Here is a 281,476-nt window from a genome sequence, read left to right as displayed (position 1 = left end):
TCACACCCCCAGTGTAGATGCAGCTATGGTGAAGGAAGAGGGCCCTCAGCAATGTAGCTAACTTCATATGGCGAGGTGATGTTCTCACACCAATGGGAAATACCATTCTGGCTGTGTCTGCACTACCACGCTCTGCCTCCACAGTCTCCGTAGGCCATGTCTACGCTATCACTTATGCTGGCAAAACATCTGTCACTCAGGGGTGTGAAACACACACACACACCAAGCAATATAAATTTTGCCAGCCTAAGCGCTCGTGTGCACAGTGCCATGCTGGCGGGAGAGCTTCGCCTGCCGATACTGCTACTGCTGCTCATGTAGGTAGATTTATGATGTCGATGGGAGAGTTCTCTCTCTCGCTGTCTCTCATCGGTATAGAGCAGCTACATGAGCGATCTTACAGCGGCACAGCTGTGCTGCTGTAAGTTTGCCAGTGCAGACATGGCCATTGTGTAGACATCCCCTAAATGTCAATAAGAATTAGCGCTGGAGCGTTTGCGGGCTCAGCCCTCACAGAGTTAGGGCTAGATTGCCATTCCCTTACTCTCACTACTCAGCAGCAAAATCCCTGGGACCACACATGCAAGTCATGGCTCCTGAATGGGCTTCACCATACGGCCTGTAGGGCTTGTCTACACATGAAAGTCCCTCTGGAATGAGGTGGGATGTGCATTTAGAGCAGATCAGCTATTCCCCAATAAGAACATCCACCATGGAGCTAATAAAGCAGGAATAATTCCCCCTTTAGACAAGCCCTTCCTTCAAGGGGAATCCTGTGTGTGCAGAGACTTCCAGGAAAGGATCTCCATGCAATGCTGAAAGGCCTAGCGGATTGTGAGCAGTGTAGAGATACCATGGCCAGACTGCAGTTTGTGAGCTGCATGCAGCTTTTTTACAGTTCAAGTATGTCTACACTACCCGCCGGATCAGTGGGTAGCGATCAATCTATCGGGGATCAATGTATCGCATCTCGTCTAGACCAATACATCGATCCCCGAACATGCTCCCCGTCAACTCCGGAACTCCACCAGGGCGAGAGGCAGAAGCGGAGTCGACAGGGGAGCGGCGGCCGTCGATCCCGCGCTGCGAGGTTGTGAAGTAAGTCAGTCTAAGTCGATCTAAGATACGCAACTTCAGCTACAAGAATAGCATAGCTGAAGTTGACGTATCTTAGATCGATTTCCCCCCCGCACCACCCAGTGTAGACCAGGCCTGTGTTCCAACCCAGGTTAACTTGCATACACAACTCTCTGGCTCCCCCAACCATAGATAAAAGGGAAAAACTAAGAGGCTTCCTACTTGCTCACAGCTGTACTTTGCATGTGTTCTAGGAAATGCCCAAAGCTTTACCAGTCGGAGTTTCCCCACGTTCCACACTCATTAACTGTGTTTTATGGACTATGGGCAAGACTTTCAAACACGTAGGCACCTAACACCCACTGGAAGCATAGGTGGTAGGCACTTAAACACCTTTGAAAATCCCATTAGGTACTTGGATGCCTTTAGAAATCTGGCCCTGCCACTGTGTGAAAGGGGGTGCAAGTGCGAGAATTCCTGGGGGTTACTTACTGGGGAAAATGGGTCACCCTGATCTGAAAGTCTAGATTGGTTAGTCAGGCCCAGACAGACAGGAAGGCAGGAGAGAACACAAGCCGGGATTCACATCTTACCTTAGGGGAGGGAGAAGCTAGTTAAGTGCCTTGGACTCAGTTGGGGAAGCAGATACAAGGTGGCCTGGTGGAGGGGTAGAAGCCAACCAAATGGGCATTAATAGCCCAGTATCCAGGCTGACTCGGTACAGTGATGGCAGTGAAGTGGATAGGAGCTAACAAGTGAAGATAAGAGACAACCACACTGGCTCCACCCACTCTACCCCTGCCCAGGGTCAGGAGGCTGGGGCAAATCCTATGCCCATGTGAGTGAGGAGGGGTTGGACTTTGGCTGGGAGCTAGGTATTCTGGTGTGTGTATGGGGAGGGGGGTTAATTAGTCTGTGTTCCCAAGGCTTCTGCCTGCACTCACAAGGGGGGGGGAAAAACAGTAACAGGGAGCAGTGTGTTTAGATTTTAGTTCCTAGAACTGAAAATATGAGTGGAGGGCAAGGCAACCATTGTGTTCCTTACAGAAAGAGACCTCTAGACCCGACAGAGAGCCTGGCCCTTGTTACTGCAATTGACACCTGGCAGAAGCACATAAATGTCTAACACTTTTTTGAACCCTACTAACTTTTATCCTCTTGTGGCAATGAGTTCCACAGATTAATTATGTGCTGCATTAAAAAGCATTTCCTTTGTATTAGTTGTAATGTTTTCTGCCAGTCAGTTTCATTGAACTGATGACCATGGAGATGGATCGGGATGGAAGGATGTCCAAGGACAGATTGGTGTTCTAGTTGTTGCCCATAGCAACCAAGCTGCAGACAGTCAGGTATTGTTTATGTTGGTCTTTTCTCTCTGTAATTCCCCACCATTGCCAGCACCAGCTCAGCTAGTCCCGTTGTGGCAGTGCTTTTGTGAACACAGCAGTGGCATATTCAGCATTGTGCCACAGGACCCTGCTTTGAGTGCAGTTCCCAGCAGGCCTTCCAGATTCTGTGATGGATCCTCTGAGCCTGGGACAGCAGCAATCTAGCTTCAAAACACTTTTGCTTCTTGATCACTCAGTGGGGCATGGACCAGATTTCACTCTCTCCCCCGCTCCTGGGAAATAAACCTTTTGAAGAGATTCTCCCAGCCTCGCTAAAAGGCAATAGCCACATGCAATTTTCATATTCCCAGCATGCTTGGGCTAGCCTCAGTGATTTAGGAAAAGCTGATTGCTTCTTCCATCAGCAAGTTTAGGGGCAGAGTCATTTGGAACATTCTCTACTGGAAATGCAGCAAACCCATCCCCACAGGGACTCTTCACTTGCCTCTTCAGAACCAGACACGCCATTGTTAGCCCTGTAACACTCTTGCTTACATGTGATCGGCAGGGATGCACTGCAATCCCGGATTCATCCATGTTTTACTCTATGCTAGCACAGACGGGCCCCAAGATAGATATTCCTATAGGGAGGAGATTACAGTGATGCAAAAGTGGCTTCACGCTCACCTGTGCAAGAGAAGCTGGGAAGGATGGACTAGGACAACTCCAGAGTGGGCGGGGCCAGCCAGACTGCAGGACAGTCAGGTGAGGCATTTTCAACACATCTCAGCCACCTCCTATGGAAACCCAGGCATAAACGAGAGCTGCCAGTCCCAGAGACTACAGAGGGATGGTGGCAGGCACCAGTACCTGCCAGCCCTCCTGGAGCATGGGGCAGTGTAATCCGTCTCACCCTCACAGACTTTGACCTTGCAACTCTAGTTAAAACAAGCTCAACTTGGGAGCTTCTGCCACTGAACGAGAAAGACCCCGGCTTGAACCTCGTCTGGGGTGACATGCAAGAACTGCACACTGTGAGTCCACGCTGGAGCCAGGGAACCCTGCTAGCTGGTTAAACCCCATGGAAACACAGTACCCCTTAGACCCAGCTTTAAATTAGGTACCAATTAAATGTAAGTCACAGGCCTCCGTGGACATGCCCCCCTCCTGCTCTCCACAAAGCATATGGATGCTGTTACATTACAGAAATAAACAGAGACTCGTAGCTCAACTCAAACGTCCTATTTAAACGGGCAGACAGGAACTCAGGCAGGCTCCCCATGGAATATGTGCTAATGAAACAACCCTTCCAGGAACACGAGCCAATCCATTGGCAACACTCTTTAGAGGCTGAGAACCAGGTGGGACCTGACGCCTTAGCAGTGCAGGGGCTGGGAAGGCTTTTCACTTGTTTTAAGCACTGAATGCCTCGCTTTCCTAACTCGGGTCAGCCTGCCGGCACCAGCGCCGAGTGAGGTGATCTCTGTGACGCTTCCCAGGGTGCCTCTCCACCACCTGCCCTTAGTACGAGGAAGTCTCGTCTGTACCTGCTGCAGATCAGCTCCCTGAAGCCACCAGCCTCTGGCACTGCCTTCCAGGACTCTCTGTAGGCCTTGCGCTCTCTCTACAGATTAGAGACAGGCGCATACCAACCCCCGAGTCCTCCAAGTGTTCTCTGTAGCATCCAGCCTTTTATCCACCGGACCATCACTGAATTACCAGGTCTGCCATTCCCAAAGGAACAGCACACGCCAGTTCAGCATTTATCCCTTAAAACATGGCTTTGCTAAACACACAGCACGGTGATATATTTATAGTGACACAAGAATAAGTTGATCATCAAAGAACAGAGATTCAAGTGACAGTGAATAAGGATATGGGAAACAAATGGTTACCAATAAAACAAAATCATAACATGCTTTCTGGAGACTAAGCTTAACTAACAAGGCATTCCCCTGCCCCTCAGTTCTTGCCCCAACATTTGGCTGAGACCCCTTCTCCTAAGATCAAGCCCACTGACAGCTTGTCCTCCCAGGCTGAAGGAATAACTCTGTGCTCGTCTGCATCTCCTGGAAATATTCCCCCCAAACCAGTTTTAGTTTGCAAACAGCACAAACCCCCTGTTGTCTTGTTTATTCCTGTGTGCTGCTTTCATATTGATTTCACATCCCTCCATTAGCATTTGACTTGGTATGGAAATGGGCCTGCGTTGGAAAGTGTACAATACTTCATTTGCATGTAGGCAGAGAGAAAAATATTTTGTACTTCCTGTCTGGTGGAACTCAAAGCATGTAAGGTGACATGCCTTAAAGAACATAGTTAAGGATTTATGCATCTGTGCAAAAATCACCACCCATACATACATCTTGCAATGATTCAGAGGACCAGCATGCAACAAGCTTTTATTAGAGACCTCACATGACCCCTTTTGATGAACCCCTGGGATCCCGGTATCCCTATGCTCTCTGCCAGTTAGCAATCCAGTAAAAGAGGCAAGAGTCCTGTGGCACCTTATAGGCTAACAGATGAATTGGAGCATGAGCTTTCGTGGGTGAATACCCACTTCGTCGGATGCATTGCTCCATGAAAGCTCATGCTCCAATTCATCTGTTAGCCTATAAGGTGCCACAGGACTCTTGCCTCTTGTACAGATCCAGACTAACACGGCTACCCCTCTGATACTTTTAATCTAGACACATCAAGCAAGATAAACCAGGAAGATAGTAAAGGTTCCAGCCAAATGATTTCCCATTCTCTCACCACTGGACTCACAGCCCACACTGGGACAAACCCAAGCCAAGAACGGTGTTTAGCGTGTCAATGCCTATTGAGTCGGGAATTAATGAGGTCTGTCTCTATGCATTGTCAAGGGAGCTAATGGGTCCATTAATTCTGGGACCACGCTTTAACAAGTTTCTCTCTCCAGAGGGAAAAGGTGGGGGGCTTGTCACAGCTTGGTATAATTTGGTAAGCAAAAAACCCCACACATGCAACAAATGGAGCTATAAATCTCAGAGCCAGAGCCACTGGCTCTGAAACAGAACAATATAGAGCAACTCTAGGCAGTGAGAATAAAAGCATTCAGTTCCCTTATGAAAATGCTTGAGCTAGAGAACAGCCTGAAGGTCAGCGTGTCCTGGAAAGCTCCCCTCCATGTTCCTGACCTGGACTTTGCCGTAACAGCTGCAGTAGAGACTTTGCTGGAGGGATCTATCCCAGTTCAATTCAAATTCCACCTGCAAAAGGACCATTGATCCATTGAAAGTGTAGTCGGGCAGATGCTCAGCTGACCTAGCCCCAAAAGTGCGACTGCACCTGATTGGTATGTGCAAAGCCAGTGCTTTGGGGTCCAATGACCAATTTTGCACATGCAAATGAGTTTGTCCACCCAATATGGGTGTGCACTGTACTCCACCCAGCCCACTGCTGTAGATGGAATCAGTACCACGTGCAAGAGTGAGAGAATCTCTAGCCCTAGGGGTGTGGTATAAAGGGGCTGTCCTGGGAAGGCCTGGAGGCTACGTTCAGCTCTGTAGATGTGGTTTTATTTTCCCCAAGTCAATTATGAAATTACCTGAGTCAACTGGCCTGAAATAAGCATCATCATTAGCCTGGTTGTGCAACTCGGAGTCATTGAGCCAAACTCATCCCTTCTGGACCTCCACTCAATTTCACAGTGTTACACTCCCCACCCCCCGCAAATTTCAGTCCATTGGGTTTTCAGAGAATCGTGTGAGGCCTGGTCTACACTAGGACTTTAATTCGAATTTATCAGCGTTAATTCGAACTAACCGCTCAACCGTCCACACCAGGAAGCCATTTAATTCGAACTAGAGGGCTCTTTAGTTCGAATTTGGTACTCCACCCCGGCAGGTGGAGTAACGCTAAATTCGACATGGCTAGCTTGAATTAGGCTAGGTGTGGATGCTAATCGAACTTAGCAGCTCCGGGAGCTATCCCACAGTGCACCACTCTGTTGACGCTCTGGACAGCAGTCCGAGCTTGGATTCTCTGGCCAGCCACACAGGAAATGACCCGCGAAAATTTGAATTCATTTTCCTGTCTGGGCGGTTTGAATCTGACGTTCTGGTTGCACATCGGGGCGAGCTCCGCAGCACCTGCAACGATGCAGAGCTCTCCAGCAGAGGAGTCCGGGCAATCCCAGAATAGAAAGAGGTCCCCAGCATGGAGTGACCGGGAAGTCCAGGATCTGATCGCTGTGTGGGGCGAGGAGTCTGTGCTCTCGGAGCTGCGCTCCAACAAGCGGAACGCGAAGACCTTCGAGAAGGTCTCTAAAGCCATGAAAGAGAAAGGATACAGCCGGGATGCGATGCAGTGCCGCGTGAAAGTGAAGGACCTAAGACAAGGGTATCAAAAAGTCAGAGCGGCAAACGGACGCTCCGGAGCCCAGCCCCAGACATGCCGCTTCTACGAGGCACTGCATGCCATTCTAGGTGGGTCTGCCACCAGTGCCCCACCAGTGACGGTGGACTCCGAGGACGGAATAGTGTACTGGGACAGTTCCTCCTGCCTGTTCGCTGATGGGGAAGATGAGGAAGGGTCTTTTGAGGACGGCGCAGGCGACATCGAACCCACTCCCGCTTTCCCTGACAGCCAGGATCTCTTCATCACCCTCACAGAGATCCCCTACCAACCGTCCCCGCCCGTTAACCCGGACTCGGAATCAGGGGAAGGATCAGGCGGTAAGTGCTACAAACAGGGAAACATTTATTTTTTTAAGAAACAGGGATATATATAAAAAATAGAAATACTATATAAAAAATAGAAAAAATAGAAATACTATACAAAAATTATACTATACTATACAAAAACTTTTAAATATGAAACTATACAAACAGCAGGTCTACACATATAGGAGCTATACAAACAGCAGGTCTACACATACAGGAATGGAGCAATAGTCCTCTGGGGACAGTTCAAAAAAGCTCTCAGAGAGCAGCTGGAAAAGCCTCAGCAGGAGGTTCCTTGGTAGAGGTGCCTTGTTGGGTGCTCCGTTGAAGCACACTCTTCCGCGCCAGGCCATCCTCAGGTAAAGGGGGACCATCGCCTCGACGAGCATGGCAGCGTATGGTCCTGGTCTGTGCAGGGCTTCTGTTAGCATCCGCTCTCTCTCAGTCCGCCTGACACGCCTCAGGGTGATGTCGTTGTGGAAGTGCTGCATCTAATTAGTGGAATTAGTGTACTGTTACTATTGTGAATGGTAGACTTTTACTTTGCATAAGAATGACCCTCGCTTAACAGCCACGTGTTGGAGGCCACAGAGGAAAAGCATACAGTGATCTTTCCCGTGCACTGGCGGGAGGGGCCGCAAAACGGTCATCTTTTCTGCTTTGCACATTGCCTCCAGCAGGAGAGCACAGCTAAGCACTAACTGATAAGCACTCTGTACTGTAAGGCTTACCAGGACTTTGTGCAAGAGGGATGCAGCTGTCTTTCCTCGCTTGTGCGCTATCCAGTGCAATGGCGCCGCCAATGAGAGCGTATTCCGAAATCTCGGACTAGTTCTGAGATCTCATGAGACTTGGTTCCCTCTTTGGTCTTCTTAACTGAAACTGACTAGACTGTGTTTACTGTTGGCAAACATGTATTTGTTCAAGGAAATCACCTACTTTTTCACATCACACAGCTTCGGCTCCTTCCCGGACTGCCCCGGCATCCCCCTCGCAGAGGCTGGCTCAGATTAGACGCCGAAAGAAAAAGACTAGGGACGACATGTTCCAGGAACTGATGGCCAGCTCCAGAGCGGAGGCGGCAGAGCAGAGACAGTGGAGGGAGAGCCTGTGTCAACGGGAGGATAGGTGGCGGCAGGAAGACCAGCAGGCGACTCAAACGCTGCTTGGTCTAATGAGGGAGCAAACGGACACGCTCCGGCGCCTTGTAGATGTTCTGCAAGACCGCAGGCAGGAGGAGAGAGCCCCCCTGCAGTGCATCTGTAACCGCCCTCCAACGCCAGGAAGTCCTGTCCCCCCCTCACCCAAAGTTACAAGAAGGAGGGGCGGTAGGGGCCGTGAGAACTGTCCCTGCACCGCAGCACACCGATAATGTTCGAGACAACTCTCGCGCTGTAAATTTGTACAAGCTCTTTCCTTACAGCATCAACCAGTCCCAACTCCAAGTTCAAACCCCCCACTGTGTACTACATTACTAAAAGCAGTTTGGTGTTACTGACTGTTTCCGTCACGTTTCTGGTGTCAGAAGACTTTCTGTTGTTGTGTGTGTGTGGGGGGGGGGGATTGTAATTTCAGTGCATAGCCCACAGTGCCATGCTACAGACTTGGGTGCAGGGTCAACTGCAGGGCACACACAGACTGCAGTCACTAGGCACCAGGGACAGTCTGTGTGGTGTATGCTGCCCCGGGTCTTTCCTTGATGTGTATGCTTGTGCAGGGTCCTGGTGCCTGCCGTCCCCGAATGTAAAGGCAGGCTTCCCTTCACATGCACTTGGACCGTAGTCACGATCCTCCCCGGTGCCCTGAGCCCCAAAAAGAGACCTCATCCAGGGGCAGATACTCACCCTTCCCCCACACCCCTCACCCCTTCCAACGCCCAAACCCACAGCCGTCATGTTAACCCCTATCCAAAGACGGCACCCCTTGCCCCTTCCTGCAAACCCACCCATCAGTGCACACCTTACCCAGCACAGAATGCTTCCATGTTTCAACCAGGAAACAGAAATGCAAAGTCAACGAAAGATTTATTATTAATTACTAAAACATGTCCTTAGTTTTAAAACGTCCTTCGGAAGTGGGGGAAACTTGGTTTATGATCAGGCTCTCTTAAAATCAAGTGGACAGTCACAGGTTACCCTGCTCTGCGAGGAAACTCGCTTTCAAAGCCTCCCTGATGCATATCGCTTCCCGCTGGGATATTCTCTCAGCACGGGTGTCTGGCTGATCGTAAACAGCAGCCAGGCGATTTGCCTCAACCTCCCAAGCGGCCAAAAAGGTCTCGCCCTTGCTCTCACAGAGATTGTGGAGCACACAGCAAGCAGCAATAACTACGGGGATATTCTTTTCGCTGATGTCCGAGCGAGTGAGTAAGCTCCGCCATCTCCCCTTGAGACGTCCGAAAGCACACTCCACCACCATTCTGCACTTGCTCAGCCGGTAGTTGAAGAGTTCCTTCTCTCTGTCCAGGGCGCCTGTATAGGGCTTCATGAGCCAGGGCATTAGCGGGTAGGCTGGGTCCCCGAGGATCACTGTAGGCATCTGCACATCCCCAACCGTTATTTTGTGGTCCGGGAAGAAAGTTCCTGCCTGGAGGCGTCTAAAGAGACCAGAGCTCCTGAACACACGCGCGTCATGAACCTTGCCCGCCCACCCGACGTTGATGTTGGTAAAACGTCCCCTATGGTCCACCAGTCCTTGCAGCACCATGGAAAAGTAGCCCTTTCGGTTAATGTACTCGCTGGCCTGGTGGGCTGGTGCCAGGATAGGGATGAGAGTCCCATCTATAGCCCCACCGCAGTTTGGGAATCCCATCGCGGCGAAGCCATCTATGATGACCTGAACGTTTCCCAGGTTCACTACCTTTGAGAGTAGTTGCTCAACGATTGCGTGGGCTACTTGAATCACAGCAACCCCCACGGTAGATTTGCCCACGCCAAACTGGTTCGCTACTGACCGGTAGCTGTCTGGCGTGGCAAGTTTCCAGAGGGCTATGGCCACTCGCTTCTGCACAGTCAGGGCTGCTCGCATCCGGGTGTCCTGGCGCTTCAGGGCAGGGGACAGCAAGTCACAGAGTTCAAGGAAAGTACGCTTACGCATCCTGAAGTTTCGCAGCCACTGTGATTCGTCCCAGACCTGCAGCACTATGCGGTCCCACCACTCCGTGCTTGTTTCCCGGGCCCAGAATCGCCGTTCCACACCATGAACTTGACCCATTGCCACCATGATCTCCACGGCGCGGCGTACCCTGCTTTGTGAGAGGCCTGCGCCACTCTCCTCACCGCGCTGCCGGAGCCTCCTCGCCCGATTTCTCATCAGCTGGCTGTGGAAGAGGTGGACGATAAGGTGCGAGGAGTTGACAACGGCCATAAGTGCAGCGATGATCGCAGCGGGCTCCATGCTCGCAGTGCTGTGGCGTCCGCGCTGTAACTGACCAGAGAAGGGCGCGATCAGATTTCCCGCCGGCGCTTTCAGTGAGGGAGGGCTGTTGTGAGTGACGGTTGAATGATGACAGTTACCCAAAACCACCCTCGACACATTTTTTCACCCAGCAGGCATTGCGAGCTCTACCCAGCATTCCAATGGGCAGCGGGTACTGCGGGAACTGTGGGATAGCTTCCCACAGTGCACCGCTTCCAAAGTCGATGCTGGCCCCGTGAATGTGGACTCAGAAGTTCGAATTTGTGTATTTAGTATGGATACACAAATTCGACTTCATAAGGTCGAATCCACAAATTCGACTTAAATAGATTCGAAATAGTCCTGTAGTGTAGACAAGGCCTGAGACTCATCAACTGCAGTGGATTAACAACCCCTTGGAGTAAGACTTCTGAGCATGAATATGAATCCTGCTGTTGTATTCTGGCACTTGAGCCCTTTGGGGGCTCTACATTCTCCCAGCCCTGCCTTTTAAGGCACCACCAGCTGCTGACTTACTGCAGTGGTCCGCTTTGCTAGTAGGCGATAGGAAGCCTGCTGTGAGTAGAAAGCATCAGTCAACAGCTGCTTTGATGAAAGTGCTGACAGCCTGACTAGTTACTTCCCTCCCTTGTTCTTTGGGTTGATCAGCTCTGTCTGCCTGCTGCAGTTCTTCAGCATTTCTCCACAAGCAGCACTTCTGCTGTGTTGTGCACAGAGCTGAGCAGCTTCTGAGGGTGATGTGGCACCACTCATCCCCCAGGTGTATCCGAGCACTTCAAAACAATGAATATTGGCAATGCAGCATGACTGTGTAAGCAAGAGGAACAGAGATTATGTGCCCACCAGCAGCTTGGACAGCCCTGGGCACCATTGAGAGACAGGCGAGGTTGGCCAGGATATAAAGGATTACCGTCTACCATTAACCAAAGGCACCTGGGGATCTTTAACATCCATCTGGAAAGCCATCAGGGTGGGCATAAAGGCCCTTCTCATCAAGATGGACTGTTGTCCCTCATCTCTCTCCTGTGTAAGGCTTTGCTTTAGACCCTGCATCCTCCTAGGATGACAATCCCATTTATATTCAATGCCTTTATTCTTTCAGGAGGAGGAGGACATTCAAACCTGGACTTCTCCCAAGGAAATTCATTTGCATGTTCCAGCCTGGCTCCGAGATGCTGGAGTGCTGACAAGTCACAGGACAAGGAAGGCTTTGAACATGCAAGGCAATATTTAATAGATCTGGAATGAGGGGGGAAGGTGTCAGAGGTGAGGCAAAGCACCCTCATGCCGGTTTGAGGCTGATGAGCCCTTAAAAAAATAGTTTCATCTGAACCAAATCTTCCCAGTGACAAGCCCGGCTGTAAAGCTCACAGTCTGCCGTTCATTACATTTCAGCAGCCATAAGCCAATGGCCATCTGCAAATGCCTGAGTGTTGATGTCAGAATGAACCAAATCGATATATGGAGCCTATTTCCCCACTGATGCAAGAAGAATCCAATTCCCACTCGCAGCATTGGGAGTCCCATGCAGTGGCACTGTGAGTGAGCAATGTCCAATTTCACTTTGGGCTTTCACCTGTGGAGACCCAAGTTCAAATCTTCTCCTAGACTCTGAGTGAAAATGGGTTTGATTATTGTAATGATGGGAAAATGGGGACTAGGACAAAACAGAGATATCACCCCAGTTTGGTACAATTCAGCAGGGCAATTCTTTTCCAGAGGCCCATAGGATAGAAGTGGGGGGAGGGAAACTGGGGGAAGGAGATGTCTGTGGTATGTAACCTATCATTTAAATCAGCTTCTCTACGATGACTGGTGGATAGCTAATGTGACGCCAATTTTTTAAAAAGGGTTCCAGAGGTGATCCCAGCAATTACAGGCGGATGAGCCTAACTTCAGTAGCAGGCAAATTGGTTGAAACTATAGAAAAGAACAGAATTGTTAGGAAAGGGATAGATAAGAAGACAGAAACTAGCATATTGCCTCTCTATAAATCCATGGTACGCCCACATCAAATACTGCCTGCAGATCTGGTCACCACACCTCAGAAAAGATATATTGGAATTGGAAAAGATACAGAGAAGGGCAACAAAAATGATGAGGGGTATGGAACAGCTTCTGTCTGAGGAGAGATTAAAAAGACTGGGGGTTTTCAGCTTGGAAAAGAGAAGACTAAGAGGGGATATGATTGAGGTCTATAAAATCATGACTGGTGTGGAGAAAGTAAATAAGGAAGTGTTATTTACTCCTTCGCATAACACAAGAACTAGCAATCACCTAATAAAATTAATAGGCAGCAGGTTTAAAACAAACAAAAGGAAATATTTCTTCACACAACGCACAGTTAACCTGTGGAACTCTTTGCCAGAGGATGTTGTGAAGGCCAAAACTATAATGGTTCAAAAAAGAACTAGATAAATTCATGGAGGACAGGTCCATCAATGCCTATTAGCCAAGATGGGCAGGGATGGTGTCCCTAGCCTGTTTGCCAGAAGCTGGGAATGGGCGACAGGGGATGGATCACTTGATGGAATGAACAGAACAGGTCATCCTCTGGGGCACCTGGCATTGGCTACTGTCAGAAGACAGGATACTGGGCTAGATGGACCTTTGGTAAGAACAGCCATACTGGTTCAGATGTTCTTAGGGTACAGTCCACATCAATGAGGAGCTGTGTCAATCCCTGTCCTCAGGGGCGGCTCTAGGTTTTTGGCCGCCCCAAGCAGTCATGCCCGGGAGGCGCCCCCGAGCCGCGGGAGCAGCGGACCTCCCGCGGGCATGACTGCAGAGGGTCCACTGGTCGCGCGGCTCGGCTGGACCTCCCGCAGCTGCGGGCGGTTCGCAGGTCTGGCGGCTCCGGTTGAGCTGCCGCAGTCATGGCTGCGGGAGGTCCACCGGAGCCCCGGGAGCAGCGGCTCTGCCGCAGGCATGCCTGCGGGAGGTCCAGCCGAGCCGCGGGACCAGCGAACTGTCCGCAGTCATGCCTGCGGGAGGTCCACTGGAGCCGCCGGCCGAGCGTCCCCTCCGCAGTCATGCCTGCGGCAGGTCCGCTGCTCCCGGGGCTCCGGTGGACCTCCCGCAGGCATGACTGCGGCAGGTCCGCCGGCCCAGCCTGCCGCCCCCCCGGGAAAGGGCCGCCCCAGGCGGGTGCTTGCCCCGCTGGGCTCTGGAGCCGGCCCTGCCTGTCCTTTCAGTTGGGAAGCCTTTTACAATGCCTTGCTGCTGTAGCCTCCAACCTGGACTGCTCACCAACAGCCTCCAGCACGTCAGTCACACTCAGCCATGCCAATGTGTACTGCACCCAGGCAACCAGCCACACCCTGGCTCCACCCCCACACACACCCCAGCCCCAGATTTTCCCTCAGACACATACATCCTGTGTTGCCCACCACTAGCCTGGACAGTACAAATATACAGAGTCTGTTATTCCATTAAGGGAATAACACGTGCACAACCCTTGTTACCCAAATGGAGTTATGCAGACACTCCAACTTGAACACACTGGATTAGATAAAACAGGTCTACTAACTACACACAGACAGAGTACAAGTCATGAGGCATAAAAAGTCAGAAATGGCTGCAAGAAAGATAAAACTATACCATATTCAAAGCCAAAGTTCTCTCACCACATGCTTTCAGCAGTCTGACCAACCTCTTTAGCTCAGGACCCCTCCTCTAGAGACCAACAGCTGCTTCCTTTGTCTCTTCAGGTTCAGTAAATGTGATGGGCGGGTGTGCGGGCGCCTCTTCTTTTTCATAGTCCTGTCCCCCTTTGAGAAGCATTTCCAGCTGGGAGCAAGGTGACAGGTAGTCGCCATGGAAGGAAACTTCATGCTGTTTCTTTACTAAAAAGGTAGATTTTTGCCCCTGCCCCCTTTCCTGCCAAAGAATGGCCACTTAGTAGGTCCATGAGTCTCCTTTACCCTTGACTGAGATATCAGCTTGCCCTTTGTCTCTGAGGAACTGGTTTAGCCACTCCCCGGACTGAACTGGAAAACATACTTTTGGTCAGGATTTCAGCATACGTTTATAATTTCACATATAACGCTGCTACCTGCATTTTGCCCTGATAGTACTGATCAGCAAATTAAAAAAAATCATAAGTGATACCTCACAAGCATATCATGTACAAACATCATTACACTCATGTGTAGGGTGTGAACACGGGTATATTGTGTCCCAATGCCATAGGATAGGCCAGTTATGCATTGGCAGAGCAGCATGTGAGGCCCAAGACTACACCAGCAGGGGGAACTGCAGTTGGGATTATTATTAGGTAACATTGGTATTACGGTAGGACCTAGATATCGCAACTGAGATAAGGGCCCTATTGTGTTAGGTGCTGTACACACACAATTGCTCCTGCCCTGAACAGCAAGAGGGGAAACAGGCACAGAAAGGTGAAGTGACCCACCCAGGGTGCTGCAGCAACTCAGTGGCAGAAGACCTGCCTCAGAGGCCCAGTGTGATGCTGCAACTGTGCTGCCTTGCTTTGGAAGTGTGGTAAATGGGCAGAGTTGTGGGGGGAAGGCTGATCAGTGCTGAAGGCACTGCCCCCTCTCCTTCCCTGGTACGACCAGCCCCACACACAGCACGCTCCCCGGGTCGCTATCTGCCCAGCAGGACAGGCCCCACGATGCCTGTATGAACGGCCTCTGGAAGGCCGTTATTATGCGCTGCGGCGCAGCCATGGTGCTGCAATTGCTTTGGAGAGAGAGAAATGTGACCTTGTCCTATATTTCAGAGGCTACTTTCATCTACAAGAGCATCCCAATGAGGGCGGCGGCAGGAGGGAGGAGGGGAAAGAAGTAGCTGAGTAAGGAACAACACTAACACTTGGCACGTAGGCTGCTGCACCTTTCGGCTCAGAACCAGCCGCCAGTGGGCCCCCACAGCTCTGGGTGTGCACAGCTGCACCCCCTGCTGGCTGGCACTGTGCACTGCCCTGCAAGGCAGTTCCTCCATCAGTTGGTGTCTGCCTCTGGTCAGGTCAAGGGGGCTCTGGACTCCTCTTCTATCTGTGGCTGCAGCTGCAGGAAGGGGGGAGAACAGAGGGGCTACCCTTCCCCTGTCTCATCTTCCCCCGTAGGAGGAGAGAAAGTGCCGGGCCAGAGCAATAGTGAAGAGGCAGTGCTGAAGAATGAGGAGAGAGAGTTGATGGAGAAGGAGTGATGGGGTAGAAGGGATGATCGAGAAATCAGGAAAAGCTACACTTCAGAGGGGTTACACTTGAACATGAGCAGTCATTTCTTCTCTCTTCATCCCCCTGAGAAGGAATGTAGCCCACTTCAAAGACTGTCTGAATGGGGAACAGAACCCAGGACATCTGGCTCCCCACTCCTGCTGTAGACACTAGACCCCACTTCCTTCCTTAAAGGAAGAGTCCCGGTATCTCAACTGGGGGACCCTCCCCAGCTAATTCAGAGCTCTGGACCAGTGGGAACACAAAACACATGATCTTCTTCCTGTCTTACCGTGGCTATTGTGTCCCAGGTTTTTGGGAATCTTACATGAATCAGCTGTGCACACTCATTGCAGGATATACAATGCTGCCAACTCCCACCAGATTTAGTGTGTTTCTGAAAGCCCCAGTTCCAGGAGTCATGTGATTCATAGACTCTAGGACTGGAAGGGACCTCGAGAGGTCATCGAGTCCAGTCCCCTGCCCTCATGGCAGGACCAAATACTGTCTAGACCATCCCTGATAGACATTTATCTAACCTACTCTTAAATATCTCCAGAGATGGAGATTCCACAACCTCCCTAGGCAATTTTTTCCAGTGTTTAACCACCCTGACAGTTAGGAAGTTTTTCCTAATGTCCAACCTAAACCTCCCTTGCTGCAGTTTAAGCCCATTGCTTCTTGTTCTATCCTTAGAGGCTAAGGTGAACAAGTTTTCTCCCACCTCCTGATGACACCCTTTTAGATACCTGGAAACTGCTATCAGGTCCCCTCTCAGTCTTCTCTTTTCCAAACTAAACAAACCCAATTCTTTCAGCCTTCCTTCGTAGGCCATGTTCTCAAGACCTTTAATCATTCTTGTTGCTCTTCTCTGGACCCTCTCCAATTTCTCCACATCTTTCTTGAAATGCGGTGCCCAGAGGTGGACACAATACTCCAGCTGAGGCCTGACCAGCGCAGAATAGAGCGGAAGAATGACTTCTTGGGTCTTGCTCACAACACACCTGTTAATGCATCCCAGAATCACGTTTGCTTTTTTTGCAACAGCATCACACTGTTGACTCATATTTAGCTTGTGGTCCACTATAACCCCTAGATCCCTTTCTGCCATACTCCTTCCTAGACAGTCTCTTCCCATTCTGTATGTGTGAAACTGATTGTTCCTTCCTAAGTGGAGCTCTTTGCATTTGTCTTTATTAAACTTCATCCGGTTTACCTCAGACCATTTCGAATTATGACCCTGTCCTCCAAAGCAGTTGCAATCCCTCCCAGTTTGGTATCATCTGCAAAATGATGACGTGATGAATATCTCATTTTTTGTTTGAATTAGAGCTAAGTTTCTAGCCCTCAGAATTACCAAGAAAAAGCCCGAAAAGGAAACCCAAGACCATCCTGAAGGCTCAAAAACCAGAATGCAAAGAAAAGAACCAAACATATGCAATTAAAAAAAAAATCTCAGGGTTGTTAAGCCAGTCTCAGGATTTTTTAAAACACCTGGCATTGTTATACCAAGAGCAAGCAAATTTACCAACTACATTGTTTTACCCAGACTATGCTCCCAGACTGTCCCTTCCCAGTGTGCACTTGTGTAAGTCCTGGGGTGGCTACTTTGGGACAGGACTTTATTGGGTTGCTCTAAAATGCTGGTCAGGAACTCCAAAACATCCACTTGCTCACCAGAACAGAGCCAGCAGGGAGAGTCCTCTAAGACATTTGTCAATGCTCCACATAGTACAGTTGGGGATTTAACTCCAGATTTAGGAAGGCACTTAAGCACGTGCTTAAACTTTAAATGCATATTAAAGTGCTTTCCTATACTGGGGGCTTAATGATGCTGCATCCCTTGTACAGTTGATCTGAGAGAATTTTTCTCTACCACTGTCAACTAAACATTTAAGAAGAAGAAAGAAAATTAAGTCCCTGGAGGAAGGCGGTGTTCTGGAGTGGATGTGTTTGATTGTTTCTGACTTTCTAGCAGGTCAGGTTGAAGAGCAGGTCATTTAAGGGCAGAAGGAAAAGTGTCTCTTCTCTTTTTCCCCTAGGGAAACAGAAAACTCAGCATCTCTGCAGATTTGCATAATTCAAAGTTTCTTGAGAACCAAGGACAAGCCGCACTCATCCCTCAGCTGCTTGCCAAGGAGAACAAAGATGGAAGACAAAGAGCAGAAGGGAATTAAAGGGAGCAGAAGCATCAAGCTCTTTGGAATGATTCTGAAAGACCTTTATAACTCACCCTGGAGATGAGGCAGCCTGTGGGGCAGATTGTCCCAACCACATTGTGGGTCAAGAAAACTACAGGCAGAGATAGTTCGGCAAACCCCCAGACTGGTTTTGGATTTATCAATGCAGAGCCAGGGCTGGATCAGATCTGGGTTCCCCTTCATTGGAACCATCCTAAGGTTACAGGTTTAACCCATCTCAAGTCTCAGTAGCCTAGATTCAGCCCTGCCAGAACGTCAGTGAAAACTGGAAAGACAGTTACACTGGAGACAGCAGGGAGATTACACCAAGGATGAGTTTAGCTCAACATGTGCAAACCTGCATGCTAGACCAAAGAGGCACAAAGCAGCTTTTCCAAGCAACTGCCACTGAGAAAGACGGTGTCAGCCCTGAAAGGGTTGTGGGATAGACGGGTCCGTGCAAAGATGAGTGAGGCACTGCTGGCCACGACAGAGAAGCACCACCACACATGGCGATGCAAGACACTGGGGAGCACATGTCACACAGTTGTTCCAGCCTCCAGAAAACAGACCCTTAGCTCAAGCTGTAGCAGCTCACACTTTTAGCGCTGGTCCCCCCAGTTCAATCCCCCATGTATCAAGATGGCAGCCACCACAGCAGCAGACAAATCTCCTCTCCCCATGGCCAAAACCAGTCTGCTTCTTCCCCAGGGGGCTCACGCACACCAGGGAGAGCCAGTGGGCAGGAAGATCACTGCCCCACCAACAGCGGGCAGGGGAGAGTCACGGCCAGAGAACTGGGACAGGCAGCGCAGAGGGAGCAGCTGCTTGCAGCACCAGCATCCTATGTCGGTGCAGCCTGTGGCTCGCTGCAACACAGCAGCAAAACAGTTGCCGTGCAGAACTCCATTGTAGCTAGTATCCACTGACCCAGCACCCCTGGCAAGAGCCAATGACACTCAGGTCCCCCAAAGCAATGCACACAGATACCCTAGGCCTGATTCCCCACTGCCCTGCACCTGGAGCTGCAAAGGGGGCGTACCAGGTGTCCCACTCAGTCCAAGAGTGCCTGGCACCCACTCTGCACAGGTGAGAGTGGCCACACTCGGGGCAAGGCAGGCCCCGTGGGTTTGGGGAACAGGGCCACAGACTCAGCAAGACACTGCCACAATAAGAGCCAGGCCCCTAGCAGCTTTCCCAAGGGTGTGTTCTGCTGCTCAGATCTCGAGGGAAATCCTTGCTCCTGCCCCAGCAGCCAGGGTGGGCAGGACTCAGTGAGATCATGCACCGGGGTCCCTAGCCATGCAGATTCTTGGCTTGGACAGGACTTGCTGGCCATGCTGTACATGGGCACAAACTATGTTTGGAGCCACGTGGGTCAAAATCAGGTGACAACTGCAGGTGAAGTGACACGGCCCAATTCTCCACTGCATCAAGGCCCCTGTAAACTGCCCAGGTGGCACAAACATCTTGAGAACACTCCCTGAGCTCCCAGCCCTGCTGTAAAAAATCTCTATCTCAGCACCACTGCCAGCCCCACAGCACAGGGCTATGTTGGAGCATGGCTGGTACAGGGTGTCCCAGCTGGACTCTGCTTCGCAGGGCCCACGGGAAACAAAGCACAAGCTAAAGCAGCCCTGAAAGTCCGTCTTCCCCAGCTCACTTTAATTCCCAAATCCCACTCCCTTCGCAGGGGCAGGAATAGAACCCAGGAGTCCTGATTTTCAGCCCTCTTGCTCTAGCCACTAGACCCATTCTCCCTCGCAGGGCTGGAAAGAGATGAGGAGTCCTGATTCCCAGGGGGCTGGACAGCCCCCTGCACAGCCCCGGTATACAGAGAGCAGAATGGGGTCTTACACAAGTACCTTCCCTTCCCCAGTCTATGCCCCAAACGTAGGACGAGAGGGACTGAAAATCCAGGCTATGGCACAGAGACAGGGAGCGGAGAGAGCGCCAATATTTCCCTGGGAACAAAGGGAGGCGTCTAAGTGGATCCAGAAGCAGTTTTGTTGCTAATTATTTTACAAGGGGTTAGGCTAGGTTCCTCATTAATATTGATGTTTTGTAAATTATGCATGTGGGTGTGTGAGCATCCCCCAGCGCTGCGCGTCTGAGGCCGCAGATCCCTGTATTGTTATCCTCGTTCCCTTCTTGTTGTTCTCTGTTCTCCTCAGCAGCCTCCTTCCTTTCTCACAAAATCAATGGCCATATGTCTAAACGCTCCATCCTGTTAAGAAAACAAACCCAAAGCAAAAATAAAACCATATTGCGGGCAGGGGAAGATCCTCTCCCGTTCGCGGAAAGTGGAGTGGAAAGAGTGGGGAGGAAATTAACGTTTCACCTCTCAACTCAGCCCCGGGATTTTGGGAGCTGGCCTCAGAAGCAGACTGCTGGGCAGATAGAGCCGCTGCACAAGATGAGGGGACGTGACATTACAGATCTGAGTGGGCTCCTGCATTAGGACACAGTGTTCTGTGAGCCCTGGGCCCTGCTGCCCCACACAGGGACGGGCTGTCTCTGCACCTCTCCCCTCCCCCGTGGGGGTCTACTTGTTAAGTAGAAGAATCCTGTTTAACCCTGGATTCTCTAGCCCTCGCCCCCGACCCGGGGGCCACATCTTCCCCCTTCTCTTTGGATTCTGCTCCCATCTCTCCTTACCAAAGCCATAACCTCCCATCACTATCAAGCCCTGCCCCTGACTGGCTGGTACAAGTGCTAGGAAGCAACTCCGAGCTCAGCACTTGATTGGTTACAACTTAAGACATCTTGTTGGGCCCTGTCTGTTGTCCAAGCGGTGCTTGCAGACATACTCCATATTGGTGCAATCACAGGTGCCAGAGCCCTGGGGTGGGGAAGGGGCAGAGTTGGGGCAGGGCTGGGGAAATTTTTTTTGCTTAGGGCGACAAAAAACTTGGAGCCGGCCCTGCTGTAACAGGCACCGTGAGCAACAGTCCCTGCTGTAGGGAGACCCCAGACTGCGAGAGCAGGGGGTACTGCAGGGCCATGCTGAGCTCCACTGACGCAGCCGTGCGAGGTGCCCAGCGCTGGAACAACAGGGGGCTCTGCAGCGAGGATGGAGGTGCACTGGCAAAGCTGTGTGGGTGAAGCCTCTTCCCATGTGATCCCTTGGCTCTGGGCAGCATGATCCCTCTCTCACATCCCTAAGCACCGAAGTCACTGGAAGGAAAATAAAACCCCAAAGAAAAGAAAAAAGAAAAAGCGCAGATACTGGAACAAGATGCATTCTCTGCCTGCCAGCTGCTGCTCCCAGACTTCAGTGGGGGGGTGCAACCGGGTAACACAGGGCACGGTTTGGCCCAATATAGAAAAAACAATTTTTGTCACAGCTATGGAGCAGATCCACCAGTGGCTGGATTATCCTGGCCAGGCACTAAGTGGGAATCAGGGAGGTACATGAAGTGGAGAGCTGGGCTGGGGAGGTCACAGGCACTGTGAAATGAAAGAGGCGAGGGAGATGGGAGACCGATGAGCAAGCCAATTGCAGTCACCCAGAAAGGTGCATGCCCTGCCCTAGGGCATTGCCGTGGGTGAAAGGCTGTCAGAGGGAAGCCATTGTTTGCTTCAGCTTATTCATCTGCTGAATCCCTCAGATCCACTTGTAGGGCTGCATGTCCATCCGTTTATACGGACGGTCCTTGCTGACGGCCAGTGGAAGGGAGGGGGATTAGTCAGCGCTCCGAGAAGGCTATTTCTGTGAGGCGTAGGTGGAACAGCGTAGCAATTTTTTCCCAGGAGATTGTGTTCTTTGCAGAAATATCTTTTTTTTTTTTAAAATAAAGAAATTAACAACCTAGCAATACCTCCACATCCGCTGTTTTGTGGAAGGGGTGGTCCCACTCATCTGAGCCCTCAGCATACTTATCCACCAGGTGAGCTGGGTGTGGCTGCTATCCCTGCGCCTCTGAACAACTTTGTCTGGCTAGGGCTACCGCACGCAGGCCCTGAGAGCTGCCACTCGCACCCCGATTTTGTCCCGGACAGATCCAGTGTTGACAGGGTCAACGACCTGACACATGCAAATATCTTGGCCAGATTCAGTGGTTATGCAAACAGTGGTGCAAGTGGCAAATCCAGATAACTGGCACTGAAGATGGTAAGAGGAGGGTATCAGAGAACCCAATGGGGAGGGAGCCTGCTCTGTCTCATACCCTTCTGGACAGTGCTGTCCCTTGTGCCGCCTCAGCATGGAAGTTACACTCATTTGCACGCTCCCCAGTGCCAAGTCATTGATGGTTACAGTTCTCCACCATTCATACCCACTTCCCGAGCCAAGTACGCCCACCGGGTGCACCACTACGCAGCTTAGCCCAGGGGTTTCCACAGGAGTTGCACCTATTTACACCAGGTCTGAATCTGGCCCAGCGTTATGCTGCATTACAGCTGGGAGAGAGCCTTGGGATCAGTCCTTGAAGGGAACACGTCACAGGAAGAGCTTTCTTCTAGCGCTGAACAAGGAACTTTGTTAGAATCAAGCCAAGTGGTAGGAGCCCTGCCGTTGCTCTGTCTCATCGTAAAGCTTCTGCCTAGACCCTTTCCCAGCCTCTGGATTTCCTGCTCTGGAGTTAAAGAATCAGTCCACACATCCTCACTGAGGACAATCCCTAAGCCAGGGATAGTCACTTTTAGTCAAAGTCCAGCCTCCAGAGAAAATAATAATTAAAAACCCCTCAAAGATAATGATGGTAAGTAAAAGAAGAGATTTTGGGGTCCATTCAAAAGTGGATTCTGGTGGTCCGGATTTGGCCCACAGTCCGGCTATTGACTACCCCTGCTTAAGCTCAGCACTAGAGGAGATGGACAAGGGCAGAACCAAGGGGCATGTCTCCCACTGCACCCTCTGGAACTAGACTGAGAAGCACATGAGGAAGCTGCTCCTTGCAGGCGCTGTACCTTAGCACTCTGTGTGGCTGCCTGATTCACCCACTGCATTTGCCTCTCAGCAGCATGAGCTCAGGACTTTCTGCTGAGCATCCCTCCTCCTGTACCATTAACCCCTTCTGTGCACATGTAGCCAATTCACAGCATGGGGCATTAGTGGGACTTGTCCAGAGGCCCTTCAGCACCAAAAGCACAGACTTCTCGAGCCCATGGAGTTACTCCCTGAGCCAGTAGCAGTAGTAGACTGTTCTCTGTTATATGGATTAGCCATTAGAGGGAGACAATACACACTGTGCAAATGTGTTACTGTGGCATATAGTGCCCACCCTGGAGCCACAATGGGGTCAGGCAGCCTAATAAATTTCAAACACACGGTGCTCAAGGACCTTGCAGGCAAGCCAGGGAATGGGAGTAGGCAAATGTATGCTGTGTATGGGGCTAAAATGGAAATGCACAGGGAGGGTCAGACCTTCAGCTGGTGGCAGTCTGATCTGGCCTCTGCTCAGGGTACTTTGTAGAGTTTGTGTGTTTTATTTTTCACCGGACTTATTAAAGATACTGCTCGAACTCTCTAGCCACATGCACCTGCTACAGCAGTACCCAGAGATATGAGGACACTTCTTCCTTGGGGGTCATGGACAACACAGGCAGAGCGAAGGCAATGGATTGTTCAGCACGTACTCCCCTTGCAAACCACAGTCCCGGGTCAGCGTGTACATCCATAGGACCAACCACACTCAGTACTGAAGGGGTGCGAGACAGAACTTCCTTCATGACGCACAGCTCAGATCTAGATTTTAATAGCTTGGAGCGGCAGCGGTGCCTGTGGGAGTAAAGTACAGGCTTCATGCTGCTTCAAGCCCCAGCAGACTGCTCCTCCCTTGCAGCGCTCCAGCACCAGACTGCCTTCCAGCAATGCAGGGAGGAGGGGATTCACATCCCATAACTCCACTGCATTGTAGCCCAAGAGCAAAAAGGCGGAAAGGGGCACACTCCACATTCAGAACTGAGCGAGATCAGGCCACCCCGAGCAGGCGCGGCTAGTGTGTGGTCCTGCTGTCATCAATGTAGACTTTGCTACTGACTTCAGTGGGAGCAGAGCAGCTCTGTCGTCCAGTCAGCCTGGACCTCACCCCAGAGCTACCTCCCCGCTAGCCAATCATTGGTTTGAGATCTCAGTTCCATGCCACTGAACATGCTAGTCCCTTGCCAGGCCCTTTTAGCCCAAAGGAAGGCTACTACTTCACAGAGAGAGCATGGAGGGGTAGGATGGACCAGATCAGAGAGTCACACCAGCTGAGGACCTGCCCCCCTCAGTGCATTTCCATTTTGCCTCCCACCGAAAGCCCCGAACTGATCCACGTGCTGTTTGTTGCTAATTCTGCCTGTAAATTGCAGGACAATAATATTAGCTGGTTTTGCACAGGCTCCCAGATCACTTCTGGGATGGAACATGCCATCTTTAAGTGCTGCTGCATTCCACCCCAGAGATGGCTGCATCTCAGTCCTGGGATGTCAATCAGTAATGAATGACATATCCATTCACTCGGCCATCATTTGTCAAGTCACAGCGAAAGGTAACAGAGAAGCTTGGAAGGGTCCCTATCATGATATTTCCTGTCCTAAAATAAACAGGGAAGAAAACAAGCCTCCTAGTTGCAGATAGATGCTGGGCAGATTTGTACCCCCACCGATACATCTTTTCCTCTTGCTGATAGAGCCCCCGGTCTAGACTTGTAAAAGTCAAACCAGCAGGAAAATGCCATGCATGTCTTTTTTGCAGAGAACCTTCTGAAATTAACTTGCAGAACACATTTTAAGTGCAAGGTGGGAGTGGGCGGCTCAGAAGCCTTTACCAGAGAAAAACAGGAGACTTACAGCGATGGAAGAAACTATTTTGGAAACTGAGACTCCCCCCATGCCCTCACACACACACTTCCCGCAGAACATGAATGGTGTCCCATACAGTTTGGAGTCGGAGTCCTTCAACAGCAAGCCAAACCAAGCTCCCAAATCATGCGCTATGCAAACACAGCAGGGCACACCCGCTACTTCTCCAGTTCTTTTACTCTTGATTTAACAGACAACAACAGCTAAGAGCAGCAGGAGAGCCACACGGACACTTCCCTTTCCTACCACAGGAATAGCCAATCTCCTTCAAAGAGAGGACCTGCTGGCAAGCAGCCCTGCTTAAGCTCCTATGGTAAGCAAGTAGCTAAATGGGCCTATTAGACGGTTTGGTGGCTAGGACTCCAGACTGGGACCCAGGAGAACTTGGGTCTGCTTTCAGCTGTTCCATTTACTCACAGCTCAGCTTTGTCCAGATTGTCATGCCTCAGTTTCCCAGTATGTACAATGCAGAGGGTGATGCTTAGCCCATCTTTGCATGGGGCTTTGCGATCCACAGGTGAAGAGCGTGACGCAAACATTGCTATTCACAGCAAACCCGTCTCCCCGGAAACCAGGCAGAATCCCAAGAACAAAACAGATCGAAGTTGACGATGCTGTTTGCTAAACTGCCAAGTACCACGCTCAGGATTCCCCTGTCAGAGCCGACAACGAAGCAGATGCAGCAAAACCAGAAGAAACAAAGTTCCTTCTTCTGCTTTAGGCTTTGGAGTTCTCATCAGTGACAGGGAGAGATCCGCAAGACATTAGCCCTAGCAAGTTCTCCTCTCTGGGAAGCTCTGACTAGGGTTAGAAATGACCATCACGGGTCATGGGTGCCCCAAGGGCAGGGCCGGCTCCAGGCACCAGCTAAGGAAGCAGGTACTTGGGGCGGCCAATATCAAGGGGCGGCACGTCCGGGTCTTCGGCGGCGGGTCCCTCAGTTCCTGTCGGAATGAAGGACCTGCCGCTGAATTGCCGCCAAAGAGTGGAGCGGTGCGATCGCGCTGCCGGGTTTGTTTGTTTTGTTTTTTTGTCGCTTGGGGTGGCAGAAAACCTGGAGCCGGCCCGGCCCGAGAGCAGCCAAACCTTCCATCTCTTCCCCTGGCAACAAAGCCTGTCGGCTCCCGGAGAGCCCACGTTAGACCTCACGTGCTCATGTGCTTGCACATCATGTTGCCAACTGAGTTTCCTCAACTGATCTCAGGGGGTTCTGAGCACCCACTCCCGCCTCCACCCTCCCCCAGCCAGCATGGACTCAATGCAAGCTGCAGGCACTCAGCAACAGCCGGACCAGGCCCCTAATCAGCCCATTACGCATGCAACGCACGTGCAGTGACGGTGCTTGGACACTAGCTGCCATGAAGGTAAAATGAAGATATTCACCTGGGCCCTGCAAAGCAATAAACCTCCCCCTCCCCCCCCCGGCACAAAGCGAACAGCAGAGCGATTGGCCCCGGGAGCATGCAGGCAGCACCATCCGCCGGCCCAGAACAGCCAGGTCACTACAGGGGTGCGATGAGACTGGTACAGGCTCACACATCCTGTCTTTTCACCGGTCCCTAGGTGGGCCTGAGGAAAGGCCCAGCCATGCTGTTCGAAGCAGGCACAGCTCCCGCTGAAGTCAGGGGGACGCTCGGCTGCGTGTAGAATGCATGGTAAGGGCCTAACATGGGTCTGTATGTAGCAATCTAGGAGGATCCTCAGGTTTACTCAGAGACTGTAAAACGAGCAGGGAGCATGAGGGCCATTTAGTCCGACCTCCTGTGTAACACAGGCCAGAGAACCCCCCTGTAGGGATTTGTGGCCTTCAGCTGGGAGCTCTTTGGGGCAGGGACCCTCTGTGTTTGTGCAGCACTTAGCACAGTGGGGCCCTGATCGATGACTGGGGCTCTTAGGCGCTAGGTAGTATTACTGCTACAAATCGGGATTGAACTGAAGGGTTGGGTGGGGCGGGGGAGATGACTCCATGTATGACTGTCATCGCCGCCCCCTACCAAGGCAATGCTGGACACAAGCAAAGGAAGGAACTGCCCTGAGCTGCAGCAGGGACTGGGTGGGTGACCTTTACGTGGTGGAGTTAAGCCCTCCCATCACTGCTAATGAGATGGATGCAATATCTCCTGGGCCTGACCTTGCCAGGAGCAGCCCATCACTTGCCCTCTGTTTGTCCAGTAAGGGGGGAAAAAAATATCTGCTGAAATAGAAACCGGAGGAGAGGAGGGAAGAGCTGGGATGTGAGGGGAGAGAGAGCAGCCTGGGATGCGTCAGCACCTGTTCCAGGTACTCGCCTGGTTCAGCTGCTGAGAAGGAAGGCAGGATTGGTCCATGCTACCAACTCAGTGGGATTTGAGAGCGAGATGGGGGAACGGGGTATGTGTGTGTGCGAGGGAAAGATCACAATAACTACAACAGGTTCAGTCTCATGCCGCTTTTTTCGTCCCTTCCTTCCTGCCATCCCTGCTAAATCACTGCACTCAGCATGCCATCTACGGCCTGCTGTGCCTTCCTCAGGAAACGGAGATCATTAAATTCCAATACTGGGAAAGCCGACACTCAGCAGACCTGACGAGCCACAGCCAAGCGAGCAGAGAGCATCTTCTGCAGAAGGAGTCATTCATCATTTGCAGAAGAGTGTGAATTTAACCCCCGCTCCGCTGTGGTCAGCAGGCTGCGAGGTGGTTATCCAGGCAGGTGCTTGCCCTGGCACGTCTCATGGGAGAGGCTGAATCTAACAACAGCGCTGTAAAAATGCCCGGCCATCTGTGAGCATCCCTATTCGCATGTGCAAAGCCCCCGTCTGAAAAGGGGAGTGATGCTTTGCTTTTATAGAGCACCTTCCATCCAAGGGTCCCACAGCACCGGGAGAGGTGGGGTCCTTGGAAGTGAACAGTGGGGCACGCAGGTGCAGAGAGCTTAGGAGGCTGCCCCAAGTGAGTCCCTGGCACAGAGCTGAGGTTTCGCAACCTGCAGTCCACAGCCCTTTCTACCAGCCCTCACCCAACTTTGCAAGAGGGCGTTAAGGTCTCCAGTGGTAAGTGCTACTGTCGATTACTCAGGCTGTTCCAAAGTGCTTTACAGACACAGATTTTGGTTGTGATCATGCTGTCAAACACAGCAGCTACAGGACCCACCCGGGATTCTATTTCTGGCCCTTAAGGGACACCAATCCATACTGAGCCTACTCCCCACTGCTAGGGGACCTTGGCTGTGCAGGTGAGAGCCTAAGGGTGCGTCTACACTGCAGTAAAAGCCCCATGGCTGGCCGACAGGGCTACAAAATTGCAGTGTAGACATTCCAGCTCGGGAGGAGGGGGAGGAGTTGTTTTCTTCCTTGCTCCACACAGGGCTGTGTGCACTCCCAGCTGATGATGTGCTGGGACTCTGCACTACAAGGTGCTTATTTATCCAGCGTTCAAACAGTTTAAAGATGGGACAAATTAACCCTTTGTGTTCTCCTGGCAAAGGCAGAAGGAAAAACAGCCAAGTATAGGAGAATATATCAGGCACAGTACCCAAGTTGGACATGGGCCCACAGGCTGCTCTAAAATTAGATCCAACTCTGATCTGCCCTAAAATACAGGGAAGTTTGGACCTTGTGTTCCAGTTTAGGTGCCTCCGCTAAGTCTCAGAGCGAAGAGAAGCAGCTATAGCAGGTCCTCAGACACTTGAGCCAAGTCTAATCAACATGAAAGCAGAACAGTTCTTGGGAAAGCCATCTCTCTCTCCCCTTTTCCTCTCTCTTTCAAGTGCGGATCCCATGCTTGCCTGGGCTGAGGCTCAGTACCTCACCACCGCTCAGTGACACACTAACCAGTTGTGGAACCAACAGTCCAGAGGCCAGTGAGAAAAAGCCGCCATAAGTTAGATTTGCGGAAGGAAAAGTTTTTGGAGCTTCTACAGAAGTTCCACTCACCACACTCTCACCCAGCAAAACACTGTGTTCGAGCATTGCCACCATCCGAACAAGCTGCCATGGACATTTCCAGTGCCTTTGGGAAGCTGCCCTGGATAGCTCTGGCATGGGCACTGCATGTTCCAGTCTGCAGGGAGGAGGCTATTTTGCTGCCCTGCCTATGGTGGTGATGCTATGAGACTTTACAAGTGCTGCCAGGCTTCCAGGAAGGCAGTTAGAGAGGTGGATTTCAGTCACCTGAACATGTACGAATGTACAAGTCCTTTTACAGGGACGGCTGCTCCTGGGCATAGTGGCTACATATTGGGCAGATACAGCTAGTGAAGCGGGTTAATGCACTGGCCTGTGTTTGCTGGGCTCTAGCGCTCAAATGAGCTCACAAGTGCAAGTGAGTAAATTGGGTTGCAGCCTATTTATCCCTGTAAAATGACTCTCTCCCGCAATTAGTCACCGTCCGCTCAGCGTGCGATTGCTGATCTTTGCCCAGTGCGGCAGCGTCACAGCACCACGGGGTCCCAGTAGACCACCATCCCCTTCCCATTCTCCTGTGTATTTATTACGAGAAGCTATTTCCCCTCCAGTGCGTTCACAGCCCATCCCAGCTGGGAAAGGCCGGAAGCTAGCTGGGACACGCAGCGTGAAAATGGAACCTGACAGAAGTCAAATCACTTCCAACAAGCTCTTGGATATTTATTTCTCACATCTGAATTTCAGACACACTGTTACCCTCCTCCTTATGACAAGGCCCCGTTGTTAGTTAGGGTAAATAACAAGGTGTTGTGTAGCTGGGATACAGGATGCAACAACTTTCTACCCCAGAGCCTTACAGAGCTGGAAGCGGGGTTTTCAAAAGCACGCTAAGGGGCGCCCAGGCCACAGGCTTCCAGGAACAGACGTAGTAGATCAAGTTCCACAATCCGAGGGATCTGCTGCCACCTGGCTGTCCTTCGTGGTCACTTCATGGGGCTGGGCATGCAGACAGAACTTTGCACTGTCCTCTGCTGCATGGGCAGCGCAGGGTTGGAAGGACTCAGCGGGCTGCGGGCGAAGAACCCAGACCCTGCTGCATGACCCACAAGAGTATGCAGGGAAAAGCTATTAGTATCTCAGGCTCTATTAACCCTGGGAAAGGCCAATACGGTGCCACGGAGAGACACAGGGACCCCGCCTTGCCCTCCCAGCGAAATAAAGACCGATGTGGAGGTGGACAGCACAGCTCTTAGCTGGACTGGCTGACGACATAGCTGCTGCATGCGCTGTTTGGGTCAGGCGCCCCCTCCTGCACCCCACATACTGGGGCAGTGGTTTGTTGGACAGGGGCTGCAGTTAGATAGAAGGAGACTTCAGCTTCAAACTCCCTTTCCACAACCATGGCACAGACCCGCTAGTGACACCCACCTTTACACCTCACTCATCTCACATGAACACGCCCACCTTCACGGGGAGGCACTGTGGCCTTCTGAATAGTGCTGGACTGGGACTCAGGAGACCGGGATTCTATTCCTGGCTCAGCCACTGACCTGCTAGTGTCCTTGGGCAAGTCCCTGCCCCTCTCAGTGCCTCAGTTTCCCTATCTGTAAAATGGAGATAATGCCACTCACCTCCTTTGTAGAGTGCTTTGCGATCTGCTGCAGAGTGCTAGATGAGCACTAGGTATGGTTATCCTGTGCAGCCTGTATGCGTGGGATGACCTTCCAACTTCTCCTCAGTGCTCCTCCACTCTCACCTCATTCCATTTACTTCTAAAACCACCATCCCGCAGCACCCCCCACCCAACAGCGCACTTTTGGCTGTACAGAAGCATCAGCCTACATAGACATCCCTTAACAGGACATACACACACACTCAGCTATTAGAAGAAAAGAGGCATTTTCAAAACTCTCTGCTGACCTAACATTGCTCCTTACAAAGGTCAATGGGAGTTTGGGAGCTATGCCGCTGCAGCAGCTTTCGAAAACCCCACCCTAGGTTTGTTTCAAACCATCAAGACTATCGCACAGCTCTGAGGAACCACACACTCCTGTAAATCAGTGTCCTTCCTCGTCCACCCTCCTTGTTGTAATGTACATCCTCCCCTACCACTCACCCCCGTTACTTCGCTTATCAGCTCGTCGTCTTATTTGTATTACTGTAGCAACGAGAGGTTCTGGCCATGGCCAGGACCCTGTTGTGTTCAGCGTGGGCAGACACCTAGTGAGAGAGCCCCTGCCCTGAAGAGCTTACCCTGCAGTTCTGCCAGATACACAAAGAGTAGCAAGGGGGGCACACAGTTGCGACGTAACTTGCTAGGGTCACCCAGCAGGTGACTGGCAGAGCCAGGAATAGAAACCAGATGTCCAGAGTCCCAGTCCACTGGACCATGCCACCTCTCGTATGCATTAGCCTGAAGCGCTTAGTATGCTTACGGGCATGATAAAATAATAAGAGTTTATCAGTTCCTCTGAGCTTGGAAGGGTACGTTGCTAAGCTGCAAGACAGCATCTAACCCAAGACAGTGTCCAAAAATCTGCCTTGATGTTCACTTAACAGAACGTGTATTGGCTGGTCAGAATGTAGCAGTCAAAGCAAGGTCCTTAAACGGAGGATGGGGAGGGACAGCTGCTCATGAAGAGCCTAACGCGTTGATAACTGAGCCACTGGCCGGGGAGGGGACTCCTGACTGCCTGGGAAAGCAGAGTGATAAATGGAAGGAGCCCCAGGCACTCATCCATCCATTCTCAGAGTCACTGATTAGGGGGACAGATTGGTGCAGGGGAAGGGGGAATAAACCCCAAAGACCCATCATTTCCTTGGGGCTGGAGAGTCGAGACCAGTCAATAGGAGTCAGACAGCTCCACACAAACAATGGAGGAGGAAAAACTCAACAGGCCAGGGCTTGCACACCCAGGGCTAGGGGTGGCCGAACGGTGTCTGTAGCATAATACTTGGATGCTAATATCTAATCTGTTTTCTTAAATGTATTCACCTAAATTTGGATTATTGCTGGTCTGTACTATATGTACCATAGGACTTTTAAAAACAAACTATGTATTTGTGGATAATCCAAGCACTATACCCAGACGTACAGACACTTTTCTCAACCTGTGTATTATATAAATGTTAACATTAGACTCCTGGGGTCTGTTCCCAGTTGGTCCATTAACTCACTGGGCGATCTACACATGCTGTGTTTTGCACCAGTGTAACTCAGCAGATTTAGTTTCACTGATGCAACCCCCTGACAGTTTAAAACCCCTCCCCCAGTATCTGGGCATGTAGGTGACTTCAGAGTATTACAGCTTCACTCTACACATAAAGGTGGCCAGTTACCACACGAGGAATTACAAGTGTCAGGACATGCTTCCTAAGTCACCATTAAAACCAGGTGAAAGGATGTTATTTACTGTGTGGCAACCAGAGCAGTGTATGAAAAGAAACTATTAAAAGTTTGCAAGGGAAAATATTGGTGTGAAAATACCACAATCAAATATTTGATGACTCATAAGAGGATAAACATTAGAGGACATTTGGAGGATGCCCAGCGTTTGACCTTTTGAGAATCATGTCACTTCGGTGGGGAAGATCCTCCAGATTTTAAAGTATTTTGAATTCCAGTCTAAGAACCCACAATACTATTTAAGGAGGACCTACAAGGCCCAGTACTTTGTTATTGTGCCAAGTCAGCTGAGGAGATGCAAGTTCCCTAAAAAACCTCGTTCCTCAACTTGTGTTGGCAGATAATACTGGTGCATATACAGGGCCAGATAGTCTGCTGGTGAAATGTCATGCCTATTTATCCCAGATAATCAATCATCTGGCCCATAATTTCTTACTTCTTGTAAGGATCTCTGGGTTATCAACTGCACAGAGAAAGTACAGGAATACTTCCACCATCACGGATGCGCATCAATTGTTAAACAGAGTGCTGCAACACGCCACAATAATTTAGAGTTAAAAGTGAAGAAGAATTCAATAGGCAAGGGAAATAGCAGCAGTAGGGAGACAGGATGTAACTAGCCACATTAAGATTTGGGTGTGGGATGGACACACAAAAAGCAGGTCAGTTTCATCTCTGTTGAAAGTCACACAGAAGAGGAAGCAATATTTTGCCAAATGAAAAGAACTGACAAAGATCAATAACGAAAGATTTTTTTTTTTTAATTTTAGAAGGATGTCTTGCAAAGAACAGTAGAGAATAAGGAAGGCAGAACATGCAAGACAGGAGCTATTGACCTGCCTACTTCTGTCAAGGAGTAAAGTGAATAAAACCCCCATAAGGAACATTACATCATAATGGTTATTAGCCTTAAGAGAATAAGCCTGTTAAATGAACACATCTAGTCAGCATGAATGTCTATCAGTGTGATGTATGCCGAGCGCCTCTCCCAAGAAGATGCCCACTAATGAAAGAAACCTATTAAAGGCCCCAAATGAGCCTGCACCACGGCTGGGTAATACGTTTAACAGATCTCTGCTGGATTGCCAAATTGAAAGTCTTTAAAATGTTTGTAAGGCTCACACTGAGGCTCCACAGTAGAGTTAAAAATTCATAACTTCAGATAGAAGGGCTGTTCAAAAAATACCACAGAAACAGATTTTGCTTAGTCCACAAGCAGGAGAAGTTGCACAGAGACACCTTTTCGTCCTGAAGCAGTCATCCTTGCTGGCTGGCAGCCCTGTCAAATCCTACCCAGAGACCAAAGCCACCAGAGAAGTCTCACCTTTGGGGATACGTACAGAACACTTGAATGCCCTGATCTTGCAAAGACTTATTATGTGTTAACTGAAACATGTGCCTGAGAAGTCCTTGGGCCACACACTCGATTGGTGAGAGTTGGTGCTGAAGTCATCACCAGGTAAGGATCTGGCCCATTGACTTAAAAGATACTACTCATAGGGCACAAAGTTAAGCACCTGATCACAATCTTTGAAGAATTAGGGCCTGAGGCTGCTTCTAATCTAGGCTAACCTACTAGAGAATGACTGGATGGCATGGTACACCCACACTGTCTCCCAGCTCCGCTCCCCTCTGGGATCTCACAGAACAGATCTTGGTCCAAAGCCGTGAGGAGTACTTTGCCAGTCATGGATGCACATCTCTCAGTGCAATCTCAGCTGTCCCTGCACCTTTAGGCATCAATCAGTTTAATAATAATAAAAAAGGATGTCTTACAATTCTGGCCTGTCCTTTCACTAAGGCCTGGTCTACACTGGGGGGTGGGGAGGGAAATCAATCTAAGTTACGCAACTTCAACTATGTGAATAACGTAGCTGAAGTCAACGTACTTAGATCGACTTACTGTGGTGTCTTCACCGTGGTGAGTGGATGGCTGCCGCTCCCCTGTTGATTCCGCCTGCGCCTCTCACAGTGGTGGAGTACAGGAGTCGACGGGAAAACACTTGGGAGTCGATTTATCGTGACTAGCTTAGACGCAATAAATCGACCCCCGTTGGATCAATTGCTGCCCGCCAGTCCAGCGGGTAGTGTAGACATACCCTAAGATAAAGCTTGCCACTAAACCCATAAATAAGCAGCTCACATTAAGTATGTTATTAATGGAATTAATGGCACACAATGCAAGGTTGCACATGCAAATTTAACTATTTGATTGCTTAACTGTGCAAACTGCTCTTGATGTTTTTAAATGGCATTTCCTAGGGTTAATAAAAGAATTCTGATCTGGACCTACAAGGCTAGACAAGAGCAATTATGTCTAAGGGCTCTGCCTCATTCATTGTGCACAGAAAAACTCCTATAAAGACAGGTTTATACTAGTATAAATGGTAGATTCTCTGTAATTTAAAGTGTTTAAATCATGATTTGAGGACTTCAGTAACTCAGCCAGAGGTTATGGCTCTATTACTGCAGTGGGTGGGTGAGGTTCTGTGGTCTGCAATGCACATAAGAACATAAGAAAGGCCGTACCGGGTCAGACCAAAGGTCCATCTAGCCCAGTATCTGTCTACCGACAGTGGCCAATGCCAGGTGCCCCAGAGGGAGTGAACCTAACAGGCAACGATCAAGTGATCTCTCTCCTGCCATCCATCTCCATCCTCTGACGAACAGAGGCTAGGGACACCATTCTTACCCATCCTGGCTAATAGCCATTTATGGACTTAGCCACCATGAATTTATCCAGTCCCCTTTTAAACATTGTTATAGTCCTAGCCTTCACAACCTTCTCAGGTAAGGAGTTCCACAAGTTGACTGTGCGGGAGGAGGCTAGACTAGAATAGATGATCATGATGGTCCCTTCTGGCTTTAAAGTCTAGGAGATTGAAAAGCATGGAATTGTTTCCCTTACAGGGCCATGATTCAAGTGTTCAAAATAACAAACAGTGCAGAGAAGACAGCTCAGGCTCTTCTATTGATCCTCTCCCATACTACCAGAGTAACAGCCAATGAAATAGAAAGAGAGCAAATTCCAAACTGATAAAAAATACATACAACACACTGTGGAACACGCTGCCACAAAACATCACTGAGGCCAAGAACCCAGCAGGATTCAAGCCTGTATTTATGTAGAACATGCACACAAATTGCAATATTCAAATCAAAGCCAGTTTTCACCAGAGCACTCAAAGGCATTTCTCCCTCAGTGAGAGCTACTTTCTAGCCCCAAACATTTTGGTGCAAGACTGATTATAATTAAATAAAATTTGATTAAACAGAAATTGGAAGTTTGTAAAGTTATGAGTGACTGAAAAAACCCAAGAGAGTTTTAATAGAAACACTCAGGCAACCCTTGCTGTTCCTAGCCCTCCAACTATAGTATTAGCTTTGTATACCCAGCAAATATTCCTACAAAATAATAAAGAGCAATACCTATCAGAGCCCCCATGAAGAATAACATGCGCTTTCAAGGATGAAAACCTATAACCACTCACTTACCGGTTCCCAGAGAAGCTCTGTGCTACTGGGAGATCAATTCCAACCCAGCCACAACTTCTTTCTTCTGCTCAGGAGCTTATCAAATCATTATTGAAGAACTCATCCCTCCTATTTCCAACCAGAAGAAATGACTGTTTTACAGGATTTCACATTGTAGCTGACACATGCATACAAGAGCCAGGATGGACACATGCATACAAGAGCCAGGATGGCTCTTTCCTTCTACCTGACATGGGATCTCTGTTCCAGATCAAGTTTTCCATTAATAATGTACTTATTTTCTTAGTAAGACCCACCTGCTCCCAATCAATACACACAGAACCCTCCCACCAACTGGGGCCATGTCTAATCAGTGAACTAAATATGCAAGGGTTTTCCCATACAACCTACTTACACTGCTAAGTAGGTCTAGCATGATTAAAACAGATTGTAAAAATAAATACATTGGTTTTCTTTAAATTTAAATCAGCTTTTTATTTAACTACATTTTATTTTTTTTAAATTTTAAACTAACAATTTACGTTAAGGCCTAAACCTCCTATACTCTATTTAAATAAAAAAATATGGTGCACCAACAAGCTCTCCTCAAATTTTAACTATATACAGTATCAGGGGAAAGCATTCAACTTCTGAGGTCAGCTCAAGATTTATAAATATGTTACAGCGTTACTGCATTAAGTATATTATTTTGGAGCAAATACTGGTATTTGCACTTTTCCAAATGGAAGTTATTTCAGTGTTTGCTGCTTCTGCAGAAAAGCTTTTGCCTTTAATTATTTGGGGTTTCAGTTTAGCTACTAGGTGCAAAAGTAGCATTTGCTTCATTTGGATTAGTTCATTCAAAGTTAAGAAACTGACTGGGAACTGAAAAAGCAGGAAAGCTCATTTTCCTCTCAGCTGGTTGCCATTCATAGATTGACAGAGAAGATCTGATCTACCAATTCTAAAAACAAAGGACACAAGGCCAGATTTGCAAAGGTATTTAGGCTCCTAAAGATGCTGATAGGTGCCTATTAGGGTTTTTAGAAGTGCCTAACTCCCATAGGTTTCAGTAGGAATGAGGCACCTAGCCTGCTCAAGCACTTTTGAAAATCCCACCAGGTGCCTATCTGCATCTAAATACCTTTGAAATTCTGGCCTAGGCGGACAAGAAACAATCAATTTACTAACTACAGTTAATACTTCCTTTGTTTAATACATCAGTTTTAAATGCAAAACATGTTTTTTAAACTTACTTTCTTTTGTGTCCAGCACATTTACTGTAGTTTTAGCTAATAAAATTAAAATGCTGGTTTTGCACATTGAGTTCTAATTTCCATCTAAATGCAGCTTGACATAAATCCCGAGTAAAAAAATCATCATCCAGTAAATGAAGATTGAGTTTTTCACCATTTTCTAACATAACAGAAAATGTCACCTTTAAGAATCTCAGTAAGGTATGTGAATCTATACAATTGGTTAAATAGACAGGGTATCCTCCTGGTTAGCAAAAAGAAGTACCAAATGTACCATAAAGGCTATATTTAGCTGCAAATCAAATGGTTATATCAACCACTGAGAATGAACCTTTCTTTAGGAAAACAACTCAAAAGTACAAATGCAAAACAAAAAATAAAATCAATTATTTAACTCAAAGTTTCCTACTTACTGATTTAAATCAAATCACCCTAACTCATTCCAATTCTAAACTGGCCCACCCATTCCCCTACTCAAGTAATGTCCCTTCACATCACACTGTTTTAGAGAAAGCTGGTGCTAGCTGGTCATCAAACTCCCTGTTTGGGAATTGGAAGCAGTTGTGGACAGTAATGTTCCCTAATTTCTTTCTTTAACCCCTACCTTTTCCTGTATGGGAATGAAAGGGGCATTTCCCAGAGGCAGCAAACTTCACAAGGTGCAGGGGGTGGGGTGGCAATATGAGTCCCTAATAGAACCTCCCCATTGCACCTATTAGCATATTGCATAGTTCTTAGACCAGCAAAGAGCCTTCACCTGGGTGAGGGGGAAGGAGGGGTTCAGGGAGACAGTGTTGTGGCAATAACTGCCACCCCCCCATTCTATACAGGACTGGGGAGATCCACACATGGAGCACCCTCTCCATACAAATATCCATGGGCCCAGGACTGATCGCCACCTCCTTGTTTTCAAATGCTTGAGTTTTATAGATGACTTCACCACTCTCAGTGACACACTTTAATCAAGCTGAAAGACTGTCTAGTGGTTAGGGCTCTGACCTTAGACATAGAAGACCCAGCCTCAATTCTTGGATCTGGTTTTTCTGACCTTGGGCAAGTCACTTAGCATCTAGTACTTTAGTTTCCTATCTGTACAACGGAGACAATAGCACTGCCCTGCTTCTGAGGATGTCTATTCAAGGTTGTGAAGTGCTTTGAGATCTACTGTTGAGAAGGGCTGTATAAGAAAGAAGCATTATTATTAACTGGTTTTAAATTACTCTTTTGTGGGCCAATTTATACAGGATGGGCACACCTTGGCTCAGAGGCCTAGCTCCTCAAAGATATTTAGGCACATAACTCCATTAAAATTAATGGGTGTTAGACACCTAAATTCCTTTAAAAACCTAGCCCACAGAGACTAAGTTACTATCCAAGTCAGAGGCAGATCTGCAAATGGAACTTAAAGAGTCCTGGCCTAACCCTATGCTCCTACCACAAGACCATCATTCCACGTCACCATTCAATGGAGCAAAGCCCTGACTCCCCAGCACTGGGTTGAAATACCAACCCCACAGCCATGCAAGCATGTGGGGTACAAAAACCCTCCAGCCGTTCCAGCTTTGGATTTGCAATCTTGGAAACTTTTTTAAGTATTTGAGAAAAACGTAACTCTGAACTCAGTTTGTGTGTGAGGGGTTGTTTATAGACCACGGCACAGGAATGACTATCTTTAAATAGGTCTATTGAAAAAGCTGCCAGGCTTGCAGAGAGAGGTTTTCCTTGGATGTCACCCCTCTGTCAGATTCGCCTTCCCCCCCAACCTGCTTCCTGGCGCCACAAATTTGAGAGCTGTCAGCAGGCAATTCAACTCACAAAGATGCTGTGACAAATGCGAGCCCAGCCTCTTTGTTTCAAATCCCTGGAGGATCACAAAGCCCTTCAAGCTGAAGTTGATGAACACCACTGCAAACCGGAGATAAGCTCCGCTGGGAAGCAAGCAATGCTCAGCCCTGGCACCTGATTGGCAAAGCTTCAGCAGCGTGACCTAGTTCTGCAACTGCAGAGCTTTGGTGGCAGCTTTTTTCCCCCTCACGTAAATTCAAAACCCTCCAAGCAAGTTACCACAGAGGTAGGTGATAGAGCAAGCTACACTGATGGATTCAAAACATCGGCTTGGGATTGAGATATATATATAGATTTGTCATATTGATTACGCGAACCCATTTGGATCGTTTGGTAAGGTTGCCTTGCGGCTTATTTAGTGTCTCTTAATGAGGCCCCTAAGGTGACAGGAGTCAATGTGACTCATACATTAATTACATGCTACAGAATGATCATGCTGTATTTCGCCTTCCCCCAAACATGCTCCAATTCCACTGTATAGTCTTTTACAATCCATGCCTCAGCGGGCCAGAGCAGTGACTGCTGGGCTACTGCACAGTCTCAAAGGCCAGTATTGTAATGCAGTGAGAGAGCCTCGTAGTGAGGGGATATGTATAAGGCACCAAGCATCGCTCAAGAGGGAGGAAAACTAGCTTTGAAATTCCGGCAGTTCACCTCACATTGGAACATCCCTCCACAGCACATATGCTTTAAAGCAAGTCAAGGGGGTGAGGTTCCACAGTGTAGGGGGTAGTTGAATAAGTTGGTCCATGACAACACTTGGAAAGTTTATTTTCTTTCCTCCTTTGGAGGAAAGGACAAGACACGAATCTCCACTTTCCTAAGACTCTATGCTAGCCATCCCTCAAAAGAATCAGAGGCGGGCTTTGTTCAGTGCTACTCCAAGTATTGGCCACAACAGGAGAAAATTTACTCCAGATAATGATATTTTTTCTTGCCCTCAGCTAAGCCATTGAGAATGACAATCCCCTCCTTAGTCTAAGGCACAAATGGCAGTCAGGTGCTTAACTGCCATGTGTGCTTCTGAAAACTTCTCCCTAAGATTAAATATTTTTTTAAAATTGGGTAAAAGAGACAAAGCTTAAAAATATTTAAGGAAATAGAAAAGACTAACTGAAAAACATGACAAAAAACTGCAGGACAGGCTAAGGTTAACTTTAATAAACAAAGAGAATATGGTTAAACTGTAAAGGCTAAAGTTAATAATTAAGAAAATAGAAAGAGGCTACCACTAAATACAAGCAGGATTAAACGATTTCTGGAGTTTAAAGAGAGAGGTTAAGTATTCATACAGAATTTAAAAAATATGGCTCTTCCCTCTGACTTCTTTGCTTGTGTTTTACAACTAGTCCCCCTCCTCTCATCCCACTGTTTAGATTACAAACTCTTTCAGACAGGAGCAGTCTCTTTTTGTGTGTTTGAACAGCATCCAGCCCAATGGGATCACAATGGTGTTCAAGCTCTTTGGGCACTACTGTAGTACAAATGCTAATGCTGCTCAGAAGGGAAGCTGCCTTATAAAACAGCTTGGACAGGCTGAATGGATGGATCACTGGCACAAATCCACCTGAAAACACAGAGACAAATGGACTTTGCTTTTCAGGCAGATGGAGAGGAGATGGAAATCACAAAGGAAGCCTCATGCATGCAGATAGGATGAGATGTGCAATTTTTGTCACTGTTCAATTACACCTGTCTAAGGAAACCAATTGACTTGAAGAGTGACAGGCAAAATGAAAATTAAGTGTTTTTCCCCTTTCTCCCATCGACAAGTTGCCACATCATCATGACAGAGCGGCTCTCACATTGTTTTTCCCAACCCAAATGAGTGATTTTTTCTTTAAATTTGCAGGGTCGGTGGGCAGAAAGATGCTTTTTATGATTTCAGATGCAGGAGTATGGATGGGCTTTTAGCACCAAGGGGGAAACACGGAGTAGAAACACTTCTGGTTCTGCAAACTGCAATAGAAACATAGTGAAATAGAAGATGGGGCAGCACCTGTCACCACTGGCAGTAGGCGTGCAAGGTTCTGCATAGGCACATCCTCAGGCTTGTGGAATCCTCAAGGATGCTGACAGGGCAGCAGGAGTCACTGCAGAGAACAAGGCGGTTCACCTCTCATTCAGGAATGAGTGCAACACACACTGCTCTGATTAGCAGCAGTGACAATACCACTCAAGGGACACGAGTGCCATCACCTCTTCTTACTCGAGCACCTTTGGCAGAACAGTGTTCCACGAAGTGGAAAGCCAGCACACCCGCTGCTGCACTGATAGTTCATGACACTTGAAAAGCTGCTGTCCAGATCCTAATTGCTTACTGTATCACTGTTGCAAACTCATCTACTATACTTCATTAGTTTCCCATAATGCACATACATAATGATGATCTAAGAGAGCAAGACTGCTACCAATCAAGTTTATCTGTAGCAGAAAAGACTACAAAAAAGTGGGTGGTAGTTACATTTTATTTTCTCAATTACTGGTAGAAAAATTGTTTATCTGATTTCTAAGATGTAAAAAAAAAAAAATTTTTAAAGTTATTACCAGCATGTAGAATAAAATCACATTAAAACTAACACATCAAGCATACAAAGTATACGTTTTGACAGGATCCACAGAAACAGAATATTGTGCAGCCTTAGGTTGTTCTGTATCCCTTGAGAACTCTCCTTCCCCACCCTGCAAACGGCATCATATTGAGCCTGCCTTCCAGATGAGAAGGAACTGGAGCTCAATGCTGCTCTGGATGAGGCATAGCAGTCACTGCAGAGCAATGGAAGACAGCTCTTTAGCACTGAGCCAAGCATGCTGTTTCTGCAGCACTCCCAGGTCAGCGTGGATGGAGAAATCACATATGGTTCTTTTGCTTGGTACTGCAGAGCGCTATCAGGTCAGTGAAAACAAAAATAAAGTTATCTATGATGAAAGCATTGAAACACCAATTATAGGTAATTTGATGGAACAACAGCTGCCGGGAGAGTATCCCTTGCAAATAGAAGTACCTGAAGGGTATAAATATGCAAAGGAGGCGGTGGGGAGGAGAGGGGGAGGGAGAAGCGCACTACTGTGTGGTATAAGAAATAGCACTTGCACTAACTAGATGAAATTGAGCAAAGGAAGATCTAGGCAGTAAAACTTTGCTAATGATGTTACCTGTTAGAGTGAAATGGTCTCCCGAGGACCCTCGTTACTCAACTCATTTAAACTAGACAGAACAAAAACACTAGCTAAACACACACTCGAGAACAATCCTACAATGGCTGAGCATAGTGGTTGAGATTGCTTGTAACCAGGGTGGATGGATTTAAATCACCCAGTGGAAAGCCTCGATTTAAATCATCCGTTTTAATCAACTTTTCCATTTGTACTTTGCACCTTTCTTTAGAAAATAGTGTTTCTCATTAGTGATATAACCTATAGTTATATAGGAGGGTACACTATTACTATATACATTTATTTAAGCAATTATATAGCTTAATATTTTCAGATTCTTAACTGTACATTTTTAGTATGTTAAATGCTTCTTTACTAGGTAATAACTTTTTTGCATGATTTGTGTCAAGCTGCATTAGGATAACTGGAATTTAATTAAACTCACAAAACAGCACAATTTTTTAAAAAAACAAAACAACCTGAAATGCTTTAGATGCATAAACTTCTCTTATCAAAACATGATTCACATTTATAACTAAATGATTTATTAAACAGAGGGATTAACTATAGTCAGTGAATTATACTAATTATTTCAGGTCAGTCTGGGAAAATTTTCAAATATGTCTAAGTGAAAGTAACTGCAGCTTAAGTTCCTACTCGCCTAAGTCTCTTGAAAATGACACAGTCTCCTAAGTTACTTAGGCTATTGTACCATATTTATAAAACTTGACTTCAAAAGTTAGAATCAGGGGGAAAACATCTTTCTTTATGCAGAAAAGCAGCCTTTAAATCAAAGTTTTTGATAGAGGCTCATGGATTCGGCATATTTATTTATTACTTAAATTATTTAAGAAATTATAATGTTTAGTTCTTAACATATTTTGCATTACATGGATTTCATTTTAAACAAGTTTATTTTTAAAAAAAGAAAAATTATAAACAAAAAAGCCATTGATTTTTATTCACCCTGCACTTAACAGATCTTTTCCTATCTTATTTGTGTGACTGGTACGTGGTTATTCAAAGGCAGGGTATCATGTGTCCTCTCACAGACAACGCACAGTATCTTGCATTATGCTATGCTAGTTTACCTCCTCGGTCTGAGCTGTCCTTGGATGAGAGAAAAATCATTGATACTCTACTTCAAGATGACGAGTACAATAACATTGACACTGCTATGATAAGGCCGGAAAAATAATAGACTAACATACAACTTGGCTAAAATAATTCACACACAAAAGACTGCAGGGATATTTTTCTAGGAAAGTAACATAGGAAGATTTATTTTGAACTACTATTGTGAAAGACTAATAAGTAGGTTATCGTGTTGGGCACATATACAATAAATTCCTTAAGGAGTCTAACTATCTAGAAAGAAACAAGCAAGTTGAACACAGCCTAATCCCTACAACAGTAGGGATTCTTGTTTAAAAATAAACACAAACAAAAAACCCCACTGTCTTACACAGAGTAAGAATTACAGGATAACAATGACAGGAATTCAGCTCTGAATGAACACCAGAGTCCTCACATGATTATTAATGAGATGATCAGTGAGAAGCAAAAAATAATTACAGGAACAGTTCCAGAGATCTCAAACAACAAGAACAGTCGGTGAAAAATCTGACCTTGTATCTGTGGCTGGCTTTTTGTTTCGAATACCAGGTGACTACTGCCCAAAAATTCAATTTCTGGTTACCAAACTCTCCAGATTCTCTTACACCAGGCTAAGTAGATTCAGTCTCTCTGCCACTGCAATTACAGTGTTGTCAGTGTTTATGTAAAGGTGTTACTCCTCTGATCTGGTTATTTTAGTGTCAGAGCTATGGAATAGGAGGATTTAGAAAAGGATATTTTTTTCCATCGCAGCATGCTATTGCAGAAGTACAGTCAACATGGGTTGGGGCTGGAGAAGGATGTAGTGATCACAGGTAGTTCAACCTACCTCCTAATTCTAAAGGCATGAAGCTAGAGTACAGGCTCCAGACTCTAGAAGGCAAATGGTTTCATGTAGGGCTTCTTCAATATAAGATGGCTACGGCCATCCAACAGGTGGTTATGTCCATGAACTAGCACTTGTAGAAGAGCTAAGGAAATACAGGTTCCCTGAGTACTCAAAGTGACCCTGGATGCATTGCATCATGTGGGTATACTCTGTCCCAGTGGCTTGTAGAACAATGCCCGAGCCCACAACAAAAGAGCTCTGGCCTGGAGACCCAATATGCAGCGTTTCTGGGCTTCCCAGATCTGATTCTATAGCAGGAGCAGGAATCGGCTCCGGATCACCAAGTTCATTTCACAGGATGAGATACAGAATTAAGAAAGCTGGCAAATTCGGGAAGAGGGGAAGAAAAATAAGCTAAACAAACAAACAAAAAAACCCCAGTGCTTGGTTCCACAACAGCATTTCATTCAGTCCAATAGCACTCCTTCTGGCAGCTCCACTACCACAGGGGCACAGTCATCTGGCTCAGCCTCAAAGTCCCATTTGAATTTCTTAGTTAGGTGGGCTTTAAATTTTTCTGCCTTTTTCCTCAGCGTCCTGTCAACGGTGGAGCTGCAGGTGTAGGAAAAAAACACCTAAAAGAATACATTAGAAGTCAGTAAGATAATCACAGAGGCGGCATGTGACGTTGCAGTCTATATGATTTTATAAAAATTTGATGAGTGAATAGAATGTAACTGGAATATGCGTCATGCAAAAGGTCTCTTGTAAAGTATCATTATAAAGCTTATTATCTACTGAGTGTGATCATCCTATTTGTATAAATGTATCACTCTTGTATCTGAAACTAGAAATATGAAATATAACTCTGAGGGCCTATAGTAATTATGCAAAGTGTGGGCCATTAATGGTGGTTTGGAATCTTGATGACTCCCATTAACCAGGACAATTGTCTGCAGATGGGTGTATTTTACCTGTAAGTCTTCCTGTATACCTGTGTGCTGGTAAGTGGGCAATGAAGTCTTGCAGTGACATGTGATCATGTCACCTGAACTGGAATCCATCTTTAACCTGGTGTCTTTCCATTGAGAAGGAGGGTTGGAAACCCAGAGAGGGACAAAGAATTCCTGCCTTATGCAAAAGATATATAAAGGGATGGAACAGAACAAAGGGGAGACAGGAACCATCATGAAGAATCCCCTAGCTACCACCTGAGCTGGAACAAGGGCTGTACCAGGGGAAAGAATTGTGCCCAGGCCTGGAAGGGGTCCAGTCTGAGGAAAAAACTTACTGAAGCATCTCTGAGGGTGAGATTATCTGTATTCAGTTTGATTAGACATAGATTTGCGCGTTTTATTTTATTTTGCTTGGTGACTTACTTTGTTCTGTCTGTTACTACTTGGAACCACTTAAATCCTACTTTCTGTATTTAATAAAATCACTTTTTACTTATTAATTAATTCAGCGTATGTATTAATACCTGGGGGTGCAATCAACTGTGCATGTCTCTCTATCAGTGTTATAGAGGGTGAACAATTTATGAGTAAACTTTATACAGGGTAAAACGGATTTTTTTGGGTTTAGATCCCATTAGGAGTTGGGCATCTGAGTGTTAAAGGCAGGAATATTTCTGCTACCTGCTTTCAGGTAAACCTGCAGCTTTGGGGCAAGTAATTCAGATCCTGGGTCTGTGTTGGAGCAGACGGGAAGTGCTGGAGTCCTGAGCTGGCAGGGAAAACAGGAGAGGAGGCAGTCTTGGCACATTGGTTGGCAGCTCCCAGGGGGGTTTCTGTGATCCAACCCGTCACAGTAATGCATGTTTTCCCTGCCTTGACTGGGGCCAAAGAGCCTTTCTATGGGATGGGCAGATTTCAGTTTCAGGTTAGTCTGGCTTGAGAGGAACTTTAGTTGCAGGGTTTCAGAAGTGGCCATGGGGCTACAGGCAGCTCCTTAACAAGGCACTGCAGTCTCCATCTTCACTCAATAGCCAAGATAAACACTGCCTTCGTTCCACAAACTCAGCGAGGGTCAGGACTATTTTAATCTTTGAAAACAGAGGAATGGAGGGGAGTCTTGTTTCAAATAGGGATATGCATGGAGTTAAACATGTATGGTGGGGCTTCAAAAGAGTGCAAGTGATGCCACTGAAAGTGAATTAAACCTTTACTCTTAAGTCACTTATTTAGGAGTTTCAGAATGTCCCATCCACAAAAGACAACAGCAGTGGAAGAAAAGGCCAGCTCAATGCAGGGCCGCCCAGAGGATTCCAAGGGCCCGGGGTCTTCGGCGGCGGGGGGCCCTTCCCTTCCGGGACCCGCCGCCAAAGTGCCCCGAAGACCCGCGGCGGGAGCCCCCCGCCGCCGTATTACCGCCGAAGCGGGACCCGCCGCCGAAGCGCAGCCCGGTCTTCAGCGGGGGTGGGGGTCCCCGCCACGGGCCTTCGGGGCACTTCGGCGGCGGGTCCCGGAACAGAAGGGGCCCCCCGCCGCCAAAGACCCCGGGCTGCGCTTTGGCAGCGGCGGGTCCCGCTCCCCCCCGCCCCGGCCTCAGCCTCAGCCTCTTACCCGAGCGCGTCTCCGGCGGGGCCTGAGCTCCGTCCCGCTCAGAGCCGTGTGGTGAGGGGGCGGGGCTGTGAGCTCCACGCCGAGCGGAGGGAGCTGAGCTCAGCCCGGAGCTCCCAGCCCCGCCCCCGACCACGCGGCTCTGAGCGGGGCGGGGCTCAGGGGCTCGGACGGAGACTCGGCGCTTGATGCGCTGAGGCTCCAGGAGAGGGGCAGAGGCGGGAGCCTCCGCTCTTCTCTTGGGGGCCCCTGTGGAGCCCGGGGCAAATTGCCCCCTTTGCCCCCCGCTCTGGGCGGCCCTGGCTCAATGACTAGAGGTTCAAACCCAGTCTCTGAAGCCAAAGGGCAGACACGAAACATTTTGTCTGAATGCACTTGGTGCAGCTTTAAATAGCGATGATACAGGCACTACTGCAGAGTTCTAGGCAGGCATTCGAAGTTGGGACTGTGAACCTTGGAGACTTGAGACTTTGTTTTGTTTTAATTTTAAGGGCAAAGTCAAAGACTTGGTCTTGTTTATTCTCGAGACCAAGTTTCCTGCAGGTAATGGTTTATAACTGCTAAACAGATGGAGGCGGACAGCAGAGAGGCTTAGAAGTACCAATCTCCTTCCCCCTAGGGAATGGGATTCCAATAAGATGGCCACCTATGAAAACAACATGCCCATCGCAGCAGTTGCCCATCCCATACAATCTCTGAGCAGCTGGCACTATCAGCTGAGGAGAGACCTAGGCCCAGACTGAGGTGCATTGATGAGGCTTTTTTTTGAGGGGAGGAGGGCGTGAGCAGTTTTAGTTTTTGACCGTAACAAATGCTTAAAAACAAACCCCAAATATTTTAGGCAGATTAAACCAAATCCAAATTAGAACTAACTATTGTGTGACTGAGAACTCATAGCACGAATCATAAGCATGCGTCCTGACCTGGGGGCAGAACCAGGGGGGTCTGACCACCCTCCCTTTCTTTATGGCTAGATACGGAGCAGATCCCCACAGTTTTGTCTGCTGTAACATGTGACCACAATATGGTTCTCCAGCATTTCCAATGTCTTAGAGAACAGGCAGGGATCTCCTGAAGAAACTGCCTTGGAGACTGGAGAAATGGAGGGCATCCCCTAGAACAGCTGTTTGAAAATTCAAATGTCTAATCATCATGCACATTACAGACATCCCTGAAGATCCTTGAACACAGGTAGCTACAACCTGGAAAGACCCTAAAGGAGGGATTTTTTAATGTCTCACTTACACATAAACCCATTAACTTTTCACACATTCACAGTTTTTCTGTGGCACTTCAGACAGTTATTGCAGATGTGTCTGACTAACCAGGATTTTCAGCCTCATAGCCCCATCTCTCCTCCTGCTTGAATTTGTGACACAGAACTCATTTCCACAGCAAACGGATGCTCTAAGCTAAAGAATTTCATTGCAGGATCCAGCTGAAGGTAAAGCCCCTTTGGGAAGAATGCTGTTATTCAAAAGAGCTCTATAGACAGCAGGAGAAAACACTGAAAATGAATGGCAAAGTTCATTGCTTTGTGTATAACTGTTTGGTTTTTCCTTGTTCATTCTATTGTGAAACTGCCTCTTCACAAAGAAACATTATCAAAACTCTCCTATAAAATGAGGCCAGTGTTAAAAATGGGACTAACAGTGAGATCGTGGGGTTCTACATTTATCCCGCTCAATAAGTTACTCATCAAATTTGTGCTTATAGAAGCCAAAAAAAATTTTTTTTTTAAACTTCAAGTGCTGCAAAAAACTCAGTCTAGGCCTAGGGTATGAAAATCAAGCGGTGTTCTTTCTGCCTCTTCAACTACCACCAGGAATAAGGATTCTGCAATTGAAGCTCAAGGAAGGTTCCATGCAAGAGGTGGAATAGAATCCAGCTCCCATTCCCATGGATTCAATGACTCTAAAGTGGTAGCAGGAATAAACTTGATCAGTGAAACGAGCAGACAGGTTCAATTTTACCATGTCACTTTTCTGATTACAATTACACTTTAAGATTGTTCTCTGCTGCCAACGGTGCTGTGTGTTTTACCCAGGCACGTGTGGTAAGAGGTGAGTTCACTGTATTATTTCCTTGTGTTCCCCAGTCTGTCTGCTGCATATCCGTCTTATTCTTAGAATGTAAGCTCTTTTTGTTCTGTCTTTGTACAGCACCTAGCACAATGGGGTCCTGATCCATGACTGGGGCACCTAGGCACTCCCAGAATACAAATAATTAATCACAGTACTCCCACCAGCACCGAGAGCAGTAATGTCAGTAGAGAACCTTTAGTGACAAAAAGCTGGCTTTCACCCAAAGCATTTTTCTTTTGTGCAGTTATGAGTGCAATGACCACCATCAGACATCAGTGAGCACTGAACCCACGACCTCTCACATAATAGTATCAGTTCTTTAGCTTCAGCAGTATAGGCTAAAGCTGGGCTTTCAAAAAGGCCTAAAAGAGGTAGATACCCAAATCTCATTGACAGTCAACAGGATTTGGCTTCAAGCCACTCCTCTGAAAATCCCACTCCAAGTCCACTAGCTGAAAGCAGTAGCAAGTTGATATTTTCTTACATGATCCACCACTAGCGGGGACAAAAACATACTTTGCCAATGGGTTACACGAAGAGCTGGGCAGGAAACGGTTTTCCTGTCACAAAAGAATGTGAGATTTAAGAAATTTTTCCGTCACAAATTGGAACAAAAAGCTGAAATCTAAAAATTTTTGTGAACTGAAAATCCAAAAAAAGTTTCAGATCAGATCAGCAGAAATGTTTTGTTTCAATAATTTCAGAATGTTTCATTTGTTTTGACCCTTTAAGATTTAAATTTTTTTCACATTTTTGCTGTATATTAACTTACATTTCTAAATGAAAATAGTTTTGAAATGGAAAAATTGAACTTTTCATTTAAAAAATGTCAAAACCAAATGTTTCAATTTCAAAACAAAATTTTTTTCTTCAAAAACCAAAACATTTATCAAAACTTTCCTACCAAAAGTTTCAGTTCTGATAAATCGGCATTTTCTGATAAACAATACTTCATAAAAAAATTCCCAGCCAGCTCTAGTTACATGAATATTTCCTACAACTGGCAAATGTTGAAGACTTTTATCCTTAACTCAAAGCTTTTGCTCATTAAAAGTACATCTACAATGCAAAGAACCCAGAGGCAGCGAGTCTCAAAGCCCAGATCAACAAAATAGGAGTGCAGATGTTCTGCCTGGGCTGGAGCCCAGGTTCTGAAACCCAGTGAAGGAACGTCTACACTGATATTTTTAGCCCCATAGCAAGAGCCTGAGTCAGCTGACCTCTGAGACTTGCTGCCACAGGGTTTTATTTTTAAAAGCAACGTAGACATGCCTTAACATTCTAAAACAGCTAAGCAATGCTCAGCCCATCAGACCACAGAGTTCATTCCATACGTCGAACCTGAGAAGCTGGCATGAAAGGACATGTTGCAGTTTGGCTAATTTTCAGTTTACAGTTTTATTGAGTGTAAAAATAATGTTCATTTTAATGAAACTGATTATATTAATTACCGGCTTCATGGTGTTTTTATAGCAGTGGAAGGAAGCTTTTAGGAAGTCTCACTTTCAGTTTGTGGGGAACAGGCCTATCCTGCATTGTGACACTGATCGAAACTGTTCACAAGTGGGAGTCATTAGGGGCCGATGGAGGAACTCTCTACACCGAAAACAGCACCTCTTAGTTTCTAGCCAATTAAGATATTGAAATATTCTATAGCAGCAGCAAATAGTCACAAATACAGAAATGTGACCGATCCATCTGACAAGGGAGGAGGTGGTACACAAGGCCTATAAATCATCTACAGCACATCTTGAACAATTACTGCCAAGAATAAAAATCTTCACTGCTAAATACGCACGTATGTGTCTTTGGGTTGTTGTTTTTTTAAAGAGGAAAACTTAAAGAGGCAGAAAATGGAATTTCGTTTAGCTATTAAATCTTTATGAATATTTACTAAGATGTTAGAGTGATTAAATAAAGGGGAGGTATTTTATAACCACATCCTTCAGATCTTGCTGTGCTGGATTATAAAGCTTTGCTGTGGCTGCCTCAGCATCAATGCAGACTTTTCTGCATTCTGGGCAATCGTCTCTAAATTCCCAGTGGGTAACAGCCTGATTCAAGGCAAACAAGTGAGCATGATACAAAGCCCAAGACAAGGGGGATGGGGAAGGGTCCTCTTTGATACTGCCAGTGCTCTAAGTTCATAACGAGCTTCACTCCAACTTCTTCATGAACAGAACCCTCTGACAATTTAAACTGATCTAAATCAGTATCAAAGGAAAGTTTCCATTATGATGTGTCAAATTCAGATCCCCTTGCACTCACTCAAATCCCCTTACTAATGTTTAGTGTAAGTGAGTCTAAGGCCTTGTCTACATTAAGAAAATATGTACTGCTGCAACTAAATTGATTTACTCACATAGGCAGATACCCCTAATATAGATATACTGCTATATTGGACTGGACTGGACTTTAACTCTCACTTAAGATACATGAGGCCAGTGTTAATTGCCTGGAAGGCACAAAAGATTTAGTCTCTCCCCCGCACCCTTACCTCCTCCTGTTAGCTGCTTTTCTTGTTACGCTGCTCTGCTGGCCCTGCTATATGTGGGTTAACTCCATTTACACTGCCTAAGACTCCCATCACAGTCTCAATGGGTCAAATTCAGAGGTGAGGTGTAAGTGGGTTGTGTGTAAGCAACGTATAACATACACATTGAGGGGGGAGGGGAGGAGGGGAGTGTATCTTACACAAGGTTTTGTTCCCCCAGACTCCCCTCTGAATTTGGCTGAGTCTGGCTTTGCATGCCCACTCATTTCTTGTGAGTTCAATCCTTGAGGAGGCCACTTAGGGATCTGGGGAAAAAATTGGTCCTGCTAGTGAAGGCAGGGGCTGGACTAGATGACCTTTCAAGGTCCCTTCCAGTTCTAGGAGATTGGTATATCTCCAATTATTACCTTTTATTACCTGCACAGCTGGTAACTTACCTGTAAGGTGCTGGTTAAAAAGTTGTCCTGAGAGACTATGTCCACAAAGAAGTCAGCTGGGATTTCACTGAGCTGGTGGTACAGGACAGAAATGAGGTTGGTGTAGAGGACCTGATGCTTCCCTATGGCATCCTCTGATCTGCACAAAACATTCAGAAGTTTTTTCCAGTGCTCAAATGCATCATAGACGTTCCCAATCAGGAAGCAGATGAAAGCAAACTGCAGTTCAGCTGGAAACACCCAGTCAGGGAGGGCATGGAAAAAAGAGACAGGGAAGAACTTTAGTCATTCAACCATAAGTGGAACCGAGGATTAAATTACTTTTGTGGACAATGTCGATTTTTGCACACTTTCGCTGAGTTTGTCTTGTTGACACACAAACAGCACTCTGTACTCCTGATGACTATATTAGCAGTCGTCAGTCCTCCAAGCACTGACCATTCTCCACCCCTTTGACTACATGACTGAGAAGCAAGCATAGCACAATCAAAGAGGACATGTTATAGCAATGACCGTTAACCTTCTCATCACGAAATATTCATAAGCATTCATAAACGGCGTCTGAGAACAATGTCACTACCAAGTGATTTCCAGAGATTGTGCTGTGGTGTTTGGGTTGTCACAAAACATTACTTCTCATAGACTCAGACTTTAAGGTCAGAAGGGACCAATATGATTGTTTAGTCTGACCTCCTGCACAACGCAGGCCACAGAAACTCACCCACCCACTCCCGCAACAAACCCCTAACCTTTGTCTGAGTCATTGAAGTCCTCTACCTATTACTGAAACACTACAACACAAAGCCAAGACATTACATCAAGATTTTGTGGTCTCCTGAGACCCCATTTAACACAATCTTGCCTCATAGCTGCTAGGAGGGAATAGTGATCTCTCTATGCCTCTCCTTGCCTTTCCTGAGCCCACGTGTCCAAAAAGGGGCAGCAGGGAAATTGCTGCTGCCACCATAACTAGACAGTGACATGGGTACCACAGTATGGACACATGCAGGCAGACAACAAGAGCAATCTATGTGCGCAGAAGACAATGTGTTATTGCTGTTACAGCAGCTTTGCTCTCCTAGGCCTGGTCCCTCCTTAAAAGTTAGGTTGACATAGCTATGGTGCTCGGGATATGAACAATCCACACCCCTGAGAGCTGTAAACATGCCGTCCTAACCCCAGATTAGGCTAAACTGATGGAAGAATTCCACTATTGATGCTCGACGAGGTGGATTACCAACAGCAATGAAAAAATCCCTTCCAACATTGTAGGTAGCATCTACACTACAGCACTACAGTCCTTAGTATAGATGTGGCCTTATTTTGCCACGCAGGGCTCAGAATTACCAAATGTTTAGACAGTCACTTTGCCAATAGTGTCCCCTCATGCTTCTCACAGAGCACTGGGAAATGGTAGCTAGCTGGGAAGGACATTAACTGTTTTTACCCCCTAGAACATTTCACAATACAGTTCTGCTTTTTTAGAAGATAGTTAACAGATAAAACGACGAGGATGTGAGAAGAATTTCTAGTAAATACATCCAGAGTTTATCTTGAGGGTAACAGTGTCATCTCAGCTTGGTTTCAGAGTCCTCAACAGAGCTGGCATTAACTTGTAGCAGACGTTGCCATTGTTTCCAGTGGAGTTAGCAGCTAATTACAGCAATTCTATTGAGGGCCACCAGCTGGTAATTTCTGATATGTCAGTAAATAATGCATGTCACATTCTTCTGTACAATGCGTACAGTCTTTGTTCAAAGCTTTTCCTCACAACAATCCCCGAATCCTACCAGAAGGCGTCACCAGTGGAGCACAAGAGAAGGTTTCAATTTCCTAAACTTGCTTCTTCCCTGTCTTTCAGCCATGGCTGCTCTAATATGGGAGCAGTGGGGGAGAGAAAGGCTTACCATGTTCAAGATTCCCTGCTGCTTAGTTATTTTAATGAAAACTGGAAGTTAACAATAAATGGCTACAGGTAAAGTGTTGCAGCAGTCAAAGCCAACTGACCAATTTCTGCATGTCACAATGATGTCCTATTTGTAGCACTTTCCTACTTCTAGGATAACCCATTCTCTCTATTCCCAAGTTGAAGAATTATGTTGACACCCATCACACTGCAATTAATGATTTCAATGCACTGAAAAAGACGGTTACTCACCGTTGTAACTGTTGTTCTTTGAGATGTGTTGCTCCTATCCATTCCAGTTAGGTGTGCGCGCCGCGCGTGCACGGCTCTTCGGAAGATTTTTACCCTAGCAACACTCGGTGGGTCGGCTGGGCGCCCCCTGGAGTGGCGCCGCTATGGCGCAGGATATATACCCCTGCCGACCCATCCGCCCCTCAGTTCCTTCTTGCCGGCTACTCCGACAGTGGGGAGTACACATCTCGAAGAACAACAGTTACAACGGTGAGTAACCGTCTTTTCTTCTTCGAGTGATTGCTCCTATGCATTCCAGTTAGGTGATTCCCAAGCCTTACGTAGGCGGTGGGGTCGGAGTTAGATGTTGCAGGATGCAAAACTGCTGAGCCAAAGGCTGCATCATCTGTGGACTCTTGGGCCAATGAGGCAAAAGGTGTGGACCGAGGGCCAGGTAGTTGCACTACACATTCCCTGAAAGAGTACGTGAGCCAGGAAGGCAGCAGAGAAGCCTGAGCCCTGGTGGAATGTGAAGTAAGGTGGCTCTATGGAACATGGGCCAAACCCCAGGAGGTGCGGATGCACGATGTCATTGAAGACGAAATCCTCTAGGAGGAGACAGGCATGCCCCTCGTCTGGCACGCCAGCACGACCAAGATTTGGGGGCGTTACGAAAGGGCTTTGCCCGCTCGATATAGATTGCGGATGCCCTATGGACGTCTAGGGAGGGCAATTGTTGCTCTCCTTGCTATAAGTGAGGCTTCAGAAAGAAGACCGGAAGGAAGATATCCTGGATGATATGAGAGGCTGACACCACCTTTAGGGAGGAAGGCCGGACGTGGTCACAACTGCCCTTGTCCTTGAGAGACACAGTATACCGTGGGTCCATCGTGAGCACCTCAAGCTCGGAGACTCGTCTGGCCTATGGAAAGGCCACAAGGAAAAACTGTCTTCCAGGACAGGTATGTCAGCAAGTATGTCGTCAGTGGCTCGAATGGGCAATCATAAAACTGGTTAGAACCAGGTCGAAGACCCAGGTTTTGGCGGGGGCCAACTGGGGGGGGGGTATAACGCTCCAAGCCCTTGAGGAACCTAGAAACCACAAGGTGTAAGAATACGGAGCGGCCACTCTCCGCTGGGTGGAAGGGAGAGATGGCTGCCAAGAGTGCCCTTAATGAGGACCGCGCCAGGTGCTGCTGTTTGAGAGACCAGAGGTAGTCCAAGACGGACTGGATCGGGACCTTGGCAGGAGAAACATTGTGCGTTTCGCAGCAGCAGGAGAAACGCTTCCACTCTGCCAGATACGTTAACCGAGTGGAAGATTTCCTACCACCCAGGAGAATCCTGTAGAACCGAGGCAGAACAATGCAACTGGGATCGGTTTAGCCACGCAGCAGCTATGCTGTGAGGTGCAGGGATTACAAGTCTGGGTGGTGAAGCTTGCCGTGATCCCGCGTTATGGGGTCTGGGCAAAGAGGCAGGGAAATAGGGTTGGCTACCGACAGGGGTAGCAACCTGGTGTACCAGTGCTGCCTGGGTTACGCTGGAGCGATCATGATCAGGTGCGCTCTGTCCCTGCGGAGTTTTGGCAGGACCTTGTGAACCAGCGGGAACGGTGGAAAGCGTACAGCCGATGGCTCATCCACGGCATCAGAAAAACACTTCCAAGATCGAGCCCGGGGAGAGGCCTTGGAATGAGGAAAACTTCTCTCTCTTTTCGTTCACGCGAGAGCGAAGAGGGCTATGCGGGGAAAGTCCCACTTCTGAAAAATGGAATGGAAATGTCCGGAGGAAACGACCACTTGTGAGACAGGAAGGATCTGCTGAGGCGATCCGCCAGCTGAAATGCATGGTATACAAGGCAGACTGCTCTCAGCTTTCGGACACTGATATGGAAGGCCAGCTCTTGAGCCGACCGAAGGCCGTGAGTGCGAAACTGACCCAGGTGAGCACCCAGCCGAGAGATGGGGTGTTTGTCATGAGGGACCCCGAGGAGTGAATGGAACAGCATCCCTGGATACACCAGGGAGGGCGCTGACTCCCGGTCAAGGGAGCCTAGGATGCTCAGGGGGAACGAGACGACCATGAGAATGCTATCTCTGCCCGGGTGGTACACCAAGGTGAGCCACGATTGAAGTGGACGGAAGCGAAGCCTGGCATGTTTGGAAACAAACGTGGAGACAGCCATGTGACTCAGGAACCTAGGCAAGTGCGAGCCAAAGTTGTCGGGAAGGTCTGTAGACCTTGTATAAATGTAACCATCGCCTGCAACCGAGGCGGAGGTAAGCAGGCTCTGGCGAGACTGGAGTCCAGGATGGCCCCAATGAATTCTATTCCCTGTGTGGGAATCAGAGTGGATTTTTCTATTGATCATCAGGCCTAGACACAGGAATAGGTCCGTGTCGATGCCCACATGACTGGTAACTTGGGCTCGGTGGTCCCTCTGGAAACGACGGTAAGCCCGAAACCGGGGGTACCTTCTCTGTGGAGGAGAAATGGCGACGTGAAAATACGCGCCCTTCATATCGAGGGCGGCATACCAGTCTCCGGGATCCAAGGATGGGATGACGGTCCCCATGGGTACCATGCGGAACTTATCTGCATCGTGAACTTGTTGAGTCCCGCAGATCTAGGATAGGTCTGAGACCTCCCTTCGCCTAGGGGATTAGGTTTCGTCCTTAGGTACCTCCTGTATAGCTCCGATGAAGAGGAGCGTCCGCACCTCTTACAAGAGGAATCGCTCATGAGAGGAGTCCCTAAGAGGGACGAGGATGGGTAGGCTTTTGCCCCATTGGCGGTTAGACGGACCCTAATTTTGGCTCCTTTGGGGTCCTGATTGACGCCTACGACCGCGTAAGCGACGCCTGCTGGCAAAGTCCTGGCTTTGTCTAGGCGCAGGGTAAGAGCGGTCAGGCTGGGGACGGAAGGGTCGGCGCTGAAGCACCGGCGTGTGCATGCCGAGAGAGAGCAGAAAGTGACGCTGTTGCCCTTTAGGCTTTGCAGCCTAGGGCCAGTTTTTTTTTTTTTTTTCCAGAGAACAGGCCTTTGCCATTGAAGGGCAAGTTCTGTATAGTGTGCAGCAGCTGCGAGGGAAGGCTTGAAAACTGGAGCCATGAAAAGCGCCTTGTGGCAACACCCGAGGCCAGAGTCGTGGCAGCGGAGTCAGCTGCATCCAACGAGGCCTGGAGGGAAGCTCTCGCTAGTGACTGCCTTTGTTCCAGGAGGGCATTGAACTCTTGACGGGAGTTCTGAAGAACCGACTCTGTAAATTTGCCCACCGCCACCCATAGTAGCGGCTAAGCAGGGCTTGCTAGTTTGCTACACAAAGTTGCAGGGCTCCTGCCGAGTACATCTTACGGCCCAGTAAGACCCTTCGGCTAGCCTCCTTGGCTTTAGGGGCTGGGGCCTGCTGGCCATGGCGTTCCATCCCCTTGCGGGACTGGATGACAAGGGAGCAGGGGGGGGTAGATGTACCTATAGGTACTCATACCCCCTGGATGATACCATGCACTTGCGCCCCGATCAGAGGAGGGCCCGAGCAGTATGTTTCTGCCCCCGCCTCATCTGGGGAGGAGGCAGAAGAAAGGCCAGGGACAAGCGGGTCCTGTGTGGGCTCGCGCTCCTGGACGACCTCCTGACCCGGTGGGATCTGGAAGCCCGGTGGCTGAACCGGGGCTTGCTCCGTACTGGTCGGAGGGGGACGGCTAATTGTCACCTCTGGCACCCAGAGCTCCGCCGGAACGGAGCGAGATGGGAGCACCGGTATGCCTCTGGCGTGGTAGTACGCCCAAGGTGACTAGAAGGACCACTGATAGGTCTCCTGGAAGACTGTGGAGGGCACATCAGAAAACAGTACTGCGCATATGAAGTGTCCGCACGTGGCAACACTGATGCGTGGCTGGATGGCCCTGAAGGAGCTGAAGAGCCTTTGGTAGAGTCTCCTTCTCTAACTGACATCGCTCGACGCGGCCCCGGGGATTGGTACCGGGAGACATACCGGTACCGAGAACGGGACCTGCCACCGGATCTGTGCCGGGCAGTCGACCGAGAGCACGAGGCTCAATGTTCAGGAATGGCTACGGGAGTCTCGGTGCCTGGGGCGGTGCCAGGAGCGGGATCGGTGCCGAGTGTACCGGGCCAGCGAACGGGACGCCGACCGGTGCTGCGAGTACCAAAGGCACCGAAATAGAGAATGGTGCCGAGACTGCGAGCGGTGTCGGGACCTCGATCGGTGACGGGACAGAGAATGTCTGCGGGACCGCGATCGGGAACGGTGCCGCTCTGCGGTACCGACGCAGGGTGGCGTGAGCAAGACAGGCTCGCCGATAGACAATATAACCCGCACCGGCGGTGTCGGGGGTTAAAGCAGCACAGGCTCTGCCCTTGCCATCAACTCCCTCGCTGTGGAAATGTTTCCAGCGTGGAGGGAATAGTGAGCTCGACCACAGCTCGCACCAGGGAGCGTTCAGGCGCTGGACTCGACGGCTCTTGCGTGTCCGGAGTCTACGGTGCTGATACTGTCGGTGCCGCAGCAGGTACCGGTGCCGGGCAGTACGACGTAGTAGAGCGCTCAGGCTGCGGAGCGGGCGACTCGGACGCAGCTTAAAAGCGAGCTCGACCACGGTTCGTACCGGGGAGCTTTCCAGCACCGGACTCGACGGCTCTTGCCTGGCCGGAGTTAACGGTGTGGATACTGTCGGTGCCGCGGCAGACATCGGTGCCGGGCGATCCGACTGAGCATAGCGCTCGGCTGCGGAGCAGGCGGCTCGGACGCAGCGTCATAGCGAGCTCGACCACGGTCCGTACCGGGGAGCTTTCCAGCACTGGACTCGATGGCTCTTGCCTGGCCGGAGTTAATGGTGCGGATATTGTCGGTGCCGCGGCAGACATCGGTGCCGGGCGAACCGACTGAGCGTAGCACTCGGCTGCGGAGCAGGCAGCTCGGACGCAGCGCCATAGCGAGCTCGACCACGGTTCGTACTGGGGAGCCTTCCAGCACCGGACTCGATGGCTCTTGCCTGGCCAGGGTTAATGGTGCGGATATTGTCGGTGCCGCGGCCGACATCGGTGCCAGGCGCTCCGACTGAGCATAGCGCTCGGCTGCGGAGCAGGCGGCTCAGACGCAGCAAGTATATCGTGCCTCTTCATCCTCCAGGAGAGGGAACCATGCCGAGTGGACGTCGGAGCCAGCGAGGGCCAGTGCCGGGAGGCCTTGGCGGTACCGGTGATCCGGTGCTGAGGGAGCGCTCCTTGAAGACTAACCAGCGCTCGGCACCGAGAGCGGAGGAGCAAGAGCTGCTTCCCTCAGGAGCTGCTTGAGACGAAAGTCCCGCTCCCCTTTGTTCTCGGATTAAAGGCCTCACAAATGCGGCACTTATATGCTAGTTGAGATTCCTCGAGGCACTTAGGAGAGGATCTCTTGTCGGCATCGGCTTGTGGCCGGCCGAGCAGTGTAGAACCCTGTGGACCGGGCATCGGACCCGGCACCGGGTGAGGGGAAGGGGATAAACCCCGAACCCCTGAAAATAAATACTATACTACAAACAAATAAAGTTAACTACAACTATAAACATCTGAACTATATACTAAACAAGAGAAACTACGAGTAGCTAGGGAAGTGGAGGTCAGCTAAGCCGCGCTCCACTGTTCCAACGGCCGTCACGGGCGGGAAGAAGGAACTGAGGGGCGGATGGGTCGGCAGGGGTATATATCCTGCGCCATAGCGGCGCCACTCCAGGGGGCGCCCAGCCGACCCACCGAGTGTTGCTAGGGTAAAAAACTTCCAAAGAGCCGTGCACGCACGGCGCGCACACCTAACTGGAATGCATAGGAGCAATCACTCGAAGAAGAACTGTACCATCCACAGCCTCTTCCCCGTGATCACCTTTTACAATGAAAATATGTATAGATAAACATAAGGGTGGTGGTTTAAAAAGCGTCATTTTGGGGTTTTTTAGTTAATTGACAGGCTGCCAGGAGAGGCAGAACCAAACAATGTACTATGGAGGAAAAGACCCCAGAGACCGATGTGAAAGGAACATTAGGGGAAAAGAGAGATGCCCATAGCAATATGGAGAGAGTTCCATAGCTAACATTTCACACACTGCTCTGAAAATTCATGCATAGTAAGTTGCACTGAAAAGCACTTTGCATTTAAGGATCTCAAAATGCTTTACAAACATTAAGCCCCCAAACACCCTGTGAGATAGGGAATGTATTATCCTTGTTAATTGGAGGCACAGAAAGGCTAAGAGACTTGCCAAAAATCCAAATGCTAATTTACTGGCAAGAGTGGAACTAGAACAGGAGTGAGCAAACTACGCTCAGGGGCTGGATCTGGCACCACATCTCTGTGCCCCCTGGGGGCTCCGTTCGCTGCCCTCGCCTCGAGGTACCGTGCCCCGCAGCTCCCATTGGCCGGGAACAGGGAACTGCAGCGAATGGGAGCTTTGGGGGACATACCCACAGGTGAGGGAAGTGCGCAATAGAGCCCTCTTCTCCCCCCACCCCCTAGGGGCCACAGGGACGTGGTCCCGGCCACTTCCGGGAGCGGCACGGGGCCAGGGCAGGCAGGGAGCCCACCTTAGCCCCGCTGACACCCTGGAGCTGCTCCAGGTAAGCGGCGCTGAGCCAGAGCCTGCACCCCAACCCCCTGCCACACCCTGTCTGCATGCATCCCAACCCCCTACTCTGAGCCCCCTTGTACACCCTGCACCCCAGCCCAGAGCCCCCTCATACTCCCCGCGCTGCTCCTGCGGCCCAACCCCCTACCCACCGCACCTCCTCCCACATCCCGCACCCCAACCCCCAGCCCTACATTCATGGCCCTGCATGCAATTTCTCCACCCAGATGCGGCCCTCGGGCCAAAAAGTTTGCCCACTCCTGAACTAGATTCCGATTCTCAGTTTCATACTATAGACTATAATGATTGCTGGACACCATTCTTGCTGTTAAGCATTCAAGGCTGTTTGCGATGACTCCGTTTCTGGGACAGCCTTTGTACTCACCGAGCACATCCTGGGGCTGGCTGGAGTACCGTTTGTTAATCACCGTTTCCAGAGCATAGCTAAGGTCCATACTGTGCCTGGTTATTTCCTCAGGAGTAGCACCATCAGGGTACATCTGCTTTGGCATCTCTGTGAACCGGATCTCAGTGCCAGCTTTCAGCTTCATTTTGGGCAGTCGGGCCAGGCCTTCTGCGTAGCTCTTACATTCTGTGTCATATGGGGGCAGGTTCTGTTCAGCTCTGTCTTTGGTGTGCTTCCCAGCTAGAACCGGCAGAACCTCTGAAAAGGCACAGATCTGTCCGCTCTCTGGCTGCAGCTTCTTCATCACTGATTCACTGATGAAGTTAGTGAGGGAGATCCATTTCTTGAGGGTCTCATATGGGTATGGCCCAAGAAACTTGTCCATCTCCTGGAGGTTTGACCTCATTATTTCAATCTCTTCTTCAGATGCTGGGGTGAGGTCCACTTCCTCATTTGATGAGTTCCAGTGCAGAATCTGCAAATCTCGCTGCTGCAGGCTTAAAAAGAAGCCAGTACGGGGACCTGTCTCTTTGGTGTTATACCTGTTGACAGAGCTATAGTGGAAGAAATGGATGCCTGGAGGGATCATCTTGACTCCCCGGAATCTGGGGCCCACATGCCAAGTGTTGTAATCAATGCCAAACTCTGTCCCCTCAGGCATGTTCAAAATGACAACTGTGGCACCCTCAAAAAAGAGTCTCTTGGCCAGGTCTGGATCTATCTGCATCTCTGCCATCTTGTCTGCTGGTCCTTTCGTTATGTCAGGCCTCTCCACCAGGAATCTAGGATAGGGCAAGCACATTGTACTTGTATTACATAAATACACAGATGCTTCCATCCAGCATATTTTATTAAAACCTTGGCAGGTTAATATAACGCAATGCTGTACTTCTGGACTGTACGCTCCCTGAGGCAGGGCTGTTTTGATATCTGTGCCTAACAGTTCTCTTTACTGTGTAAGTGCTTAATAAATAACAATACATAGGTGCCTAGGCACCCAGACATGCAGCCTTCTGACCCCAGCCCCTGAGCTCAGAGCAGCAATTCGCTGCACTAGCCAAGGCGAGAGGAGGGAAAGCTATAGCAATACAATGATATTTAGCAGCCAGCCAAAGTCAGTCCTAAAAACGTACCAAGGAAAGCACGATATCTACTCACAGCCCTTCCAGTGAGGATCACGAGAAACATCACAGATTATAGCCCCGCAATACACATCCCGCCGTAGCGTGTCAGTAAACGAGGTGTATTTATAAAAATACTCAGCAGATAACCCCCGCCCCCAGGCTTCCCCGTCCTGGCCTAATCTCCCAGACGCCGGTCTGCCCCCTTGGCCCCAGTGAACCTCCCCGTCCCGGGTACGACTCCCCTCACCCGGCACCCCTCCCGGGTACAACTCCCCCCACCCCAGCACCCCTCCCCCTCCTCCCGGGTACGACTCCCCCCCGCCGGCAGCCGTCCCCCTCCTCCCGGGTACGACTCCCCCCCGCCGGCAGCCGTCCCCCTCCTCCTGGGTACGACTCCCCTCACCCGGCACCCCTCCCGGGTACGACTCCCCCCACCCCAGCACCCCTCCCCCTCCTCCCGGGTACGACTCCCCTCACCCCCCGGCAGCCGTCCCCCTCCTCCCGGGTACGACTCCCCTCACCCCGGCACCAACCTCCGTTGCTCAGTCAGGGGGTTAAATCCCCCCGCCCCGCCCCGGGCGCTAGGGAGGTTTCAGCCCCGCTGCTCACCGGGCTCCCGCTCTGCGCCTCAGACAGTGCGCGAGCGCCGGACCCGGAAGCGCAGCTACTTCCGCCAGCCCAGCGGGTGCCACCGGGAAAGCGGCCCGGGCAGCCCCATTGCCCCCGCAGAAAGGGCCCTGCCCCCCTCCAGCCCGGGAGTCCCCGCCCATACGCAAGGGTGGCATTACCACGTGACAGCGTGTCAGAGATGCTGACGCCATCAGCCGCGTTCTTAGCTCAGGTGTAGGGGTCTAGCTAATGACCCCACAGCAATGAAATCCACATCTGGTCCAGGGCCACTGACTTGGGCTGGAGCTGGAGCCTGGGCCCCTCCCCGCTCACAGAGGCTCCTACCTGAAGGAGAGAATGAACGTCTGGCCGCCACGCTCCTTGTGAGAGTGGCCGCTGAGGAGGAACGGGGGAAATAAATGTCCACAGCGCTTAGTACCAGTGGTCTGAGGAGATCCGGGCCAAGCACTGAGGAAAAGAGAAGACTTAGATGGGACATGGTAGCAGTTTTCCAGTATCTAAAAGGGTGTCATCAGGAGGAGGAAGAAAACCTGTTCATCTTAGCCTCTAATGATAGAACAAGAAGCAATGGGCTTAAACTGCAGCAAGGGAGGTTTAGGTTGGACATTAGGAAAAAGTTCCTAACTGCCAAGGTGGTTAAACACTGGAATAAACTGCCTAGGGAGGTTGTGGACTCTCCGTCTCTGGAGATATTTAAGAGTAGGTTAGATAAATGTCTATCCGGGATGGTCTAGACAGTATTTGGTCCTGCCATGAGGGCAGGGAAGTGGACTTGATGACCTCTCGAGGTCCCTTCCAGTCCTAGAATCTATGAATCTATGAAGTGGGAAAGGTGGTTTGCAAATATGGGGAAAGTGGAACCTGGCATCCTGGGAACCCATCAAAAGGCCTGTTTAGCAGCCCTAGGTGTCTAGATGGAGCAGGCATTGATACAGAGGCAGAAAGAGGAGACTGCCTCTGTAATCCCTACTCTTCTTTCTCTGCAGGTTCTGCTAAGGAGCCAGGGCAGAGTAACAGTGGGTCTGCTGTGGGCCACAGAAGTGCTTTCTGGGTGGGGCTGGAGTGTACAACCCAGAGGACTTTAGAGTTGTCCTAGCGATCTTCAAGCAATGGAGCTTGGAGTCAATTTGCTCCAAAACCAGCAAAGACCCTTCAAAGAGCGGGTCCTGTAAAGTGTGTTGCAGCCACCCCAACAGGTATCACTGAGGGAAAAATTTCCAACAGCTGCATGGGACACATCTCGTGCACACCAAGGGTGGAATCAACATGTACACTCACTTGAACTACCTTGAACAAAGACTGTAGCTTGTAAAGTTAGATCTAAGCCATTAGAAAGAAAATTTTAACGTTTGTTTGCTTGTTAGCCTCGTACTGGTCTGGGCTGGACTCCAAAACCTCACATCCCCACAGCAGTAAAAATACAGCCCGACCATGGAACATCTCCAAAATAATGTTTCAACATAAATAGTGTTAATAATTGCATGTCATTGACTTGACTAGTAGAAATCCACTTGTGGCTTTCCGTCATGCCCTCCATCCTAGTCCAGGGAAGAAATGAAGACAAAACTTGCCCTTCTCTTACAAAGAAACCCTTCAGGGACAGGATTTGCCTACCAGCCCACTCCTAATTCCCAAATGGATGGCAATTTTACCCACCTTGCCCTAAGTTTCCATCTACCTACTACACCCATCCAACCTCTTGGTCCCAGCTTGTCCCCATTTCCAGGCTTGGATTCAGTTGGTTCGCAATGGTTCGGTGTATTGGCACCTCTCTCAAACTGCTACCTCATTCTCCAGAATCTCAGCTTTCAGAAAAATATTTTATTCCTCATGTAAGAAAGAAGGAGGTTCACAGATCTACACAATTTACTGCATTGTCTCATTTGGTGCCACAAATGGCTGGTATTTGTTATTATAACCCCCATAGGCCCCCCCTTCCAACCCAATCAAGTAGGAGCCTGACCCAAGGAGCCTAACAAAGCCCAGGGACATATTCAAGCCACACCAAAGGGGAACCACCAGCCCAATGGAGCTCAGAGAGCACGCACCTTCATATTTTGAACATTGTAGACTGTTCTGTGAGCAGCATCTCATTCTGGTGATTTGTGTGGATGGAGCTTATTTTGTGGGTGAAACTTGGAAGAAAATTAGGAACCTCTCCCATTTAACCTCTGCATTAAATAGACCCCTGAATTGTCCCCATTCTGCCCAGTCCTGTACCAAGGCTAACTAGGGAAGGTCCAATCTCTTTCCTGCTCTCACTCAATGCTGCCTCCAGGCATACTTTCAACCTGTAAAGCACCCGGGTCTAAAGCTCCTCCTCCAATTCTCCACTGTCCAGATCAGAGAAAAGTCAGTTTCAGGCCACAAGCTGGTTGAGCATCAATCACATTTATTTCACTTTTATTGAATACAAGAACAGTGAGCACACACGCATACACCACCAAGCACTGAAAAAGAATATGATTGAAAGGGGCGAGGGGGGGAAGAGGAACAGGGGAAGAGGGACGGGGAGTTAGTGAAGGACCGACAGAGCATTGCAGTTGGTTGGTAAGGTGCTTTTCAAATAAAAATCCTGTTTAGTATTATCATCACTCATGCAATTGCAGGCCAGTTTTTAAATGAACTTGCAGATTTAGAGACAAACAGCCACTCGTGTCTCCCACCCACTTCAACGGAAAGGTCCCAGAAAAAAAGAAAAATAGTGAAAAGAAAAACTCTGAAATGTCAGCGACAGTGATGAAGAAGGTGGGAGGAAGCCAAGGCCTTAGAGTGATGCATGGATTCAAACCATCACAAACAATATAGATATATTAAAATATATAAAGAAAAAGCTTGAGTCTATTGCTTACCTGGCAGGGTGTGGATTATATATATCTATAAAATCCACATCTTGCCAGGTGAGCAAAAGACTCATTCCCCGCCGCCCCAATTGTCACTCACTGTGAGGAATCCAGAGAAACAGGCCCACTGTTTTTTAGCTCTGAACATGCAAGCTCTGTTTCTAATCTCACTTCCACTAATTTTGCAGCAGTGCAACTCCACTGTTTTTAATGGAGTGACTCCAGATTTTACACTATCATGAGCGAGATAGGAATGAGGCTCCTGGAGTTTCAAAGTAGCCTCTAATTCAATTTCAATGGCATCAAGTTTCTACCAGCTTTTTTTTGTTTGAAATTCAAAATGTGTCACACAGCCAGTGTGATGCATGGGGGAATGTACCCCCTCTGATAGCAGAACAGACAGGCTTAATGCCTTGCACAGCTAGCTCTTGGGAACAGGTCCTCTGAGTTGGGCTTCTCTTCCTGAAAACACGAGTGCTTTTTACAGCTGACTTGGATGTGTTTTAAAAAAAAGTCTGTGTGTAATTGCTGTCACTCCTTTTGGTTTTGGTGGGTGTTGTCCCTAAAGCAGCAGCAGGTTATGAGTGGCTGTGAACTTTCAGGTAGAATCCAGGGAGAACACCACACATTTGGGTTCATCAGAAGCCTGAAATGACCCTCACTGGCACTAGCACGTGAATCAGTGCTATTGTCAGGGAGCCAGTGCTCATCCCTTTAATGCTTACAGGAGAAACCCATATGCCAAAAGGAGAACAGCCTTCATGGGGACACAGTAGAAGCCAACTGGAAAGACCAAGGCCCACCAGAGACTCAGGAGTCCCTGCTATGGTAGGAAATTGATCATATGGGGTATGCCCACCTGATTCTAAAGATTCAAGTTGTCCATTTTCAGTAGGATTCGCAGATCCCATCATGGGGGCTAGTTAGATGTGCTTCCTCTCCGGGCATTAAGTGGGGGGTGGGGGTGGGGAGGGGAAATAAAGACAAGGATAGTGCAATGTTTGTGGACCCTTTTGTAGCTTCAGGAGCTCGTGACAATTCCATTTGGAAATCAGTTCATTTCCTTTTCTTTTTTTGGTTCTAACTCTGCCCTAACTGCCTGTCTCACACAGTGCCTCAGGTCCTAGACTGGGCCCAAAATCTCCACTCCATAGGCAGCAGCAGAGGAAAACTTTATCTAAGTGCCAAGTTCTGACCAGCTGTGAGGAAAGCAGCCTCTCTGCCTCCTGCTGCCTCATCAGCATCTGCCCTCTAAGTTCTAGATGACTGGGCAATGCTATCCAGCCCTGTAAACCTGCTATTCCCTGCACATTTGTCACATGGTATCTTCCTCATCAACTGTTGATGGACAGGAGTCAACCCTAAGCCAGAGTAGCGGTAGACAGTACCATGGAGGAAAGGGATGAGGGAGCTGCCATTCGCCTGTTCCTGCCAGGGCAGCTGTTGCACAGCCTACAGCCACCCTGGCACAATGCAATCATACAGCTTGCTGTGGAGAGGTACTTGCTCTCAAATTGGGGCTGAGGTTCAGAAATGAAGCTAAAAACAAGTGTCTAGACCAGTGGGTTAGGGGTGATCGCTGTGTGGATCCCTAATTCAGCCCAGGTGCCTAGTTTTCAAGAACCTGCTGACAAGTGTGTTATGATACCTCTACTGCTGCTAGGGTTCCAGAGCTGAGGCGTCAAAGACGCCTGGACGCTGGAAGCATGGGAATCAAACAGTCTAACCTCGAGTCTCCAAACAACCTCAGCATCTTTGGATTGGGGGCACGGAGGGACATTTCTGTCTGGCACATTTTGGTAATGGTAAATGGATGCAGTCCATTCCTTCTTTCCCAGTCCCTCACCCCTCCATGTTGCTGAGCACTCCCTTATCACCAACCAACCAATTACAAACACCATACACTGTGTCACTACACCAACCCCTCCTGCCGCAGTGCATCAACTCAGTGGCAAACGTCCCATCCCACCCTCCCAAAGAGCAGCAGCTAATGAAATGTTCCCTGTTCTCTTCTTGTGGGATATCAGTGTGAGCTAAGATTCTCATAGTATATCAACCACAGTCAACCAAACAATTATAATTTAAAAATGTCATCAGCAAACTTACCAGCACTGTTTAATTATTTTAATATCGTTTCCCACCCCCCACTCCACACCCCAGTTATATATAATATACATAACTTAAAAGCACATTCATATGAAACCCCTACAGACTGCATTTTTATAAATGAGAAACCATATACATATAGTTTTTGTTTTGTTTTAAATGAGATCTGTTCTTATTACCTTCAGCAGAACAAGAGACCGGACAAGGGGACAGAGGAAAGAGAAGGAAGGACAAGTGGGGGGGTGTAAGAACAGAACCAAAAAATGATGTAACAGAACTAGCATGGAATGGGAAAGAGGGATGATCACCACACATCCTGAAGCAGAAAATAATTACAAAGTAATCAAACAAATTCAATGGTTCTCTCTCTTCTTTCCTTAGGTGCGGAATAGTTTTGCATCTGCTTGTGGGTTGTTGGAGTTTTTTTGTTTGCTGCTTTGTTGCAAAGCACGTTTCCTTTCCATTCAGTGTGCAACAAATGAACCCATGAGTTGTGTGTCCTTTAAATGTAACATGCAAAATGGCGGTTTATTGTATGTTAATAATATTATTGTTATTATCATGATTTTTTGTTTGTTTTTTTTTCAGATGAATCCAGTCAATTCTTCAATTTGTCTGCAAAGGCTAAAGTAGGCGGTTGGTTTTGTGTTATTGTTGATGTTGCTGTTTGCAATTCACCTCCAGCATATAGCAGCAGTGCAAGGATGCATTTTGTTTCCTGTGTGTATATATATATAATATATATATATATTATATTTGCTATTCCTTTTTTAAAAAATTTTGTCTCTCGCCATTAACGTTGCAGCCAGGACATCTAGGTCTCATTGAGGAATCCAGCAGGAAGGCCCCTTCTTCATTGTTCTCCAAGTTGGGTTTGAACAGAGATGCCAACTTCTGTGAACATGGCGGTCAAGATTCCTGCACAGGGCAGACGGAAATGATTGATCATGGAGCATTTCCTTTCTCATTTGGTTAATATTATTTATTCATTTATGAAGAGCTTTTTGCTTGTATTAAGACCCCAGACAATCAAGCTGCAAACACAAGGGAATATATTCTTCTCTCATGACGCTAGTGCAATGCAACTGATTTAAATGCGGTTGCACTGTTGTAAGGTCTCTCATGGAAGTCACTGGTAGAGTCCCCATTACTTGAAATCGTTACATAAAGACTGGATATCTTTCTAAAAGATTGTACAAATTACTGGGTGGTTCTCTGGTATTGTGTGTTAGGCAGGATCAAATAATCATAGTTTTGAGCCTTATAATCTATGAAAGTAATTGGAATTGATGGCAAACAGCACCTTGGAGGATTGGGCCATGACTAAGGCTATGTTTTAGTCATAGGTATTTTTGGTAAAAGTCATGGACAGGACAAGGGCAGTAAACAAAAATTCATGGCCCATGACCCGTCCATGAGTTGGAATCTGTGTCTTCCATGCCCTCCATGACAAACTTGTAGCCTTAGCCATGACTGAGGAGATTTTAGCCCCATATTTTACTGCAGTGACCAAGCTTTCACTCCCCTTTGCCTTTCTTTGTCGTCGATATAATGGTGATGCATCCCCTAGCTATTTTTTCCCCTTGTTTGAAGTCCCTATGCTGCCTTATTAGCTCATTGTTGCTTTTTCCTTACTATTTCTATTGTGATGAAAGCTTACGTGCTGCTTAGGTGCAAAAAACAAACAAAACCCAAACATTTTAAACTTGACAGATCTTGGTTCCAGCTATCTCTGGTATCTGTGCCACTGTCTCTGGACATCTGGCCAAATACATACATCTCAGATACATGTCCTCTGAAGCTGACAGAGTCCCATTTGGCCCATTGCGTCTATGTACAATAGAGTCTGTTTCATTCATGAGCTCAGGGTGCCCGTTTAGTGGATGACTAACCCATGAAATGGGATACTACTAACGTCCATTTTTCAAAATTCCAACCCCCAGCCCTGAAATTTAAAGCAAGATTATTTAGATCAATCAGAAATAGAATGAAAAACAAAAAGCAGAGCCATGTTTTCAAGAGGGCTCCAGAAACACCTGGAGTTTGTGAGAGTGCACCGGCCTATGCATGCAAAATACATGCTTTAGCACTGGCATACGGACATTTACAAGGAGGCAACTTGGGGAACTGGGCAGGTTTTTTAAAAAGCAATTAAAAAAAATATTCCTGATGAACGTAGTGCTGGTGAGTGGTAGCAGGCTGGCTACCTGCTAGTGCTGGTGAGTGGTAGCAGGCTGGCAGAACCTGAAGACTAAAGTCCTCACTTTACCCACAGAATGGGCAAATACAGCACTCAGTCAATCACTGCTGAGACAGATAACAAGGAGGACAATGGTAGTAGTGGGTTTTGTGGGAGGAGGGATAGCTCAGTGGTTTGAGCATTGGCCTGCTAAACCCAGGGTTGTGAGTTCAGTCCTTGAGGGGGCCACTTAGGGATCTGGAGCAAAAATCTGTCTGGGGATTGGTCCTGCTTTGAGCAGGGGGTTGGACTAGATGACCTCCTGAGGTCCCTTCCAACCCTGATATTCTATGATGTAGTCACAGGTCTTCTCACAGCAATCAGATGGTAAAAGCTCTCTGGGCCATTCCCAGGCCTCTGGACAGGATAGTCCAGTCTCCTGGAGCATACACAGATATCCCTCTCCAGTTGCAAATGTGGGTTCTTAGAATGTGCAAATGGGCTCGGTCACAAACATGGTTATTTTTGGAAGCCCTCTGCAAACCTGTCCCATAGTGTCTAAGAAGGAAGATGAGTGAAATACCACACACTGGGGAAACGATTAAGAGAACTGACAGGGTTTCTAGGAAGGAAATCTGAGGGTATTTGGAAGTAAGGAGGGGCTGTACAAGAAGAAATGGGATAAACACTGAGCCCTGAGATATGGCCTTTGGAACAGTCATTGTGACAACCCTAGATAAAGAATACTGAGCACATGGTGCTGCTCACAGAACTGCTTTGCAAGTAGCCAGGATAATTGGGCAGCAAAGCAGTCCCCATAGCCCGTCTCAGAGGCTGCTCTAGGAGCAGCCTTTTAAAAAGTTGTTCATGGTTCTGATCTATACTATTTCCTACTGTAACTACAATATGAGAGAGGCTCTGCCTGTGTCATCACTTACGCATCATAGCTGTGAGGAGTTCCCTGCCTGTATTGTTAATGAATTACATCTGTGAAGGACTTCCTGCTTGTACCATTTATCAATACTAGTATATTGCACCTATGGAGGATGCCCTGCCTGCTTTGTAACCTATATATATTGTACCACCCGTGAGAGAGGCTCTACCTTGTAACTTCTATACATACCTGAGGTTTCTTGTCCCTTTCCTCTGGAGATGGTTCTGTTTCTCTATATACCACAGCTTTGGTTACCAGCATGTCAGGGTGCTGTAGTTTTGCCTCTTTGATTGCCAAAGCTAATGCCTGTAAACCAGAACAATGTCAGAGTATTTACCACAATGTCAGTTACATCTTTTGTTAATAGCCAAGATTAGCATTACTTCTGGAGCAAGCCACAAGCATGTCAGAAAATGGGCCCAGGGCATGTGAAACTACTCATGGCTAAAGTTGGGCATGTAAGGAACTGGGTTTGGATTGAATTCTCAAGAAGCTTAACCATCCCCGCGAACCCAACTGAATCTGTGGGTAATGACTTGCCAGCACAACTTGCCTACTAGTTGAGCAAGGATTTGTAAAATCCTAGGATGTCCTAATTCATCATTCTTTGCTGGACTTATTTTCTGTAGAATCATAGTGATAGAAGGGACCAGGGGTCATCTAGTCTAACTCTCTGCCAAGATGCAGGATTTGTTGTGTCTAAATCATCCAAGACAGATGGTGATCTAGCCTTCTTTTGAAAACCTCCAGTGAAAGCATTTCCACAACCTTCCTAGACAGTCTGTTCCATTGTCCCACTGTTCTTACAGTTAGGAAGGTTTTCCTGAAATTTATTCTAAGTCTACTATGCTGTAGTTTGAACCCACTGCATCTTGTCCTGCTCTCTATGGTAAGAAAAAACAACTTTTCTCCATCTTTTTTATGGCAGCCTTTCAAGTATTTGAAGACCGATACCATGTCCCCCCTTAATCTCCTCTTTTCCAAACTAAACATACCCAGTTCCTTCAGCCTTTGCTCATATAGTAGGCATTCCATCCCTTTGATCCTCACCTCTGGATCCTTCCCAGTTTCTCTACATCCTTTTTATACATTGATGACCAAAACTGGACACAGTGCTCCAGCTGAGGCCTAATCAGCATTGAGCCAAGTGGTACCATCACCTCCCCTGACTTGCATGCTATGCCTCAGTTAATTCAACCTACAACAGCATCATATTGCTGACTCAGGTTGAGGTTGTGATCCACCACAACTCCCAGATCTTTCTCAGCAGTGCAGCTGCACAGCCAGTTATCCCCCATTCTGTATTAGGGAAGAAAAACCAAATGCACAAAGTGTAGCACCTTACATTTATCTTTATTGGATTCATTTTGTTGTCTATAACTCAGTTCTCCAATTTATCAAGATCACTCCAAATTTTAGCTCAATCCTCTAAAGTGTTGGCAATCCCTCTAGCTTTGTGTCATCTGCAAATTTGATCAGGATGTTCTCTATTCCTACATCCAGGTCATTAATAAAGATGTTAAACCAAACCAGATCCAGAACTGATCCCCGTGGAACCCCACTTGAGATTTCCCTCCAATGTGACATGTTTCCATTAATAGTTATTCTTTGTTTGCAGTTGTTTAACTAATTATGTATCCACTTAATGGTAGTTCTGCCAAGCCCGCATTTCTCCAGAATGTCATGTGGGACTATGTCAAAAGACTTGCTGAAGTCCAGGTATATTATGTCCACCGCATTCCCCCTATCCACCAAACCCTGTTAAAGGAGGAAATCAAACTGGTTTGGCACGATTTGTTCTTGGTAAATCCATGCTGGCTGCTAGTAATCACCACTTCATCCTCCAGGTATTCGCAAATTGAATGTTTTATCAATTACTCTAGTACAGGGGTTGGCAACCTTTCAGAAGTGCTGTGCCGAGTCTTCATTTATTCACTCTAATTTAAGGTTTCACGTGCCAGTAATATTCTAATGTTTTTAGAAGATCTCTTTCTATAAGTCTATGATAGATAACTAAATTATGGTTGTATATAAAGAAAATAAGGTTTTTAAAATGTTTAAGAAACTTCATTTAAAATTAAATTAAAATGCAGAGCCCCCTGGACCAGTGGCCAGGACCCGAGCAGTGTGAGTGCCGCTGAAAATCAGCTTGTGTGCCGCCTTCGGCACATGTGCCATGGGTTGCCTACTCCTGCTCTAGTAGCTTCCCAGGTACTGAGGTCAGGCCGACTGGTCTATAGTTTCCCAGCTCCTCCTTTCCCCGCTTTTTAAAGATGGGCACTATGTTAGCCGTTCTCCAGTCTTTCCTATCACCCATGAGTTTGCAAATATTATTGCCAGATTTCTTCAGCTAGAGATGCAGAACATCTGAGTCTTCATCACTGAACTCTTAGCAGAGGAACTTCAGCAATTCTTTGTGTTAAGCTAATATTTTAGATTCTGCTCCTTTTAAGAGAACTTTGTTTTTACGTTTAGTTTTTTGTGTACTTTGTATTGTTGATTTTCTTAATGGTATTATTAAAAAAAGTAAGGAAGCGCATCCTGGACCAGTGCCTGGAACCCGGCTCTTCTGTCCAAGAGACTTGTGTCACCCTCTGCTACTCATTCACAAAAAGGGAGTGCTTCAACACTACGAATGCATTCAATGGAAGCACTTGGAGTGTGATCGGCTACAGCAAAACTCCATAGAGAAGGAGATGGAAGGTCCAGGTTTGCTCTAGAGCATGTTGCAATACGCAAATGACAACTCCAGCTATAAGAACCCTCTGCTTGTAAAAAAGAAATCAAACCTATTTGATTCTAAGAGTGTCTACAGTGCCGCCGCAGGTATGCTTTATAGCTTGTGTAGACATACCCCCGCTAGCTGTACTCTAGCTAGCTTGCTAAACATAGCAGTGAGGATGCTGAGACGCAGGCTTCAGACTGGGCTGCACAAGCCCAACTGATCCCCCTGGATACGTACTTGCTTGTACAGCCAGCACTGAAGCCCATGCAGTCACATCCTCACTGCTATATTCAGTGAGCTAGCTAGAGTAGGGCAGGTACCATTCGCACCCGTGGCTGCAGTGTGGACGTACCCTTCGAGGATTCCACAGTCTGGCTTCTTGTTTGAATTTAATCCTTGTTTTGGATTTCTTTTTTATTGTGCTTGGCTTACACATTCAATCCACTCCCTCCTCTGGTGGTTAGAGTGTAATCTCAATTACAGCTATGCCACCCCAGCGGCCAGCCTGTGTTCACTGTCAAACAGCTAGCTACACCTGAGAAGAGCAAGCATGTCCTGTTTCCTCGTTACTTAAAGTGACACTGGTGGGAGACTCTAGACTGGATGATGCTACTGGCCAGCATAAATCAAACGACTATGTTGTTTTGATTGTAGGCCCAAATGGGGTAGCACCTTTCACGTCACTTGCTCAGGGCACAGATAGGCTTTGCTGTGAGTGCAGAGCCTGCTGTACCCATATAGCACCTCCACCCCAGCTGATCCCCTCTTCCACACCCTGGAGTGAATGATCCATTCAGGGAAGCAAGCACTTCCCAGTGACAGCTGGGCTGTGGGCGGACTTGCTTTCACAGCAGAGTAGGAAACGAGTGCAGGAAAGAGTCACCATTGAAGGTCCCCTAACAGTACTGAATGGCCTCTCACAGGTTTCCCTCCTACCTGGTCTTGATCCACATCTTCATCTCCCGTAATAATGATCCGCTTCTCTATTCTGGTCTCTGCAAACCCTCCTTTCACAGTCTGGAATGGAAAAGGGGGCAGGATGAGTCCACAGACTGGATGATTCTCACACACTAGACAGGTGGCTGCCTTGGAGGCTGCTCAAGCTTCAGCTAGTGGAGAACAGAGCAGTCTGATTGCTTTGTGGGGAGGGCCAAAGGGAACGTATTGCACCAGTGCTCCACAGACTGCACTGGCTTCCTGTTCACTTGGGGATGCAATTCGAGGCATTGAAGTTGATCCTTAAAGCCCTACATGGTTTGTGTCCTGCATTAGCTGCTGAATTTGAGATCCAACCTCTCCCTGCGTGTCACCCCAAGAGCTGAGATCAGCTGATGTGTTTTTGCCCCAGTACCGGGCACCTGTGTGGGTGGCTTTCCCTGGAGAGCTCTTGGGTTTGGAAATGGCTCTCTTCATTGGTTTGGCATTAGGTGGGATTTTCAAAAGTGCTACGCACCGACCTAACTCTGCTCCCAATTAAATCAGGGGGAGCTGGGGCAATGCCGAGCAATTCGGAAATCCAACCCAACTCAGAACATTTCTCTGCCTCGCTGGCAAAATCCCCCCTTCCTAGTAGATCGGTTTTGTCCCTGGTGTGTATAAATATATGACATGCATACTGCGAACTGCCTTCCTTCCTGAAATGTAGGACACAGCAACAAATGGCAGAAACACATTGGCCCAAATTCACCCCAATGCTACTGGCCCCAGTGAAGCGGAACCCACTTATACCAGTGCCCCATTTACTTTCAGTGGTAAAGGACTCTTTGCATGTTCAGTTGCTACGTAAATGGCATCAGTCATGGGCCACTAAGGGATGATGCATTTGCTGTTTCCAATTAGTGTACATTACAATCTGGTGTACAAGTCCTTCCTCTCCCAACATAAGCTGTTTTCTTTAGGAACCCACAGCCTGCCCACAAGGTATTATGTTTCGGCGATGTCCCACTCTTGACTTTGTGCCTTCGTCATTCTTACCTTGGTAACGTGGGTAGTCGTGGAGGTGGAGAGGGTTTCGGCAGTGGCACCAAATATGCTGGTGAGAACTTCCTTCCCAGCAGAGCTGCTGGTGATCTACAGAACATGCAAGGAACATCCGTCAACAAGACCAAGGGCAATGGAGCCCTTGTCAGTAATGCCACTTCCCCGATGCTATCAGTGTGGGGCCTGGTAGGATGCCAGAATGCTTACAACTTCACAGTCCTCAGGAGAGATCATTCAAACCTCCCTATTCTTTCTTCATTCCTTTTCTCTCTTGCACTGTCTTCTAGGCCTGCTCCTATGTTGGCTCTGTGCTGTGCTGTGGGGGTTGGGAGTTAGGGCTTGGATCACGCATCACCATGGCCTTTGTGCGTCTCATAGTCCTTCCACAAGGAGAGAGTGCAACCAGAGGGAAAGCTGTGCTAGCAAGGGCTGGCTGAGTCCAGCCCTGCCCTCCCTGTATGAGGCTGGGAGCCAGCCCATGATGGGAAAGGAAGATAAACAAAAAGGAGTGAAGAGAGAGAAGTGGAGCTCAGAGCACCAAGGCTATTACTCAGCCTGTCAGCCCATGAATTGCTGCTTGGCTGCCAGACTATCTGTCTGCCCTGCAGAGTGGTGAAGAGGTGGCAAGGCAAGAGAGGGGCTTACAACCGTTCTGAGTGTTTTTGTGGGGACAGGCTGTCATCTCTGGAGCAACCACAACAGCTGATGGAGCAGCAGAGGGCCCCTCCCAATGGGGAACACAATTCCATTCTATTGCATTTCTTTGGGGTCTTTGTTTTACATCCAACTCCAAACACAGAAGAGTTAAGGACAGATGCAATTTTCCTCTGAGTGTATGGGCTGGATGCGCGTACCCCCTTCTCTGCTACAGGCACCCCAAGTGTCTGTGCTTCTTTGGGACGTAGGCTCTGGTAAGTGACCGACCTAGAACGGGGCAGCATCGGGCCAGGCTTCACCCCACCTAGTAGTAATCAAAGGGGGAAAGCAGTAAAAAAGAATGTGCTGCTCTAAGGGCCTGATCCTGCAAGGAGCTGAGTGCGCCCCGCAAATTGCTGACCACAGACAGCGATGGAAGCCGAGCATCACCCCACAGGATTGAGCCCGAGAAGAGGGATCTGCAGCTGGTGCATGACATTGACCTCTTACGGCTCCAAATCCTTAGTGATATTGGACCAACCCTTGCATGCTACTGCTCAAGCAGAGCTCCCCTGGAGTCAATGAGACCTTTGCCTGAATGAGGAGTTAGCCTAGGGAGCTCTCTAGTCCCAATCGGTGTTCAGTGTTTGCTTGTTCTGGACAGTAGAGAGTCACCAGGCAGAAGATACCAGGCCCTGCCTTGCCCTGCGTTCCTTAGGCAAGTGGGATGGCCAGCCTGTCCTCCCCTCCTGCTCCATAGAAATCTCTCAGCCCAAGGAGCTGGTGCACTCCGTCCCCATGCTGGAGGAGGGTGTCTGCGGCCAGGAAAAGATAATGCAGCAGGTGCATGAGCTACCAACTGAAGACAGCCTAAACCCTGAACCAAGGGCCAGCTCCAAGGGGTGGCATTTCAGAGCCAGACAGCATTCCTGCAGCACCCCCAGGGCCTCTGTCCAGCACAGAAACCTGCGAAGTGGAAGCACCTTCTCAACTCACCGGAGACATGGAGCGAAGTTCGGTAGCGGGGCTCATTCCCTTCCCAGGCTTGGTACTGTGATCCTGGAGGAACAACATTACATTGGAGCATTGGCATGGACACAAGCAGGACGAACAGCTGGGAGGGGAGCATCAGAGACACGGCAGGTCTGTAGGCCTCTCCCTTCGTTTGCTGCCATCTTCAAATGGCCAGGAACAGAGCGCCCTTCCGTCCCTGTCCCCAATGGAACAGCACCCTCCACCCAGCTCAGGGCCACTCCCTCTCACCCAGCACCCAGGGATCAATCAACGAAGGAGGACACAATTAGACGCCGCCACCTGGGGACCTCAGGAGAAGATGGCCTGGCTCCACAGAGGCACATGCTTACTGAGGTCACTGATATGCTTTCTGTGGTGATGATGTGGGACATGGCTGTTGTCTCTTTTCCGCCCATGGTGCCTCTGTCGACCTGCCAAGGGAAGGGGAGACCTGGTGAGTCCGCGCGGATACAGCCGGGGAGTTAGCCAGCTGAAAAAGAGCGCTTGGTCTGCTTTGTCTCCACTTGCTGACAAAACATTAGTGCCCTGGAGCAGTGACACACTGGGGGTAGGGAAGCCGTAGACAGGTCTTGAAGCTGCAGATGGGCAGTAACTAGCCTGGTGCGATGTGTTTAATGAACAGGAATGCAAACCACAGGTCTCTGTTATATGCTCCCAACCAAGGCAGCCTCCTGTGGGAGGAGCACAGCAGCCAGAGAGCAATGCACAGCAATGCTGCACACCAATTTAAGAGAGGACATGAATCCCGTATTCAAGTGATGTGTGCGGAGCGGGGTGCGTGTGAGAGAGAAGTGCTGAGAGAAAAGTGTGAGAGAAAAGTTCTTTAAGAGCCAGGAGTGGGATGAGGCCTTGATTTTATGTCTCTAGATAAGAGGAGCTTTGTCAGAAGAAGAAGAGTCAGTCTTTGCTCCGTCTAGTCTGTGGTCTCTGCTGAGGAAGGCCTACCATTTTAAAGGATTAAAAAGAAACCCCACAAAACTGACCAGCACATTTTAAAAACCTCACCTGATCTAATCGTATGTCTACACTACCACAGCTAAACTATGGTGCTGTAGCTGAAGAGGTTTTTCCATTAATGTAGTGGATCCACCTCTCCGAAAGGTGGTAGCAAGGTCTAGCCATGTCTGTACCAGTGGTTAGGTTGACCTAACTACGTCCCACAGGGCATGACGTTTTTCACAGCTGTAGGCAATGCCGCTAGGGTTTTAGGTGTAGATCAGGCCCCAGAAATGAATCCTGTGTGTGTGGCCAGGGGTCTCCAACCCCCGATGGGTGAGAGGAAGAACCTGCTTGGTTTGCTTTTATTTCCCCTGCAGTTTGGGGATTTTGGAGGGGATTTTGTTAACTCCAGAATGAGGCTCCACAGAAAGCATGGTGGTGCAAAGCTGCTGGCTCTCGCACTTTTTGAATGGCAGTGCCGTGCTGCAGAGAAAAACTCAGCAAGTGCAAAGGAGCAAGTCACCTGTGTTTCCGCCGTGGTGACTCTGTGGTGCACGGAGACCTCTGGTTCTGCCTTCTTCGTGCCAGTCACCGAGCTGACAGTCACAGCCTCTGTTTTCAGAACGGATGACTGCAGGGGGAACACAGCAAGTCAGCAACAGACTGCGTGAAACTGCGTTGGTTCCTGGGGTTCAGTTAAAAATGCAACAGCATCTTAGTGTGTACTGAATTGCACCTCTTTCCCTAAGCTGCACGTTAGTACCCGCCTCCTGCAGTCCATGGACCAAGTAACACTTGCTGGGAAGAGCTGTGGGTGCTAGGAGGCCCAGGCTGCATTTGCAAGGTCACTGGCTTGGGTAACTGTAGGCCTCTTTACACTGAGAAAAAAAAACAGCACAGACCAGCGTCGCCCATAATGCACACAGGCACTGTGCAGGCTTCCCCATACAATTAGCCAGTGCACCCCAATCCCGAGCTGACGCTCCTTCAGCGGGCCTTCTCCTGAGCAGGCTGCAAAACGTCTCCTGGTTTGTGACAAACAGCCACTCGAGATTAGAATGAGACCCACCAGACTCATTGCACTGGTGGCCTAGGGAAGATTTGTAATGATGGATTAGGTTCACCCATGTGGGTGCGTGGAGCCAGCCTGACCCTCAGGGATGCAGGGCAGAGGAGGACTAACTCTGAGGGGCAGACACATGTGACCAGCACCTGCCTATCCAGCTGGAACCCTGCTGGTGAAGGTTGCTCAGGGGATGTGCTGATCCAGCACTCACCCAGTTGCCCTGGCCAGGCCCTTGCCTTTATTTTATGGGCTGTGCTGGTCTCTGCAGGCCATCCTGGCAGAGGGGAGGGTGCAGCCACTTCCCCACCTCTGCCAGGCTGTATCCCGGTGCAGTACTGGGGCGAATTCAAGCCCAGGTCTCCAGGATGTATTCGTCCCATGGCACCCGTGTTTAGAGGATACTCTCTGAGCACAGGCTTCAGCTCAAACATCCCGAGGATGCCTGTGGGGATGTTGGTTTAATTTCTTGGCCTTGACCCTGCTTGAATTTGGTCCTAACGTTTGGCTCTGCAGCGACCTGGGGTGAATTTCCTTGCGGGGAACGGCTTGTGGGGGGGCACCACATGTCAGTTACACACCAAATTGGAGCCTGGACCCAGGTGGTGAAAAACAGCGACTCTATCAGGGTGCTATTCTAGGGGGACAGGGGCACTGGCTGAGGGGGCAGACCTCCCCTGATTTGAAAGGCAGGGAGTTTGGTTCTCTGGATAGCAGTGCCAATCTGCACAGAGTAAAATGTCCAATCTGCAGAAGACAGGAGGGACTTGGGAACACTGAAGGCCGGAAGACACTGAGGGAAGGAACTGAGGACTTGGACCTAGTTTCAGAACTGCAGAGAGCACAGTGCTTCATTCACTGCGTTCCGGCTCTGCCCTGTTCTCTTTGGCATTTGGACACCTTTAGTTTCTGCAGCCACTCCATGTGCAGTTTGTTTAGCCTGATCATATTATAACTACTCCCCTCACAGGAATCATCACAGACCTTTTTGCCATGTCCCACCAGCCCTTATGTAAGGTGCTCATCTCCCTTTATGACCACAGTACACGTTACTTCAACACGCATGCTATTTGTTAAATTCATGCAACACACAGGAACAGAGATTTGGGTTAAGAGAAACACACCGCTCACCCATGCATGCTGCTACAGTACAGGCATGGGGTAGCCAGCCAAACACAGCGAGTTAAGGTGACGATGGCTTTTTCAGTTAGGAGATGCATGGACACACTTACACAATATAATCATGCACCTGGAGGAGTTGAAAACAGCCATGCAAAACAGAGACAACATTCATTTGGGGAAAACAAACTCTCCAGAGGATCTCTGGGTTGTCTGAAAGCTGGCATGCTCTTCCAAACAGATGCAAGGGGCATGCTGGTCAAGCAATGCCAGATGCCAAGACAGTATCTGTGAGATGACGACACTGAAACACAAGTCTTCCGGCATGGCTCCCCATAGTACCTCAAAGTGGGACACTTCTGGGATATGGTGGGAGCCCTGCTCCGCTTCCTTGGCATCTTCTTCTTGGCCAGGAGCTGCTTTGTCAGTATCCTGGGAGGAAATCGCACCTTCAGCTTCCCTCTCACTCATGTCTTTATCGAGCTCAGGCAGACTTCTGGAGAAGTCTTCAAAGGCTGTGCTGTGGAAGTCGCCGATCATAGTGAAGTCTACCTCGGCTTCCAGGCTGGAGGTTGAGCTGACCGTGATGCTCGAGCACTTTCGCTCGATGGCCAGATGGTTGTCCTTCAGAAAGACTGAATCCCTCTCCTGGTCTTGCTCCTCATCCCCAGTGTCGCTCTCAGGAGCCCTGTGCCGAGGTGGCTTCGCTTTCTCCTCTGCGCCCTCCCTCGCTCCCGCTCTCTGAATGAGACACAATGGCGAAGAGAGGCTAAGACTGTAAATACCAAAGGGCAGGCTAGGGCCAGCTAAGCCAACAGGAGAGAGGGAGGAAAATGTCACAGAGGGGGATTCAAACACAACTCAAGCATGAAAACTGAAACTTTTGAAGCAGCAACTTTGCAGGGGAAATTTATTTGGTCTGATTTGCAGAGAGGAGAATAATTAGAAAAGAAATAATAATAATAAACAAGAAAAACAGTCCCAAAGAAATTCTCAGGCATGTCGTTGAGCCTGATGGAAGCAAACGTGTGCAAAACAACAGGTATGTTAAGAGACATTTATAAACAGCTCAGACTGCAGTCGCATGTCAGTAAGTTTGGCACCAAAACAAACAAGGAAGGGAAAGGGGGAGAGGATAGGAGTTTGAATGAAAGAAAAGAAAAAAGCTCCATCAGCTGCATGTATTCAAGGAGAAGTGAAGGTGCTTGTCAATTTCACTGAGATCACCCCATAAGAGTTTTACACTCACTGTGTTGGGGCATCACTCTAGGTTTCTGTGTGCTCATTTTAAATCAGATGTATGGGAGGAAAGGTCAATGTTCATCCATGGAGGCCCTGTGAATGGGACAGGGCAGAGCATCACCCTGCAGGGGATCCTGCTGGAAGCTGAACAGAGCGCTTGTGTGAGAACGAGCCCGGACTCTGTAATGCTTCCCAAAAGCTTGCTGCACAACCGGAGCGGACCCATTCAAGTTTAATCAGCTGTGTTCTTAATCAGTGTAATTGACAACGGGATCAGAGCAAAGAGATAGCCTTCCTCTGCTGGCTCCTCTCGAACGACGTACATACCTCTCAACTATCCCAGCACAGGGTAAATTTCACCCCACCTTGCTTGCCACCTGGTTACTGTCAGAAATCGGGAATTATTCATTATTTTTGTTTTAAGATTTGCTTTTTGCTCAAGAAACGGTTTCACTCCTCTATAAAGGCTGAACCAAAGCCCACTGACAGCAATGGAAAGCCTTCCAGTGACCTCGACGCGCTCAGGATCAGGCCCTCACAAAGTCAGAGATATCCCCCGCTTTGGTCGGACCGTTCCAACTCAGCTGCCTTTCGTCCAGATGACTGGTGGGTTGAGAGGTATGAGACATGGGGATCTCCAACAAACTCGAGAGGAGCATATACATATACACACACACACATATATATATATATATATATATATAGCAGCTCTGCAATAGGGGAAGGAGTCAAAAGCATAAAGTCCTCAGCTGGTTAAGGTGAGCTTTCATACTACAGTAAAAAGCAGTTAGTAAAACAGCACTGAGACCTGGGAGACCACTGGAATAGCAGTCCTTAAACCCTCTTCTTTCAGGGCGGCATTTACTGATGGGTCAAATAAATCCTTTTCTTCCCAAATTGGTTCCTGAGATTTGCTCTGGATTAGAGAAACGGGTTAGTCTTTAGCAATGAACTCCAAAAGGAACTGAGCCAGTGCCTTACAAGAGCAGCAGAAAGCTATTTCACCCTCCAGGCACCAGCTTGCCAAAGGGGGACAGGGTGGGGGGAGGAGGTGAGAGGGACTCACAAGCCAAGCAAGAGGGGACAACAAATTAAGAAGTGCAAGGAACAAGCTGGAAGCGTGGAAATTTTGCTGCTAGGTGTGCATGTGTGTGGGAGGGTATAAAAGCTCTCTGATCCGCACCCCCACCCCCCCTTCTTGCTCCTGGGCATGAAGCTTGTGTGCCCAGTTTCACATTAGCAGTTGGCATTCTCCAGGTGGCCAAACCGTCAGGAGTTCACAAAACAAAAGCTGATGGACCGACTGGCCAGCGGGTCTGCATTCAGCTTAGGAGCCAGGCCACATACACATACATAAAGGACAGGGAATGCAAAGCAGCTGTTCTCAGTCAATGGATGTGTGAGGTGCCATTGAACATGATCATAAATAAAAGAGCCACGCAACATGCTTATGAACTTTCCATTGGGACAGTTCATGGGAGGAGTTACCACAGCTTCTGTCAGGGTGATTTCACAGCCGGAATCAGGGGAAGCAAGCCCGGTGCCTTCTCCTCTGTGCTCTGAATCGGTGGAAACACCTTCCTTCAAAGACGGAGGCTGGGAAGACTCTCTTGTGGCTGCCCGTTGCGCAGAGATTAGGCATCCCACACCAGACACTTCCCCAGCATGCCTGGCTCTGTCATCTGAAGCAACCGAGGGTGTGGGAGACGTGGCTAGGCCCATGGCCCGTGGTGGCTCTATCTGCACCTCTGTTGGTTTAGATGGTCTCTTGGTTTCACTCTCTCGGGGCTGCTCTTGGGCTGCTCTTTTTCGCTCATCAGAGACTGGGCCGCAAGTGCCACCTTGTTCAAACAGCTTGATTTTAGAAGCCACAGAGGTTTTTTCATACATCTCGCTGTCATGCCCCAGTGAGCCCTGCCAGCCAGTGGTGAGGGAGGGTGAAGCCAGCTCCACAGGTGCCTCCTCAGGCTCCTGAGATGTGACTTTCACCCCACCTGCAATTGACTTCAAAGGCCCAGACTCTGGCTTTTGTTTCCAGTTGGTAGGTTTCCCGCCTTCAGCTGTGGCAACAACAGGCCGTGACAACTCCTTGTCCCCATGAGGTGATCCTCTTACAGGAGAGCCTGTAGGGAAGGCTTCAGTTTCTTCTCCTGAAGGAGGTTTATCCTGCGGTTGCTTGCCCGTGGCAGGGCCTTTGTCCTGGGGTAGCTCATCTGCCTTGAAGCTTATGTCCTGGGGAGGCTCACCGACCTTGGAGCCTGTGTCCCTGAGTGGCTCTCCCACACTGGGGCTAGTGTCCTGGGGCAGCTCACTCATGGTGGGGCCTGTATCCTGGGGCTGCTCACCCACGGCGGGGCCGGTGTCCTGGGGCGGCTCGCCGGCCTTGGGGCCTGCGTCCCGGGGTGGTTCGCCCGCTTTGGGGCCGGTGTCCTGGGGCGGCTCGCCGGCCTTGGGGCCTGTGTCCTGGGGCGGCTCACCCTCAGCAGGGCCTGTGTCCAGGAGCGGCTTGCCTGCCTTGAGGCCTGTGTCCTGGGGTGGCTCGCCGGCCTTGGGGCCTGTGTCCTGGGGCGGCTCGCTGGCCTTGGGGCCCGTGCTCTGGGGCAGCTCACCCTCGGCAGGGCCTGTGTCCTGGGGTGGCTCGCCTGCCTTGAGGCCTGTGTCCCGGGGTGGCTCACCAGCCTTGGGGCCTGTGTCCTGGGGTGGCTCACCCTTGGCAGGGCCTATGTCCTGTGGCAGCTCACCAGCCTTGGGGCCTGTGTCCCGGGGCGGCTCGCTTGCCTTGGGGCCTGCGTCCCGGGGTGGTTCGCCCGCTTTGGGGCCTGTGTCCTGGGGCGGCTCACCAGCCTTGGGGCCTGTGTCCCGGGGCGGCTCACCCTTGGCAGGGCCTGTGTCCCGGGGCGGCTCACCCTTGGCAGGGCCTATGTCCTGTGGCAGCTCACCAGCCTTGGGGCCTGTGTCCCGGGGCGGCTCACCCTCAGCAGGGCCTGTGTCCCGGGGCGGCTCGCTTGCCTTGGGGCCTGCGTCCCGGGGTGGTTCGCCCGCTTTGGGGCCTGTGTCCTGGGGCGGCTCACCAGCCTTGGGGCCTGTGTCCCGGGGCGGCTCACCCTCAGCAGGGCCTGTGTCCCGGGGCGGCTCGCTCGCCTTGGGGCCTGCGTCCCGGGGTGGTTTGCCCGCTTTGGGGCCTGCGTCCCGGGGCAGCTTGATCTCAGCAGGGCCTGTGTCCTGGGGTGGCTCGCCCGCCTCGGGGCCTGTGTCCTGGGGCAGCTCGCCCACAGTGGGCTGGCTTAGTTTCTCTTCCTCTGGACTTTCTGTCGTGCTGGGAGGATGCTGCCATGGGGGGCTAATGGGGGTTGGTCTAATCTCTATGGCTTCCATCTGAAGAATCATTTTTGAGATTTCTCTTTCTCCCAGCTCAGTTGTTTCTCTTCCAGTTCCTGACACATTGGAAGTTGCTTCCCCTTTCCACATGTCCTGTTTTTCTGACCCTTTCAGGCCTTCTGCCAGGATGGAGCTTTGTGCTGCACTGTACCTCTTGCCCTGCTCTTGAGAGAGGTCAGTCTCTCCACCCTCCCTGGGGAGGGAACCAAGCTTTAATTCTGCCATCGGTTCTTGTGGGTCCTTGTCCCTCGATTCCTTTGCTGCAGAGCATGACTCAGATTCAGTTCCACCTTTCGATTCACTGCCTATTGACCCAGCAGACTCCTCTTCCTCTGGTGCATATGCCCCCTTCTCTGCAGTACAATGTCCTAGGGGGTGTGTCTTTTTGCTAAGCTCTAGAACCTTCTCAGCTTGGTCTGATTCTATAACTGATTCATCCAGCTCTGATTTTCCTTGACTACCTACTGAGGAAGTGGGTTGGAACTTGTCCTTTCCCCTTATAGCTGTTGGGTCAGATGCTGGTTCAAGCTCAGGGCTCTTCCCTTTTTCATCGGAAAGGTCTGTTTTGGGCTCCAGGCCCTCTTTTTCAGCAGAACAAGGCTTTTCTTCCTCTTCCAGTCTGAGATGGATTTTACTCTCCTTTTTCTCTCCTGTAGCTCCTAAGTAAAAGATGCTCTCTGCAGCAGAAGACATTGTCTCGTCATCACTAGACTCCACATTAGCTTTAACACCCTCAGAGGCTGGGCTAGGTATTATGGACTCTTCCTTATCTGAAGCTGGTGAGACAGACCCAGGCTCTTGCACAATAGCCTTCCTTTCTTTCTTTGGAGGTTCTGGCCCAGAAGGCTCAGACCTTGGTCTTTCATCTGCATGGGAATCTTCAGGTTGTTGATTTTGCTCAGCTTGGCCTTCCAAAGAGCCAGCTGGTTGCTCAAGTTCATTAGTTATCACCTCTTCTTTTCCCTCCTTGGGCTTCTGCTCTTTGCCATTCTCAGATGGCTGGCTTTCTGCCTCCAAAAGGGGGTCTTCTCTGATTTCGCTCTCAGACACTTCATCCTCCCACACAGACTCAAAATCCTCTGGACTAGCAATCATTTTGTCTCTTGCATGGGTATCCAGTGTCACACTTGCTGGTTCCTCTTGTGCTACTGCTTTTTTGGCTTTCCCTACTGCAATGTCCACTTTTGATAAGCTCACACTTATTTGCTCCTCTGAAGTACCTGTACGTACGTCTTCTTTCTTGGTTCCAATAGCTTTCTCTAGAGCAAGCTCTTCCAGCCTAGAAGTTTCTCTCTCTACAAATACCCAATGCTCTGAACCCTGTATTGCAATTTGAGCAAGAAGAGTTAGCATCAAACACACTTTACCTAAATAGCTGATCACTGTTTAGTTAAGTAACAGAAGGCTGTATTGACTAAACCATTATTACTCATGCAACAACTGATTCAGATGTGTGTATAAAGGAGCTGGCAAGTAACCAACTGATAGCAAGTATTGAAATCTAGGGGCCTGATCGTGTGTAATTGGTGATGAAGTCAATGGAAGAGAGGGTGCTTAGCTTTTCGAATGCTTGGGACCAAATTCTACTCTCAGCTACAGCTGATCAATTTTTTCCCCACAAAATTTGCAATTTCACTGGGGGGGCGGGGAAATGGGTCTAACTTATCCACTAATATATTAGTGAAACTATCACCATGTTTTTCGAACAGTTGTAGAACAGAACTGGTTGAAAGATGCTGAAATTCTAAATTTCAGCATTTTTTACTGATATTTTGAATGAAAAACAGGATGAAATTTTCTAGAAAATGTTCATGAAAATTTGGCCCCATTTTTCAAGCAGCTGACCTACACCCACACACTCTGACTGCAACGAAGCCATGTCATATTGACACGGGGGGTAAGCAAGGAGAGACTCTGACCTATACTCTATCAGCATTCTACAGCTCAGACTGGTTCCAAAGCCTATCAAAGCTTCGTAGAATCTCACAGGAGATTTTCAAAGAATTAGGTACAGTTCTTTATGTATAGAGAGAATGCTTTTAACAATCCTAGAAATCTCTGATTTTCCTCTCAACCCCTGACTTTTGCCACAGCTGTTTGCTAGAAAGCATCACATCTGTTCAAGAGTGTTTGTGTCTCTGCTAATTCATCTGTCTATAGGGCCCCTTCTCCTTTGAGATAGAGCCAACCACCCAGTTAGCACAGGTCTGCGACCCCGAGTCAGTTCCTAAATTGGTGGTCCCGTGATATCACTACTTCCTAGACATCCTTGACACCTGTGGAGAGTTTGGCATTGGCACACCAAGTCACATGGGCATGGACTGCAGTTAGATCTTCCCCCTAATTTCCCAGATCTCCAGACAAACCTGATCAGAGGCAACAATTTATCTGAGTTTCCAGCAATTCAGAATGGGGCCCAACACAAAATACAATCTAGAAAAACAAGGATTCAGGTCACAACAGCTGTTATAGCCACAAACACTGCAGTAAGGACTGAGAAAAGCAGTACAACAAGCTACAGTATACTGCAAAAAGGCAGCACCCTGCAGCAGGAACGTGGAAAGATATTTGCTATTCAACACCGTGCATCTAGGCTGCAGAGATCTGTTGCTACACAGTGGAGTGGGCTGCCAGATCATGATTCATTATTAATATCATTAGTATACAGGCACCACGTTTGACACTTTTCATGTCACAGGACAGCTAAAAACTTTACAAGCTGTATCGACACAGCATTGCTGGAGTTCAGCCATTGCTGGGGTGAAAGGTGGGAAATCATAGGATCATAGAATTATAGGACGGGAAGTAGGGTGACCAGATGTCCCAATTTTATAGGGACAGTCCTGATTTTTGGAGTGTTTCCTTACATAGGCACCTATTACCCCCTCACCCCCCGTCCCGATTTTTCACACTTGCTGTCTGGTCACCCTAACTGGAAGGGACCTTGAAAGGTCATCTAGTCCAGTGCCCTGCACTCATGGCAGGACTAAGTATTATCTAGACCATCCCTGACAGGTGTTTGTCTAACCTGCTCTTAAAAATAACCCACTGGAATGCAACAGCAAGAGGATGGGAATTTTCTTCAACAGGAAAGTCAAGCTAATTGTCTGCTCCAACGTCACAGGATTTGTACCATTCACACAGAGCAGCCAGGACTTCAGAGTGTGTTTATTTAAAGCTCTCACTTGGTATGTAGTCTCTAATGACACTAGAATGCTGCTTTGCTGGAGCACATCAGAACAGAGATTGGATTGAGTTGCAACTGAATCAAACTGCAGCATCTTCATGTAGCAACTGGTTTGCTATGGCTCAGTGTAGTATGCCGCAGGGAGCCCGTGCTGGGATATGGATAGCACTGCAGTATATTCCCAGCACAGTGTAGTTTGGGGCCAGGACGGCATACCCTAGTGTGGCCTGCTGTAGAAGATAGTGTCTCCTGAAGCTGACCATGCTGATTTTCTGCAGCGCAAAACAGGAAATTTCAGCATCAAAGGATTTGCAGTTGGCTGCACTGCTCCTCTTCCAATAGAGAAAAGAGTGAGTTGGAAAGAGACCTGAACTAAAATGAGCAGAAACTACTGTATCCACCAAGGGCTTGGGTACTGGTGGGCACTGATGGGGGTGGGGGAGTTAGCACTGTGTGTTCGTGTTGAACTGTGTACAACTTAGTCACGTTGTGTCATTCAGAGCAGAAGGTGGAAACTTAAGTCCCAAATACTAACTGCAGAGAGAGTGAAAGAGATAGAGTGGAAGAAAGAGAGAAGAAAACTGGCAAAGGGAAGAGAAAACAAAAAAGGGGAGAGAAAAAAAAAGGCAGGAGAAAGGAAGAAAATGCTATAGAATGAAAGCGCTGCCGGGGGAGCGGGGGAGAGAGGACTATTAAAATCAGGGATAATTGAAATGACCAGTGAAAACCCTCATCCAATGTCCCAACTCTCTCCCCGAACCTATAAATATAAATGGCAGGACCCCCCTCCCCCCAAAAAAGGCCATGGCGATTTGGGCATTACTCCCCCTTTATTTGCAACAATTGGGGCAGTTACACCCCTAGTGAGTTGCCCCCAGAAGTGGGGAATGGTTTGTGCACTAGCACTCTCCCTCGGGTGTTCTGTCAGAGGAGGCCAGCTTTAAACAGTGGCCGGCCCTCGCTGGGAGAACTGCCTACCTGGAGGATGCCCTGACTCAGCGAGTCTCCTGGGCACACCCTCCTCTGCCCTGGCTGGTGTTGGGACTTTCAGGAAGCAACTCCTGCAGGCAGTCCAAGGCAGAGAAGTCAGGCTCCATTGGACCACGTAGCAGGAGGCAGCTGGGGCCAGACATGGACTGGTCACTCAACTGGCTCATTATGAGAGAAGCGCATGATGTTAGAGGAGACACCAGCAGCCAGAGGAGAGAGAACTAGAGCTGGCAAGTACAAAGTGGCTTTAACAAGGGATCTTCTTTCACTGGCAGGTTCTGCCACTCTTGGCATGAGTGGCAGAAGGATTTTGAAGCTGTGCTTTGATCACCATGAATTCCTCAATGAAGACAGATCTGGCCAGAAAGGAGGTAAAACAACCACCCCAGGGGAGAGCCATGGGTCCCATGAGCCAACCTGTGTGAAGACAATCAATGTCTCCTCTCTGGCTACAGATAAGGTTGTCAGATACCTCTGTGGCCCCCTTGTGTGGTGACTGGGAGGGTGGCATGAGAAGTGGAGGGATCTGGTCAGACTAGGTTGCACGACCTCACCAACTCAGTGCACAAAAGTACCCGCTTGTTCTTTTCCCCTCAGTCCTCTCAAGCGGTCTGCCATCTGCCTAGGCCCAACTGGACTGAGAGGAAAAAAACTAGGTCGACGGAATCTCTAGAAAAGTGAGGGCAGAACAAGTGGCTCATTCTCATTCCTGAAACAACCTGCGGTGTTGCTCTTCTGACCCACTGGCATCCCCATTTAGCTGGAGATGGAGCCTTGCCAGTCAGACCATGTTTAGTTGCCTGGCTGTTGCCTCAGACCCCAGCACCACAGAGGAAGTGGCATCTGGGCCCTGAAGTGTTCCTTACAAACAGCATGAACCCCAAGAATCACATCCTGTAAAAGGGGACTGGGGGGGGGAATTGTGGGAGGAAGAGAATCTAGTTTCAACTGGCCTTAAAAATGAAGGCTCCAAATGATTTCCCTGCATACAAGGTGGACTTGGACATTTGACTCCATGGAGGGAAGGAGAGGGGGGCAGTATGCAGTGCCATGGGTGGGGGGGTAAGCAGGGGCCTCCATCCATTTCTTAAACACACTCCAAACTAAAGAACTCGGTGTTACCCATTAAGAGCCCAGGTTGCACAAGGACAAAGCTACAGCAGCCATACATCAAACCCTCAACTCACAGCCATAAACACTTGGAATTAAATAGAAAACAAAACCTGAAATCAATCCAGCTCTGCACTGGAGTGTTTCGAATCACCAAATGCCTCCAACCATCAGAGGGAAAGATGACAGTGCTAAATGCACTCTGTGCTTCTGTGCCGCCCCCCCCCCACTTGTGTTGGGTTTTTTATTTTTTTCAAAATAAACTCTATGACGAAGGTTTTTTGTCCAAGCTCCATTTCCATCCTAGGAGTGTACAGAGCTAGCAAGAGCAGACACATTTAATAAAAAATCCTCCTACAACATTGGGATGCAGAGGGACACACCACAGATGGGGGGAAGCTGCTGTGCAGCCTGTATCATACTGATCCTACCAGCCTCTTCTGGGGTGATCAGACCATTTCACTGCAAGCCCGCTTGAACGATAACGATTTGGGGCCTGATTCCCCATGGTGCGACTCCACTGTTATGCTGGTAATGCCGCTGAAATCAAAGGTGCCAAACTGGAGTAAGGCAGTGGCGGATCAGGTCCTTTTGCTAATAAAAGCCACTGGCCCACTGCGTTCCAATAGCTATCTATTAGCTAGCTATTGTTCGAACAGCCACCAAACCCAGACGTGAGGCCCATGTTTTCAAAGGACTGTGCTTGCCTCTCTGCCAGTGCATCCTTTTGGCAGATGCAAGCCCTTGCACTTGCATGGACTGAGCTACTTGCTTTGCACAAATTCAGCATGTACAGTTAGCAGCGTCTTTGGAAAGCATTGCCCCTGTCGTTTACTGGACAGCTATTGCCAGGATTTTAAGGAGCTGTTTCCAGTGGGCAGTTGTGATGAGTCCTATACACAGACCTCTGCCTTGGTGTGCTGTTCTGAGTGAGCAGGGGTGGGGGAAACTCTTGGCTTAAAGGCTCTTGCTGGATACAGACACAATTATGTACATGTTTGGGGAGCAGGGTGGGGGAAAATCCAGAGCATTGTTTGGATAATCAGATGCAGAACTACTGGAGTGAGGCATCTGACGGTCCAATCAAAGAGCCCCAGAAACTCAGCCCTTTTCCTCTCCAAAACAGGCCTGTTTAATTGCAGCATCTTCCATCCTGTCCTTCTGGGCACCTCTGCAACTGCACTTTGTTACATCAGACTGCTTTAGGCTCGGTCCTCACTATGGCTTGAACTGCGCTAGAAACAATCTGATTTAGAAAGAGCTGGCAAGCACTGGGCTCCTAACATATTCTTCCAACACAGTTGTCCACAGAGGATAGGACGTTTTACCAGCCATGCTGGCCCACGAGGGGGTTAACCTAGGTGCACTTTCTCAGCAGGGCGATTGGTAACCACGTTGTGGGTGGATGCAAAGAAGGCTGCAACTGTGTTAGGTTGAGGTAGGGTTTGGAAACAATCCCCAAAGCAGTTACAAGCTGCCAGGTCTGCCAGGAGATAACTGAGTTGAGGGATAGCGTCCCAAGGCTCACCATTGCACAACCATATCTTAACAGGGTGCAAAGACCCCATACGCCCCTCTCCTGGCTCCAAACTCTGACAGCCTCACAGCTTCCCCCCTCATCCAGGTAGGTTAATCAGAACATGTCTCTCAGCTCCCCTTGGGACCTGTCTAGGTGGCAGAAATCACCATGTTTAAGCATGGCTCTGCCCCAACCTAGAATCTGATTCACTCTCCCCTGTGTGGACAGAGCAAACATCACATTAGGGGAACCATGCTGTAGCCTAGTTTTCTTCCACCTAGTGGAAAGTTACACGGTAATATTCCCCTCACGCACTACCCCTCCTCACCATAGCTCTAGGTGGTATGATGGAAGAAGTGCTCAGTGTTTCTCTCACCAACACTGCAGCCAAGCAAGTATTCTCTAAGACAAGGTAAAGAGGCTGCCAGGTCGCTACTGATTACTAACCCTGCTCCAGAGATCAGTGCAGGACTTGTCTATACCTCCACACACACCCTTAGCACTGGGTTACGATGGGAAAACCAGCTCAGAATAGCAGCTCGTTAGCAGCTGACTGGCTGCCCATGCCTGGCTGGTGCATTGGCAGGAAATCTTCCCAGGGCCCCTCAGGTGGATTACACAAGGGGCTACAAACAGAGACAGCCTGGCAATGGCTGTCCAGTAAACAAACGGAGACAAAGAGGGGGTGGGGGAAAGAGAGAGAAATGGAAAGGCTGATGATAACCTCAGGAGAAGAGGCAAGGCTTTTCTGGGTGAAAGACTCCATGGATAAGGCAGCTCCGTGCTCGGCTGATAACTCCTCTAGGGAATCCTCTTCAATCCTCTGTTTCAGCAAGGGAAGCCCGAGCACCCACAGCCAGAGGAGTGGGGGGGGGGGGGAGGGGGAGAGAGAGAGAGAGAGAGAACGAGAACGAATGAATAAATGAACGAATGAATGAATGGATGAGGGTCATGAATTTTCCAGCTGGGGCTTCAGGCTTTATTCATTTGTTTAAAAAAAATCTCATCCCCGCCTACCGGCAGTGACTGCAGACCTGCTGAGCTGTGCACTCCTTCCTGCTGACCTCAGCTTCCCGTGGCCTGCCCACCAGCCTGAGCCCGACACAGAGCAATCTAGCCCAGCACCCACCGGGCAGTGTCAAGGCTAAGCACTAGAGGGGCTGATCTGCAGGTAGCTACTCTCCCACAAGTGACAAGCACCTTCACCCAGAACCCTCTCCCTGACAGGTACAATGGACCAGGGTGCCTGCCCCTCTGAGGGCCAGAAGCCTGAGGCTAGGCAGCACTCCTCCGATCCAGCTGAGAAGGGGATGGGGTTTCCCTTAAAGAGCTGCAGGAAGCTGCTGGGAGAGGGGGGCTGTAGGAGAAGCCAGGCTTCTGTGGTACCCCCCAAGGAATGGAGATATCAGATAGAAGCTGTGGGTAGAAGGCCCCACTTGGAAGTTTTGCTTTCTGTTAGTGGTGGTTTGGGGGCAAGGCCTAACGACTGGGTATGGCTGATAGTTCCCTAGGCTGGCAAGGTTGCCAGCTTATTGCCCCCTTCCTCTCAGCCACCCTCATTGCTGAGCCACCCCCACTAGGTGAAAAAACCTGCCCCCACACGCCCCAGTGACAGGATCAGCCAGAGATCAGCACTCGGTACAAGGAGCCCACGTCAGAGAGATCTCAGGCCATAAAACCTCCTTAGCCTGGGCAACTGCAGTATGAGGCTTGCCCAGGCTACTTGCTCAGAGAAAGCCTTCCTCGTCTCCAGGTCAAAGGGCTGGGGACCATTATGGCTATGAGCAGCACTGATACAGCTCCACAGGTGTGCATGGCCCTGTACAGACAAAGCACAAATCTGGCAGCCAATCCAAGATAAAGCTGGCCCTGCAGCTGGGGCAGGGATGGGGACAGAGAGAGGGCCTTGTCATTTAGATGCTGCTCAGGTCTTCTGTCCTCAGCCAGGAATTGAGGGAGTCAATGCTCGAAGCTAACAGCAGGTGGCGCCCTTTACCAGCAAAGCCCAGGCGCCTGCTGCGGCTTTTCACCCGTGTCTTAGTTGAAACCGTCAGTCTCCTGCTCCCAAACCACCTCAAGCTGCTTCTCCACAGGTGAATGTCCAAGCCATTGTCTAGCAGAGCACAGTGCTCACTGATTTCACCTGCCCTTCCTCATCTCTGGGTCACAGCCCCAGTGGGGGTTAGCTCAACATGCCGTGGTATCTGCTGCCCCGTTCCCCTAACGCCGCAAGGGGCTGTGTACAAGATCCCAGCACTGCCGAGCCATCTGCCAAGCTACCCTGCAGACAGAACGGAGCATCAACTGGCAAGCAGAGCGCCTGTGAGGCCTACCACACCCTACTCCCAGCACTTCTGGAGCAGTGAGGGCTGGGAACCCTCAACATCAGCCAGAAGCAGCCAGCCTCTCCCCTGCCTACCCCAGTGAGCCCAGAGGACCCGCTTCTCAGCTCCATGACACACATGGAGGACATATGCAGCATCTAGCACAGAGCTGCGTGCTGGCACCAGAGACAGCTCAGCCGGCATTATGGGCTCTCTTCCCTCCATACTGCATGCATGGGGAGATCGGCCATGGAGAGTCCTCAGGCCTGACTCCTCAGTAGGCAACCCCGAAGCAAGCAGAGTAGCCATCATGATAGGAAGGAAGAGGCAAGACACCCAATGGGGGTTCCAGATAGGAGCACTGGCTCCAGCCACGGGGTGGGCTACACAACCTGCTCCCCTGGCTGGAGCAATGGAGCCATGTTGGCCAATCCCTGCATGAGATGGAGGTTGGGCTTAGTCCTCACTCAGATGCCTGGGCATGGCACTTCCTGTGGTGCCTGGGGGTAAGCAGTGCCAAAGGCTAGGGAAGAGGTCCAATCCGGAGGCCAACCCCAGGCTGCTGCCATATGCACACCCTTTACTCAGATTCCACTCAACTCTTTCCTGGGTAGCACAGAGCACAGGAACCCCGGGGCACCTCCCACCAAACCACAGACACAAATCAACAGAAAACCCCCTTCACAAGACAGGACAGAACGAACCTCACTGGCCTTCTCCGGGGTCCCCTTTGGCGTCTCATCCTCATTCTTGGGTGAGGAAGAGGCTGGTGATGAAGGCAGCCTCCTGTCCCGGTCCCTGTGAACCAGCTTACTGTTGGGCTCCTTCAGCGTCCTCTTCAGCTCATTGATGCTGGCCTGGTGCTTGAGCAAAACGTCTTCTGGTTTGTCTAAAAACTTTGGGAGGGAGATAGGAGGGTAACTAGCGAGGCAGAGGTCGGATCGCTGCGGGGAAGGGAGGGCCTGCTTCATGCTGAGGCTGAATTTGGGATCTCAAGAACCAAATGTGCCAGGAATCACCCCGCAGACCAGGACAGCTCCAGGGAAGAGCTGAAAGTGACCAGCACAACTTACATGTACTTCCTGGTACTGATCAATGTGCCCCTTTCCCATCCTAAAGCCAAGCTCCCTGGGATCCAAATGTCAGGCCAGGGTGAGGCCGATCCTAGACGATTCTCAGTAATAGTAGAACAGTGGGACTCAAAGGGGAGTCACCTCCATTCCAGTCATATCTAGTCTCTACTAGGTTTCACTGGCCTCTGTGAATTTCTGCTGGAGGGTCATCATGCCCCAGCACCCCTGAAGCCAGTAGGCCAGATCTGTTCCAATCGATTGCACAGAGTTGCCAGCTGGAACCAGTTGAAAATGTTCTACTGGACTTTCCATAAGGCTTCCCTGGAACTGGATTCTGGTGATTGGTCCAGACCTGGATTTGGGCCTCCCCTGAGTGCTACGGCATCTAGAGGTTTGGGTTTGGCCCATTATAAAGATAACGATTCGGGGTGTTCAGGTCCACACACTGATTCAGGCCCTATCTCTACAGCAGACCCAATCCTTTCCATAACATTGTGAGGGTTGTGAGACCCCCTAGTTCTGCACTAGGGATGGGCGAACCCATTCAAAAAGAACCACCAACCCCAATTTTTGCCCCGAATCAAACCTGTTTGGAGGTTCAAAAAGGTTCAGATAAACTTCTTCCCTGCTTTTATTTTGAGTTCCTATAGCAGCCCGTCCATTTCTGGGTCCTGTGCAGGACTGCGGGAGCCAAGAGGCCTGAGAAAGGCCCTTCTCATGAGAAGTCCAGCCAACTTTGCAGACCCAAGGGGCTCAGAGAAGTTTAAGGTAAGAATCCAAAATGTTATCTGCATCCTAGAACCGGCCGTTCTGAGGTTCGCCGATCACTAGCACAAGGTGTTACTGGAGTGCACATGACAGCGATGGAGAATGGCACATGCAGAAAGGAATGAGGGATGAGACACACTATGGAGGGAACAGGACTGGGCACCCACAGGAGCGGGGCTGACCAGCGGATTGCTCACCAAAGGGGCTTGGCCTTGTGCTGGATGCAACAGCAGGGATTTTAGCTAGAGCATCTCTTTGGGAAAACCCCCCAAATCCCGATGTAAATTGTTCCAAGGGTTAATTACCCTCACAGACCTCTAGTGAAGACTAGGCAATAGCAGCCTGGTTCTGAACTGACACTGAACCATGCAATAACCCTCCCTAGCAAGGCCCATCTTCCAAGAGCATTATGCACTAGCCCTCATGCTCCCTATTAACCGACTGGTGAAACAGACACAGAAAGATCTTAAGTGACTTCCCCAAGGCCAGTGCTGGAGCTGGTCCTGGAACTCAGCAGGCCAAAGCTCTCGCTAGGAGAGGAACCCTAGGAACGGCTCAGTTGGCACCAGGGTTTGTATCTGAAATAACACCTAACCGTGGGACAGCATCTCTCCACGCCACCCCACGCCTCACCAATGGAATTACCGAGCCTAGGTAGGAGCCGTCACATGGAGTTCTGAGCCGGGCTGGCATGAAGATAACGCTGTGAACTGGAAGTCATGGGGCTGGGGCATGTGAGTCTTGTTCTGCTCCGTTAGAGGGAGCCGGAGCCCGCAGGAGAGGGTTGGACACAGAAGAGACACGAGGACAAGACGTAGAGGAGTCAGTGAAGAGCGCAGTAGCCAGGACATCCCAATGGCACGGTGACTTGGTTGTAGCGCCATGGGAGGGCTCTTGCTCACACACACGAGGCGAGGAGAGCTGTCTTACTTAGTGGGATAGAAGATGCTGCTTGTGCTTTGGGGGAAAGCGGCCATATGCTTGGCTACTAGGTTTATCTGACAGTTCTCCGGAGCAGGAGGCTCCCCAGAGACGCTTGGGTGCATCTTGTATTCCAGTAAATAGAGTGACACACAGTATGGGGGGGAAGGGATGGGGTGCTTGTTGTTTTAAAGGAGATGGACAATACAATGGGCAGTAAGATGCTCCAGAGAGAGAATACCTCCTGCTTGTGCCTGGGGGTGGTTTCCTGCTCCGGCTGGCAGCAAAGAGAGGGTGAAAGGAACCGGCACAGTCAGACAAGGGAAGTTGTCACATACATCACAGTTCAGTTTAACACAGGACCCTGGGCAATGCCGGGGCAAAAATCAGCAACATGAGCTTCCCCACAGCGGTGCCCTAGCAGTGCCAGCAGGACTCCTGCAGTGCGAGCTTCCCCACAGCGCTGCCCTAGCAGTGCCAGCCGGGACTTCTCCAGTGTGAGCTTCCCCACAGCGCTGCCCTAGCAGTGCCAGCTGGGACTTCTGCAGTGTGAGCTTCCCCACAGCGCTGCCCTAGCAGTGCCAGCAGGACTCCTGCAGTGTGAGCTTCCCCACAGCGGTGCCCTAGCAGTGCCAGCAGGACTCCTGCAGTGTGAGCTTCCCCACAGCGCTGCCCTAGCAGTGCCAGCCGGGACTCCTGCAGTGTGAGCTTCCCCACAGCAGTGCCCTAGCAGTGCCAGCCGGGACTCCTACAGCGTGAACTTCCCCACAGCGGTGCCCTAGCAGTGCCAGCAGGACTCCTGCAGTGTGAGCTTCCCCACAGCGGTGCCCTAGCAGTGCCAGCAGGACTCCTGCAGTGTGAGCTTCCCCACAGCGGTGCCCTAGCAGTGCCAGCAGGACTTCTGCAGTGGGAGCTTCCCCACAGCGCTGCCCTAGCAGTGCCAGCAGGACTCCTGCAGTGTGAGCTTCCCCACAGCGGTGCCCTAGCAGTGCCAGCAGGACTTCTGCAGTGGGAGCTTCCCCACAGCGCTGCCCTAGCAGTGCCAGCAGGACTCCTGCAGCGTGAGTTTCCCCACAGCGGTGCCCCGCTGATGCCACTAGATTTCTAGTCACAAACTGATGTGGAACTTCAGAAAACCCATCTCCCTGTTCGGGGTGCTGAGGGCCTGGCCCCTAATAAGTAGAGATAGAGAGGAGAGGCCACAGGCCTGGATGCCTCTCCTAAGACCCAACTGGTATCACTAGGATAGCATACTCCAGTGTGTGTGTGTGTCTGTGACAGCAGGTATATTTGTAGGTGAGTATCTGGTGTCAACGGCCGTTTGTGGGGATGTCTGTGTGTGCAGTGCAAGTGTCTGCGTGTGCGGTAAGCATGCCTGCATATGCAGTGTGAGTGCCTGCGTGTGTGATGAGCGTGCCTGCTTATGCAATGTGAGTGTCTGCGTGTGTAGTGCATGTGCCCGTGTGTGCAGTAGCGTGCCTGCGTGTGCCTGCATATGCAGTGTGTGTGTCTGTGCGTGTGGTGAGCATGCCTGCGTGTGCAGTGAGAGTGCCTGCGTGTTCCTGCGTATGCAGTATGTCTGCGTATGTAGTGCATGTGCTCACATCCGTGTATGCAGCGTGAGTGCCTGCGTGTGCAGTGCGAGTGTCTGTGTGGGGAGCGGAGGAGGATTGGGAGAGCAGACAGTGCTCCATTCCTTGGTCAGGGCTACCGTTCCTGCGTGGGCCAGGCGGGGAGCTCAGAGTGTAGCTGCCGTTCCCTGACCTAGACAGTTCTCTGCTCAGACAGTGGCCAACTCCAAAATGCTCTGCCTCTCCCCAAAGGCAGCTGAAAGGTGTGCCATGCTCTCCAGGTACATCAGAATAGGAGCTGTTCCCTGGCCCAGCTTGAGCAGTGCAGCCATGAGGCCAGCAGAACTGCTGTGGACATACCTAGAGATGGGTGTCCTTCCCTGCTGCCACCAAGGAGTCAAGCAGTGCCAGCCCTGGCAGATTCCCTGCGAGACCCCCAGGGAATCCCGTTGGGAAAGCCCTCCCTGGCCAGCTGTATGGCAGACATCTCATGGGTGAGCTCAAGGTGGATTAACAAAGGCATGAGGCTCCCCGTGCCGCTGGGCAAGGAAAGGAGGAGAGTCCTCCTCTCTGACAAAGACGGGCAAGCCCATACCTTGGAGTGCAGAGGATCAGGAGCAGGTATCTCAGGCCAGTGTCAGCACCAGAGCCTTGCAGGGAGGTGTTGGCATCTCCCAGCAAGGAAGGGCACCGCTGTGTGGCAGACACAGATTGTGGGAGACAGCCCCTCCTCTCTAGCATCCTGGGCTCCTTCTCTCTCCAGGTGCAGGCTGTGGGTTGCCCTGGCCAATCCATATAGAGGGCACTCCTCCAAACCAGCTCCCGACACCCTCATGGTCTTCACCCAGCGGGTCCTGTACCTTCAGCTCCTTGATTTTCGTTGGGGTCGTCACTTCCTCAACCTCATCCTCCGCCTCGGAGCGTCGCCACCCGCCGTACTCGCTGTCCTCGTCCCGCCTCTCGGGCTCCGCCCCTCCATCGTGGTTCTCGCTGACGGAGGCCGGGCGCGAGAACTCTACAGGGTGCAGAGGGGAATACACCGATCACAGGGGTCAGAGACGGAAGAGGACGAGACGGGCCCAGCTAGACCCACCCCTCCCCCAGTCACAGCCAGCGCAGGCCTAGTCCTTACAGATATTCTCCTAGGGTTATGACCAACCTCGCCTTAAACGTCCCAGGCAAGGCTTCCACCCTTCCCTTGGGAGACAATTCCACAGCCCCCCATGGCAGGGATACTGCCCTGATGTCCAGCCTACATTTCCCCTCCCATTCCTCTCCCTCCTTGAGATATACTCTTCTCTGGTGCCCATTCTCACACCTCTCCGCAGGCCTTGCCTAGACCCTAATGGGGCTAGCTTAACTCACCAAGTGAGGTCTGCAAGCGAGCTGAGCGCACTCAGCTGAAAAAAACCACCTTTCCCCCTAGTCGAGGCAAGGCTGCAGGGCCCACTTTTGAAAGCTATTTTGGCACTGCTCCGCTTGCGGCTGCCACACCTAGCTGACTTCGGCTAGGTCTTGCTGAAAGTCAGCAGAACTGAGGCACCTGAATGAGTTACGTGTAGCAACACTGAGCAGAGCAATGCCTAAATACTATTAAAAATCTAAGCCCGAGCAGAGTCAGGCAAATTGGACGCGAGTCTGCTACACTTGCACCTCGTGTCGTCACTTACACCCCTGTGAAATGAGTACAAAGTGGGTGCTCCCAAATCAGAGCAGGAGGGTTTTACATCCAGTCTGCACTGGAGTAACTGACCAAGGGGCAGGGCAGAGGTGAATCCGGCCCATTTATCTTATTTATTCTTCCCCTTGAGTCCAGTCCCTCCAGCTCCCCGATCATCCTGCTTTTTCTTCCCTGATCTCTTTCCAGTGTGTCAGTATCTCGCCGGTAGCAGCGTGCCCGGCCTGGATGCAATCACTCAGGTGTGGTCAACCCAGAGCCTGCTCCATGTTGCGATGCCTCTCCACACGCTGCCTAAAAGCGCATCAGCTTTTGCAAGCTCAGGTCTGTGCTTATCATCCCTGGAAGAAGCGATGTCCGCTGGAAACAGCTCCCTGGATAAATCCCTGGTCAGCAGGTTCCCCTGCAAAGATGGCTTTCCCCACTGCTTGTTGGCAGGCTGGGAGGGGAACCTTTCCAAGACCCACAGGGGCCATTCCCCAAGCATGCAATACCCCAAGCCAGCTGAACACTGGGAGGGGTGCTCAGGAATCGGACTAGTCTGAGGAGGAAAAGGCCTTTTTCAGACCTTGAGTCCATTCTCCAGCCATGAGCTTTAGCTAAGGAATTCCTGGTGCCCTCTGTTGAACAGGCACTAAACAGCCTCTGGGACTTGCTGGCTGGGGACGTGGGCTGGAATAATAAGGGGGAGGGAGTTGGCGTGCTCAGGCAGAGCTGGGGGAGGGGCTGCGGCTCAGAATTGGGGAGAACTGGCAGATCGGTGGGAGGGGCCGCGGGTCAGGACTGGGAGAACTGGCAGATCGGTGGGGGTTACGTTTGCATGCTGTGCCTGGCCAGTACCAATCTCCCAGCTTCCTGAGAGTTAACCCCCTGATGCCCAAGAGTCGACGACAGCAGCAGCAGCAGGAAGCTGTGAGCTTGCAGTGCCAGAGCCCAGCCGCCCCTTGCCCACACGGCCCCTTAGTGTCTAGGCCTGTCCTCCCGGCTCCCACCAGTGAACCAATCTCCCTCCCCCTCCCCAATTTGGGGCGTACCTCCATCGAGGCTGCGAGACATGGTGTACCGTTTGCTGGAGGAGCGCTCGAAGAAGGGCGCGGGCCGGTCGATCAGGGCACTGGCCTGGCGGGTCTGGGCCTGCGTCCGCCCGCTGTAGCGGAACTTAGAGCCCATCACCAGGAAGCCCTTTGGGGGTGGCTCTGGGGACACCAGCCTGCAGGTGGAGTGGGGAGGAAAGCAGAGTGTCACTGGCAGGCCAGCTCCATTCACACATGGGGCAGGAACCGATCAACATAGAGACTGGCAGTCAGTGGGGGGCACAAACAGGAAAAGGCCAAGAGGCATCGCCAAACATTGTCAATGCAAGGGCGGGGGGGGGGGCTGTTCACTCTGAATACTAATACTAATACTTCATTGTTCCACTGCAGATCATTTCAGCAGAAACATCCAGCTACCCTGGAGGCATGGATGGAAACTATGGTTGTGGGTGGAGCTCAAATAAAGAGCCACTCTTCCCCCAACACCTGGGCTCTTAACCCTGCTTCCAGGAACAGCGCTGTCCTGTTAGCAGAACTCTCCAGCCCTCTCCCTCCTCACTGGTCTCTTTGCCTCCATCTCACTGGCTGTTCCTGTCCACTCTACGTCTCCTGAATGGTGAAGGTGCAAACGGCCTCACCTCACATCTCAGTGACTTCAGGATCATAGACTTTAAGGTCAGAAGGGACCATTATGATCTTCTAGTCTGACCTCCTGCACAATGCAGGCCACAGAACCTCACCCACCTACTTCTGTAACAAACTCCTGACCTATGTCTGAGCTACTGAAGTCCTCAACTTGTGGTTTAAAGACCTGAAGGTGCAGAGAATCCTCCAGATGTAGAAGGTGAAGGACTGGATGGCGGGGGGGGGAGCGAGAGCCGAAAAGGCATGTGACTAAATCAGATGATAACGTGGGAGGCAGGTGGGTATAAATGAGGGGTACTACTCTGGGTATGGGTGGGAGGCAGCAGTGGGTAGGGGAGATACAGGGACTACAGCCGAGGGACATCTTTTTGGTGACACAAACATTTTGCGAATTGGTGTTGCTTTCGTTAGGTCCTTCGCGTCGAAACAAAAACAAAGGAAAAATTCTGGGGAAAAAAATCAACACATTTCCATATTTTTCTTCCAACTTTTCGTTTAGAAATTTCCTTTCATATTATTTAGGAAAAGTTTTTTAAAATGTTAAAAAATGCTCAAAACTGAACTAAACATTCCAGTGCAGGGGGAGCAGAATAGTTCCTTCACCTCAAACGGTTTTGTTTTTTTTCCAATTAGCCAAAAATTTTGGAAAAATTCATTTTCAGTTTGACCCCAAATTAATCTTTTTCCTCCCAGAACTGCCAGTGAACAGAACTGTTTCTACTAGAAGCAATCCAGAGCAGTGCGGAGACCATGTGCTGTGTGGGGGCATATTTTTTTTTTGTGGGTCCATCTAAATAAGCAAAGCTCTAAAGCTGCTGTGCTGGCCTCTTGAGGGCTGGAACGGGGAATGTAGCAGAGCGAAGGATGGTGCCGTGTCTTGATGTATTAAACGCCGGCTTGTCAGCTCTGAAAGCATGTCAGATGGAGATAAAAGCAGAGATCTGTGCAGCATGAGACCTGGGAAATCCAGCACTGGGATCTCAAGACGTGGGCTCTCTTCCCTAATCCATGTGCCATCCTGCAAGCGAACTCCTCCCTACACTCCCTGCACTGTCTGTGCAAGTATCAGGGGTCAAGAGTGGCCATGAATTCTGGGAGCCCAACTTGAGAGCCCTGGGGCCAGGTTTGACCAGGCCTCGGGGTTCCTGTGGGTGCGCTCTCTCTGCCAACACCTGATTTGCAGGCACAATCAGGGACGGGCATGCCCAAGTGAAATTGACTGGGGCCCATAATTTTTGTACTCACAACCTCAGGCGCAAACGCAGTGAAGAGCTGGAAATCTGGCCCCTAGAGCCTGGTTATTAGAGGTGCCAAGAATCACTGACCCCAGCTTGATCTGCAGCTGCTCTGAAAATCAGGCCCCAAGGGTCTCAAGTTGGGCCTTCAAAATTGGTGGCCTTTTGAAAAGCAAGGCCTCAGTCTTCAGTGCAGCCAACTGCAGGGACCCTGCAGTTACTAGCTTGGAGCTAGAAGGCTTGCGGGGGGCAGAGGTTGAGGAATCCTGGCTCTGCTGAAGCCAATGGCAAAACTCCTGCAATGAGGCCTGGACCTTACACACGATGGTTGCAAAGAGCAGTCTGTAGGATGCGTTGTCTCTGTTTAGATTTTGAGCTCTGGAAACCATGCAGAGCACTAGCCCTGCACAGACTGGCATGTAAAAAATCAGAAGACTCCAGAGTGAGTGAAAGCATTGCCATGGCAGAGCAGAGCAAACAGCAAATACCTGGCCTGGATGCAGCTGTCCCAACCAGCACAGGATGCAACTTACTGCCATGGAGAAACTGAGCCCATCAGCAGATTCTTTTATATATTAGATCTGGGAAATCTCTCCATTAATGCAAGGGAAAGATGGCCTTGTGGGCAGGGGACCAGACTGCAATTCAGGACATCAGGGTTCCATTCCTGCCGCTGTTAGAGACTCAATGCGTGACCTTGGTCAGGTCACTACCTCCATGTGTGCCCTGGTTTCCCCGTCTATGAACTAGAGGTGCTGATGCTTCCCAACTGCATAGAGCTGCTGTGGTGATAGAATATAGGTAGCTAAACAAGACCACCACACATCAGGCAATGCAGAAGGTCGGGTCCCCACAGAGCTGGAATGGAGATACTCATCTCCAGGTGGCTTTTCTCGCTCCAAAACTCTCAGTGATGGCAGCGTTACGGTCACAGTGTGTTCCTCAGAGCAGTCTGCTTGGATTCCCCTTGTATGAAGCAGGGCAATTGGGACCCCACTCTGCAGGGCACAGGGCTCTCCCAGATTGGGTTCGGCTGGAATATGCCACGGTTTGGTTGGGCAAAGCCCAGCCAGAGTGCAGTTTGTGTAGTGGGGCAGCTCCCAGGGATATCAGGTAGGGAAGGCCATGGAAGCAGGCCAGGGAGAGCTCGTTGGGAGGCCCAGAGACAACCCGTCCCCACATGGGGCAGAGAGGAGAGGGGTATCAATAGGGCAAAGGCAGCTGAGGGGGAGCACTAAGGAGACAGACCCCTGCCCTCCCCCCATGTGGATCCCCCGTGGGGCATTAATGAAGAACGTCTCCCCCAGTGAAGAGCACAAGGAGGGCAGGGACAGACAGCACACCCAGCCTCCTCTCTGCGAGCCCTGCCCTGTCCTTGGCGGTTCTTTACAGGGACCTTCCTCCTCACCTGAAGAAGGTGTGGTGCTCAATGCAGACCTTCCAGAGCCTCTTGGCAGAGCGGTGGTTGGGCAGCTTGAAGCCAATGGTGCTCTCAAACTGCTCGTACTGGAAGCACAGGAGACAGACTCGTGTTACAGCCAGGATTCTTGCTCGGGAGCTGCCTCAGCCCGCAGCCCTGAGGCTGGCGACAGCCTCCTAGCCAAGGTCCCAACAGGAGAATGACAGAGCAGGTGTCTCTATAAACCCCTCCCAGCATGCTCTGGGGCCCAGGCTGCAGTGGCTATTCTGTCAGGACTTGGCTGGCGGCAGGGCAGGGTCAGAGCTCACACGGCAGCGGGATGGCCTTTGTGGGTAATCACGTTTTCGTTGGCACTAACCGGCTTTTGGGTGGGAAGGGAATTCTCTCCCGTAAGGAAAAGAAATTTCAAAATGTTCCATTTCCTTTGGGGGGGGGGGGATAATCCCACTTTTGCTCCTTTTTTCAGACCCTTCCCCTCTTTCTGCCCCACTGGAAATAACAGATGGGGCAGTGGGTTTGGTTTGTTCCCTGCTGAAATGAATTTGGGGGCCTCCCAGCCCTTGTGCGATGCAATAACAATGGACCTTTCCAGCACACAAGCACCCTTGGGAGAGAACAGACTTCCTGACATCCGCCCGGGAGGTAAGGATGGACTCTGCCCCATGCGCCCGCACTCCCAAGAGACGGGCTCTCGTAAGAGACACCCACCTCGCCGGGGCGGATTTTGATGTAGAAGTTGCTCCTCTTGTAGGAAATCTTGAGGATCTTGGGCCAGGCAAAGCGGTTTATCCTCAGCCTGTCCCTGTAGATCAGCAGGCCGTTGGCACAGACGCCCAGCATGATGTCGATGCCTTCTGAGTCCTGATGGAAGCCAGAGGGGAGGGTTAAGGACAAGGTAGGAGGGTTAGTGTTTGGCCAGAAAATAGCCCTCCAGCTACTGCCTGGCAGTGGGGTCTAGCAGGGTGGTCAGAGCCAGCACCACGCAAGGGGCCATAGTCTGGCTGGTAATTTGTATCTGCAGCCAACTGTAAAATGCTGCAACTGCATTCCCGCCAGAGCAGGCAGTGCCACTGGGCTGCTGCCACACATCACATGGTACCCAGGTCCCTTGCTGGAGATGCCAATGGGGAGAAGCTGGTGGGAGGGGGATGTTCCCACTCAGGATGGGGCAGGAGGTTTGGAGAAACACTGTGGCTGCCGTTCACAGCTGCGAGACACCTGTGCTCTTTTGTGGGGGTTTCCCGCCCTTAAAAGGGCAATTCCATCTTCTCATGGCTTTGAGCTCCAGGGCAACCTCTGGGGTGGAGAGACAGGACCATGCCCTCAGCAGCTCAGCCAGCATAATGGGGCCCTATCTACAACTTACTGACCGGGTGAGGTTTTCAGAAGCACCTAAATCACTAAGGAGCCCCAAGGCCTTGTCTATACGAGGTGTCCACAGTCACTTTCAGGGTGGAGGTGGGATCCTGGCTCAGATGGCATCAAGCTGGCCACAATAGGGGCAGGTCTTGGGGGCCGCCCCAGGCTGGAGGTTGGGCTCCTTCGTCTTCTGGTATGCCTGCCCCAGCTCCTTCCCCTTTGAACTGGACTGAGACCCACCCACTCCATTTTATAGGCTGGTAACCACTATCAGCCATTACCAGCCTGGGTTGGATACAAACACGTTACCCTGGGTGAAAATGACCATGCTGCCCCTGGCCTGTTGTGTTCAGACGCTTCCCCGCCTCGCTCTTGGACAGGCCTAGCGGCTTGACATGGGACTGGCTTGCCAGCTGCTGCCTGTAGCGTGCGCTGCAATAAACAGCATCCCCAAACTGGCCAGCTTGCTCTGTGCTGCTGGCTCAGAGGATCAGGGCGGGCAGCGAGTGAGCGCAGGCCCTGGCGGATGGGTCACGCTTCGGGACTGACAGCGTCTCCTAGATGCACTCCAGTCCTGGATGACAGGGCAGAGAGGCCCCACGCGAGTGCACCAGGGACTCTAGTTCTGCTTGTCCCGGCTTGGATGAGACAAACGGCAAACTTCTCAGTGCCGTCACCTCCTGAGAATGGAAAACCACTGGGATCCTTGGTGCTGGGGGCACAGGGACATCATGTTGTCCAGAGACATCCGCAAGGGACAAGGGTCGGCAGGGGAGAGACAGAGAGAGGAAATGAGGGACGGAGGGATGTCCCCATTGCAATCGGGAGTGGGACTGCCACACATCTAGGCATACCTCACGCTAGCTAGATCAAAGCTAGCTCCAGTAACAACACCGGTGAAGCCTTGTCAGCACGGGCAGCAGCACAGGCTGGCTGCTCAGGTGTGTATGGAGATTCCTGGGAGGGCGGGGCTAGCTAGACCAGCGCTAGCTTGGATCTGTCTGCATCCGCTGCAATCACACCTCCTGACTGCAGCATAGATATACCCAGAGTGCGTGTGAGACAGGGAGAGAAAAGGAGCGAGGCAGAGGAGTGAGGCGCTCTGAGGAGAAGCGCAGAGAGGTCTCCCCTGACTCCAGGGGCTCAGTACCTTGGCGTGGTGCAGGTCGACTCCGTACATTGAGAGCTTCTTGGCATTCTCCAGGAAGTGGATCTCTGCTTCGCCCGGCGTCATGCCCCTGGGAAGGAGACGAGGTGCAAAGAGAGGCTGATTAGAACCACCCCACTGCTGCCAGCTGCAGCCTGCAGGCGTGGGGAGGTTCGGGGGTCTGGTCAGGGGGAATTGCTCAGGAGATGAGCACTGGGATGCTATTAGCAGAGAACCCAGGCCAGCACCGGGCTCCCTCCCAGCACCTGGCGGGGCGCTGCCGTTTGGATCCCTGCCCCCAAGGGAGGAATGGCCGAGCTGGTGGGGAGCCCAACCTGTAGGTCTTGTGCAGCTCCATGATGCGCTCCTCCAGCTCCCTGGTCTGGTTGGGTGCGAAGTGCAGCTCGCTGACGTAGTTGCCGACATGCTCCTCAGCGTCGTAGTCTCCCAGCTCGGCCTGCACAGCGTAGGAGCCCAGCAGGGCGTGCGTGACGAAGGAGCACGGCAGCCGGCCCGTGATGATGTCAGCCCGCAGCTGCAGACACAGGTAGTATCTGGGGGGGAAAGGACGGGCGGCTGGTGAGACGGGGGTGAGGACAAAGGGAAATGCCCTGGTGAGCTCTCCGGGGGGCCAGGCAGATTCTGAATGGCACAGGGGTCCACCCGTCACAGGGAGATGGTCACTGGGGTAGGGTACATGTACATGTACATGGGGCGCACAGCCAACAATTAAAGCCGACACTGTGCCCCCGTGACCAGGAGCAACCCCCCGCCCCGCACTCAGGATGAGGCCCCCGCCTAATGCCCCTGCACTCAGGCCGGACTCCCTCGCCCTCTGCCAGGGATGGACGCTCCGCCCCATACCCAGGATGGACCCCATTGCCCATGGCCTCAGACCCGGGTCAGACCCTCCCATAACACACCCAGAGGAACACAGTCACACCCTGCCCGCGCACGCACACCTCCTGCACTCCGCCACACTACACACTGGGCCAGTCCCCTCCCTGACCCACCCAACACACACAGGTGGCCAAGTCCTACACACAGGTGGCTGTTAACACACACACGGTCCCATCCATCGTGCCGCTGGCTGTCAGGGAGGGGAGGAAGAGCCCTGGGGCGGGGCAGCGTACCGAGTGCCCCATGGCCCCTCACCTTGTGATGTCCTCTGTGAGTTGGGCAGGGTCGGGTGGGTAGAATTTAACAGTGAAGGCAAAGTTCCAGGGGCCACCTAGGAAGAGGAAGAGAGAGAGGATAAGGGGGAGCATGTTCCCCATGTGCCTAGGAGACGTCCTCCCCAAGGGCACCCGCCTCCCAGCCTGGGCTCAGTGTAGGGAGCCCGTGCCTATGTCCCACCCCTTCCCAACGCCCAGGGCCCCTGGGGCAGGCAGAAGGACGAGGCAATTCCCCTGCGGTTGCTACCCAAGCACCCAGAGAGATTCACCTGCCAACTATGGGTTGCTCAGGGGATCTGCAGACTGTGCTTCCTGCAAACCCTACCACCGTCTGTCCAGCTGAGAGCATCACTGGCCCAGATGAGACCTGCCCATCCTCCGCCATGCAGGGACGCCACCTCTTCCTGTAGCCACAGCAACAAGCCCCGCATTTCCCAGCAACGTTCCCTGAGGTCCGCCATTGGTGAGGGCCCCCCCACACCCCGCAACGTCTCTGCAAGCCACTGCCCGGCCCAGCTAATCAGCCTGCTGGCCTGCTTTGCCACCCCCGACTCTCAGCCAGTCCAGGATCTCCTGCTCCTCCTCCAGCTGACCAGCCCCCACCCTGCTTTGTCAGCCCGGGAACCTACTCCCGACCAGCCCGGGTTCTCCTAATGGCCCAGTGGGGCAGAACCGGAGCCCCCTCTGGGTGTCACGTCGATCCAGCCCCTCCCCACCCATTCTCCAAGGGAGCAGGGACTGTCACAAGGACGTCCGTTGGCAGCTGGGTGGATCCTAAGGCACCTGCGTTGGATGCTGGGCAGGGTCACTGCTGTGGATAAGGATGGGGATCCCCACCAGCTAGGAAGGCTCTGCAGCTCCCCATCCCACTGTGGGTAATTCTAATGACTCGTGGGCATTTTATGGTAGCTGGGAATCCCGCCGCCAAGGAGCCCCAGGGCCTGCACACTTCAGCAGCAGAAGGCAGCCACACACCCTCAGCAAAGGGAGCAGACATCACCCCCTTCATTCACTGCACCCCCTCCCAAGCCAAGGGGCATCGCCCCGACACAGCCGCAAGAGATGTGGACACGAGGTCTGATTCTCCATCTCACAACGGTTTCACGTCAGGACCACCCAGTGACTTCGGGGAGCGGCTCCTGACTGACAGTGGTGTGAGTGAGGGGAGAACGGGGCTCGCCGAGCTCCACAGAGATGCCCCCAGCTGCAGGACGAAGGAGCAGCAAAACCATCCAGCCAGTTGCCATAGGAAAGGTCCTCCACAGGAACGGTGGCACGTGTGGTCCATCGGCTACCGGAGCCCTGCTCTGGATGCCAGTCTGCCCCTTCTGCCAGTGGTGCACACAGCACCAGCCATGCATTCCCCAGCTGTCCCTGACCGGATGCCAGTGGCCCAGTTTTCAGAGGAGTTGAGCAGCATCTGCAGCTCACATCCGCCTCCAGAACTCCAGGCGCTTGGCATCTCTGCGAATCAGGCTCTTATTCCACCTTTCCCCTTGCTTCTCTTGCCCCCCCATGGGCTGCACCAAGGGGACGGCGTTCCCACCGGGGTAAGCAGAATGGGGAGGTAACAACTCAGAGCAGCAGCTGGGTTTACAATGGCGCCAGTGGCACCAGGGAGCCGGGCCCATGCTCAGAAGGGGCCCCGACCTGCTCCGCTTGGTGGCTTCCTCCTGCCCACCACTTGCTTGTCTCATCCTGCAGGGTTCTCTGCATTTGTGGGGGGATCCGGGGGGGGGGGGGCTCTGGCCATAGGGAGTCAGGGGGAGGGTGTTGCAGAGGTGCTGAATTTCTGATTTCCCCATGGGTGCTTGACCCAAGCTCTGTCCCAATCCCCATCCCCACTTCACCCTTTCCCCCAAGGCCCTGCCACCCACCTCTTCCTGCCCCCACTCCACCCCTGCCTCTTCCTGCCCCATTCCACACCCTGCCCAGAGTGCCCCCACCTCTTCCTGCCCCTTCTCCTCCCCTCCCCCACAGCGCCTCCTGCCCACTGCTGAACAGCTGATCAGTGGCAGGCGGGAGGCGCTGGGGACGGAAGGGGAGGATCTGATCAGCGGGGCTGAGCACACACTTTTTTTTTTTCTGTGGGTGCTCCAGCCCTGGAGCACCCACGGAGTCGGAACCTATGGGGTTTTGGGTGGAGGGGGGCTGTGTGGCGTGGCACAGGCCAACCCCCAAGGGGAAGGGGCATGTTGGCAGCACAGGGCTGGGCGGGCCACTGTGCGTCTGGCAACTGCCAGTTTGTAAATAGTGCCCTCACACTGGGCTGCGCCTGCCATGCCCCATTGCCCCTAGCTGGCCCCTTGCTCTGGGGACGGACCTCCCTGCGCCATGCTCCATTGCCCCTATGGGGGCCCACAAATATGTTTGGGGCCAGGCCCACATATTGTTAATCCGGCCCTGGGCCTACCACATGGGGGGATGGCACCCCCAGCACACACACTGGGCGACTTACTGCGGATCTGCTTTTTTATTTCCTTGGAAGGGTCCAGCCAGTTCTGAAACAACAAGAAATAGCACAACCAGGGGTCACGGCTGCGGCCTGGAGGGCGGGGTGGGGCTGGGGAGAGGGGCATCAAACCGGCCCAGCCAAGGGTTGGGTGCCCCAGCCTTACCTTCTGGCTGTCGGAGTCGCAGAACGTCAGGCCGAAGTAATCCTTCTCCAGGAGGTTGAGGTGCTCACACACCATGTCGAAGAGCACCTGGCCCCGGGCATGTTTCTGCAGGAGACACAGCCGGGCAGGGGAGTTGGAGCCAGGTTCCCCCCCCGCCCCTTTCCCAGGCCAGTCATGCTGCAGCTGCCCATCAGAACACAGGCAAAAGCAGGACCCGGGGGACGCAGGAAGTGTCTGCCCCTTGCTTTCCCCTCCCAGCGACCAAGCGTAATCACAGCCCGTGCCTGCCTGGGCTCGGCCCTGGGAGTGCCCCTGTGGGCACGAGTGTCACCCCAAAGGGGACAGGGAGGGCTGGGGAGAAGGGGAAGGCAATGGCTCCATCGAGGGTGTGGCTGTGGGCATGCTCCCCCTGGCCCAGAAGGACAATGTGCCTTCCAGACTGTCCCCTGGGATATCCTGAGTCAGTATCCAACTCCCTGCACCCGCTCTCCGCTCTTCCTGGGCTTTGGCTTTCCTGGGGACCCTGAAACAATAACAGCACAAAACTCAGCCTAAGCTCCCTCCCTGCACTCAGCCTCCCCTAGGGTTTCCCTCCAGGACATTCCTGTCCCAGCTCCCTAATCCCCTATCCCCAGAGAGCCGGCACCATCTCCTATATATTCATGGGACAGATTCATTCGATGAACTGATCCTGCAACAACCAGTTTTGGCAGCTTGGTGCAGAGTTTTCACACCGGTAAGTAGGGCGGGCGCACAGAAGAGCCCTAGCACCACATTACAGGGCAGTGTATGTGTTTACCACTCTAATGTGGGATGTAGCCAGGATCTGGGTGATGGAGACCTACCCAGCTGCTGGCACACCTCCCACTTTAAAGCAACACAGGTGCAGAGTAGCTGCTATACTGGATCTGAGCAGTGGTCCAGCAAGCCCAGGAGCCTGTCTTTGCCCAGTACCAGATACCTGAGAGAAATGTGCAGGAAACATCACAGTGGGCAATTCTGCAATAGCCTGCCTGCAGGGGTAGTTCCTTCCTGACCCAGACAGTTAGCGGCTGGTTAATGCCTTGAAGCAGGAAGGTTTATACCGCTTATATTCCTATATTTATCCTGTCTAATGTAATAGTGGGTGTTCTCATTATTCAGTTAAATGTTCCATCCTCATCTGAATCCTACCAAGCATTTGGCCTCTTGCTATCTTGTGGCAGAGAGTTCCACAGGCTAATTATGTGGCTAGAAGAATAATTTCTGTTGATCAGCTTTACATGAGTCATCCTCCAATTTCACTGAGTGGTTCTTTGTCCCTGTAATATGAGACTGGATAATTGGGGCACCTGATCTCCCTTCTCTAGACCGTCCATTCTTTTATATACCTTTATCATGTACCCCCTTTTTTACCTTGATTCTAAATTAAAGTCCCAATCTTTTCCATCTCTCCTGATAAAGAAATCTTTTTATGCCTCTAATAGGTTCAGTCTCCCATCTCTGGAGCCCTTCTGTTTCTTCCTATAACTTTTTTGATATAGGAGTACTGCAGAGCAGAATTTGTTCAGGAAAGGGTATTGGATTTATGTGTTTGATCCCTGCTTGCTTTTAAGGGATATAAGTATTGTCTAGAATGCACAACTAAGGCAAAAATATACATACAGGGGGGAGGAGGGGAAGGGAGGGAAGGATGAAAAGGGGAGAGAAAGAAACCATAAATACAGCACAAGCCCCCTTTTAATAAGGCAATTTCTTTTTTCCCCAAAGGGCTTTTCTCTGAGCAGAGGTTCCTCGCTAGCCAAAATTACCATTTGCACAGCACAAAAGATTGCAACAATCTAGGACTTTAACTTGACTCCACTGTGAATGGAATTTCGTAAGAGCAGAGTTCACCACCGACAGCTTCTGCTATAAACAAAACAGTAGCGGAAACAAAGGGCAGCAGTAAGATACCAGGAGACTACAGTTTCCTAAGCTACATACAGGAGTAGTATTCTGATAAAGAAACAGCAAGACATGGCTTATGTATCTGGTATGATGCAGATATTTGTGGGCACACGCTTGTGTCTGTTGTTGGGTAAATATTAATCAGAGTCACCCGGGAAGGGTGACGGAATCCATGTGCTGTGTCAGGGCTCAGAAAAGCTCATCTCGCCTGCTTTGAGAGATTATTTCAGTTGCTATAATGATCCATTCTATTTATTGCTTTGTGAGAATCTGTATTTCTGCAGTAAATAAAAACGCAGTTATTAAAAATGACAGTTAAAGCATGGGGCTGCTGGAGCGTTGAGATCAATGGAACAAAGCGGACTCGGATTCCTTCACCCACTCAGTCCCAGCCACAGGCTTTAATATTCTCATTCATCTATGGAAAACTCAAGGCCATGGTTCTGACATTAATTTATGCAATAGAGACCTCTGAGACCCATGACCTAAACACAAACTGATGTCTTCTCTGTCTGCTGAGCTTCTAGACCACCAGCACCAGGGTTCAAAATATTCAGTCACAGCCTCCCAGATGAGCGTGGGGCACTGAGGATACAATTTCTGCAGAATCTCAGTTTTTATACATTTCCAGCCCTCATGGCTCTTAGACAATCTTCCAGACACAGAGAGTAACGCAATTAAGTGCCATCTTCCTGAGTCTGCAGACAGGCAGCTCCAGTGCCTCTGCTGCTGCTCAGAGCCTTGTGGAGCAGCAGCTGAATGACATTAACAAGAAGGGTCAATTTCATGACTGCTGTCCCAAACAGGTGAAGAGCAAGGAGGGCAGCAAAAAACCACCACAATTTATGTTGCTCGGGACAGCTCCAAACAGCAGCAGATGCTGTTTTGATCTCATTTAAAATGAAAAAAAAAAATCACTGTACAGATTTGGCAATTTTCCCCCTCGCCTTTTTTTCTTATTATCCCCTTTTTCCACAGGAGGGGGACATGGAGGGGATGGGGGACAAAAATAAAAACATTTGAAAATTTGTCATTTCAGTTCAAATCAAAATGATGATTTTTTCCCCCCAATTGACATTTTTCATTTTGTTTCATAAACTTCAGTGACAAATTTTCATTTCTTTCAAAAGGGCCTGGAGCAGAGCAGGGGTTGAGCACCCTCCAGCATCTAAGAAAGATGGCGCCTATGGCTTTGTCCCAGGAGTGAAAGTAACTTAAAGGACTTACCGGTATGCCGGAGTCCTGGGCGGGGGCGTGGCCTCAACCAGAAGAGGCGGGGTCTTTCAATATTTAAAGGCTCTGGGGCTCCGGCTGTGGCTGGGAGCCCCAAGGCCTTTAAATCACCCCAGAGCTACCAGCTGCAGAGGCGGCTGGGAGCCCTGGGGCTCAGGGGCAAATTAAAGGGCCCAGGGCTCTGGCTGCCATGGAGCTCCGGCCCCTTTAAATCACCTGGGGAGCCCTGCCGCCACCCCACGGAGGCTGGAGCCCTGGGCCCTTTAAATCACCACCGTGGAAGTCGGTCCAGTCCGGCACGGCGTACCGGCTTACTTTCACCTCTGCTTTGTCCACACCTTCTTCCCTGCGATCGGCTAATCCCACTCTGCAGCAGTGATACTCAGTCCTCAATGGTTCAGGAGCCAAATTAGTGGTCAACATTACCCAAAGAGCCACAGTAGTGAGAATTCATTGTTTCATTTACTATTTTGACATATCTATTGTGGCAAGGCACCTTCTCAGTCTCCCCAGCCTCTGCTGCTTTTAGCCCTGGTGAGACTGGCTTGGGTAATATGGTTCCCCTTGGGACACAGGGGAAGTCTGCTCCCCGTATCTCCACCAGTCCTGTTTAGAGTATTTTTACTCCCTTGCGGAAGAGAGCACTGCCTCTCCTCCTGGTGAGGCTCGCTGTCTTGCTGCTCCAACACTCCTGGCAGCAGGGCTCCTTTCTCTCTGCTCTGCCCCCTCCTTCCTCCCAGGGAAGGGCTTAAAAAAGGTCTCAGGCAGCCCTAAGTTGGAATCAGCTGATCCTAATTAACCTCAGGTAGCTCCCCCTCAGCTGATTCTAAGTGCTACCTTGGTAACCCTTTCTCAGCTGAACCTGATTGACCTGTAGTTGCCTCCCAGTTGATAAGGAGGAGGGCCTTTTAACCCTCTGGGACTCATTCCTACCCCTCCCTTGCAGCTGTCTGTCCTGAGTTTATCACACTATCTACAGTATTATCCTTACAACAAAATGACTGACCAAGTATTCTCCAATTGGTTAATAACATAGTAAACGCATCCTGACTAGTTAATAACTTAGATTGGCTAATAATGAAATCACACTGTTTTAATTTCATGTGCTGCAAAGAGCTGCAGGGGACATGTTAAAGAGCCGCTTGCATCTCGTGAGTCTCAGTCTGAGTATCACTGCTCTGCCTGCTGCAAGAACTCCCTCACTCTCTAGTGAGGCCAGCCGCTATCCCAGTGACACAGGCTCACTCTCTCTCTCTCTCTCTCACACACACACGCCTACGCTTCATTTTTGCCATGACACACAAATAGCAGGCAGCCCCCATGCAGAAATGCATGAGTCAGACTTGCCTTCTCGCTCCATTCTTGTGCGTGCGTATGTGTGGATGTGCGCACTTGGGGATTCGTCTGTGTCTACGTGCATGTGTATTTCCGTTATTGACCCAGACAGCTCACAGCGCCCTCGGTACCTTACTGAGCTAAGAGGCAGAAATGGCTTCTGGCAAGGGAGAGCTCTGCTCTGAAGGTGGGAAATCAGAGGATGGGGGATGAGACACGGAGCTATGTCACTGGCTTGTTCCCAAACCTGCGTGCTCATATCTGTGCATGCAGGTGTGCAAATATGTCCGTTGGCATGCCTGTCTGTACACTCATGTCTCTGAAAGTGTGGGTCTGTGTGTGTCTATATGTGCCTACGTACACACGTCTCTCTGGTTGCACCTGCACATGTGTCTGCCTGTCTCTGGGTGTAGGAGTGTGAACCTGCACATGTGAAAACATGTGTCTCTATGTGTGTCCGTAAATGGGGGTGGAGGGAACAGTGATTAGACAAGGAGCCTGGGGAGGGAGGCTGGGACTAGGAGTCAGTGAGGATGGGAAATGTGGGTGGGGAGGGTGTGTGACTGGAGGCAAGGGGGAAGGACAGAGACATATCCCATGAGGCACTGGGAAGAGGGAAACTGAAGCTGGCTGGGCAAGGAGATTGGGGCTGGGATGAGAATCCTGAGGTGTGGGGAATAAGACTGGCTAGGTGAGGAGAATGTGACTGGGACAAGGAGCCAGGGATAGAGAAGAGACAAGACTGAGACAGGGACAGGTTGGAGGGGATGGGGCAGAAGAGGTCAAGCTTGGAGGGGTAGGGGAACGGCCAAAAGAGTATGTGCCCACCAGAGCACGTTTCCCACCAGGGCCTGGAATGGAACCCAAGATTCCTGAGTCTCCCCATTCCTCTGCTCTCAGCAAATACGAGAGAAACCCACTGGCAAAGTGTGTCTCTCATCCCCCTCTAATGCTGGCCCACATACAGGATAACAACCTACCACTGCTGTCACTTACTCAAGTGGCTAAGGTCTCTGTGATGGATCTAAAGGTTCTATCCCTGCTGATGGACCCATGTGGGTGTCAATTTGATACCATATGAAGGAATTTCTGTTTTTTTTCAGTTTGCCTTTTGCAAAACCTAGGAAATCTACATCCAAAAAAACTATGTTCAAGGAATATTCCTAAGGTTGCAAAGTCAAGTGCTCAGAAGTTAGGAAATGGCAGAATTAAGGTGGCCTGTGACATTGTGAGCATGTACTGTGATAGTCCTCAGTTACACAATCACATATCTTGGCCACAGGATCCCTGCTCCATTCCATGGACCTGAATCAAGGTTATTAGTGAAGGAGACTGTCTGTAGGACCCATTTCATTTGCTGCAGAAGTTGGAAGGCATGTAGTGAACAAGACAGGAGATTGTAGGAAGTGAAAGGATGGTCTCATAATTAAGGCAGTTGAATGCTTCCCTGGAGAACTGGATTCTATTACTGCCTCAGCCACAGAGTTCCCAGGTGATGCTGGCCAAGACACTTAAACCAAACTTTTCACGGGTGAGCACTAATTGCGTGTTCTTCGTTTTCTGGATGCCCAATTGAGAGCCTGCAGTCTGATCTGCAGCAGTGCTGAGCATTCACAACTGTCACTGGAGTTGATGAGAGCTGTGCTCTGAACACATGAAGTGCTTTATAAGAGAAAGTTCCTTATCTTACAATAACTGGCTACTATGACAGAGAACACCTTAGTGAAGACCCTGCGGGTGGGAGCAATGCTGAAAGGGAGCACTCTGTACTGAAAGTGGATAGAGTGGACTATGAATCTGAGAAAGTGTTGATGAGCAGGGTGAACGTCTACGTGAAAGTAGACGTCCTTCATGTCAAGAGCTGTAAACCACAGGTCTTTTTCCAGGAGTAGAATTACAGAAGCCAACGTGACTTTACAAAACTTGGAGTTTGTGCACAAAGCGGTTGAGATGGAGAGGGCGAGAATGGGTCTCCAACCGCCTTTCTTTTTGGGGACTAGGAAATAGGTTGAGTAAACACCCCTCCGTTGGCACTGAAGAGAACCCACTCTCTCGCTCCTCGCTGCAAGAGAGATTCTGCTTCTTGTTTGAAAATGTTCTCATGAGAGCGGCCCCCAAGGGAGGGTGGGCGAGGGGGTTTTGGAGAAGGTAGGGATGCAAACTCTATCATACAGCCGGAATGGATAATGCAGAGCACCCATCCATCCATTGTTATGGTACTCCAGGTGTTAATAAAGAGTGCTAGACAACCACCACAGGGTGTGTAGTAGTCAGGAGGTGTTGGACTCAGTGGTTTGCGGTTCTCAAGCTCCCATCAAAAATAACATTTAGCCAAGGGCTGGGAACACACTGCAGAGGTGTGGGGAAGGGGATCTTTTGAGCTCTCTGCCTCTTGTGGGATGGCTTATAAAGTCTCTCGTACAAGAACTGTTGAGCCATCCGTCTAGGCTTGTATTATCGCTGCTGGAATTTTCTCTTTGGGGCAGGTGTATATTCCCAGGAAGTGGATGGTGGCCCTGGAGTCCTTTAAAGTGCATAAGGACTCATCCATCTTTGGAGTGAACAGATGAATCTCAAAGGACAGGTCCTCACTGGGGTTGTGAATCTCCCAGGGAAACCCCAAAGCATGGAGCCACGAGTCCCTGCAGATCATGATGACAGTAGCCATTGCCCTGCAAGTTGTATCAGCTGTTGTTAGGGCACACATGTGGACCAACGGACTCTGCTTTCAAAACACTCCATCTCCAGGTACACGAAGCACATACATCCCCACAGTGGAATACAGCTAGGGACCAGCTCTAGAAGAAGAATGCTAAATATGCTGAAAAATCAGGTCCCAGGTGTCTCAAATTGGACACCCAAATTGAGTGGATACCTTTGACTTTAATCTCTTTATGCCTCAGTTTCCCATCCATAAAACGGGGATAATCCCCCCTCATCTTAAAGGGGAGTTGTGAAGATACATTCATTAATGTTTGTGAAGCACTCAGCAGCATAAAAAAGCCCATGTGGAAACAATTCTGGCTTCTGAGCAGGGTTGGAACAGCAGCGGTCAGTGAGGTCTGTGGCCACACACTGAAGAACGAGGAGAAAACAAAACATGGAAGAGCTGCTCACTAAGGCTACCTCTGCACTTTGGGCTCATCAAACTAGCATGAGCCTAAACAGCAGTGTAGCCGCAGTAGCACAGGTAACGGCAGTGGAGGCATGGCTGCCGTGCTGAGTACATAGCCACGTATAAACCTGCCTAAAACTGGAGGGTAAGCCATGCCTTGGCTGCTGCTACCGGTGCTACTGTAGGTACTGTGGTTTATTCTCCCACTAGCTCAACTCCGTGTACATGCACAGGGAATCACACCCCTAGCTTGTAGTGCAGACGGTAGCCTAAGTGAGTATCATCCATTCTGTGCACTGGGTGAGGCAGGGGTCCTGTGGATGTGATCACGTCATTCAAGACTGTATCAGAATTCATCTGCGTGAAGGAGACAAATTAAGGCTGCACAGATAACCTTAATTCTGGCATTTCCTAACTTCTGAATGTTTGACTCTGCAACCTTACTAATGTTCCTTTACTGTAGCTTTGTGTGTGTGTGTGAGCACATATAGGCATGTCTGTCTACCAATGTGAATGGCTGTGAGCACGTGCACCTGCCTGTCACGCGTTTCTCTTTCCCTCCTTCTCTCCTTAGTCCAGTCTGTCTCCATTTTATACCAACCCTGACAGCCACAGGAGCGCCATTAATTTGTGCAGTGTTGTGAGAGGAAGGAGGCCACTTTACTGGCCCTGCTGCAGCTCAGCAGTCACCTCCTTCCCAGACCACGAAGGCTGCCATGCTGCAGTGCAAGGCCTGGCCCTGTTACACAGCCTGAGGAGTGGCCCAAGCCAGGGCCCGTCTATACCTCTCGCCCTGAGAACTGCTGCCATGTTGGAGGTGCAGGGCCCTGGATTCAGCCAGCTGCTGGCCGAAAGCAGGGAGCAGCCTCCCCGTCCTGCGCAGCCTCTGATCTCTCACGGAGCTACGGGGTGGGGATGGCCACACCTGATTCCCGCTGGGCTGCCAGACCCATTTCTCTGGTCCAAAGCAGGTTGGCCTCCCGCTATAAAACCAAGGGAGTCGCAGATTACAAAGCCAAGAAGACCTGCTGGGATCGTCTAGCCCAGGGGTGGCCAAACTTACTGACCCGCCAAGGTGCATCCAATGATCTTCAGAAGTTTGAGAGCCGAGGCACACCTGTTGGGATTCAGCCCCTTGGGAGGCACCTGCCAGGGCTTGGGGTTTCAGCCCTGCTCCTGCTGAAGCCCCGAGCCCCAACAGGCACACCCTGTAGGGCTGAAGCCCTGAGACCCACCTCCCCACTGGGCAGAAGCCCCTACCTCACCACCCTACTGCAAGGCAGAGGTCCTGAGCTGCCCCCACCCAGTCTGGTAGGTAGAGAATGGGGGAGGGGTGTGGGGGCGTCCAAGAGCCGCACTTTAACTGTAAAAGAGCCGCATGTGGCTCCCAAGGTCTAGCCTGAGCTCCTGTGTGACGTAGGCCCTAGGACTTCCCTGAATTAAATCGTGTGAACTAGTGCATCTCTTTGAGAAAAGTGTCCAATCTTCGTTTAAAACTTGCCAGTGCCAGAGAATCCCCCACAGCCCCAGGTAAGCTGGTCCAGTGGTTGGTTATCCACTGTTAAGGGTGAGAAAGGGGACGATGGCCAAGCAGAGCCAGGCAGGGAGGTGAGATGGGGTGACAGACAGACACATGGGGTTATGGTGACGCACCCCAGTCACTCACCTCCACTTCACACTCATACTCGGAGGCGTCGAGTAGGGTCACCCTGCAGGTGGCGCTCTTGAGCTTCTTGGCAATTTTCTGGGGGGATTTCTGGGTCTTGCTGGGCGTGGTTTTCTCAGACAGACCGTCTGTTTCGCTGTAGTCCTTCTCCTCCAAATCCATGCCCTGGAGGATGAGAAACATGTGTTACCCTCCTGCATCCGCATGGGGGTCCGGCTGGTGTACCCTGCACTGCCACCAGGGAGCCGTGGGGTTTGGGAGCTATCTCAGGATGAGGCATGCTGGGCTAGTGGGGAATAGAAGGGGTGGGAGCCTCATTGTCCTCAAACTGGCTGATACAAAGAGACCCCTCTGGCTTTGGCCTGCACTGAGGGGCATGGGGGGGATCCCTGTGGGGAGAGAGAGGAGGGTGGGAAAACCAGGCAAAGGTTGAAGGAATCCCTCCCTCCTGGCCCCTCAGTGAAATGGGAGCTGGTGGGAGAGACCGCAAGTGACCCCTCCCTCCCTGCACAGGAGGGGATGGCAGCACCATGGGAGTCCCTGCTTCCTTCACAGTGCTGGGCTGCGGCTCTCACTGGCACATTCCAGAGAAGAGGCATTTTCAAAGCCCAGCCTATTCACCACCACAGTTTGTGCACCTCCCACTCCCGTGCATGGCCCGGCCCTCTTTCACCAGACTGCCAGTCGCTGAACTCTCTGCAGTGTATCACCACCTAGCTCCAGGCCCGGGGCCTATGCTGACTGGAGGGCTGTAAAGAGGCAGGCGCTGAGCGCCATCCAGCTCTGCAGACCACCTGCCCTCACAGGAGACGGGCTAGCCAGAGCATGGCATGATAGTGCCAGCAGGTGCCAGCCCAGCTTCATCCTGCCTGTGCTCTGGGCCTGGGGGACTGGAAGCGCAGCCTCTGAAGGATGAATCTGGCTGGCATCTCCTGAGATCAGGGGTTGAGGTCTGCCATGGAGGGACCCTCAGTGCACAGCCTGCTCCCTGGATTTTCCAAGAGATTTCCCATGTCTTCCTGCATGCCATGGAGCATCAGAAATCAGGGTGGGGCTGCAGGCAGAAAACGAAGGTGGAGATCTGGGCCAGCCGGACGTCTTTCCCATACACCAGTGTTGATCAGAGTAACCCCATGGAGTTCAGCAGGGTCACTGTGCATTGACACAGGTGTAGCTGAGATCAGAATGCAGCCCTCAGCCCACTGGCACTCGACACACAATAATGCCTGCCGGCAAATCAGTGCTTCCTGGGGCTTGGGTCACAGCTGCCTGACACTCCCCCAAAGTAATGCACTGAGTGGCCCACAGACCCCTCTGCTGAAACGATAAGATCTGTCTGCCCCACAGCAGCTGCAAAGACACAACCCTCATGCTGCTGGACTCTGGGTACCAAGCTCAGGCTCAGCGGCCCGGCACACCCAGAACTCCCTACAAGGGCAGTATGGAGGAACGGGTTCTCCGGGCAGCTGCACAGCAGGTGACCCTGGGAGGTGAATGATGCAGTGGCATCGTGAGCTCCCATTTCTCCTCCCCAGATGGGGATTCAGGCCCCAATCAAGTCCTTGCTGCCCACATCACGAGACAAGGGAGGGAGCCAGACCAGTGCTCTCTGCTGACTGGACTTCAAGCCCTGCTCTAGGGCAGGTTTCAAATGGAAGCAGGCTTGGTGGGTTTCTCAGACTACTCTCTCCTTGTCCACATGGGCCAGGGAGCTTTCCTCTCACCGGTCTGGGCAAGGCAGACTGATAGGGCAGGGGTGGGGGCGCTTTTATCACCGCTGCCCATGCTGTGCCCATGCGGCTAAGGGGGTCAGGCACCCTTTTCAAGCACGACTCTCACACCACCCCAAGAAGCAACTTTTTCCTCCCCTGTGTTTTCCTCCTCCTCTTGGCCTTAAGCAGCTTCCAAGGCCTGGCCAACCAACCCAGGGCAAGCAGTGAGAGCCTCGCCATGTGGCCACAGAAAGTGAGGACTCTCATGGAGATGGTAAGGGACCACATAAGCTCTGACGGCCCTTGCACCAGCTGCCTCTGCACACCAGTGACCAACGGCTCTTTGCAATCACCTGCATTAGATGTTTTCTGAGCCAACAGTCAAACCCTTTTGCTGCTTATCTCTGTCATTCTAGCACAGAGAGGCTCTTGGTCACAAGTCTGGGGTAGGCTGGGGTGGGCCCAGGATGACACCAGTGTGACTGAAAGCAGAACGTGGCCTGTGGCCAATCACAGGAGATAAGATTGTGGGGACTGATTCTCCTATGGGGTTAAATGGCTTTTTCTTGGCAACTGGTGCCTAGCATGCACCGTGCATCCCCTCCACCTGCTGCAATTAGCAGCTATGTTGGGTTTGCTTCAATTATTTATCGGCTTGGAAATACTGCTGGCAATTTTCCCCTGGGCAGGATATGGACTGTCCCTTTCCACTGCAGCAGGAAAGGCCCTACCTCCTCTGGCAACACAACTGCCCTGGCCATGATAACTCTGACTCATCGGCCCGGTTAGATGTTGCCTTTGAGAAGCCAAGACTCCCCATCCTAGGTCATAGATTCCAAGTCCTCTTCTCAGGTCATCACAGTTCCCCCTGGTCCTTTCCCCCAAGAAGCGACCCAGGGTATGTCTATACTGCAATGCAAAGTGGGACTGCAGCTTGGGCAGAGATACCCCCACTAGCTTTACCCACACCAGCACAGCTCAGCCTAGCAGAGCAGATGCTGTGGCACAGGCTTCGGCAACACGAATAAGTCCCTAGGGTTCTGGGAGGGCTTGTATAGCAGTTCCGGGCACCGGTAGTATGAAATCTCGCTCCTATCTCTTTGTGCATTGGCTGAGGCATGGGGCTTTCTTTCTGGCCCCTTTGGGAGTTATTTTCCAGAGGCAATGGAAAGGAGCACGGTCTGGGGACTAGAGAAGGGATGGCAGCTCAACCTGCTGAGTTACAGTTAGTGGAGCTCTCTGTTGGCAGGTTAACAAGCATGGAAGGACACTATACAGCACTTTTGGATGCAAGGCAAAGAGGAATCCTGCAGCCAAATGAAACTGCGAGATTATTTCAGTCTCTGATGAGCCAGGCTCCATTCTTCCATCCTGTGTCTTTGTCTGGCAGACAAACAGGGTCAGAAAAATGACCCGGGGAAATGACACCTGTGAGCTGATTCTCCATCACAGGCTTCCTCACTGAGTTGTCTCGCTCTGCGAGTAGGGACATGATGGTATTGCCGGCAGTTCAGCCATGTGTGATAGAAACAGAGCTCTGCCCTGCCTGCTTCAGTCACCAGCCTGGCACTGCTGATCCTGGCTTAGGGAGTTGGCTGGGAGCAGGGCTGGTGGTAGGAGAGGTGGGATCGCATGGAGCGCCCTCCTCCACAGCTGAACAGGCTTCACCAAGGGGTCTGAGAAATTCTTCTCAGTAAACCTCTCCCAGAGAAGCCCTCGTCTGTGTGCGTGAGAAGAATGGGCTTGTCTGAGGAGACACAGGGTCAGCTCCCATTTCTGGCGCCGCTCCGCTCCGGCAGCTCAGAGCAGCAGGAGGGAATCCCCCAAGGACAGAGTGAGATAGCTGCTCCACCGCACTCCCTCCTTTCCAGCTAGTAGAGAGGTGTCTGGGGCAGGGCTGGAGAACACAGGACTTCTACAGCGGCACAGGTTAGAGCAGCCCTTCGGCAGCTTTGAGCTCTGCCAGGGATTGCATCAGTTCATCGAGGCACGTGGCTACTTGCCTCCCTCAGCCCCTGACCCTGCGGCTGGGTACGGGGACCTTGGCAGCTGCTCAGCAGCACTCTGTTTCCTGCACTGTCATGTTCCTTTGGGCTCCCAGCACTGCTCCTCACTCTCTGCCTGGGGCTCCCAAAGCCACGACCCAGCGCTGGGCAAGACCAGGCCCTGTGGGGGGTCTCTCCTGTTCTGCCCAGAGGGTGGATGGAGAGAGCTCTGCTACTCTAGTGAGGAAGAGCAAGCTGAGTTTGTAAAGTGATGCTGATTGTGCAGAGTCCTGTAGCACTAGCCCCTTGTGGGGTGGGCTGGGGTGGCCTAGGGTGGGTCCCCCACCCACCCACTCAACAGGCCCCACCCACTCCAGCCTGGAGCTATCCCGTTCTAGAGCTTGGAGAGCCAAAGCAAAGGCAGCTGCTCTGGGCAGAGGCACAGACCAACTTGGCACACATCAGCTTCTGCACCACTCTCCAAACCCCTCTGCAGGGCAGATAAGCAAGAGGGTGTGTGGGCCATACATGCAGGGGGACCCAGCACCATCAGCCTGCCCTGATGTGTGGGTGTCTCCTAGACATGCACTTCCTGGAGTGGGTCTGAGCCCTGGCACAATATGGCAGACAGCAGGCAGAGGCTGCTGAGTGGAAATCCTGGGGGCCAGTTCCAGGCTGCGTGGTATCTGTGTGTGCAATGGCTGGATGGCTCCACTGGGCACTGCCCAATGGCAAATGGGGCAGCTGGCTTGTGTGAAGTTAATAATACCGCTGCTCACATCCTCAGTGTCATCCTCGTGGCTCAGGTGCGGACAGGCTCGGGGAGCCAGTGCCCAGTGGGTCTATCACATTCTGCAAGGGAACTGCCTTTATTGGCAAGAGGGAAGGGGCCAGATGATGCCAGCCATGGAGACCAAAGGCCTCCACAGAACAGGTGCAGCGTGGGCAGGCTTTTCCCTGCCTGCCCTGAGAGCTCCCTCTAGTGGGGAGCTCAGACTCCACCTCCATCCCCTCCCTCTGCTGAGAGTGGCCACCGACAGGGTGGGCACCTGCCCGCTGAGACCAGGCAGCGTCCCACCCAATACCGAGCACTCAGGCCCATGGGTCCGAGCACCTCACTGGCACTCCCCGGCCCGCCACCCACTCACCGGCTCCGCACTTCTGGAGTCGGCCTGGGCTCTGGGCTTCTCGTTGCTCTCAGCTTCCCGGTTGTTGGCCGTCGAGCCAGGGCCAGTGGTCACCGTGGTTGGGCTGGTTGCCGCTGCCTCCAGCTGCTGCTGCGGGGGCTCCTCCTGGGCATTCTTCACCTCTGAGTCTGGGCCCGTCTCTGTCGTCATGGTGACTAATTATTCTGCAGCTGCATAGGTAAGGAGACGGAGGAGAGAGAGAGGGAATTAAATGCCATCCTGGCCTTTGAAGCAATCTCCCCAGAGTCTGTGGGGAGGCACACGCCCGGCAGCGTTCCAGGCGCTGATGACTGCTTGGTAACAGCCACGCCAGGGACTTCCAAACTCGATGACACTTTGCAAGCTGACTGAGCCTGCTGTCCGGGCACCCCAACAGCAGCCCCGCAAGCCCCCATCCCAACAGGCCCTGCCAGGCTCAGCCTCTCCATGGAGCTGCGCCCCACGGTTGGGAAATCACAGCCATACCCTTGATCGGTTACCAGCCCACGGTGCGGCCAGAGGATCACGCTCAGCAGTGCACTCCCTCCTTCCTTTAGCAGCTGCTCCTGGAGGTCAGTTCTGCAGGGAAGGACGGGGGACAGGGGGAGACCCTCAGCCAGCATGCAAAGTGCAAGGGTGGGGTGCATCTGACCAGTGCAGGGCCCTGCTGACTTGTTAGTCACTTGGAATAGGAAGAACCTGAGCTGGAAGGGACTCTGGGACCAGCCCCTGGGCACGGGGAGAACCTGCGCTGGGTTCCTGTGCCCTCCCGCAACGGGCTCTGGGACCAGCCCCCGGGCACGGGGAGAACCTGCGCTGGGTTCCTGTGCCCTCCCGCAACGGGCTCTGGGACCAGCCCCCGGGCACGGGGAGAACCTGCGCTGGGTTCCTGTGCCCTCCCGCAACGGGCTCTGGGACCAGCCCCTGGGCACGGGGAGAACCTGCGCTGGGTTCCTGTGCCCTCCCGCAACGGGCTCTGGGACCAGCCCCCGGGCACGGGGAGAACCTACGCTGGGTTCCTGTGCCCTCCCGCAACGGGCTCTGGGACCAGCCCCCGGGCACGGGGAGAACCTGCGCTGGACGCCTGTGCCCTCCCGCAACGGGCTCTGGGACCAGCCCCTGGGCACGGGGAGAACCTACGCTGGGTTCCTGTGCCCTCCCGCAACGGGCTCTGGGACCAGCCCCTGGGCACGGGGAGAACCTACGCTGGGTTCCTGTGCCCTCCCGCAACGGGCTCTGGGACCAGCCCCCGGGCACGGGGAGAACCTGCGCTGGGTTCCTGTGCCCTCCCGCAACGGGCTCTGGGACCAGCCCCCGGGCACGGGGAGAACCTACGCTGGGTTCCTGTGCCCTCCCGCAACGGGCTCTGGGACCAGCCCCGGGCACGGGGAGAACCTGCGCTGGGTTCCTGTGCCCTCCCGCAACGGGCTCTGGGACCAGCCCCCGGGCACGGGGAGAACCTGCGCTGGGTTCCTGTGCCCTCCCGCAACGGGCTCTGGGACCAGCCCCCGGGCACGGGGAGAACCTGCGCTGGACGCCTGTGCCCTCCCGCAACGGGCTCTGGGACCAGCCCCCGGGCACGGGGAGAACCTGCGCTGGGTTCCTGTGCCCTCCCGCAACGGGCTCTGGGACCAGCCCCCGGGCACGGGGAGAACCTGCGCTGGGTTCCTGTGCCCTCCCGCAACGGGCTCTGGGACCAGCCCCTGGGCACGGGGAGAACCTGCGCTGGGTTCCTGTGCCCTCCTACAATGGACTCTCCCTGGCCCTGTCCACAACCAGGTTTCCATGACAATTTCCCGCGTTGCTGTAGCGCCGGTGCAGCCAGTGGCGAGCCCCTGGGGGGAAGCACTAGCAGAGGCTGCTGTCAGCAGAGTCATTGCTGGGTGTCCTGTCCAGGTGCTAGAGCGGTGGTGGGAGAATGTCACAGAGCCCTTGGGGCAGACGCAGGCAGCGGGCCCTCAGGGGGCTGAGGGAGGGGCATGACACACAGCCTGTACGAGACCCCCACCTCGCCAGGAATAGGAGGACTTGGCCATGTGACACAAGTTTTCCACTGCCCTGAGCTGGAGACAGAGAAGCCACGTGGCAATTAGCTTTCAAAAGCAGGCACTGCCTGTCCCTGAGCCCCGAATTTACAGCGTCAGGCCTAATGCAGCCTGTCCATTGTCAGGCAGGCTTAGCGAGATGGCAAATGCAGCTGCACACAGTGATGGGGATTAACATCCTGGAACATAACACCAGCAGCAGCCACCCAAATGACCAGCTTCGCTAATGAGTCCTCCACACTAGGGCCCTCATCTCCAATACAGCCAGCACTGTGGGGGTCACAGCTCCCGGGGCAATCAGATCCAGCTGCCCTGCTGAGAGATGCTCCCACCCGCCGTGCCTCAGATCCATCACAATACAAGGACCCCACAAATGGAACCACTTCCCCAGCCCACCCCAACGTATTCTTCTCTCCATCCATCCCAAGCAATGCAGCTCAACCCAGCAGGCGGGAGATGGGCAGAAATCTGCCTGTGCCCTGCCACAGATTCACCCTCAAGTCCCCTGCTATCCCCAGACATGGATCCCAAGGATCAAAGGATCCAGTCTTAATCTGCCCTGGGGCAACACGGGCCTTTTCATTTAGTGAAATCAGGGGACCAGTTGCAGACATTTTTGGAGAACAATCCCTGCAAACGGAGCCCAAACCAAGGCCCAGGGGGCACTGAGCCCAGATCCTGGGCCACACAACAAGCAGGACACCCCAGCTGGCAGGCTGCCGGTGACGTCAGCACGTGGGGAGCATTTTAACTAGTGGGATTGCCTAAAAATGCCCAGAACGCCTGGACCACATTTCTAAATGGGGGTGGCTGCAGCCCCTTCCCAAAGGGGGATCTGACGCCCTGGGAAGTAAAAGGGGAAGTCACCAGCCTGGAAGGATCAGAGGGGAGGGTGGGAATTCAAACTCAAAGCTAATAATCCAATAGATTCAGTAGAAAGCAACTTCAGCCCCACGGCTATTCAGGGCACTGACCTGGTATAGGGCCCGGGCCGCACCCTGGCCCAGGGCCTGGGCGGTGCCATGTTCCAACTGAGCCGACACAGGGCATCTTCCATGGCAAATTCATGTTCCCCGCAACATGCAGTAAAGAAAAGCCCCCAGGGCTGCAGTCAGCCCCACCCTGATGCAGAACCATAGCGCACCTTGTGCTCCCTGCTGTCTGACCCCCACCGCGGGATAGTCCCCCTGAAGCACTGGGCTCCGTGAAATGACGTGCATGGGGGCACAGTGCCAGTCTATGCAAGAGGCAGCTGTGTGTGCCCGTGGTCCCTCCTACCTGACAACAATGTAAATCTCTCTGGGAGGAGGGAGAAGGCTTGCACTTGTGACTCCTGTCTGCAGGGCCCTGGGAGCTATGGCCAGACACCCAGCAATGGGGTGCCTACGCTGACCATGCTTTGGCTTTGTATTCAGGCCTCTAAAAGTCTCCCAGCCCCTAAGTCACTCCTAGCTCCGCAGCGGAGCTGAGCAGCAAAGTGCTCTACAGGAGTCTCCCTAAGGCAGCAGTGAGAGAGCCCATTTCCAGCCTAGGGCCAGCGCTGCTCAGTGCAGATGAGGGAGACAGAAGCGGAGCTCTCCCATACCTCACCCAAGAGGCTGTGCAATGAAGCAATGCGCTAGCAAGCCCCACCTAAGCAATCAGCTCATGCCCTAAAGCACGAGATTTGAATAACCAAATCGTTATCTGTGTTCGGGCAACTACTTACAGGGATCAGGAAACCACCCAGCCTTGCTCTGAAATCCAGTCCCTGCCCTACTCCTTAACAAGCTCCTGCAGGGCTGACTTCCACAGGCTGGCTACACCCTGCAGGGAAACCTGCTGCTTTTTAGCCTGCTGGTGACCAGAAGAGGGTGGAAAAACGAGGCCTGACCCGTTTTCATGAAGAGGTTTTTGATTTGGGTTGGTTTTGAATTTTGGAAAGCTCAGCTCTTGTCTTGCTCCTTTTCACTGGAGGTCTCCTTGGAAAACCGGAGAACGAGTGAGATTCTGACTTGGCCAGAGACCAGAGCCATCGGGAGGGAAGGGGGGGGATTTTTAGTCAGATTGTTTAAAACTCACTTTGCTGACACCTATTTAATTCAAACACCTGACACGCAGCTGGGAAAAGGCTCTCTTTGGGAGAGAATCGCCAGCCCCCAGCTCCTTCATCGGAGGCCTGAGGAACCTGCCACTGCTCCGGCAACAGAGAAGGAAGGCAGCACAGGGTAGTTTGATCTTTCCCAGTAAATCGGGGAGAGGAGAAAGAATCTTTAAAAGCCTCTTTCCATGGCATGAAGAAGTGAAACACAAAACAAAGGAACAAAACCAGCGTGCGCATTTGAAACAGAGTTGTTCCCTTTTTTCTGTCATCCTCTTATGTGCTGGGGCAATGTGCCCTTTGCGACATTATCCCACGCGGACCCTCCCCTGCCCCGGCTGGCGAAGCGGCTCAGCAATGGGCAGTAGTTAATCGCTTACATCACGCCTTCCTCAGCGTGGATTTTAGGCCCAAGACTCAGGTTCAGATTTGGTGCTGCCCCAGCTCCATTCAGCCCATCAGGGAACTGGGAGATGCTCTAATCTACGGTGGAGGGCAACAGCGCCCAAGGGACCATCTACCAACTGGGGTTCGCAGGAGCTCAGTTTGCCCTGGCCATGCCTCTGCCACATCCCTCCTTGCCCCAGCACGCCCTGCGCTAGGGGCTGGGAGAGGGTCACGTGGGAGCTGGTTAGACCGGCCCCACTCCGCTCCAGGCTTCCAGGTCTTCTCGCTCCTGGACACTGTGCTGCTCCTCCTCCTCCTCAGTGTGACGTGTCCCTGTGCTAGCTCCCCAGCAAGTCCACAGCGTCCCACCACAGCCAACCCTGCCTGCCCATCACCACGGCTGGGCAACCACCCAGGCTCAGAGGCACATGTTAACTGGACGTATTCAGACTGAAATCCTGCCCCCAGGACACAACCGCAGCTGAGAGGCCCAAGCGTAGGCTCTGGCCTTTCACACAGAGCTTCCAAAAAAGGAGCTCCGTCTACTGCAAGCAGAAGCCTTTCTGTGCTCTGCTCCAGGGGGCTTTTCAAAGGTACAGGCCACACCCTTCCAAGTAGCACCTAGCATGGGGTAGGCAACTTATGGCACGTGTGATGGCGAGCTGATTTTCAGTGGCACTCACACTGCCCGGGTCCTGGCCACTGGTCCGGAGGGGGGGGGGGGGGCTCTACATTTTAATTTAATTTTAAATGAAGCTTCTTAAACATTTTTAAAACCTTATTTACTTTACATACAACAATAGTTTAGTTATATATTATATAGACTTGTAGAAAGAGACCTTCTAAAAACGTTAACATGTATGACTGACACACGAAACCTTAAATCGGAGTGAATAAATGAAGACTCGGCACACCGCTTCTGAAAGGTTGCTGACCCCTGACCTAGCAGGTGTGAGGGGAGGCGGGGGGAAGGGGTCATGACCGTGGTCAACTACATGTTGAGTTCAGCAGCCCGAGAGGCCAGAAATTCTTTCTGCTGGATGCCAGGTTGCACTGAGTAAAGGCAACTGCCCTGCCCAGGCTAGGAAGCTACAAATAGCCAGGCAGGGGAGGGAAAGCCACGCAGGGGCGGCTCCAGGCACCAGCGCACCAAGCGCATGCCTGGGGCGGCAAGCTGCGGGGGGCAGCCTGCCGGTCGCTGTGAGGGCGGCAGTCAGGCTGCCTTCAGTGGGTGCCTGCAGGAGGCCCGCTGGTCCCGCGGTTTCAGCAGCAATTCGGCGGCGGGTACGCTGAAGGCAGAGGACCGACAGGCCTCCCGCCGGCATGCCACCGAATCCGCGTTACTAGCGGACCGCCCGCAGGCATGCGGCCAAAAGCCGCCTGACTGCCGTGCTTGGGGCAGCAAAATACATAGAGTCGCCCCTGAAGCCAGGGACCTATCTTCAACTACACCATGGCCAAGGAGGGGAAAGGGCAACCATGCTGCTAAGAACATTAGGCCAGAGCTCAGCTCCTGTAGGCTGGTCATTAGGGTTGGCAACTTTCTAATCACACAAAACAGAACGCCCCTGCCGCGCCCCTTCTCTGAGGCCCCACCCCCGCTCCCTCCCTCCCTCCCTAACTCTTCCCCACCCTCACTCACTTTCACTGGGCTGGGGCAGGGGGTTGGGGTGCAGGAGGGGGTATGGGCTCTGGGTTTCCAGGAGCCGCGCAGAGCTAGGGCAGGCCGGGAGCCTGCCTTAGCCCCGGGCCCCCCACTGCGCTGCTGTCCTGGGGTTTTACTGGAAAGTGCCAAAGGCAGCCATATGTATGGGGCACTGGGCACCATTCTGAACTCCTCATCTGTCACTCTGAAGCAATTGCCAGTGTCACCTAGGCTGAGGATAGGAAGATGCCACAGTTACAGCAGGGACCAGGGAAGGGAAGGTTGCATTTTAACAGTGCCTGAACCTGGAAACATTCCTTTTACATTCCAACTCTTCTGCAGATTCCTAAACTCTTGCTCAGCTCGGGTGCAGGAAGCAGCGTTAGACTCAAATAGAGGCTAAGTGCATGGCAAGGCAGAGCAGTATGACCTGCTACAGACAGCAGGAGCCAAGGGGAATGGAGGGCCCTAGGAGAGGATATGGGATTTATCACTAGGGCCCATGATGGGAGATCTCCCTAAGCTCGAGTGAGAGGCTTATGCTTTTGGAGCTGAAGGCCCAGACTGCTAGTCCGAGCTCCATAGAGGTGCATATCCCTATTCCTTTAAAGGGGGCTCTCTGAGCCAGCCGGTAGCTCACCCTGGACTGCTTTGCACTGGACTCCGTAGCAGTAGCTTCTGCAGACATACTGGGGTTCTAACGGGCCATTCCCATTGGGGAGCTGAGTCAAAACCCCTCAATAATTAAAAACCAAAGCAGTGCTCTGAGAGCATCAGGCCAGGCCCGTGATGTAATGGGCAGAGACCAAGCCATGGAACACTGATGAAACATCTGCAGGCACCACAGGTGAAATGCACTCAGCTCCACCAGCAAAGGTACATGGATCTCCAAGCACCCACTAGCCTCCCATCAGGGGGCTGGGCTGGGCTGGGGGTATCCAGAGCAGTGCCCTGGTCCTCATTCTCTGAGGGCGAACGGGACACCTTGAAGCACCTACCATGGTAAATCAAAGATAAATTCCCTCTCCTCCCCCAGCTCTTTGGGCAAGAAACCTCCTTATACATTCCCCACTTTGACCCTGGTCTCCCCACCCCCGTCTCAGGGATGGGCAGTTAACTGGCACGGTGACATGGGCCATCTGCCAGCAAACCCAGCTTCTTAGCCCCAGCCAGTCCTGGACACATCCCTGCACTGCATCAGGGGGTAACCGACTCAGGCTGAGCCCCATCGGGCCGTGCCCTAAGGGACAACCAGTGCCTCGCACCTTTTGGAATATACCTTCCCAACACCACTCAGACCTTGTCTACAGTGGAACTTCGGTCCCTGGTGTAGCGGCAGCGGGGAAATCATGTCCACACTAGGTGCAAGCAATGGTGCAGCTAAGCCAGTGGCTGCTGCCATGGCCTACAGCAGAGGCAGCAAGAGGGTCAGGTTAGGGCAAAGACAACTCCCAAGAAGTTCAGGCAGGCAGAATTGCTTCTTATTCCCCATGGCTCCATTTCTACTCAAGCCTCAAATATGGCCCAACCCATGAAAGCAGATCAACGCCACACCCGGCCCTTTCACCATCGGAGATTGGGGACATGAGTGAAATGAACTGTGTTGTCTGGACCACGCTCCCTGCAAGCCATTAGTGGGTGCCACCAAGGGCCATGATTGGCTGTTTCTGTTCAGGAGGGATCCAGGACTGGAATAGCAGGGGGCTGCAGGGGCAGATTTGGGTGCATCAGCAGAGCTGAGTAGAGGCCCAGCTCTGGGGATGGTTAGCAATGATGTGCATCAGCAGAGCTCCACGTGTGCTCGGGGAGTACCCAGGGCTAGAAGAGCAGGGGAGGTGGACGGAGGGCTGGCTGAGCAGGGAGGATTTGGTCCCCACGATGTGATAGCCGGCACAGTCCCATCTCTTCAGCTCCAGGCTTTCCCAGCAAGCAGCTGCAAGTCAGGCCTGAGCGTGCTGTGCTGCCATCCCATCCTCAAACCACCCTTCGCCCAAAGGCAAGATCTGTGAGACTTTAAACACCCTCCCCCATTAGGGAAGGAAACAGAGAGAGGAAGGACAGGACAAAAAGACAGTGTGACTTGATCAACGCCTCCTGGCTGCCACCCCAACCAGCTGAGCTAAACCAGCCAACAACTTCTCCCTGCCACAGAGGCCCCACTCCAGCTCCCCCAGCTCTGTGTGCTTTGGCTGTCTCTGCCCAGGGAGATGACATTGCTGCTGCTGGCAAGCTCCCCGCTGTGCAAAGGGGGTTCTGGAACGTACTGCGCCACGCCCCCCACTCCCTCCATGCTCTCTCACCTTCTCCCTTGATCCCTCCTTCCAGCCCTTCGCTCTCGCTCCCTCGCTCTCCTTGGCTTTTCTTCTCCTCGCTCCCTGGGCTTCTGCCTTCCCCTGGCTCCCCTCTCTCCCCATCCTTCCGCCCTCCCCCTTCCCACTGTCTCTTCCCCTTGCCCACTGTCCGCGCGGCTCACAGGCAAGCGCCACACAGCCTGCTTGCATCACCAAAGTTCAAATGAAAGAGAATCCATTTAACAGCGTTGTCACAGCTCATCTTCCGGGCAGCCCACGGGGCAGGCCCTGCCAGAAGGAGACACCGACCATTTTCTGTCTGCAGCAAAGCTGAGTCACTGGGTTTCACCCCCTCACCGCCCAGCACACACACACAGACACCCATAACAACCCTCCCTGGGTAGGAAAGACTGTGCTTATTTTTACTAAAACATTTACCATGCTCCCATCTCTGCCTCTCCAAGCTCTGCCCCGCCCCAAGGATTTCTCATGCGCTCCAAGGCCTGTCCTGATTTCCCTCTCTAAAATGTCCCTACGCATCCATGTCAAATGCTGACAGGCGTGATAACATGTCTGGCCTCTAAGGGTATGTCTACACTGCAATGAAACACCCAGGGCTGGCCCATAGCAGCTGGCTCAGGCTGTGGGGCTGTAAAATTGTGGTGCAGCCCAAGCCTGGGCTCTGGGACCCCAGAAGTGGGGAGGGTCTCAGAGCCCAGACTCCAGTGCAAACCTGAACGTCTACACTGCAATTGTACAGCCTCACAGCCCAAGTCAGCTTACATGGGCCAGCCCAGGGTGTTTAATCGCAGTGTGGACATACCCGGAGAGTACAGCCTTGAAAACAGTGACCCTTTTATGTCCAGGAAAGCTATTTTGGGTTGAGGTGGTTCTTTTGAAAACAATGATTAGTTCTATTTCATTGTGTCCCTTGCCTGTCTGGGCAGTCGATAACATTGCTCCTGGGCCTTATCTCTGGATCAATATGAAATACAGTCCCCAAACTCCCCAAGCCCTTTCTGAAATTGCTGTTCTGCAACGTATGCGGCACCCAGAGGACACAGGACAGGGGACATCATAGGTTAGTATCAGTAATTGTTCATATTCTGGTAGCACCCAGAGAACGCAGGATGGGGCAAGGGGAGTGTTAAGGAGAGCTTGGAGAGAAATGGTTTTCCTGTTGCAGGGAAATTTTCAAGGTTTTGAATATTTTTCCCATCCCAAAGCAGGACAAAACAATCGAAATCTCGAACATTTTTGCAAACCGAAAATCTGAAAAACAAATTCTGTTCAAAAGTCAATGGAAACTGTTAGTTAATTTCAAAATGTTTCTGTCAAAGATTTGATTTTAAAGAATAAATTAACTTACACTCCAAAACAAAGTCATTTCAAACCAAAAAAAGCTTAACTTTTGGTTTCAAAACAATGTCTCAACGTCCTATTTTAACAATTTCCAACCTTTTTTGGAAACAGGAAAAACAACCCTTTCCCATTGAGAGTTTCCATCTCAACGCATCTGCATTTTTCAATAAAACAGCCTTTTGTCAAAACGTTCTTGACCGGCTGGGGAATGAAGGGTTAACTTGCACTTGTGCAGGAAACCTGGCATAAGTCACTTGCAACTTCACTACTCCCGAGCCAGGCAACCATCCCAAACAAGTGCTAACAAACCTTTTAGATCACACTACCCCTGATCCCTTCAGTGTCCATAGCCCAGCACCCCCACTGCACAGATCGTCTCCCACAGGGAGAGCGGAGGCTTTTGGGCTGCCTATTACTGGCCCATGGCAAGCACCTCTATGGTATTCCCGACTGTCCTCGCCGAGTCTGGAGCAGGTGTGACTGCCTCTGTAGCTGGTGTTCCTGCCTCATGCCCTGCAGTGCCTCCTGCAGGGAGGGGCAGGTACTGCAGCTGCTGGGAGCTCTCTGTGCACACCAACATGCCATTCCCAATAAGGCTGGCACATGCCGCGAGAGAGCTGAATTCTTACTCTACATTGAACCACGTCCTGTGTGCTGTCCATGCTGTGGATTCGAATTCTACTGACAGCTGACAGACAGCAGTGTTTATTTCTGGCCGTCAGAACTCCTGAAGCCGAGCCACAGAACAGAGCGTGCACCTGGCCTGCTCCCCACCTGGCTGCAGGGCTGTGAGCACATTCATGTGTCTCCCACCCCCAAAGGAAACTCATTTCCTTTAGAGGCCAGTGCTACTGCAGAGGGGAGCTTCGTAGGGCACAAAAGCCTGCCAAGAGAGAATGGCCCAGGGCTGGCACGTCAGACCTTCAGATATGGCAAACATCACAGCTATTCCTGCAAAGTAAACTCTGAGCACTCCTCTGCCTGCATTCCCCCCTCCCTCCTCCTCTCCCTCCCAACCCTGCCTCCTCTCCAGCCTGCCTAGCAGCTCCCCTCACAACCACCCAAAAAATAAAGGCCAGCTGGATTGTCTGATGAGTTTCTTTCTGTCAACATCTGGGCCAGAGAAGCTGTGAGACAAAGCAGAGTTATACAGGAAGTCAGTTGACAGCTCCCCCGAACCTGGCACCTCCTGGCTGGTGGCTCTGGTGGGGGGTGTCACGAAGGAGCAATAGCTATGGGGCAGCCCCCAGCTACTCCAGTCCCTGCCTCTCCCAGCAGGAGTCACCCATTCAAGGCAAAATCCTCTCTCCTGCTACCTCCATGCTGTGGCCCAGGCTGCCTGCCCCCTAGAGTCCCCCTTGGCACCTGCTCCCAGCCTCACTCCCTTGCCTCAATCTGTCCGACCAGACCAGTTAAATATTGATGCGACAAGGGGGGTGGCAGAGGAAGTAGTGGTCTGTGCCGCGCAGGCTGGGCACCCCTCCATTGGCAAACGTGCTGCAAAGAGCAGGGCTGCCCCTCCCAGGCAGTACACAACCAACCTGGGTGCCCAGAGCCAGGCTCCCAGTGTAGGAAGGCAGGAGCGGAAAGAAACAGAGTGTTCATCTCCCTGCAAGGGAGGAATATCCTCCTTACAGTCCACACAGTGCCTCTGAGCCCCTCTCCCTCCTTCCCCACATGTCCCATGAGACAGCCCCTCCCTTCCCCCTCCCATTTGCCTGCCAGAGCCATGCCCCTCCCTTTCAGCGCTACCCATCCTGTGCCCCCAGCACTGTGCCTAGCCTCCTCTGCGGGCTGCAAACACTAGCGCTGTCTCCCCACCTCACAGCCATGTTGTTCATAAATAATGAGCGTCTGGCTTTTATCAGCTCCCTTCGCTCCAGGCTCAGCCATAAAACACCGAGAGCCCCTGTGACGAAGATGCCGATGGCTGGCAGAATCCGGCAAGCTGCAACCCTGGGCTCAGGCACACGCCACCCAGCACAGCTCAGCACACTCAGGTGGCATGGGGGGGGGGGGGGGTCGCAGATAACCGAGGGATGAATCTGCACAGGGCTGGCATTGATATCATCTGTACTCCAGCCATGGCACGTAGCCCCGACTGCAATCACGGTCCCAGGGTTCTGGGCCTTCTGTGCACACGTGGCAAAGAGACAACTCCGGCCCCAGAGAGCTTGCAACTAAATAGATAAGACCGAGAGGGGAGGTGACTTACCCAAGATCATACAGCAAATCTGGGAACAGAATCCAGTTTTCCTGCCTCTCAGGCCTGTGCCCTGCCCACTGGACCCCACTGCCACTCAGAATAGATGGCCCCCTGCATGTTGTGAATGAGGCTGGACAGAGCCTGACTTACCACATCTTAATGGATACAGTAATGCCAGGCAATAATCCCCACCACAGTTCCAAGCACTGAACAGAATTAGGATTAGGGCTGAGATTAGGATTAGACTGGGTCCCTGTTCTGGGTCCCTTCCTATGGCACCTCATGGCTATGTAGTTGCATCCTCTCCTCCACTGCTCTGCAAAGCCCTTCTAGCATCAGGCACCACGTGGCAGGGACACAGTGGGGTATTCAGCATGAGGGCTTCTCTAGCCATAGCTTTATCGACACACAAACAAGACCCAGTCCTGACCTAGGGTTGCATGGCAGGCGCCACTGCTTGGCAGCTGAGCGAGGTTATTGTGGGGTTTGGCAACATGCTCCCCATGGGCATCCTCAGTAACATGTCACACTGTCATGGCCCTTCTGTCCTCTAAGTACTGACATGGCCCCATCACCGTCGGATCAGAGCACCAGGGCAGCACATTCGGTTGGTGAGGAGAGGTCATGGTTGGGATCCCCCTGCCGGTGCAAACACTGCACAGGAATAAGCCAAAGCAGCCAGAGGCATCTTTAAAGTACACGCTCAGTGGCAGTGCAAATCACTAGGCAGCATGGGTTACATGGACCCTCCGTACCCGACCCAGCTGTTTCAGGCCTCCCACCTCACTCTTTGGCTCAATTTGTGCTTTTAGCTTTGGAGGTGCCTGGTTCACTCCCTGGTGAGGGCTAATATGGCAGCAACCAGCAACTTGCCTTCTGCTGCACGCAACACTCATATGCCATCCAGATGCTGGGAAAGGGGGGATGCCTTCGCTGGGGTTCTTGTCCTTATCAGCTCTCACTCTGTATCGTCAGAGCCCAGCTTGAACAGCCGCATTTCTCTCACAGCAGCATTGTGTCTCTGCCTGGTAACCAGGGCACATGTGCAGGGGCCGTTACTCCATGGCCGGTGTAATCTGTGCTAACACAGCTACAGCGGAGCGGAGCGGGCGGGTTCTAGTCTAGCTTGGGAGTCATGAACAGACATCTTGGCTGATTTCGCAGGGCAGAGTCCTTGGTGGTGGTGATGCATGAGCCGGAGGGAACCCTGCTTGACTCTCAGACGCCAGGCTCGGTTTGCAGAGCTGGAAGCTCAGGGGAAAGCCCCAACCTTTCACTTGTGAAAACCAAGCAGATGCGATGTGGAGTCCCTGGGAGAGGATACAGATGAAAGCCATGCTGCCATTTTACAGAGCAGGGCCGTGCTGTGCAGCGTGTGGCTGGTCTCATGAGCTTATTCACGGAGTTCACCTTCCTGCTCCCTCCCCGCCAGATCATCCTCCTACTCCAGCTTTCTTCCTCCCTCTGCTCCCCAGCTCCCTCTGCCTGACTTCCTGCACTGTCCTCTCCCCACAGAGGGCCCCTTTGGTGATGCTCAGTGCTGACATCACACAGCGTGTTAACAAACAATCCAATAGGAAGGAATGTCCCAGCTGGAAAGGATCCCAGCTTGGGTTTGGCATGTCCAAGCAATCCTACTAATATTGACACGTCCTGGCCTAACAGCAGCGACAGCGACACGGTGCGCCATGGCACGCCACCCTCAGTGGTGCCTGCCGGGCTGCGGGAATCTTCAGAAACAAACACCCTCGGCATGTTGTTCCCAAAGAGGAGGAGCTGCAGCCACCTACCTGCAAGGCCCTGAACTGAACGGGTCTGTCTCTGGGGTGAGCCTTCACTGTACCCCTCCAGTACCCTCGTCCTTGAGTGATAGTGGAGCCTTCATGTGCTGGAGTGACAGCTGGGCCCTCCCTCTTCTCCCACTCATTCCCTGCCCTGGCAGAGTTACCTCCACCTTCTCTCCTGTCCCTTTTGGGCTCTGCTATTCCTTTGCCTTGTCAGCTGTTTTCTTTCCTGTATGGTTTGGGGGTCTTTTTAATCCTGGTTTCTTTCCTGGCTGCTGGCTCCTCTGCCCCCAGACACAGGAACGGGTCTGCAATGCAGGCAGACTAGATCCTGGCTCATGGAGCTTCCTTCATCCTCAGGCCCTTCTCCTCCGCCAGGACCCCTCCCACTCAGCTCTGCTGCACCCCAGGCAGGGAAGCACAGCTCTAGTACAATGCACATCTTGCTGTAGGTGGCCACGCCTGGCCTCGGTTCCCCTGAGCAGCCAGTGCAGAGGTTGCACCAGCTATGTACATTTCTAGCTTAGCCAAACGCTTATACGAGGCCCATCAGGATGACTCTTGGCACCCCCAGCTGGCTCCAGTTTGACTTGTCGGAGCAGGGAGAAGGCAGGAGCCAGGCCAACTTCCCACAGCTGAGGACCCAGCCCCAGGTACGTGTCTGAAAGCTCTAAGCACGGGGCAGGCAGAGACAGGGCAGCACTGGCAAAGACACTCCTCCTCTAACCATATTGAATCCTCCTGGACCTCTCTTCCACTAGATCCCGGCATGGGTGCAGGGACCCCCGACTGCAGTGCTGCTCCCCCGTGCAGGGCGCCAAGAGGCCATGCTGATGGGCGAACGCTTCCCTGTCTGCCATAAAGCAGAGCTCCAGGAGGGAGCTGTCAGGGCTGTCCTTAGCCATAGGCAGAACAGGCACCACTAGGTCTGGGGGCACCGCTCTGCTGGGAGCCCGGACAGATGGGAAGCAGTGGAGCACGTAAGAGCAGGGCTGCTGGGTCCTAGAGAGAGCCGAATGCAGCACAGTCTGAGGGAGGGGATTGGCTGCTGGGGTCTCTGGGAAGGGGTGGGGGAAGGAACTCACCTGTAGGGTGACCAGATGTCCCGATTTTATAGGGACAGTCCCGATTTTTGGGTCTTTTTCTTATATAGGTTCCTATTCCCCCCCACCCCTGTCCCAATTTTTCACACTTGCTGTCTGGTCACCCACCCTAGGTGGGGGTAATTGGTGCCTATATAAGACAAAGCCCCAAATATCGGAACTGGCCCTATAAAAATCAGGACATCTGGATCTGGTCACCCTAGCTGGGGAGCGCGTCTCTCCCCCGGGCTGGCAGTGATCCATCTCACTTGGGGGGAGCTGCACAGGGCAGGATGAGCTGCTGTGGTTCCATAGGTGCCCCGTCCCTGAGATCAGATGCTGTGCTAACTTCACCATGGTCCGTTGGGCTGGTGGTGGTGCCCATTGGCGTGTGATCAGAGCTGAGGGTTTGCTGCTGCTGTTGCCACTCTGCACCCCAACAGGTGGATTTTGGGGTCCTGCAGTTTTCCACTTATCTCCTCCTCTACTGCAGCTGTTGGACCAGCAGGCTGGGGGGTGAGCCAAGCATGAAAGCAGTGCTGCGTTGCCATTTAGATTGCCATTGAACAAATTTGCTCGCCAAAAATGCTTGCTAACAATCCTGAATTCAATTTCAATATTTTTTTTTAAAAATCAATATCTTAGCCAAAAACAGAAAATTAAGTTGTTGACAATTATTTGTGACAAGTTTGGTATGGGGAAGGGAGTGGGCCAGTTTTAATCAGAGAAACAAAAAATGTTGACTGACTTTCCTATAGCCCTGTTACTGCTAAATAGAGCCTTCCAACAACTGTAATATGCTCATCTCCTTACTAATGTATAGAGCAGGGGTCGGCAACCAATGGCACACGTGCCAAAGGTGGCACGCGAGCTGATTTTTGATGGCACGCAGCGGCGGGCTGAGCGGCTCAGCCCGCTGCTGCTCTGGGGTTCCTGCTGCTGCCCCATTGCCACCCAGGGTCCCGGCCACCGGCCCCACTCAGCACCCGCTGCTGGCCTGGAGACCCCCAAGGAACCCCAGGCTGGCAGTGGGCTGAGCAGGCCAGCAGCTGATACCCTGGCTGAGCCACTCAACCCGCTGTCGGCCTGGGGTTCCATTCACTCAGCTGGTACGTGGGCTGAGCAGGACTGAATTCAACGAAATAGGAAAACAAGAGCAACTAATGACAAAGTGCAAGAACCTAGAGCAGTGGTCCCCAACCTTTTTCATCTGGCAGTCACCAGACGAAAGACCGTGGCAGTGGACGAGCATCCGCCGAAATGCTGCCGAAATTCGGTGGCATTTCAGCGGCGACGCCTCTGGATGACGCTGCTTGTTGGCGGCAAGCGGCGTCATCCAGAGGCGTCGCTGCCGAAATGCCACCGAATTTCGGCGGCATTTCAGTGGATGCTCGTCCGCCGGCCAGTACGCGGGTGCACTGAGAGGCCCCTGTGGGCACCATGGCAGCCGCGGGCACCGCATTGGGGACCCCTGACCTAGAGAGCCTCCTGAAGCACAGCGATCATTTTGATTTACATTGACTTGAACTGTATGAAGAATTGAGTACATTATCATAGTTTCCAAATGCAAAGGTGATGGTGGACACTGTACAGTTTACAAATACCAGCAAACTTGTTGACATATATCCTAATGTGTACATTGCCACTCGTATTCTCCTGACAATTCCTGTAACAGTAGCATCAGGAGAATGGAGTTTCTCAAAACTAAAGCTCATTAAAAACTATCTCCGCTCTACAAGGAGTCAGGAACACTTGACTGGTCCTGCTAGTCCTGCAATCAAACAAGACGTCACTTTGTCTTTGTCATACGATGACATTCTTACTGATTTTGCAGCCAAAAAAGCCAGAAAGATTGCTTTTAATTAAAAACAAATCCTTGTTTCAATACCTCTTCATAGAAATGTCCAATAAAATGTTGACAAACTAAAAAAATTATATTATTTGCATCATTCTGTCAAATCAGATTTTTTTCTATAGTGCTACTTCTTTAGTGCTAGTCCATCAGCATTACAGTGTGCTTAATTAAGTTAAACTGGTTTTAATAACATGCATGTAGCAAGTTTTCCAATAGTGTAAGCTTATGTTTGTGTTGCTAAGAGCAAGACAGGCACAGGGGCACCAGTTTAATAATCCCGCCTAGGGCACCATAAATCCTAAGGACGGCCCTGGGAGCTGTTGTGAGTCAAAGTGGGGTGTGGGAGACACAGGCAGATTGGTCAGACCCCCTCTCCTCTAGTCGCTTCCCCCCCCCCCCAGAGTGTGGACCTGGGCACCCCAGGGTCTGTCCTGCAGAGGAAAAAATTTCTTTCCCTCAGATGTCCGAATCCTGACCCTACCTCACCCCTGCTTTACAACCCCTAGGATCAGACACTGACCCTGCCCAAAAGACCCAACACCCTAGCAGATCTGAGCCGGCAGGAGCCAGAGAGAGGGTGTGGAGAGATGGCTGCAGGTGGGGGACACCAGGGTGGCAGGGCTACATGGGGGGCCCACCTCTGCTCTCAGTTACATCACCATTTGGGGGTCAGGGTGAATAATCAGGTGAATATGAGGCACCCAGTGTGCCGCTGTGGTCAAAAGGGCTATAGCATCCTTGGATGCATAAACAGGGGGATCTCGAGTAGAAGCAGAGAGGTTATTTGACCTCTGTATTTGGCCTCTGGTGTGACCGCTGCTGGGATACTGTGTCCAGTTCTGCTGCCCACAAGTCAAGAAGGATGTTGATAAATTGGAGAGGGTTCTGAGAAGAGCCACGAGAATGTTTAAAAGATTGGAAAACCTGCTTTCTAGTGGTAAACTCAAGGAGTTCAACCTATTTAGTTTAACAAACAGAAGATTAACAGGTGACGTGATTAGTTTTCAAGTACCTACACGGGGGACAAATATTTAATAATGGGATCTTCAGTCTAGCAGAAGACACATAGCATGAGCCAGTGGACGGAAGCTGAAGCTGGACAAATTCAGATTGGAAAGGAGACGTACATTTTTAATGGTGAGAGTAATTAACCATTGAACACTTTACCAAGGACCGTGGTGGATTCTCCAGCCCTGAAAATGTTCCAATCAGGATTTGCTCTTTTGCAAAAAGATTTGCTGCAGGAATTACTTTGGGGCAGGTTTCTGGCCTGTGTTATACAGGTGGCCAGACTAGACGATCCAGGTCCCTTCTGGCCTTGAAATCTACGAAAATCTGCAGTAAGGAAAGGAAGGATGCTCCAGTGATCGGCACAATGGTCTAAGAATGGAGAAAACTGTCCATTTCCTCCTCTGCCAGAGACTTCTGGTGTGACCTTGGCTTAGCCACTTAGCCTCCGTAGGCCCCAGTTCCCCATCTGTACAATGGGGTAATAGCACTGCCCTGCTTCCCAGGGGTGCTGGGAGAAAAGAGACATTACGAATTGCGAGATGCTCAGCTACCACAGTGACAGGGTTGTATAAATACCAAAGATTCACACCACATTGAGGTAACCCTAATGATTTCAGTGGAGTTAATGAGACAGATTCCAGCCCCAGGGAAGCAGTGGGTTTGAAGGAGAAGGGAATGCGCCCTCAGCAAACGAAGAGGAAGCCTGCTATGATCACTAGAGCAGAGCAGTACATGCATCCTCATACATCGCAACAGTGATTGAGCTGGGATGGTCCCAGCCAAGGGCCCACGGAACAAAGCTCTTCGAGCTGCGGATAACGGAAAAATGATCATGGAGACCACAGAGGAGAAGGCACCAGGACATCCCCACCGTGTGCTTAGAACCAGGCAAGAGAGTTTGGGGAAGGGGACCATCTCCCTGGCTCCTGCCAAAGAACAAACATGGCTATATCCTCCCAGGAGCTTTGTTTCCATAGACACCAATTCCCCAGCCGGCACATGTACACGATCCCATTATGCCAAGAGGAAATCACTCCATGACCAGCTCTACCTGCCTCCCGTGCCCGCTCCCCGAGGGCCAGCTGTGCTGTTGAAGGCAGGTCACAGGGACATGAGGAGATGCCAAGTAGAGACACAGTGTTGGACTCTGAAAGCCTCTACATCCACAAGCCCACACAGGAGGAATCTAACCAATGTCCCACTCAGGTTACTGGGTTTGGTTTGGTTTTTCCTTTGCAAAAAGCCATGAACAAGAGCAGCCGCTGTGCTGGAGGGTAAGGCCCTGCTCCCCACCTGAGTGCCCCACATGCTGCCTAGGATGACCAGATATCCCGATTTTATAGAGACAGTCCCGATATTTGGGGATTTTTCTTATATAGGTGCCTATTACCCAACACACACACACACACACACACTCCCAATTTTTCCATACTTGCTATCTGGTCACCCTAATGCTGCCACTCCTCTTCTTATCAGTGCCATAGCTGCTCTATATGCATGTCAGAATATGGGCATCTACCCATCTCACTTGGTAATACCCGCCCCCCATGAACAGATACTGCCCCAGCTCATCCATTCTCTGCTGGATCTGTCAGAACCAGACCCCAAGGATCCATCCCCGCAGCCAATCCATTCTCTCCTGTGTCCGTCAGAATCAGGCCCCACTTCTTTCCTCATCTGAAGCCTGGGGTTTCTCTTGCTCCAGTTTGGCCACACTTCCACTCCACTGGCTGTGCTGAGGTGTCTCCTGATTTACAGCAGTGAGAGGGGAATCGTGCAGCAACACGAGCCAGCCCCCCTCCTTGTTCCAATGCAATAAGTTACATCTGGCTCTAAACGTTGTGAAAGCCGCAGTCTCCCGGGGTGGGATGAGACTTGCCGGATATAGGCTGGGGAGACAGCAAGGCTGTGGCAGGCTGGGAGTGAGAAGTGTCCCAGGGAAAGGGTCACCACTGGTAAGTCTGTAACCGTGATTCCTAACTAACCATTTCCCAAGCCTCCAGGGGCAACTCCAGCAGCTGTAGCATCCCCAATCCCATCTCCTGTCCCTCGCCCCAGCCCGTGCCCAGCCCCAGGAGGGCCTGACTCTGCCCTGCACTGCATCAGTGTGTAGCAGGAAGTGAGTTAGAGGTAGGCCCCGGGTCATCCCTTAATGGCCACTGAGCCCAACACCTCCCTGGATCCTTGCACTGCTAGTTGAGCCCCAGCACGTCTGAGCAGCCCTGAGGCTGCCCTAACTTGCCCTTACAGGCATTGTGCTGTAGGAATGCCCCCATCTGCCCCTAGCACAAGGCCTGCATAGAGGGCTCCAGCGAGGCACAGAGCCAGCTCTTAACTGACTGAAGTGGAAGGATTCAATTAGAGGCACAAGCATCAGGTTGGACCCCCTGGAACCAGCAGGGTCCTTTCCAGGCAGCTACGCCGAGGGGCAGAGAACCATCAGGACTGATAAAGTGCTAACAGCACACCAGGGGCTCTATACTCCGGTGCATGTGAGGGCAGCTCACTCAGAGGGGGCGCTAAGCCCCATCCTGCCTGCTCAGCCAGGTCAATAAAGAGCCCAAGGAGTTTGCTGGGAAGAGCAGGGCTTTGTCCCACAATCCTTAGCCAGCCCATCCCTGCGCCCTGTGCAAACGGGGCGGGACTGCCACAAATGCCTGAGGGAGCTAGTGCCCAACGCCCATTGGCTTTTGAGAGAGTGGGGTGCCCAGCTCCCATTGGCTTTTCAACTGCCCCTTGTGCCTTGGCAAGATTGCCCCAGAGGAGGCTGCACTGCAGAGGTGGCAGGTGCACAGGGAGAGAGTTGGAAGAGAGCCTCGCTCACTCAGCGCAAAGGCTGGGCAGCCAGTGCTGGCTGCCACACCAAGAACAGCAGCCATTTGCCACCTGCGGCAGCCTCCCACCTCCCTCCCCCACACTGCACACGCTCTTTTGCGACAGAAGAGTTGTTGGAGCAACGTGCATTGGGCACGGCAGCCATCGGCCCCATTCCCACCCCCCCGCAGCCTGAGCGCTGTGCCAGACCGCTCCAGGGAACCCCCCCGCCCCCAGCACTGTGCTGGCCAGCCCCAGGGCACCCCCCGCAGCCTCCATCTCAGGAGCGGGTGCTGGAAAGGGACCTGCACGACTTCCCAGCCCCCAGCAGTACCTAACTTAAAGGTGATATTGTGAGACAGGCCAGAAATCTACAGCAGGGAAGGTGAAGCCAGGGCGGTGGGGAGGGCCAGGGCCCAGCTGCTGGGCCATCTTAGAGTCACTCATCCCAGTGCTAGCAGAGGGTCCTGCAGCCACCGTCAGCCCCTGCTGTGCGAAGCATCTTCCAGCTGAGCGCTGCAGATGCGTGCAGGGCTATTAGCTGACCCTGCAATGACACAGCGCATCGTGGCAAGCACTGTCTGGGACCCACGTTGGCACAGCCACATTCCAGGGCCCAGCAACAAGGGCTGCATTCAGGCCCAAGCATGCTGCTGGCTGCCAGCCCCAGGCAGCCAGCGATCCTGCTGAAGGCGATCAAGGGCTCTCTGTCCCTCTGCCTCCTCCTCCACCTCCCGTGGCCCCGACTGCCGCCCCAAAGGCAAAGAGCACAAAGAGCCCCCTGCAGACCAAGCCGCCTGCCTGGCCTCAGCCCATCACGACATAAAATCCAAACGGGCCCGGAGAAGGAGTCTGACAGCACGACATCGGCACAGCTCGTACGCGAGCACCGGGGACCAGTTTGATCTCATTCCCGTCCCTGTCAATCCAGTGCAGGGACTGCCCTTTGCTCTGTCTTTGTACAGCACCTAACACAACGGGAGGCCAGTCCATGGCTAGGGCTCCTGGGCACTCCCACCAGACAAGTAATAGTGATAATACTGATTTCAGCTGCTTTGCATCGGCATGAGGCTGGCTCAGCTAGGTAGATGCATTATTCTCTGTCTGAAACAACCCAGAGGAACTGCCCCCTTCTCTCCAGCCGTCGTCAGCTACGGCTGGCTGGCAAACCCACCCAGACCATGACGGAAGGTCTCCAAGCCAAGCTGTAATTCAATGTATGGGAATTCGCCATGCAGGCCACATGCCCACACCCCAGGAGCGAGGGCAGGTTCACTGCACTGAGGACAAGGGTGCCAGCACCACACATCGGGGTTAGACACAACCCCTATCACACCATAGACACCCCACACCTGCCCCTTTGGAACAACAGCCCCCCGCTAACGACACTTGTCCCAGGACCGGCTCTTCAGGCTCTGGGGACGACAGCTCAAGGCTTCTCTTCCCTTCTCCATTCCAGCCCCTGCCCACCTCCCCCTCCTTCCTGGGCACTCTGCCTTCAGCCGGATCCAGCGCCGACAGCACAGACACACAGCACCAGCTTCAACCAGCACCGGCTATGGAGCTACACTAGCTGGGGACATGGCCCTTGAAGTTAACTTGCCTTCCCTAGAGAGCTCAGACCTCTCCATGCCCCTGTTCGCACCATTCCCTCCCCGGCTCACCCCCTCTCTGCTTCCTTTATATTATGCCAATTAACCCCCGTTACCCCACATACCAGCAACCATTCAGCCTAGGAACCCTGGGTGTGCATTTAGCCTCCGTTCACTCCAGCCTGTCTTTTCCCAGGGAGTTCGGGCCCCTTGATCACACTAGTCTTTTGGCAGCTCCCCCAGTGGCATCACTATATATTGGCTCGGTCCAGTTCATCTCTAATGGCTTGGAACGGTGGAAATCCTTCACGCCTTGATGGAGGAATGATGGAGGGGAACCAAGCACATCCACAGTGGGTTATTTCTGCTATGGTTAGTGCACCGAATCCCTGGGGAAAGCGTGACGAAATAACCAGGGACATGAATGCAGTACCGCCAACACCGGGCCCTCTGAAAGTATGTCAGGCTCCCAAAGTCATGCGATGCGCTTAAAAATCATGGGTTTTTAAAAAAAAATAAAAAATAAACTGGGGTTCTTTTATTGTATCTGGTTCTGAGCCTTTGGGGTGCGCCTGGGTCGTGTTTTCTGGTTTTTCTCTGCAGCCACAAGGGCTAGAAACTCATTTCTTTTTAAACTGAAAGCTGAGGTTTCACATGACTCCAGGAGCTGGGGTTTAAAAGAACACCACCTTGTGAGTGGTGGCCACACTGGTCTAGTACCGGGCAGGATCAAGGGGTATGTGGGACTCTGGAGAAGGGGCGCTGGAACAATTTGTATAGAAATCTGAGAGTCATTGAACCAAACTGTAAATCCTGTATATGATGGAAACCACTTCAAGCTATGGGGTGCTACAGCACCCCCTGCACTCCTAGTTCCAGCACCTATGGCCTGGAGGGAGCCAGCTGGTTCCATGATGCACTCAATCTATGCAGAGCAAACCCGGCTCTGTGTTTGGTGGGGGGCACTGGGCCAGATAGGCTGTCAGATCAGCAGGCAGGGATGGTATCTATGGATCAGCAGTTTGCGCTGTGCGCCAGGACACAGACACTTCCAGCGTCTCCATGGAGTACTGATTACCACGAGAGCCCTGCAAATCTGCGGATATCCGCGGACCATGTTTGCGGATCGTGGATCAGATGTGGATGGCTCTAATTATAACTAATAATGAACATGAAGCCTCCTCCAACCCAAACATCACAGGTTGGGAGGTTTTTTGCATCTGGGTTGGTTAGGAGATAGGGGGCAAAGGTTTGAATTGCAGGAGTGGAAGCGGAATTAAGACTTGGGGCCCCGACAGCGACCACCACCAATTCCGTAACTTGGGAACGTGCAGGGATATTTTCCCGGGCTGCGTCTAAATACTGTGCATAACATTTGGAGATAAATCCATCTGGCCAGATCCTCCATCAGAGTCATCTGGTTCAGTCAATTACAATTCAGTCGAAGCCAATGGCGCTATCCCCATTCACACTCACTCAGGATCTGGCCATATATATTACATCCAAACAACGACATCAGAAGAACATTTAAGTTGCAAAGTCAAGCACTTCGAAGTCAGGAAATGCCAGAGTTAAGGTTGATGATGCAGCCTTGATTTTGGCCCCCTTATCCATATGCATTATGAGACAGCCTTTAGTTACATGATCATAAACAGGGAGACAACATGGCCAAGAGGCCAGAGCTCGGCACTGGGTCTCAGAGACCTTAGTCCTGTTCTTGGCTCAGCTGCTGGGTGGCCTTGGGGGAGTTACATCACCTCTCTGTGCCTCAGTTTCCTCATCCGTAGGACGGAAGTGATGATCCTGACCTCCATTGTAAAGCAATTTGAGGTCTGCTCATGACATAGACGAGCTAGGTATTAGCACAGGACCTCTGCCTCAATCAGTGCACAGGACGGATGATGCTTACTGAATGAGCTGCACTTCAACGTTCGGTTTTCTCCTCGTTGCTCAAGGTGTGGTCTCAGGCCTTATTTACTGCCCACTACTCAAACCCTGATTGCAAGACAGACAGATTCACGTCCTCATGGGCTTTTCCATGGTGCTCACGACAACAATATCCAAATACTTCGCAAATATTCATGAATTTATTTCTGCAGCACCCTGGTGAGATGGGGGGGCGTTAGTCCTGTTTTACAGAGGGGGACTCAGGCACAGAGAGATGAAGGTCAAAATGATTCACTAATTTTGTGTGCCCAATTTGGGACACCTAGGAGGTTTTTCAGAGTACTCAGCCATTATAGCTCACTTTATATGTTCAAAGTCCAGCACCCATTGACTTCAGTTACAGCTGTGAGCGCTCAGCACTTCTGCAAATCAAACCCCAGGGTCTCAGGTCAGGCTCCCGGAAAAAGAGGAACGCACAATCAGTGACCACCTGCAAAACGTCTGGTTCAAGTGACTCTCCCAGCATCATGCAGGAACTCTGAGGGCAGGGACACATGCCAGTTCTCCAGGGCAGCATTTGACTGCCTTACATGGAACCATCCTTTCTCTTCCAGCCATCCCCTGCCTCATTCACTACATACCTTCCAACTTCCACAACAGATGGCATAGGGGCCCTACAGACAATAGCCTCCTTCATTCAACAACCCTGACAGATCTCCACAGCACGGTCAGTACTGTGCACTGAATGTAAACAAAAATAGCGTAATTACACACTGTATCCTCCTAATGCATAGTCACAATGGCACTGGCATCCTTACTTCTGGCATTTTCTAACTTTTGAGTGCTTGACTTTGCAACCTTAAGAATGTTCCTTTCACATAGCTTTGGGGTTTTTGGTTTTTTTCAATCTACTTTCCTAGGTTTTTTAAAAAAGCCAACTGAAAACACAGAAATTCCATCACTTGCCAACATACTGACACCCACATGGGTCATCAGTAGGGTTGGAACCTTTAGATCCATCGCACAGACCTCAGCCATTTGAGCGAACGGAGTAAATGAAAGCAGTAGTAGGTTGTCATCCTGTATGTAGACCACTCCTAGAGGGCGATGGGACACACACTTTGCCGGTAGGTTACACAGATAGTTGCTGACAGCAGAGGACTGGTGAGTCTCTGAAACCACAGAATCATAGGAGTGCAAGACTGGAAGGGAACTCAAGAGGTCATCTAGAATCTTGAGTTCTATTCCAGTATCAGAGGGGAGTGTTCTCTAGTGGTCACAAACGATTCTGCCTCTGCCCTCCCATGCCCAGCTCCTTGCCCCAATCCCAGGCTCCCCCCAGGGTCCTTATCCAGCTAGTTCCAGTCCCTCCCCACCCTTACTCCCCAGCTCCCATCCTATCCGTCTTCCCTCCCTCCACACTTCAAGCTACCTCAGTGCCTACAGGGACAGCGCCTCCCACCCTCAGTTCCTGTGCCCGGCCCACAGAGCCCTGGAACAGCTGGGGCAACAACTGCGGGGCAAGTCCTGCTGAGCCCATGAAGCCCTGAGTTGGAGCATGTTCATTGCAAACAGAATCATCGGAGAATTTAGCTGCCAAATTCTAACAAGGCTCTACTGAGCCTGTGCACACAGATTTTTCTCCAAGGTTTATAATTTGGCCAGATCTGGGCAGTTGTTCACAGGACTGTCAAAGGGGACAGCCCTGCCACAAAGGCCATCTCCACACTAAATTTAAATTCCCTACTCCACAGCATAGAGCTTCTCAACCAAATGATTGTAGGGGTTTTTTGTTGTTGTTTTGTTTTGTTTTGTTTTTTTAAATATGGCAAAACAATGGGGTTTTCCCTTATCTCTTTCTTGGAAACAGCTGAACACATTTTGCAGAAAATTCAGCCTGAGTCAGATACCAGGCATGGAAAATTTCAGCCCAAAGGATTCAAATCTGGCAAAGTTATAAGCAAATGAAAACAGGGCCTTATAATGGAAAGTGTCAGGTAACCTCAATGACGTGCAATGCTAGTGGCTCCACTTAGAACCTATTACTACTGTCTGCATCCCTCATTTGTTTTCTTTTCCTCTCTCCTTTGTTTACTTTCAGTCCCTTTTCTCTCCATGTTTCCCAGAGTGTCTATGCACCTGTGCTTCCCCAGACAGATCTTACACCATCTCTGACAAATTTTAAACTGTCTACTGTATCTATTCCCCTACAAAACCCTTCCCTTCTCCTCTTCCTTTAAGGCACAGTTTCTCCTCTGATCCAGCCTTTCTATTTTTACCTTTCCTATCTCACTCCCTCACTCTCATCTGGGTTATTTTTGAATACGTCTCTCTCTTCACTGTGCTAAATTTCTTCCTTCTCTATTCAGCCCCCGCCCAACACGCACACATACACACACACCCCCATTCATGCTTGATCTAACCTGCTTCTAGCCTCTCTCTCTCCCCATCTCCCTTTTCTCCAGCCTTTCTCCCATCCTTTCCATTCTCTTCTCTAACGTAGCTTACCCACCTCTTATCTGCATCTCCTTCTCGTGTGCCCATCGGTGGGACATCTGGGCAGCAGAGCGCAGTGTAAAGCCAGAGTCACAGGCAGGACTGTGCTCTCCATACCTCTCTTGTTATACAATTAAGGGGTCTGAGGAAGAGTCAGAGTTCCTCTGTCTTCTCTTTTGGACCCTCAAGTGTTCTCCCCTCGCCCCAATCTCCCCCCCATCCCCCACCGTCTCTCTGGTCTCTGAATTTCCCTCTCCCAGGCATCTGCTCCTCCTACTAGAAATCTGAGCACAGGTCGTTTCTGGCCAGCTATCCCTAGACACAGGATTTGGGGATCCCCTCCCTAAACTCGGCATCTTATGTGACTTCACATTCTGCACATTTCTAGTGCATGGTCCTGAACAACATCATTACAATAACAAACCTGTGCCCCTTCTCCTTGCTACCTCTTAGAACTACTTGACTGCTGGCAAAAGTTCCAGCTACCGTCTGGGCAAAGCACCTCTGCTGTGCCGCCGTCTGCACTGGCTGTGTCTATGCAGGGCCCCTGTGCTGTGCTGATGTCTGGACTGGACACATCCAAGGCACAGTGCATCTACCATGATGCCGACACACCCAGAGCACATCGGCCGTGTGCCCCTGCAGTGAACATGCCGGCACCTCCTGACGTCCCCCTGGAATGCTGACGGACGGCGGCAGCACGGCAGGGACAGTCGGGGAGCCAGCAGTGAAAGGATTTAGTCCCTTTTAGTCCCTCAGGCCTGATCTACACTTAAAATTTAGGTCAACATAGCTACCTCATTTCGGGGTGTGAAGAGATTCATGCCCCTGAGCGCCGTAGTTAAGCCAGCCTAGGCCCAGGTGTAGACAGAAGAATTGTTCCATCGACGTAGCAACGGCTGCTTGGGGAGGGGGACAGTGATGGAAACACCCCTTCTGTCAACATAGCAAGTGTCTACACTACGGCACCCCAGCTTCAGAAACGACCGCTTCCCGCAGCAGCAGGCTGGCCCTTTAAGAAACAACAGTGAGTTTGCAAGGTTACTGCTCACTGCCCTGGCAGCAGGGTATATCCCAGTCGGTCCACAGCTGGGCGGCTGTGCTCAGGACCCAGCCAAGCTGGGGAGAGGAGGGCGAGGCCGCTTAGTGTGTCACCCTGCAACCACCCCGTGAGCTCCAGAGGGAGCCCCCCCGCTACCAGCCGGGCAGGGCTGGCGTGAGCGTGACGTTCCAGCCCAAGGCCTGGCAGGGGGTGCAAAGAGGAGCCCCTCACCATGTGAGGCAGCTCTGAGGAATGCAAGGAGAGCTCCTTGCTCATCCAGCCGAAGGGTCTGAAACCCCCACCCTGGAAGGTGCTGAGGAGGGCGCCCGAACCCTGCACCACAGGAGGGCCCCTGGAATAACTGATGCTGAGCTCCCAGCACAAAACCGCACAGCTCGATGGCAGTCAGGGGAAGCTTCCTAAAGTCCCCAGCAAACCCTGAGCTGGAGTCCAATCAGCCCTGAGCCTTCCCCAGCACCAAGGCAGCCTGAGAGAGGTGCTTTGCACTGGGCAGGACAATCTCTCTCGAGCCACATCAGCTCTGCGGCGGGTCCCACAGCAAAACAAAGCCATGAATGTGCTCCCAGCTCCTGGACAACGACTGCAGCTGCTCCTGCCCAGGGATCAGCAGGAGCCAGCGAGCTAAACAAGCCCTGAAAGCAGAACTCCAGTGGGAAAACTGCCTCTTCCCCCTCTGCAGCGGAGGCGCTTGGGGAGCTGGGTTGCACTCAAGGACATAACTGGGTAGGATATGCCTTCATTTGGCAGCTCCTGGCTAACCCCAGCCCCTGCATGTGTCTGTCTGTTGGGCATGGTCTGTGGAGAACAGAGCTGGTACTGCCCCAACGCAGAGCCGCGACCGGCCGGAGAGTTTGTGCTGCCTAGAAGAAGTCCAGCATTTGCCTTTCCTCTCCCTCCCCCTCGCTCCCGTTTGCTGGGCAGCTCCTACCTTGGCAAGCGCTGTCTGTCCCCATGCCTGCAGCGCTGCTCCTCTCCCCCGGACTGGTGCTGCGTATACACCGCACTGCTTTCTGCGGAGCAGCCTCTTCGCTAACTTTAACACCCCCACGCATTGATTGATGCCTACTGCAGTCGCAGCAGCCCTCGCCGCACAGAGCAGGGAACTGGGCTCCCTTCCCACACTGCCAGGCCAGCTTCCTCACACGAAAACCCTCAGCGTCATCCCCCCTAGGGACCGCCCTCCTCAGACAAACCAGCAGGCAAGCAGAAAGCTTCGCACCCCGACCAGGTACGCCTGCTTTGCACCGCGCTGAGTATCAGCCCACTGCCCCTCCACCTGTCTCGCCTGCAAACGTGACTCATTTCAGGTCAGTCCCCAGGGAAGGAAGGAGTGCTGATCGGATCCTAGGAGAGCATCCTCACCACACACACTGGCGGGGAAGGGAAGAGAGGGCTTTCGTTGTACAGCACCAGCCCGGATGTTTCAGCCACCAAGGGCTGATGGGCAGATCCTGCCGTAACAGGCTATTTAAGCTGGGAGTTCGCCACGTTACCCACAATCTTTCTCCCTGTTCTAAGGGATAAACAAATACCTCCAACCGAAAAAAGCACATTTCATCCAGGGCCAGAGGACAGGAAGGGCCCGCGTCATCAAGTCAAATCTCTGCTACCACAGGCAGGCAACCTGGTGACATCAGCCCGTTCATAAATCTACCAAGCTGCATCTTAGAATTGAGTTCTTTTGTCCTCACTCCTCTCAGTGGGAGCCTGTTTCAGAGCCTCCCTCCTCTGATGGTCAGAAACCTTCTTCTCATTTCCAGCCTAAATTCCTTCAGGGCCGGTTTATCCCCATTTGGTCTCATGCTAGCATTGGCCTTTAGCTTCAATAGCTCTTCATCGTCCCTGGTGTCTACGCCCTTGAAGGATCCCCAAGCATTTTACGTTCCGTATTACACAGGCTTGGAAGAATTCGATTTTGATCAGTAAATGTCAGTAAATGTCGATTTCACTATACACACAGAAAATATTTCCATTGACAACAATTGAAATTTACACACAGGCAAAGTAAGAAAAATGTTGCTCAAGAACTTTGTTTGATTTAAGGATATTTGCTTTGCATATTTTGACCTGTAATGCTGACAATTTGTGTTTTAACGATTATAAAGCTTCAACTCTTTGAATCTCAATCTCTAGCGACATTAAGTAATTGTCTGACAACACCCCCCCACCCCCGGTTGTCTGATCCCCCCAATAATTTCCCACAACTTTGAAAATTTAAATTGATAAACACTGAAAAAAAGGCTTAAAATAAACATTGACAACCACTGAAATGATAAAAAAAAAAAATTAAACGAATTCTGCCAAGCCTGTGTAGACGGCATATACCAGAAAGATTCAATCTGCTTTGAGATCTATCGATGAAAAGTGCTATGTAAGAGCTAAGTATTTCTATTATCCTCCACTGAAATGCGGCCAGCTCTGGGGTGGAGCATAGAAGGCATTATGCACCAGATTACAATACACATCATTCCTTAGTGCAGGGGTCGGCAACCTTTCAGAAGTGCTGTGCCGAGTCTTCATTTATTCACTCTGATTTAAGGTTTCACGTGCCAGTAATACATTTTAACATTTTTAGAAGGTCTCTTTCTATAAGTCTATAATATATAACTAAACTATTGTTGTATGTAAAGTAAATAAGGTTTTCAAAATGTTTAAGAAGCTTCATTTAAAATTAAATTAAAATGCAGAGCCCCCCGGACCAGTGGCCAGGACCTGGGCAGTGTGAGTGCCACTGAAAATCAGCTCACGTGCAGCCTTCAGCACACGTGCCATAGGTTGCCTACCTCTGTCTTAGCATATCCTTTGCTGGGGGTAATAATGTAAATCATAATTAATGGGAGTTGTGTGGCTAATTCCCCAGGGCAGCTGAAAATCTCAAACGACAGCATTTAGCTCCTTCAGGACACCTTTAAACGAGGATTTCAGAATGCTTTCTAAAGTTAATAACATTTTAAGAAATGGGGAAATCGAGTGGGGTGAAGGGCCTGATTTCCAGAGGTGCTGAGTGCCCACAATTCCTAATGGAGCTAGGGTGCTAAGCAGCTCTGACTGTCACACCCTAAGGGCCTGAATCTGACCCCCTTTGCTCATGCTGGGTAGTGCCTTCCTCCACAAATACTCACTCACCCTGGAATCAACAGGGTACAAATCAACGTACGGCTGGCAGGATCCGTCCCTAAGTGACTTGCCCGTGAGTCAGTGACAGGGCTAGGCAGAAAACCCAGGAGTCCCCTGCACTAACCCTGAGGCAGGCTACACTCCAGTGCCCCTGCAGGTTAACAGGAGCAGCAGGAACGCGCCTCTATACCCAAGTTTTTCACAGTCCCTGAGCACTTGGGTCCCTAGCACAGGGTGGCTGGCCCTTTCACAGTCCCCTCCTGTAGCAAGTCTGCTCCATCCCTGCGAACACACTGCCTGTAAGTAACTTCATAAATATGACAATGAGGTTATTTCCCAGTCACTCCCTAATTACAGTATAAATAATGTCCCTTGTAATACAGCAGCACAGAAGGTTCCCAGGCAGGTGCTGGGAACTCGATGCAAAAAACACGGGACCCCCGAATGACAAGGGCTGAATCCAGAGTTATAGGGTTGGATCCAGTCCTTGGTTACCTGAGGGCAAATGTGGAGTAACTGTGTTGTTGCTGGCGGAGTTCCTGCCGGTGTGAATGGCAGGTGGGTCTAACCCCTGGCCTTTCCACGAAGGCCCGAGGGATGGCAAGTCAATCAGCTCAGAGAAATAGCAGAACACTCGTTCACTCTGCAGTTCTACATCTCGCACGTGCCTCGCTGTGGAATAACGGGCTGAGCTTGCTCCCTATCGGAGCAGCTGGGCTGGAATTTCACAGTCTCATGGAAGGACAGTAAACCTCATTTTCAGAACAACTTTCAGATCAGGGTCCTGGCTCCTCTTGGTCACAACAAAGATCCCTCCATTCACTGGAGCGGGGGTGTTAACCCCTGATCCCCGACATTATTCCAATTCGACAATGACAAGCTGCTACCCTGGATTCTCTCTGGTGTGCCTCACTTTCTGTTCTAAACTGTTGCTGTGCAGCACTAAACAGCTGCTGTGTGATCCACCCCAGCAGTGATTGCATTTCCACTGCTGGTGAAATGTTTGTGTTTCTATACCCCACAAGTATTTACAAGACACTTTGTTGTGTAACAAACAGAACTGCCCTCAAGCCACGGAATTAAGTGTCACCCTTTTATTTTTGCAGCCATATGAAGGCGATGTGGTGTAGCAACCATGACATAAATACAGAGTAGACAGAACACATGACAGTGCATTTGAATGTAAAGGTTTCACCAGCAATCATGTGAGATGGCCACATGACCCCCCCAGCAGCAGGAGTTATGCAGGTCAGCTCACACAAGAGCCAATGAAAGCTTCAAACCATTTCATGCCATTGGGAGTCCTACAAAAACCACATGTTGTATAGGAAAGCTAGCTTCGCAATCCTCTTGAGAGTGTGTGAAGGATTGTTCCTGGGACTACTGTGTGTGTCCTGCAGCCCGTCAAACTACCCGATCCTGTCACTGCAGACACCCAGGCAGAACTGGCTGAAGCTAAAGGGCTCCTGATAACACAAAAGTCACCCTTGTGGATCTGATTGCAAGACTGGGGCCTTAAGTTACTAGCAATCCAACCATGAAGGCCTCGAGAGAGAGCACGTAACTGACCAGACTTCTCAGACACAACAGTGCCATGGCTGCAACAGTTCACAATGCACCAGGGCCAGACCCACTGAGAATCTCCCCTTCATTCAGATTTCCAGCCCTCCAGTAGCAGAAACAAGGGCTTGTCTACACTTGAAATGCTGCAGCTGCACCGGTGTAGCACATCAGCAGAGACATTACCTATTCCAATAGGAGGGATTCTCCCATCGGCGTAAGTTATCCACCTCCCCGAGAGGCAGTAGATAGACTTCTTCTGCTGACCTAGCACTGTCTACACCAGGGGTGGGGCGGTACAGCTGTGTTGCTCAGGGGTGTGGATTTTTCACATCCCGGAGCGATGCATCTGGATCAGCCTAACTTGTTTGAAGCAGGCTGAGGGTTTGGAGGGTTAGAAATGATCTCCTGGGGGATGGGGCAGAGTGCAAGGAACATGCACAATGCTATATATCACATGGGTATCACCCCCACTCATGCAGGCTGCATACAAGACATATATGCAACCTGAAATATGGTGTTGCAAATTGGCTCCAGCATAATGTAAAGTCTACAGAGATCTGTATCCCTCTATATTGCGCGCACACGCACACACACACACACACTTGCAATACACGTACCATCTGCCTCAACCACTGAAAAGGTGACAGCTGGAATTAATTCCTCATCAGTTCCTCTCTATCTCTGGCTCATTTCCGCAGTGGAGTTTGCCTCTGCGCTTCTTCCTCAGTTTAGCAACGTGGCTACACAGCCTGCATTGATTTCCCTGTCTTTCCCGGTAGGATTTCCATGACCTCCGGCTGGCTCACAAAGGCACAGCTCTGTTCTGCCGTACAACTAACACATCTGTATGGCAAACGCACCCCTAGGAGCCTTGCTTAGTCGTCAGGAATTGCAATGCACCCAGGAGCACTGCAATCCCAGGCACAGCGAGTGCCATTTCATGTACTGTCAGCAAAACTCTGGGCGTCGTTATCCCTCTCTGGCTAGCATTGTGCTGAACTGAGACACTGTTCATCCCAGCCTGGCATACGCGGTGCTGACAGGAGTCAACTGCATTCTTGCGGAGGGAATACTGCACATTGCCAGCATCATGAGGCGATGATAATGACTTGACATGATATAAATGTGATTCACCCCCAGAGGATTTAACAGCAAGTATATATAGGGATTGCCTGACTGAAATGCAGCCACCTCTGGGGTGGACCGGGGTTGCTGCCTACCAGCCACACCGCAACATCGCCACACAGGGTTCAGGGTGGGAAGCGAAGTAGAACGCTGTATCCAACTGAAACCCAAGGAAGAATTTTAGGTGCGTAGACTGTGCGCGCTCAGACTGAAATCTGGCCAGCGCACGGGGGCTAAGGTTCTTGCAAAAGAGTCCTGGGATCAGTCCAGGAACTGATGTCAGCAAACTGTAAAATGGTGGAATGACTCAGCAGAAAAAAGGTCTGCCAGATGTTCTCCTTAAAGCCTGGGAAGGCAGGCTCCCACCTTCCCAAAGGCTTCTCACCCCACTCTTAGAGCCTGCCCCAAAGCCCACTGGTCATTGGGAGCCTTTCTGTTAGTTAACTGGCTTTGGATCTGACCCGGAGTCTCTCCCCTGAGCAGGGCAGGAGAAGCTGAGCTGAAGTTAACACTGGGGGATCAGGTAGCACACGTGGAGTTTACAGGCCAAGCCATCCTAGAGAGATGATGGGCCAGAAAAGATAAGTCAACATCTTTGCACTTGAAAGCCACTGTGTTCTTTTAATGCCCACGGCCTGTGTCTCAGCTGGTGGAACTGGGGGAGCCCATCTCAGGCAGCAGAGGGACGTCAGTGTAGCTGAGGAGGTGCCCTGCTCACTTTGGAACCAAACTTTTCAAAGCTGTTCTACCACCGCTTCGGGTCAGCCTGGTGGCAGGCCAGAGGCACTGGTTTAATTTCTAGGTAGGTTAGATGTGCACGTGGAGGGGAGGAATGTAGAATGAGGCTCAATAACATGGGGCTAGTCAGTCTCTCTCATTAAAGTTGTGACATCTCTGTCAATGATGTCCCCTCTAGAAGAGGACACGCCCACTAATCCTATGTCAGGGTACTGGGTCAGCAGGAAAAGCATCACCTACTGAATCACCAACCCCATGTCATCTGTAGAAGGCCTCCCAGCCAAGAGCTGACTGGTGCCACGCTTTCAGATGCTAAGACCTGACACAATCAGAAAGCCTGTGTGACTGCAAAATTGCTTGAGGTTGAACAAACCCTTGCCACTGTGGCCCAGGCGAGCTGTACACCAGGGGATGCCCCACCCAGTGTTCCAGGCAGAACCTACCCCTGTCTCCTATATGGAAGCCTGCATGGAATAAAATGGGAAGTCTGATGAAATAGTCAGCCACGTGAGCAGGAAAGGAGGAATTAACCCCTGCATGCCAAAAGGCAGTGCTTTCTTACAGCTAAGGCTTAAAGAGTTGTCTCATGCCTCTGATCCAAGGGAGAATGGGAGAAACAGATGGAGTCAAAAAGGAAGAGTGGGAGATGGGTTGGGAGAGAGAAAGATGCACAGAAAGAAGAGAAACTGGGGGGAAAGCAGAGAGGACGCAGAAACAGAAGCGTGAGAGAGATCAGACAGAGAGGAGGTAAGAGGCAAAACAAACAACACAAAGAGTGAGAAAGAAACAAGGAAGGAAAGAGATGGAGCTAGAGAGAGACCCCATGTCTGCTGCACTGGCTAGAATTGGTCTGCCACCTGATGGGAGAGATGTAATTAACTACGTTGTTAATATCATCCCTCTGGCTGAGTTCAGCCCTGCTGGGTCTCTTCTGGGAGCTATGCTTGAGGGGAGATCTAGCGTTTGTTATTTCTACCCAGTAGGAGGAGGCAAGGCACACCACACGCAGGGGCATCATGTCCCATTAGCGCTGCCTCCGCAGGGCAGGTCCTCTGGGAATGAGACCTTCACACTGCAAGCCAGCCTCTGCCAGGGGCTAGGAGCACCAGACAGATCAATAATCTCCACAATGTGCCCCCATGGCTTGACCTTTCCCTTTAATCAAATGAAACATCTCCAGTTTCCCTGTCCTGTGGGGCTGCCATTTCTCTGGAGCAGCATGGGAAAGAGGTCTGTGAACTGCCCTGGGGCCAAGGTTCTTGCCTTTGGTGATTCGGTTCCCATGTGCAAATACTCACCTTCTTAACTGGGGGGAAGTTTCATTCATGATTGAAGGTGCTGGGCCTCCCCAAAACTCAATTCCTCATTGCTAGGGGACACTGCAAATTGCTGAGACAGTAGGTGGGGTGGGGCCAGCCTGGGATAGTCGTTTGCACAGGGCTTGATCTTGCTTGGTGCTGAGCATCCTCAACTGACAATGATTTCTAGAGGCTTCCAACCTCTCGCAGGACTGGGCCCTTCACTCACTCAGTGCTGTTGCTTTAAAGATGAGCAGGAGGAGCAGCAGTGCAGTGGGGGGAAGGGAGGCCGGGGAGCAGGAGAGCTGTTCTGCCTGCTGCAGCGCTGTGCCTGGTGAACTCGGCTGGGTGAGAGTCAGTCACCAACTGCGCCTGGGGATGCTGCTGTCACAACAGCCCGTGATGAGGAGGGCGCAGGGGCAGGGATTTGTCCAGGCCATCTCCGGGGGTTAGGGCTGGAAGAGTCGTGTTTTTCAACAAGAAGACGGGAACCTTATTCTGTCCCAAGTCTGGTGTTCAAGCTTTCCTCTCCCCTCCAGAAAGGATAGGGCAATGGACAGCTTGAGTGCAGCGAGGATGTGCCAAGTCATGCAGCTTTGGGAAACAAATCGGAGATGACACAGAGAAGGGTTTCCAGCCCTTGGCTGGGCTGGCTAATTAATAGGGGGCTATCGTCCATTTCAGCTCAAAGATCTAAGTCGCTACAGCAAAGTTCTGGGCGGGGGCAGAGGCAGGGGTGGGGGTGATACACTCAAAAGGAGAATATGGGAAATAGGGCAGATGAGAAATGGTGACGCCAAGGGGACTCAGACAGAATGGCCAGGGGGGACTGGGGTTTTGTTCCAACTGTTTTAATTACAAGATTGGCATCCAAGGAGGACAAAGGCAGGGGGAGCGCCTGAGTCGGCCTGTTTCCCAGTGACTCAGCAATCGGTCTGACCCATCACACACCAGCTGTTTGGCAAGGAACAGGCCCTGAGAAATGCAACTTCCCCCCCACCCCCCAGGTCAGAGCTGCCTGAGCTCTCTGTGGCTGTTTGCAATCAGGATGCTGGGGGAGGGGGCGGGGGGACCTGTGGGGGAATAAGACTTTTCCAAATATAAAGTAGCAGAAACAGTGGTGTCTGGTGTGGGTGCGTTAGCCTCTGTCCAGTGGTGTGAGTGTTGCAGAAGCATTCAAGGCTGGACTCCCAGGCTGCAGTATTCAGGCTGCATTCCCCAAACCCAGACCTGCTGAGGGCCTGAATCACCTGCATCATTTGTTATAGTGACTCCTGCTGGGAGAAGCTGGGCACTAGAGCAGCTGTGAGCCCTGCTGCAGCCACTGCTCCTGCACCATCTGCTGGCAGAGTGCGGTACTTAAACATTACTTAACCAGCACCGCATCTCTGTTGCGAACCGGGCTAAGAGGCTGTGACAGAAACTGCCTGCTGAATGGCCAAAAGAGACTGACTACAGCTGAATGAAACACCCTGTATCCATGGAAATGGGGCAGGAGCAGGTTCCGGATCGCAGGGGCATGTGTTGCTTGACAAGTACCAAAGAATCACCAGGCTAGTTAGGAGGCAGAACAGACCTAATCTATAGTGTGTCTGGCAGATCGCACCAGCTCGACCCTAGCGTGCTGAAGCCTGGCAGCAGGTAGGGTGTGCCCCGATGACTGAAAATGCTCCTTCCTGCCCAGTGGCACCATCTGCTCTCTCCCTTCTCCCACCACCTCACTGGGCTGCCAGATGGCAGTGGTGACATCCAGACAGTGAAGTACAGAACCTCCAAGGACGCGTTCTTGGTCTCCAAACCAAAGCCACAAGACTGGGGTTGGGCATGAGGGACAACACCTCCCCTCGCACTGAGATCCAGCTCAAGCCTTTCTTGGGTGAAGCGATGACTGGGGCAACACAGAGATCTGATCGGAGCAAGAATGGGAGAAGTTCCATCCCACACAGAGCACAGGCCGGAGAAGCATCACCTCCCTGACACTGGAAATGAGCTGGCTAGCTGGCGAGGCTGCCCTTGCTGTTCCCTGGCTCTGCTGATATGGCTGAACTGCAGCATAATTTTCTTGTGTCCTTGCAACCATAACCTATGCAGGAGTCCATCATTTGTATTCTCCATTGCAACCAGAAATGCTTTTCGATGAGTCAGACGCTCTGAAACAGAGCCAGTTTCCTCCAGCCTACGTGGGATGCAACTTAAGCTCTTAGCTGAAATTGGGTTTGGGGTTGTGTTTAACACCAACAACACAGCAGGGGCAGACCAAGCACACCAGCTTCCATGGCAGAGCGTTCAGCCTCCGGGAAGTATTGCAGGATACCTGGTCATCGCAGAAGACCGAGGGTGGATGGGAAGTGAGCCGGACCTGAGCGGGGAGGTGAAGAGGGAGCCATGTGCTCTCTGTCAGTGGTTGGAGACCAACACTTCTGGGGACCTCACAATAAGAGGAAGCATCTGGCAGCTTCTGCATAACAGGGTCTTTTAACCTGCAAGCTGGACTCACGGGGTTGCATCATCACCATCATAAGCAATGGCTTCCTGGGGAGGGTTGGCAGAAAATTTTCCCTTCACACTTTTTTTTTTCCAGTGGAAAACAACTTTCCTGACCAGATGGATTTTATACAAAAAAATGTCCATTTTCACACAACGTTTTTTGGGTTCTTCATAAAATGAATTGTTGAGGGAGGGGGTTGGATGAAACCCTCAAAAATGTCAGCGATTTTGATGCAAATGAGAACTGTCATTGCAGCACCAGTGCAGCAGCCCCCGTGGTGAAATGGCTGGAGAAAAGATAAGGGGGAGAAGACAGCCCCAAAGCAAGAACTAGCTGGAGCCTGTGTGCAAGAGAGAGATGTTGATGGCGAGAGCAGACAAGGTCACAGCTAACTGATCCATCCCGTACCAAGCCCCGCAGCCATGCTCATTTCAGAAAGCAGCTGCCTGCTCTCTGGCCCAGTCCAGGCTCATGGGAGCTTCCAGCTCTACATCCATTACGGAAATGAGCCTGCTCAAGCAAAGAGGTTCCTGCCCAAGAAGTCGCGATGTGCTGCCCTGCCACCCTGCCTCTGCTTCCCAGCTCCTTGTACAGGGCTTATGGATTTTGGAGAACCACCAACTTCACTGAGCAACTGTCACGTGACTGGAAACCTGGGACGTTAAAGGCAGCTCCTCAGCAGTGCCTGAAGGGAAATTGAGGCCATGCAGCAGAAAAGTGGTTTGCCCAGAAGAGTGAATTTGTGGCAGAGCACGAATAGTGGCCCAGGTCTCCTGAATCCCTGCCCACTTGTCTGTCTGTAAAGGAAAGAAATGTCATCCCCCCGGCAGCTCTCTGGCTCATAATCTGCCTGACGATCGAGGACATGCCATAGGAGATCAGACTGTTAGTCCATCAAGGCTGGTATCTTGCCTCCAGCACTGACCCATCCTTGACATGCCAGAGAAAGGCGAAAACCCTCCACGACTCACACAGCCACCCGTGCATGCGTAGGTGGGAAGGGGAAACTCCTCTTCTCATGCTGAAATCTGAGCTGGGAGCCAGACGCCTGCATTGTGGGAAACCTCATTTCACCCCAGCTTGGAGCTTTCCTATGATCCACACCCGCCTTCTAGATCATGGCAAAGGAGAAGCTCCTCTACACAAGAGGGAACAGGGACAGCACGTGGGCAGAGTGGCCGAGCACAGTGACTATAAACAGCTCTCAACATCAGCCAGGCTCTTTCTTCCAGAAAGCCCATTGGCATATTATAGAGGCAGCGACATCTAGGGATTAGAGGAAAGGCCTGGGAGACAGGACACCTGGCTTCCATTACCAACTATCCCACTGAATGGCTGCATGACCTCGGACAAGCCACCAACCCACTCTGCCACAGTTTCCCCGTATGTAACATGGGGATAATACCTACCTCTCAGAGAGGTATATACTGGGGGGAAGGGGCATGTGAGACAGAGAGAAAGAAGTTTAAGAAATGGATGCTAGTAAAATGCTTTGAAATCCTCAGGTGGAAGGTGCTAAGAGTTATGTCTTATGGTTTGTAACCTGTAATGGTCACTGCTGACCCCCACCAGGGATTTTAAGCCCAGAAGGGACCATCCAGCCTGATACAGGCCATAGAATTTCACCCAGAGAGCCCTACATCCAGCCCATAACTGCGGGCTGAGACTGGGCTTCTCTCTGACAGACAACCAACCTGGATTTAAAAGTCACGGCAAGTAAGCGAGCCATTAATTTGGGCTTGGTGAGAGCATGGGTGAGGATCAGTTTCTCTCTGGCCTGACCCTTTTTCCATTCATCCCAGGTTTAAAGCTGTCCATTGTGCAACGGCAAGGCACAGGGAGGAAGGGGAACTGGGAGCCCTGCACTGAATTACTGCCACGGCAGCGACAAAAATAAAAAGAGCGCTGCCTCTTTAAAGTCTGGCCTGGAGCCAGCTTGAATATATAACCACAGTAGCTATGATTCAGTGGGTTTTTCCCAGCAGTCTCCTATTTGGGCTGCCAGGAGCAAAATGATTGAAAAAATGCTTGAGGAAACAGCCAGAGCTATACAGACCTACGGGAGGAAAACAAAACATACAGTCGGAATGTCTCTCACACACAGGATGGTGCACACTCAGGTACACCCCCACCCTACTGTTACAGAGAGAGAGAGAGAAAATGGTACACAAGCAGGTATACACACACTAGTTACACACACACAAACACACACAATGGTACAAGCAGATGTACACACATGACTTTTACACATACAGACACCAAATGGCATACATACAGTTGTTTGTTCCTCGTTGCACTGTTTTGGATTTTTTTTTAAACCTGCTCACAACTTTGTCAGTCCATCCGCCTTCTCTAGACAGGTTTAGTGTCATCACTAGCGTTACCAAAGGTGTCAGACTGCAGTGGCTCCTGTCTCCATGTACACGCTGCCAAACAGTGATGCTCAGCTTCAAAAAGCTGTCAGCATGCAAAGAAAAGATACGGACGAGCGAGAGACAGCTCGCCTCAAAGGCTGTAGAGGTGATGTCAAAGACAACAGCGCATCCAACCTGCATGATTTTACCTCGAGGATCATAATATTTGGTGGTTTTTGTAAAGCTTCAGGTCCAGGAGTCTTGTTAATACATCGGAACCATGTTTTTAAAAAAGTAAGTAGCCCTTGTGGTGCAGAGAAATTCCTGAAAATCTGACAGGCTCATAGAATGGAAGGTGAACAAAAAGAGCCTAGCATTTATTTCTTGTGGGTGAGGGAGCGGGGCCACCCTCTCCTGCTTTTGAATCTTTGGGCCTAGCCCCCCTATGGGCAGTTTCTCCAACTCATAGGCTTGTTCTTTTCCGTTGGACCCTCTTTTTGGTTTGGCTTTGGACTGCGAGGCGCTTGCATTCTGAAGATGGAAACAATCAAATCACTGTGGTAGAGCCAGCCTCCCCTGTGGTGAGCGCTCTGCACTGCTATGCAGCAGATCTAGGCTCCGTTCCCATGGCCCAGCTCGGAATGATGTGGGGTCCTGCTTGCTGCGGGCTAGCATCTGCCTGCTCCGAGGTGGATTCCCAGTTCCCAGGGCCAGAGTCTGCTCACACAGCAGCTTTGTGACCCCTCTGGGGCTACTCCGGACTGGTGCTGTGCAAGCTTTAGCACAGCCCAGCTCCAGCAGTGCGAGCGAGGAGGTAGAGGAAGAACAATGAAGAGGGAGAAGCAGAGCAAGACACACGTGGCTGTGCCTGGTGCAGGCGACTGGTGCTTTCCAGCTGCCACATTAACAAGAGCATGATCCAGAGAGGGTGAAAGGTGACCGTCAATGAATTGTCCCACGGCCCCCAGTGAGGAAGGACAGCAGTGCTGAGCAAGGGGGCTGGAAGGAGGAGCTTGGGAAGAAGGTCAACCCCTGTACACCTATCAGCAGTCACAGTCCTCTAGGTGTGTCCCATCTTAGGGAATCAGCTGCTATAGAAGAGGAGGTGCAGATGGACCAGGGTATATTTGTGAGGCTGGGAGGTCTAGTGGTTAAAGCCAGAGACTGGAAATCACATGCTCTGTCCTTGACCCTGCCTCCTCACCTATAAGTGTGCTCGATAATGTTTGTCCACCTTTGTGGAGAACTTGGAGATCCTGGCCAAGAGGTACTAAACACAAGATGTCATTGGTGGAGGCTCCAGGCTGGCTTGGGGTGACCAGCCAGCCAAAAAGGAGAAAAACAGTCCCCCATCAAATGAAACTAAGTCCTTCCAAAGCCTCAATGCAACTGCGGAAGAGTTCCCTCCTCGTGGCAAGTGGCTGCCCATTGGGCAGATCCCCATCGGTCCCTTTGAACGTGACCTTCCAGGCTCGCGCTTGGAGCGTCCATGGGGGAGTCTCTCCTCTTCCATTCTAACTGGAGACTCAAAACAATGGCAGCCCCAGGGCCCAGCTGAGGTCTGGCCAGGTGGGCACTGAAAGCAGAGAGACAGGAAAAGGAAAGAGGAGGAAAAGTACAGAGAGGGAGCAGAAGACGAAAGAGTGGTAAAGAGGAAGCCAAAAGAGAAGGGAAGAGGGAGAGGAAGAGAAGAAAGATGCAGAGTGTGGGCTCTTTGGGGAAGGGACCATCTTTACTCGGAGTTTGTACAGCACCAAGCACACGTCCCGGTCCACGTCTGGGGCTCCCAGTAACACACACATACTAACCAACAATAAGAGCCAGGGTGATGGGAGGGAAAAAGGAGGAAAAAAAACTGGAAACGAGTTCAGAGTTCCTGCAGCTAAGCCCTGCTCCTCCCCTACATGGCAGCAGCTTTTAGCAGTGGGGGAGCCGGCAGCTGATCAGCTGCGACCTTCTCTCTAGGGGTCACAGCCATCAGTGGGAAATCCTACACAGGGACTGAGGGCATGTGAGCAGATCTGGGTCAGGCCGCGATGCTAATGAGAAAAACAAAGGCCTGGCTTTTCAGCTGCAGTGAACGGGAATGTGCCTGAACTCTGCAGTGCATGGTGCCTATGCTGAAGCTTCCAGGCAGGAATTAGCGGAGGTGGGGATGGGAATCTGTTTTTGGTACAGTCCTAGGAAATTAAAGGGCTGACACGGCTTCCTCAGCTTCATTGTGCCTGCACCCAAATGGTGCTTGGGACATTTTTCGGGGTTAACCGAGATCTCTGGGGTGAATCGCCATCCCCTGTTTACAGCGTGAGGGAGACTGGTCTGTGCCCCCAGGGGAAACTCTCCCAAAGCTGCCAGCAAAACAAGCACTGCACACTGGGCAACCGCAAGTCCAGCTCCTTCCCACTGCACACTGGAGACTTACACACCCCGCCGTGGTACGCTCGACTGCCCAGCGTCTTGTACACCAACCCACTGCCTCCGCATGCCCCGGTTACTGGTTCCCCGCAGTTCAGCACGAGCTTCAGCCCAAGGCACTTAGCTGAGTTTATTGTAAAACCAAACTGCAGATTATATAACAAAGGCCGGGTTAAAGAGTCGAACAAAAGCAAGTAAAAGGATTTGGAATCGTACAGTTCCCGGTAAAAGAAAAACATCAAATACAATCTAGAGCCTCTACTTAGTGACCAGTCACTGTCCTGTGCAAGACGGTATTTCTCAGGCCTGAGAGCTGGGATCCACTTTTCATGAGACACTCGGGCTGGCAGCGTCGGCCCCGTGATGGATGACATCGTGTGTCCTTTCTTCTCCTCCTGTCCACTCCCAGCCTGTGCGTCTCCTTTCATAAGCAGGGTGTTTCATTAGCTTCAGCTCAGCACAGAGTCTCCCCTATTCAGAGTCTTTTCTTGGGGTTCTTTTGCCTTATTACATGCGCAGGCCTGCACCGGGGCTGGACCGGGCTGAAAGCCGCTGATTGTTCTCTCTCTGCGCCGAGTTAGCTGAGACCTGCCCCATGTCTCCAGCAGTTCTGAAACATACTAGTCTACGTTTTACCCATTTCCCATACAGACATCTCACAATAACCAGGCCGATCAGCTAGTCCTTAGCTTTCAGCAGAGACCCCACACAACCCCCTTTGGCTGGACACACGGGTAACATACCTGCCTGGGCGTGTCTGTGCACAGTGCTGCTTTGGGCTCTGCTAACTAGGGTGACCAGACAGCAAGTGTGAAAAATCGGGACAAGGGGTGGGGTGGGGGGGGGGTAATAGGAACCTATGTAAAATTTAAAAAAAAACAACCCAAAATCGGGACTGTCCCTATAAAATCGGGACATCTGGTCACCCTACTGCTAACAAATAGGCAGCAATGCATCGCCAGCCTAATGCCACCAGCGGAACAGCGGGATGCTCAAAGGGAAGGGGCATGGTGTACCCAACAGCAACCGCCAGCCAGGCTTCTCTTGCAGCCTGAGGTCTGCAGCAACGGGCACTACGATTATTTCAATTGTAACAGTGACTTCCATGGAAAGACCCCCTTTCTGGCAGAAGGATCCCACAGTGGCCTGCCACTCGCTATCCCCCCAGCAGCAGGCAGCTGTTTCCCAGGGCATCACAATGGTACACACTGCTATGCCATCCTCTGGAGCCGCATGTGCACTAGCTCAGTATGGAAGCAGAGGGTAAAGCGCCCCTTGCCGAATCACCAAATATTCAACCCTCCCTTCCTCTAGCACTGCAGGCCTCAGACTCCCACTGCCCAGCCTCGGCTCTGTGCTGCAGGGCAGTCTCCCCTTCCCCTGATCTGTACAGTGTGGTTCCTGGGAAGTCTCCCAGGGCTTCCCAAGGGGGCCAGGCTGCAAAGCCTCACATTCCTCATCGTTTCCAGTTCTGGTTGGATGCTCAGGGGAGCGAGCGGGAGCCTTGCCATCAATGGAATCAGGCCCGGGGCGCACATTCATCCGAGGGCCGATTCACTGGAACGAGCCAGCCAGGACGTTACCGGCCCCTACCCCAGCCTAGCAGGGGCATCTCCCAGCACAATGCAGGGTTGAGAGCCACTTGCTCCCGGGGTTGGGGTTACACCAAGAGCTTCACTATCCCTAGCCCAGGCTGTCACTTAGCCAGACCTCTCCACCACCAGGCTGCAGGACACTGGGCAGCCCCTGGGCAATGTGGGGATAGCAAGGAACAGCCTCAGGGCCTGGTCTGCAGGGGAAGGAGAGCGCTCAGGCCCTGGCACAGAGCATTCACTAGAGTGATTCCTTCTGGACACATACGGGAAGTTGCCTCTGACAGGCCAAAACTTCCTGCAGCTCTTCTCCTGGGGGTGCGCGTCTCTAGGTGGTGGGCCCAAAAGTGGGGTTGGAGGGGAGCAAGAAGGGGGCATCTCTCCCCCCAAATACACCCCCATTAGAACAGGGTTTTCATAAACACACGCAGTCTGGGGTTCCACTGGCCCATGTGTCATACCAGGCGTTCTTCACTCTGATCCTCGGCCCGTTTCCTTCGCCTGCAGGGGTCTGTTCCCTCCTCCCCGGCATGCTGCGGTTCCCAGGAGGATCTGGGATCCAGTTTGGTCCGTCCCCGCCCGCCCCAGGCCCCAGCATTCTCCAGGCTCCTGGGACATGCGTTCCCCACCCACATTTTTAGAGAGTTGTTTGTTTCATGGCTGTTTTGCACTGTGTGTGCGCGTGTGTCTCTCTCTCTCTCTTTGGGCAGCCCAGCTCACCTGTGTATTTAAACCAGGAGCCCTGAGGGAGTGAAGGAACTGGAGGGAGGCGGACTGGTCCATCCAGTCCCTTGCCCAGCGGGAAGTGGCAGAATGCAAATGAAAGGCCTGGCTCCCTTGAACAAGGTTTGGTGTTTCTCACTCCTCTCTAGCTGGGATTGCAGTTGGCCCACGGCGCATGCAATGGAGCTGTTGGAGATTTGTGGGGAGAGGGGGTCCCCCATACACTGGTTTCACTGTAGCACAGGCAGCAGAAGGAATCTTTCCTGCATAATATGATTTTTTAAGAATTTTGGCCTTACTTTTCCAAAGCCTGAAATCATACGTGCCTAGGAGCCAGGGGACTGGCAGTCACGCCTAACCTCGGCTGTGTTACCCGTGTGGTCTGATGGGGACAGGGTGTGGGGGCATTGCCTGATCGACGGTGGGTTAACTTCAGTTCAGTTTCCCCGAGAGGCCGCAGACTCACAAAAATTGTTTTAAATCGACCTGGGTCACTGAGGGGCGAACTTTAAACACCGTCTCATCGAAGCTGCCGCTCCCAGATTATAAGAGATGCCACCACCGCTTTTCTCTGGCCATTTTAAGCACTGACTAAGCTGAATCCCTACCTAGAAAGGTTTCTGCTTTGTTGGCTTGGGACTGTTGGTTGGTTGGTTTCTGCCAAGTCATTTGACCAGCTTACAGTGATGCTGAGCGGATGACTTAACTTCCCCGCCAAGCCTCAGTTTCTCCATCAGCAAAATGAAGGCTAACAGAACGGAACTACACAGGAATACAACTGACCCATACCTGTAGAACACTTGGATCCTCTGGTATAAGGATGCCATAGGAGTGAGAAGAATTATCACACCTAACCCCGCTCTGTCTAAGCACAGGCACTGGCTTCTACCCCTAGCAATCAGGTCCCAGGTTACTCGGGGCTTGTCTATACACAAAGTTGCATGGCTTTAATTATACTGCCATAGTTAAAGTGGTACAGCCCCGCTAGTGTGGATGGAGTTATACCAGCATAAATGAGCTTGCACTGGTATAATTTATTCCCATATAAGATTAGGCATATAACTATGCCGGTATAAGACACCTTTATACTAGTATAACTGTGCCCTCACTAGTGGTTGTACTGGTATCTCGGTTAAAAAGACCACATCCCAACTGACAGATCTACTGGTGCAAAATCACTGTCTTCAGTTTTTCTGCGGTACGTTTTCTTATAGTTTCCTCTCTCACCCTTGGTCCCCTTTGCCTGTCCCCTGGTTGTCTTTCAAGAACAATTAGCACTGCCTGTGTTGTTCTCTGCCTTTCTTTAACTACTGTATGTGCGTATTTTATACTCCAGACAAAAATAAAGCCACATTAATGCAGCACTTTGACTGAACAGTCAAGTATGCCTCAAGCCAGCAATTCAAAGATGGCTCCCAAAGTCGCTGCAACACTGCCCCTCCCGCCCCCATGAGACTGCAGAGAACTGGATTGCGGTATATGCTGTTAAATCGATGCCCTAATATATCTGTGCCATGTGGCCGAGTTATATCTACTGTGAGAAGAACAATAACTTGGAAATTTCCATGCTCTGAAGTGTTCAGCGGTTGGCATCCTGCACAATACACAAGCTCGGGCAAACTGAATGCGCGCGCGGGGCTGTGTCACGTATCTAGTACAGCTTGACAGCAGCCGCTTCAAAGAATGTTTCTGCCACGCAGGAGTTGGAGTGGCATGGAAGGGGTTAAATTCACACAGCACTGGCCTATTGCATTTATGTGCATTGGATTTCCTGGGCTTAAAAAACAAACAGATGGGATGGGAGGGAAGAGGAGGGCAAGGAGTGATGGGGAAGGCCCTACCAAATTCACAGCCCCAAAAAATGCATCATGGTCCGTGACTTCTTGTCTCCCCCTCCGTGAAATCTGGTCTTTTGTGTACTTTTACCCTATACTATACAGATTTCACAAGGCAGACCAGCGTTGCTGTAGTGGGTCCTGACCAAAAAGGGATTTGCAGGGGGGTGACAAGGCTATTTTAGGGGGGTCATAGCATTGACACGCTTACTTCTGCGCTGTCTTCAGAGCCGGGTGGCCGGAGAGCAGCGGCTGTTGGCCGGACGCCCAGCTTTGAAGGCAGCACCCCACCAGCAGCAGGACAGAAGTAAGGGTGGCAATACCATACCATGTCATCCTTACTTCTGCGCTGCTGCCTGCAGAGCTGGGCAGCCAGAGAATAGCAGCTGCTGACTGAGAGCCCAGTTCTGCAGGCAGCAGTGCAGAAGTAAGGGTGGCAATACCATATCGGTGCAGCAGCTCAGCGTAGCGGGACACAGCCCCCCACCCCGTTGCCAGGTAATGTACTGGGTAATGCACTCTCGAGTCCCAGGCAGCCTCCAGCCACGCTGCCTGGGAGGGGACGCTGCCCGGCGCGGTGCAGCGCAGTGGGACAGAGCCCCCTCCCACCAGGTAATGTGGTTTGGGGAAGGGACAGGATGGGGAAAGCGTGGGGGCCCTGGGCTGGGGGTGGAAGGAGTCACATGGGGGTGCCCCCTTTATGTCCCTCCTCACTAGTTGCCACTGATACCAGGCCATCCTTACTTCTGCATTGCTGCTGGTGGCTCTCTGCCTTGAGAGCTGGGGTCCTGACCAGCAGGTGCCACGCTCCAGCTGCCCAGCAATGAAGGCAGTGCTACCATCAGCAGCAGCACAGAAGTAAGGGTAGCAGTACCACAACCGCCCCTACAATAACCCTGCAACCCCTTCGACCGCTCCCCTACAATTACAACACCGTGAAATTTCACATTTAAATACCCGAAATCATGAAATTTACGATTTTTAAAATCCTAATGACCATGAAATTGACCAAAATGGCCCATGAATTTGCTAGGGCCCTAGTGATGGGGAATCAAAATGAATGCATTATATTATTTGTAATGCAATAGCTCCTAGGAACCCTACCCCTGGACCAGGCCCCTGTCATGCTATGCTCTGTATAAACAGAACAAAAAGACAGTCCCTGACCTGAGAGCTCACCAAATGAGTACATGACACATCACTGCGGATAGCTGCAGTCCCTCCTGCTGGAGGATCTCAAAGCGCTCGGCAGCACATGTGGCATAAAGAACTATTAGTATCCCTGTTTTAGAGACAGGAAAACGGGAACCATAAAGGTGGTGAAGTCGCACAAGTCCGCAAGGAATAGACCTGAGGAGGCCTGGCTCCCAGTCCCCCTGTTCTAGCCACTGAACAAGCTTCCTGATGGAAAGAATGAGAAATACCTTATATTGAAAGAACCAACTTTGGCTCTCAGTTACCTGCTGGAGTTGCATGAAGCTACAGGCAAAACCTACCTTTGTGAAAATGGAAGAGGCAACTGATAACAACTAACCTTCACAGCTAACGAACATGTTACAGTTATAAAGCACTTCACAAGCAATGGGTGTGTGGCCATTTATCTCACAGTCCAAGAGTGAGCATACCGGGGGCGGGCCCCCAACTGCCATCAAAGCTCATGGAATCTTTCCATTGAATGCCCACATACTATGCTGATGGGCGCCATCGAAACCTCTAGACAATGAAAATATTTGCATTTATTTCACTGTGCAGAGCTTTATGTACACAAGGGGTGAATTTCACCACACGTGCTCAAATATGGCCAGGGAAGGCCCCATGCTCCCCAGTGCATGATTTTTAAACAAGTGTAACCCACTAGTGAGCGTGTTACATGTCCTCCTCTGCACCTGATCCACAGCAGGCGTGATATCTGACTGACACAGCTAGGGTACTCTACATCAAGCTGTAACAGCTCATGCTTTGCGCTCCAGAGGTCCCCAATTCAGCCCCTGGTGCATTGGCCAAGATGTGCCAACATCACCTTGTCAATAGCTGAGTTAATGGTAAATTTGACTCTTCATGATATCAAAGATGGGACATGTCACTGAGGATAGAGTCTGTGGCAATTCTGACCATTTAAATCCCAGCTGATCTGGAGCTAAACGAGCCCAGAGGATGAAAAGGCGGGGAAAAGCCCGAGTGATTTTCTTGAAGCATATAACACACCTTCCCTCATGCTTGAGTAACACACACACACACACACACACACACAGAGTTTATCTTTGTGCTGAGGACAACGATGGGAATTTTTTGTAAAGTTATGAGTGCCTGAAAAAAGGGGATTAGAGTGAGAGTGACTCAGCCATAACAAATGGCACTATAACTAGGGCCATGTCTAAATCACTCTGTGTGTGTGTATTTTATTTATATATATAAAATTAGAAAATTCAGGACAGTGTACAAGGCAAAGTATTAAATTTCATGGAGTTTGCATGGAATGAATTTAACCAGCAAATGCAATTTCAATTGTCCCTGCAGACACTTTTTTTGTTTTTCTAGACAACACATCCATTCGGTTATTTTTTTCCTGCTTAGGTACATCCTGCACCACGCTCCATTCTGCCACACAGACATGCGCACTGCACTATAAGCTAAGGTAATGTTTAAAAGATCACATTTGGGGGCATTTTCACGATGTCAATGGCTTCTGAGAAATCGTGATTTGCACAGGGCCCTAACTAGAATTCATCAGTGCGTGAATCCATCCACTGCAATCACCCCTCCATCCAATCGGCAGCCCTCTCCATCTCTTTAGTAGTCTAACCACCACTGCCTGAGCTCCAATTGGAAGATACATGGCAGCACAATGCATCATCACTTCTCTCAACCTGCCTCTGTGTTTGTAGCTCAGCTTTCCTTTTTAAAAATATAAAAATCTATGGACTCATCCGGCCTCATTCCTGTAGTGTCCAAGCACCTGCCAACCTTTAACTTACTTACCCTCACAAGTCACCAGTGGGGTAGGGAATTGCTACTATACCCCTTCTACTGGGGCAGATGGGGCGGATAACAGCAACCGAGGCAGAGAGAAATTTAGCCTTGTCAACATTAGGTTTAATTTGCACAGATTTATTTTCGCACGAAATGGCACGTATTAGATGGAACGCAATCATTACATACACATTCTCAACTGGTTTTGGATTCAACATGGATCGTTGTGTTTACACAGCAGGGACGTTGTGCAGAGTAAGTGCATACCATTCTGGGCTTGCCCAAGGTTACACGTGAAACCTCTGGCTGAGCAGGGAATTGAACCTGGCTACCTGAGCATTGGGCCATCCTTACTCCCTAACCCTTATGGTTGGGAAGAAAACCTTCACATCACGAAACAAGAAAACTGACAGAGCAGCGTACGCAGAGCCTGTGACAATAGTTCTGAGAGGATGCAAACAGCCCTCATTCATCCAAGCTCCATCAAGGAAGAGCTCAATCCCAGTAGCCCTACAGATCATGCATCACCATATTTGAAACATCTACATAATCTATGGGTCAAGTCTCAAGTGGGCGGGGCTTATTTTGTGGGCGGGGCTTGGAAAAATATAGCTACCTTTGTTTCCCCCCCACCCACTTCGACCCCAATTGTTGCTACACATCTGGCCAATGCTTTGGAAAGGCAGATAGGAGAAGATAAGGAGAAGTTAGACTGCCCCTCTCAGTGAAGGACTGCCCTCATTCCAGAGGGAAATTTATTTCAGTCCCACTCCCATCCTGTGCTGTCTCGCTCTTATCGCTGAGAATCATCTGCCTCTGAAATGTTGAATCAGGGAGCTACGGTTGACAACGCTGCAGCTGCTAAATACTTCTTTCCCACAACTTCTTGCATGCTCGTGTCTTACGCCCCTTGTTTTGTCTTTGCCCCACATTGCAGCTTTAGCAGACCGAGGCAGGTTTGCATAATTTTTGGTGGGGCCCAAAATGGTGGTGCCCCCCGGCTCCCGCCCTGTAAGCCGATATAAAATGAAGCTACAACGCGTCAGTGCCACAAGATTACAAGGGTCAATTAAAAGTGGAAAGTCAGAAGCAGCACTTGCCTACTTCAATATACAGTATTATATTTTGTTGCACCTGTTGTGATGAAGTGGGAATGTGTGGGTGCCTCAGTTTCCCCTGCAAGATGCCAACTGAAGGTGTTGGGGACAAAGAGATCAGGTGGCCCCCTGTCCAGAAGAGACTCAGAGGCCAGAGGAGGGAGTGTCAGTTTGGAGCTGGCTGGGGAAATGGGGAGAGACCCAGAACTTGGTTCTGGGCTCCTCACCCCCCAAGATGGACCTGACAGAGGGGTTCTGTTTTCTGTACCAACAAGCTCTGTTTAAACTGTATTCCCGTAATCTAATAAACCTTCTGTTTTACTGTCTGGCTGAGAGTCACAACTGACTGCGGAGTTGGGGTGCAGGGACCTCTGGACCAGCCTGGGCAGACTCGCTGTGGAAAGTGCATGATGTGGAAGGGCAAGCTGAATGCTCCGAGGTCAGACCCAGGAAGGTGTAAGCTTCTTGCCCTGGAGACAGTCTGCTCCGAGAGAGGAGGCTCCCCCAGAGTCCTGACTGGCTTTGTATGGAGTTGTTCCAAAGCATCACAGCATCCCCTTCCACACCGTGCACTTCCCAGAAGTCCGCACAGGCACTGACACTCCCTCCTCCGGACTTTGTCTCTTTTCCAGGCATTAGGAGGCCACCTGATCTCTCTGTTCTCCAACACCTTCAGCTGGCACCTTGCAGGGGAAACTGATTTGGGAGAAATGAAGTAAAAGCTGCCCAAACCGAGCTTGAGCACTCCTGAATTTTGAGGTGTTCAAATCTGGAAGGCAGGTGCTGGGGGTGGGAGAGGGCTGTGGGCTCCATGGGGGAGCATGGCAGCAACTGTCTGGAGCTGCACGGAGCCAGACACGCTGGTCTGAGTGGCACAGTAAGCAGTTTGGGGGTTGGAGAAGAGGTAGGGCGTTCCGGGGGGCAGTCAAGGGACAAGGAGCAGGGGGGGTTGGATGGGGCAGAGGTTCGGAGGGGCAGTCAGGGGACAGGCAGCAATTGGATAGGCATGGGAGTCCAGGGGGTTTATCAGGGGGACAGGTAGGAGGGTCCTGGGGGGAAGTTGGGTGGGGTCTCAGGAGGGGGCAGTTGGGGACAAGGAGAAGGGAGACTTAGATAGGGGCTGAGGTCCCAAGGGGCAGGGGTCTCGGGAGGGGGTAATCGGGGGACAAGGACCAGTGGTGCTTAGATAGGAGGTGGGGGGTCCTGGGGAGCAGTTGGGGCAGGAGTCTGGGAAGGGGGCAATCAGCGGCCAGGGGCTGGGATTCAAAGGGCTCTGGGCTGCTGGCAGGCGCTGGGAGCCCAGAGCCCTTTAAATCCCAGCCGCGGCCGGGAATCAGAGGGCTCTGGGCTCCCCGCCGCAGCGGGCAGCCCAGAGCCCTCTGACTCCCAGCCGCGGCTGGGATTGAAAAGGCTCTGGGCTCCCCGCGGTTGCAGGCAGCCCAGAGCCCTCTGACTCCCCGCCACGGCTGGGATTTAAAGGGCTCTGGGCTCCCGGCGGCTGCCGGCAACCCAGAGCAGGGGAGAAACCTAGCTCCAAATATTGCTGGACCAGAGCCCCTGACTGAGAATATTCCTGGGGCTAAAGCCCCAGGAGCCCATATAAGTTGGCGCCCATGCCGAGGAGTCTGGCCACTGTACCCATTCAGCCATCAGTAACAGCACCTCCCAACTCTGTTCTTACAGACCAGGGAAACTCTGCTTTGGACGGCTGGAAGAGCCGCTTCATCAGAGGCGGTCACAAAAAGAACAGCACAAGGCGCGGTGTAAGCGTGTCCACACTGGAGTCAAGCTTGGCATCCACATAGGGTACGTCTATACTACCCGCCGGATCGGCAGGTAGTGTTCGATGTATCGGGGATGGATTTATCGCGTCTCGTCTGGATGCGATAAATCGATCCGCGAATCGATGCCCGTACTCCACCTTGGCAGGAGTACGCGGAGTCGACGGGGGAGCTGCGGCAGTTGACTCGCCGCCATGAGGCTGGCCAGGTAAGTCGAACTAAGATACTTCGACTTCAGCTACGCGAATAGCATAGCTGAAGTTGCGTATCTTAGTTCGAACCCCCCCGCTAGTGTAGCCCAGGCCATAGACTGACAGGCTACAGCCAGAAAGGTCCCAGCTCTAAGTCACATCACTGCACTGCGAGGAGGGCCCCATTCTTAGAGGATCAGGCTCAGGGGGCTCGGGTGGATCCCAGTGACAATTGTCACTTTCCTCAGCACGGTCCCCCAATGCCTGGTTTCAGGAAAGCGATGAGGAGTCCCAAAGAGATTCCTGACCTTCCTAAAGGGCCATTCCTGGGGCCCCAAAGAGATTCACATGCGGCTAGAGAGACTCAGGGCCAGTAACACTGCACAGGGCCAGTCATTAGACAGCCATCAGTGTGTCCGTTTAGAGTGTAATGAGTGGGCTAGTCTGTGCGCACAGTACTGCCCTCTGCTGGGCAGAACCAGAACGACTCAGCTGTGGGTCATAGGCCCTATTTGGCTAGCAGCTAATGCAGGTTCTCTTTTAGCTCAGGTGCCCGGGGTCTCTTGCTTTGGAGCAGTTGGACGCAGGTCTAGCTGCTCTGTCTCTGCAGAACTCTAGGTATCCACAGTTGCAACACAGCAACGCTAAGTAGCAGCTATGGCTGTGGTGCGGTTATACTCTCTGTAACTATGTATGCACCTCTCTGTCTAACTATCCAGCTCCCGTTACCTTTAGTCCATCTCCTCATCAGTAGCCATCCTTTGAGTCTAGGGTCAGTCTACAGTAGCCATCCACCTATCAGTCGATTCACCCCACCATCCACTGTCTAGCTTGCATTATAGACAGCCCTCTAACTTCTATAAAGTGGTTACCATTTCTGCATTCCTCCTCTCCTCTACAAACACTTCCACATTTCAGCCCTCTCCAGGCCTGCATCTCTGCTGCCCTGTGGTCATTCCCACCTGTACAAGGGAAGTGTAAAACATTCCCATTTGCGCTTGGTAGGGGTCAGCAAGGGATTCCCTCCCCTCCCCCAAGTATTCTGGGAAGTATATTTTATCTCCTTCCTCTGAACATCAGGAATGACCACGGCTGGAGATGGGCCATAGGACAGGGCTATGAGTTGTGCCCCAGCATTCTCCCTCTCTGGTGCTTGGCTGGCTGGTTCTTGCTCGCATGTTCAGGGTTTGTCTAACTGATCACCACAGGTGAGTCAGGCATGAGTTTTCCCCTAGGTCAGTCCGGCAGGTTAAGGTCACTTGCCAGAATTATCTGGCCTTATCTCACGTAATCATTCCCCTGCCACTGCATGGGGCTCAGGTGCCGGTGCACCAGTTCCTTCTATTCTCTGCCTGTGACACACAGTCTAGTCTTCTGTGGGCTGTAATACTTTAACCCAACAGCTGCAGTGAGACCAATGTGCAAGTGCTGGGTGGCCTGTGATATACAAGAGGGCAGACTGGATGGTCCATTGGTCCCTTCTTGCCTCAGACTTGGTGGTAACATTTTATATCCACTCTGCACACATGTGAATGATGACAAGCAGCAGAGCAGCGGGTAATCAGGCCCAGCAATGTATTCATCAACCTTAAATCCTCTCTCCATCCTTCCATACACCTTTCCCTTTATGTACTAGAACCATGAAAGTGCCTAATGTAACCACCTCCCCATCCATCCATTGGCTGAGCCCTTACGTTAGCTGTAACCATCTAGCTACCAACCTATTTGACCATGCACTCATCAGGGTGGATTGCTTTAAACATAAATGATTTAAATCACCATTTTAATCACTGGTTTTAAAGAAGCAAGTAGGAAAGCTTGATTTAAATCACTGATTTTAATCATGTTTTGCATTTGTACTTTAGTTATTTTCCTAAAGAAACACTGATTCTCACTAGTTGACAGCCATTAAAACATACTGCTATGCAACTAAATATAGCCTTTACACTAAACTTGGTGCTTCTTTTCACTAACCAGGAAGATAAATAAATGTGTATAAATATAGTGTACGCAATTATAGAGCTTAATTTACATTTATTCAGATAGTTAATGTTACATTTTTCATTATGTTAGAAAATGGTGAGTGATGCATTTCTTATTTACTTAAATTATTATTAATTTTTTACTTGCGATTTATGTCAAGCTCTATTTGGATAGAAATTCAAATCCAATTAAAAATGCATAAAACCTTTTCTCATTAAATAAAGCTGTCCTTAAAAGTGCTGGATACATCAGAAAAAAAGGTTTATCAAATATTTTATCAAACATGTTTTGCATTTAAAACTAAATGATTTATTAAACAATGGAAGTATTATCTGTAGTAAGTGAACTGAACAGATTGTTTCTGGTCATCATGTCCTTCAAGATTTTAGAACTAGTAGACCTCACCCTCTCATACGAAGGTTTTATTCATTGAGTGGAAGAGGAAAACAAGCTTTCCTGCTTTTCAACTCCCAACTGGATTCTTAATTCTGAATGATCCTGTCACTGAACTAAACTAGCTGAATAAGCTGAAATAAAGAAAACATTCTCTTTGTAATGGCAGAAAAAACTACTACTGTCAAAAAATGGTTATAGCACTTCAACAAATACTGGTTTCCAGGTGCCTAGCCAGTGACTTCCACCAATTCCGTAGTTTGACTCTCTTTAAAGCTTGGCAGCAAACATGTGGGGGGTTGTATTTAAGTAATTTTAATAGAGTACAGTAAGTTTATACCAGGGGTCGGCAACCTTTCAGAAGTGGTGTGCCGAGTCTTCATTTATTCACTCTAATTTAAAGTTCCGCGTGCCAGTAATAATTTTAACATTTTTAGACGGTTTCTTTCTATATGTCTTTAATATATAACTAAACTATTGTTGTATGTAAAATAAATAAGGTTTTTAAAATATTTAAGAAGCTTCATTTAAAATTAAATTAAAATGCAGAGCCCCCTGTACTGGTGGCCAGGACCCAGGCTGTGAGTGCCACTGAAAATCAGCTCGCGTGCCGCCTTCGGCACACGTGCCATAGGTTGCCTACCCCTGGTTTAGACCTTAACATTAATCTGGGGTTTTTTTTAAATCACTGATTTTTATCCACCCTGGCACTCATCCCTACACAATTCTATCCACTCTTCCTAACCATCTCTAAATATACTTTAAGCTCATTTCTCTTTGTCTACTTTTTAATGGGCCTTACAGGGAGTGAGCTCTTTGCAAAAAGGCAATTATCTTCATGAGTAAGACATCAGGCAGTTTGGCTTCTCTTTTCCTTCCGGACAATGAAACGGTGTGAACCAAACTTGCTCTATACAGAGCACCATACATTGCACAGACACTACCCTCTTTATTAATAGGTAAAAGGTTGCTATAAAAAGAAGGCAGTGATCAATTGTTCTGCATGCCCACCACGGATAGGATGAGATGCAATCAGCTCAATTTGCAACAAGGGAGATTTCCGTTCGATATTAGGAAAAACTCTCCAACTCTCAGGATAGTTAAGTGCTGGAATGGGTTCCCTAGGTTCAAGGCTGCGGAATCCCATCACTGGAGCTTTATAAGAACAGGTTAATCATGCTTCAGCATTGCAGGTGGTGGAGGAAGCAGATTAGATGGGTTCTTCAAGTCCCCTTCCAGCCCTATATTTCTATGATTCTATACTCTCTTTGTCCTTCCACCAGACTACTTTCCTCCCACTTACCAGCAGATGTGAGGCTGTAGGATCCTGCATGGAGCTGTTCTGCTGACTTGCCATACCAGTCAAGAGCAGGAGAGTCTTGTCACCACCACTCAGGAATATAACAGGCTGAATGACAGCAGAGCTGCCCAATCTCCTGCCATGGCAGGAAGGAATTTTAGGTCAGTCCCTTGCTCCTGTGACAACAGGGAGGTAGGAGCACTGTGGGAAGAGCATCACGCTCAGCCCCTGGGGAGAAGGAAAGCCTCCACCAGCATGTCACTCGGAAGCAACCACCAAGACAAACCCAGGAGAGCAGCTGACAGGCTTCATGTGGAAGAGGAAAAATGGTTGCTTCCACCAACCCATGGCATAAGGGATGGAGGCTGGGGTGAGGGAGGTGTGCCCAGAGCATGCTGTTTGGCAATCCCTGGCCAGCGGAACAGCCCTTAGAGGACCTGGCCAGAGAGCCATTCCTGAGGTTTAGCTTAAAGCAACCCTTAAGGAGCTCTAAATTAACATGGCCCCAGTCAGCTCCAGGATTAGGGTGGGAGGCAGAGAAGTGGCTTATTAGACCCACCCTTTCCCTGAGACCCTGCACTGAGCACAGCTGGGTCTGGCCTGGGGATGTGGCCCCAGGTCTTGAAGGACAAATAAAGAAGAAATACCAGGATCCCAATAAAGGGGAAAAAATAATGCTCGGAGGGGAAGAATGCTGGGCCAAGGTCTCCAAACCTGCCTCATCCCCACAAGGGCCATAGCCAACAGCAGCAATGGCATGAGGTCGGCTGCTTCACAGCTTTGAAAGCCACCCTGGCCTGTTTCTTGGGCAATGCTGGGACAACCTACACTTCTCTCATCAGAGGGGCTCCTGGGAGAGCACACTGATTGCCACCCTTTGTGCAGCTCAGGGAGGGGAAGGGATGGGATGGCGAGCATGTGCTGGGACCACGGGCTTTTTAGCCTTTCAGAATAGACTTGGCAAGGCGGCACCAATGTAATGAGATCAGAATTAATTGACACGTGTTGCCTTTGTGTTTGGGCAATTATGTATTTATATTATGTCAGCAGTTGCCAAGAGCCTGGACATCTGCTTACTCAACATGCATGAGCAATGCAGCTAGCAGACATTTGACCCTGGAGCGTGAAGCTATTTATCTGCACCACAACTGAGGGAATGAAAGGAAAACCTCTTTCCCCACGCACCCAGCATGCCAGACCCCTGCAGGCTACTGTACTGTGTTGGGACTTTGTAACCCTGGAACATTTGGCCTTCCTGTGTCCAACCCTGGAAGCCATTGATGTATCTGTGGCACTGTTCCAGAGGACAGACTGCAACCTAGCTGTACTCACGGCCTGCTAGATTCCCCACTCTACCTCCCTTGGAAGGGCAGAAGTAATTCCTTCAGGTAGCACAAGCCAGTCCATCAGGCATAAAACAGTCCGTGCGGATTCTACCAAGATGAAATGAAAGGAGCCAAAGTCCATCCCCCGCACGACTCCATCAAAGTCACTGGAGCAACAGCAAAAACGGATTTGGCCCAACAATTATTCACAGAAAACCCAGAGAAGGAAAGAGAAAGTAAAAAGGGTGCTGCATTTAAACAGCTGAGATGGAAAGGTTGGTGCATCTCCTCAAGCTAGCCTGGCACTTCAAAGGGACACTGTTGTGCTGAAAATCCCATTTCTCCCTAAAAATACCTGCCCTGCTATAATTACAAGCTGACCCCTCCAGTTATAGTCAGAGAAAAACAGGAGAAAAACATTCCATTTTTCAGTTTCTTTCGTGCATTTGACAGCACTTTGTGTCTAGTCAGTCTCTCTGTCTCCCTGTATAGTCAATTAATCACTTTCTCCTTTGCTTAAAAAGATAAATAAAATAAAGACCCTTATAGATATAAGCAAGAAAAGTAGAAATGCCACTTATCTGGGGGTATGGCTACACTTACAAATCTGCAGCGCTGGTAGTTGCAGCGCTGGTCGTCCAGCTGTGCAGGGCCAGCGCTGGTGTGTGGCCACACTCACAGCTACCAGCGCTGGTGTGTGGCCACATTTGCAGCATTTGCAGCGCTGTTGGGAGTGATGCATTATGGGCAGCTATGCCAGCGTTCAAGTGGCAGCAAGGTGCTTTTCAAAAGAGGGGGGTGGGGTGGGGCGTAGTGTGACAGGGAGCGGGCGAGAGAGAGTGGATTTTTGGAGCCAACACTGTGTGTTACCATCCTGCCTTGAAAAATCAGAACATGTTCCCGATCCCTTACCCTTAACTCTTAACTGCAAACAGCCAGCAGCCAACGGACTCCCTCTCTCCCCTCTGCCCCGTTTCTGTCAAGCAAACACTCACTCCCTGCCTGCCTCATTATCTCATTTGATTGTTCACAGATTGATCACAGCAAACAGGAGCTGTGTTTGTAGATAAGCAGCTCCGGGATCAACGGAGCTCCGGAGCTCCGAGTTAACAACAAAACAAAGAGAGGTTGCATAACAAAACAAAGAGTAATTTATAAAAGCATTCTGGGATATCTGCTAATACCCTGGAGGCCAATAACAGCGCTGGTGTGTGGCCACACTTGATGACCAGCGCTGCAGCACCAGCGCTGCAATCTTTATTCCCCATGCTGAGCCAGGTGTACGGCCAGCACTGCAGCCAGGGAGTTGCAGCGCTGGATGTGCCCTGCAGGTCTGGACACTTACTAATTGCAGCGCTGGAAAGCCTCCACCAGCACTGCAACTCGCAAGTGTAGCCATACCCTGGGTGCCTAAACATGGACTGAGAATAAGGAGTCAAACTTTGGGCATCCATTTTTTTAAATCTTGGCCATTAGCATTTAATTACAACATTCACCTCTTTCAAATCAGTCAGTACGCAAAAGTATAATTCCTTCCTTCCTGATATCGGACACAGAGCAACACATGATTACAGCAATCAGTCATCTCCAAGGCCCAAGTAGTTTAGGGCCGTTTTAAACAAATTATTTAGCTACCAACGCTTTTATCCTTTTGGGTGACATCTTCCAGCTGAATAAAGAAATCGTCGTGAATAAATTGCAATTCCCTTTCCTTGTAGTTCACTGGAGAGCCCAAGTAGCACCTTCCACTGAACTTCATTGACATGTAAATGAACAGTCCCTTAACTGGTAGGCCATAGGTACAGAGCACAGTTCAGCTGTGTAATAAATGAACAGTTCTCAGGAGAGAAGAGGAGGAAAAAGCAGGTTGGACCAGTTCCGTTCTTGGCTCTGCCAACAACCTGCTGCAACTGCTCAAGCACAAGTCACTTTACGTCTTCGTGCTTTGTTTCTCGACTGTTTGGATTATAAGCTCTTTAGGGCATGCATTCTCTTGCTGTGGGTTTGGGGAGTGCCTGGCACACTGGGATCCCAATCTCAGTGGAGGTTTCTGGGTGCTACTGTAATACACACAATTATCATACTGCTGGGGCAGACGCGGGGGAGCCTGGATTGCATGGCCCATGCTTTGCCCATTCTGTGGCTAGATATAGGATTGGTCTCTAAGGCTGTTCTCTCATCTGGTCCTTTTCTCCCTGAATGAGATATACTTTGCTGGCTTGGGGTTTTTTAATGTTAATGTGGCTTTAATGCAATCTGCAGCCCTAGAGAATGAAGGCCTCTCTATAAAATAGGCACAGCAAAAGCAGTGACCAGGCCTCCCTCCCCGCACGCATGCCAACATGTTTCAGGCCCAATATCAATGAGCTACCATTAAGGGCATGAAGGTTGTTCAGTCTCTGTGTTTGCTCTGTCCCAATCAGGGCCAGCAATGGTGGCAGTCTTCACGGCTTGGACACTAGCCCCTGGGAACTCGACTGACACCAAAGCCAAAATGATTTCTCAGCTGCCACTGAACTGTCGTCAGATGCCAGCATATGGGCACTACTGACCCATGCTGGATTGAAGCTGACCAGCCCAGAAATTAAAGGCTCTATGCCCCAACAAGGAACTGCCGAGCAGAACACAGGAAAGGGACCCAGATATGCCATGTTCTTTGCAGGGCACCAAGAAACCCTATTTGATGTATCTGAGCTTGTATTTTTACACCCTTTGTCTTTCCATTCCTTTGCCTTACGAAGCAGCCGCCCAGTGCAGCACTGAGCAATTTCCACTGAAAGGGTTGGTTATTATTCCAAAGCACTCTAATTTAAACCTGACTTCTTCATGCTTCATCACTCACCCTGACTAAAGTCAGCTCCTCATCAGGGAGTGGAAATGCCTACCTGTCAGCGGTCTGGGGAAAAATAATGACTTAAAAGCTCTCCTCCCTGTTTCACTGACGCTTGGAGCAAGAAGCATCCCTGTGTCATGATGTCCTATGCACGTCTATGCATCAGCTCAAAGCATTTTGATAGGGCTAAAGAGGTGTCCCCATGTGGCCCTCCAAATACCTTCTTCACAGCCCCATGGCTGCCCTTGTTTACATATCTGGCAACCCAGTGGAAGTTGTACCACTTGAACTCTCAGGAAACGTGAGAGCAGAAGAACTCCCTCCTTTGCCCACTGGTCTATACCAGAAAGTTCTACCAACATAACTACATGGGTTATGGGTGTCAATTTCACTGAAATAGTTATCCTTGAAAACGCTCTAGAGTGGCTGCAGTTATATTGGTACAAGTGTGCTTAATGTCGGTACTTCCCTTCCTGTACAGGAGCAGCTATCTCCATACCAGTATAAGGCACCTTTAGAATGATATAACCTGTGTCCACTTTCCAGGCTGTGCAGCTGCAGACTCAGGGAGGCAGCGCAGTACCAGCTGCTCTTGGAAAATCTGCTTTTGCAGCATTTGCTTTATTTAAAATTCTGCAGAAGCTGAAGAGCAAATCTCTCAGCCCCTCCGGAAAGCATCCTACCCACCCGTATGGGTAAGGGGATTGGTTGAGCCCCAGAGGCACCATTATCCTCATGCTACAGATGGGGAACACCAAGGCCCAGAGAGGGCTGTATCTTGCCCACGGTCTATAGCAGAGGCAGGAACAGAACACAGGCCTTCTATGACTGGGGCCTGTGCTTTCACCACAAGATCCTTGCTCCCAAGGCAACAGACCTTTAACAGGATTTTCTCTCCTCTGGCTGCCTGTTTTCTAAAGCAGAGAGGGAAGGACAACACTCGGTGCTTGAAGGTTTACTAAGGCTTCTTCTTGCCGAGAGAAACGTTGTACAGCTCACCTCCTCTGTCATGACAGGCAGCCCTGAGCAGCCAGGAATGTGCGAGTTTGAGGCAAACACATGCTTTTAAAAGGCATGTTTTCATCCATAGTGGAGTTCAGAGAGGGCTAGGAGCCAGGGGATGGGAGTCCTTCCGGCACTGAGTGTGACAGCCAGTGCCTTCAACACGCCAACAGAAGTCAGTGCACGTATCCCAGACAAGCAGCGCTGGTTCCAGGCAATGACCCCAGGAACATCATGGGGGTTGCTTAATATTCAGCACGGAGCTTCCCAAGGAGTCACAGTGCAGTCACAGCTGCTTCACTACACAGATGTGCTTCACTGATGGATTTGTTTCAGCCCCGGGTTAATGCTAATGGTGCCACCACCCAGGAGCACTGCCCTCTTGGTACAATCCTGGGCATTTCTGGAGGGGTGCAGAAGGGATTATACCCATTTCCCAGAGGGAAAACAGAGGCACAGAGAAGTAAAGTCACTTACTCAAGTTCCCATAGCAAATCAGTGGCAGAGCTGGGAAGCCAGGAGTTCAGCCATACCATACCATGCTGTAACTACAAGACAATCTTTCTTCATTAAGGGTATGTCTACACTACCCACCAGATCGGCAGGTAGTGATCTATCTATTGGGGATCAATTTATCGCATCTAGTACAGAGGCAGATAAATCGATCCCCAATCGCTCTGCCGTCAACTCCGAAACTCTACCAGGGCGAGAGGTGGAAGTGGAGTTGACGGGGGAGCGGCGGCCGTCGATCCCGTGCCGCGAGGACACGAAGTAAGTGATTCTAAGTCGATTTAAGATACGCCGACTACAGCTACGCTATTCTCGTAGCTGAAGTTGCATATCTTAAGCCTGGTCTACACTGGGGGAGGGGGGGGAATCGATCTAAGATCCACCTGCTCCCTCCCCATCCAGTCCCCAGCAGCAGATGACCTGCCAGGAGTGGGGGAGGTTGGAGCGATGCAGCTCCACTCTGCCAAGGGGACACAGACAGATGCCAGGGATTTAGAGGCCTTGACGCAAGGTATTTACCAGGGACATTAAACAGCCTGGGGCAGAGAAGGAATGTCAACCCACCTGTTTACGATCCCAAGATGGACCCACTCTCTTCCCCCTCAGCACCCTCTGGAGTGCCGCTGGAAAGAGGCAGCAGGCCAGTCAGCCGGCCTCCTATGGGACGAGCTGGCGAGGGGCTGGGGTTTAGGATCCACCCCCAGCTACAAGCAGGAGCTTTGGCTCCATCTCTGAGCTGCTAAGAGCAGAAGGTGGCGCTTTTACTGCTTCCATCAGCACACAAAAGCAGCCGCACCCACCCACTCCAGCACAAATATCAACAGAATTCAGGTCATTCTCTAAGCAGGCAGACATGCCACTGGGGCATCGCACAGCTCTGGAGAGGCTGCTGCCTTTGACAACAAGCAATCTCTACCTTCCCCAGTTGCCTGGCAACCAGCCTCCTCACAGGATATTAAGGCAACCTCTGCACCCTCCCCAGCTCTGGTCCCCTGGTGGGAGCCGCATCCTCTGGCTGGAGCCAGCCCACTCCCCTCCCAGCCAGCACCGGGCCGAACCAGCAAGGGGGGCAAACGAATCTGAATGGACACGGACAAGGCTTGTCAGGGGAGATTACAGGCTGACTGCTGTCTTGTGAGCATCGCACCGCTGTCTGCCGGGTCCCTTGCGCGGAGTCTGGATACGCTCAGAAAAACACATGCCACGGAAGGCTCCTGGCTCTGCAGGCAGAGATGGCTCAGCCATTCTTAGGCTGGGCTTGCTGCCCTTCCCATCTCTCTTTTTCCACAGGAGGACACCATCCTTTTGCTTGGCTTAGGGGCACTGGAAACGCTCTGCTGGCACCAGCTTCATACTTTACAAGCCCAAATACCAGGGTGATGGGCACGAGATATTGAGACCGACAGGAGGCCCTCTCTGGTTCCAGTGGTCCTCTCCAGTAGCAGACGAATGCCAGAGGGGGAACCAGATGGAAGGCTGACTCCAAACCGTTCCATCATAGTGGAGTATGGCCCCAGCATCACTCCGTCTGCCCAGCTGAGAGCCCACCAACCTGTGCACTCAGGTGTTAATATTACTCCCATCACCGCAGTACTGAGCCACTTTCACAAAGCCACACTCAGATTCACAGCCGGATCCAAATTCCTCCATCTCCCCATCCAGGGGCAGGTGACTATTATCTAACACCTCAGTCCTTTCTCCCAACCCCCCAGGCTATGGCACAGGAAGCACCTCGCTCCACAGGAAAGCCCCAATAAATCCAGCCATTTGATGGCATCCCACTTTGGAGAGCAAGCTTGCTCTTTATCCAGCACCAAAGTCAAGCATCTGCTAAGGCTCAGCCCTCCTTTTCTCTCAGCTCTGACCACCATCCTCTTACCCCCTGCATGTTTTCCTTTCTCCACTGGGCAGCATTCACACGTTCTGCTTTCTTTACTGTTTGACAAGTTCCCCCACGCCCTCCCCTTTTTTCCAGGGTCCCTGTCACCTTTGAATTGGCAGTGCCTACAGAAGTAGCAAAACCTAGTCCATACAAGTGCTTAATTTGTAATGAAAGAGGTACTTGGGCTCAAGCAATTAGTAGCCGGGGTTCAAGCAATTTTTTTCCATTCATAACTGATGCAGCAAGCCCATAACTTGCAGCAAGATCCATTCATAACTGATGCCGGGGCTACGAAACTGCCAAGCCTAGAGGTGCCGGGGATCAGTCCTGACACAAATTAAGCACTGGACCATACCCTCCATGAAAATCCTTCCCATGAAACTCATGCACCAGTTCCATGGAGAAAACCTAGGACATTTTTTGCTAAAAGAGTAAATTACAGGTCTCCACCTTATTTTTCAACTGATAAAGGATCAGGGCTTGGGGTGATCCCTCTAACTTACTGTAAACTCCTCCATGCGGGGGAGGTTGGCAGAGGGGAGGACAGATTGTAGTAACAACCACAAAAAAAGCAAAAGAGCAATACATTACATAGGAGAAGGTTGAGTTAGGTTTGCAAAATGATTTAGCTTCTTTTCCTTCTTTTGCATGGTGGGAGCAATCTGTGCTGCATTTCAGCCCATCTCAGGACTAAGGGCTTGGCTACACTTACAAATTTGCAGCGCTGCAGCAGGGTGAGAAAACACACCCTCTCCAGCGCTGCAAATTGCGGCGCTGCAAAGCGCCAGTGTAGTCAAAGCCCCAGCGCTGGGAGCGCGGCTCCCAGCGCTGTCCGTTATTCCCCACAGGGAGGTGGAGTACGGACAGCGCTGGGAGAGCTTTCTCCCAGCGCTGGCGCTTTGACTACACTTAGCGCTTGCTTTGAAGTGTAAGTGTAGCCAAAGCCTAAGACTGATTAGCTGGCTGGAAAGGGAGAAGCAGATTGCTATGCTAATCATGGCAAATCAAGCCTGGATATGAAACCCATTGGCTCTCCCAGTTTGCTCCTGCCCTGGAAGGATAAACCATAGGCCTCTCATTCGTACAGCGTGCACGCCAAAAGAGAGTGTTTTTCCATTTGACGAGAAAGAAAGACAGAATGAAAGTCGTCCCTCTTGTGAAAAATTGGTATGATCACAAGCAGTTTGGGATGAGCCCTTTTTAAACAGGGTCAAGGGGTTCAGCACTTTCTAGTTTTAAGTTAAAAACATATTATCATCATCAATTCAATCTGTGAATGGACTCCTGAGCTAGAGGAAGCAAGGTCCCAGGGAAACTAAAGGGAGCCTGGGCTGGCATGTAAGCCTTCCCCCACAGCTGTGCCAACCTACCCTGGGGGCTGACTTGCATCACCTGCGCTAGGCCAGTGCTGGGCTGCTAGCGCAGTTCTGTCAACACCCAATCTGGATCCCCAGCCCCACTGCTATTCCAGCCTTGCGCCACTCTCTAGAGCTGGTTGAAAAACTGGTTCATTTTCCTTTGGAAATTTTCAAAGAAAGGGGGTGGGGAAATAATTTTTGTCTATATCTTCTAAGGAAAACTTTGATTTTTCAGCAGAAGTTCAATACCAACAAACTCTGTCCAAAACCCCAAATCTCTCAGTTTTCAGAAAAAATATTTCAGTTTTTCAAAGAAAAAAAAATCTGCAAAAAATCAGATACTAGTATAGCTGAAAATCCAATTTCCCATCAAGGGACAGTTTTCAAGGGAAAGTTCTCAGCCACAGAACTGCTACCACAATTCTATCAATGGACAATATGATTCCACAGCACCCCTGTTAGTCCAACTCTGGGAGGTTTCTGTATGGGTAACTTTTATAATGCAGCTATGCATTCTTAGGGGGACATTGGTGGCTTCAGGCAGCTGGACAGACTACACCCAGGAAGCCATGAGAGATGGCTGGGGTTGTGGAATAAGCATCTTAGATGGATAGTTCTTCTAAATGTATCAGTAGCAAAACAGTCAAGAGTGTTGACATTTGGGCAGTCATTGTTAGGCTTCAGAGTTAACACGCCACTGATATGAACAGGGCGGTTCACACCTCTCAGAGCTATGCAGTCTCAGGAAGATGCCACCACACTGGCTTACATTCCATTTTGAAATATTTTCTTTCAGCCATGAGGGTTAGAAATATTTAAGTGAAAACACATAGATTTTGAAATCAGCTCAGCAATCTTTCAGTCACTACCAACTGGAGCTGGATTTGAACCAGCAATCTAGAGGTGAAAAGGGAATGCCAATGCCATACCCCAGTGCCAATCTCCTGAGCCACCAAGTGCTCTGCTCTAATAGCACTGACCTCCACCTTACTCTAGAGGTCCACTTGAAATCTCAGCAGTGTGCGACAGGGGTATGTTTAAGCCTTGCCTGAGTCTGGAGATCCCTGAAATAGATTCAAGCCACCACACACACATGCATACAGACACAGAGATTCTGATCTCACTCATGGTACTGAAATCAGGAGTAACCCCACTTACGTCAGTGGGTTTACACAGGTGTAAGAACAGTGAGAGGAGAATCAGAGCTGCCGAGCAGAAATAGCACACAGGCTTCCTTTTCAGCATCAGTTGAGAATGAATCATCATCGGCAGGGCCAACTCACTTTGAAGAGCGACATTTACCTCTTTATTATTCCGAGAAAAACGCTGAGGCTGTTGTTGCCAAGGAAAAACATCTGGGGTGGAAGGAACAATAATTACCATTTTCTATACATCCACAATCCCATTACAGGATCTAGTGACAACAAAGAACTGAAGCCAGAACTCAAATCCCCAGAACCCTGCACGGAAATCAATGATGGAAGGGACCCATCGAGTTCCCAAATCCTTCTCCTGGTCACATGGCAGGACTGTTCCAGACAGTCTGTTCCCCAGGGTCTGTCTCAGTCTAGTTTCAAACATACCAGTTAATGGAGCTCCCCCATTTCCCTTGGGAGATTACCCACCACTCTCTGGCAGGCCTTCCTGGGCGGAGCGGGGGGGGGGGGGAAGTATTTTTGGATATTCAGAGTGGATTAGCCTTTGCTCACTTTCATCCCCTTACTCCCAAATTACAGCCCCTTCGACCAATCTAACAATTCCCCCCGTTGCTGTTTTCACCACCACCCCCAAGCTCCCCTGTAGGTGCTGCTAGGCCAAGGCATATACATTTAGCTCTGTCAGACATCCCCCCTGCAATCCTCATTGTTGCTCCTCTGAATTCCCCTCCAGGGCACAGGGCAGGAATTCAGGAGGCTCAGGCAGCAGAGACTGAGGATCAGCTTGCAGGAAGCATGTGACTAAACCCCCACCTCCCACCCAAGAGCAGACAGGCCAGAGAGGCCCAGTCCTGTACTGGAGCAATGGCGGAAATTCTCTCTCCTTCCAGCCAATAGGTGATTGGTTTTTAAGTAATATGATAAAAATGCCAACCAAAGTCCCCGTCTATACTACAGCAACAGCCACATCATAACAAAGTGGCAAGGCCCAGGCCCTGGCAGAGGATCCAGAACTCTTCTGCAGAGAAGTCCCAAACTCAGGGAGGGGCTAGGATCCTGCACCAAGACAGCAACTTCGGCTGACTCATGCTGGAAAGTGGCTCTTATTGGCTCCAGCCAGGACATAAGCACACTGAAAGTGGCTCTCTAGGACAGAGAGCATTAGGGGCCGGTACACAGGAAGTGCTGTGGGGCAGCCCTGGGAACAGGCAGACAGGAGGGAGACAGCTTAGACTGAGGCTTATATTTAGTTATTGGAGTTATCAGTAAAGCAGAACTCCAGGAAGGGGATAAGTTCGGGCTATCTAGGGCGTGAATGTCACCTGCTCACACACTTAAACACGACTATATCCAGACCACGTGATAATATATGGGGTTTTTCCTTGACGTTATAGGCAAGGCAACACACACATTATAAGCACTGATGAAGATCTGTGTTTTAGCCAAAGCTGTCGCTGTCTCTGTCTCTGAGAGACAAAGCATGGTTCTCTGACATCAGAGGTCTGGTTGGCTTTAGCAACACCAGGAAAGGGGGAAAAAACCACACCAAAATGCACACATCCATGGCTTATTTACAACCATGTTTTTGTGGTGTAGATGGGACCGGAGAGAAGCCCCACCTACCCTACCATCTTACCTGAAGCTATTTTAAGCCCAGTGTGAAAATCCTTTGTACTAACTTCATCCAGACACAGGTTTGGTCCAGATGAGGCTGGCACAAAGCAAGTCTGAACCCAATTTAGAGGATGTGATCTAGCCCGGGTAAAGCTCGAACCTCAATTCTCATTCATCTGAACATTCAGTCCTGAGAAAACCTCCCCCTTTCAGGCCTTGTCTCCAATGGGAGTGAGGGAATGAAAAAGGTGTTTCTTAGCTCAAATCAGCGAATGGGAGGTAAAAGCCTAGTGACAGTGAGACAGTTTCTAGTGATCTCACAAGTTAGCAAGTCCAAGTACAGACTGTGGCAGAGCCTAAGGTTATTTCAATCTAACATCTTCTGAGTGCAGACACACGCCTCAACTCTGCGCTACTCAAACTAAAGTTCAGCTACATCTACACCACAATCAGAGGTGTCACTGCAGCGTGTGTAGAACAACCCCACCCAGGATTCTGGGTAATTTCCTAAGCAACTAGCCTGCACTGCAACCCATGCGTCACGGCTATTGGTATCCCAACTAGCTAAGTCAGGACTAGCTCGGGACGGTTATGTCTACACCTGGTGCAATCGCCCCTCTGACTGCAGTGTAGACATATCCTTGGTTCAAACCAGCTTCAAGCCAGATCGAAAGCCAGTTTGGCTAACATGGCTGCTATAGACCTATGTACCTGAGACTAGAGTGGCAAGAGAAAAGATTCCAGACAGATACACACACACGTACACATATACATACACACACAGCTCAAGGAATTCTGATGCCATCGTGGTAACCATGAGAACAATGCTTGAGTGCTTCCATCAGGGCCGCGAGACAGTCAAGGCTCAGAGTGCAGCAGACCGGCCAGACGCCTCTTATAAATGACAGTGATTGCTGATGGGTCACAAAAGGACATTGCCTTTACAAAACAAACCTTCCAAGAGCATTAGAAAGGCCATCAATCTCTTGCAGGTGTGAGGAAGCTGCACTCAAATGAGAAACAGCAGCAGCAGCATCCAAAATAAGGTCCCTCTAGCCCGAGAGATCTACATGGCTGAGGGGAACTCACCGACGAGATAAAGCACTCCAATCCAGTCTGGATGTTTGACACATATGGACAGCCACGTGTCTAGCAGACATCTCCCATGTCCCAGAGACAGCGTGCATAAACTAAGCCCAGCCTGTTTGTGTCCAAAGGACTCTGGTGACCATCACAGCTGTGACATCATAACTGGAGTGGTTGCTAGCAGTCAGCAGAACTCAGAATGACAATACAGCCTTCAAACAGGTATCGGCCCAGATCTTCCAAGGGTGCAGTGGTGCATTATAGATTTTACAGATGGTGAAACTGAGGCACAGAGAGGTGAAGTACTTTGCATGAGTTCACGAAGCAGGTCAGAGGCAGAGCTAGAAGTGGGATCCAGAAGCCCTGTCCCATAATCACAGAACTAGCCTTCCTGCCTAGTCAGATTCCTTAGGGGCACACAAACCTTGAGAGCATGGTGGGCAGCACACATGCAAGTCGGGTGCTTTTCAAAAACCTAGATGATGGGGGCTCCAAGGAAACTTTAAAACTATTAAAAAGAACAGGAGCCCTTGTGGCACCTTAGAGACTAACAAATATATTTGAGCATAAGCTTTTGTGGGCTACAGCCCACTTCACTGAGATCTTTCTGAACACGTTCATATTCATTTAGTCTCCCGTCAGTTTTGCTTTCTCTTGAACCTGGGGGCTTTTGAAAGCAATTGGACAATGTATGAATAACGTACATTCTCTTGGAAGCTTGAGGGGCTAGCTAAGTGAACGAGACGTAGCGCACAGGGATGTCAGTCATTAATGTATATATGAAAGTGTTTGGAGATCCTTGGCTGGAAGATGCCAGAGCCATGCTGAGCCTTACCCCAGCGCTGTGTGCCTGGCATCATCCTTTGACAACAAGAGCTGGGATTGGTGTATTCCTTGACATCATGCTGAAAAGACAAAGGGGCAGGGCTTTAATTCATAAAAAGAATGGCTGCAGAGCCAATCAAGTGTCTCCTAATGGTCTGAAAGCCCTGGTTACCTTGGCAAACCAGGCAACGGTACCTTCTTGCAGGCAGCCAAGTGGTCTTGTGCAGAATAAGCCACACTGCATCCTTCCACTCTCTCCTCACGTCCTTTTCATCTGCAATTGGCTATTAATAGAAAATCCTCTGGTGAGGAAAAGGAATTATTTTGGGGGAATGCTGCATTCCCCCTGCCCCAGACCCGGAGCTAAGCAGCAGGTGGAGGTGGTTTCCCCTCTCCTCAGCAAAGGGCTGTGGAGAATTTAGACCGGGGGAAGCTTTGTACGTGAAAGGCAAAGAGAAGGGAGGGGGGTGTTCACATGACACTTCCCTAGGTACATCTACATGGCACATGTCTTTAGGCTGCATCCAGAGAACATCCCCACATAGGCCCCCTGACCCCAGGTGAGGCACTGCTCAGCTGATTGAAGACCCACCTGAAGGGTACACTAGTACCCTCCAAGTGGTGGCTTCAAACTCCTTGCTTTTAGTCCCCTTTCTGCGAGAGCCCCCCCACCCTCACCCCCGCAGCTCAGATGGCTCCTCCCACGGAAGCTGCACTCCAAGTAGCATCCATTCACAGGTCTTCCCCCTGCTAGGTCTGGATTGCTGGGCCCTGGCACCAGTGGCTCTTTTCAGATGGTGAAGGATCCAGGACAAGAAGCCAATATGGCAATTGCACAGCAAGGTCCCGGTCCGTGACTGGGGATGTTATGTGCTACTACAATACAGGTCATAACTAACAGCAGGGATTAAGAGAGGCCTCCCTTAACGGACTGGTATTTGACTGCATGCGGCACCATGCCATGAACCCACTTGGCATTCTGACTCAGCCACCATCAGTCCCCACTCTAGGGTTGCCAACTGTCTAATCTCACAAACCAAAACACCCTTGCCCAAGGCCCTGCTCCGAGGCCCCACCCCACTCACCCCATCGCCCCCTCCCTGCGTCACTCACTCTCCCCCACCCTCATTCACTTTTACCAGGCTGGGGCCGAGGAGTCTGGAATGTCGGAGGAGGCTCCAGGCTGAGCCAGGGGCAGGACGTGCAGGAGGGGGCGCGGGGTACAAGCTCTAGGAGGGAGCTTGGGTGCTGGAGGGAGCTTGGGGCTGGGGCAGGGGATTGGGGTGCAGACTCCGGGAGGGAGTTTGCATGCAGGAGGGGGCTCCGGGCTGGGGTAGGGGAGCTGCTCAGTCAGTGTTGGGGGGGGGTGGTCAGCGCACGGAGACCCCCTGGCTCCCCCCAGGGGCTGCAGGGACGGGACGAACGCTTCCGGGAGTGGCACAGGGCCAGGGCAGGCAGGGAGCCTGCCTGAGCCCCACTTGACTTTTAGAGCCTAAAATCTCCCAGTTTGCTTCAGAAGCCTCCAGGAGATGGGGCCTGATTTCAGGAGACTCCTGGTGAAACCGGGAGGGATGGCAACTCTGCCTAACTCTGGGCACCACGGGACTAGCAGGCAGGAAAGAGCTACCTGCCTTAATGATGCAAAACAAGCTCCCGGCAGGGGCCAGCGCGCCACAGGGAGACGGAGGCAGCCAGGCCCCAGCCTCACGGGATCTTCCCCCACAGCTCTTTAGCTGGAGGCAGATAAGCCCAGCGCATCCTCAGGCCCCTGAGCTCCGGCACCCGATGAATGTCACCAGCTTGCAGAGAACATAAACACCACTGCAGCCTGGCCCGCTTCACGCTGTGAGGTGTTTATCAGCCAGGCCTTTCATCAGCGGAGGATGGGAAGTGGCCCAAGTACTCCATTAACCTCAGCAGCGGAGGAGGGGAAAGAGGAGAAGAGAGTAAAAACCTCCAGGCAAGGAGAGAGGAAGCAGAGAGGGGGGTTCAGGGTCAGGGGGTGCAACAAGAATAGCCCCGGCCCGATTCCCTGCCTCAGCTTCCAGCTGGTGAACACCCGTTGGCAGGTGTCATAGTTCTGCCCACGTCAAGGGTGCCAAGAGACTGACAGTCTGCCCCCCCCGGTGCATCCCCCACTCCCAGGCCCATGCAGGTGGCCTCCAGTGCCTTGTCCAGGCTCAATGTCAATGACTCAAGTGATGGGGCTTCAGTAAATCACTGCCCCTAGGAGACAGCCCCACAGCCCTGGAGATCTCAACCCCAACCTGTTTTTCCTGCTACTCGGCTTACAGGTTTCCATTCCTTAGGGCCTGCTACGTAAATGCAGCCACTGAACACCAGCCTGGCGGGGGCAGGGAGCAGATGGGCCCCACATCACACATGGTGCTCCACAGGGAATTTAAAAGGACAGAGCTTTTCCACCCCAGGCTCCTTCATGGCCTACAGGAAACAGCTCATTGCAGCCCTTGCCCTCGCTCCCAATTGAGATGGAGTGTTACTGTGATGCAGGCACCTCTCTACTGGGCTGAGACCAGTCAAACTCGTGTCACACAGGCAAAGCCTGAGACTGGACAAGATGAAGGTGGCTATTTGTTTCATAAATACAAGAGCGTATAATACGCACACGTGGGGTCAGAGAGGGATGTACACTGTGGACCAAAACTTGTAAGTGGGACAACAGGTCAGGGGCTCAGTCATTTCCCAAAATGAGGGCAGGTGGCTTCTGATCCTAGTCCTTAGCAGACAAGTATCCACAACCCAAAATTTGTACTATTTGCTCAGGAGAAGGCAAAAATAGCAGAGGGGCTTGCAGGTGAGGAGAGAGGTGCACTGACAGAGCTGTATGTCACCTCGGGGCTAGAGCAGCAGGAGAGGCTGTGACTCAGGACTGAGATGCACTGGCAGTGCTGAGCCAGGTGAGAATGGAAGCATGTACAGCATCTGCCTTTAGCACCTGGGCCCAGCCAGCGTGATCAGTCTCTCTGTTCTCTATACGATAAGAGAAATCAAATGCAAACCGCTTGCTTTGCGTGTTTGCAGCCATAGCACCTTGTACTGTAATCCTGCCAGGTCTCACAAGCTAAGCAGGGTCAGGCCAGGTTGGTACTTAGACCAGAGACCTCCCAGGAGCAGGTAGGTGCTGCAGGAGCAATGGAGGCAGTTCGATAGGTGACACTTCTTATGCTGAGTCAACACTGAACTTGCAGCCCAGCATGGTGTGTAGAGATGAGGGGGGGAACTGTTCCTTCCAGAGGAGATGTAAAAGCAAGCTCACAAGCTCCGCCCAGTGAAAGTGGTTAGCACAATGTCCTGGGTCAGTTCCAGCCATGTTCCTAAAAGGAGAAGGAACACTAAGCCAGCAAGCACAGGAGGGCCAGGGTGAGAGGCCTGAGCTGCTCTTCCCTAACTGAGCCTAGGGCGCTTTTACTGTACGATAGTTAATGCCGATTAGCCCTCCCAGGGTACACGTACACAGCCACAAACCATCCCGAGCCCAACTTCAGAGCCCGAGCATGAACATCTACACGCCTACTTTTAGCGCCGTACCACGAGCCCGAGGCTATAGACCCAGGCTCTGAGATTCATTGCCACTGAGTTTGCGTTTTGCTGTGGAGATACACCCTCATGGTACAATCCCAGTGGAGATGAGGCATAGACAGTCTTTACCCTTAGCATAGCCAGGCAAGGTCCGGCTCCCGGAGTTTGCCTTCCCCTGCTGCATGGAGGCAAAAACTAGAGAGCCTCGTCTACACTAGGCGTTTACAGCGAGAGCACAAACGCCCGGGGTGGAGTGGGGGGTTCTCTTGCTACAGACATGTACCTTTCCGATAGCTGACACATCCTAACAGATAAACCACGCCCAGAGGTACTACATTCCTCAGTCCAGCCCAGGGTCAGTGTCTATGGGAAGAGAACAAGAGAAAGAGAGAGGACAGAAATCACAGAACTGGATGCACAAATTTTTGTGGCTTTTTTATTTCCCCTCCCTTGGGATAGTCCTGTGGACGAGAGACTGGACTGGGACTCAGTAGGTCTGGGTCAGGATGATTCTAGGCACTATATAAACAAAAGATGACAAGGCCCCAACCTTAGAAACTTACAAGCTGGAAGAGGAAGCAGACTGAGATAGAAGGTAGGAGAAAGAGAAACAAACAAGGAAGACAGGTATCAGAGGGGTAGCCGTGTTAGTCTGGATCTGTAAAAGCAGCAAAAAACGTCTGTTAGTCTATAAGGTGCCACAAGACTCTTTGCTGCTTTTTAAGGAAGACACGGTGGAGCTGATTGGCCAGTCTCGTAATGCAAAGTTTTCAAAAGGAACAACATTGTACCGATGAAATACACACCGTCTCCCACGCAAAGTTGTCCAGACAACCCCAGATTACCCCACCAACATGCCACCACAGGGAACTATCAGCTGTGACAATTAGAGCTGCTTGAAATTTTTCATTTAACATTTTTTTCCCAATGAAAAATGTTTTTTCCCCACCAAATGGCCATGTCCAGTCTTTTGCGACTCAGTTGGGGCAAGTTTTCACTAAAACTAAACATTCTGCTTGACCAGTTGTAGTTTTTCAGTTTTTGGCTGCTGTTTGCGAGGCCCCAGGTGGAGATTTCAGCAGCCCAGGCCCCAGAGAGGCAGAGCAGGGAGGAGTGGAGTTCATACCTGCAGAAGCCACCCTGCATAGGGCCTAGCCGATGCCATTGTATCACTCGTCCGCACCTTCTGAGCCTCGGCAGCTTTGACAACTCCCTGTCCATTCCAGTGGGATAGGCCCTTCCAATTTGCTGTCCCAAAGGTGGCACTGCTACGTAGCAGGGACTGCATCAGGGCTGGGTCCAAAGGAGAAAGAGAGCTAAGGCAGGGCCTATCAGGAGCTCACTGGGCTTTTGTTTGGGTCAATTCAAATACTTGGGTTGGAACACCCGGTCGAAAGGGGACCCTGGTGGCTCCGTTAAGATTGGTAGTGCAGCGGGACTAAGGCAGGCTCCATGCCTGCCCTGGCTCCAGGTGGCTCCTGAAGCAGCAGAATGTCCCTCCTCCAGCTCCTAGGCGTAGGGACAGTCAGAGGCCTACACGCTGCCCCTGACCCAGGCACTGCCCCCGCATTAGGGCAAAGCCTCAGGGAAAAGAGCTTATGAAAAAATGTTGTAGACAGCACCCCTCACCCAAAGCCCTTTCTGAATCACTCATAGGAACCATTCTAATCCCCAGTGGAATGCAGTCACCTCTGGGGTGGAGCACAGCAGCTGTTTGACAGGATACAGCGACACCACATAATAGTTTAGAGTGAAGAATATTGGATCCAATGGGAATTAGAGGGGAATTTTAGGGATGCAGAATATAATATGTGCTGTAATTTGGCCAGGACATCAGGGTGACCCCCTCCTACTCCACTCCTATGATATCTCTGAAGACCACAAGTGGACAAACATTTGAAAGACTGATTTCCTATGAATGAATAAAATATAGCAGGAAATAATCATTTCTCTTAGGCCTGGTCTACACTGGGGGGGGGGTCGAACTAAGGTACGCAAGTTCAGCTGAACTCAAACTACCTTAGTTCGAACTACTCACCCGTCCAGACGCCGCGGGATCGAAGTCCGCGGCTCCCCCGTCGACTCCACCACCGCCGTTCGCAGTGGTGGAGTTCCAGAGTCGACAGGAGCGCGTTCGGAGTTCGATATATCACGTCTAGATGAGACGCGATATATCGAACTCCGGGAAGTCGAACGCTACCCGCCGACCCGGGCGGGTAGTATAGACATAGCCTTAGGTATACTTATCTAGCCCTCATTCCCATAGCATGTAAGCATCTCAATCTTTAACACCTCTGTGAGATAGGGAAACTGAGGCATGGAGCAACTAAGTGACTGGCCCAAGGCCACACAGGAAGTTTGTGGCAGAGCAGGGAATTGAACCCAGGTCTCCCAAGTTCCAGATAAGCACCCTTGCCACTGGAGTATTCTTCCCCCCCTTGTCTATGGCACTATCAAGTACTGTCCACTTTAGTTGCTGAGTTGCTTCTGGAAAACTTGGACCAGCAGAGCAGCAGCCTTAGAAGGCTCAGGACACAGTCTCTCAGGAGTAGGCTGAGCCAGACAGCAGGGAATACAATTGCTGGGCACGATTAGGCCTCTCTAAGGACCAAGGGAATGTCCGATGAGCAGGATGGCTGGGATTGGGGTGCAGGGCATGGGAAAGGGGTGCTTCAAACAATCTGGACCACAAAACATTACTGAGAGTTTTCTCCCTCCCCTTGGCAACTTCCCCAGCCAGCTCCTCTCCCTATTTCAGGTCACGTGACACCACTGTGACAATCCCAACAGTCTCTCACATGGAAAAGATTAGGAAAGTATGTAATGTGGTTGTAGCTGTCTTGCAAAGGGACATAGCAGCTGGAGAGTAGAAGGAAAGCTAGCATGGAGCACCAGTGTGAAAAGGTGATATCCTTTTAAAAGCAAAGCAGGCTGGGAGCTATCTCCATGATATAAACATCAGAGTGTTAGAGGAATGCCAGTGGGACAGGCAGTAGTGAGGAAACACCTACAGGACTGGAGTAAAGGGAGAATGGGAACCCAGTTTAGAAGAATGAGTTGTGCCTGGTTTTCCCCTGTCTTTTATTTTATTTTTATTTTGTTGTTGTGGTTATTTTCTCCACTATCATAAAGGATTCGGCTTTGCATCCCTGAGTTTATGGGATGTGGACAGTCCCATGTTCCAGCAGGCGAGCGTTCCACAGCCAACGGCGGTCTGCAGGCCACAGCCTGAGAACAGCTGTGTTACGAGATCTGCCGTGCTATGCACATAGGTGCCTCCCAGGCTAAAATAACATCCTGTGTAACCTCACAGGCAGCATCCTCAATGGAACACAACCATCACTTTAGAGAAACTCTGCCAAGGAGACACAGTCCTTCCCTTTATCTCTGCCTTGTGATATACGGATGCAATAGGAAGCCCTACATGCTATTCATGAGATGATAGGATATTATATCAGCTGTGCAGGAGCTGTAGAACCAACTCAGAGACAGATAACAAGCTCATCCGCATGCTGATAAACCTGCCAAGATGGGAACGTTGCTCTGCTCCTTATACAAAGGCACTGAGATGCTTTCTTAAACATGATTACAACTTCCTCAGATCGTTAGCACGTGCACACCCACCCACCCACAAACACACCTCACCATGACAGAGAAACCCCACCCAGTGAAAGGTGAATGAAAAAACACTCGACCTGCCCAGACCTGAGCGCAGGCCCTCAGGGCTCTGTGCTTCTCCCACAGCCGCGATCCCAGAACACCTATGGTGCAGTGCGTGTTGGGGCGGTTTTCTTGGAGCTCCCTTGCATTGATGAGTGTCAAATTAGATCTGTTTTAACGTGTGTGTTCGCTTAAAACCATCACTGCGTTCGTGTCTCGAGGTGCCAATGAGAACATCTTACTAATTGGAGAACAAAACGGACAGCACCCAGGCGCCGCCCTGTTTGCACTGCTGTAGGGTTCACCAAGATCATAGATGGGATGGGGGAGCAAGCAGGGTCTAATAGGTCTAAGACAGGGTCACGGGAGTCATCCTGTTGAACTCTGTGTGGTGATTCATGCGAGTAAAGCTGCTCAGGTATTTGCAGCAGGGTTACCACCTGGATGGTATTTGACCAGCCTGGCTGGGTTTTTTATGGATTTGCCAGAAAAATAATTTCCCCACTTCCACACTTTAAGCAATAACAGATCAAAACTATTGAAAATACAGCAGCTGTCTGCCCACCAACACGCAAACGGACCGCACGCATGTGACAGAGAGGGGGGTTGAGTCACACAGAGGAACCACGGTGGCTCTGCCCTTGTGCAAGGGGAGGGAAGAGCCTAGATGTGGCCCTCAGAGTACTCCCACTGGTAGCACAATGCTGCTGGAGTAGATAGAAGCCAGCAGGAGTTTTAGTCAGTTATTTACTTGCATGTATGACTGTAGTTTAGCTTTAAAGCTGAAAGGCAGCGGTGGATAGAAATGCCGCGTACTGGAAGAGACACATTGGCACGGACACCGTATACACCCACCAAGAAGCCTTTGAGTGTCATGATGATGATGTGAAACAAGAGCACTAGAATAAGCCAAACAAGAACACTGAGCCAGGGGTCTCCCATGCGGCAGGGTAACTGTGCTACTGCTGCCCATGGTATAAAAGCAGGGCTGAAACCAGCCCGTGATCTCACATGTGCACTGTGTTCCATCCCCAAGGATCTCAGAAGGCTCTGCCCAGGGAATTGCTTCTCCCTCCCCTGAGGAACATAGCAGCCCTTTAACCTCTTCCACCAATGGGAGAGAGGAGTTTGGGACAGGAAGTGAAGAGGAATGTTCCATCCAGCTGAACTTTAGGCAAAGTGGAGCTTTAGGCAAATGGACTGGTCCATGATGCCTGCATCACCCATTTATTACATTTTCAAACAAGCAAATTCCTACTTTCTCACACCTGAGAGGAGCTCTGGGTAAACATCTGCAAAACTAACTCCTTATCCTGCTTCAAACCCCTCTTCAGACCTCCCCTGCACCATGATGCCTATAAAAACCTCAGCAACAGCGAGGCTGCTACTGGACTGTGACCACCGCCCATCACGGTGACCAACACCGTCTCACTGTTTCCTTGTGCTCCCTGTCAGTCAGTCTGTACCCAGCTGTAGTCGCTTCTCAGCAAGAGTGGCTGTTTTTCTAAAAGCTCTGCTCTGGGGATTATTTAGATGATCACAGTGGTCTCTTCTGGCTTTGGACTCTATGATTGGATGTTTCAAAAGTCTTATACTTAGATTGTAAGTTCCTTGGCAGGGACCCTCTTTTTGTCCGGTGTTTGTACGTTGCCTAGCACCCGAGACCCTGTCATGTTACAGTAACAAATCAAATAAGCCACAAGTGATGGGAGTATCATGCTTCAGCCTGGTTTTATAACTCAGGAGTAAGGGCAGTACTGACAGGGCCAAACACGACCACCCAGGAGCCACCCCACTAGCTCCTACACCCCAGGCCTCCTTCTGCCCCATCTCTCTTCTCCAACACCCTGCCACGGGGTCACTGCACCTCAGGGTCCTCCACACTCCATGCAGGGAGGGGGCTGCTTCTCCACTGTCTCCACAGAGAGATTCATTGGGGGAGGTGCTTGTGGTTAGTGCATGCTTTTGTAAACGTGAGAGAGCCACCCTGAGCAGGATTTGGACCACATGGGGACCCCTACATGCAATCACAGAATTGTAGGGCTGGAAGGGAGCTCCAGAGAGCATCTAGTCCAGCCCCCTGTGCTGAGGCAGGATCAAGTAAACCTAGACCATCCCTGACAGGAGTTTGTCCAACCTGCCCTTAAAACCCTCCAATGATGAGGATTCTACAACCTCCTGTGAAAGCCTATTCCAGAGCTTAACTACCCTTATAGACATACAGCTTTGCCTAACATCTAACCCAGATTGAAGGTAGGACAAGAAGCAATGGGCTTAGTGAACATGGAGAACAATCAATCCCCGTTCTCTTTATAACAGCCCTTAACGTATTTGAAGACTTATCAGGTCACCCCTCAGTCGTCTCCTCTCAACACTAAACATACCCAATTTTTTTTAAACCTTTCCTCACAGGTCACGTTTTCTAACCCTTCTATCATTTTGGTTGCTCTCCTCTGGACTCTCTCCAGTTTGTCCATATCTTTCCTAAAGCGTAACGCCCAGAACTGGATACAGGACTCCAGCTGAGGAGTCAACAACACTGAGTACAATGGGACAATTGCCTCTTGTATCTTACATACAACACTCCTGTTAATACACCCCAGAATAGCATTAACCTTTTTCACAACTGCTTCACATCGTTGACTCGTATTCAATTTGTGATCCACTACAACCCCCACCCAGATCTTTTTCAGCAGCACTACTGCCAGCCAGTTATTCCCCATTTTTCACATGTGCGTTTGATTTTTCCTTCTTAAGTGAAGTTATTTTCCCTTGTCTTTATTGACTGTAATCTTGTTGAATTCAGACCAATTCTCCAATTTGCCAAGGTCACTTTGAATTCTAATCCTGTCATCCAAAGTGCTTGCAACCCCTCCCACCTTCATGTCATCCGCAAATTATATAAACGTACTCTCCAATCCATAAGTTGTTAATGAAACTATTGACTAGAACTGGACCCAGAACTGGCCCCTGTGGGACCCCATTAGATACACCCTTCCAGTTGTGCACCCACCTTATAGTAATTTAGACCACACCTCCCTAATTTGCTTATGAAAATGTCATGTGGGACTGTGTCAAAACCCTTAGTAAAAAACAAGCTATATCATGTCTACTGCTTCCTGCCTATCCACTAGGCCAGGGGTCGGCAACCTTTCAGAAGTGGTGTGCCAAGTCTTCATTTATTCACTCTAATTTAAGGTTTCGTGTGCCAGTCACACGTTTTAACATTTTTAGAAGGTCTCTTTCTATAAGTCTATAATATACAACTAAACTATTGTTGTACGTAAAGTAAATAAGGTCTTTAAAATGTTTAAAACGCTTCATTTAAAATTAAATTAAAATGCAGAGCCCCCTGGACCCGGGCAGTGTCAGTGCCACTGAAAATCAGCTCATGTGCCACCTTCAGCACATGTGCCATAGGTTGCCTACCCCTGCACTAGACCATTAACCCTGTCAAAAAAGGAAGTTGGGTTTGTTTGACATGATTTGTTCTCCACAAACCCATGCTGGCTATTCCTTATAACCCTAGTATCCTCTAGGTGCTTACAAACTGAGTGCTTAATCATTTGTCCCAGTGTCTTTCCAGGTATTGAAGTTAGGCTGACCCGTCTATAAATCCCCAGGTCCTCTTTGTTCCCCTTTTGAAAGATAGGGGAACATAGTACCTTTCTCCGGTCCTCTGGGACCTCACCCATCCACCAGTTCTCAAAGATAATCGTTAACAGTTCCAAGGGTTCTTCAGCTAGTCCCTTACGTACCCTAGGATACCTTTCATCAAGTCCTGTCAAACTGAACACATCTAACTTATCTCAATATTCTTTAGTCTGTTCTTCCCCTATTTTGGCTTGTGTTCCTTCCCCTTTGTTGTTAATATTTATTGTGTTAAGTGTCTGGTCACAATTCACTATTTTAGTGAAGACTGAAGCAAAAGAGGTATCACATTTCCACTTACAGCAGTCCCTGGGGAAATTAAGCAGGCGGTATACAGCCCTGGACAGTTTCCTAAGTCTGCTGGGAAAGACAGGGTTAAGATTCAGAGTCTCACAGCTCTCTTTTGTCAGCCAGAAAGCTGATCAAAGTCTCTCTTCATTCCAGCTGATTTTTACTAGTCTTCTACTGGGGGCAACTCCCCTGTAACCTTCCCAAAGCTCAGACATGCTCAGCTATGCAGTGTGTGAGGGGGAGGAGGAAAGAGAAAGAGTGCAGTGCATTCTGGGACTTGTCACAGGGATGTATGAATATGCACCAAAAGAAATTACACAGAATTGCAGAGCAGGTATGAGACAACACAGGAGCAGAGAGGGAGACAGACGCAGGCGGGAGGAAGAAAGACGCACATACACACAGGGGCTGGGGGAAAAAGTCACATACACCCATGGGGGAGGGGGCTTACAAGTCCTGTATATTATAAGCAAGTCTCATGGGCTTGTCATACCTGGCGTATGGGAGAGAAGTGGATTAAAAGAAGCCAGAGAGAGCACTAGAGAGACAGCTACACTAGGGAAATGTCCCTCGCTTGCCCGCAATGGCTCAGCTCCCCCAGCGTTGGCACCTTCAAGAGCCTGGTGCAGATGGGCCAGTGGCTCTGGAAGCCCCACGTGGCCTAATCCCACTCAGAGCAGGCCTGACCCATACGATGGTGGCAGCAGAAAACCCATCTACACATGGGATCCATCCCCGTGGAGCCAAATCAGTGAGTGAGAGCGCGAATTGGGGATACAGGTCCCAGTGTATATCTGTTCTCTCTCCCCATCACGTCCGTCCATCTGGGTCTCTCTTTCTATACCCAGCTCCCCCTTCCCCTTTCCAGAGAATTCACCCAGGGCATATGAGGCACATCACCTATTGCTGGCAACCACACAGATCTCCCCACTCACAGATTCCAAAGCCAGAAGGGACCATTGTGATCATCTGGTCTGACCTCCTGTATCACATACCACTTCTCCCTTGTCAGCTGTGACCTGTGAAAGTTCAAAGCATGGCCTTCCAGCATAGGCCTCTTCATCTGGAGACCTGAGAGCAGATGTGAGCAGGCATGATCCACATCGATAGAAGGGAAACTGAGGCACATACAGGTCACATAGCAAATCCGTGTCAGAGCTGGCAATAGAACCTAGAGCCTCCGATTCCCAGCCACTGAGCCACGCCGCCTCCCTAACACAGAGAAGGATTGAATGAGACTCAGCACATCTCTTTCTAGTCTTTCTCATTCTCCACCTCTTTGGTATATCCTCCAAGTGCTCCAGTCACAGGTGCCTGCTGCACAGGCCAGCCAGACATACTGCTGCGCCCCATGTGGCAGACAGAGCTGCCAACCAGTACAGAACTATTACAGATGCACACGCAGCCCTCCTGAAGGATGAGCTGCTTGGAATTACTGAGCAGAAATTGCTCATAAAACTTTACAGGCTGCCTTGGCTCAGAGAGAGAGAAATCCACAGCCTTGAGGGGCATGCTTGCTTTACGCTTTAATCAACGACAGTGACCCACTTATAGCTCTCCTCAAAGACATGGATTCTCCCGCCTGGGTCACGAGCTGGTAGGAATTTGCTCTCTGACAACGCTGTGTCTATGGCCCCATGTGCGGCGAGCCAGTCCTGCACCTCAGGAACACACAGTTCAAACCCTGCCTTCAGGCTCCAGAGAGAGGGAGCTGCACATGGGGCACAGATGCACCCCGCAGAGTCACGCTGCCTCAGCTCAATACAGGCTGGGCTGGATTGGCAGGGAAAGCTGTAAGCTGGCATTGGATTGGTGCACTGGATTGGTGGGGGACCCACCAAAGGCTGCACGTTGTCCAAAGACTTGAAGGGATGAGTATTCTGAAGAGTTTTTTCTCTAGAGGGTGGAAGAGAGGCATTCAAAGCCCCTAATTTAATCACAGGCTGAGAATAGCACATGACTGGGTACATACCATCCCCTCCCCATTTCACCTCACCTGTATCTCCCCAGGAACTCACCACATGGGGTTGCAATAGCATCCTCACCATGTTCTACCAGCAGAGAGAGCCCTCCCAAAATGACCACATAGGGAATGAATTCACTCTCCAAGTCCCTACGTGATGCTAGGATTTCTGCACCGAACAATACATTCATTGCACTTGAAAAGAAAGGGGAACTGCACAGCTATCCACAAAGAGGTGTAATAACCCAACAACCGGCTGCAAGCACCTCATCATCCACAGGTTAAACATTTCAGGCACCCCTGTGATTTAACAGAGCAGGTTTCTACATTTGTTCCCTCCCTCCGTTCCCAATCCCAGAGCACAATCAGCATTCCTAGAACAAACATAAAACTAGAGGTCAAGCTAAACCATGCTTACACAGCCTGACCTGAAATCAGGAAATCCACATTCCAAGCAGCTCAGCAATCAAAGACAAGGTTTCATTTCACAGAATTTAATGTCACGTTCTTGCTGATCTGCATCGATTTTGCCTTCCTAAATTTCACTTTGTGCAAAATTTTGCACTGAAAACACAGAAAAATCGTTTGAATTTCGGTGCATTTTTAAATGCAGAGCCTCAAAATAGCCTCACCCACAGGAACCAGCCCATGTTCAAGTTCTTAGCTAAATGTGAATAAAAGCACACACAGAACCCTAAAAAGCACCATTTCTGAGCTTTGCATTTGACTCGCAGCATTCTGCACCTCTATTTCCAGTACTCCCTCCCTGTGGGTTCTGGAGATCTAGTCATTTATCATCAGGGCCCATTATTATTCACACTGCAGTAGCACCCATAGGGTGACAATCAGGACTGGGAGCCCTTCACACTACAGAAAACCTGCTTGCTCCTAAAAGCGTGAATGTACAAAAGAGACTAAAGGGTCACTAACAACAAGGACAGACTCACCCCGTCTCTGAGGGCAGCTCTTGGCTCTTTAACTTCTGTTCAGGCACCGTTCAGAACCTGGGGAGGGTGGGGGGAGGAGAGAGAGAGAAAAAAATCATCCAAAGTGTCTTCTCAAAAATGATCAAAATCACGTACGCTGTGGAGCAACACGAAATGAGCATCGCTCATTTCATCAAGAGCTCACTGGTGTCTTAGTGGCTTGAGCACTGTATTCAATTCTATAAGAATTCATTCATTTATGTGCACGCTACTCTGAAACAGGTCTAGATGAAACAGCACCTTCTAACTGAGAAGGTCTGCTCCCTGTGTATTCAGAGGCTGAGCTGCTAATCTGAGCGATAAAAGCCTGTCTTTACTGCAGGCAGCCCTGCAGAACCAACACTGCTGGGAGAAAGTGAACTGGATACTTTACTGGCTTGCACAGTGAATCATTAACCAAGTTCTAATTTCATGGCCATCTGTGCAGTGCCATTGTCTTATACCCCTCAGTTTCACCTGTACAGCCCCACTGAAGACAACAGAGTTGCCCAGGTGTTGCTGAGGACAACATTTGGTCTGCAGTTTTTATTCTAGGTGATGATGCATGAGCCACAAAGAACCCAGCTGGACTCACAGATGTCAAAGGGAGGTTTGCAGGACTGGTACTTTACTGGAGAACTGAGCATGTTTGATATGAAATGCACTCAGAAAATACAAACAAGTTCCACAACAGCATTTTTTAGAGAGTCACTTTCTGGAGAAGAAGAACTATGTTTTATGGAAGACAAAGATCTGTAAGGTCTGAGGAGCACTTGCATCCACGTAACTATACTACAGACCAGAACAAAATCGGGGAGGTCCATATTACAGGCTCTGAGTAAGACTAGAGCGACGCTTATGAGGCCCATCTTGGGAATGCTACAGAAGACTTGGGATAGCTCCTACTTTTGCACAAGAAAGGTCTTTTATACTAAAGGGTTAATTTCCCAATGGGCCTCCAACACATGCACAGGTAAAAATTTGTGAGTAGACTCACATGCAAGGCACTAATGCAGATCGGGTAGGATGGCACATAATCCATTGATCCAGCCGTGTAAAGTGCCATTTACGTGCACAGAGCCCACAAACAGAAGCATGTGTATGAATGGGAGCCCCTTTGAAAATCCAACCCCCAGGACCTAAGCTGCACCAGCTCCAAGTTTCATTTTGATTTAATGAGACCATTTAACTGCATCCAATGTATGCCAGGCACTTTAACAACCACCTCGCAGAATGGTATACATCAGTATAAATCCAGCGTCACTTCACTGAAATCGGTGGATGTGTAGTGGATGCAACAGAGCAGAATCTGGCCTGCTGTCTGCCTTCTGGTGTGATGCAGTCAGGGTCCCACCAAATACACCCCCATGGAAATTTCATCAGCAACATTCTGGCCGCCACCCTACGGCCACATTTCAGTCCCATTAGGACATGGATTGTCTGGAGACTACCCTCCAAACCACACGTGGCACATTCAGTAAAGGGGATGAACCCTTCCTCCCCCCACGTCAATGACCCGTCAGAAGAGGCAGGGCTTTACGGGTGTTGGGACACAACTGAGCGTGGCTATGGGGCTCCATACAGAACAAAAATAACGCAAAAAAGCTGAGCCGGTTTTACCCAAGCTTCCAAGGAGAGAAATTCACTGATGGGCTAAGGAAAAGCCTGGAAAGTCTCAGTCCCCCCAATGTCTGAGCAATGGAAAGAGAAGGGGCTGGAATGGGAGTGAGAACTACAGAACTCGGGCAATAGTGACCCAGGCCTTTCTCCGCTTCTGTGTCAATGCAACTCCCGTGCAATCAGGAGCCCAGAAGAATTATACCCGTGTCCATCGAAGTAAGGCGGGGGCTGGGCCGGGGGGGGGGAAATCTAGGATTTATACTCTAGGATTTTTTCAAACCCATAATTCCCATGACCGGTAGCCAGAGCTTGGAGAAGGCTCAGGCGTTTACACTGCTCTGTCGTCTAGCTGTGCTCTGAGCAGAGTTGGGCCGTATGATGGTAAATGAGAACTCCCCCCTTCCCCTCCCCCCAAGGCTTACACTACGTTATCACCAGTGCATCTGCAGTTTTGGGGAGTGAGCTCGGCCAGCCCACCCCCTGTACTAGCCGTCCAGTCCCTTCAGCCTCCTGAGGGCATGAATGATTCTGAGAGGCAGTTCGGCACCTTGGAGAACCACTGGCTCGGGCAGTTACACCAGCTACATTCAGGAGCCAGGCCGACCCCCCCGCCTCCCTTCATTTGGAATCCCAGGGAAGATGCAGGCGTTTAATGCCCACAAAGCTGTGCAGCGAACACCCCTGACCTCATCCAGCCAGCGTGCGCTGCTCCCCAGTGGGGCTCTGCCGACACAGCCACAGCCTGACCCACAGCAAGCCCAGCTACTCCTGTTATTAGACCTCAGCAAGCACACGCCGCCCTCTGCACTCAGCTGCTCGGGCGTTAGTGACGTGAACAACAGGGACAAGGCTCAGAGCTGATCAACCTCATTATCAGCTGTGATCTGAACAGGGATTTGAACTCTTGGTTCCAGTGAAAAGATCAATGTGCTACTCCCCGGCCAGCAAGCACCATCCCCCAACCTCACTCTTTGTTTTTTTTAAATACGTAATTCCCCGACTGCTTCTCTGCTGCTGGATGCAGATGATCCTCACTGATTTCAGACAGGCAAGGTTTGCGTCCAGCATCAAAAGGGTTAACGTGCAACAACGGCCTCACTACAAGAAAGCATCTGCACGGGGCACTGCTAACGGGACCTCTGGCTCCTGTCTGTGCCTGGCGGAGGTGCCCACTATTGGAAATGCAGGACAACACTGGATTTCTAAGGAGGAGCTGAGCTCTCTTCAAAACTGGACCCTGGACCCCACCTCCCTGCTGAGCAGTTTTATGCCATCCCGTCCCTCCTCCCCCTGAGAGCCTGCCACCCCACACCCCCAATATCTTGAGAGGGCCCAACCCTGGGTTTCTTGCTTGAGAAGTCAGGAGAGTTAAGACACGGAGACCCAAATTCATCACCAATCAGACTGCTAAGGACCGGCCATTCGGGGCTACCCCCAGCCTCCTGGGGTTAGTGGTTAGACACTGAACTTGAAGGACACCTGCATTGTTTCCAGCTTCACCACTGACAGGCTGCGTGGCTTTGCGGAGTGATCAAGGCCTATACTGGCAAGAGACTTCACTAAGTGAGTCCCGGCTCATAGGCTGCCTCAAGCGGCCTGTTTCTGATGTGCCACGTGCCCACAGATCCCACCAGCGCGGCCACATGGGTGCTCGGCATCTCCAATAAACAGGTTCTAGGTGAATGGACATAGCCAGAACTAGAGAATACTTGGAAATCTCATGGCAGGGGAGGGAAACCCTCCATGCCTCAGTTTCTCCGTCTGTAAAATGGGGAGGAGACTATTCTATCTACATCACAGCGGGGTTGAGGGTGAATTAACAAGTGCTCACGCAACACGGGAGAGCCTCAGAAAGAAACAATTTATCATCTCCCTGTGTTTGTGCCCCGCCCAACACTAAGCCTTTGAAATGCTGCCTAACAATGGGACAGAGACCCACCAATTACACACACACACCCACACACCCACCCCCGTAAGGTAATAGCAGCACCTGACCTGGAGCTCACACACTCTGTCTTTCATTCCCAGAGCCGTCCAATCAGCCCTGGAGTGGGCTGGGAACTTCTCCAGGTGCCAGACATGCTGGTGGGGTTCCTCTTGCCTAAGTGTGCGCTAGGCTGACCCCAGAGCCTGGGGGGCAATGACGATTTGCTCCCTTTTCTCCTAGGCTGGGAGGAGACCCCGTAGTTCTGGATGGCAAAGAACCTACACATTAGCGCCTCTCCACTTTCCCGCCAGCGTCGGGGTCAATGGCCTTGCAGCCAGAGAGAAGTACACCCCTCCCCAACTCCATTCTTTTTTTTTCAGAAGTCATTGCGTCCTATTCCCTGTCCAGCTTTTCATTGATCCCAACTCCAATGCCAGTCTAGAGTGCCCACATCTCTCTCTCGCCCTCCCACACATACACCCTTTGAAACACAAATAAAGACACCAGGAAAGGCCTCTGCACTCCCAAGACAACTGCCTGGACCAAGGGGACAGGTGCGCAGCTGCTAGATCAGTCACTGTCCCCTCCCAAGAGAAGGGTCCCCGCAGGAACGCTACACACAGGAGACTGTTCGGCCGTGTCTCCAGCAGCGAGAGAACATGGATGCCCCACAGGGCCGCGCAAAGTCAGGGAGCTGGCCTTTCTAGAGGAGCCCTGCATGCGAGTGGTTCCTGCATTCAGTGCACAGGTCGAGAAGATCTATTGGACAGGCACAAGGCTTTCGATGGGATTCCTTTCTAGCGGGCTCCTCTCCGTACCTGCGCTCCCTGGTGTTTTCATTAGTACAAGGAGACAATGCACAAATCCTGATTTAGCAAGGCAAATGCATCCAGAAGGATCATTGTGTCAGCAGCTCAGGATCAGATGTTTCAAGGGGCTGCTGTTCACCTCAAAGAGGTGCGAGGGCCTGGTGGAGAGAAGGCAGGCTCTGAGAAAGCCCCCCTCGCTGAGACATGACCTGAGAGAGGCAGGCAGTTTGCTCTGTCTCTGCTGAGCCTGAACAAAGTGCATCACGGTGCACTTTGATACCAGAGTGAAGGGTGCAATAGAAAAACCTAGAGTAGATTCTTCTAGATCCCTTTGCAAGGCTGTGGGGCGAGCCTGAGGGTACGTCTATACTTACCGTCCGGGTCGACGCGGTGAGTTCGACTTCTCGGAGTTCGAACTATCGCGTCTGATCTAGACGCAATAGTTCGAACTCCGGAAGCGCCGCGGTCGACTCCGGTACTCCACCACTGCAAACGGCGGTGGTGGAGTCGACGGGGGAGCCGCGGAGTTCGACCCCGCTGCGTCTGGACGGGTGAGTAGTTCGAATTAGGGTACTTTGAATTCAGCTACGCTATTCACGTAGCTGAATTTGCGTACCCTAATTCGAACCCCCTTTTTAGTGTAGACCAGGCCTGAGAGAGACAGACAACACACCAGGATAGCACTGACCCTTCGGGTATGGCACAACGATGCAGTCATGCCAGATCCTATGGCTTCTTTCCCTACAGGAGATGGGGCAGTCACAGCCCTGTCGACATTATACCATAGGTCATCGCAATCTGCTAGCCAAAGCTCCCCTGTGCCTTCAATTAGACACAGAAATTTCCCTCCCTTCCTGCCTTATGCAGCTGTGTCAAGTTGCTATCCTGAAGGCTGGCTGAGCTAAGAGATCCCTGTGCATGACAGCTTGGGAAGTGTGTTGGGATGCTTCAGGGTGAGCATCACTGTATCAGTTAAGATCATATAATTACCTGCCCTAGGACTTTAGCCACCTGGGGAACAAGACCCCCTGCTGGCTGCTCACTATCTTTGCTGCCAAGCAGCTCCCTGGACCACTGCTGCTAGCAGTGCTAGGAAGACCCACACCTGCAGCCATTTCCCTCCACCCTGAGGTCTCAGCCAGAGGCGAGGGCTTGCAAGCCTGCCAAGAACATCCGAGTGTGTCAGATACTGCCACGGCACCTTGGCAAATAACCAGCCTGCCCAGGGCCGGCTCCAGGGTTTTTGCCGCCCCAAGAGGCGGGAAAAAAAGTCGCAATCGCAAACGGCGGCATTTCACTGGCAGGTCCTTCCCTCCGAGAGGGACCGAGGGACCCACCGAATTGCCGCCGAAGAGCCGGACGTGCCGCCCCAAGCACCTGCTTGCTGAGCTGGTGCCTGGAGCCGGCCCTGAGCCTGCCTCAGCTGCAGACAAGGGGGCTGGAACAATTTGTCTAGTGGGGGTGCTGAAATCCAATGAACTCTGTAAACTCTGTATTGAAGTGGTTTCCATCATGGCCAGGGGATGCAGACTCCTAGTTCCAGCACCGGTAGCAGAAGGAGGCGTACAAGCTGATGGTGGGGACCAGTCATTTAAATCCTGGCCACAGATCATTGCTGGATGGAGAACAATTGACGCAGGGCTCTGCATGGCATGGCAAATGCTGGGTGCCATACAGCGGACATACGCAGGCCCAGGGACTCTCAGATCTTGGCCAGTGCATTGTGGAGTAGATGTTTATCAGCTTAGCAAAGCACAGGCAGGAGGACAGGGATTTACGCCACTTCCCCTTCTATCAGCCATGGGAGCGGACAACACAAATGAGAGTGAGCAGCACCTCCGCCCCGAGGGCAGCTTGCCCAAGCATTAACCACTCAACTGGGTCTGGGAGAGGGTCACCATTGCAACCACCCCACGTCAGGGTGTGACCACATCAGCCCTCACCAGCCCAGAGGGAACGGCCCCAGACGGTGCTCAGACAGGCAGAGTCAATGCTGAGGCAGAGCTGCCACCGTAAGAGAGAGCATCTCGCAGATAAAAGCAAAGTGGAGGTGCAGACCACCAAGTGGGCATTAAGGATGCTGCTTTCACAAAAGTAAGGGTGCTAATTGTGGTGTCCTGGCCAAACTGAAACTTGGGCAATTACATGTGGCGTACCCACAACTCGCTTGGCAGTTTCAACTGGACATATTCCTCACTGCTCCTCCTACATAAACCTGCTGTTTCTCAGCTTCATTTCACCAGCAAGTGACAAATATTACTGAAAATATGCCTAGAGAAAAAAAAAAAGACAGACCTATTATATGCTGTGCCAAATTCATTCCTGACCTCAGCGACGCTACACCAGGGATGAACTCGGGCCATGGTATTTGACGGTGCTTTTCAGCCTTGGGATGAAAGACACTATGCAACACAGACTTTAGACATGGAAAGATGTAGCAAGTCCTGTCTCATCCAGGTAACACCCACCCACATTCAGGGCAGGATTGCACCCGATAGCAAGTTTTCTTTTGTTCTGTCCAGTTTAAGAGTTTTGTTTTGTTTAAGAGTCCCAAGAAATGAGGCTGCCACATCATCCCTTGAAAGATGATTCCACAGCTGGATCCATCTGAAAGGCTGGAAATTTCCTCCGTCCCAACGTTCAGCCTAAATTTTGCCTGTCTCAATTCCATCCCTTACTGCCAGCAATGCACCTAGTAATGCTGCTGTTTATTATAATCAAACTCCAACCCTTCCACTTGGAGACCCAGCTGCTAACCAGCACCCTCCGTTGGCTGGGAAAAAGAAAAAGCAACACAAACCACCACAAACATGCACAAAAAAAACCCACAACTGCTCAGCTACTTCCCATGCTATCCAATATCGACAAAAGCTCCTGCCAGCAGAAACACGGCCAGATCAATAGTGCATCTAATTAGAACATTTAATTACTTCCATTGTTCATTCGTTCATTGCTTCCCCAACCAGATCACTAGAAAAACCAGCAGCGCCTCCCTCAGTATTCCAGCCCCTTCATACTCCACCTGGATAGTGGCTCCAAGACCCCCCGAGGATATGCATGTTTAGTAAACAGTCTGTGTTCCCCCTTCCCAGCTCCAGCCTCCCTCCTGGTCTTGACATACGCTCCTTGCTTTAGACACTTCTCCATGGGCGCACACCTGACTGCCTCTGTCTAAGCCAGAAATGCTTTCCACTAGCACTAACTGCAACAAACAAGATTAGTCAATTACAAAGGGAGGTGTCATTAAAAATGCACCCTCAGCTTCCCCGCCTTTGGGCATGTAATGAAATGGCTTGCTCTCTCCCTGTCAAGATGCAGCTCCTTTCTAGACCCTGGACACAAAAAGAATCAAAGCTAAAAATACCTTCTGATTGTTGCTACCATGGCACCTGGCACATAGTGAAATGGGGGGAGGGAAGAAGTGGGGGGTTATGAATGTGTTTTAAACCCCTACTGAAGCTTCAAAATGCTGTTTGATCACTTCCTTATTTACCTAAAATTTCAAAAGGAGAAAAAAAACCAAACAAACATTCCCTTTGTGCAGCAGAGACAGACGACTCCACCCTGTGTATTTTCCTTCCTGTCTGATGCTCGCTGAGATACCAGCACATGCATCCTAGATCCCCCTGCTAGACAGCCTACAGGGGAGGGGGAGTAGATAGGGAGAGGAGTGAGTTAAAAGAGGGCGTTGGTTTACTTTTGCAAAGATTAAGATCACAATTGGTTCAGATCTGGAATTCCTTTTGTGCAAGACCTCCCTACACGCTGTGTGGTCCAAGGTTTTACCCGGTCTCCCATACCACACCCGGGCGTGTTCGTCTCTCCTACAAATTTGGGGGAACAGACTTTGAAACAGGAGCAGAGCAGCAAGAAACGGCAGAGACCTGCTGGATCACGGTACAGTCTACTGACATCTAAGGGCAGAACACTCGCCCCGAAAAAGGATGGAGCCGATATTAAAAATCAAAGTTAAGCTGCCATCACATTTCATCGTAGCCGAAAGGCCAAGAGCCCTAGTAAACTGCTGACCTGATGAGATTTGTGGAGCTGACACTTTACATTCATTTGTCTTGTGTTTTTAACACAATGGGGCTGCCGTGGTGCCCTTTATCTAGGGCTCTGGATTGCCACGCAGGGGACCTGGGGGCAGTCCTGGTCCCTCATTCCCAAAGCAGGTCTAGGGACAAGGAGAGCTGCAGATGCAGCCCCAGGCATGGATAAGCCCCAGACAGAATCCAGTCTGGTCCTTCATGGTCAGAAGGCTGGTGGTCTCGAAGGGATGGGCTGTGCAGTGGGGGGGGCTCAAATGGGGCACGTGAAATAGCAGCATGAAACAGCAAAGCTAGAAGTGAGCTCTCCAGAGCTCACAGTTGTACATGATCTGCCCTGATTACAAGGCTCTGCCCACCATACCCCATCCTCTCTGGCATTAATCCAGAGCACCCCTATAACATTTGCCACACTGCAGTTAATCCTCACTAGCATGTATTATCCCCACTTTATCTCAAGGGGAAACTGAGGCACAAGGCGTTTACAAGTCAGCGTCAGAGCTAGGATTAGAGTTACTGGCACTCAGGGCTGTGCTCAACCCACTGGCCCACATTCCCTGTCTGCTAAAGGCAAGTGTGCCTTGGCTCCTGTCCCAGCTGTACCACAGCTCGTCATAGTGCGTTCCCAGGTGTCTGGGAATGCTTCACTCCTACAGACGGGACCAGAACAACAGACGCTGGTATCATGCTCCACCCTTGCAGACGAGACACCTGCTGCCAGACACTTGGCGCGATGGCTCCTTGACATCCCGCTCCGCTCCCAAGGGGATGCTGTGCCAAAGCAAGGAGAGGTGCAGTAGCCCAGGTGGAAGAGCTGTCTGCCGATCCCTTTTAGTGTGTGCTCTCGTGTGCGCACGCTCAGGTTCCAAGCAAGGCAAGAGCTCCCAGCTCAGGATTTAAAGGAGCGGGTGAGTGGGGTGTTACACCATGACTGTGAAACACTGGAATGCTCCCCTACAATCACTCCCCATCACCTATATTCCGGACAGAGTTACCAACCTCCCCTGGAGTGAGTCCCAGCCCTGTCCAGCAAATCACAGCCCTGAACAAGACGGGCTGCCCAGCCATTTCCTTCCAGCGCTGAAAATGCTGGTCAGGTTTCCCCCTAAAAGTCTTACGCTTTTTTTTTTCCCCTCCGTGACTACGATGAAAACCCGCTGACTCAGAGACATCTGACTGCTCCAACGAGAACAATAGGCCACTCAGCCGAAGCTGTCACGTTCTCTGGGCAAGCGCATTTTTAGACGTTGTATTAGAGTAGCAGACTGATAACTATGCATGTGTGTGTTCGCACAGATGAGCATGGGGAGGCTTCCCATATGATGGGGTTGAGGAATCTCCTCTGACCCATGTCTCCTTGACTGGGGAAAGGGCTTAGATTGTAAAGTGACAGGCACTATATCAAAACCTAAGATAGAGAGATAGGCCAGCTCAATTCCCATCTTGGATTTGCTACGAAACCAAAAGCCATATTACAAGTGACAGCATTTCCAGCTAAGCTCCGCCCACTCCCCACACCCCAATCACTGTAGCATCCGAGACCCTCACAAGCAATGAGATATTACCACTGTACAGATGGAGAAACAGAGGCACAGGGACAACACCTTCCAGGGAGCCTGTGGGGGAACTGGGAACTGAACCCAGCTCTCGTTCAGTACCTTACCCTCAAAGCCATCCTTACTAATGTCCTAGCAATTCATATTCTAGCTTGAGGAGATTTCCCAAGGCACAAACGGGAGTCCAGTGTCCCAGTACCCTGTGTGCATTTGAAAACCTCCTAATGGGCCAGCATACTGCAGCAACACTAATGCAAGTCACAGTGCTTGGGAATAATAGTAGGGTGACCAGATGTCCCAATTTTATAGGGACAGTCCCAATATTTGGGGCTTTTTCTTATATAGGCATCTATTCCCCCTCCCCTCCGTCCCGATTTTTCACACTTGCTATCTGGTCACCCTAAGTACTAGTGTGGTTTTATTTTAATCCACAGAGGACTAGAAAATGCTTGTTACTGCTACTCCGCTCACCCCAGGATATGACGGCTATTATCTCAATCAGAGAGAAATTTGAGAGGTTCAGAAGAGAGAGATTTTCCTCTCCCTGGCCTGAAGGCCATCAGAGTGGATCTGCAATGTCACCACACAATCAAGAATGGCACTCACAGGGAGGATCACACCTCAGCTACAACTGCAAATGGATGGCAGATTCCCAGACAAGCAGCACAGTCCACCAGTCTCTTGAGCCAGGGTGTCAAACCGCAGCTTCCCCCAAGCCAGATGTGCTGCTGCCACACTCCCAAGGAGTAGGAGCACTGCTTTGCTATTTATGCTAATGGCTGATTCCATGCTTCCATTACCACCTGAAGTTGCTGTTAAAGCACTAAACACAACACTGGTTGTAAACAGAAAAGACAAATGCCCCCACTACCAGCAACTGCTCCAGTAGCAAGGGACACAGGGGAGGCCTGTGCTAGGTGCAAAGATAAGAGGCCTCGCTGGAGGGACATGGGGTGGTGGCATTTGTAATGCTACACACAGCTTGCATCCCGATGGGGACTAGCATGAGAGCCAGGGCACGCATGAGATCTTCTGCAAGGGGGGGGGGGGGGTATGTGCGTGTGCGAGAGAGAGATCTTCTGCAAGTGTGTATGCATGAGTGTGTGTGCGCGTAAGGAGGGGCGAGGGAAGCGTAGCTTTGGGAGTAGGAATGTCAACAGCAAATTTGGCACCTGCCATTACAATCAAGAGCTGGCACCGAGAGCCTGCAGCACAGTCCCTGTTCTTGCTGCCGGGGCCAAAGTCGGCATTGGACAGAGTCTACAAAGCATCGGTCTCATTTCAGAGCATGGGCACTAGCACCAGGAAGTTACCTATGTAAACAAACAGGCTCCAGTCCAGTGACCACATGAGATCAAGGCCTTCCTATTCAGAGAAAGTTGCCTAGTGCCAGGTCTCTCCCATAAGCCTGCCCCGTCTCTGCTCAGCACACATTGATCAACCTTATCTAGTCTGAAAAAGACAAAGAAACAGCACAGCGAGTGACTAAAACAACTCCCTGCTTGCACAGTCGCTCTACAGCCTGCATACAGCCCAGGCAGCGAGAGGGAATGGGATCTGACAGGTACAGAGCTCTCCAGTGGGTTGCAGTGAGGCAAAACACAAAGAAATAGGTTTACGTGTTCAATCCAGCATAGAAGCATCATTTGTGTGTGTGCGTATATATATACACAAATATATACATACACACGTGCACACACACACACAAAACCGTGGATATGGACATTAACACACGCATAAGCCAGGGACCACTCTGGACTAGAGCTCCCTTCGATAGCTGAGAAAGGTAAAGCCACCAGAGAGAAAGAGAAATCATTTAGGGCACCCCAATGGGGCACAACTCAGACTAATAATATACTTAACACGTCTCTAGCTCTTTATAGCTTTGAAGCTGAAAAACATCAAACAAATCTAATGTGAGAAAATTGAGGAAAAGGAATATTTACGCTGAAGATCAGGGAAAAGCATCTTGACAACGAGATTGATTAGAGCATGGAACAATCTCTCCAAGGAAGTGGGGAAAGCCGCTCGTCTGGCGAGGTTTGAAACTAGACCGGTAAAAGGTCCGGAGAATAGACCATAAGGAGCTAGCTCCCACCAACCACAGATGATCTAATAAAGCTTTTCCATCTCTAACTTCCATGATATACTGTATAAATTAAAGGGCTCACTCAATCTGCTCTTTGCTCAGGAAAGAGCCCATAATTTCAAGCATTAAAAATACAAGAGGGGAGCAATGCCGTGGTGGAAATAATCCATCTTGTAAATGCACCAATGGTAAAGGAAGGGGACTCGCAAGGTCCCATACCTTTGCCCAATCTCCCATATAATCAGACAATTAAGAAAGTGTGAAGCTTTATTATACCTCCAGAGCCTACCTCTTGCCATCTGATGATATTCCAAAAATAAGCCTGGAAATATGCAGGGACCCATTCCAAGTTGTTCCTGGCTCCCTGCATACTCTCCTCTAATATATATTATCCTCCTGACATCAACACTCCTGCAATCAAACATTATTAAGGGCAAAACAGCAGCTCCAATTTCAGAGGAATTCCTGTGATCAGATCTCCCCCATAGAATTCCCTAATCTGAGTCTGATCCTAAATTCCTTAGGCACCCCGGCTTGTACTTTTCAGTGGGGCTCCAGAATCATACACATTTTTCACCCCCATTTGCAGTTTATTGTTTGACTGGGGGATTTATTTAACCCCTCAGCTGCCAGAGACTGGGAAATGTAGCCTTAACTGTTGTGGACATCCACATCAAAGAGAGTACTGGCTTCTCCAGAGTGTAGTGTAGAAGAATTGGTGCGGGTGCATGGGGAACTCTTCTTACAAATCAATAACTGTGATCATAACAAAGCCTTAGAGAGATCAGACCCCTGAGGCCCAAATCTGCCCCCATCTAAGAAGGTGGCAAAACATACCCAATTGTTTCATTGCTGCAAGATCAAACCCCCGGTGTTTCAATTGCAAATGAACTGGAGGAGGGGGGTATCGTGTCTTGCTATCCCCCGATATGTGTACATACTCCCACCCCTGTACACAGCGGTGGGAAAATAAACAGTGTTTAAATCTCTTTGTGCACATTACAGAAAACCAATTCAGAGGCATCTAAAAAACTACAGGTGGTGGCAGAGAGAGTATTCATATCACAGCCACTGAAGGAGCAGAGATCTGGGCGTGGTGGCCCAGCCTTGCTCAAGACTGGCAGATCTGCTAGTATTTCAGTGCCTTCCAGCTCTCTGAAGGGGAAGAGAGGTCAAAGTCATCTGACCTTGGCAGAGGGGAGAGGCCCTGACAGATCACCTGCTAGTATATACAAAACAACAAAAAAGCCACTCCCCATGAAAGGTCTCTCTGCCTTCCTGGCTGGCTCACCACTCCCCTTCCCTCCCTGCTCCACTGGGTGTGTCACTAAGGAAACCAAATCAGGTAGGTTTGAGCTGGCCATGCCCAGAAACTTTCAGCACCAACAAGTCTTCTATGGACTGCGGTTTAGCCCACCCCAGATGGGATTATCCCTGATGCTTGTTCCTCCCCATTCCTTCCCCCGTGTAAATTCTCTCCAGCTCCTCCCTCCTAGGACAACGCCAAACACACCCCCACCAGCCTGCAGTTTGATCTCCGCTCTGACACGGAGCACAATGTGAGTGTGTGCGCGCATGTGAGAGGCAGAGCGGCTACCAGCACAAGCTGCGTCTCCCCTTCATTTTGTCCTCTCCCAAGTGACTTGCCCCCCACCTCCGGGCCCGGTTAGAGAATTCCCCACGATCCGGGGGAGGGAGATGGTAGCGATGAGAAATGTCAGTTACCATTTCGGGGGTGAGGGAAGGCAGGAAGCCTGAGGGGACCTGAGCCTTCAAACCAGGAGGGAACGCGCCGGATCTGTGCCCCCAGAAATGGACGCCCCTCAGACCCGAGACTGCCCCTCTCTCCTTGGCGTGCAATAGCGAGCGGCAGGCGGGGGGGGGGGGAAACACACCCCTCTCCAGCGGGCACTCGGAGGGGAAAAGATGGGGAATTTTGCACAGGCAACGTGCGGGGGGGGGGGGTGTAAATCTGACGGCGAAATCACACGCAGGCCACCTGGACGCGGCTGCACCTAGGACATGCGGAGCGGGGGGGAGGCAGCGAGCAGACATTGCAAGGAGAGGAGCTATTCGGAGGCAGACACACACACACCCCGCACGGCCCCCAAACACCCAGCCCGCGGGCTCGGCAAGCCAGGCCACCCAGGGGTCGCGGATCGGAACGGCTGGGGGGGAGCGGCGGCTGCGATCCCCGGCGTGCAGGGCCCCCGCTCACCTGGCTGGCGGATCCGGAGTCAGGCTGTGCAGGGAGCGGCTCAGCAGCGGCATCCCAGGCTCCCCGCCGCCTCGCTCTCCGCCCGGGTACAGCGACGCAGCCGCTTCCCCGCCCTGCAGCGGGACAAATCGCTCGGCGAGCGGCGGCGGGGCGGGGAGGAATGGGAGGGCCGGGAGCGCGGGAGGGGCGGGGCGGAGCGGACCCAGCCCCCGCTCCGAGGGGGACGCCGCTGGCTGGGAAGGGGAAGAGGCTCCGGCAGCCCACGGAGAGCCAGGGCAGGTGCACCTCGCCCCGCCCTTCCCGCAGCCAGGTGCGGGGCGGCGCTGCCGGAGCCTGGGGACCGCAGGCACCAGCGCCCCGAGGCCGCACCCGACGCCAGTCACCGTCCTGCCCCCTCCCCATTGCAGCGCCTCTCCCGGGAGCTGTCCGGGAGCAGGGGGGCTGGGCTGGACTGGCCCCAGGCCGGCCCGGACACGTGCTGCCGACCTGGAAAGACAAGACAGCACCCGGGCAACAGAACCAGCGGCCGCCCCCCCATCAGGCGTTGGGGTTGAATCCTCAGGGGAGGGTCCAGCTTCCACATTTTGGGTTGGGGCATTTTCACACACCTCCAGTTTTCTTCGCTTCTTTGCAACCCTTCACCGCAGTGCGGTGAGTCTTCCTCCCGCAGGGTTTCCCGGGCAGGGAATTTCAGGCCCCCAGCCTACATCTGTGGAAGAAACGAAATTTACATGCAGGGTGAACTGAAAAGCATTTGGGTCGTTTGTGAAGGTTACATCACCCAGGGAGGGAATGGAAAGTTTCCATGTGCCCTCAGCACCCAATCGCCAGGCTCCAACTGCCCTGTCCCCCTGGATCCTCAATACAAACAATCCAGAGGCTTAGGCATGTAGGTGGGGGAAAAAAACATTGCCCTGCGTTTGTCCAGTGCCTGGCACAATGGGGTCCTGAGCCATGACTAGGGACACCTATATGCTGCCACAGGGCAAGAATAACAGTATTGAAGTGTTGCAATGTGCTCATAGACCATTGGCAAATGGGGGGAGAGGGGGAAGGTTAACCCCACACAACAAATTCAACCAGCCTTGTCCAACACCTGCTGTCAAGAGAGGGACATGAGATCACCTGCCCCACACACAAACTATCTTTCATTTAGGATTTGGTTCTTTTTCCCCCGTCTTTGTTTCTGTCAATAATCCTTTCTGGGCTTAGTTCTGCATTTCTATCCAGGGCTGACTTTAAGGGCCTATTGTTCTCAGTAATCAGTTCTATCAGGATCACATCGGATTCCAGGGAGAGCATGTTAAGTTACTGGAATTCCTTATATGGCTCTCAGTGCTGTGTTTTATTATCTAGTATTGTGCCTGCCATATCTTGCTGTATTGATCCTTAGGAGATTTAAAAAGAAAACAAATGCATCTATGTAATGAGCATCTAGTAAGATGAGCTACAGGAAGGGGGAGTATCTCCAACCAGGGACAGACCTTAGTATGAAAGTGTAGCTGCCTTCCCTGTCTAACTTCAGGGTAAAGACAAAGTTGGTAGGTAGCAGCTATTTTATTGCTGGTGAATGCAGAGAAGAATGGTCTAGTGAGACCCAATTGCATGTGATTTTTAAATGTATGTCCATTTATACACAAATCCGATGTTGGCCTCAGACTCCTGACAAGTTGCCAGTATAGCACTAGGTGTCACCAAAGGAGTGGGGCCTCATCTCCACCCTATTATGAATAATAGCTGCTGGGAACAGACACAGCCAGTAAGGCCCTAGCTACGTTACTAGAGTAAGCTGCACTAGTGAAGCCCTGCTGTGGTCTCATGCAGTGTGTTTACACTAGGGCTTTGCACTGGTGTGACTTGCCTTAATGAGGACAGGGCCTAAATCTGTTCCACACAGGACTATGCAGCTTGCCTCACTGGTGCAAACCCAAAGGGAATCTGCCATTTAGCCTAACATAGTGAACAGCCATAGAACGAGCCCCTGACTTCACATGCATGGAGCCACCAGCACACGCTTGAATGAAGCAGGCTTATTTTACTGCTGTATAAAATGCCTCTCTTTATTAGTCACGCTGAGGCTTTTTCTTTACAAACCACACTCCAGCAGGCAGTACCGGGAACAAAACTAAGCCACATGGTCTAGTGGTTAGAGAAAAGGACTAGGAGCCAAGAGGATACAAGGGTCTAGTCCTCTACTGAGCTGTTGACTCACTGTGCAAACTTGGGCAAGTCTTTGCTTCTTTGTGCCTCGGTCAACCCCAGCTGTGAAGCTGGGTAAATAGCAGAAACTTCATGGAAAGTTCAGACGCTGTATCAGAGCCAAGCTTGAGAGATCTTTCATCTACAAATAAATTTCAACTTGCTACTCAAAATTCCCTCTGCAGCCCCCATTGGATCTGTTCTTCATTTCCAACCCTAACCACTCTTGTGTAATGTTGCTGTGCACCATTAAATAGCTTCTGTGTTTCACCCCAGGGGTGGCTGCAATTCCAAGGTGAGTGAAGTGATTTGTATGTCACACTTTGCTAAGTTTGCATGAAAGAAGATACAGATTATTGCTGTAAGTATATGATACTGCAGCTGCATTCACTTATACTCTATTCTCATGAACAATTATTATCCTTACAATAGAATTTTTATCTGTCAGGCTCTCCAATAGGAAAAAAACAAGTATGGAACTGATGTATATATGCCACACACCAGTGAAAGCTCAGGACTGGTACATGTTAGAAATGACTTTGGGATTTCAAATCAGTCAAAATGGGTAACCTGCCGTGTTACCCGTGTTTGGAGGAAGGTTTGGTCACTGAGCTCCTGCCAATTCCTCTTCAGGGCCACCATGTTGTTTACATTCCAAGAGGTCCTTCCTTTGCTGTTTGGCTATGTCGTGGCACTGATACTGACTCACAGAGGTATAATGCAAGGAAGGCCAGCCACTGCTTCCACCAGTAGCACTCCCGGGGTGCATCTCCACGTGGAAACCTGCCTGGTGCCGGAAGGCAAATGCTGCAGAGAGCGGCTTCTCCCTGGCTCCGCCCCCTCTCATCTCTGGCCTGGCCCCATACTGAAACCATGCACTGTTAGAACAGAGGCCTCTGTAGGATCTAGGTTAAGGTGGCAGCATGCCATGAAGCAGTTTCCCTGCCCCATTGTCCTTCCCTGGTTTGTGTCCAGGGGAGGTAAGCAGGTGGACTTGTCATGACACTGTTGCATTGGCTCATTGGTATCAGCACAGGCGCCTTGCATTAGCCAGGGCAAATCTGCATGTAGGTGTTTAAAACAGCACCCTGTGTGGCTGACTCACCTCCACTGAATGCAGTGTAACCCCCTTGCCTCCAGTGGCATTACTCCTGATTTACACCAGCGTGAGAGGGGAATTGGGTTGGGGTTCTAAGAACATCCTTGTTTTCCTGACACTAGTGGTACTGTAATTATTTCCGTTTTCTCATTAAGTAGCTGTAGTCCCTGGGTGTGGACTGGTCCTAGGTTAGCAGACATCAAAGATAACTGCTTCGCTGCATTGACTTTCACTCAGTTCCTTCTGTCTTCTTATCATTCCTAATTTTCCCCCATTAAAAACAATGACCCCTAGCGTTTACCATCAAACATTTATTAATTAGTTCTCCTGATACCCATGTTGTGGAGGCACAACAACTTTTAACATTAGCTATCCCAGTGTATTGTGAGAATAATGCAAATCTTTACACTCATGTAAAAAAACCCCAAACCTGGCAGATTAAATTATTTTTCTGGCAAATCCATAAAAAAACCCAGCCGGGCTGGTCAAATACCATCCAGGTGGTAACCCTGCTGCGAATACCTGAGCAGCCCAAGTGTGTAATTATTGTTATGAAGCATTCTTCAACTGAACCTAAAAAACCTCAAGGATGGGGCAGAAGTTAAATTGTGTTTTCATTCCGCTCATTTCCAGTGTGAACATGTGCGCGTGGTAGGAGCAAGATCCTCAGCTGCTGTAAATCAGCATTGTTCCACTGAAGTGAATTCACATCGACACCAGCTGAGAATCCAACCCCATATTTCTATCATCATCCGTGACAATATAGGTGGGAACAATACATTCTGTGGGACTCATGCTAACTGCCTCACTGTACTGCAGTGGGGGTGAGGTATGCTCGGTACCCAGCTGGATTTGGGCCCTGAGCAGGTCGCCTCCTTTCCACCTATCTGACCAGCAGTTTCTGTGCTGCAGTCCATCACCACAGTGCTTGAGCACCTAATGGACATTGATGCAGACCTTGATAGTACCTCCCACAAAGACCACAGATCTGGTTCAGTGAAGAAGGCGCTTCGCTAGATTTGTCGATGAGGCGCAGTACTAGTGCCCAATAGATTCTACAGGTACCCTAATGCATGTATGCCCATGACAACGGACTCAGCTCAGTCAGTGACAGGTCTTTCCGCTGCCCTTGGCTGGACAAAGATGCCCCTTTTGTGACCCTTCTTTCATACACTGATACGCTTCTGACATGGTTAGTTACCACTTTACCCCTTGTATCTGTTGGTTCGAACAAAACATCTCTATCCATTACCCTGTTATCCTGACCTTATCATTAGGAGGGGTCAGTGTGTCCCTCCACCATCTTCGGGGAGTGTGTTTACATATAACTTTGCATCAGGGTGTTCTTGTACTACCCTTCTGGAATACCTAGTGCCTAGCACTTCTTAGGAGTGCCTGTGTTTTAGAAACACCAGCAGTACTGGTGCCAAGTTCATGTACCAGACAGTCAACTTGTAAGCATCTGCTTTGACACAGGGCCTGACTGGTTCACAGCATAGCCTGACTTTGGTTCAGGACACAGCCTAACTTTGTGGTCTATGGTTCAGGCCTCAGACCCTACACCAGGCCCAGAGCTCCAGGCTCTCTCTCCTACACATGTAATAGTGCTGGTTGTGGGGGAAACTCACAGCTACCCCATTCCAACCTCTCCCAGCCGGAGGCGCTGTAGGGAAAGGTGCAGGAGCACTAGCTGCAGGAGACCTCACAGCTACTGCAGTCCCAGCCCCTCCCAGCAGGAGGCGCTATAGAGAATGGTGCTGGCTGTGAGGCCACTCCCAGTTTATAGAAACCACCCAGAAAATCCAAGTGCACCCCAATCCTTTAGTCCCCAACAGCTCCCTGCCAGCAAACCAGGGTTTCTCAGAAAGGGACTCACAGAAGCTGCCTATTCCCACTCTTTCCTGCATCTCAGATCAGACAGCGGCCGATAAAGCTCAGCCTTTGAGGTTTCACGTCTGTGTGTTTGCGGCAGGCGGTTATTTTGGGAACCCGAGCCTGAGCTGCCGCTAGCATCGATGCTTTGCGATAACAGCCTTTCATGCCTCTCGCTTGTTTGTGCAGGGCATGAAAAGCCTTTTTGTGCAGCTCGGTGAGCCTGCAGCCAGCTGGGAGCTGCGAGGCACAGATCCCCTTCACCGTTGGCATGCTCCCTCCCTGGCAGTTGGGTGCTAGGCTCAGAAGCCAGGCACTGAGAGCTGGGAAAGATCTTTCCAGAGACATTCAGCTCGGAGAAGGAGAAACTTGGACTCTTACTCCATGCCTGCTATTAAAGGAACATTGTTGGGTGAAAAGTCGTTGTGGCCAGGTGCCACTTTCTTACATGACAGTAAATCAGGAGAAACTCCATGAACCTCAATGTGCCAGATGGGAGATATGGGCTGTTTCTGAAAACCAGCCATCCATGTCAGTGTTTCTGACACCATCTTAGACAATTAAAACGGCAGGAAAAAATCAAAATTGATTTTCAAACAGCCCCCTCCCCCCACTACATTCTTCCTTTGCTTTGCCCATTTCCCTCTCTTTGGAGAATGCCAATAGACTGGTCAGTGTTTGTTTCTAGTCCGTTTCACCTTCCAGATGTCAATGTCTGGTTTGCAGACAGGTAGGGAATTCTTTACATCCAAACAAAAAAGCTTCCGTGGGAACTTCAAACTGCTTGTAATAAACACGTGGTAGTGGGGGAGGTGTAAGTTGGATATTAGGAAACACTAGTTCAGTAGGAGGGTGGTGAAGCACTGGAATGGGTCACCTAGAGAGGCGGTGGAATCTCCGTCCTTAGAGGTTTTTAAGGCCCGGCTTGAGAAAGCCCCGGCTGGGATGCTCTAGTTGGTGTTGGTTCTGCTTTGAGCAGGGGATTGGACTAGATGACCTCCTGAGCTCTCTTCCAACACTGATATTCTATGATTCTATGAAAAACATGAATATTGCTTGTAGACTCTGCACAACCTTGCTGCACAAAGGTTGCAAAGCAAAATTTGGTTGCTAAAACCAATTAGACAGGAACTCTCTGGGCATTTGGAGTCTGATTCAAAGCCCATTGGAGTCAAAGAGCTTTGGATCAGGCCCTTCTCTTCCCCAACTTGAGTACCTAGTGGCACTTTTGGGACAGAGGCCAGAAGGCAGGTGCTTTCCTCACACGCACTTCACCCTCTCATCCACCTCTCCCAAATGCTCCCAGCCCCCCATCACCCTGCTGTGATCTCACTGGTGTCACTACAGGTAAGTCTACATGGCAAGCAGAAACCCACAGCACCGTGGGTCTACAGACTTGGGCTTGAGCTATGGCTCTTTAAATAGCCATGTAGATGGTTGGGTTTGGGCTGGTGCTCGCGCTCTGGAGGCCACCCTCCTCCATAGGCTTCAGAGCCTGAGCCTGAAGGTCTACACAGCTATTTTTAGCACCAGACCAAGGCTCTGAGGCTCCCTGCTGCAGACGTACCTGAGTCAGTCACATCACCAGTGGAGAATTAGGTACACAGAGGTTTTACTTTGCTTTTTTTTAACTTAACCTTAAGAAAAGAAGGATCCACATCAGCCACATCCACATCTTCGCAGAGACTGGAGAGCCAGGCAGGGAAAAGGGGATCAGCCTCCCAGAGCAATGTCCTGAAGCCCTAAAAGAAGAGGAAGGTTAAAGAACAACACTTAGTGCTTTCCCTCTTCAAAGCCCTTATCAGCATTGTGGCCTCACCACATCCCTGCGAGGTAGGGAGGGATTCATATCCCCATTTTGCAGATGGGGAAACTGAGGCACAAGTAAGCAAAGTGACTTGCCCGAGGTCATGCACTGAGTCAGCAGTGGTATTAGAACTTTGGACTGATCCTGTTTCTTCCTATGGGAGATGGTCTCCATGTTGGGAAAGTCAGAGCTGCTTTAGGAGAACCTCTCAGGGAGGCAGGAACCTCTGACGGGTGACTAGTTGGGAGGGATCAAAGACCCATATGGAGAGTTATAAACAAAGCAACCGGCCAGAAGAAACACTTCTCTTTATTTCCTTCTCCGCTGATTCCAAAGGCAGCAAAAAAGGGACCATCAGTGTCACAGCCCAACCACAGCTGACATACCAGTGCCCTCTCCCTACTCCCCTGGCCCTCACACCGCACCAGGGGACCACACACTGCCCAGCCGCTGGGTGGAAAGGCGTGGGATGGCTTGGCTCGCTCCTCTTGCTCCTAAATTGGAGTGAGTGGACCCCACCCTGGGGCTGGAGACCCTTGGCAGCTTAGTCCTTCCCCAAGCCCTAATCAGTAATGGGGGGCCCATGGGGGCATTAGGGCCAAGGATGGGAGCGGTCCAGTGGGGTAGCTGTGGGTCTGCCCCACTTGCCATAGGAGAAGGAGTTCCCTGAGTGCCATGGGACAAGGCCCCTGGCATGGTTCTAACACACGCTGATTAAAGGTAACGACCTGACAGCTAATTAAACACCAGTTTGAGAATGCCATGCACTGAATTAAATCAGAGTCTGACAACACCCCTGCCCCACACAGAGTGACAGCCGATAGCCACCCCACATCGATCTCCCCAGCCCCAGAGGAGAGAGAAAGCAGGAGAGATTAGATGTGATGCATAAATCAGGAGCAGAAAGATTTCCCACTTGCCTAGTTTCCACTGCACACCTTGACCCAAGTCCCAGTCCCCACCCAAAAGAATCCCCCTTTGAAATGGCTGCCACGCTCCTCCGCTGTCTCGTTATGAAAAACGTTCTTTAATTGAGATCCATATTTAATTCTGTCCTAAACAGGTTTGGTTTGGGCCATGGGAGAGGAGGAGGTTCTATTAATTACTGTATTACAGCAGAGCTGGTGACTCATGGGACTGCCATACTAGAAAACACTATTTCTGCTCAAGAAATTGACCTTGTGCTATTTTATGCTACCTGGGCTATTAATTATCAGTGCAAACATTCTGAGACCATAAGAACTTTTCTATCCAGAATTATAGGGGTGAAGGGGACAGCACAAGAAGGGCTTAAATGCAGCACTGCCAACTCTTCCAAATAGTATGATTAATGGTTATTTTGTCTTTAAAAACCCAGCTCCTGGAGTCAGGTGGTTATGTGAGAACCTCGGCTTTCATTTTAAAAAAGAGTACGTTTCTAGCCCTTGTGGCTGCAAAGAAAAGTTTAAAAAATGTGGGGGCAAATAAAATGAACCCATCGATTCATAGACATCAAGGCCAGATGAGATCATGGTGATCGTCTACTGTAACTTCTTGCTTAACTAAGTGACTCCTGCATCAAGCCCGTAATTTCTGTTGAGCGAGAGTGTCTCTCGGTTTTCTACAGCGTGAGCCTCCTTTTCTTCTGATCAAGGCAGGAATAAAATTGAGGCAGACACATCAGCCAAGAGAGTGAAAGAAACAACCTTGAGCAGGGCATGTTCCAGGCAGTGTTCCGAGCTGTTGGACAATGGGCTATTGCAGGAGTCGGCAACCTTTCAGAAGTGCTGTGCCGAGTCTTCATTTATTCGCTCTAATTTAAGGTTTTGCGTGCCAGTACTACAGTTTAACGTTTTTAGAAGGTCTCTTTCTATACATCTATAATATTTAACTAAACTATTGTATGTAAAGTAAATAAAGTTTTTAAAATGTTTAAGAAACTTCATTTAAAATTAAATTAAAATGCAGAGCCCCCCGGACCAGTGGCCAGGACTTGGGCAGTGTGAGTGCCACTGAAAATCAGCTCGCGTGCTGCCTTTGGCACGCGTGCCATAGGTTGCTTACCCTGGGTTACTGTATAGCGTACAGAGACAGAGACGGTGAAGGGCTCTCCAAGACGAGCAGCAGCATGATCCAAGTTTACCACCAGCAGCTGGATGGCCAAGGGAACCACACCAGCGGCATTTCAGCAGAACATCGTGGTTCTCTCTTAATTCAGTCCCCAAAGGGGAACCCAAAGAATCATCCTCCCTTATAGGATATCACTAAGCTGATTACACCCCTGAGAGCTGAGCAGGTCATGGGGATGCGTGTGGGATAGGCAGATTAGATAGATAGGATTAGATCAGATAGAGCCAGAATTTTCCTTTTTTGGGGGGGGAGGAGGGGGGATTTATTTCAGGCTAATCCACCCCTGCCTCGGCCGCTCCAGCAGTGTCTCTGGAATGCACCAGTCTTTGTCAGTGTGATGCTCCTGTATACACAGCCCAGGGAGCACAAGCAAGAGGGTCACTTTGACAGGAACTGGTGTGGGGCACACTTGGGAGGTGAGTGGAGAACGAGGGGATAAAGGGGAAGCATCAGAAAGGAGATGCCACTTTCATCTGTAAAGAGGAGACAGGGAAAGCATCAAACGTGCTGAGAGAATCAGAGCAGTTGCCTGCCAGCTCCCTCCAACCCCAACCTGTGTGGGGCACAGAGGCCCTTCTGGCCACCTCCCGCTGCCTCAATCCCAGGGGTAGCTGAGGGTTCGGGGTTCAATAGGACCATTGCAGGAGTTACAGAGGCTGCTCTCTTCAAAACCTCGCCTAAGGCTCTCCACTGCCTGCTAATGGCATTTAGCTACTAGTACAAAATGTATTGCCAGGCTTCCATGCTATAGCAAAACAACCAGAGGTGCAGATGTGAGGTAATAGATATTTGACAAAGGAGGTACTGTGGTCATCATGAATAGGTCGGAATATGAACAAGAGGCTGCTAGGCAGCTCTCTAACACCATATTCTACAGGCCATTAGCCTCTGAGCCCAGGGAGGGGTACCACAAGAAGCTACACCATCTGCTCAAGAAACTCCCTGAAAAAGCACAGGAACAAATCTACACAGACACACTCTTAGAACCCCGACCAGGGATATTCTATCTGCTACCCAAGATCCATAAACCTGGAAATCCTGGGCGCCCCATCAGCTCAGGCACTGGCACCCTGACAGCAGGATTGTCTGGCTACGTAGACTCTCTCCTCAGGCCCTAGGCCACCAGCACTCCCAGCTATCTCCAAGACACCACTGACTTCCTGAGGAAACTACAATCCACTGGTGATCTTCCAGAAAACACCATCCCGGCCACTATGGATGTAGAAGCCCTCTACACCAACATTCCACACAAAGATGGACTACAAGCCGTCAGGAACAGTATCCCCAATAATGTCATGGCAAACCTGGTGGCTGAACTTTGTGACTCCGTCTTCACCCACAACTATTTCACATTTGGGGACAATGTGTACGTTCAAGTCAGCGGCACTGCTATGGGTACCCGCATGGCCCCACAGTATGCCAACATTTTTATGGCTGACTTAGAACAACGTTTCCTCAGCTCTCATCCCCTAACGCCCCTACTCTACTTCTACTTCCGCTACACTGATGACATCTTTATCATCTGGACCCATGGGAAAGAGACCTTGAGGAATTCCAGCAGAATTTCAACAATTTCCACCCCACCATCTACCTCAGCCTGGACCAGTCCACACAAGAGATCCACTTCCTGGACACTACAGTACAAATAAGTGATGGTCACATAAACACCACCCTCTACCGGAAACCTACTGACTGCTGTACTTACCTACATGCCTCCAGCTTTCATCCAGACCACATCACACGATCCATTGTCTACAGCAGCGGTCTCCAAACTTTTTTGATCATGCACCCCATCAGTAAAAATTTTTTGAGCACGCACCCCCTGCTCCCGGCCGAACTGCCGAAGATGGGGAAAAAAAAGATGCTCAGACTCCCCGCCGAACTGCTGAAGGGGGGGGGAAAAAAGAGGCGCTGCTCCAGCGGCGCTCCTCCCGCCGTGCACCCCGAAGGATCCTTTGCGCACACCCCACTTTGGAGACCACTGGTCTACAGCCAAGCTCTAAGATACAACCACATTTGCTCCAATCCCTCAGACAGAGACAAACACTTACAGGATCTCTATAAAGCATTCTTAAAACTACAATACCCACCTGCTGAAGTGAAGAAACAGATTGGCAGAGCCAGAAGGGTACCCAGAAATCACCTACTACAGGACAGGCCCAAGAAAGAAAGTAACAGAACCCCACTAGCCATCACTTACAGCCCCCAACTAAAACCTCTCCAGCGCATCATCAAGGATCTACAACTTATCCTGAAGGACGATCCCTCACTCTCACAGACCTTGGGAGACAGGCCAGTCCTTGCTTACAGACAGCCCCGCAACCTGAAGCAAATACTCACCAGCAACTACACACCACACAACAGAAACACTAATCCAAGAACCTATCCTTGCAACAAACAGGTCTCATTCTGCATGAGGTGTAACTAGCAGGCACTGTAGCCAGCTTGCACTCACAACTGCCCACCGGTGCATGCACCTATTGTGCAGATCCAATCCAGAACCTTCATTCTGAATTTTTTACTCTTTTTTTAAAATTAGCCCATCTCCTTCCTGCTTGGCCCTCCATCTCCTCTGCTGTAGGCAGGCAAGTACCACAGGGGTCACCACCTCCCCAACTCAAAAAATGTCAGCGCTACCCACCTATCAGGATGGATTCTCCTTCCCTCCTCCTCCAAAACTCCTCTTCCTCCCAGTCCTGAGTCCTGACCCAGCTGGGGCCTGATATTCTTACTGTTGTTCCCGGGCCTCATCTGAACACAGAGCCTGAAAGATCCCAACTGTAGATCCAGCCTAGCTGGGTTCCCCGGAGCTCTACTCTCCGCAGCCTTTAGCGCCAGATGTCCTGGCTGGCATGAAACCCGACGGGCACTCTGACCCATCACCGGAGTGGCTGCACGCTCCTTGGAAAAGGGAGCCCCTTGCCATCGGATGTGCTGCTCGCTCACCTCTGCCAGCACCCCGGAGATGTTAATAAGAAAAGCTCTAGCCAGTAAGGCTAGAGACTAGTTGTCTCACCCGCCGGGCACGACAGCAACTCCCAGTGACAGGCCCGTTAACTGCCAGCCCAAACAACGCTGGAACCCCAGGCCAGAACCCAACTCCATTTCAAACAGCCACCAGAGTGCAGTGAGGGAGTCTCTCCTGAGCCCAAGTGAATGAGGTGAGTCTGTTCCCTGGCTGACACTAGAGCAGGTGCCCATCTGTGCTCAGTCATGCACCAGCCTTCCAGCCCTACTGTCCCCCACAACCAAGTGACTTGCTTTACCTTACAGGAGAGACTTCCCTGGGATCTGCCTTCCCCCTATGTTCTGGAGTCCTGCAGGCAGAAGCATGCTCTCCTCTTGAGTGGGCAGGGCGAGCTGTTCCATGTGGTGTCAGTGCTCTCCGATGTCTCCGGCTGATGCCAGAATCAGACTCAGTCTAAGGCCCTGGCCATGAGCGGGCTGAGGCCTGGCTGTCGCCATCTTCCCGTACGTGGCAATGCTGGCAATGCTGACACGCTGGCGGCAAAGTATGAAACTCTCCAGGAACCGCAGCAGAGGGCCCTGGCCTAGTGCTCACTGCCAGAAGGGAGCTTGGAGGGAAGGTGGTCCATCTGGCAAAGGATCCTTTCAAGCAGAGTTTGAGAAGCAAACAGCTTCTCACAGCCAGAGCCCCAGGTGGGCCTGGGTCCCAGATCTATCCAAAGCCCTTGGGGCAAGTGACTCAACAGCACTCTCTTGTGATGAACCCCTCCAGCTGGAACAAATTCTCTGCAGAGAGGGGCATCTTCTGGATAGATTCTCTCCCTAGTGGGGGATGCCAGCTGCAGTGTAACACCTATGCACCCTCCCCCTGTGACAGAATGTCTACAACCTACCCACTATTTAATAATCTTTGCATCAAGTATGCCTTGTGAGATATCATTTGAAAACCCATAATTTAGTCATCATTATTGTCCTGATAAAATGTGTGTGGTAACATTGTATGTGAAGTTATCGTATGCCACTTTGTGGTGTTATGAACACATGTTCCAAACAGGTCGGTCTCAAACAAAGGAAAGTGTGCTCTGCTTAATTTGCATTTGAGTGGTAAACAGAGTCATCAAGCAGGAAGGGAAACAAAGGAAGCTCCAATAGGTGAGGAAAAAGCAGCAGGGAACATCCTTCCCTAGAGACTTTTTGTCTCCTGGTACCCAGCTGAAAATGCTTTTAAAGAGGGGGACTGAAACTATGAAAAGGAGGGACAAACACCCAAGAAACCCCTCCACCCCGCCCATTGCATTCATGGCACCTAAAGTGACAAGACAAAGGAAGCATTTGCTGGATTCTGGGGAGAAGGGGTTCTGACCTAAGAGGTTTGGTCAATAAGATTGCTGAGAACATATGGTGAGAAACTTTGCCTGAATCTGATGTAGTTTGTTAAGTTAGACACCAGTAGCATTTTAACTTTATTTTCTTGCATCCATTTCTGACTTTCATGCCTCATTACTTGTACTCACTTAAAAGCACTCTCTCTCTCTCTCTCTCTGTAGTTAATAAACTTGTTTTATTGTTTTATCTAATCCAGAGCGTTTAAATTGAAGTGTCTGGGAAACTCCATTTGGGTTGGCAAGTTGTGTGCATATTATTTCTAGTAAAGTAATAATGGACTTTATATCAACTTTTATTGTCCAGGACGGGGCTGGGCAGCACAAGACATACATTTCTGGGGGACAATCTGGGACTTGGAGTGTGTTGGGCTCACCCTGGGGTAATCTTTAAGGAGCCAAGGTTTGGCTGGCTGGCTGCAGCACACACAGACATTGGCTGGGAGTGAATTGCCTGCTGGAGGCTATTTGTGAGCAGTCCAGGCTGGAAGCTACAGCAGCAAGGCATTGTAAGGGGCTCCCCAGATTACAGGGCAGAGGTGACACAGCTACTCATTAGTCTAGATCAGTGGCTCTCAAAGTTTTTTTACTGGTGACCCTTTTCACATAGCAAGCCTCTGAATGCGACTCCCCCTCAGAAATTTAGAACACTTTTCTATGTAGTTAACACCATTATAAATGCTGGAGGCAAAGCGGGATTTAGGATGGAAGGTGGCAGCTCATGACCCCCCCATGTAGTAACCTCGTGACCCCCTGAGGGATCTCGACTCCCAGTTTGAGAACCTCTGGTCTAGATTGTACCCTGGTATGTCACCCCCTCCCACCCCCACCTTCACTGAGGCAGCTGGACAATTCTGTAATGCTCTTTCCTGAGGGGGAACATTCCTTCCCTGGGACGTAGGCCCTAGAGCTCGGGGACTGGGTCTCTGAGCAAATACCAACACAAGTGAAAAGAGGCAGGATTGTGCAAGCAAATCCTATTTTGTCCTTAATTCCACCACCACCACCCCCCCGATTTGCTATGCCCTTCGCAGCAACATCTCACATGACCTCTCCCCAGGGCAAGCAGCCACAGCAGCAGGAAATGGCAGGACAGCCCAGCGCAGAGTCTTGATCTGCGTGCAGGAGGGGCTGCTGGGGAGTTTTATATTTTCTACTGTCAAAAAACTTAAAAGAAGACGGCAGCCAATTTGCTCAGCCCAGGGGTGCTGGCGGCTCCACAAAGGAGCATCCCCTGTCATTATTTCTCATCATGTACAGAAGAGTCATTGGAAAACAGAGGCCCCGATCCAGCCACGTGCTGTGCACCTTCACTTCCACTGAGTCCTGCAGGAACCAAAGGTGCTCAGCACCCAGCAGAAGCTTCCCAGAGCGCTTTAGGATTGGGCCCAGCGTTTGTAGTGGAAACAAAGCATTTCTGAGCAGTGCCCTCCAGCAGGGGTTACCAGCCTGCTGGAAAGGCACCTCATTGATGGCAAGCTAATTAAAAGTCACAACGCGCCCCATCCCTGCAGCTGGCTGGTAACTCCAGAGACCTAGTCAGGAGCACAGGGAAGGCATTATAATGGGACAGCCTTGTGATTAAGGCCCTGGGATTCTCAGCTTTGCCACGGACTCCCAGTGTCATTTGGGGTGACACGCATGGAGCCAGGTTGTCAAAAAATGAAGCCTCCAGTGTCTGAGCATCTTATGCAGCTCTGGTCCCTTGTTCTGGGGCCTACGTGGGCGCTGAGCTCTTGAAACTCTAGCCCCAGTGGTGGGTGCGGAGCTGTTTGGAAAACCATGCGCCTCATTTCAGCACTTCAGGGCTCAGTTTGTAAAATGGGGATGACGCTTCCCTCACTCAAAGGGGTACTGTGACCTGCTCAGATACCACGGTGATGGGCATCCTGTATGAACCTGACCTGAACAGAATGGAAGTCTGGGAGAGGCTGTGGAGCTAGGGACCATGTAACAAATGGGGTGGCCAGCATTACACGTGGTGCCAGTGAGAGCTCTAGCCAGCAGGCAGGCCCCAGATTTCTCTGCATTCAAATAGTCAGGGGATCTGGCTGCAAAGACAGCCTTGGATGAGGTGTCCCCTTTAGCACAGGTGCTGGCCAGGTGCAGAACCTGGCTCCTCACTCTGCCAAGTTCCCCAGGGCTGCACCGAGCCCACTTGCAATCAGGGACCAGCTCCCCAAGAATTCCCTGCCTCTCAGCCGCCTCTGAGTGACATGTTACAGGGGACTGAGGCACAGAGACTTAAGCCCACGTCATCACAGGTGTTAAGGTTCTTAATCAATGGGAGTTAGGCACTTAAGTGCCTTCGAGGATCTGGGCTAAATGACTTGCCCAAGGTCACACAGGGAATCTGTGGCCAAGCAGGGAATTTAATCCAGGTCTGCAGCTAGTACCCTACCCACTGGACCAGCCTTCCTCTTTTCCTGGGGACAGTGTTTCACCCACAATCTCCTCTGGGAGGGCAGGGGCCTCTGCCAACAGTCAGCACAACTCCCACACAGGGACAGAGCTGCCCAGGGAAGGGGTTGATTCTTTGCAGCCCCTTGGTGATCAGTCTCCATGGCTCCTGTGGAGCTGTGACCACACCAACAGCCGCACAGATCCCAGGATGCTAAACCGCACTGTTCTTCCAGGAACATTTCCCCTTTGGGGTGCAGTTAGCCACCTGCTGGCATATGGAGGTACAGCAAGCCAGGACTGCTCCGTTCCTTCCCTCTGCAGACTCTGCAGCAGAGAGCTGTTCCCACGGCACAGCCCCTTCCCTGGCAAGAGGCATCTCCAGTTAGAGACTGGAGTATTATGAACACTGAGCTGAGAGGATGGATGCCCTGTTGTCCTGTCTAAAATCAAGGCCAGTATGTCAGTGACCCAGCCTAGGCAGGAGAACAGCAAATGCAGAAAATAAATGATTTTCCTGTATTAAAAAACAAGGATGCGGAATATCAGAGGCACCGAAAAGACCACCCTCCCCTCCAGCCCCGCAGGATCTGGGGCTCCCCTGACATGGCATCTTGTCCTCCAAGACATTCTCAGATCGTGGATCTGTGGGAGAAGCAAACAATTTCCGGCTGGTCTAGTCAGCAGAAACCCCGGGTAAACCCCCAGGACCTAGTTGCTGATGGAGTTCGTGTGCCATGTGCTATGCTTTTCATTTTCCAATCCCTCCGCAGGAGTTACAGCCTGGGCAGGCTGCTCAACCCAAGGCTGACGTCACCCTAATGTGGCACCTGAAATCTAATCACCTTTCCCTGGGGTCTGTGCCAACTTTGTGGGCATGTGGCATCAAAGCTGAGGCCTTGTCAGACTTGTGACATGGGTGACACATCCCCGGTGTCTAGGTGAAGAGAGAACAAATAAGGCTAATGCGCTTTTCTTGACTGTGCCCCCTGGTCCCCCAGCGTTCAGGGCCATCAGTCACCATGGCCAGGGTTTGTTCACAGCCGCTGTGGGCCCCATGGCAAATGTTAATTTATTTGGGCAGAGGAGAAAGGGTAATGGCTGGTGATATGGAAAACAGCCGGCAAGCCATGTTAATGTCAAGGGCTGTGCTGTCAACAGAGCTCTGAAAGTGTTGGAACAGACTGGAAGACTCTCCCTGACCCTCTGCAAAACATGCAGGAAACAATGACACACAAGCAATCAGTATCTCTCTCCAGCCCTCTGAAATGCAAACTCATGTACAGCAGCTACAATTACTCTGTCACTGGACCATACATGCTATTACTTTGTACTATTCATGCCATTACTTTCGACCAGACATGCTATTATTCTCTCTACTTATGCTGCCAATATCTGCTCGTAATAACCACACTCTGACTTGAGTGTCATTAGGACTCAGCTGAGTGAGTGCACTGTGGCCAGTGGTCTGACAGCTATTGGGATCAAGTCCCAAGCTCCTGGGGAGCCTGCCCAGGGCTGACATTGGTGAGTGGGTGTGCTGGTAGGAGTCCCTGGGGGATGTCCACTGAGAACTGCTGATGAAAATCAAGACTCAATATTTCATAGATTGGATTTTTTTCCCCTAAAAGATACGTTCTAGAAGTCATTTTGGGGAAATTCTCTGGCCTGGGTTACACAGGAGGTCAAACTAGATCAGGGGTCGGCAAACTACAGCCCAGGGGCTGCCTCCAGCCCCTCAGATATTTTAATCTGGCCCTTGAACTCCTGCCCGGGAGCTGGGTCTGGGGCTTGCTCCACTCCGGCACTCCAGCCAGAGAGCGGGGTCGGGGGCTTGCCCCGCCCTCGTTCCATGCATGCTGTGGCTCTGCACAGCTCCCAGAAGCAGTGGCGTGTCCCCACTTTGGCTCCTACGTATAGGGAAAGCCAGGGGGTTTCGCACACTGCCCCCGCCCCAAGCGCCGTCCCCACAGCTCCCATTGGCTGGGAACCACAGCCAATGGGAGCTGCAGGGGCGGCGCTTGCGGATGGGGCAGCGCGCAGAGCCACCAGGATGCACCTCCACATGGGAAGGGAGACAAGTTGCTGCTTCTGGGAGCTGCTTGAGGTAAGCGCCATCCGGAGCCTGCACTCCTGATCCCCTGACTTAAGATCCCCTGACTTAACCTATGAAGCCCCAATCTCCTGCCCCAGCTCTGATCTCTCTCCAACCCTCCGAATCCTTTGGTCCCAGCCCAGGGCACCCTCCTGTACCCCCAACCCCTCATCCCCACCCCCACCCCAAAGCCTGACCCCCAGCCAGAGCCCTCCCACTCCCCAACCCCCAATTTTGTGAGCATTCATGGCCCACCATACAATTTCCATACCCAGATGTGGCCCTCGGGCCAAAAAGTTTGCCCACCCCTGGCCTAGATGATCACAATGGTCCCTTCTGGTCTTGGAATCTATGAATATGAATTGTATCAAAACATCAGACATATCAAAACAATTGCCCACTAGAACAATAGGAATCATCAGCCAGGATCAGGTCCATCTAGTCCAATATCTTGGGTCTGACAGTGCTCAGAACCAGATGCTTCAGAGAATGGGGCAAAAAATGTTGCCTTAGGAAGATGTGGGATAATTTGTCCCGACAGTAGGTCTCATTCTAATATCCCAACAGTTAGAGACTGACTTAACCCATGAAGCACAAGGATTAACATCTCTTCCAAGATGTATATTAGCATTAACTCTTCTAACTCTGGAGAGTCTTGTTACCAGGGGCACCTCCAGGCCCCAGCAAGCCAAGCACGTGCTTGGGGCGGCATGCCGCGGGGGGCGCTCTGTTGGTCTCCGGGAGGGCGGCAGGTGGCTCCGGTGGACCTCCCACAGGCATGCCTGCGGAGGGTCCGCTGGTCCCGCGGCTTCGGTGGAGCATCCGCAGGCATGCCTGCGGGAGGTCCACCGGAGCCGCGGGACCGGCGACCGGCAGAGCGCCCCCCGCAGCGTGCCGCCGTGCTTGGGGCAGCGAAATGGCTAGAGCCGCCCCTGCTTGTTACAGAATCACAGAACTGTAGGGCTGGAAGGGACCTTGAGAGGTCATCTAATCCAACTCCCTGCGTTGAAGCAGGACCAAGTAAACGTAGAGCATCTCTGATAGGTGTTTGTCTCCAGGGCCTAATTATTCTTATGGTGAGAAAGTTTTTTCCTAATGTCTGACCTAAATCTCCCTCACGACAGATTAAGCCAAATGTCTAGTTCCTTTTTAGCCTTAGGGGATGGACAACCTACATCATTTGCAACTCAAATTGATGTAAATATGAGATTATAATTTCTGCTAAAGAAGAATGTTGGGCCCAAAATTATTACGATCCTTTAAAACCCACTGGAAACGTTTCCATGTATGGTTTATAAATATTCCACTTCAAGCCTTTGTGTAGAGAATAGGCATCTGGCCAGGACCCTTCTCTGCAGCCCGAACACTGCAGCTTTGCACTGAGGAAGGAGGCAGAAAATGACTATCCACCTTTGTCCAGGTTCCTCAGTAACAAGAGTGTGCAGCCCATGTTCAAACCAATGGTGCAAACACTACGCCCTCAAACTGCAAGGATCTGTCTGCAAAGTGGGCACCAGTTCTGCTTTTCACCAGGAGAAGATAATCAGAGACTGGCTGGCCCAACACCAAGGGGTTAAAGTAAAAGTCATGTGACACCCTGTTTACCTGGAGGAACCGTCTAAACGTTAATGATTAATAGGCAGGGGGGTGGCGGGGAAAGTGCCCTGGGAGCTATTTGTGTGGGTGTTGTGCTGGGGAGATAATAAATCATAATTAGGCAGTGAGGACTGATAGATTAGACGGGGGAGATTCAGAGCCATGCAAGGCTGAGCACCCAAATGAGCTTGGAAAGGGGACAGTGGTGGGTGCAAGGAGAAGTAGGCAGCTGCATTCACGCCTCCCCCAGTTCCAACCTGCACACAAGGGCTCGATTCGCCTCTCATTTCCACACAGAATCCACCAGAGTCTTTCTGGATTCTTCCCAGCAGGAGGTCAGAATCAGGCCCTGGTGTCTGGTGGTCACAGACTGCTGATGGAGCCTAATGAAATCAGCTGTTTTTAAAACGGTGGCTAGGTTTCTTCCATGAAATGGGATGATCGTTGCCCCTGTCTCTTCAACGGGGGGGGGGGGGGGTGAATGCAGGAGCTGAAGAACCCAGTCAGAGGATGCCACTCCTCTGTGTTACAGACAGTCTCGGGGGATCACACAATCAGCTGACTGGCTGTTCTGTGATTCGGCACCAGGCCTTATAACACTGGGGATTTAGCACAGGAGGAGGAGAAGAAGGAGAAGCTCCAGGGTCCCTGGATGGCTTGTTTGTCTTCAGCAATCAAACACCAGTGCTTCATCTGCGCCACTTGGATTGGTGCAGGAAAATCCATTTGTAATAAGCATGATTAGCCCCCACGGCTAGGCACCACTGCGGAGAGGGGCTTCATTAGGAGAAGTGGTTCTAATTGCTGCATGTGCCGTGACACCGGGATGTCTGGCTCAGAGGGCCCCTGGGCTCATTATGCTGAGGCTGACAAGCTCCTGGGATATTGGGCTTGGCTAGGCTAGGGGAATTCACAACAGTGTCACTACAGTGCACAGCCATAATGTAGACACAAAGTGGGGGTCTCTGGATCAGGTAACTTACCCAGGTATGTGACTGAAGTGCAATCCCCATCTTACTCCAGTGCACAGTGCATCTACACCGGGGAGCTGTCCTTAGTGTAACTGCATCGGGGTAGCCACATCGGTGCAAGAAACCCCCCGTCTTGGCCAGGCTGGCCAGGCTGCTCCAGCAGGCCAGGTATTTAAATGAATGCTCAGTTAGAGGAGCTACAGGCTGAGTGACACAACAGTGAATGGGAGATGGAAACTGACCTGAGGATGACATGTTTTCTTACAGCTCCGCCATGCTGCAGCCAGTACCGGGGGGCACTGTGTTTGCAGATGCCCTAAAGCGGGGGATGAGGGGCATGCACTAGCCAGGGTTGTGTGCTGGAATGCTCACACTTGTCTAAGGAATGGGGGTGAGGCCTTTGGAGGCAGCCATAGGGGACTAGCTCAGAGTTAAAAGGCTGATGAGATTTGTTGATGAGGTCAGTAGGGAAGTATGGGTAGGAGGCAGTAGGCAGGGGAATGTGGGAAACAGGCTGTTAATTATGCAGCAGGTTATGTGGGAGCATTTTACAGGGCTTAAATTGGGTTAACACTTCCAGATAAGACCAGCAAGTCCCCCTCCACACACACACCAGTGTGACAGTGGTGGGAGGAAGACAGAAACAGTAAGCAAGGAAGGGGGCTGAGTGGTTAGGTGTGAGTTATGGAATAGGTGGGGGCCCTACAGAGGAGAGCTTGGTTAGGTGCTGGGTAGTATGAGCAGGTGTAGTAGGCATAGGAAGCCTTATCAGCGTCTTTTTGTTCTATGTTTGTCCAGTGCCTTGCCCAGTGGGGTCCAGGTCTGTGATTGGCTTGCAGGTGCTGCTGCAATACAAACAAAAGCGATATTCCACATTAAAAATATCAGCCAGAGGCTTGAGGCTTCCCAGCCTGACAAGACAACACTGGGCTGAGAACCACAAAAGGGCTCGGGATGAGATGTGCTACGACAGGGTGAATGAGAACCTCCACATACAGACTCTGGGCTGCCCAAGCAGACAGGCCGTTTTAGTCGATATTTTAGTAGCCACCTGCAAGTCAGGGCAACCCCTGAGGCTGCTCTAACTTGCTCTGGCCTGAGGAAGGTGTATTACCTACCCACGGCCCCACTAAAATTTCCCTGGAGGTGTTCACAAGCCAAATACTGCAGCAATGTGCTGAGATGACTAGTCCAGCCAACTTCACTGAAGTGCTAGCAGCAGGGGAGTAAACCAACATTTGAAAACTCTTGCAGTTTTACCATTCTCAGGTGCCAGTAGGATCCTGGCTCAAATAAGGCCATTTTGTTTTAAATGTATGATTTGTAACCGGATATTATCCCTTTCAATCTGTCCCCGCAGTGGGGCTGGATGCTAAATAGCTCAGGGCAGTTAGTGATAGGTTCTGGCCTCAAGCCAGGGTAGGTGGGCAGTGACTGAAAGTTGTTACTATCCCGTGGCACACATGAAATGAGTTTATTTGTTGTTTTGGGCACAGTTTTGGGCTCATGTCCATCCATTCTGTTCTCAGCACATAAGAAAAAGCAGGAACTGAGCAAAAGGCAGCCAAAAAGCTCTCCCTCTCCAGCCAACCTGCAACTCAAACTCTGCCCAACCGAGCCCCCAGCCTGAGAGAATGGATAAGCCTTGCAACATCCCCATGGCTTAGCAAGCTAGGGCTTTGTTCGACTGTTGTGGGATATGAACTTACCTGGGGTTCCCCATAAAGAACACCCTGTTCTGCTGTCGGCTACTGCATTGTAAATACAGGCCGGCAGTACGTAAGTATCAGCTGGGTTTGCAACCACTCTGAATGAGCTCAGACCCTTCCCTCCAGGGCCGGCTTTAGGCCTATTCCACCAATTTCCCCGAATTGGGCCCCTCACCTAAGAGGGCCCCGCGCCCAGTGAGAATCCCTTCCCTGGCTAGAGATGCCTTTACTCAACTGGCGGTGCTCCGGGTCTTCAGCGGCACTTCGGCGGCGGGTCCTTCGCTTGCTCTGGGTCTTCGGTGGCACTTCAGCGGCGGGTCCTTCAGTGCTGCCAAAGACCTGGAGCAAGTAAAGGACCCACCACCGAAGTCAGGGGCGGCTCTAGACATTTTGCCACCCCAAGCACGGAGGGTCCGCTGGTCCCGCGGCTTCGGCAGACCTCCCACAGGCACGCCTGCGGGAGGTCCACCGAAGCCGCGGGACCAGCGGACCCTCCACAGGCAAGCCGCCAAAGGCACTCTGCCTGCCGCCCTAGTGGTGACCGGCAGAGCGCCCCCCCGCGGCTTGCCGCCCCAGGCACGTGCTTGGAGCGCTGGTGCCTGGAGCCGCCCCTGGGCGAAGTACCGCCAAAGACTCGGAGCACTGCCTGGTGAGTACAAGCCCCACGTGTTTTTTTACATGTGTTTTTTTTTTTTTAGTCATCCCTGCCGGGGCCCCGTCAAAACTGTTCGAATTGGGCCCCGCACTTCCTAAAGCCGGCCCTGCTTCCCTCTAGCCCACTAACAGTCAGATCTAGGGTGTGCTAGGGTTGAGCTCAGCTGCCAGGAGAGCAGGGAGGGAGGTGATTTCTAACAGAGCCAAGACCCAAACCACATTCCAAAGACCAGTACCCTTAACCAGCACTTATCACAAGCCACAGGCCAAACTGGCATGCTGGTTACCGGTCTCAGCAGAGATCCAGGGTTGAAGGGACCAAGCAGGCTGAAGTGACCTCTGCTGTTAGGGATCTAGCTATCTAAGGTATTTATATGGCCCCCATCAGCATAATATCTGAGCACCTCACCATCTTTAATGCCTTTTCCTCACCCTGCCCCCAGAAGGCAGGGCAGTGCCGTGATCCCCATTGTACAGATGGGGAACTGAGTCACAGAGAGGCTAAGTGACTTGCCCAAGCTCACACCAGTAGAGAATGGCAAAGCAGGGACTAGAACCCTGTCTCTCAAGTCCTTGGCTAGCACCCACTGGACCATCCTTCCTCTCTGAGACAGCCCTGCCAGCTCATTGGCTGGGCAGCACCTGGGGCAAGGCTGCAGTATCCCCACTCATGCTGTACCTGCGCTGTGGATAAAATGGGGGCAGGCCTGTTTCCCAGGCTGTCACTGGGCACCATTTGCTGGCACTAAATGCACTCTGGAGAAAAAAAACCCAGCACGGAGAGCAGGGAGTGCGGAGCGCAAAGGTCCCTACGTCACGTTCTTGGGATCCAAACGGGAAGGGCCCGATCGTCGTCTCCAGGGCAAGAGTCACAGTCACTGTCTTTCTGAGGAGGGAGGTCAGGCGTGCTGTCGTCTCCATGTAACTCATGCTTAGCAAAGGCTAAACAGCAGCAGAGGGGGCTGGGGGCACACTGCCGTGGACCCTGAGTGGGCGCATTGGAACTGCTAGTGCTGTTTATGCAATTCGAATGAATGCAGGGCCCTGATGGGGGCGCACCGGGGAAGGTGGCTCAGAAACCCCAGCTCAGCTCCCATCCTGAAGGGAGGCAGTACAATAACTCAAATGGAAATGTCTCTCCACTGTACTATGGAGAGAAGGGATGGCGTGGGTAGAGATTGAAAAAGAGAGGGGAAAGGAAAGGAGGGGTGGTGATGGAGCTGGGTGTGGGGGGGCAGCAGAGAAAAAATGGAGAGAGGAAGTGAGAGAGGAAGAGAGGAGGCTAGGGAGAGACAGACAGAGGTAGTAGAGAAGCAGCAGGAGCAGAGAAAAAGATAAGCGGAGCGATAGAGAGATGGGCAGGAAGAGAAGAGTGTGTAATGAAGGGAGACAGAAAAAAGAGACTGGAGGGTGGAAGGAAGTAGCTGGAGACAGTGGGAGGACTGAAACGGCTGTAGGGCTTGGTTTAATAGTGGAGTTCATTGTGCCAGCTGAAAAGGCTTTGCCCATTAGTCACTGGGCAAAATCCTCTTATTTTATGGTGCAAAAGCAGGGTAAGATCAAGGCAGTCAGGCCTATGCTGCCCCCCTCACAAGCCCCAGGTGTGGGGGAGGGAACGGGGATGGGGATGGGAAAAGGGCAGGCCCCCATGGCACAGATTTTGGGCCATGACGCAGCCCGTAGGCAGCCCAGGAAAGCCGCCTCATGCAAAAGCAGCATCCAGCCCTGCTAAAACTTATTGTGGGGCTGCACCAGCCGACACAGACTCTAGGCAGCACCAAGAGTTTAGTGTCTCCTTCGCCTCCTCCTCACTCTGCACGTTTGGTGCTTCCTGGGAGAAGCGGAACAAAACCGGCCCCTACATTCAGAGCTGAGTTAGTGCTCAGCGCCCCACCCCATTGCAGGAGGTGCTAGGATCCAGGGCTGTGTCACTTCGATTTATAGCTATTCTTTAATGAATGGGCGAGGGCAGGGGAAGAAGAGCCTTAAATGCAGGGCAGTGTAGGAGTGCAAAGTACTGTTTATCAGCTGTGATCCTGCAGCCCCCACACAGCCAGTCTCCTGACTAACGTTGGTGTGTGACAGTCCTGTAGGACTAGGAGCAGAAACCGCTCCAGGAGGCAGGTGGAGGCTGGAGCAGATTTCTCTATTCCCCCACCCACCCCTGACTCACAGGAGAGCTTTCCCCAAGGAGCGCTCCTCAGAACAGCTGCCTGTGAGAATGCACCATCCCCTCCACAATAACAGAAAAGAAAACACAGACACTCAAGCTAGCAATACCCACAGCTAGCCAGCAGGGAGGGCAGCCAGCACAGACCAAATAACCCCCTTAAGGTGGCAGTAGCTTGTCTCAACCAGATCTAAAGGACCAGCTACCAGAAGAGCATACTGGGAAAGGCTCTTATAAGAGTAAAAGCCTTGATTCCAGGCTGGCGGCTGGTCCCTATGTGCTGCTCTGCTAATGTACCCAGGCTCCATCTGCCTTCTGGGTGGATCTCTGGTGGTTTCTGGCTGGGGGGATGGCTCCGTGTCTTCTTGGTGCAGGGATGCTGTATTGCAGGAAGGAGAATGTATGGTTGGGTTGCCATGCACTGTATTCTGGCTTCTCTGAGCTTCTGCATGGTCCCAAATCCTCAAAGGTATCTCGGGGCACAAGTTTCATTGAAATCAGTGGGAGTTAGGCACCTAAATAAATACTTGTAAGGAGGATCTGGGCCTTAGAGATTAACTTACACCCTGGGTGAGACAGCCCTCTAGGGCTGGCCTAGCTAGAAGCTGGGAGATTCACTGTTGGGCTGCCCCAAGCTAAGTGACTGCAGCCCAGAGTCAGGGCCAGGGCATTCACTGGTCACAGCCCTTGGGTAAGGAGCTCTGACGGCCTCTCCCAGGGCTAGGGACGCAGGCAGGAGCTACACTGAGCTAGCAGCTGTTCTTTTTGAGATAGCGATGCCCTTTGCGATTACACTTCCATAACAACACTCCCGCTGCTTTTTTGACAGCACTTGCTGCTTGTGCTTGAGACTGCCACCCCCTCATCGCAGATGGGTGTCGGCTGCAAGGACTTGGGGCCATGGCTTAGGAGGAAGCCCCAGCAGACCTGCACGCCCCTTAGTGGAATCACTGTAAGCCTCAAGTATCAGAGGGGTAGCCGTGTGGCGTGGGTCTGGGCTGCTCAGGAAACTGCTCATGCCCTATCTGCCCCACTGCTGGGCCCAGCACTTCTCTTCACACGCTCTGGAGGCAGTGCAGGGATCTCCTGAGGCAGTTGCAGTCTCTTTAATAATGGTAATTAGCTCTTTTCATCCATCCATTTCAAAGCACTTTACAAAGGAGGCCAGGGTCTTTATCCCCATCCTACACATCAGGAAACTGAGGCACATACAAGGGAGCAGCTCATCCACGGTCACTCAGCAGGCCAGTGGCTGGGAATAGAACCCAGGTCTCCTAGTCTCTAGTCACTAGACTGCCTTGAATTTCCCCACCTCTCCCCATGGCATTCTCAGGAGGATCCTGCTGTGCCTTTTCTTGGCCCAAGGCCTTCTGGCTCCCACCCCTTCACTCTTTTGCCTCACTGCTGGTCCCAGGCCCTAGGAGAGGCAGAGCCCTCATGTGCTGCTGGCTTTGCCCTTCCTCAGGACTAGAACTAGCTGCGTGTTTTTGTGACCGTCCAGGAGTAGCTGTGCCTGGGGAAGCTGCGGGTGAAGAAAGCATTCCAGGCTGCACTGCTCAGCCTTTGCCCTCTCCCTGGGCGGCAGCCTCTCATAGCAAACACTCTCCCACTCTCAGCAGGGAATTTTTTAAGGACAACACCACACAGCAGCTCCAGCCACTAGGGAGCAAGCATGATTAAAGGGCCTGGGAAAGCATGGTGCTCCCACAGCTGCTGGCATTTCCACAGGAAGTTGCAGGGAGATTGCTATTTATATTACCAGCCTGGTGGTAGGTCCTCTGCTTAGTGCACTGGGCTCAGCAGAGCAGCTCTCAGGGTCTGATCTCCCACTGCTTGGCACCCTACACGGGTGGAACAGGGGCGTGAAAATGCTGCCAGTTTGTAAGAGTGTCTTCTGCCCATCCTGTACCTGCTCAAGTGAGAGGTGCAGGGTCTGCTGTGTCACTCAGATAATACATGCAGTCTGGGTGGGGAGATGTGGGTACAGGGTGCCTCCCTGACTGCTCTCCCAAGAAGCATGGATAGCAGCCTCTGCCATGCCTAGTGCATGCCCTTCCTGGCTGGAGGAATGGTTGCCATGGTAGCAGTGGATGCTAGCAATGGGAGAGATGGTGGGGAAAGGCTGCATGGGGGAGGGGAGAGTCCATTGCTTTAGAGAGAAGCCCCTGTGGAAAGCTCAGTACAGGCATCCCAGAGCAGGCACCTTTGGTAGCAAGAGCCTTAATCCCGTTGTTCCCCAGCAGAGCCTGGTCCAGCTCTAACCACTCTGTACAGTGGGGACGCTCTGGTTTGGATCTGAATCTGCACCTGAACACCACAGCTCAGACCTGTCTCCCGGCAGCGTGAATCACAGCTAGAAACAATTAGCTCCTTGGCACAATCAGATGAGTCATTCCCCCTAGGCTCCTCTCACTAATTGTTGCTGCAAGCAGCTGAGTGGCATAAGGAAAGAGCTATGTCTAGTGGCAGGACAGTGGGCTGCCTGCATTGGACCCCAGCTCTGTCATAGGGGTGTGGCCTAATGTGTGTCCCCTGCAGACAGATCCCCCCCAGACATTCACCAAGGCTTGGGTTCTGCCAGCTGTAGACTGGTGGGCTCACTCAGCAGTCTGGGGGGAATCAACGGGACCCCAGTGCAGTTCATAGCCCTTGATCAGGGCTCCATTTATTGTCCTGCCCAAGAGGAGACGATATGGAGTGATGCTGAGGTCGGGGGTTCCTGGGGTCTGACAATCTAGGGGTCAGGGTATCCCCCTCAGCCTAGGCTCACCTGTAAGGCCATGCTCCACTGCACTAACTGTAGTGCAGGGTGCAGTGTTCTCCAAGCCCTCCGCTGGTCCCAGACTGCCTCATGTCACTGCCCTGGCTAGTAATCACCAGACCCACTCACCTGATGCTGGCCAGCTGGGCTCCGTCCCAGCCCTTCGAGGGTCAGACCAGCCTGTTACACCTCCCTTGTTCAAGCTGGACAGTCCCTACTCAGCCTGTTGTACCACCCAAGTCAGAGCTCCCGGAGGAGAAAGTGCTACTCACAGGAGTAAACGAGGCAGAATCTGGCCCTCGGTTTATGAGCCTCACTGTATGGTGCCCAGTCTGAGACACCTTGGGCCAGAGTTTCAAGAGTGCTCACCACCAGTGCTGGTGCTAGCCCACTGGAGGCTCTCAGCAGGACTATTTTTGGCCTTCTCCTCCCCAGTACTCAAACAGGCAGGTTCCAATAATAAGCAAATACAGGTCCCCTGGAGCTGCACAGGGCCCTAAGCAATCGCTCAATCTGCTTATGCTTAGTGCTCACTCTGCTCAGCATCCACACGTGGGCCATATTGTCCAAGGAGTTCAGCACTCACCATGCCGCACCCTTTGGAAAGCCTGGCCCCAACTTGGCATGGAGCCCACTTGAAAATTCCAGCCCATAAGCCTGGTTTCTTGAGAACCTGCCGCTCTCAGAGATGTGCTATTACTACCACCAGTAGCGTTTTCCCACTGACCCAAATCAATTCCATGCAGGGGCGGCTCTAGGAATTTCGCCGCCCCAAGCACGGCGGCACGCCGCGGGGGACGCTCTGGCGGTTGCCGGTCCCGCGGCTCCAGTGGACCTCCTGCAGGCGTGCCTGTGGACGGTCCGCTGGTCCCGCGGCTCAGGTGGAGCATCTGCAGGCGTGCCTGCAGGAGGTCCACCGGAGCCGCGGGACCAGCGGACCCTCCGCAGGCACACCTGTGGGAGGTCCTCTGGAGCCGCCTGCCGCCCTCCCGGTGACAGGCAGAGCACCCCCCGTGGCATGCCGCCCCAAGCATGCGCTTGGCACGCTGGGGTCTGGAGCCGGCCCTGATTCCATGGATCAGAGCTAGCGTTTGACCTTATCCTACCCCTAGCTCTTCCACAGTATTGTACAACTACATCCTCTGCCTTAAAACAGCAACCGTCAGTGTCAAACTCTCACACAGACTGTAGAACTGCAAATGCAATGCTCCTCAAATCATATTTTCAATTCTCTGCCTGGAAAACCTAGAAAGATCTCCCCAGATCCAAATCCGTAACATGTAAATGGCAGAGAGGACCAGAGTTAAGCCTGTCTGTGTAATGATCAGTAAGAGGCAGGGCCGGCTCCTGGGTTTTTGCTGCATACGATCCGCGGCACTTCAGCAGCAGCTCTATCGCCACTGCTTCAGTCTTCTGCGGGAATTCGGCAGCTGGTCCTTCGATCCGAGAGGGACTGAGAGACCTGCCGCCGAATTGCCGCCAAGAGCCGGACGTGTCGCCCCTCACCGTTGGCTGCCCCAAGCATCTGCTTGCTGGGCTGGTGCCTGGAGCCAGCCCTGGTAAGAGGGTGTCTTTGTGACTTGGCTGTCAGGGTTGGTATTGAAATTCTTTATGCAACATTAGTTTGTTTTTCTGTAGATATGATGATTGGGTGACAGGTTCGTTATGGGAGGGATGGTATGTCTTGTTTAGACCTGTATTTACCAACCTTTGCTATAAACATTTTTTTGCATGGGAATTTCCCAGCTTTAAAACCCCACAAACATAAGAATCTCTGAAACTCAAACCTAGTTAGGCAGCTGGTAGCTCTGCACGGGTCTTCATGCCAAGCGCCACTCTGTGCCCCATATGTCCTCCTGTATCCCGTTCCAGGTCCCCCCATCTTTGTTCTGTCTCCTGTACCAAGACAAACTCCCCTCAGCCTTAGATTTTCTTGTTGAATTCTGTTGCCCCTTGTGGCCCAAGAGATTAGCCAATATCCAGGATCTTGCTTGGTTGTTAGGAATGAAACAGGTTAGGTATGTTCTTTGGGGACAATCCTGTTTATTTACCAAAAACATCTACAAAGTCTTGTTGCCCTGAACACAATACAAGTTTCCTTGCTCAGCAGTCCAAGTCTGCCTTTCCAGCAAGTACTGCTCCCCTAAGAAGCTCTATCTCTCAGCTTGCTCCCAAGTGCATGCTCACTGCTGCCTCTCACTTCTTTCTGCAGGCTCTCTCTTACCCCCACCCCCACCACAAGCACCTCCCACAACCAAATTCCCTCATCCCTGTGCTTTGCAATCAGTCCTAGAGAAACTCCTCTGCCCATGTCTTATCATGCAGCCCCTTGCCTTGGGCTGTGGTTTTATTGTTTCCAGCTATCACTACAAAAGAGACATTTAATCACTCCTTCCATTTGGCCTGAAAGAAGGGTACTTGCACAACCACTAGCTTTAACCAGGTCTGTGATGGTCTTTAGATCAAAGACCCACTGGACAGCAGCCATTAGCATCTTCCAGCATAACAGTGCATTACATGCCCCATGCTCCACAGCAGGCTTCTGCCCACCTTCCATATAGCTCCATCTCCTCCTTCACAGCCCTTCCTATGCCAAGTTATCATAGAATCAATCAGAATATCAGGGTTGGAAGGGACCTCAGGAGGTCATCTAGTCCAACCCCCTGCTCAAAGCAGGACCAATCCCCAGATGGATTTTTGCCCCAGATCCCTACATGGCCCCCTCAAGGATTGAATGCACAACCCTGGGTTTAGCAGGCCAGTGCTCAAACCACTGAGCTATCCCTCCCCCTGAGTTCTGGAAGCCTGGCCCCAGGCCAACTCTTCCTGTTCCCTCATATACCTAAACACCCTCCCCCATTCACCCTAGGCTCTAATCAGCAGCAGACGAGTCTGTGTCAGAGACCAGAACCAGGGCAGTCATGCCTAGCAGTCAGAGCAGAAGTGAGGCATAGGAGCCCAGGATCAGAGTCAGAGACCAGATGCCAGAGCCAAGGGTCAGAACCAAAGTCAGGAATCAGAGGCAAGACTGGGTCTACAGCACATCTACAAGCTATCAAAGCCATAGATAAATACTTTGAGCAGCTGCTGAATCACTGCTGCTGAGCTTAAGAGCCAGTCTTCTGACTCTTCAACCAGTCAGGCAGTTTGGCCAGTGGGGCAGTTCAATTGGGCCCCAGCTGCATGCGTTAGATTGCCTTAGGGGTTTAATCCCCCTTCCTTAGTGGGGTTAAGGTAGCAGGTAAGCAAGCTAGCTGCCGGTCCTTACTCCTGTTAGTCTATTTGTTTTTCTAGACCCCCTGAGTGTATGCACATGTCCTTTATCATGTACATTTTGTATGTGTACATGAATCAGGTGCATATGTCCTATCCAAACAACATTGTGCACAAATGTAAATATCTTCTAGATCTGAGGAGTAATTTCAAACACACTCATAAGTAAAGTTCACCAAGATGTATTTTCTCTGGCATGTGTAAGTGTTTCTGTTTGAGAGACACTGGATAGCCCCCCCAAAAAAAAAAAATCTAGAAAAACATTAGGATGGTGACAGATGATGGGCACTCAAACCATCTTGTTGAACATTCCTTTGATTTCTACCAGCCACATGAAATGAATTTCTATCTGTCTCTGGAATATCGGCTGTGATGTGACAACGCAAGAGAACTGCTCCACCTTTGGAAGGTATGCATGTATCTAATTCAAGAGAAGGCTCATTGGACAGGGAGTCAGGTGTGCGGGGAGTTCTGTTCCTGGCTTCGTCACGGACTTGGGATGTGAGAAAGACACTTCACTGCTCTATATGTATGTTTCCCCTCCCACCCTTTCTGTCAGGTCTACAGCACTTTAATGGGCAGGGCTTGCCTCTTACTCTGTGCTTGTACAGCACCTAGCACTATGGGGCCCCGATCTCAGCTGGAGCTTCTAGAAAGCCACTGTAATACACATACTTAATAATAAAGTCAGACTTATAACAAGGAGCCCATTGCAACCTTAACTGTGGGAGAACTCAAAAATATTCACAAAGACGTAAATGGGGTGTAGGGGTAGGATTTCCTTCATCTCAGTCTGAGTGGTGAGAATCGGTAGAGTAAGGTGTGTGTATATGAAGGGGTGCAAGGTCATTGGAAGAAGGGACAAAATCCATCCCACGCCCATGTTCCTTGAATGCATGACAGCTGAGCTCAGCTCCATTCAAACAGCCTGTGGTGAAAGAGTAGGCCTGACTCCCACTCATTGCAGTAGGAGCTGCCCCCACTTATACCAGGGTTACACAAGGCCCAGCTGATTTTCTGAACAGGTCACCCAGCCCCAGCATTAACACTTCCCACGTATGGAGCATCTCCTAGTCAGGGATCTCCAATTGCTGAACGAACACTGATTAATGACATCGCAGGAGTGCTCTGTGAAGCAGGGAAGTGCTGTTACTGGGGAAACAAGCACGGAGAGGTTACATGACGTGCCCAAAGCCACAGTGCAGGTCTGTTGCAGAGGAGGGGATGGAACCCCGCTGTCCTGAGTCTCAGGCCTCAGCTTCCTTCTCTAGCCCCTGTAGAAGGCCCCTTGTAGGCTGCTGCAGGAGAGGTGATGGTGGTGAACTGGCCTGGCAATGGCCTCTCTGCATGTAGCCGGTTAAAGATATGGGCTGTGTGACAGCAGCCCCACTTGCGCTGAGTACTAGTGACATTTGAGAATGAGGGACAGGCCATTAGAGGATCAGACTAGCCTTGAAATGGGATTCCCCCCCCCGCCCCCGCTTCAGCTCTGGTCCTAGCTTTCCTCTTTAGTTTCCATTGCTGGGCTCTGAAGGAAGAGAAGGAGATGGTGGTTATGTCTAGGGCTGATCTCCTCATCGCTGATATGCCAAGGGCCCGATCCTGCTCTCACTGACACTGGGGCAACCAAAAGCAAAATTTGACCCCTCGTAATCTACACCGTGGCAAGGAAGAAGCAGTCTGTATTATTCTGCCACCTGTTCCAGTAGCATGGAGAGGTCTCCCTGTACTGTACAGACCTACTGAGGGACAATCCCCGCTCCAAAGAGTTTACAACCTAAATAGACAAGGCAGAGAGGTACAAGGACTCACTCACTGTCATATAGCATGTCAATGATAGCGCCATGACTGGAACCCAGGTGTCCTGACACAAGTCTAGCCCCGCTCCCCCCACCAAAGCAGTGGCTCTCAAAATTTTTTTTTTTTTTTTTTTTTTTTTTTTTTTTTAATACTGGTGACCCCTTTCACATAGCAAGCCTCTGACTGTGACCTCCCCCCCTTATACATTAAAAACACATTTTAATATATTTAACACCCTTATAAATGCTGGGGGCAAAGTGGGGTCTGGGGTGGAGATTGACAGCTCCCAACCCCCCATGTTGTAACCTCACAACCCCCTGAGGGGTCCCAACCCCCAGTATGAGAACCCCTGCACTAACCATGCTGCTTCTGTACAACAGCTCTCCATAGTCCTATATGAGTGCCCTTCTGAAAAGCAAAGGCAACTGAGCCATGAGTTCTCTAGAAGTAACTTTGATCTTGTGGGTGAGTTTGTTGTCTATTAGTTTGCTTGCCATTGTGTGCCTGCTTGATTGAGGTCATAATATGGTCTGTTGTGGGGCTGTGGGCTAAGGTGACAAATCTGAGGAACTGTCCCAAACTGAAGTGTCAGAAGTGGTTTTGGAACCAATTGATAAACAGTAATAAGTCACCAGGACCAGAAGTTCTGAAGACCAAGACCAAGAGTTCTGAAGGAACTCCTATGAAATTGCAGAGTCACTAATTTTGGTATGTAACCTATTGCTTAAACCAGCTATACCAGACGACTAGAGAATAGCTAACATACCACCAATTTTTGAAAAGGGCTGCAGAGGTGAGCCTAGCAATTACAGGCCAGTAAGCCTAACTTCAGTTCCAGGCTATAGGAAAGAACAGAATTCTCAGACACATAGATGAACATAACTTGTTGGGGAAGAGTCAGCGTGGTTTTTGGTAAAGGGAAATCATGCCACAGTCTATTAGAACATATGGACAAGGTGGATATAGTTTACTAGGACTTTCAGAAAGCCTTTGACAAAGTGCTGAAGAGCCTTTGGTGAGGGAAGGTAAGCAGTCATGGGATAAGAGGGAAAGTCCTCTCGTGGACACCAGTGGCAGGAATAAATGGTAAGTTTTCAGAATGGAGAGATGTAAATGGGGAGTCCCCCAAGGATCTGTACTGGGACTAGTGCTGTTAAACAGCTTCATAAATGATCTGGAAAAAGGGAATAAATAGTGAGGTGGCAAAGTCCAAAGCGGACTGCAAAGAGTTAGAGGGATCTCACAAAACTGGGCAACAAATGATGAAATTCAGTGTTGATAAATGCAAAGTAATGCACATTGGAAAACAATCCCAACTATACCTACAAAATGGTGGGGTCTAAATTAGCTGTTAGCACTCAAGAAAGATGTTGGCATCATTGTGGATAGTTCTCTGAAAAACAGCTTTTTTGACTGTTGCTGCACCATGAACAGGTAACAGAATGTTATGAACCATTAGGAAAGGGATATTTAAGACAGAAAATACCAGAACACCACTATATAAATCCATGGTACGCCCACACTTTGAATGCTGCATGCAGTTCTGGTTGCCCCATCTCAAAAAAAAAATATTAGAATTGGAAAAGATACAAAGAAGGGAAACAAAAATGATTAGTGATATGGAATACTTTCCATATGAGAAAAATTTTAAAAGACTGTTCAGCTTAGAAAAGAGAAGAGTGAGAGGGGATATAATGGTCTACAAATCATGACTGGTGTGGAGAAATGAAAGTGTTATTTACCCTGTCACATAACACAAGAATCTGGGGGTCACCCAGTGAAATTAGCAGCAGGTTTAAAAAAAAACAAATGTAAGGAAGTACTTCTTCACACAACACAGTCAACCAATGGACCTCATTGCTGGGGGATGTTGTGAAGGCCAAAAGTATAACTGCTCAAAAAAACACCACACCCCGAACTAGATAAATTCATGGAGGATGGGTCTTTCAATGACTATTAGCCAAGATGGTCAGGGATGCAACCCCATGCTCTGGGTGTCCCTAAACCTATAACAGAAGCTTCTTTTTTATGACTTGGATAGGTGGCAAGGACTACATATTGATATCTAAGGGTACGTCCATACTACCCGCCCGGGTCGGCGGGTAACGATCGACTTCTCGGAGTTCGATATATCGCGTCTCATCTAGACGCGATATATCAAACTCCGAACACGCTCCTGTCGACTCCGGAACTCCACCACCGCGAACGGCGGTGGCGGAGTCGACGGGGGAACCGTGGACTTCGATCCCGCGCCGTCAGAACGGGTAAGTAGTTCAAACTAAGGTAGTTCGAGTTCAGCTACGCTGTTCGCGTAGCTGAACTTGCGTACCTTAGTTCGACACCCCCCCTCCCAGTGTAGACCAGGCCTTAGTTTGACAGCCAACATATTCACCAGCCCACTGCTGCAGCAATGTTCTTCATCCCTCTGGCAAAAGAGCTGGTAGTTCCTCGGCATAGTCAGTGATGTGCTGTGTGTTTTGAGTGGTCAAAATGCTCCACATGGCTCTCCATTTAACCTCAGCATCGAAGTTGGGTGCAAGGGTCTTTATGTTGTTCCATAAAGGATTGTGGGATTTTAATCTCGTCTTTGGCAGGTTTTTCAGGTCATCATGCACTGGGAGTCTCACATTTGCAATGATATGGTTGAGAAAGTGAGATGTCTAAGCAGCTCTTCTAATCTATGGAGGCTGGATGTGTGATAGGACCGGAAGCCAGTTGACTGGAGTCGATTTAAGTGTCCTTGGCACTATGCACATAGTGTTATTGAGTTGAGTGTCAAGGAGTGTTAGTCTGACTGCTGGGAGACCACACCGTCACACAATATTCAGCTGCAGTATATATCAAGGCAATTGTTGCGGTTCTCAAGGTCCGTGGACTGGAGCCCCGTGATGTTCTGGCCAATTTTCTGATAAGCGTGATATGAGATCTGATCTTATTGCAGGTGTTTGAGGTGTTTTCAAAAGGTCAAACTCCAGTCCAGTGTAACTCCACTGACAGAAGCTGGGACTGGATAACAGGGGATGGATCACTGAATAATTGCCCTGGTCTATTCATTCCCTCTGAAGCACCTGGCTCCAGCCACTGTTGGAAGACAGGATTCAGGGCTAGAAGGACCATTGGTCTCACCCAGCATGGCCAATCTTACATTCTTGTGAACTCCTAAATGGTTAAATCTATTGGGTTTATAATTTAATAGAATTAGTTCCCTTTCCAAGGCTTTAGGTCAAATTTTCCAAAAAATATAAGATGTCATTACTACAAGGATGAGGCATATTGCCCTTTGCAGCCATGTGAATGGTACTAATGTCCGAGGGTCTATAGAACCCTTGGCAAACAAGCTTGCTGGGTATTTCACAAGGATTAGGTTCTTACCTCTAGTGATCTGGGTTCCAACATCAGTTGGGTCATAGCTGATGGGTTTGCTGTCAATTTATACCTCGATCTCAACCTATTTATCCTTGTGGGCTGCATATGTTATCTGGGCCGCAGGTTGAGAATCACAGTGCCCCACACCTATCCCCCCTGCTCCACACACCCCTCTGCCCAGCACCCTCTGCCCAGAGACCCCTCCACAGAGTGGGTCCAGGAGCAGAGTGCAGGGACCCTAAACTGGATCCTGCTGGGCGGGGTGGGGGAAGGAGGGGCAGCCAGGACCCTGCCTTGCAGGGCCAGGCAGCAGCTGGAAGCCCGCAGCCCAGCCCCCGACCCTGCCACACAGGGGCCAGAGAGCAGCCTGGACCCTGACTCTGAACTCCTGCACAACCCCAGACCCCACCCTGCAGGGCTAGGTGGCAGCTGGGACCCCAAACCCAGACCCCAGCATAAACCTGGACCCTGTTGCATGGCACTGGGCAGCAGCCGGGACCCCGTCCCCTGACCCTGCCGCACGGCAGCCAGCAGCCCAGCTCCTGACCCTGGCCTGTGGGGCCAGGTGGCAGCCTGAAGCCCAAGTCTGCCGTGCAACAGCTGGGACCCCCGAGCAGGTAAGCCAGACCCAGCCTGTGGCCTTTAGCACACAGCTGAGCCGGGCCGCATCTGTGTGCTAATTGGCTGCATGCAGCCTACAGGCCGCAGGTTGAGAACCACCGATTTATACCGTACTGGATAGCTGTCTACATCTACATCTCGCACCACGGCCCAAAGCAATCTGGCATCATTGCCTGTGTCTGGCTGTTCAAGCTTTAGCTAGGAATAGCAGGGCAGAGGAGACATGCGGTTCAGAGCTGAGGTGCCATTCAACTCTGCCAAGACAAGGTCCCAGAACTAGAATATCAGGGATAAGGAAAAGGGGTCAGTTTAGGGCAGAGCTGTGTGGGAACCTAGGACTGCATGTAGTAGTAGTATGGGGTTCTGGAGGTCAGGCTAGAGGGACGGTGACAGAGCAATATGGCAGAAGAGGACAAATGCATGCAAACCCATTGCACCCACAAGACTGCACACAAAGTGGGTAACTGAACATCAGGGGCAGCTCTAGCTTTTTTGCCGCCCCAAGCACGGCAGGCAGGCTGCCTTTGGCAGCGTACCTACGGGAGGTCCCCGGTCCCGCGCATTTGGCCGTTTGCCTGCAGGAGCTCCAGCATGTCCTGTCCCTCATTCTAACATGTGCCACACTTTAAGAGGGGTGAATAAGACAGTGCAGATGGCATGGGAAAAACCGCTAAGCACACAAGCTGGCTTTGGAGAAAGGACATTAAGCAGGATCCTCAGGAGAAGCCACTAGAACCCAAGGTATAGGGCTCTTATGCTGATTGTTTTTCATAGGGTTGGGGAGGGATCAAATAGTTTTAGGACAGAGATGAGGAATAATCATGCCTAATTCTCCACCCTCAGACACCAGTAAGGTTTTGGTGTGTGGAGGGAATGCAGGATCAGATTACAGGTTTTTAAACACTGGAGACGGTGCAAACTAGCACCTGATCAGCATCTGATTGGGGTTGGGTTATGTACATAGCACCCTGCAGAACCAAAACCCTGAGAGCCCCTCTCCCTCCAGTGGGCTTTTTTTAAGGAGATCGCATGTATCACCTGCTTTAGCTTGGGAGCTTTCAAAGCTGCCACCAAGCAAAGGAAGAGTTAGATTATAAGGTGTGTGACAGTCTGGAGTGAGGCAGAGGAGAAGAGATCAGAGAGAACACGATGGGGATACCAGCCATCAGGCAGTTTCTTCCTTTACAACGCGTAACTGGATTATACACAAGACCATTAAGATTGCAAAGCCAAGTATTCAAAAGGTAGGAAGTGCCAGAATTGAGATTGCCCATGCAACCTTAATTTGGGCCCCTTGTGCATATGCATCACGATACAACCCTTAATTGCATGATCACATACTTTTTTCCCCCCACAGGACCCCTGCCTCATTCACTGCACAGGATGCAGCTGCTCAGGGAATGAATCAAGTCACTTCGCTCTAGCATGGAATCACAAAACCAGTCAATAAAAAAGCCACCAGCTTTATTTATTTATTTTTTTAAATGGAGGGTGGGGGGAGTATTTTTCCACTAGTCTCGTTCTCAGAAACAGCTGAACAGTTTTGGCATCTTCACCAGCAGTAGCTATGGTGCAAATTCTGCTGGAAACAGGACTCGTGTGCTACCTGCCAGGGGCTGCAGAAACTTCCTAAGGGCAGGGGGGCCGTGGAGAACCCCACTGGCACCCAAACTGAGGCCTTGCCCTCATGCTACCCCTCTCCCCCATCACTCATCTTTGGGGTGGTAAAAAGTGTGGGGGGGAGGCTGGCCCCTACTACCCACCTTCACATACCCCTGCTAAGAACAGGCCTAGACAGCCTGGGAGTGCAAAAACCAGAGTCCTGTTTGCATTACAGGCTCCATTGTTTGCTGTGACACTGGTGCAATTGCCCAGGCTTTGTCTCCACTAGAGAAACTGGAGGTGCTTGCACCATTGGGTCTCCTGCACACCTATAAATGCCACCTGTCCACACAAGAAGTGTAGCTGTGGGGAAATAATATGGATCAGGGGCTCTCAGATGGATTGTGCCCCACCAGGGATAGAAAATGGGGATCATCAGGGGACAAAGTTTGGGGTGGAATCCCAAATCCCCCCATCACAGAAGAGGTTAAGAACCACTGCTCTAAGTGAAAGGCTTTCCGGGTGGGGGAAGGCAGGGGAGCAGATTCTGATCTGAATTATGTATTTAGACTTAAAACATACAAGAATCTCTTCATGAGGCTCTGGACATTTGTGCTGCCACTTCAAAATATCTCACACCCCTTATTACAAGATCACAACAGCATTGCATCCTTCCTCACACACTTACCCCATGAGTCAGCAATAGCACATTACAAATCTTCCCAACCCCACAAGTTCCCAGACAAACAGCCCTGCCACAGCCCTTCCCAACTCCCTGCTCAAGGAAGGTATGTCCTGAAGGTATCAATCCAGAGTAGCTTGGAATCACCAGAGTGGACCTCAGATTCTGGCCCCAGTGAGTCCTGAAGATGAGATAGGCAGCTTGGGTGCTGGCACAAGGTTGGGTAAACGGAAATGGCTGGGAAAGAGCTGGATGGTATTCCCAGGGGCACCATGGGTAGCATTAGCACTCAGATGGTGCTTTTCATCTTCAAAGCATGTTTTGAACATTGATTTATTACACCAAGCACAAATGAGGAAGGGTCCTCAGCAGAGATCACGGTTCTGAAGTGACCCTTGGTTAGGCCAGTTTGTGATCCCTTTTGCAGTGGGGTACGTCATACTATTGATGTCAGTGGAGTTATTCCAGTGTCACGCAGAATCTGGCTCCTCAGCTACAGCATTAGCTTCTTTACCCCTGTTACATGCTATACATTTCCTCTATCTCTACCAGCTCGCTCCAATATCCCAGGCCCAACAAGATTGCAAACAACGTGTTTTCACTGATCATTGAATGCAGTGCTTTCATTTCCACCAGACTCCTAGGGTATGTCTACACTGCAGTTAAACACCCAGCTGACTCGAGTTACAGGCTTGGGCTAAGGAGCTGTTTAATTGCTGTGTAGTTGTTCAGACTTAAGCTGCAGCCAGAGCTCTGGGACCCTCTGACCTTGCAGGGTCCTAGAGCCTGGGCTCCAGCCCAAATGTCTACATCACAATTAAACAACCCCGTAGCCTGAGCCCTGTGAGCCAGACTCAACTGACATGGGCCAGCTATGGGTTTTTTAACTGCAGTGTAGACATAACCTTAGGGTCTGATATACTGGCTGTGTCTACAGTAGCCATGTTTCCTAGGTTATGATTCTATGAATTATTTTTATGACCACAGTACCAGGAGTCCCAGTCTGGGACCAGAACCCCACTGTGCTAGGTGCTGTACACAGAACAAAGACAGTCCCTGCCCCACAGAGTTTACAATCTAAGTCTATCTGAGCCAGAATGTTGTACTAAATGAGTTGCACAAGGTCATGCAGTCTGGGGAAAAGCAAAGAATTGAACATGGGTCTCCAGCCAGCACCCTCACCACTAGACCATCTTTCACCTTAGAGTAGGGTGACCAGACAGCAAGTGTGAAAAATTGGGACAGGGTGGGGGGTAATAGGAGCCTATAAGAAAAAGACCCAAAAATTGGAACTGTCCCTGTAAAATCAGGACATCTGGTCACTCTACCTTATAGGCTCCTACCGGCTGCCACCACTTGCGTAGCTCTGCTGTAGGAGCACAAGTGTAGCGCTATGATGGTGTTAGCAGCTGACAAGTTGTGCTCACTCAGGGTTTAGCCTAGATCCCCTCTCAAGCCAGCCAGCCAGCATTAAAAGCACCACCGTGCTCCAGATAAGGGTTTGTGTGTATGGACAGGACTTGAATAAGCAGTAACTCAAGTTAACTTTGCAGTGAAGACAAGTCCCAAGAGCTGACCTAGGAAGATAACTGGTCATGGAGATTTGCATCGGATAAGATCTCAAAGACAATTAAATGGGGGGGGGAGGACGGAGGAGGAGGGGGACAGAATTTCCCGCGGTCCATAAACTATCTAGCAAAAGCCGGGGGGTCAGGTGCCAGGGACCTGCTTTACACTTCAATGAGCAGCTGTCAATGAGAGAGGATAGCGAGTCTGCAGGGAAATGGATTTAAAGGGCGATTTTTGGCTGACTCCACAAAGACAGCTTGGCAAGAAGTTAAGAATAATGAAAGTGAGTCAAGTGCTTCCAAGCCTCCGGGCTGGGGGAACAGGAAATTGACAGATAAGGCCTGTAAAAGAACAGCCACACAGCCAGAACTGTATTAAGTGAGGTGTAAAGAGGGATAATTATACAGTTATTAAATGGGATAACAAAAGGAAAACTTGGGAAGATGGGCCTCATTTACATTAGTGAGAGCCAGAAGTTACAATAACTAATTCTTGTATAGCCCTTTTCACCCATGGATCCCAAAGCACTTTACAACACAGGGACAAGCTCATTCTCTTTTACAGATGGGGAAATTGAGGCACAGAGCAAGGCTACACCAGGCTCTGCAACTGTAGGGAGATGAACATGAGCCAATCTCTAGCCTTCCCCTGTGAAGTCAAATCAATGAGTATGGCTACAGGATGCAAAGATTAAGTAGTACTAGTCACAAATGCCTGAAGCTTTCCTCACTCAACAACTCTAGCTGGCATTTCTAGATGTGCTGACCGCAGCACCCCCCATGTGACCAGACCAGCTCACAAAAGGCCTATCCACCAGTCACAGCCAAGCTATCTTAGTCTGCATGGGAACTATAACATCCAACCCCATTTTGTAGAATTCAGGGCAACTGCTTCTTGAAAAGCCACCTCATCAGGCTCCTCTCAGCACAGGCCTGAGTAAGCCCAACACCTCCTGCAGCTCACATAGAACATAAGAACGGCTGTACCGGGTCAGACCAAAGGTCCATCTAGCCCAGTATCTGTCTACCGACAGTGGCCAATGCCAGGTGCCCCAGAGGAGTGAACCTAACAGGCAATGATCAAGTGATCTCTCTCCTGCCATCCATCTCCATCCTCTGCCGAACAGAGGCTAGGGACACCATTCTTACCCATCCTGGCTAATAGCCATTTATGGACTTAGCCACCATGAATTTATCCAGTTCCCTTTTAAACATTGTTATAGTCCTAGCCTTCACAACCTCCTCAGGTAAAGAGCTCCACAAGTTGACTGTGCGCTGCGTGAAGAAGAACTTCCTTTTATTTGTTTTAAACCTGCTGCCTATTCATTTCATTTGGTGACCCCTAGTTCTTGTATTATGGGAATAAGTAAATAACTTTTCCTTATCCACTTTCTCAACATCACTCATGATTTTATATACCTCTATCATATCCCCCCTTAGTCTTCTCTTTTCCAAGCTGAAGAGTCCTAGCCTCTTTAATCTTTCCTCGTATGGGACCCTCTCCAAACCCCTAATCATTTTAGTTGCCCTTTTCTGAACCTTTTCTAGTGCTAGAATATCTTTTTTGAGGTGAAGAGACCACATCTGTACACAGTATTCGAGATGTGGGTGTGCCATGGATTTATATAAGGGCAATAATATATTCTCAGTCTTATTCTCTACCCCCTTTTTAATGATTCCTAACATCCTGTTTGCTTTTTTGACCGCCTCTGCACACTGCGTGGACATCTTCAGAGAACTATCCACAATGACTCCAAGATCTTTTTCCTGACTCGTTGTAGCTAAATTAGCCCCCATCATATTGTATGTATAGTTGGGGTTATTTTTTCCAATGTGCATTACTTTACATTTATCCACATTAAATTTCATTTGCCATTTTGTTGCCCAATCACTTAGTTTTGTGAGATCTTTTTGAAGTTCTTCACAATCTGCTTTGGTCTTAACTATCTTGAGCAGTTTAGTATCATCTGCAAACTTAGCCACCTCACTGTTTACCCCTTTCTCCAGATCATTTATGAATAAATTGAATAGGATTGGTCCTAGGACTGACCCTTGGGGAACACCACTAGTTACCCCTCTCCATTCTGAGACTTTACCATTAATTCCTACCCTTTGTTCCCTGTCTTTTAACCAGTTCTCAATCCATGAAAGGACCTTCCCTTTTATCCCATGATAGCTTAATTTACGTAAGAGCCTTTGGTGAGGGACCTTGTCAAAGGCTTTCTGGAAATCTAAGTACACTATGTCCACCAGATCCCCCTTGTCCACATGTTTGTTTACCCCTTCAAAGAACTCTAATAGATTAGTAAGACACGATTTCCCTTTACAGAAACCATGTTGACTATTGCTCAACAGTTTGTTTTTCTATGTGTCTGACAATTTTATTCTTAACTATTGTTTCGACTAATTTGCCCGGTACCGACGTTAGACTTACCGGTCTGTAATTGCCGGGATCACCCCTAGAGCCCTTTTTAAATATTGGCATTACATTAGCTAATTTCCAGTCATTGGGTACCGAAGCCGATTTAAAGGACAGGTTACAAACCTTAGTTAATAGTTCCGCAACTTCACATTTGAGTTCTTTCAGAACTCTTGGGTGAATGCCATCTGGTCCCAGTGACTTGTTAATGTTGACAAGTAGAAAGTGAGGCTGCCACCCCATGCCATGCTGGGGTCTGCTGACACCCCCACTTTTGGGGAGAGCGCAGGGCTGGGCCATCACCTTCTGATTGTCCCATCTGGGGCAGCTAATGCCACAAGCGGTGCTACCAAGAGAGCACACAGGGAGTACAATTGTGTCTGGCCAGGTGTGAGTACCACATATGAAGGGCAGGGCCGGCTCCAGCTTTTTTGCCACCTCAAGCGGCAAAGCGGGGGTGCGGGGGAGAGCGGGAAAGAGAAGAGAAGAAGATAAAGCCATCAGCAGCACTTCAGCAGCAGCTGTACCACGCTGCTCATTCTTCAGCAGCGGGTCCTTCACTCCAAGCAGGACTGAGGGACCCGCTGCTGAACTGCCACCGAAGACCCGGACGTGCCGCCCCTTTCCTTTGACCGCCCCAAGCACCTGCTTCCTTTGCTGGCCCTGGTGAAGGGGGATGTTAGAGCAGCATTACTCTCAAGTCAAAGATTTTAAGGGCAGAAGGAGCCAACATTTAAATATAACTTCTTGGAGAGAGAGCACTTACCTGGGATTTTAATATGGGAGCTCATATGTCTGTATAGTAGTAACAAGTCACCCTGCAGCTTGCCTTTTGTCTTACACAGGAGGGAGTGTCCCTGGCTACCCTACTCACCACTGGGTGACACCTCCTTCTGGCAATTCTGGGGAAAGCACCCCCTTTCTTCTCTGTCCCCATTGCAGCTCTCCTCCCCCTCACAAAGTCACAGAACAGCTTTTCCCTTCCTAGAGAGCTTTTCACTTATTTAATAAGCACCAGCAGCCTCAGGCAGGCTCACACATGCCACCCTATCTATTCCCCCAGTGACTCTCAGGCAGTCTTCCCCTTCACTGCCCCAATCCAGGGCCCTACAGTGAGCACGTAAAACCTGGGTCTTCACCAACCCCACTGCGCTCTTCCCTCCACTACTTCCTACCATGCTTCTTTAAGCTTCTCCTTCAGCCTTCCCAGTCAGACCCCTCTCCTGGGGCTACTAGGTAAACCCTTCCTCAGGGGTTCCTTCTCCCTTACTTCAGGGAGAGAGACTGCAAGTTTCAACACTTCCTTGTGTGGGCCTCCTGACTTATAGATAACCTGTTCTTCACAGGTGAGCGTCTCTCTAATTAGCATCCTCCCAGTTTGCAGCTGGACTGGCTGATTGGGCCCACCTGGCCTAATTCAACTTTCTCAGGGCCTGTGTGGGGAATAAGGCCACCACAGGGAGCATATGAATTAGGCTGGGGGCTAGCTACAAAATGGAACAGTATCAGTGATTTTCAAGGGCTGCTAGGGTGTATACACAGTCTCTTATATACAAGACAGACTCCTGCTCGCACCCCAAGGCAGCACATGCTTTAATGGATTTTGAATGGAATCGGGACACCCAGCATTGGCAACATATCCTCCTTTTCAGCACCAGCACAAGAATCTGAGCAGCAACCTTCCCCCCGGCCCCTCCAAGCCAGAAACAGTCCCCTAAGCCAATGGCTGCTGTGTGACTTTTTTTTTTCCCTGTCAGGAATTTGTAAATTCCTACTTTTTACCATCATTTCCTGTAGAACCTACTTTTTTTCCCCAAACACTCATTCAATTAATCATCACCCATCCCAGCTCTGCATGGCATCTGACATCCCAGGGAACCCTAGCACAGCATCATAGGGCTGCAGCAGACCAATCCATTGGCTTAGTACTTGTGTGTGGTTTTTAGCCTGCCTTCCATGGTTTCCTAAAGAAAGAGAATGAGGTCTGATGTAGCAAGTGAAGGGCACAGGCCTGGGGAAGGGATGGATGGATTGCAAATTGTGGCTCAGGCATTTAAAATTGATAGTTAATAATTTTAATTAATAATTTTCCAATAATCAATAACTAAATAATTGATCATCAATAATTGATACAAATGTTCATTGTGATTATATATTTAGCGAGAGGAGTTCTCTCGAGTCTGGATTAATTCAATGATAATAAACCTTGGCTAAGTCAGCTTTGATTGGATTTATTGATTTAACAGTTAGTAAAAACAGCACATAGACAGAGAGACATACAGTTACCAGCAGCTGTGGAAGACTTTTCCCTGTAGTTCGCTGACAGCCTGCGTGGTGGTTAGTCATAGTTTATTCCTTTTTTGGGGGTAATGTTATTCATTATCCCTCTTGCACACATTTAGTAGTTAATATTACTAAAATATCTGTTGCAACAGTTTGTAAAGATTATTGATTAGGTCCTTTCTTTAGCCTGTTTAAAGTGTCGACACAATGAATAACCTTCCCAGACCTTTGAGAAGTCTTGGAGTTTGGGTCCAACTTGAAATCTGGTTGAAGCTTCAGGCTGAGTCTGACAGATTCATTAGTTTTAAAGGCCAGAAGGGACCATCATGAACCAGTCTTGTCTGACCTCCTGCGGTATTGCCAGCCTCCTGGGATTGGCTTAAAAGTCATGCAGGTTTTTAAAAAATAAATGTTGGGTTCTTTTTATTTCCCTGGCTGGTCTTTCAGCCTTTATGCTGCACTCACGACATGTTTTCAAGTTTTTCTCTACCATGAGAGCTAGAAACTTGAACTTTGAAAAGAAAGAAAGCAAGCTGAGATTCTCATATAATCTCTTCAGACCAGCTTTAAGAAACATACAAGATCTCCCCCGTTGGCACCACTGCTCGGGCGCCACAGAGCCATAGAATTACAGCCACTTACGTTACTGACCCACTTTACCCATCTGTAATGTTGAGGTGAGGTGCAGCAATGATCCACCTGTTGGCAGAAGGACAGCAGGATTTGACACCCCCACTCCCCATGTTCATCAAATTCTTCAGATAAGCACTTTGAGGTGGGATAGTTTGTCAAGATAAGTAGGGTAAGTTTTAAAACTAAGTTCTTTTGGCAGTGTCCCATCAATCTAAATAACAGATCAGAATTTGCCCCTAATTACATCCTTTAGGGATGACTCAGTCAATCACAAGGCAGTTCTATGGAGTGTGAGGAGTCGCTCCTTTGTCAAGAGCACTGTGGGCACCAAGGGACCTGAACAGACAGCCCACAGATTGCTGGCTTTGCTTTGCTTTCTTGGGGCCCGCCGAGCTAACGGCAAAATGGTGCCTCTTGCCCCTCAGCTGGGAGGGACCATTACAAAGGATGGATGGAGAGTGCAGTTTGCATGGAGAGCTGTAGTGTGAGCATTGGGCTGGGAACTAGGGACTCTTGTGTTCTAATCTTGGCTCAGATCAGTGGTCCTGGAGAAACACTCTCCCCTTTCTATGCCTCGCTTTCCCCTTCTATCACACTTCCCAGGAGAGGTGTTAGGTAAAAAACCACTTTTTAAATGAAAATGTTCCTTAAAAGTGTTACTAACCCTTGGCCCCCCCTTCTTTGACTGACAACCAGCTTATTTTTTGTGAGGTGGTAGAAGAGTGACTTACCAGCCCCAGGGAAAGGTGTGGGGTAGCAGGTCTCCTCCTGTGGTGCCTCCTGCCACTCTAGCCCTGCAATGGTCCCTTGAATGTCTCACACCTTGCAGGGTATCAGTGTCCATAGAGTGTCCGACACAACTCTAATTATCACCGTGGCATACCGGGCTCCTCTGTGCTCCCACTCTTCTCTCAGAGCAGCTGGTTCCCAGGCTTCCCTTCTGGCATCCTCCAGCAAACCAGAAAACTCCAGACAAACCAAACCCAACTAAACAACCTCTGCCCATCCGGGCTTGAGCCTTTCGTACCACCAGGTTCTCCCTGGTCCTGTTGAGATGGGACCCCAACCCCAGCGCTACCTCTCTGCAGCCTTGCCCCTTTCCACCAGGGCAGGCTAGCTTCTCTCCTGCAGCTTCCCTGGGCAGGGCCGGCTCCAGACCCTAGTGTCCCAAGCGCGCGCTTGGGGCGGCGTGCCGCAGGAGGGCGGCAGGCGGCTCCGGTGGACCTCCCGCAGGCGTGTCTGCGGAGGGTCCATTGGTCCCACGGCTTCGGTGGAGCATCCACAGGCGTGCCTGCGGGAGGTCCACCGGATCTGCGGGACCAGCGGACCCTCCGCAGGCACGTCTGCAGGAGATCCACCGGAGCCGCAGGACCGGCGACCGCCAGAGCGTCCCCCGCGGCGTGCTGCCCTGCTTGGGGCGGCGCAATTCCTAGAGCCGCCCCTGTCCCTGGGGGTCCTTTCTCAGCATGAGGACACTAACCCTCTCACTCCTGGCAGGGCCAGCTCCAGGGTTTATGCTGCCCCAAGCAGCGGGGGGGAAAAAAAGTCGTGATCGGCGGCAGCTCCACCGCGCCGCTTTCTTCTTTGGCGGCAATTCGGTGCCAGGTCCTTCCCTCTGAGAGGGACCAAGGGACCCGCCACCAAATTGGTGCTGAAGAGCCCAATGTGCCGCCCCTTCCCCTTGGCTGCCCCAAGCACCTGATTGCTGAGCTGGTGCCTGGAGCCGGCTCTGACTCCTGGGTCTCCTTGGCTGGGTCCTGTTACCTCTGTTCCCCTAAAAACCAACCCAGGGTCACACTTGTATTAGTTTTATTACAGTGCCACTGTTAGGTCAGATAGAAAAGAGATGGAGCTCATTCATACATGCACACATTCACTGCATTCATACCATCGTGCACCCACACACTTACACAGGCAGAGAGTTACCGGAGACAGCATGGAGGCCGAGAAGCCGAAGTGTGGTAGATCTGGTGTGTCCACCTGCGGTCATGAATCCAGGCTGCTGAGCAGGTCAAGGAGCAGCCGCTTGTGTGCGTGGCTGCTTCCTTTTATTTTGGAACTGGGTGCTCCTGTCACGTACACTGAGGGCTGGTCTACACTGGGGCGGGGGGAGATCGATCTAAGATACGCAACTTCAGCTACACTATTCGCATAGCTGAATTCAAAGTATCTTAGTTCAACTTACCTGGCCATCCTCATGGTGGTGAGTCGACTGCCGTGGCTCCCCCTTCGACGCTGCTTACTCCTCCTGCCGAGGTGGAGTACGGGCGTCGATTCGCAGATTGATTCATCACGTTTAGATGAGACGTGATAAATCAATCCCCAATAGATCGATTACTACCTGCCAATCAGGCTGGTAGTATAGATGTACCCTGAGTTTTTCTTCTGTGTCCGTCACCAACAAGCATTCCCAGTCCCTGTTCCTTTCATGCATCTTTTCTTTACAGCACTCCGTGAAAGCTCATGCTAAAATAAATGTGTTAGTCTTTAAGGTGCCACAAGTACTCCTGTTCTTTTCTCAGAGCAGATTACATCAGGCACACCTGGCTCCCGGCTCTCTTCTCCTTGCAGTTCCTCTCTGCCCAGTCCCACATACACTCCCTTGTTCACACTCCCTTATCTTCCCCACACACTCCCACATTCACACTCTCTCTGATTGAGTGATGGGATATTACAAAGCTTGGAAGTTCATACAAGTGATAATTTGAAAAGGTTACAGAGCTTGCAAAGGTTACAAAACTTCAAAGGCTACGCTAACAATCACTGAAGTTACAAAGTCTGCAAAAAGGTTGCAGAACTTAATGATACAAGTTACAGATTTTACAATCGCATTTGAGCGGGGGCTTTACATAACATTTCCCTCTCCTGGATCTACCTCGTAACTGTCACTTTCTTCCATTACCAAGACAACCCAGCTGGGTATGACAACAAATCAAGCCTGACACCTTCCAAGTGCAGCCTGGTGGGCTAACTGAGCCCCCACCTTCTGTTAATCCTTTGTGCACCTATGTGGAGTTCATGCCCCATCACAGAGGTGGACATTTGTCCACTAGTAATGGGCTGGGATCCCCATCCTGGCCATCTGCCATCGTCAGACAGGACTGAGTTTCAGTCCCTGCTAGCACAGGCCAGACAGAGCTGCTTCTAGGAGTGGGCGAGTAGGGCGGTTATCCTGGGTGGTAACTTCCAGATGGAATATACCAGGCCCGCTTGGCTTTTTTTTTTTTAATTATTAATTATTATTATTATTTGCCTCCACTCTGATTGGCCAGCTGTGGGGTTTGGTTTTGTTGGTTTTGGAATTTTTTGCATGGCTGCCACAGGAGCAGGTGGGCTCCAAACATCTTCCACCCTGTCTAGCAAAATCGCTCGGCTGCTCTTGGAGTCAGCATTGAACCTAGCAGCAACAGTCTCTCTGGCTAATCTTAAACTGTGTTCCCAGTAGCAAATACTTGACTCTGATCACGGCGGAACTGAAGAATGGCATGCCATGTGATGCACTGTAGAGACCCCATACAGAAGTGGCAGAGAAGAGGTTAATTTTGACTTAATCCCAGTCTCCAAGTATCTACATGGAGAAGAGATTTCCAATGGTAGATGGCTCTTCAGTCTGGCAGAAAAAGGCATGATGAGATCCAGCGTTGGAACCTGAAGCTAGACAAATTCAGACTGGAAATAAAGCTCGCATTTTCTACGGGGAGGTTAATTAATCATTGAAACAACTTACCTAGGGTCATGGTGGCTTCTCCATCACTGGCAATCTTTAAATGAAGACTGGATGTCTTTCTGAAAGGTAATTAATGGTGAGATATTTTGAAGGGATATTAAACCTTGTGCTTCAGGGTTTAAACCAGTCCCAGAGATCAGGATGAAACCTTCATGGGGCAAATTGTCCTACATCTACCTACTGTGGGGTTCTTGCCTCATCCTCTGAAGCATCAGCTGCTGCCAATGTGAGAGACTGGAGATTGGCCTATATGGCTCAGAGGGTCTGATCCAGGCTGGCAATTCTTATGTTCCTAGGAGCTGCTCTAGCTCAAAGAGAATTTAGGATTTGCTGCAGGAATCACCGGGGGAGGTTCTCTCACCTGTGTGCTGCAGGTGCTCAGACCAGAGGATCATAAGGGTGCCTTCTGGCCTTAAAACCTACCAACCGTCTCCCTCTAGCTAGGGGAAGGAGTACAGCTGCTTAGCCCGAGTGCAGTGATTTGCAAGGAAGCTGGACTGGGCTAGTGAACAGGAGTGAATTCCCTCCCTCTGAAATGGACGTGCAGGGGACAGCTTGGAACTAAATCTGATGGGGAGGGTCAGGAGCTGTGGGGAGCAAGCAAGCCCCATGTCAGTGCTCAGCCAAAGCAAAGGGGAGCTCTGTTGTATCTGTGCTTGGCCCAGGCCAAAGGTGTGGGAAATTGCCCACAGTGCTGAGATCCCTCCTCTGCTCCGTCAGACTATCTGGGCGTTGACACATGCCAGAGCTGGTTTAGATCCACCACAAGAAGGGAAATGTGTGTACGTGCGTCTACTTGGTGGTGATGGTTACAGGCACAAGGGAGCAGCTTTCCCACTCAAAAGAGGCCTTCTGGAAAAGGCAGCAAGGCTAAAACAACTCTCCATCTTCATGTCCCTGGCTGCTCAGAAGTACAACTCTGTACCCCCTGCCTGGGCGGCTGGCAGGCAATTTTCAACACAGCTCCATTAATCTGCAAGTAGCAGGTAGCGTCGCATATATGTACCCGCACGTCACAGAGAACAGCCACCTAAAAAACAGAGAGGGAGAGGGAGCGAGCTAATCATTGCCACATTCATCATCCATTGGATTCCAGCCTTCAGCACAAGAAGGCCTAATCTCCAGCGTTTCCACCGCGGGGCTATAATTAGCAAGCGGAGGCAGCAGGCCGTGACTTTCACAAGCCCAGTTTGCACTGTACTCCAGTCTTGTTCTTCATGTCGCTGACATCAGTCCAAGGAAAGAGTGTCAAGCACACAACTCCACTGCACACAAGTCATTTTGTTTCCTAGACAGAAGCTGGACTGGGTAGCTCTGGTGCTGATGGGAAGTGCTGTTTGCTACAGGGATGTTAAAGTGCAGTAACCCAGGTGTCGTGCCACATGATCGGGGGCCTTTTAGGGTGACTGATGACCCGTGCAATCCCAAGAAGCGATCCGATTACATTTCAGGACAAAATGTAATGCTGGTTACAGTCACTTTCCTTCCTGATTTTGTCATTCCAGGGCTGAAGGAAACAAGTCACGGTACCCAGTACATCGACAGGATACTGCAAAAAGAGAGTTTGGTACGGTTCTGCCATGAAAAGTGGTTGTGTATAAATGGCAACGTCTTGCCCTACAGTTCTGGGTCACTGTGTGTTTACTCCCGTTAGCACCACAAAGCCAGCACAGTGATGGGAGAGTCAGCTGGATGCTGCTCCTCCTTGTGTAGCATCAGCCAAAATGTTTCCAAAATTCCAGTCCTGTGCAAGCCCACTGATGGCAAAGCAGTTTACAGGTGTCAGTGAGGGCACAATTTGAGCTACAGAGACATTACTTCTGGGGAAGGAAGCATGAGGAAGAACAAGTTGGCTTGACTTTCACCTTTGCGGAATAAGACACTTAGACAAAACACATTTTGACTTGTCATTGGGGACGTTTGATGTGGAATCAGTGAGACATAAGCTGATGCTGTTTTTACAGTCACTGACAGGAATAAACCCAGGAATCCTTCATTAAACATATTACAGTAGCACTGAAAGGCCCCAAGCAAGATTGCAATCCCATTGTGCTAGGTGCTGTACAAACACATAGTATCAGAGGGGTAGCCGTGTTAGTCTGGTTCTGTAGAAGCAGCAAAGAATCCTGTGGCACCTTATAGACTAACAGACGTTTTGCAGCATGAGCTTTCGTGGGTGAATACCCACTTCTGGGTATTCACCCACGAAAGCTCATGCTGCAAAACGTCTGTTAGTCTATAAGGTGCCACAGGATTCTTTGCTGCTTCTACAAACACATAGTGAGAGTGTCTCTGCCACAAAGAGTTTACAATCTACAGAGACCAGAGAGAAAGGAAGGATTGTCTTTGTTCTACGGAGGGGAACTGAGCACAGATAGGTGAAGGACTGGATTAAGGTCACACAACAAGTCTCTGGGATACCTGGCATTGGTCGCTGTCAGTAGACAGGATACTGGGCTGGATGGACCTTTGGTCTGACCCAATATGGCCATTCTAATGTTTTTAAGTCTGTAGCAGAGCTGGGAGCTGACTCAAGCTTTGCTAACTCAGTCCCAGCCTTAACCATAGGCAGACCCTCTTTCCTGTCTGAACCTAGATCCCTGGAAAGCCAGTCCCCTGCTCTAATCAGTGGGTCTACTCCCCTTGCAGCAAAGCCAGGCTGTGCGCTACTCTGCCCAGTCTGGCACTGCTTCTCTTTGTCTTTCTTGGCACATGAGGCAAAAAGGGATGAGTAAAAGCCCTCGGAAGCTTCATTTTTTATTCCGCCAGTTTGAAGCTGGAGGGATCAGGACAAGACCATAAACAAAACAGCCAGGGAACTTCAGCAGCCTTGCTCCCACCGGCCTACTTTTAACTTTTTCCGCCAAACAGCTTCCTGAAAAGCTGGGCAGTTCTCTGGGGCACCACTGCAATAAACCGCTTAAGGAAGGGAATGAAAAGGAGCAGCTGGGCTGCAGATTTTACTGCACAGAAAATGAGCTTTCATCCCCAGTTGAGACTATACCACAGAATCCATTGCGCTGGCCCGTTTGAAATGGAAGCATGGTCGGGGACTTGTTATTTATATGGCACTCAAGTGTGCCAGGCCCTTTATAGAGCAAGTACGGACACAGCATGGCCCTTGCCCCAAAGATCACACAATCGGATGTTTGACGAGCTGCAGCAAGGGACAGGAATAAACAATAAGGGCCACAGGACAAAGTGGGGACTCGGTTATGGGATGGCCCCTCTGGAGGGTCCCATGGCTTTTGGTTTTAAAGTCCCATGGGTCTAGTGGAGGGAGTTGGGGTTTTCCGAGGGTTCTGAATGCCATGCAGGCAGTACTTGTAACTCAGAATAATAACAGCATCGAGAACCCCAAGAGTCAGGCCACAAAAAATCATGAGACTGGCTTAATTTCTCCCCCACAAAATAATAAATGTTGGATTCTTTTATCTGCCTCCTGGTTCCTGAGCCTTTCGGGTGCATGTGGGTCACATTTTCCAGCTTTTCTCCACCATCACAAGCGTTAGAAAGATACTCTTTTATTTTAATGAAAGCTCAGAAGCACATGGCTCCAGGTGCTCAAGCTTTAATAAAACACCCAAATATCACAAGTCTTGCAATAGACTCATGAGAGCCAACAACCCTACAATAACTGAATAACACAGCTGCCCCGACTGGCTGACATACCCAGGCCAGCATTTTCAGAGGGCGGGCAGGAGGCGGGTTGTACATACACAAGGGGGTGTTTGGGATTCTCCATTTCAGCAAGGGGTGGCTGGGTGAGCCAGTGGGGGTTCAGTGGGTCAGAGGGGTGGGATCTGGGCTGGCTAGATCATCAGGCTCAACAGGTAGTGATCAATGACTCCATGTCTAGTTGGCAGCCGGTATCAAGCGGAGTGCCCCAAGGGTCAGTCCTGGGGCCAATTTTGTTCAATAACTTCATTGATGATCTGGAGGATGGCGTGGACTGCACCCTCAACAAGTTTGCAGATGACACTAAACTAGGAGGAGTGGTAGATTATGCTGGAGGATAGGGATAGGATACAGAGGGACCTAGACAAATTAGAGGATTGGGCCAAAAGAAATCTGATGAGGTTCAACAAAGACAAGTGCAGAGTCCTGCACTTAGGACGGAAGAATCCCATGCACTGCTACAGACTAGGGACGAATGGCTAAGCAGCAGTTCCACAGAAAAGGACCTAGGGATTACAGTGGACGAGAAGCTGGATATGAGTCAACAGTGTGCCCTTGTTGCCAAGAAAGCTAATGGCATTTTGGGCTGTATAAGTAGGGGCACTGCCAGCAGATCAAGGCACATGATCATTCCCCTCTATCGGACATTGGTGAGGCCTCATCTGGAGTACTGTGACCAGTTTTGGGCCCCACACTACAAGAAGGATGTGGAAAGAATCCAGCGGAGGGCAACAAAGATGATTAGGGGGCTGGAGCACATGACTTATGAGGAGAAGCTGCGGGAACTGGGATTGTTTAGTCTGCAGAAGAGAAGAATGAGGGGGGATTTGATAGCTGCTTTCAACTACCTGAAGGGGGGCTCCAAAGAGGATGGAGCTCAGCTGTTCTCAGTGGTACCAGATGACAGAACAAGGAGTAATGGTCTCAAGTTGCAGTAGGGGAGGTTTAGGTTGGCTATTAGGAAAAAATTTTTCACTAGGAGGGTGGTGTAGCACTGGAATGGGTTAGCTAGGGCGGTGGTGGAATCTCCTTCCTTAGAGGTTTTTAAGGTCAGGCTTGACAAAGCCCTGGCTGGGATGATTTAGTTGGTGATTTGTCCTGCTTTGAGCAGGGGGTTGGACTAGATGACCTCCTGAGGTCCCTTCCAACCCTGATATTCTATGATTCTATGCATCAGGTGCCCACAAGGAATTTTCCCAAGATCCCAACTGCCTCGGGTATGGCTCACTCAGCATGAGCACATTAACACATTCACCCACCAGCAGCTCATTGGCCGAGCACACCTCGCTGTAAATGAGAGCCCCTCAAACACACTAGAGGGCGTGGGTAACCCTCCCCCCCTGGTCACGCCATCTTGACATGCCATTATCACCTTGTGGCACAAGATAAAAAGTCACATTCCTTTATGCTTAAATTGGCAGAGACCTGTGGACCTCTGACTGGCAGGAGTCACCGCTGTGCCCTGTCACACCCAGCCTCCCTTAACCACTTTCACTAGCAGAGGCCAAGAAAATCTGTCCCTGCTCCTCCCTGTGTGGAGCATTGGGAGCAGGGTTCACCTGACTGTGTGGCTGAGGCTCCCAGCAGCTTTATATTCAGGGGCACAGCCCAGTTCTCAGCAGAGTGACACACTGATTTCTCATTAAGGCACAACCCCCTGAAATCCCAGCAAGTCCACTCAGCACAATGCCAGCCTCACAGGTTATAATGATGAACCTTTGCTGCCTCTTTCTCTAGCACCTTCCAGTCTAGGATTTCAAGGCACTTCCCTTCCCCCAATCCCAATATTAGCAAATTGGGCAAAACCTGGTGTGGGCAAAATTCTGCTCTCAGGTCTGGCTCTCGACTCCAGTAACTGAAGGCAGGTATTGCAGTCCCCATCTGCGCAGAAGGAAACTGAGGCACAGAGGATAAGGCCCGAGTTTTAAATGAGGCCACTGGCTTTGGATGCCCAAACTAAGAGACTTAGGGCCAGGTTTTCCAAGGTATTGAGGATCCTAAAGATGCAGATGGGACTTTCTAAAGCACCTGGGCACCTAACTCCCACTGAACACAGTTAAATGCATGAAATCAATGGGAGTTAGGCAGCTAACACCCTTTGAAAATCAGGCCCCTCGGTTCTGCTGAGCACCCACAAGTCCAACCTGGGAACTACAGGTGCTCAGTGCTTCTGAAAGCCACTGTCTGCCGTGCCTCAGCTTGGGCCCCCAGGAACAGGGCACCTGGAATTTGACACCAGTTTTGAAAAACTTGGACCAAAGGGACTGTCCCAAAATCCCAGTGAGAACATATGGCAGAATAGAGCACAGAGCCCCTGCATGCCAATACAGCGCCTTAGCCCTGATGCTCACAACCTGGGGCAGCCTTAGGAACAGAGCACAGAGCTCCCAGGGCCATGGCATATCTGTAAGACCATTCTTCCTCAGGGACGCTCAGGTGGCTGTTCAGAGTGACTGTTCCTTATGAAGACAAATGGCCTCTATTCTTTTATAGGCTGGGAGCCAGAAAGAGTCCCTCTTGCAGTCACTGTGGATGGGGCAAGGGCCTTTGCAGAGTGCCACTGGGGGAGTGGGGATCTGCAGTCGCTCTGTCAGCCAGAGCCGAGCTGGCCGGCCCACTCACTGGTACACAGAACGCCCATTAATCTAAAGGTTCCATCGTGCTGCTGCTGCTGGACAGAGACATATTACTGCTGCACAGGAGGCTGTTTACCTGCATCTGCCTTTTGTGCTTGTGCTGTTAGCAGTCACCACATCAACTCAGCACCGAGTTCCAGCTCATTTACCTTAATCTCCCTCTGAGACAGCTGGGAGGATTTCAAAAGAGAGAGAGACTCTACCACTTCAGAGGAAGCCAACCTGCAGTCTCCCCAGAGCATGGTGGTCTCATTCTGCTCACTGATGTACGATCATAGGCTGGGTGTGGCAGGGTTACTCCGGCACGGCTGCTGTAATTCAGATTCCCCATATCCCTCAAAGGGGTCAATTGCAAAACTCAAGTTTAGACTAGAGAATAGGCATTTTCCATAGACAGCCTGCTACGGGCAAAATTCTGCTCTCAGATCCAGGATCCCAAACCTTAGCGGATCTGCAAGCAGAAGTCTGCCCTACAGATAAATTTTACTCACATACGAACTACCAAGGGGCTTTGAACCAGAGTCCCCAGATCCTTTGAGGAGGTTTGGATTCAGGTCCTGAGCACAAACTTCACAGCCAGCTCCATCGCTGTGGTAGGCTAAGCCAAACTCCAGCATCCCAACGCTCCCAGACTTTGAGTGAGGTCTGTCCGGGATTTAAATGGCATGACTTGGACCTGCCCCCGACATAAATGCAGGACTTCTACACCCAGCCTGCAGCAGGATTCATTCCCCTCCAGCTGCATTTTGACACATTGGCTTTTATTTTATTCTGTTGGGTTCATAGGTTTTTAATTATTTTTATAAAATGATGATGATGTACAAATTGAAAGATAGCCAAGCTGAACTAGCATTCCAGGCACAACATTAACGATCCCAGGGCTCTTTTCATAAGGTCCTACCTACACCCCTGCTAGGTAGTACTGCATACCAATTAGCTGCCATCCTCTACCCCAGAGGGAGCTGCATTTCAGTGGTACCACATGGTTGCACGTCACAAAGATGATCCTCCCCAAAAGTGAAAGCAAAAAACTGGAAAATGTTTGTTTTCACAGTCTATGTTCATTTTTTTAAATAAATATTGAGTTTGGGATTATTTCTTTTTAATGGAAACTTTAGCCCAAAATGAAAATGTTTGTTTTGGACAAAAGACAGCTGTTTGATACAAAAATGTTTCAAAAGACAGTTTTCCACTGGCTCCATCCCATAGACAGAACCACTTCCCCTCCTCAGCCTTCCCCCAGGTGAAACCACTGTGACTGTTGGAAGGAAGGAGGAGTGGTTAAAAGCAAGAGAAGAGCGAAAGCCCAGGAGCAGCAAGGGATGGAAGCTTTGCAAAAGCAGCATCCAGAGACGCTGGCACCTCCTTCACCATAGCCCAGGTCTGGCTCGCTCTCAGAACTGGGCTGCTGCCAGCTGATTAGTTACAGACCATGAAGTTATTCTTCTTTCTTCTCCTTTTTAATTTCGTTCTGCCAGCTCCCATCAGGCCGGGTTTTCAGTGACACTGCAGCATCAAGATGGAGCCCTGCTGTGCTTTCCCGCTGAGCACGGGAGGGAGACAAAGGACAGACAGGTAGCCAGACTTATGTACAATTGCTAAGTTTTGTGCAGTTCCATGTGTCACATTTTATGCAAATTACTTAACTAGCTAATTTGCATAAACACTCTTATCCTCAAACTGTTGGAGGTGTAGGGCATGGAGCTGGAGGGGAGAATGGCTGGGGCAAGCTGGTGATAAGCCCTGTCCATACTGTGTTGTTATGCACAGAAGTAACTTCATCAGCATAGCTCCACTATTGCAATCTCCCAGTGAAATTGCCTGGCACCAATATAAGCATCTGGTTGGTAGCACTGGTGCCAGCCCTGTTCACACTAGCACAGTGCATCTGCACTAGGGGTTTGCAGTGGTCTCACTGCAGCAACGTAGCTGCACCAGTGCAAAAACTCTAACCTGTGTAGACATGCTTTTTTCTGTTGATGTAGTTAAATCAGTGGGAATTTCCCTAGTGTAGACAAGCCAATAGCAACAGACAGAGTGATAGAGAGTCCAATGCTCAAACGCTGACCCCTTTCTAGAAAATCCACATCCTGCATCTGACCATTCAGCCCAAGAGGTGTCTAGTAAAGGAAGGATGGTTTGACAGCGAAGGCGCTGGCTTAAGGCTCAGGATGCTGGGGTTCTAGAGCTGCTTGGAATCTTTCCAAGAGAAAACACTCCTTCTGAAACTCAGCCTTATTTCAGAACTGGGATTTTGTGGGAACCGCTCCATGTCCCCCGAGATTTGTTCCCATTGCAACCATTCATTCCCAATGAAAGCTCTAAACACAAGCCCCTAGCCTACCAGTTGCTCTGCAGTGTGGTTTAGTTGTTAAGGGTAATTAGCATGAGCGACTCCATTTTGTGCGTGGCCTACAGGTATAATTCGCAACATAGTTCAATTTCCCCTTCCTGCATTTCTACTGTCTAGCTTTCCAATTGGGTACCTAGGTCACAGGGTAGAGGGTCTTTTCCAAATGGAACATCCACTGGAGAAGGGTGGTCTCACTGCTGCCCCACCCCCTTGTGGTTGGATGTGGCAACTCTTTCTTCTCTAGTGGCCCCAGCTGATGGTCACCTTTTCCTGCTGTGGTCTCAGCCATCTGGCCAGGTCACGGTTTAGTTCCACACCCCTTCTAAGGCACT

The 281,476-nt window shown here is 50.8% G+C and overlaps 2 protein-coding genes and 1 long non-coding RNA gene across 21 annotated transcripts in view; 1 reads left to right on the top strand and 2 right to left on the bottom strand.

Annotated features, from left to right (window-relative positions):
- Positions 1-40,766: 40,766 nt before the first annotated feature.
- On the bottom strand, positions 40,767-62,535 carry AAR2 (AAR2 splicing factor). 5 transcript variants are annotated; one of them, XM_044986144.1, is made up of 4 exons: positions 62,450-62,535; positions 60,351-61,153; positions 51,206-51,435; positions 40,767-44,264 (listed from the first exon to the last, which is right to left on the bottom strand). In XM_044986144.1, the coding sequence occupies exons 2-4, from the start codon at positions 61,105-61,107 to the stop codon at positions 44,097-44,099; spliced, it is 1,155 nt and encodes a 384-aa protein (XP_044842079.1). In that variant the 5' UTR covers positions 61,108-61,153; positions 62,450-62,535; the 3' UTR covers positions 40,767-44,096. The 5 variants fall into 5 exon arrangements, with proteins under 5 accessions (XP_044842079.1, XP_044842077.1, XP_044842078.1 ...); XM_044986142.1 differs by lacking the exon at positions 62,450-62,535 and adding an exon at positions 62,284-62,312; XM_044986143.1 differs by lacking the exon at positions 62,450-62,535 and adding an exon at positions 61,505-61,623.
- A 1,962-nt stretch (positions 62,536-64,497) lies between these two features.
- On the bottom strand, positions 64,498-222,843 carry EPB41L1 (erythrocyte membrane protein band 4.1 like 1). Of its 15 annotated transcripts, none has more exons than XM_044986124.1 (27): positions 222,713-222,843; positions 208,427-208,483; positions 124,706-124,798; positions 124,202-124,410; positions 119,357-119,521; positions 110,079-110,183; positions 109,919-109,961; positions 107,441-107,516; positions 106,621-106,839; positions 106,289-106,376; positions 104,488-104,640; positions 103,768-103,865; positions 100,480-100,655; positions 98,628-98,782; positions 96,438-96,473; positions 94,139-94,330; positions 91,835-91,933; positions 82,415-85,624; positions 81,735-81,842; positions 80,027-80,425; positions 78,026-78,133; positions 76,893-76,973; positions 76,525-76,587; positions 74,887-74,982; positions 73,849-73,929; positions 70,377-70,493; positions 64,498-67,992 (listed from the first exon to the last, which is right to left on the bottom strand). In XM_044986124.1, exons 4-27 carry the CDS (start codon positions 124,388-124,390, stop codon positions 67,984-67,986), a joined length of 6,066 nt encoding a protein of 2,021 aa, XP_044842059.1. In that variant the 5' UTR covers positions 124,391-124,410; positions 124,706-124,798; positions 208,427-208,483; positions 222,713-222,843; the 3' UTR covers positions 64,498-67,983. The 15 variants fall into 15 exon arrangements, with proteins under 15 accessions (XP_044842059.1, XP_044842063.1, XP_044842058.1 ...); XM_044986128.1 differs by lacking the exon at positions 124,706-124,798 and having other exon boundaries at positions 82,415-83,877; positions 83,911-85,624; XM_044986123.1 differs by lacking the exon at positions 124,706-124,798.
- A 57,267-nt stretch (positions 222,844-280,110) lies between these two features.
- LOC123348681 overlaps positions 280,111-281,476 on the top strand; it is a 2,100-nt gene continuing 734 nt past the window's right edge. Inside the window, exons 1-2 of the long non-coding RNA XR_006573237.1 lie at positions 280,111-280,172; positions 280,270-280,366. This is a non-coding gene — a long non-coding RNA (uncharacterized LOC123348681). The remainder of the gene's footprint in view (positions 280,173-280,269; positions 280,367-281,476) is intronic.

The sequence above is a fragment of the Mauremys mutica genome, chromosome 13 (assembly GCF_020497125.1).
Source record: "Mauremys mutica isolate MM-2020 ecotype Southern chromosome 13, ASM2049712v1, whole genome shotgun sequence".
Classification (NCBI taxonomy): Eukaryota; Metazoa; Chordata; order Testudines; family Geoemydidae; genus Mauremys; species Mauremys mutica.
This window is presented reverse-complemented; position numbering and strand designations above follow the sequence as displayed.

Excerpts from the sequence above, each read along its gene's own strand:
- EPB41L1 (XM_044986124.1), bottom strand. The coding sequence starts at position 124,390 with ATGACGACAGAGACGGGCCCAGACTCAGAGGTGAAGAATGCCCAGGAG. Across the intron at positions 110,184-119,356 it reads AGTATGAGTGTGAAGTGGAG|AAACATGCCCGGGGCCAGGT; the intron begins GTGAGTGACTGG and ends TGTCTCCTGCAG. Across the intron at positions 104,641-106,288 it reads TCGACCTGCACCACGCCAAG|GACTCAGAAGGCATCGACAT; the intron begins GTACTGAGCCCC and ends GGCTTCCATCAG.
- AAR2 (XM_044986144.1), bottom strand. The coding sequence starts at position 61,107 with ATGGCAGAGATGCAGATAGATCCAGACCTGGCCAAGAGACTCTTTTTT. Across the intron at positions 51,436-60,350 it reads CCAGCCCCAGGATGTGCTCG|CTGAACTGCAGTTTGCTTTC; the intron begins GTGAGTACAAAG and ends GGGTGTTTCCAG. Across the intron at positions 44,265-51,205 it reads TTTTAACCAGCACCTTACAG|GTGTTTTTTTCCTACACCTG; the intron begins GTAAGTTACCAG and ends GTATTCTTTTAG.